General features: G+C 42.7%; 3 protein-coding genes across 7 annotated transcripts; 2 read left to right on the forward strand and 1 right to left on the reverse strand.

Moving 5' to 3' along the window:
• The first annotated feature begins 478 nt into the window (after positions 1–478).
• myoz1a (myozenin 1a) lies at positions 479–22,521 on the forward strand. The gene is made up of 6 exons (XM_078199348.1): positions 479–511; positions 989–1,092; positions 1,775–1,944; positions 12,887–13,139; positions 17,849–18,047; positions 21,926–22,521. Exons 2-6 carry the CDS (start codon positions 1,017–1,019, stop codon positions 22,155–22,157), a joined length of 930 nt encoding a protein of 309 aa, XP_078055474.1. The 5' UTR covers positions 479–511; positions 989–1,016; the 3' UTR covers positions 22,158–22,521.
• A 31,220-nt stretch (positions 22,522–53,741) lies between these two features.
• usp54a (ubiquitin specific peptidase 54a) lies at positions 53,742–186,068 on the forward strand. 5 transcript variants are annotated; one of them, XM_078199341.1, is made up of 23 exons: positions 53,742–54,091; positions 93,348–94,369; positions 105,828–105,920; positions 126,279–126,413; positions 129,541–129,654; positions 132,305–132,387; positions 136,383–136,488; positions 148,156–148,302; positions 152,260–152,409; positions 153,770–153,935; positions 155,873–156,043; positions 159,248–159,403; positions 159,532–160,222; positions 160,944–161,077; positions 168,235–168,408; positions 171,478–171,597; positions 172,471–172,636; positions 173,299–174,833; positions 176,325–176,458; positions 179,375–179,518; positions 179,719–179,914; positions 183,146–183,909; positions 185,947–186,068. In XM_078199341.1, exons 2-22 carry the CDS (start codon positions 94,226–94,228, stop codon positions 183,892–183,894), a joined length of 5,508 nt encoding a protein of 1,835 aa, XP_078055467.1. In that variant the 5' UTR covers positions 53,742–54,091; positions 93,348–94,225; the 3' UTR covers positions 183,895–183,909; positions 185,947–186,068. The 5 variants fall into 5 exon arrangements, with proteins under 5 accessions (XP_078055467.1, XP_078055465.1, XP_078055468.1 ...); XM_078199339.1 differs by lacking the exon at positions 185,947–186,068 and having other exon boundaries at positions 183,146–185,860; XM_078199342.1 differs by lacking the exon at positions 185,947–186,068 and having other exon boundaries at positions 176,340–176,458; positions 183,146–185,860.
• Positions 186,069–192,586: 6,518 nt separating this feature from the next.
• On the reverse strand, positions 192,587–218,192 carry abcg2c (ATP-binding cassette, sub-family G (WHITE), member 2c). Its single transcript, XM_078199347.1, has 15 exons — positions 218,031–218,192; positions 214,864–214,923; positions 214,646–214,763; positions 213,019–213,174; positions 207,792–207,949; positions 206,677–206,828; positions 205,502–205,594; positions 204,422–204,606; positions 200,304–200,455; positions 199,296–199,385; positions 198,406–198,530; positions 197,535–197,689; positions 197,351–197,440; positions 196,405–196,457; positions 192,587–194,765 (listed from the first exon to the last, which is right to left on the reverse strand). Exons 1-15 carry the CDS (start codon positions 218,180–218,182, stop codon positions 194,618–194,620), a joined length of 1,887 nt encoding a protein of 628 aa, XP_078055473.1. The 5' UTR covers positions 218,183–218,192; the 3' UTR covers positions 192,587–194,617.
• Between the last annotated feature and the right edge of the window lie 70,166 nt (positions 218,193–288,358).

Here is a 288,358-nt window from a genome sequence, read left to right on the forward strand (position 1 = left end):
CCTTTAAACTTAGCACTGACCAGGGATCAAACCTGAAACTCATGGCTCCCATGGTCAGTGTCAACACATGTGAAGCAGCAGGTGAAAGACCTTGTTTTATACGTGGAATGAGAATTCTGTGAAGATGATTGACTGCAATTTGGTGCGATATGACTATGTGAAGGATACAGTTCTTCACTAAATCTCATAGCTTCTTTCCATTTCTTCAAGAGCAGCCAGTCTCTATCTTACCATCTGAAATTTGAAGATTGCTTACATACATGGTTTTATCTTGTCTCGCTGCTATCTGAGCTCCCTGCTTCAATACTATATATATCTCAATGATGCACATTGCGTTTGGAATCAAATTCACTGCACTTTGCATCAGCACTTAGTGCTGTGCAGACACAAGTCCTGTTCCGTCCTTTCTTCACCAAACTTCATTTTAACTTATGCACACTCTGATTTGGTCAATTTTGGCCTGAGACTGCAGCCAGCAGCCAGATATTTCAGCAGGATTTTTCATTAAAAGGTAAGTTATTGTAAGCTTTATCCATGCTAAAACATCAGCCAAGTTTGTGGTTGCTTTTAAAAGCATCGCAGACAATCTGACTGTGCCTGTGTAATAACAGAATTTTATATCATTTTCTCAGTATCGGGGAACTGTAAGCAATGTTTGCTTGAGCCGAAGTTTGGAATAATGTCCCTGTTGCAAATAGGAATAAGAAAGAACTATTTATTTGTTTCTCTTATGTCATGTGTTGGTTTAAAATGTTTGCATAATCACAATCAAGATTATAACATGCCTTTTTTTGTTGTGTTGCATCTGTGCCTTAAAGTGAATGATGTTGTAGTTATAGGGGTTAAGCTGCACTGAACCTAACCAGTTCCAGTGGCAAACATTTGATTGCCTTTTCCAGGGTCACAATTCTACACAAGTTAGAAACGTTCCCCTGGTTCATTTGATACTCACAATTGATGTGTGCACTTTTTCTTTCTGGGTTTTCAGCACGAAGAAAGGACTGATCCCAGCAACCATGCCACTGGCTGGAACCCCTGCACCAATCAAAAAGAAAAGGACATCCAGAATAATTACAAAAACATTAAAGGATGGTAGGTCCTACATTTATAAAGTCCTGCTCACAGTGACAAATGTAGCTTTCCCTATAGATACTGGCTTCTTCCAGATACCCTGCAGTAGTTACTCGGATTACAGTCATTTCATCTCGTGGATATATTTATTTGCTACTATTTTTTAACAAGGTCAAACATGGAAAGGGGGCGCTTTCTGAAAATGTTAAGATTGTTGAGCACTATTACCTTGGCTGCTTTGTTCTAGTTAAGATGACAGTTTTGACACACTATTTATAAAATATCTCTACTATAGTATTGGTTCTGTAAGCTGTCATTGATTAATTGACTTATTACAAAGGCAAAACAGTAAGAGGGTCTGATTGATTGAATTGATTTTGAGTATTTCCTTTATCTCCAGTTATTTTATAAAATTTGTGTCGAGCCGGGTGTGCCTCCTCAGATGACAGGAGTGCACTTTAATCTGGAGAGCTGGTGACAGTGAATACTAACAGCTGAAGATGTGTGTGATTGATTTATTGACTGCAGTTAGCAGTGTCTCTAATACTTGCAACACTCACTTATAGCTCCAGCCATAAAAGTGATAGATACGATTGAGACTAAAGTCCAATAAAGACATAGGGCCAAGGCTGTGTTCCACCACCTACCCCCCACAACCCTTTAACTGCTTCATGTTTCTTCTGTTTACCATTCTCTGCAACAGTCGGAGCCGAGATTAACCTTGGGAAGAAAATCAGCATCCCGAGGGATGTTATGTTGGAGGAACTGTCATTGTTGAAGAACAAAGGATCCTTGATGTTTAAAGAGAGACAACGCAGGGTCGAAAGATTCATCTATGAGTCCAATCCTGATGTCTTTAATCCAGATTCAATGGTATGCATTTCACCTTAAAAACGTCATCCATCTTACATTCATCACCTGTTGTGCCACCTCTGTAATTCAGTTTCAGAACAGAGCAAATTAATAATTCTCCTTTTCACCCTGAACTGACTCATAATGTCTGCACATTGAAGGTCCTATCGCATCATCAATCACATCAGCACCATGATTTTCAGATAAAAATCATGGATACATGGTAATATTCAGCTGTGGAGACATAGCAGCCCATCACCTCACTTCTGCTTTTGATGCCCTGGTCCCCAATAAAACCTTTACCATCTCTCAGAATGATCATTGCCCATGACAACTGCCTTTTCTCCCTCTAGTTCAAGGAGGACAATGTACCTCATGCACAACTGACTTACTCATTCGTCTCCAGATCCAGCTTAACCATATCAAGCACTGTAGGGCCTCATCTTCCTCTGCCAGAACAGATCATTACTGCTGGATCAAATGGGAGAGAGGAAGTAAGCACTGGTCTTTCTCTTTCTCCACCAGTCAGATTGTCCTCAAACCCCTGCTCCTCACTCTTCCAACTTCACTTCCAACAACCAGTGTGGACTTCATGATCACCAAGACAGATGCCTTCCACTCAGTCACCTCTGCTGCTTTCTCCTTGTTCACCAAGTGGAATCTTGCTCCAGGATTCTTAGCCCCACCCCCAAACCTGAGTCACGGTTTCTGTCCCTCTCTCACTTCCATGCTCCCAATATCCCATTTCATCTTACGCCATCCTGGTCTCCTGACCCCATTCCAAATAAACTGCTACCCAACTTCCCTTCCAGACTTCATGCTAAATGTTGTGGTAATGGTTCCACATCCCTTTCAAAACCTTCCATCTCAAAATACGTTTGCAATCCCTGTCTTCCCGAAAGCTTCAAGCCCAGTTCCATTATGGGGTGGCACGGTAGCACAGTGGTTAGCACTGCTGCTTCACAGCTCCAGGGTCCTGGGTTCGATTCCCGGCTTGGGTCACTGTCTGTGTGGAGTTTGCACATTCTTCCTATGTCTGCGTGGGTTTCCTCCGGGTGCTCCGGTTTCCTCCCACAGTCCAAAGATGTGCGGGTTAGGTTAATTGGCCATGCTAAATTGCCCCTTGGTGTCCCGGGATGCATAGGTTAGAGGGATTAGCGGGTAACATGTAGGGATATGGGGATAGGGCCTGGGTGGGATTGTGGTCGGTGCAGACTCGATGGGCCGAATGGCCTCTTTCTGCACTGTAGGGTTTCTATGATTTCTACGAACCTCCTTCCCTTCTCTGAAGTCCTCGAATATATACCTGTGTCCTAAATCTGTGCCATTTCTTATGTACCTCCCAGTTTGAATCTCTCCAATCAGGTTTCTGTTCCAACCACAGCATTGTGAAGATCAAGCTAAATATATGGATGCCATTCTCTATGAATTAAATTGTGGTATATTATCATAGAATCAGCAGTGCAGCAGGGGCCCTTTAGCCCATTGAGTCTTCACTGACATGTGAGAAACACCTGACCTAATCCCATTTACCAGCAATTGGCGCATTACCCTCCTCAACCTCCTTGACATCTCAACATCTTTGATATTTCAACTACATCCTCCTCCTCCTCCAAGACCTCGACACCATTATCCGTCTCACTGCAACTAGCAACACTTAGTAATCCTATGAATTATTTATTGTAGCCAAAGCATCACCAGTAATGGCTTCTTTTTCTGACCCTGCAAGTGAAGTCAAGTGAAGTGAAGTCACTTAATGTTCATTCTTTCTGTTGTATAGTTCTTCATTAGCTCGCTACAACTTGGCAATGTTATCAGGAGACATGGGATCACTGCCAAGCTACACTTCTCCGCCACCACACTTGATTTCCACTGCCACTGTGTTGTCAGAGTGTTTGTCCAAAATACAGGACTGGATGAGATCAAGTTTTATCCAACTATGCCAGGGAAGACTAAAATCATTTGAGGCTCTCTGACCCTATGCAGCCAAATTCAAATCACGTTATGGCCAGAGAATATCCCTCGATGGGCCAAATGCTATTTGCACTGGGGAGAATCCTTTTGGGATTCGGTTTGGCGCGCCCCCCCTCATGCCGACATAATCTGGTTTACGCCCAGTGAGGGCATAAACACATTAGCATATTTAAATTCTGATTTAAATACGAGGATTGGTTTAAAGCTGGATCACCCCGGCTTCTGGGGTTCACTTACCCTCTGGTGCAACGAGTACCCAGCGCGAATCACTACTGGTCTCCACAAATGGATGGGGTGATGCCCCAATGCTGGCGAGGATGGATTGGTGGGGGGAGGGCTTTTGGGGGAAGGGGCACCCTGATGTCTGCATGGTGCGTGTGTGTGTGTGTGTGTGTGTGTGTGTGGGGGGGGGGGGGGGGGGAGACGATGCGTGTCCCAGACATTTAGAAATGGGTTGGTAGTTGCCCCTCCATGGTCAAGGGTTGGGGATGTTCCCCATGTCCGCAGGGGGTCAAAATGTCTGTGGTTGGGGGCTGGGGGGGCACTTACAACCTAACTTTGAGATCGGGGAACCCTTTAAAAATGGTGCCCTAGTATCTGTGGCATCCATCTTGCTGACTTCTTTTAGTCCCAAGCTTCCCTTTCATGGTGTAAATCACTTCAGCCTCTAAATAATTGTCTAAGTATGGGAGAATTGGGTGGGAATCTCCCCAAACTCCGAAAAATGATTCAGTGTGGGCAAATTGTGATCGGAATTGTACTAACCGACTTGGCACAATTCTTACCGCTTTTCCCATCAGAGATGACACTTAGTCATTTTTTTGGCGAATCCCGCCCATTTGGCTCCTTCCACTAACCCTTGCCATCGATCCCATTCCCTTCCCTGGCCATTGTCTCTGGCTGAATCAAGCATTCTGCAGCCTCAGCAGCTTATTCAATCCCAAAACAGTTAAAGGAAACTCCAGGAAACTTCCTCCATGGTCAGGATTGTGGGAATGTGAGTGTACCCAACAGAAGGTCAGTTGAAGTTTTGAAAATGGAAATAGATGCATAAACCGGAAATTAAAGGTTATTAGGCTAGATTTACCAACTATGGCTGTAGATATGATGATATGCTTTATGATGCTGCTTATTTCCAGAGTAATGGTTTTGAATTGTGCATTTAAATCAAATATTAAAGTTAAATATTTTGGTAGCTAATTACAGCATTGGGCAATTTTTTAATCTATTTGTTTTGTATTTTTATACAGCTTTGTAAATGCATCTTTTTTTTAAACAGTAGTTAGACATTGAAATGTTCTAACGTGAACTACGCTTTATACCCCTCAAATTATTCCAAGCATCTTCATTTCATTCTTCCCTCATAGTCTTCCATTTAGCTTGGCCCCTCCTGTGGTTTGCCTCTCTATCCATCCTGTTGTGACATTGTCTAATTTAATCTTAGTCTTTCCTCTCAATCCTCCATCTATACAGGAATAGGTGCTGCTTATACTTTCTCATTGGAATTAATTGCCCATGGGATTTTCTTAAATTTCTCTGGATCAATTTTCTCAAACCTCCATCCATCATACCTGGCTATTCTCCGACTTGAACTCTAGCTCTTTTCTGGCCTCCCAGGTCAAAGTACCTTAACTATTCGAGATTCCCTTGTATTTTTCCCACACGTGCTTCCCAAGCCAAGAAAAGTCAAGTTTATTAACAGGAGTGCTGTTAATGTTGACGACTCTTTGACATGGTCAACATGTGGCCCCACTCCCAGCCGAATGAATTACAATACTATCCAATCACATTGCTTTTTAAAAGTTTATTTAGTAGTCACAAGTAAGGCTTACATTAACACTGCAATGAAGTTACTGTGAAATTCCCCTAGTCGCCACAGTCCAGCGCCTGTGTGGGTCAATACACCCTAACCAGCTCGTCTTTCAGAATGTGGGAGGAAACTGGAGCACCCGGAGGAAATCCACACAGACACGGGGAGAATGTGCAAACTCCACACAGTGATCCATGCCGGGAATCGAACCCAGGTCTCTGGCGCTGTGAAGCAGCAGTGCTAACCACTGTGCCACCGTGCTGCCCCCTTTTTATTATTACCCTTTTTGGGTAATAACATATTTTTTGTTTCATTGTTTAAAAATAGATGTATTTAAACTCATTTGGGGGTAAGAATCACAGGAATACTTTCTCCATTATTTAATATTAAATTTTAAAATGTACTGCTGTTTCATTGAATTGAAGTTTTCCCAGTCAGGTTTACATTCAGAATGATCTCCATTGCAGATAATGAAGGCATCAAAATAAAATGAGCGTAAAGTCAATATTTATGTAAATACCCCATCCATATAAAGGATTTTGCCCAGTAGCTGATTCGTAATTTGCTAGAATAATAAAATCTGCTTTAAAAAGTTTAATAAAACACTTTGAAAGTTAGATGCTAATTATTTGGTGTCAGATGCAGATGTCACTAAGCCTCGACTATGCTGTCAGTCTGCTATATCACTTTCAAATATCAAACATCAGATACAAGTTGTTCTTTGATTCGATTAATCTTTTTTGGTGGCGGGTTACCAAAACATCAAAAATGACAAAACCCACAAAAGAGAAATAGCAGAAATTAGAAGTGGGTCAGAAAGGATTATAATGCAAAACAGTGGATCTATTTTAAGATGTTTTCACTGTGTGTAAACAATCAACCAACAGCAACATTGTGATTTATAGAAAAAGTCCCAAAGCAGACAGGGGCTAAAACTGATCCTCATTAGCAACACAAAACACACTCATAATGAATTGTCTTCCTGATCGCGTACACTTTTACACTGCACCCAATTTTCCTGTTCAATTCAAGACGGGTGTCCTGAATTCTCAAATGTTTAAGACATGGGACAGAGTAATAAGCTGTTGTCACTGTTCTCACAAAGAGGATTCAGAAAACAACAGTACAGCTGAGTCCAAACTGCTGCCATTTAAACTAAATCTGTTCCCATCTGAAGAAAAATAGATTAAAAGCTGGGGAACAGTGATCAATTTTTTTTTTTTTAAAAGGTAGAGAACCCAAAACCAGGAAAGGAGAGTGAGCAAAAATGTGAAAACAGCTGGGAGCTAATGCAGCTTAAACAGATTTTTAAAATTGTTCATTTTTTTTACTCTATTCTTAAAGTTACAAAGCCAATGTTCAGAGTGGACCAGGCAAACCCAAATCCATTCCTTGCTTGCTTGCTCCAAATACCAAATTCAAAATTCAATAGAATCCAATACAATGTCTCCACAAGAGAGACAAACGAGATCCAAGCTGACAAGATAAGGCATTGCACCATATCTTGGGCTTGATCCAACAACGCTTGATCTTAGCCAAAAGGCCAAGAAGCGATCACAATTCTCACACCTAAAGGTGTAATCCAAAGGAACAAAGTGTAACTTGGAGTGGTCAGTTTGAACTGAAACATTGCAAATACCCTGCAAAGTCCTGATATAGTGCAGAGTGGAAGGATAAAGCTCTGGGTAGGAGAGAGGTTAGAAAGGAACCATTTGGATTCTGTACATGGATCTAATTGAATGAAGCCTTTAACAACCTTTCCTTGTTTGTTTCTTAAAAGTTCTGTGTCTTTGAAATGGAACCAAGGGTACAGATGCTTAATGCATTGATTTGAAATGCCTGTGCTGTTTAGGGGCTGATGCTAGCATGCTTAAAATAAATTAGCCAATGTCCTGAGTGGAGAGAAGAATTGGAAACCAATTTTAAGCCCAGAAAAGAAACACAACCAAAAATTCTAATTCAGAGGGGCTGGGAGGGAGAGGAGGAGGTAAAAAAGAACCCAGAATGCAACAGATACATAAGAAAATTAACAGGAAGCTGAAACACATGAAAATCGAGAATATCAAATTTGTTTGCAACAGAAATAAAGCTGAGCCAGTTCGGTTGTGATTCCTCTATAATTAGAAGATCCAAGGATGACAGGCAAACTCCTTGCTGAGTGCTGGAGCTGGGTCAGTGTTATCCAGTTAAATCAAATCGCTTCATGGTCATTGAGCAGCTGTGCTGCTGTGTACTTCCAACCTGCAGCTAAGGCCAAATTCACTTATGGCTCCCTGAGGAAGTATTATTAAAACTGCACTGCATACGGTTTAGCAATATATCAGAATTTGATGCTGAATAAATTCTGTTTAATACTAAAATATAATACTTCGAATGAAACAAAACCTACTGACAAACATCCATGTCCTTCAGTCCTCTGCACCTTTGCAGATACCCTGGTTCCCATGTAAAGGGTGACAGGATTGAGTGCTGATTCCACACAATGTCCAGCCCAGGAAGCTGGCTGCTGTGGGAAACTTCAACAAGGGTTAAGAGGGAGTAAGTTGATTAAAAAAATAAATGATGCATAAAGATCTCTGAATTAAAATTCCACAGAGGGTACATTGACTTAGTAACACACTGGCTTGTTCTCTATACTTCACCTGTCCACAGGGCATTCACCGTCACTATCTGTTCAGGTAACGCTGATGTCCCTTTGGCAGCATGTGTGAAAGAACACTGTGTTCTCCTGGCCAACATTCTCATCCAACCAAGGCTGCAAAAAGGACAGGTTAGCTGTCATGTGAAGGATAACAGTAACAGCAAAGGACTTTGAAACTTTACTGGCAGAGACACAGTAAGAGTCATTAAAATGCCAATAATAATAATTTGCAAAAGACAACAAAAAACTTTGGAAAAAAAAGTTTCAAAGAAAGGAACATACATTCTGTATTGTTTTGAAAGGTGAAAGGTTGTAGTTGGGCTCACAGGTCACACAACTGATTGTCTCTGATGTATGAAATACGGAACAACATGTCACTATATGTAATGTACTTTTAGGTGAGTCGGTGTCGTCCACTTCCCTCCTCCAAAATTAATGTCCTGCTGAGTGAAACTGGTTCCCATTTGATATTCAACCCTTAAAATTGGTTCATTCCAAATTATCATGTAATTAGCCACGGACATTATTGCCAATTTTCTTCTAATCAAGTGCTACTGTGCACAGTGTGATCCTTACGAATAAGAACAGTAAAAACTCATTAAATTTGAACCATTAAACCACATTTCCTGATACTTTTGAACCTGTCTCAAACGAATCCGCTTAGTTTAGAACATAAATATTGTCCACCCACAGCACAACAGAAACACAACTTGAAGGAAAACACCTGCTTTCCAAACACTAAAGATAAAAAACACCTTCAACTGTTACCCATAATGTATGACTGTGACAAGGATTGTGAGTTACAAGAGGATGTGGATAAGCCAGCAGAATTGGCACATAAATGACATATGAGCAATGCAAAACAAAGCAGTGAAATACTACATTTTGGAAATAAGAATGGAGAAAGGAACTAAATCTTTAATATTAAAGTGGAATAGAGCAAAAAAGGGACCTTAAGATACAGATGGACAAATCAATACCATAAGAAGATAAGGTCCTAAAAATGGAAACAGAATCATTATACAGAAATATTGGATGGGATTTTACAGCTTCATTCATCCCGAAACCATAAAATCTCATCTGAGGTCAACAGACGTTTCCATGTTCCACCCTTGCCGCTCCGATTCCCATGGTGGGCAAGACATGATCTAATTTGCAGTTGGAGTCTGGTTTTGGGCACCAGATTACAGGAAGAGTAGGAAAATAATGGATCAATGAGAATTCCTGCAGGATTGCAGCAATGAGACCAATGAAACTGAACACTGTGAGGTGTTCAGGCTTTTATCTCTCAGTGGAAATGTTGGGAGGTTGATAGGGTGAATAGTGAGAATTTTTCTACTGGTCAGGGAGTTGGTGGCAAAAAGACGAGAAATTTAGATAATCACAAAAAGAATTGAGTAGGAGAATTAAAATAATTTATTGTGGGCAATAAGATGGCAGATGGAGTGCAACGTTAGGGAAGTGGGAGTTTATTCACTTTAATCGTAAGACTAAAAAAGCAGAATATTGTTTTTAAATGTGTGTAACTTGTAAATGTTGATGTTCAGAGAGACTTGAGTGTACTCATACAAGAAACAAGTACAATAAGTTAGCATGCAGGAAAGCACTTGGCATGTTGGTCTTTACGGCAATGGAATTGGAGTACCAGAATAAAGAAGTCTTGTTACAATTGAATGGGGCTTTGGTGAGACCATACCTGGAATACTGTGTGCAATTTTCGTTTCCCATATGTAAGGACTTGCATTGGTGGTATTACAGCAAAGATTGATTGGATTGGTCCCTGGGTTGAGAGGGTTTTCCTATGATGAGAGGCTGAGTAATCTGGATAAATATTCTCTGAAGTTTATAAGAATGAAAGGTGATCTTATTGAAACATTCAAGATAGTGAAAGGGTAGAAACTGAGAGATTGTGAGCTCTGGCTGGGGAAACTAAAACAAGGGGTCACTGTTTCAGGATAATCATAGAATCAGGATAATCATAGAATCCCTACAGTGCAGAAGGAGGCCATTCGGCTCATCGAGCCTGCACCGACCACAAACCCACCCGGGCCATATCCCCATAATTCCACGTATTTACCCTGCTAGTCCACCAGACACTAAGGGGCAATTTAACATGGCCAATCAACCTAACCTGCACATCTTTGGAGTGTGGGAGGAAACCCATGCAGACAGAGGGGGAATGTACAAATAGAATTTTGGTGTCTCAGGGAATTAAGGGGTATGGAAAGTGGATGGGAGGGCAGAGCTTAAACCTATTATTAGCCATATTCAAAGGTGGAGCAGGTCTCACAGGCCGTATGGTCTCCTCCTGCTCCTATTTCATATTTTCTTATGTAATGGGTATGGAGTGGGAGTCATGATGTGGAGATGCCGGCGTTGGACTGGGGTAAACACAGTAAGAAGTTTAACAACACCAGGTTAAAGTCAAACAGGTTTATTTGGTAGCAATGGTGTGACTTTTGCTACCAAATGGAGTGGGAGAGCAGGATTAGACTAGGTGGAATATTAAGGGTATATGGAGTAAGTGGGAAAGTGGGATTAGACTGGGTGCCTTGTTAGAGAAAGTATTTTGATCTGATAGACCATATGGCCTGTTATTTAACACTTTATGCATCAGATAAATTTAAGAGTTGAGAGGGAGAAGACACCAGATACAAAAGAGGAGCAAGAGGAGAGCGATGGAGCAATGACATTGGATTTGTTAGGATAAATGATACTTGTTCCTGTCTACACAATGCCCCTCATAATTTTATACATCTCAATCATGTTCCCTCTCAGTCTCCTTTGCTCCAATGAAAACAGTCTATCCGGGCCCTGACGTAGGATCATCCTGACTCAAAATGTTAGTACTGTTCTCTCTCCACAGATGCTGTCAGACCTGCTGAAATTTTCCATCATTTTCTATTTTTGAACATGAAAGATGAGATGCGTAATATAAAAGAGCAAATCCAGCCTCTAAAAACAGAAAAGGAAAGTTCTAAGAAACAGATTGAGGATCTAATGAGTGAATTGGAAAACTTTATGGAGCAGTCAGTGACTGTGGAAGAAAGATTCTGAAAAGAAATGAACTCCCAGGTGAAGTTGTGAAGCTTGGATAGGCAGATGGGTTGTCGATAAATAGAAATTTAACTCCAAGGAGCTCAAAAAATGAATCAGGTGGAATCCAGAAAATCTGCCCGAAGTAACTGAGCCTACCACTCCTCCCAATGTTAAACCAAAATCTGGAAGAATTGTCAAGACTCTAGATGGTCTGAATTTATAAAGTCAGAGACTTGAGTGGGTTTGGGGGAGAAGGGGTAGCACGGAAATATTATATTGTAAGTATGATTGCATAAATACTTGGGGGAATGTGTATGATAAAGGTGTTCAGCATATAATGTGGGACTGGAGAACAGGACACCCACAGTATGACGTAGAGAGTCACATGATAGTGGACTGAGTACAGTAGAGTCTGGCAGAAGACAGCATGGAGATAGTACTGAGTTAAGGCTGTACCATGGAGATGTATGTAGCTACGAGTTGTGAATAAACACTTTGGGTGGGATTTTACGGCCTCGCTTGAGCGAGACTGGAAATTCCCGCCCAAGGTCAATGGACATTTCTGTTGTTGGCCCCTCGCCCGCTCCGATTCCATGGCGGGCGAGGCAGTAGAATTCCGGTGTTAATGTTCAATCACACAAGCCTCCAGGCCTCTTTGTGAGACACAGAACAACCCTTACAACACACACTTACTCTAGTTAATTGGTCTTGTAAGACTAACACTTCTACCATTCAATTTCTCCTGCCTGCCACCCTTTCACAGGCCTTCCTTTAGTCTTGTCCCACCCATCACTTGCTCAAAACCTATTACATCTCTAACTTTTCCCAGTTCCGATAAAAAAATCAGTGACCTGAAACATGAACTCTGTTTCTCTCTCCACAGATGCTGCCTGACTTGCTGTGTGTTTCCAGTATGTTCTGATTTTATCTCAGATTTCCAGCATCCAGAGTATTCTGCTTTTTGCATGATTTTAAAATTTTATTTGGGGATTTTGTTGGAAGATACTATTTAATACCATTGTCCTGGTAATTAACAGTATTATCATGCATTGTAAGCTATTCCATTGACTATTCTTTTTCCAGTTTTCAGTAGCAGCTCTCCATCTCTTGAATTCCAATCCCAGCCCTTTCTCCATGCTGCAGTGACCTTAGTTATTCTACCCTTTATAATCCCACAATAAGTTTACTTCCAGAGTAAACACTGTCTTTTAAACATCGTAACTGATTTTGCTTCTCTTGACTTTCATGGATGTTGACACCTTTTAACACATCTACATGTCAAATCATTACTAAATTCTCCATGAGCTTAGACTGAAGATCTCATGAGAATATGGTGATCTTACAGAAGCTTTAAACCAAGGATTTGAAACACACCCATCTAACACTTCAAATTCAATCAACCAAACAGAATCATAATGGACATCTCCTTATCTCTGACCTGATTGAACACATAACTTCAATATATTTTATGTTTTCTTCCCCTAATCTTTATTTCCCAGGACAACTTCCAGAGGTTCCTACCTGGCTCTGGTGTTATACTAAAGACTGGGGCGGATGGCATCCAAATGATTGGACAAGTGGGATCTGGAGGCAGAAGTGGGTACAGTCGCTTTGGAGCACATTCGAGGGGCACAGCTCCAGCACCACACCCCAAATCTCAACACCTTGCTGCTGTCTCTGGGCTCACTGGGAAACACGGGAGTGGTCAGGTAGCTGAAGGAGCTGGAGGCCTTGGGGGTAGCGGAGATCAGGGTAAGTATGTGGACAAGGTTAACCCTTTGAATACATCACAGGCTTTGCAAAACTTCCTTGTTTTGTCTTGTTGATAATATTGGTCAGTCCAATGTAGGAAAGCAGTACAATCTCTGAATGGAGTGTTGTTTACATAAACAAACTCTGTTTTTCTAAGAGAAATTTAAGTGCAGATTGTGAATCCTGTCTTGTGCTTTGACATGGATTCAAGTAATGTACAGGATTAGAGGATTGACCGATGAAGGCCAGCATGCCATACACCTTCTTGACCACTTGAGTTGCCACCTTCAGGGAATTGTGTATCTGCTCTGTATGCTAATATTTCTAAGGGCTCTACCATTTACTCTATACTTTCCTTCTGCAGTCGACCTTCCAAATTGCATCACCCCACATTTGTATCCTCTGACCTCACTATCCGCTACTTACCCAATTTTTGTATCATCTGCAAATTTACTAATCAGACCATCTACATTTTCCTCCAAATCATTTATATATTTAACAAACAACAGAGGCCCCAGCACTGATCCTTGTGGAACACCGCTTGTCACAGATCTCCAGTTTGAAAAGTACCCTTTCACTGCTACTCTCTGCTTTCTATGCCCAAGCCAGTTTTGTATCCATCTTACAGCTCACATCGGCTCCCATATGACTTCACCTTCTGTATCAGCCTGCCATGAGGAACCTTATCGGAAGCTTTACTAAAGTCCATGTATACAACATCCACTGCCCTGCCCTGGTCAATTTTTCTTGTCACTTTCTCAAAGAACTCAATCACGTTTGTAAGACACAATCTCCCCATCACAAAACCATGCCTATCGCTAATAAGCCTATTCTCTTCCAGGTGTGAGTACATCCTATCCTTAAGAATCTTCTCCAATAATTTCCCCACCACTGATGTAAGGCTCACAGGCCTGTAATTTTCCGGATTGTCTCTTCTGCCCTTCTTAAACAGAGGAACAATGTTAGCTACTCTCCAATCCTCTGGTATCTCGCCCGTGATTAAAAAGTATACAAAGATTTTGGCCAAGGTCTCAGCAATTTCTTCTCTTGCCTCTCTCAGTATTCTGGGATGGACCCTATCTGGGCCTGGGGACTTGTCCACCTTAATGTTTTTCAAAACTTCCAATACCTCCTCCCTTTTTATCTCAACATGTCCTAGAATGTCAACATCCTCCTTTCTACACTCACCATCCACCACATCCTTCTCCTTTATGAATACTGATGCAAAGTACTCGTTAAGGACCTCACCCACTTCATTTGGCTCCACACACAAATTCCCTCGACTGTTCTTGAGTGGATCTACCCTTCCCTTAGCTACCCTCTCCCTCCTTATATATGCATAAAAAGCCTTGGGATTCTCCTGAATCCTGCCTGCCAAAGACATTTCATGGCCCCTTTTTGCCCTCCTACGTCCCTGTTTAAGCTCTTTCCTGCTATCTTTGTATTCCTCAAGAGCCTTATCTGTTTTCAATTTCCTGCTTCCTTCTTCTTTTTCACTAAGCTCACAATCTCTCTCGTCATCTAGGGTTCCCGAATCTTGCCATCTTTATCCTTCATTTTTACAGGGACATACTTGTCCTGAATTGTTAACAACTGACTTTTAAAAGACTCCCACATATTGGATGTGGATTTACCCTCAAACAGTCACCCCCAGTCTACATTCCCTAGCTCCTGCCTAATACTATTGTAGTTAGCCTTCCCCCAGTTTAGTGCTTTCACTCTGGGACTACTTCTATCCTTTTCTACAAATATCTTGAAACTTATAGAATTGTGATTACTGTTCATAGAAAGAAATCATAGAAACCCTACAGTGCAGAAGGAGGCCATTCAGCCCATCGAGTCTGCACCGACCACAATCCCACCCAGGCCCTACCCCCACATATTTACCTGCTAATCCCTCTAACCTACACATCCCAGGACTCTAAGGGGCAATTTTTAACCTGGCCAATCAACCTAACCCGCACATCTTTGGACTGTGGGAGGAAACCGGAGCACCCGGAGGAAACCCACGCAGACACGAGGAGAATGTGCAAACTCCACACAGACAGTGACCCGAGCCGGGAATCGAACCCGGGACCCTGGAGCTGTGAAGCAGCAGTGCTAACCACTGTGCTACCGTGCCGCCCTTCCCAAAATGGTCCCCCACTGAGACATCAATCACCTGTTTGGGCTCGTTTCCCAGAACCAGGTCTAAGATAGCCTCTTCCCGAGGTGGACTATCTGCATATTGCTGCAAGCAGCACTCTTGGACACACTGAACAAACTCTGCCATGTCCAAGCCCCTGGCACTAAAGGAATCCCAGTCTATGTTGGGGAAGTTAAAATCACCCATCACAACAACCCTGTTGTTTTTACATCTTCCCACAATCTGCTGACATTTCAGTTCATCCACTTCACGCTGGCTGTTGGGAGGTCTGTGGTACAATCCCAACAGTGGGATTGCACCGCTCCTGTTCCTGAATTCTACCCATATGACCTCACTGCATGATCCCACCAAGGTGTCCTCCGCATCTGTACAGCTGTGACATTCTCCCTAAAAAGTAACACCCCCACCTCTTTTGTCACCTTCTCGATCTCACCTGAAGCATCTAAATCCTGGAATGCTAAGCTGCCAATCCTACCCTTCTTTCATCCAAGTCTCCGTAATTGCCACAACATCATGGTTCCATGGAGTAATCCAAGCTTTAAGTTCATCCGCCTTATCTGTCATACTCCTTACATTAAGTACTTTATTTTGAAGTAATGTAGTAATTAGATAAAACAAGTTCACATTTTTTCCAGGACTGCATCATATTTTTGACAGGATTTTCTATAGTTTTTACAGTTTGTTATTTGCAAACAATGAAGAAATTCTAAGATTCCAACAAACTGACATCAAACAGCAGGCAGAGTAAAAAATCATTATGCTGGGACATGACCAACCAGAGTTGACTCAAGAAGGTGGGGCTGGGCCTTCTCTTTGAAATTCCCACAGGATCTTGAGCCAGGCACATGAGAATGTTTCTCATTCAGCAATTACCTCCAGTAGCCCAGAGATAGGGAGAGACAAATCAGCCCAGGATTCCTACTGTGTGGGGCCAGTAGACTCAGCTGTGATGCACTGCAGGAAGTCACCAAGGCTCCTTAATCAACACCTTCCAACTCCACGACTGCTACCATCTAGAAGGACAACAGCAGCGGGCATGTGGGAATATCAACACCTGGATGCTCTCCTCCAAGCCACTCACCATCCTGACTTGGAAAATATCACTGTTCCTTCATTGTTGCTAGGTCAAAATCCTGGAACTCCCCACCGCTAACAGCACTATGGCATGGTGACACAGTGGTTAGCACTGCTGCCCCACAGCACCAGGGACCCGGGTTCGATTCCCAGCTTGGGTCACTGTCTGTGTGGAGTTTGCACATTCTCCTCGTGTCTGCGTGGGTTTCCTCCAGGTGCTCCGGTTTGCTCCCACAGTCTGAAAGACATGCTGGTTAGGTGCATTGGCCATGCTAAATTCTCCCTCAGTGTACCCAGACAGGTGCCGGAGTGTGGCGACTAGGGGATTTTCACAGTAACTTCACTGCAGTGTTAATGTAAGCCTACTTGTGACACTACTAAATAAACTTTAAAAAACTTATAAACTTTAAAACTTTGTGGGTGTACCTCCACCACATGGACTGCAGCAGTTAAAGAAAGCAGCTCACCAACACCTTCTCAAGGGGCAATTAGAAATAGGCAATAAATGCTGGCCTAGCCAGTGAAGCCCACATCCCGTGAAAAAATTTTTAAAAGCTGACACAGGTTTTTCATGTGCAACCATTGCAATTACACCTCTGGACAAAGGTACATTTTCAGGAGAGGAATAAAAGCGGAGAACTCCCATTTAATTACAGCACTTCTAAAATGTCCCACAACTTAAGAGCAAAGCAATAAAACTAAGTGCACAGTTTCAATTTAAAATAGTTGCCTTTCCATCGCTGACCAATATACGAGAACAGCACAAGTTGAATGAAGTACAACAATAGGTGGTAAGAGAGATGAAGCTACGTTTGAGGTGGGAAACTCTAATAAAGAGTGACACTAATATGGAAAATGAAGTTTCCCTGAGGCACTGGTCCATAGATCACAGAAAGGCTGCAGCAGAGAGAGAGGAAACTTGACCCATCATGTCTACACCAGCCGGAAAACAATCCACACAGCCTGATTCCACTTTTCAGCATTCAGTCCACCGCCCTGCAGGTTACAGCACATCCGGTGCAAATCCAGACACCTTTTAAATGAGATGAGGGTTTCTGTCTCTACCACCCTTTCAGGCTGAGAGCTCCAGACCTCTGAGTGAAAACATTCTTCCTCATTTCTCCTCTAATCTTTCTAACCAATCACTTTAAATCTATAACCCCCGGTCACACACCTCTCTGCTAAATAGTCCTTCTCATCCACTTTATCCAAGTCCCTCACAATGTTGTACATCTCAATCCCCTCAGCCTCCTGTGTTCCAAGTAGAACAACCCCAGCCAACCCAATGTTTCCTCAACGTTGCAGTTTTCCAGTCCTGGCAACATCCTCCTGAATGTGCAGAGAGTTACTGTGATTACACAGTGTATCTGTACAATTCATACTGTTATCACTCTTCTGTTATCAGAACTAAACGAGTTATAATGAAAAACTATTTTCACTGTAACAGCCGTGACGGTTCAGTCGCTGACCTTTGCTATTTCCTTTTTAGCAGGGGGAGTTGATGGTGGAGTCGATGGAGGAAAGGGAGCTGGAGGAGCTGCGAAAAAGCACATTACAGTGTTGAAAACCTATGTGTCACCCTGGGAGAAGGCCATGGGTAACGATCCTGATCTGAAGGCGACTATGAGTTCACACATGGAATCTCCATCTTCCCCAAGCAAGCTACGTTCTTATAAATCTTTCAACAGGTGAGATTCTTGCCCCCAAGATAACAGAATGAGTTAGAATTCCACAGGAGGCTTCATCTTCCCCCTCCTCCTCCTCCTCCCCCTCCTCCTCACCCCAAACTGATTATCTGCTGATTGGATCACCCAGTGGTATGAAATGGAAACCGGATATGTTAGGTGAGTGATCCTCTCCTGAGGGAAAAGGTGAAAATTAATCCCACACAATTTAATGGGTGATTGCGGAGCCGGTACTAGCCAGATCCACACACACTGGGGTTTCCGCGATTTCTCTGCTAATTACGGAAGCTTGCGAAAACGTCAAAGAACAAATAACAGTACAGCACAGGAACAGGCTCTTCGGCCCTCCAAGCCTGCGCCGATCACGTTGTCCTATCTAGACCAACCGCCTGTATTCCTCTATTCCCCGTTTGTTCATATGTCTATCCATGTATCTATCCAGATAAGTCTAATGTCCTGTCAAGTTTAGACAAAACCTTCCCAATAACTTTTAACCATGTTCAAATCTTCCATCCGATTGCTGGGAGAAGCACAGGTTAAAGGGGCATTACTGCCACTCAGTGAGGTTCCTATTGCTGGTTGTGGAATTTACCTTTCCATCCGAGGGAAACGATCAGAGTAATGTGCAATTTACTGGGGTGCATCCAGCAAATGGAAAGTTCCCGCACAGATCAGCCCATTTACTGCACCTGCCTCCGCATTGTTCAAAGGCCTCTAAAAATAAAATAAAGAAGAATTTGAAATGAATAAAACTTGCCGTTGTCAATGGAAACACTGAAACATTTCTCTGTGCCCGACACTGGGCTGGAATCTTCCCGAGCCTCCTTCAGGCTCCAGAATGGAGATACTGGAGGAAATTAAGGAATTTCTACAAGGTTAATTTGTTATCTGGGGTACAGCACGAGGAAAGGAAGAGATAAAAAAAAGACACAGTCTCACTCAGCCCAATTGAAATGGGCCATAAAGCAATACACAACGGAGGTCTTCACATTCAGAGAGAGGACAGTGAGCGAATTGAAATGTCATGAGCATTGATAAGAAAAATTCCACCAAAACCTGGATCTGTTTTTCACAGAGTAATGAAGTGGCAGAGAGGGTTGATGAAGGTAGTGTGGCAGATGCTTTGTACAAATGGACTTTCCAAAGGCATTTGATAATAATACTTCACAACAGGGTTCTTTGAAAAGCAGAAGCTCATGGTGTTAACAGGACAGTGAAACTGGCTAGGAGAGAGGATACCGAATAACGGTTGTTGGCCTGTTGGAGAGAAGGGTGCAGGGATCCTTTGGGATTTGTGTTGGGACAATTGCTTTCACAAACTGGATTTGGACACTGGGGATAGAATTCCAATAATTGCAGAGGATACAAAACTTGCCAGTGTAGTGAGTAGGATAGTGAAGAGTGGTGAGAAGGATAGAGTAGACTGGTGAAATGGGCAAATACATGATCAATGTGATTCGTTGTAGATAAATGTGAAGTGATGCACAGAGAGGCAGCAACGTTGAAATGGTTTTGAGGGAAGAAGGGGGTGAAAGAAGAGGGAGCTGGGATAAATATTCACTGATATTTGGAGGCATATACACTGATATTTGAAGGTGGCAGGGCAAGCTGATAAGGCAATGAAGAAAGCGTGTGGGATACTTGACTTTGTAAATAGGGGCATTCAATACAAAAACAGGAAGTCATGCTCAACGTTACAAATCTCAGACCAGACCTCAGCTGGATGGAGTATTGTGTGTAATTCCAGACAGCACACTTTGAGGAAAGATGTCAAGGCCCTGGGCAGGGGGTTTATCAGGAGGATATCAGGCATGAGTAACTCCAGTTAAGTAGAGAGATTGGAGAAGCTGAGAGTGTTTTCCTCAGAGCTCAGGGCGGGGAGAATAGAGGAATTGAATATTGCGAGGGGGTTTAATAGACTAAGTAAAGAGAGACCATTTTCCCATACAAATAAAATTCCTCCAAAATTGACGAAAACATATAAATTGGCAGGAATAGTCCACGAGGCTAAAACATTCCCAACAGAAGTCTTTTGAATATTTGCCTATTTCCTATCTCTGTCAAATATCAGATCAAGACCAGGGAGCAGGAAGGAAGGCCTGACAACCAATGTAAAATTCAAACAGATACACTGCTCCAGCTCACAGAGAGAAAGCTCATATAGTGGTGAACACTGAATAAAGAAAGAACACACCTTCATGGTGTGTGATGCACAATCATTTAGGATTCAGCACAGCGTCTTGTGCTCAGCGGGAAATGTTGGTGAACCTAGAACCATAGAATGACTACATTCAAACGGAGGCCATTCGGCCCATCGAGTCGGCACTGACCACAATCCCAGCCAGAACCCATTCCCGTAACTCCACATATTTACCCTAGCGAGGCACCCTGACTCTAAGGGGCAATTTAGCATGGCCAATCCATCTAACCTGCACATCTTTGAATTGTGGGAGGAAATCGGAGCACCCGGAGGAAACCCACGCAGACACAGGGGGAATGTGGAAACTCCACACAGACTTCACACTGTGTCTCCAGTGTGAATCTCTCCACTTAACTGGAGTTACTCATGCCTGATATCTCCTGATAAACCTCCTGCCCAGGGCCTTGACATCTTTTCTCAAAGTGAGGCCAGAATTGAACCTGAGTCCCTGGCGTTGTAAGGCAACAGTGCTAAGTACTATGCCACCGTGCCGCCCTAAATTGGTCCATCAAGTTTACACCGACTCTCTGAAAGGGCTAAGTGCATCTTACTTAGTTGTGGGAAATAGTGTAGAGGAAAGCTTAGTAACCTGTTTGAAGAATTGTGAGCCATAAAACCATGCCCTGTTGGAGGGCATAGACTATTTCTGCTATTTATGCATAAATATCCAAAGCAGTCCATTTACAGAGAATTAGTTACAGGGATATTTCTCAGGTAACTGCATCCTTATTTGTTCAATCGAGGGCCAAATGATCAACCAAGTCGGGGTGTCCCTGGTAGAATCAAGAAGAGTCCACGCTAATGTTTACTGGCAATTGGAAAATGCTGATGTTGCAAGTTTTGTTGTTTATCAGTTCTCAAACAGCTGCCCGAGGTCACCAGTCTACACAAGCTGTTCTTTTTATAGACAGACTGACCAGTGACCTACCTGGTCATTTAACTGGAAGATATTCTGTGATTCAAGGCTGAGTGACCAGTGTGGTCATTATATTTCCCAATTTAAAAAATAACAGGGTCAAAAAGGGCCCGTTTTACGTGTAGTTGCATCAAAAGACGGCGAGAGTTTGAACCGTACATGTCCCAAAATCTCTGGTAAGTGAAAGTGAGCTGATCAACTTTCTTAAATTAGACTGTTGCTCTGTGACTTGATACGGCCATGACATTGAATAGTGCAGCTCAGTTCTGAAATCTCTGCCTACATTCTTCCAGCCAAACTTGTCTTACTTCAAGGACTGCAGTCCGCTTGAAGAAGAAAGCACTTTCAAATAAATCTGAGCTGAATTTCAGATTAAACAAAAACTCCACAAATGACAGCATCTTGACAAATTGTGGGCATGTAAATATTTAATTTCCATTACCATTATTAAAATATAGCTGTTTTCAATAACGGCTGTGCTCCACATCACACAATTAAACAGGCCACTCTGCCCAACTGGTTCATACAAGCTCCCCTCCCAACCCTCTTCATCTGACCCTATCAGCATCTGTAATCATTCATTCTCTCCTCACTGATTGTCCTTGAATAAACTCAATGGCCCGAGTCGCCTGTTTGTTTTACACTTCACAGTGAGACTGAAGGCGTAATTCCAAAGAGGGTGAAAGAAAGGCTGGGTCTGCCTTTTTGAAGCATTGTCCAGTATTATAACCTAAAACTGAACTTGTGTTCAAAAATTCTTTTCAGAACTGCCATGCCATATGGAGGGTTTGAAAAGGCAGCCAAACTAATGACTTTTCAGCTCCCGGAATTTGATACAGCTCCTCCTGAACCTGAGCCCGTGGTCGTGTTCCACCAAGATATCAGCTGCCGGCCAAACTTTAACAGGACCCCTCTGGGCTGGACTCCAATGAGCACAGATTCTTTGGTTAACCTTGGAATAGATCTCGAGTTTAACGCTGAAACTGATGACCTGTAGGAGGCTTGGACGAGCGGCTTATTTGTGTCGAGCATTCGTTTGGCCTTAGCTCAGGAGCACTTTGAAAACATTGTATTAGAAGTGACATTTGGCTAGAATCATCAGTGTATCAATGCATAGTCTTTAAAAGCTGATGGCTTCTCAAAACCTCTTCCCTCATCCATTACTGACACATTTTGTGATTTTACTCAAATACTCTTCGAGAACAAGTCTCAGGTTCCTGTGACAGTTGCAGTTTACAGGGTTTAAATAAGAGTAATCAAAGCAAAATGTGATAGAGATACATTTTTGGCTTGGATGTCTCTCAGACAGTAATGTTATCAGGCAACTATTTTCTAAACAAAATAAAAAGTGAATAAAAATATTGACTGTATGTAATTCTTTGTATGGCTGTGAAACTTGTAGAGCAATGTTCACAAATCTGTACTTGATGTACCAAATCCAGTCACTCAGGAAGTGGTTCTCTCAGTTTAACACCAAAAACAGCAATTTTTATTTATACAGTAGTAAAACATGCCAGCCTGTTAAACAGCAATGATCAAACAAAACTTGACACTGTGCCACATGAGTGACCAAGCATTTGGTCAAAGGTTGGCTTTAAGGAGCATCTTAAAAGAGGAAAACAAGGTGGAGAGGTGGGAGAGGGAGGGAATTACAGAGGGAATTAGAGATTATGGCCTTGGTGCATGAACGCATAGCTGCCAGTGGTAGAGCGATTTAAAATTAGGGATGTACTGGAGGCCAGACTTAGAGGATGACAGATTATCTTGGAGGGTTGTAAAGTTAGAAGAGGTTAGAGTTAGGGGGGGTAAAGCCATGGAGTGATTGGAAAATAAGGAAGAGGAATTGCTTCACCGCGATCCAATACAGATCATTGAACATGGGTGATGGATCTTGGATAACCTCAAGGTTTCACAATATAGAAAATGGGAGTCTGGCCAGGAGTCCATTGGAATAGTCAAGTCTCAAGGTAACAAAGACTGGATGAAGATTTCAGCAGCAGAGGAGTTGAAGCAAGGGTGGAGTTGGGTGATGTTTCGCAGGTAGAAACAGGCAGTCTTAAGAAGTATGGTGCAGCTGTGATGTATAGTGAAACATTAGATCTAATGCATTAGATCTGCATACATGTGCAAAAATGAATACTGAGATCACAGGTCCAACAGGATAGCTCTTATTCATCTTATGCATCAGAAATGTCAGAAATGCAATTAGCCATATGGCTGTTCAGTGGTAGCAATCTAGTCTCTTGTCCCAGAGTCAGAGGTTACAGGATTAAGCCCTGCTCCTGAATTTGAGAGTATAGCCTCACCTGAGACTTCAGTGCAGCTCAGAGGGAGTACTCAATTGCCTGAGGAGCTACCTTTCAGGTGAGATGTTAAATTGAGTTCCAGCCTGCCTGTCCAGGTAAATAACCCCATGGTTCTTTTATTTTTAAAAAACAAGACACAGGAGCTCCTCAGTTATTCATTCATCTCTCAGCCAACACCCATCAAGGTGCAATGGCTCTCGAGCGAGAGGACAAAGTGGGTGATCATAATTGCTCTCACTGTTTACACCCAACCCCATAGGGGAATAAAACATGGATGAGGAAAACCCAAGTATCACAGGCAAAGTGATGTGCCCACAGCCTGCCACATTCCATGTGCTTCCAACAAATATATTTGACAACCACTGTAAAAAAAAAAGCCGCTCTGAAGGATAAATGTAATGTTTTACAGCAAGATGGTGAGTGAAGAATAATCTTCTGAAGGAGAATGGAAAAAAGGAGTAACTAATGGGAAAGGGGTTTGTATTGGGAAACACAATGAAAATTGTGAATCTCTCAAGGAAGTCAGTTCCCTCTGTAGTTTGTTCCAATACCCTGCTGCCCCAGTGACTTAGAAACATAGAATCCCTACAGTGCAGAAAGAGGCCATTCAGCCCATTGAGTCTACACTGACCACAATCCCACCCAAGCCCTATCTCCATAACCCCATGTATTTAAGCTGCTAATCCCCTGACACCAGGGTCAATTTAGCATAGCCAATAAACCTAATTCGCACATATTTATAGTGTGGAAGAAACCGGAGCACCCGGAGGAAACCCACGCAGACACGGGGAGAACGTGCAAACTCCACACAGACAGTGACCTGAGGCTGGCATTGAACCCGAGTCCCTGGCGCTATGAGGCAGCAGTGCTAACCACTGTGCCGCCCGACTTGGTATCTCATTGTTTCCATTGAGAATCTCAGGTGCAGGATCCAGTCCCAGTCCACAGGACTTGTCCAAGCTTGGGTTAAATGCAGATGTGGTGTAACTGAGACCGAGAAAATAGCTGGGAAAAATGAAACAATTAAAGGTGTTCGAGGAACCATGTCAAACACTGGGACATCCACATGATACTGTGATGTCTACGAAAGGTGCTCCTGACAAACACTCTGTAGTTCAATGGTACATAAAGATGATGAGAGGCTGAATAAACTGGTCTTACATTCGCTGGAGTTGAGAAGAATGAAAGGTGATCTTGCTGAAACCTGCACATTTCTGAGGGGGCTCGATAGAGTAGATGCTGAGAGATTGTTTCTCCTGACTGGTGAATCTAAAACACAGGGGCACAGTTTCAGGGTAAGGGGACAATCATTTAGGACAGAGATGAGGAGAAATTACTTTACTCAATGGGTGAAATTTTCCACCCAGAGGGCTATGGATGCTCCATATTTGAATATAAGACTGGGACAGACAGACTTTTAGTCTAACCGAATTGAGGAATATGGTGAGCAGACAAGAAAGCGGAGTTGAAGCCCAAGATCTGTCATGATTATATTGAATGACAGAGGAGCTTGGCAGGCCATATGGTCCACTCATGTTCCTATTCCTTGTGTCCTTATGTTCTTATAAATGGGGAACTTGGGTTCAAATATTGACCTTCAGTCCTGATACATAGAAGCTCTTAAAGAAACACATTTGAATTCTGTATTTGTACATTCTGTTTTCTGAAGCTCAAAGTGTTCCCAACAGTTGACCAACAGTTTGAAATGTGCATTGTTTTGCTAAGATACCTCACCACAGGCAATGCTGAACGTAGAATGGTTGAAACTTGCACTTTTCTTGCACCATCAATTAGAAGCCTCAACAAAAATGTCCTCTTTGCTACACAAAACATCAAAATGGGCATTACATGTCCTCTGACTCAACCCCTGACAGTAATTCCTTTTTATTTATTCATGGGATGTTGGCTGGGCCAGCATTTATTGCCCATCCCTGAGCGCATTTAGAGTCAACCACATTACTGTGGACCTGGAGTCACATGTGGGCCAGGCCGGGTAAGGATGGCAATTTCATTAGTGACAGACAGCATGGTTTTGTAAGAGGGAGGTCGTGCCTTACAAATTTGGTGGAGTTTTTTGAGGAAGTTTCAAAAACGGTTGATGAAGGAAGGGCCGTGGATGTCGTCTATATGGATTTCAGTAAGGCATTTGACAAAGTCCCACATGGCAGGTTGGTTAAGAAGGTTAAGGCTCATGGGATACAAGGAGAAGTGGCTAGATGGGTGGAGAACTGGCTTGGCCATAGGAGACAGAGGGTAGTGGTCGAAGGGTCTTTTTCCGGCTGGAGGTCTGTGACCAGTGGTGTTCCACAGGGCTCTGTACTGGGACGTCTGCTATTTGTGATATATATAAATGATTTGGAAGAAGGTGTAACTGGTGTAATCAGCAAGTTTGCAGATGACACGAAGATGGCTGGACTTGCGGATAGCGAAGAGCATTGTCGGGCAATACAGCAGGATATAGATAGGCTGAAAAATTGGGCGGAGAGGTGGCAGATGGAGTTTAATCCGGATAAATGCGAGGTGATGCATTTTGGAAGAAATAATGTAGGGAGGAGTTATACAATAAATGGCAGAGTCATCAGGAGTATAGAAACACAGAGGGACCGAGGTGTGCAAGTCCACAAATCCTTGAAGGTGGCAACACAGGTGGAGAAGGTGGTGAAGAAGGCATATGGTATGCTTGCCTTTATAGGACGGGCTATAGAGTATAAAAGCCGGAGTCTGATGATGCAGCTGTATAGAACGCTGGTTAGGCCACATTTGGAGTACTGCGTCCAGTTCTGGTCGCCGCACTACCAGAAGGACGTGGAGGCGTTAGAGAGAGTGCAGAGAAGGTTTACCAGGATGTTGCCTGGTATGGAGGGTCTTAGCTATGAGGAGAGATTGGGTAAACTGGGGTTGTTCTCCCTGGAAAGACGGAGAATGAGGGGAGATCTAATAGAGGTGTATAAGATTATGAAGGGGATAGATAGGGTGAACGGTGGGAAGCTTTTTCCCAGATCAGAAGTGACGTTCACGAGGGGTCACGGGCTCAAGGTGAGAGGGGCGAAGTATAACTCAGATATTAGAGAGATGTTTTTTACACAGAGGGTGGTGGGGGCCTGGAATGCGCTGCCAAGTAGGGTGGTGGAGGCAGGCACGCTGACATCGTTTAAGACTTACCTGGATAGTCACATGAGCAGCCTGGGAATGGAGGGATACAAACGATTGGTCTAGTTGGACCAAGGAGCGGCACAGGCTTGGAGGGCCGAAGGGCCTGTTTCCTGTGCTGTACTGTTCTTTGTTCTTTGTATTTCCTTTCCTAAAGGACATTCGATGAGTTTTTACAATGATCGACAATGCTTTCATGTTCATCATTAAGCTATCTGCCATGTTGGGATTCAAACCCAGCTCCCCAGAGCATTACCCTGGGACACTGGATTACTAGTCCAGCAACAATATCACTACGCCACTGCCTCCCATGAATAGTTCAAATAGTTTCAGTGAGTCTAACATTGAGCTTAATGACTTTTTTACTGGTACACAGTAGAGAAACTTCACTTTTTGGGTGAAGTTGTAAAATTGACAATATTGAATCAATCACCGATACATACCACACCCATTATATGTTCCATTTCACACCAAGATTTCATACAACCTGTCTGTAACATGCCCCCATTACATACCATCCATTGTACTCCCCCTATGTTACAGTCCCCATTAGACATCCCACACATTATAAGCCTTGTTTTTCCTTTCCATTGAAGGAAATTTGGATGGATACCACATACTGAGCGACCATTTCAATATTGCTCAGTTAAAACTTTGCCCAACTGTCCATAAACTGGCTTATCCTGAAGTACAGTAAGAAGTTTAACAACACCAGGTTAAAGTCCAACAGGTTTATTTGGTAGCAAAAGCCACACAAGCTTTCGAAGCTCTAAGCCCCTTCTTCAGGTGAGTGGGAATTCTGTTCACAAACAGAGCTTATAAAGACACAGACTCAATTTACATGAATAATGGTTGGAATGCGAATACTTACAACTAATCCAGTCTTTAAGAAACAAAACAATGGGAGTGGAGAGAGCATCAAGACAGGCTAAAAAGATGTGTATTGTCTCCAGACAAGACAGCCAGTGAAACTCTGCAGGTCCACGCAACTGTGGGAGTTACAAATAGTGTGACATGAACCCAATATCCCGGTTGAGGCCGTCCTTGTGTGTGCGGAACTTGGCTATCAGTTTCTGCTCAGCGACTCTGCGCTGTCGTGTGTCGCGACAGCGCAGAGTCGCTGAGCAGAAACTGATAGCCAAGTTCCGCACACACAAGGATGGCCTCAACCGGGATATTGGGTTCATGTCACACTATTTGTAACTCCCACAGTTGCGTGGACCTGCAGAGTTTCACTGGCTGTCTTGTCTGGAGACAATACACATCTTTTTAGCCTGTCTTGATGCTCTCTCCACTCCCATTGTTTTGTTTCTTAAAGACTGGATTAGTTGTAAGTATTCGCATTCCAACCATTATTCATGTAAATTGAGTCTGTGTCTTTATAAGCTCTGTTTGTGAACAGAATTCCCACTCACCTGAAGAAGGGGCTTAGAGCTTCGAAAGCTTGTGTGGCTTTTGCTACCAAATAAACCTGTTGGACTTTAACCTGGTGTTGTTAAACTTCTTACTGTGTTTACCCCAGTCCAACGCCGGCATCTCCACATCTTATCCTGAAGTACCCCTTGAGCATTAGATTTGATGCAGTACAACATCGCTGAATGCATGTAAATTGGTTCATGAGTAAAATTTGACCTGACGTTTTTTTGATTTGATTTGATTAATTATTGTCACATGTATTAACATACAGTGAAAAGTATTGTTTCTTGCGTGCTATACAAAGCATACCATTCATAGAGAAGGAAACGAGAGAGTGCAGAATGTAGTGTTACAGTCATAGCTAGGGTGAAGAGAAAGATCAACTTAATGCAAGGTAAGTCCATTCAAAAGTCTAACAGCAGCAGGGAAGAAGCTGTTCTTGAGTCAGTTGGCACGTGACCTCAGACTTTGTATCTTTTTCCTGACGGGGTCCTTATTATACTGGTTGCTTTGCCGAGGCAGCGGGAAATGTAGACAGAGTCAATGGATGGGAGGCTGGTTTGCTTGATGGATTGGACTACATTCACGACCTTCTGTAGTTCCTTGCGGTCTTGGGCAGAGCAGGAGCCATACCAAGCTGTGATACAACCAGAAAGAATGCTTTCTATGGTGCATTTGTAAAACCTGATGAGAGTCGTAGCCGACATGCCAAATTTCCTCAGTCTTCCGAGAAAGTAGTGGCGTTGGTGGGCTTTCTTAACTATGATGTTGGCATGGGGGACCAGGACAGGACATTAAAAACAAACTAGCAGTTAAAACACTTTCAGCCCAGTACGTCATGTTATTACTCCTGACTATTTACAACATTGTTCGGACTGTACTGCAACAACTCTGGTTGGGAATGGGCAAGAAAATCCCAATTGTTTCATCAAATTTTATTCCTCCGATTCAGAAAAAAAGCATGGTAATTTCCAATTGAAATGTCACTATGCTGAGGGCAGTGAATATATTTTAAGATGTCATTAATTAGACAGAGTTACAAGTCATTAGAAAGAATATTGAACATAATTCATTTGCAATAGTGGCTGCAGTCACTGCTGTCTCTCAACACAAACTGTGTAATCTCCAGTATTAAGTTTGGGTTTAATATCCATGAGGTGGATTGTTGGGATCAGGATAACAGATTGGTAACACAGCAATAATAATTATTGAAATTAAAAGGGAGTAATCTCTTAATGAAAGAAACATGTTGCATTTATATAGTACCTTGCATGAACCCAGTACATCCAAAAGTGCTTCACAACCAATGAAGTAATTTTTGAAGTGCCATTATTGTTATAATGTGGAAAACACACAGCCCACTTGCATAGAGCAGGATTGCGCCAACAGCAATGAGATAATGACCAAATAATCTATTTTGGTGATGTTGATTGAGGGATAAACATTGGCCAGGACAATGGGGAGGACATTTCTTTCAAATATCGGCATGTCCATCTGAAAAGACAGACAGAGCCTTGGTTTCACTTATCATCCAAAAGTTGGCACTTCTGACAGTGCAGCATTCTCTCAGTACTGCACTGGGAGTAACAGCATAGATTATATGCTAAAGATTCTGGAATGAGATTTGAAGCCATAATCCTATGATTGAGAAGCAGGAGTGCTACCCCTGAGCCAATCCGAACAAAACATGAACAGATGGTCCCAGGTTGAATTTCCAGTCTGTGCCTAGTTTGAAGCTGGAGAGGAAGTGTCATTCCCATCGTCTGTTCCGAGGACTCAGGAAGGGTTATAGCCAGAATTTCCTCTTCTGATCAAAGGTGAAGAGGTGCAATAAGTGAGTTTGGGAGCAGGATACAATGCAGTTTCATTTTCTTTTAATCATTCATGCAAGAAGGGGATTGCTGGCAAGGACAGCATTTGTTGCCCACTCCTACTGCCCAATGCTCCTAGGCCATTTCAGAGGGCAGTTAAGAGTCAACTACAATTCTGTGGGTCTGGAGTCACATGTAGGCTAGACTGGATAATTCCTCTCCATCAACAAATAATCTCACTACCATTCACTGTCCAGACCCAAACACAATGTGGCAGTGAATGGCCATTTCCTAGACTGGAGGTTGGTATACAGTGTTGATCCCCACGGTTCAGTGCTTGGACTCGTTCTGTTGTTGTTATACATTATTGACTCATACCTGTGGGTACAGGCGACAAATTTGAAGTTTGCAGATGTCATGAAGCTTTGAAGTGTACTCAACAGAGAAGAAGATAGTAATGGATTTCGAGAGGACACATTCAGGTTGATGGAATGGGGCAAACACGTGGCAGTTGAAATTCAACACAGAACAGTGTAAGATTCAATGGGATGAATGAGGAGAGGCAGTACCAGTTAAATGATCCAATTTTAAAGAGGGTGGTAGACCTGGAACGCTTGCGCTCATGTCTGTGAAATCATAGAATCCCTACAGTGCAGAAGGAAGCCATTCGGCCCATCAAGTTTGTACCAACCACAATCCAACTCAGGCCCTATCCCTATAATCCCACGCATTTACCCTGCTAATCCCCAATAATAGGGTCAATTTAGCATGGCCGATCCACCTAACCCGCACATCTTTGGACTGTGGGAGGAAACAGGAGCACCCGGAGGAAACCCACGCGGACGCAGGGAAAATGTGCAAACTCCACACAGAATTTATTTAGTTGCAATCTAGTTGTTGCAGAGCGATGCTTATAATTTATGATATCAAATGTATTAAATGGTTTGTACCATGTACATTCACACATGTGCAAGCCAGCAAAATTTCCTGACTGAAAGTGAGAAGTAAATTATACTTCAATCAGAACTGTCAGTCAAAGAAACAAAGTCTATTAGTACAACAAAAATCCCATAATGCCATTGCCAATCTTTCTGCTACTACTGAATATACAGCCCATGATAAATGTATCAGACATTAAGCTGCACACATGGTCAAGCTTGAATTTTATTTGCACTCCCCCTTAGAAATATTGATATTGGAAAAAATATATGCACCAACATTTTTGAAAATGATTAGCTTTGTACAAGGGGAAGAACTAGTTCATAAAGCTGTCAATATGTTCCCACCCTCCCCAACCCCCACCTCCCAAGTCCTTCTACCCTTCTCTCCTTTATGATGGTCCTTAAAACTTTTCGTGACCTATACTAATGTCTCTGCTCCATGTCTAATTTTATTTGACAATGCTCCTGTGAAGCCTTGGGACATTTTACTTATGTTAATGACTCTATATACATGCAAGTTATTGCTGTTCTGCCTCTGCAACTAAGTTTTGTCCAGCAGCATCTCTGGCCTATACCGTGGTCTTGTACTGTATCTTCATTTTGGTTCCTCATTTTACCTAGTCTGGCCTACATGCCATACCCACAGCAATGCAGTTGACACCTAACTGCCCTCTGAAATAGCTTAGCCAGCCATTCAGTTCAAGGGCAATTAGGGGTGGACAAAAAGCTAGCCTTGCCAGCAACACCCACATCCAGAAAAATAACTAAATAAACTTCCAATTCCTGTAAATCAGTAAGAAAAATATTGCACTGCTAAAACTAAAATTTTTATGCAAATTATTAAATACTGTAAGAATTTGTTTCCATTATACAAATAAAAAGTTAGCGATTGATTTTATGGAAATCAATGGAATGTGGAATTTTGGGCTTTATATTATTGCATGCTATGAATGGAATTGTATCCTAGTAAGAGGCAGCAGCCTTCGCCATGGGTAGGAAAGATCTGATCATAATGCTATAGAAACATTATTCAGACTGATTCACCCAGCACAGCAATACACAGCATTTTACAATACAGTAACAGGCCATTTGGTTCAACAGTTCCATGCCAATGTTTATGCTTCACATGAGCCTCCCTCACCAAAACAACATAGCCTTCTATTCTTTTCTCCATTCTGTATTTATCTAATTTCCCCTTATACACATCTACTCACTTCAGCCATTCCCAGTGGGATCCACAGTCTCACCACTATGTGCATGAAGGAGTTTCTCTTAAATTCTTCACTGGGTTGACGAGTGGCTTTCTTATATTTTTGGCTCCTAGTTTTGGTTTCTCTCAGAAGTGGAAACATATTTTCTACATCTACCCGACTGAGTCCCTTCATCATTTTCAAGACCTGCTATCAGGACACTCCTCAACCTTCCCTTTTCGAGGGGACATGATCATAGCCCGTACAATCATTCTTGCTGGGTACAATATCTCAGTTCTGGTATCACTTTTGTGGATTTTCTTTGCACCTTCTCTAGTGCCTCTATATACTATTTCAAATATGGAGGACCATGCACAGGACTCCAAGAGCGACCTAATGAAGTTTACCACAAATAGCTGCTTTTTAATTTTATCAACCTGGAAATGAATCAAGTGCAGCACATTGTAGCATTGTTCTTGTCGGTTTCTGTCAAGTCTGCATAGTGGATTAAACCACTCAATTTTATAATGAAGCTAATACTTGATGGCTGGCATGGACACAATGGGCTGAAGGGCTTCTGTCCATGCTGTAAAACTCTATGGGCGGGATTTTACAGCCTCGCTTGGGTGAGATTGGAAAATCCCGCCCGAGGTCAACGGACATTTCTATTGTCCGCCCCTCACCCACTCTGATTCCATGGCGGGCGAGGCAGTAGAATTCCGGCGTGTGACTCTAATGAGCACAAAGGTCAAGGCTGACAATCCAGTGCAGCACTGTGGGAGCACTGCACTGTTGGAAATGCTGTCTTTCGGATGACAAGGAAAACTGAGGCTCCATCTGCCTGCTTGGGTGGATGGATGTAAAAGGTTCCATGGCACTTTTCCAAAGAATAGCAGGGGAGTTATTCCAGGTATCCTAACCAATATTTATCCCTCCATCAACATCACAATAAAAATGGTCATTATCACATTGCTGTTTGGGGGAGCTTGTTGAGTACAAATTAGTTGCCGTGTTTCCTACATTGCAACAATGACTACACTTCAAAAATTACTTGACTAGCTGTGAAGTGCTTTGAGACCAGTGTCTTGAAAAGAGCTTCATAAATGCACATCTTCATATCTTTACATTTTGATGCAACTACTGCTGTACGTTGGAATGATGGAATGGGAGTTTGAACTTGCATCTTTGAGTTGGACCAGCAGATGGAGCTCGAGACAATGGTTGGGCTTTAGTCCCTCACTGGAAGCAGGTTGGGTTCCAGAATGACCTGAGATAAAGAGACTAACTTTTACACAGAATAAAAATAAATTGATAAACTGCCTGTGTTGGGCTAGAAATCTTTTCCTGCGTGTGGTTTGAGTCTGAATTCTCAAGACATTGAATCTTTTTACCAGGACTTGCTCAGGATCAAATGGCCTCAATTGTAAGGGGTGGTTTTGTTTAAAGGTGACATGAACCCACAGATCTCATGCCTGTTCCTATGGTTTCAGAAGAAGTAAACCGTCCCGTGCATTATTTCAAGAACTGTAGGGAGATCTCGCAGTCTGTTCATTTTGTTGGACAATGCAATGTGCATATTAGCTGTCAATTGGCCCACAAAATACCAATGACTGCATTTCAAAAGTTGCTTTGACTAGGAGTGTAATAATGTACAACATTGATCCTTTCTTGTTGCTATTTTGTAATACATTTCTGCCTATCCTGTGCATAAGCCGTATCTTAAAACGTGTGGCAGTGATTTTATCCACAGTTTGGGTCTCATAATGTTCACTGACAGTATCAGCACTAACTCAATGGTTGCTATGCTCCGTGTAATTGACGTGATAATATGCTCTCTGAAATGTTAATGTGACAATGACTGACAGGTTATTAAAGAGATTAGTTGATTACTGAGTAAAATGATAATATATATTTTACATCGAGTAATGGATGTCTGGGACTGATTACAAAGAATGATCTTACTGAAAGCTCATGCCATAAATCTTGAACACTAATGATTGTTCAGCAACACAAACTCAGTCACAAAATCAGACGGAGTTAATTTCCCAGGAATTAACCCATGAGTCTATAGTTTGAGTTTCATGATATTAAAGTTTCACAATCTTAATGCCATTTTCTTTTATTTCTCTGGTTGGTGACAGCCATTAAGAAGCAGGATGACATCTGCCCTCAGGGAATAATAATAAAATTTATGAATAGCCAGTTCTTTGTACACTGGGGTTGGACACAGTGATTGGCACTGAAATTACAACATCCAGTGTATTGAAGGCTATCCTGTCCTGTTTGGAACTAATCCTATTAGGGCATGGTATGTGGATGACTTTCCATGACAAACTACGGGGCTTATACTGCCTGAGGTTCCACATTTTCTGCAGGTGACTGGCCATTTGCTGTCCTAAGCATCATGACAATGATCTGGAAGAATCACACACTTTGCTGCTCTCTGCCTTCTGAGCCATTGTCTTGTTGGGATCTCCTGACTCATCCACCATTTCCAGTCTTCATGCACTTTAGGGGGTGACGTCCCCACACTACACCAGCCAAAGTTGACTGGTCCCTCATTTTGTTTTGCATGACTGTGGAGTTGAGATCCTGAGGTATTGCTGCGGGTGTGCAAAAGCAGCTACGTGGGAGTCATAAGCGAGAGTTGCAGAGTTGTGGCACACCAGTTTCTCCCACCCACACCCCTTTTGATGGATGGCTTGGCAGGGGATTAAGGGTACTAGCCCTCACAAACGTCTTCCATGTACCATATTGAAGACTGCAAAATAGCTAATTACCAGATATCTGCATGAACAAATAAAAACTGTGAAGTCTGGAAATCCACTGGAAAAGCAGAAAACGCTGGATAGGCAAAAACCAAAAAGAGAACGGTGGGGTTATTTACATCCTGGGTGTGGGAATGAAGCTCAGGGCCCAAGATTCCCTTGTGGGGCCAGAGGAATACTCCTTGCTCCTCCTGCGTTCGAAGAAACTCTCTTCTGGTCTTGGTGCTTCTTTCCATCACTATGACTCTGGCAATGGCGCACAACGCAGATGCTGAGATAAAATAACATGGCAGCATGAACATCATCATTGGATACCAACCGTTGGATTTCAGTCAGGCCCCACTCTGGGTGGTGAGCATCCGCCTGTTGTTATGGCAGCAGCAATAGGCCAGTGAGGATCAGATGTAGGGCGATTATAAGCAATTTAATCCAATCGTGTGTTAAAATCTGAACATTAGCCTTTGTAGGAAATGAGTTTACCTTAGAAGCAGAATTATACGCAGTGCATTGCATAATGTAACCCTCCTTTGGTCGTACAACAGCAAATCATCCAATTTACCTTCCATGTTTTCACGGGTGATTTATATAGAATTACATTAGCAGGTCATTCAGCCCAGCTGGCCCACACCGATGGATTCTCCTATCACTTTGATGGATGAGTGTTCAGCAAGGAAATCAACTGTTCAGTCTAGGTTTGTGACATCTTTGTGATATGAAACCAAATCTTGATTAGCAGTTACTACTTCTGAAGTCACTATTAGAGAGGTGGGTGAAGGCACTGGCTATCCAGCATGCTCCTTATTCCATTCTCCTGCAACTTTCAGATTGCTTGATGACAGGGACTTCACTATTTGGATTTGTCCAGGGGCTTTTCCCCCATATAGTGGGCACCAACTCCCAGGCTCTGAGATTGGCTTTCAGAATATCTTTGTATCTAAGTTTGGGACATCCACTGTTACGTGTTCCTATGCTCAGGTGACTATAGAATGCTGCCTTTTGCATGTGGCAATCCTCGAAGTGAACCAAATGGCCAATCCAGTGAAGCTAAGCTCTAATGAGCATGTTCTCGATGCCAAATATGCAGCACATTGCAAGAACTTAAGTGATGTTGTTTTTGTGCTGCTGCTTGATGTTGCAGGTAGGTCTTAAGCAACAAAGGTGGAATGCATCTCGTTGCTTTATGTGACACTGGTAGATTATCCATTTCTCACAGCCATGGCGAATTATGTGAGAACCGCCGCCTGGTAGATTTTGATCTTTGTCTTGGGATTAAATCCATGTTCTTTGCTTGTGGCTGAGCCTGCTGAATGCTGAACTTGCCTTTAATGTTTATTTATTAGTGTCACAAGTAGGCTTACATTAACACTGCAATGAAGTTACTGTGAAAATCCCCTAGTCGCCACACTCCGGCACCTGTTCGGGTACACTGGGGGAGAATTTAGCATGGCCAATGTACTTAACCAGTGTCTTTTGGACTGTGGGAGGAAACCGGAGCACCCGGAAGAAACCCATGCAGACACGGGGGGGAGCGTGCAAACTCCACACGTGACCCAAGCCAGGAATGGAACCCGGGTCCCTGGCACTGTGAGACAGCACTGCTACCAACTGTGCCACCCTGCTTTTGCTAGGTGATAGGCGATTTCACCATCTAACGTGGTGTTGTTGGAGGGGATATTCCCAAAATAGCAACACTTCTTAACTGAGTTGAGGGGTGTATTATTGATTGTGACTATGGGGTGTTGGAATTTGCGTCCAGAAGCAGGTTGGAGAAGATCTGTCTTTCTTGGACTTATTGTAAAGCCAAAGCATTTGGAGACTTGGGCAAAGTGGTCACCCAGGTGGAGGCTCTCCAGAGTGTGTATACAAAGATCATGTCGACCATACACTGTCCAGCACAAATGCTGCACTGTAAATCTGGGTACACTGAGTCTGCAAGATGAGTGACAATCCTGTTCAGATCAACTCTTACGAGAATGTTTTGCTGCTGTGCAGAGAAGTGGAATACCATGATGATTGTAGCAGATGGAGTTTTTTCTTATCCCTTCATACAGGTGAGCTGTGAAAGCATCGATGTAATCGTGGAGCACAATGTCCAGGTTCCAGATTAAGCTGAAGAGCCGACTGACTTTCCTAACCGTGTGAGCTCCTCCATACTGGAAAACTTCAGGTGGAATATAATTGGTCTTGGAGATAGCTTCAAAATGTACTCAATGTGCAGGTTGATCACCAAATCAAAACAATTAATATCAGATTACCAAGCCCTGTAGCATGGCAAATATTTATCCTCCACATAAACCTCCCTCTTAACTTCACCCTGTCAACATAGCCTTCTATTTCTTTATCTCTCATGTTTATCTAACTTTTCTTCAAATACATGTTGCATCAATCAATCCCTGTGATGGAGAGTTCCCCATTTTCTGGTGAAAGAAGTTTCTCTTGAATGTATGGATGTTACACAAAAAACAGACTGAGCGTGACATCCTCCATGTTTGGATAGTTTGATGGCATCCACTATCTGGACTCCTCCATGATCAATATGTACTTTGGTAATGAACGAGGGCTCAAGCAATGTTAAATTTAAACAGATATATTTAAAACATAATTGACTTCCTAAAGCAGTGTTGCCTTTATAGCTGTAGCACTGGGGGAAGTTCCAATATAATTTTGCATTAGATGTCCTGTGACAATGACCATACTGCAAGTGACAATACACTTGCAACTTCACCACTTGTGGTCTGCTTGGTTTTGAAATGTGGGCTATCAGCGGGACCCAGATAACTTCCTGAACTTCTGATTACATCCTGAAAACTGTTTGTTTCATCGCAGAACCTCATTTATAACAGACATAGACGGAGACATAGATTGTGGTTTGTGACAATGCCAAGTTAGAGATAAACACAGGCCAGCTGTTTGGTAAGACTGAGCTGAGTCACCAGAATTTCACTGATATTTAGTTGCTAACAATGCACTTAGAGTTGGAGTTTTGATCATGGCTCTGCCAGATCATATAAATAAATGTCAAATGACTGTGATGTGATTCAGTGCCAGGAGAAATTTTGCTGCTGTTGTTGAACATCATGTAACTATTTATTATAGTTATGACACTGACTGCTACCTTCCTGAATCTTTGCTTTGCAGGGCTGAATGCTGATCAGGTTGGAACTGGAGAAGAATCGTATATTGCAGCTCCCAACATAACATCACACAGACACAATAATTATATACAGTGGGGCGAATTTGAACAATATAATTCCAAAAATTAATGTTAGCCACATTAGCTTAGAAAAATGAACACCTTTTCAAGAATTGCAGACACAGAATTTTCATGAGTAAGTCTGGAGCTTTGGTACATTAATAAGTCTCACAACACCAGGTAAAAGTCCAACAGGTTTATTTGGTATCACAAGCTTTTCGAGTGCTGCTTCTTCATCAGGTGAGTCAACTGACAGCAGTCTGAAAGCTCGTGATACCAAATAAACCTGTTGGACTTTATCCTGGTGTTGTGAGACTTCTTACTGTGCCCATCCCAGTCCAACACCGGCATCTCCACATCTTGGTATGTTAATAGTAGTTGAGGCCAAAACATTATCTGATTTCAAGAAGGAATGAGGTATAGCTCTAAAGGGATATGGGAAGATATGGGAAGACAGGGGGTGGGGGGGGGGGGGGGGGGCGGAGAAAATCAGGATATCGAATTTGATGATCGGTCATGATCAAAATGAATGGCGGAGCAGACTCAAAGTGCCGAGTGGACTACATCTGCTTCTAGTCTCTATGTTTCTATTTTTGGTAGTAATTTCTTGATTATAATCATGGCCACAGCATCAAATGAATCCTATCCTAAACTTTGTGCTACAATATTTCACAGTGATTGATTTGTTAAAAACATCTTGTTATTCAAAGAAAATTCAATTCCAAACATCAAGATTTGCAATCACCAAGAAATAAAAGTGTAAGAAATCAGATCAAGAGTTGACCCATTGAGCCTGCTCCATTCAATAGGATCATGGCTGATTGGATTGTGGCCTTAATGGCACTCTCCCACTGAGTGTGAAGCAAAATGGATCACGGACCTATAACCCTTGACTTCTTTGTCATCAAAAATCTATAACTCAGCCTTAAATATATCAAACTACAGAATGATATTCTTGTGTTCTTACAGTCTGGATGTCTGTTTTCAAGCTGCTTATCTCAGGAGCATTCCCCACAATTCAGTTCATCACAGGTCAACAGCTCCTTTACCCTCGGGATTCACGGCTCTTTTGATTCAGCCTTTAATATAAAATTTGTACGTTAAATAATGTAAACATAGAATGCCGGGGAGGAATCTGTGGCAATTGCCATTCTTTTAGCAAATGTTTTTGAGTGATTATGGATTGTGGGACATTTGAATCATAAAATTATGAATCTGTATTGAGTAAAATGTAGTTGTTCGTTTTGAAGGCAGCCTGCTACTCTGGTGACCATCCATCTGGCAAAGGAAGAAGCAGAAGTCAGTCTATCTTTAACACACGCCGACTCTCAAAGCTCAGTGTAACGTAAGTGCAGCCTACCTTTCCCTTCCAGGTAACCCATGCACACACACAGATGGAAACTGGCTCTTATATGTGGGCTCAAACCCTTTCCCAATTAGAATCAACTGCTCTTAATCACAAGAGTGTTTATGACATTAACATAGCCCCTTATACCAATCAGGGAACGTATGAATAATTTATATCTTTAAATAAAGCATGGTTCGCTTATAGATCCTTACTTTCATGTACATTAACTATCAAAATGTAAGTTTTCAGGTCTCAGATTACTTAGTGTATAGACCATCATTTGGCACATACAGAGAATGGCTGATTTGATCCTCAGACTGCGTTCTTTGCTGATTGCATTTGTAGAGTAACAATTAAATGGTGTGAAATAATTGGCTACAGTCCCTTTGGCTCAGGGAATCTACTTGATAATGATCAGGTAATCATGTCTGAACAGTTCATGCATTTGGATGAGAAGATAATTTGGTTCATGTATAGTTCCCTACAACACCAACATGCACTCTCTTCCTGTACACGAAGAAAGGTAAGTTGAGTGAGATATTGGCGGATAAATGGTAATCACAGAACTGGACATCTGTCGCAGTCAGTATTTCAAAGAAAATTACAGCACAGGAACAGGTCCTTTGGCCCTCCAAGCCTGCACCGACCATGCTGCCCGACTGAACTAAAACTCCTTACCCTCCCAGGGACCATATCCCTCCATTCCCATCCTATTCATGTATTTATCAAGATGCCCCTTAAAAGTCACTATCGTATCGGCTTCCACTACCTCCCACGGCAGCGGGTTCCAGGCACCCACCACCCTCTGTGTAAAAGGCTTGCCTCGTACATCTCCTTTAAACCTTGCCCCTCGCACCTTAAACCTGTGCCCCCTAGTAATTGACCCTTCCATCCTGGGAAAAAGCTTCTGACTATCCACTCTGTCCATGCCCCTCATAATCTTGTAGATTTCTGTCAGGCCCCTCTGAATCACCATCATTCCAGTGAGAACAAACCAAGTTTCTCCAAACTCTCCTCATAGCTAATGTCCTCCATACCAGGCAACATCCTGATAAGTCTTTTCTGTACCCTCTCCAAAGCCTCCACATCTGGTAATGTGGCGACCAGAACTGAACACTATATTCCAAGTGCGACCTAACTAAGGTTCTATAAATCTGCAACATGACTTGCCAATTTTTAAACTCAATGCCCCGGCCGATGAAGGCAAGCATGCCGTATGCCTTCTTGACTACCTTCTCCACCTGCACTGCCACTTTCAGTGACCTGTGTACCTGTACACCCAGACCCCTCTGCCTATCAATACTCTTAAGGGTTCTGCCATCTACTGTATATTTCCTATCTGTATTAGACCTTCCAAAATGCATTACCTCACATTTGTCTGGATTAAACTCCATCTGCCATCTCTCCGCCCAAATCTCCAGCCGATCTATATCCTCTGTATACTCTGATGATCCTCATCACTATCCGCAAATCCACCAACCATTGTGTCGTCCGCAAACTTACTAATCAAACTAGTTATATTTTCCTCCAAATCATTTATATATATATATTACAAACAGCAAAGGTCCCAGCACTGATCCCTGAGGAACACCACTTCTCACAGCCCTCCATTCAGAAACGCACGCTTCCACTGCTACTCTCTGTCTTCTATGACCAAGCCAGTTCTGTATCCACCTTGCCAGCTCGCCTCTGATCCCATGCAACTTCACCTTCTGCACCAGTCTGCCATGAGGGACCTTGTCAAAGGCCTTACTGAAGTCCATGTGGACAACATCCATTGCCTATCTTCATCAATCATCTTCGTCACTTCGTCGAAAAAACTCGATCAAGTTAGTGAGACACGGCCTCCCCTTCACAAAACCATGTTGCCTCTCGCTAATACATCACTTATTTCCAAGTGGGAGTAAATCCTGTCTCGAAGAATCTTCTCCAATAATTTCCCTACCACTTACGTAAGGCTCACCGACCTGTAAATACCTGGATTATTCTTGCTACCCTTCTTAAACAAAGGAAGATCATTGGCTATTCTCCAATCCTCTGGGACCTTCCCTGTAGCCAGTGAGAATACAAAAATTTCTCTCAAGACTCCAGCAATTTCCTCTCTTGCCTCTCTCAGTATCCTGGGGTATATCCCGTCAGGCCCTGGGGACTTGTCTACCTTAATGTTTCTCAAAAACCCCAATACCTCCTCCTTTTTGACTTCAACATGACTCAAACTATCTACACAACCTTTCCCAGATTCATCCTCTACCAAATCCTTCTCTTTGGTGAATACTGACGTAAAGTGCTCATTTAATATCTCACCCATTTCCTCTGGCTCCACGCATAGATTCCCTCCCCTGGCCTTGAGTGGGCCAACCTTCTCCCTGGCTATCCTCTTGTCTTTATATATGTATAAAAAGCCTTGGGTTTTCCTTAATTCTGCTGGCCAATGATTTTTTTGTGACCCCTTTTAGCCCTCCTGACTCCTTGCTTAAGTTTATTTCTTCTTTCCTTGTAGTCCACACTTGCTTTGTGTGTTCTCAGCCTCCTAGCCTTTTTCTCTTTGACTAGGCTCACAATATCTCTCGTTATCCAAGGTTCCCAAAGCTTGCCATACTTATCCTTCATCCTTACAGGAATGTGCGGGTCCTGAATCCCTATCAACTTACACTTGAAAGCCTCCCATATGCCAGATGTTGATTTTCCCTCAAACATCTACCGCCAATCTACATTCTTCAGTTCCTGCCTAATATTGTTGCAATTAGCCTTCCCCCAATTTAGCACCTTAACTTGAGGACTACATTTATCTTTATCCATCAGTACCTTAAAGCTTACTGAATTGTGGTCGGTGTTCCTGAACTGCTCCCCTACCTGAAACATCGACCACCTGGCCGGGCTCATTCCACAATACCAGGTCCAGTATGGCCCCTTCCCTAGTTGGACTATCTACATATTGTTTCAAGAAGCCCTCCTGGATGCTCCTTACAAACTCTGCCTCATCCACGCCCCTAGCACTAAGTGAGTCCCAGGGGAAGTTAAAATCTCCCACCACAACAACCCTGTTCCTTTTACAACTTGCCAAAATCTGCCTACATATCTGTTCTTCTATCTCCCGCTGGCAGTTGGGCAGCCTATAGTAAACCCCCAACATTGTGCCTACACCCTTCCTATTCCTGAGCTCTACCCATATTGCCTCGCTGTATGAGCTCTCCAGGGTGTCCTCCTGCAGTACAGCTATGATATTCTCCTTAACCAGCAGTGCAAGTCCCCCACCCCTTTTACATCCCTCTCTATCCGCCTGAAACATCTGTATCCTGGAACGTTAAGCTGCCAATCCTGTCCTTCCCTTAACCAAGTCTCTTGTTAGAGTTCTGTACGAATCAGGGGAAATGCCTCTTTGAAGATCCTTGCTGGAAGCTTGTATGCCCAGAGTTTTCTCTGAGATATTGGTTCTGTGTCCAGTGCGTAAAGGGTTTGATGGAAGCCCAAACAAAAATGTATGTTTTTTCCTCAATCCCCTGCATGTCGAGCCAGGCAGAGCAAGAGTGCTCCACCTCTCTTCTGTTCTCCACAGGACATAGTTGGCAGCTACCAGTGAGCTAAGGAAGCCCAAACTGTGTTTATGATGACCAACAAGCTGACTCTGTAGAGACGATTCCCACAGCCTTCTTCGGTCATTCTAGTCAGATGGAAGGCCCAATTCCTAGATAAGCCTTTGGCCTCTGGCTTCTGCACTGTGAGCATGTGGTAAGCCCTCTGTGTACACACCTTTGCCCAGGAATTGGAGGGGACAAAATTCTATCTCAATTCAATTGAAATACATTGTATTCGAAGCCTTTTATCTCAGCTGCTTCAGCAACGAGATAAAACACGTTTTTATGTGTGTTTAACCCAGTGTTCAGCTGGCTGGGGCCAGTACTAGCTTTTTGCAAGGCAAATGGCTTAGATATAGACAGAAATACCCAAGGTACTGTGGAGACTAACTTACGCCTGCTGCCTAACACAGCAGGGGAAATGTCTTCATCCCAGCACAGCTCAAATTCCCTGGCCAAGATGCTCCTTGGTACAAATCATAAGATGTCTAATTGTTGTAGGGTAATGCAAGAATTCCACAAATAATCATGGCCTCAATGTGTAAGGTAACACTGTCACTTTCTTATTCAATTGAATTAGATTTTAATCATTGTATGGGACTTGTGAGATTCTGGAGATTCAAGAGTAAATCTATTTTTATCTTATACTACTTTGCATTCTTATTTGAATTGACTTTCAGAACTGTTAGGTTTATGGGTCATGGTGCCACTGAGTTTTCCTGCAGTGTTCCCTTCTTCGATATGTTAGGGTTTTTAGTGATAGCTCATCTATTCCTGAACAAAAATCCAGCTTTTTTTCCCTCGAGTGTTATGCTTTTAATTATTGCCATCTTATTATCCTCTACTCAGACTCCCATTTTTCTGTTGATTTTATCCAGGGTTTAAGAACAATTATGATTCCGAGCTTCCCAGAAACCATGCACTTCCGCTTCCTGACCAGCAATTACATCAAGGAATTTGTGATAGTTTGTCATTACAAACTTGCGCATTGAGGGAAGGCACTGAGAATGAACTGATCGCTGTACAAGACCATTAATTGTCCCTCCAACTTCCATTATTAGATGTTTGATTTTTATCCAATTTTTAAAAGGAAAAAAAGCTCAATTTTACAGAAAATCTCAACAAACCCCTAAAATTATAGGAAATTATTTTTTTAAAGTAAAAAATCCAAAAAGTTCAACCAGTTGTATCATAAATAACAAAGTTCTTTGTCAATTTTCAATTTAATCCCCAGTTAAGCAAAGTGGGCACATGCTCCTTTTCAAAATATTTGTATTTTTCTCTTTCAATGTCATCATCTTTACTTTGTACATTCTATTGCTGCCACAGATCTGGGTGGAGTGATTATTTTGTTACCAAAATAATAGTAGAGTTAGATTTATTATCCTTTGTGATGATGTTTCAAATTTTATACAGTATTTATACAGTTTTACAATCTTTCTTTACATGTTTCTCAGGCTCTTCAAGTTGACTAGAAGTATCGCAGTGACTAAGAAATAGCTATGTGGTTAGGAGGTGTGGAGTATGTGGATAGGGTGTGTCACATAACAAGAATAGTAATTAAATCATGAAATATCCTATGACAACATTATTGCCCAAGCAAACTTGCCTGCAGTCTGTCAGCCGGTGGCATCTTATTTCAGCCATGGTTCAGTGCAGAGTGTAAAGCCTGAGTCAGAAGGTTGAGGGTTTATATTGCAAGCCATTACTCAGTGCATAATCTAGGCTGAAACTGCCAGTACAATACTGTACTGTTGATAGAACATAGAACATTACAGCGCAGTACAGGCCCTTCAGCCCTCGATGTTGCGCCGACCAGTGAAACCAATCTAAAGCCCCTCTAATCTACACTATTCCAATATCATCCATATAAGAACATAAGAAATAGGAGCAGGAGTAGGCCATCTAGCCCCTCGAGCCTGCCCCGCCATTCAATAAGATCATGGCTGATCTGAAGTGGATCAGTTCCACTTACCCGCCTGATCCCTATAACCCCTAATTCCCTTACCGATCAGGAATCCATCTATCCGTGATTTAAACATATTCAACGAGGTAGCCTCCCCCACTTCAGTGGGCAGAGAATTCCAGAGATTCACCACCCTCTGAGAGAAGAAGTTCCTCCTCAACTCCGTCCTAAACCGACCCCCCTTTATTTTGAGGCTGTGCCCTCTAGTTCTAGTTTCCTTTCTAAGTGGAAAGAATCTCTCCCTCTCTACCCTATCCAGCCCCTTCATTATCTTATAGGTCTCTATTAGATCCCCTCTCAGCCTTCTAAATTCCAACGAATACAAACCCAATCTGCTCAGTCTCTCCTCATAATCAACACCCCTCATCTCTGGTATCAACCTGGTGAACCTTCTCTGCACTCCCTCCAAGGCCAATATATCCTTCTGCAAATAAGGGGACCAATACTGCACACAGTATTCCAGCTGCGGCCTCACCAATGCCCTGTACAGATGCAGCAAGACATCTCTGCTTCTATATTCTATCCTCCTTGCGATATAGGCCAACATCCCATTTGCCTTCTTGATCACCTGTTGCACCTGCAGACTGGGTTTTTGCGTCTCATGCACAAGGACCCCCAGGTCCCTCTGCACAGCAGCATGTTGTAATTTCTTTCCATTTAGATAATAATCCAATTTGCTATTATTTCTTCCAAAGTGAATAACCTCGCATTTGTCAACATTATACTCCATCTGCCAGATCCTCGCCCACTCACTCAGCCTGTCCAAATCTCTTGAATGCTCTTAATATTGACGAGTCCACTACTGCTGCAGGCAGGGCATTCCACGCCCTTACTACTCTCTGAGTAAAGAACCTACCTCTAACATCTGTCTTGTATCTCTCACCCCTCAATTTAAAGCTATGTCCCCTAGTGTTAGCCATCACCATCCGAGGAAAAAGGCTCTCACTATCCACCCTATCTAATCCTCTGATCATCTTGTATGCCTCTATTAAGTCACCTCTTAACCTTCTTCTCTCTAACGAAAACAACCTCAAGCCCCTCAGCCTTTCCTCATATGATTTTCCCACCATACCAGGCAACATCCTGGTAAATCTCCTCTGTACCCTTTCCAACACTTCCACATCCTTCCTATAATGCGGCGACCAGAACTGTACGCAATACTCCAAGTGCGGCCGCACCAGAGTTTTGTACAGTTGCAACATGACCTCCTGGTTCCGAAACTCAATCCCTCTACCAATAAAAGCGAACACACCGTACGCCTTCTTAACAACCCTATCAACCTGGGTGCCAACTTTCAGGGATCTATGCACATGGACACCCAGATCCCTCTGTTCATCCACACTACCAAGTATCTTACCATTAGCCCAGTACTCTGTATTCCTGTTACTCCTTCCAAAGTGAATCACCTCACACTTTTCCGCATTAAACTCCATTTGCCACCTCTCAGCCCAGCTCTGCAGCTTATCTATGTCCCTCTGTAACCTGCCACTTCCCTCCGCACTGTCTACAACTCCACCGACTTTAGTGTCATCCGCAAATTTACTAACCCATCCTTCTACGCCCTCATCCAAGTCATTAATAAAAATGACAAACAGCAGTGGCCCCAAAACAGATCCTTGCAGTACACCACTAGTAACTGAACTCCAGGATGAATATTTCCCATCAACCACCACCCTCTGTTTTCTTCCAGCTAGCCAATTCCTGATCCAAACCACTAAATCACCCTCAATCCCATGTGTCTGTATTTTCTGTAAAAGCTTACCATGGGGAACCTTATCAAACGCTTTGCTGAAATCCATATACACCACATCAACTGCTTTACCCTCATCCACCTCTTTGGTCACCTTCTCAAAGAACTCAATAAGGTTTGTGAGGCACGAGCTACCCTTCACAAAACCGTGCTGACTATCCCTAATCAAATTATTCCTTTCCAGGTGATTATAAATCCTATCTCTTATAATCCTTTCCAATACTTTGCCCACAACAGAAGTAAGGCTCACCGGTCTATAATTACCAGGGTTGTCTCTACTCCCCTTTTTGAACAAGGGGACAACATTTGCTATCCTCCAGTCTTCTGGCACAGTTCCAGTAGACAATGATGACCCAAAGATCAAAGCCAAAGGCTCTGCAATCTCCTCTCGAGCCTCCCAGAGAATCCGAGGATAAATCCCATCCGGCCCAGGTGACTTATCTATTTTTACCCTTTCTAGAATTGCTAACACCTCCTCCTTATGAACCTCAATCCCATCCAGTCCAACAGCCTGCATCTCAGTACTCCCCTCGACACTGTCCCTCTCCAGTGTGAATACTGACAAAAAATATTCATTTAGTGCCTCTCCTATCTCTTCAGACTCCACGCACAACTGATGGTGCAATCTTTCAGATGAGACATTAACCTGTGACCCTAACCGTCCTCTTTAATGGACATAAAAGATCCCATGACCAGTATTTTGCACCTCAGACAACATCTAACTAAATCAGATTATCTGGCTGTGACGATATTGCTGATATGATCTTGCTGTCCACAAATTGAGGGTTGCATTTCCCACAATACAACAGTAATGGCAATTCAAAAGTGCACCATTGGATGTTAAATGCTTTGGGATGTTCTGAAGTTGTGAAGGCACTATACAAGTGCAGGCCTTCCTTATATTCTTGTTTTCTGCAGCCCATGTTTACAAAATAATAATCTATCGCGGTTAATCAACTACGAGCAGACCAGGCAACAAAATGGTCAAGGTTCATTCACCCCTATAACTGAAGTAACAGACCTCGGACCTTCCTGATCTATATTTACACAAAGTGATTCATTTATTTGCTGAAACAGTAAGACAACTCGAGTTTTATTTAAGCGGTAACTCGTCATCTGTCAATATCGCACCATGTCAGTTTGCTCCACAGATCTGTTGATAATTGTGTGAATGCAGACAACTGCCTATAACTCCAACTGATGAAAAGCTGCCATAACTCATAACTGCATTAATTGGCCTAAACACAAATGTAAAAGAGCAACTGTGATACAACGAAGATCTGTTTAATGTTGGAATTTCATTCAAAAATTGATGACAGTAGGGAAAAGAATGACGGTCAGCTTTGCACTCCTGAAAGGCAAAACTATTTACGTTTTGCATAGTAGGGCAGGTTACAGAGAATAAACATCGAGCAATGAATACAAATTTGTTATCTTACCACAAGAAGTTATATTTATATTAGTGCCTTGAATGTAGCAAAATGCTTTAGAGGAGAACAATCATTTGACTGAAACTCTAATCATTAAAGGTAAATCACCATGTATGATGTCCTTCATCTTCGGAGGATATTTGACTCAGGTTTAATTGCAGTGTTTAAGAGGTACAGAACATATTTGGGAAATGGTCAGAGTGACATTCAGAAATTAAGAATCAAGAACTTGCATTATGCAGTAAGACATTTCAAAATGTTTTATATGATAAGATTACAACCCAGCTACATTTCTGGAGTTTAATGATTCAAATAAAACAGATTGGATTTTAGAAGCATAAAGCATAGTGGCCATTGATCAATAGAAAAAAAGATTTGCATTCATATAGCACCTATCATGGCTCTCAGAATGCCTCAAAGTATATTAAAGCCAATTAATTATTTTTGAAGTTTGGTCACTGTTGTAATAAAGGAAACATGGCAGCCAATGAGCTCACAAAAAGCTCTCACGAACAGCAATAATGATCGAATGACTATTTTTGTGATGTTGACTGAGGGACAAATGTTGGTCAGATCCTAGGATAACTCTTGCCCTTCTTCAAAACACTGTCAAAGAATCTTTTAGGACAACCTGGGAGATCAGATGGGGTCTCGGTTTAATATCACATTAAAAAAAAATAATTCATGGGACATGGCCGTCGCTGGCTGGCCAGCATTTATTGCCCATCCCAGTTGCCCGAGAGCAGTTGAGAGTAAATCGCATTGCTGTGGCTCTGAAGTCACATGTAGGCAGACCAGGTAAAGGCGGCAGATTTCCTTCCCTAAAAGACATTAGTGAACAAGATGGGTTTTTCCGACAATCGACAATGGTTTCATGGTCATCAGTAGATTCTTAATTCCAGATGTTTTTTATTGAATTCAAATTTCACCATCTACCGTGGCGGGATTTGAACTCGGGTCCCCAGAACATTAGCTGAGTTTCTGGATTAATATTCTAGCGATAATACCACGAGGCTATCGCCTCCCCATCACATCCTCAAGACAGAACCTTCAACAGCGCAGCAATTTCCCACAGCCTGGGACTTGTGTGGCGGGTGACTCATCTCCAGTCTCCCCAAATTCTACTTACCATCTATAAGGCACAAGTCTGGAATGTGAAGGAATACAGTCCACTTGCCTGGATGTGACCAACCCCATCAACACAAGAAACTCAATACTGTCCGGCACAAAACAGCCCACATAATTGGCATCCCATCCACCACCGAAACATTCAATTCCAGTTTTCTCCCAAACGCCAAAGATATGCAGGTTAGGTTGATTGACCACGCTAAATTGCCCCCTAGTGTCCGGGATGTGTATGTTGGAGGGATTAGCAGGGTAGATATGTGGGGTTTCGGGAATAGGGCCTGGGTGGGATTGTCGTCGGTGCAGACTCAATGGGCCGAATGGTCACCTTCTGTACTGTAGGGATTATATTGTATATCCCTAGGGTAAGGGGATTGGATGGGAAGGAGTTCGTTAGGTGTGTTCAGGAGGGTTTCCTGACACAGCATGTGGACAAGCCTACAAGAGGAGAGGCTGTACTTGATCGGATACTGACCAATGAACCTGGACATGTGTCAGATCTCTCAGTGGGAGAGCATCTTGGGGATAGCGATCGTAACTCTATCTCCTTTATGTTTGCATTGGAAAAAGAGAGGATCAGGCAAGCTAGGAAAGCGTTTCTATGGAGTAAGGGGAAATATGAAGACATAAGGCAGCAAATTAGAGGAGTAAATTGGAAGGAGGTATTCTCGGGGAAATGTACTGAAGAGAGGTGGCAGTTTTTCAAGGAATGTCTGTCTAGAGTTCTACAGGACAACGTTCCGAGCAGACAGGGAGGAGTTGGTAGGTTAAAGGAACCGTGGTGCACGAAAGCTGTGCGGGACCTAGTCGAGAAGAAAAGGAAAGCGTACAAAAGGTTCAGAGAGCTTGGCGAAGATAGGGATCTGGATGAGTATACGGCTTCTGGAAGGGACTAAAGAAGGAAATTAGGAGAGCCAGAAGGGGTCATGAGAAGGCCTTGGCAAGTAGGATTAAGGAAAACCCTAAGGCGTTCTATAAATATGTGAAGAGTAAAAGGATGAGACGTGACGGAATAGGGCCTATAAAAGGTGAAGGCGGGAAAATCTGTACAGGACCAGTAGAAATGGCAGAGGTGCTTAACGAGTATTTTGCCTCGGTTTTCACAGAGGAGAAGGACCTGGGTGGATGGACTGTGGGCTTGCGGTGGACTGAAAAGATTGAGTATGTGGAATTTAACAAAGAGGTTGTGCTGGAATCTTTGAATGGCATCAAGATAGATAAGTCGCCGGGTCCGGATGGGATGTACCCCAGGTTACTGTGGGAGACGAGGGAAGAGATTGCAGAGCCTCTGGCGATGATCTTTACGTCGTCGATGGAGATGGGAGAGATGCCGGAGGATTGCAGATGTGGTTCCTATTTTCAAGAAGGGGAACAGGGATAGCCCAGGAAATTACCGACTGATGAGTCTAACCTCAGTGGTTGGTAAGCTGATGGAGAAGATCCTGAGGGACAAGATTTATGAGCATTTGGAGAGGTTTAGTATGCTCAAGAATACTCAGCATGTCTTTGTCAAATGCAGATCGTGCCTTACGAGCCTGGTGGAGTTCTTCGAAAATGTGACTAAACACATTGACGAAGGGAAAGCGGTAGATGTGGTTTATGTGGATTTTAGCAAGGCATTCGATAAGGTCTCCCATGCAAGGCTTCTAGAAAAAGTGAGAGGGCATGGGATCCAAGGGGCTGCTGCCCTGTGGATCCAGAACTGGCTTGCCCAAAGGAGGCAGAGAGTGGGGATAGATGGGTCTTTTTCTAAATGGAAGGAGGTCACCAGTGGTGTGCCCCAGGGATCTGTTCTGGGACCCTTGCTGTTTGTCATTTTCATAAATGACCTGGATGAGGAAGTGGAGGGATGGGTTGGTAAGTTTGCCGACGACACGAAGGTTGGTGGGGTTGTGGATAGTCTGGAGGGATGTCAGAAGTTACAGAGGGACATAGATAGGATGCAAGACTGGGCGGAGAAGTGGCAGATGGACTTCAACCCAGATAAATGCGTAGTGGTCCATTTTGGCAGGTCAAATGGGATGAAGGAGTACAATATAAAGGGAAAGACTCTTAGTACTGTAGAGGATCAGAAGGACCTTGGGGTCCGGGTCCATAGGACTCTAAAATCGGCCCCGCAGGTGGAGGAGATGGTTAAGAAGGCGTATGGTGTGCTGGCCTTTATCAATCGAGGGATTGAGTTTAGGAGTCCGGGGATAATGATGCAGCTATATAAGACCCTCGTCAGACCCCACTTGGAGTACTGTGCTCAGTTCTGGTCGCCTCATTACAGGAAGGATGTGGAAAAGATTGAAAGAGTGCAGAGGAGATTTACAAGGATGTTGCCTGGATTGAGTGGCATGCCTTATGAGGATAGGCTGAGGGAGCTCGGTCTTTTCTCCTTGGAGAGACGTAGGATGAGAGGAGACCTAATAGAGGTATATAAGATGTTGAGAGGCATAGATCGGGTGGACTCTCAGAGGCTTTTTCCCAAGGTGGAAATGGCTGCTACGAGAGGACACAGGTTTAAGGTGCTGGGGGGGGGGTACAGGGGAGATGTTAGGGGGAAGTTTTTCACACAGAGGGTGGTGGGCGAGTGGAATCGGCTGCCGTCAGTGGTGGTGGAGGCAAACTCAATAGGGTCTTTTAAGAGACTCCTGGATGAGTACATGGGGCTTAATAGGATGGCGGGTTATAGGTAGGCCTAAAAGGTAGGGATATGTTCGGCACAACTTGTGGGGCCGAAGGGCCTGTTTTGTGCTGTAGTTTTTCTGTTTCTATGAACAATCCCACCCTATACCCAACAAACTCCCCCCCCCCACCCAACTCCACCCTGTACCCAACAATAAACTGCACCTTATACCCCACCCTATCCTCTACCCCACCCTATCCCCAACAATAAACCTCATCCACCCCCACCCTATACCCATCCAATAAACCCCACCCCCACCCAACAATAAACCCTATCCCACCCAACCCCACCCTAGACCCAACCCAATAAACCCCACCTCCACCCAACCCAATAATCCCCACCTCCACCCAACACCATCTTATACCCAAGCCAACAAGTCCCACCCTGATCCAGCTCCACCCTATACCCAACCCTATAAACCCCACCCCCACCCAACTCAACCCAATACCCAATAATGAAGCTCACGCCCATCCAACCCCACCCTATACCCAGCCTAATAAACCTCACCACCACCGAACTGCACCATATACCCAACAATAAAACCCAACCCCACCAAACCTCACCCTATAGGCAACAATAAACCCCACCCTATACCCAACCCAATAAACCCAGCCCCATCCTATACCCAATATACCCCACCCTATACCCAACCCAATAAACCCTACCCACACCCAGCCCCACCCTATACCCAACAATAAACCCCACCCTATACCCAACCTATTAAACCCTACCCCCACCCAGCCAACCCCACCTATACCCAACAATAAACCCAGCCCCACCCTATACCCAATAAACCCCACCCTATACCCAACCCAATAAACCCTACCCACACCCAGCCCCACCCGATACCCAATATACCCCACCCTATACCCAACACATTAAACCCTACCCCCATCCATCCCCACTCTATACCCAACAATAAACCCCACCTTATACCCAATACACCCCAACCAAACCCAACAATAAACCCCACCCTCTACCCAATCATAAACCCCAACTCCACCCTATACCCAACAATAAACTCCTACCCCACACCCAAGAATAAACACCACCCTATACCAAACCCAATAAACCCCATCCGATAGCAAACCCAAAAAACTCCCCCATTCAGCCAACCTCACCCTATACCCAACAATAAACCCCCCACCCAGCACCCAACAACAAACACCACCCTATACCCAACCCATTAAACCTCACCCCCATCCATCCCCACTCTATACCCAACAATAAACCCCACCTTATACCCAATACACCCCAACCAAACCCAACAATATACCCAATCATAAACCCCAACTGCACCCTATACCCAACAATAAACCCCACCCTATACCCAATACACCCCAACCAAACCCAACAATAAACCCCACCCTCTACCCAATCATAAACCCCAACTCCACCCTCTACCCAACAATAAATCCCAACCCCACCCTATACCCAACAATAAACCCCACCCTATTAAACCCTACCCCCACCCAGCCAACCCCACCCTATACCCAATAAACCCAGCCCCACTCTATACCAAATAAACCCCACCCTATACCCAACCCAATAAACCCTACCCACACCCAGCCCCACCCTATACCCAATAAACCCCACCCTATACCCAACCCATTAAACCCTACCCCCACCCAGCCAACCCCACCCTATACCCAACAATAAACCCAGCCCCACCCTATACCCAATAAACCCCACCCTATACCCAACCCAATAAACCCTACCCACACCCAGCCCCACCCTATACCCAATAAACCCCACCCTATACCCAACCCATTAAATCCTACCCCCACCCAGCCAACTCCACCCTATACCCAACAATCAACCCAGCCCCACCCTATACCCAACCCCAATGTCTGGAGCTGCTGACCTCTCGCGAGATGTGTGTGGCTCCATGTCGGAGTTCTCGCGATGTTTGGAGACGGCCGGAGCCGGTGGCTGAGCTCCAGAGAGAGAGAGAGAGAGCGCGAGACAGACAGGGCTAGAGAGAGAGAGAGAGTGGGGGTGCTGCAGACCCGGCACCGGGAGAGAGAGAGAGACTGGTACGGGGAGATAGAGAGACTAAGGGAGAGCGAGGGGTGGGGGTGAGAGAGCGGGCACCGGGAGGGAGATAAGGAGAGACAGCGGGCACTGAGGGAGAGGCACCGGGAGAGCGAGTGGACCAACATCAGCCTCCACACACACGGAGAAATAAACAGATAGAGAGTAAGATAAATATATAATAGAGAGAGAGAGAGCGGGCGGCAGCGGCGGCCGGATCCAAAACGAGTGACCAGCGGCCGGAATCCGGCCATGAGGTAGGGACATTTGATTCGGGGACTGGCTGTCTGGAGGCCCCGCGCCAGCTCGAGCCCACTGACCGTTAACGGTTGCAGCGCGCTGACCCCTGACCCCGGGGGGAGAGCGCGCGGCTGACCCCCGACCCTGCTATCCCACTGCTGAGTGTTAGCTGTACAAATGGCCCGCCCCCCCTGCACACAGGTAAATGATAAGAGGACATAGCAATGCTTCCAACTCCGCTGTCAATGCAGCCACCTCCCCTCCCAACACTGTAAACACACTCTCTGCTGTGGCTGTATTGATCTTGGGCAGGATTTCAAGAGGCCAGAATACAATAATGCGGATCTTGGCAAACTGCACTTGTCCTCTGCAATAGACAGGGCTGACTTTGCTCCTCAGTGGGGCCATTTTGGATTTTTGGTCATGATTTATTGTTGGCATGCAGGCATTTTGGGGTCTGTTCTTGTTTGGGAGGGAGGTGTCGACCAAGTTGGCTAAAATGCTGGTTTTCATGTAATGGACTTCATAATTCCAGATGTTTTTAAGGGACACCATTTGACACCTTCAGCTTTCCACTTTCAAAGTTGGATAAAGACAGCCAGTGTTTTGTGCACAGCTCCCTAACCTGACAACAACATTCACATTTGTGATTTTTATTTTTCTGTTTCCAACTTCCCTTCTCCCATTCAGCATTTGAAGGGGACCATTCCTCTGAGAACTTTTGTCCATTCCTTAATCACTCCCAACACACCTCCCTCTTCCCATGGCGTCTTTCTGTGCACATGCAGGAGATCCAACACCTGTGCTTTTAACTCCTCCGCCATCCAGAACCCAAACACCATTTGGGAGAATAGCAATTTATTGTGCTTATTTCAGTGTGGCATGTTGCGTTAACTGCTCATGATGTGGTTTCTTCTACATAGGAAGACCAAACACAGATTGCTGGATTGTTTCACAGAGTTCCTCTATTCAGTGTGACATCAAGCTTCTGTTTGCCTATCGTTTTAGTTCTTTGCCACACTCCCATTCTGACCTCTTGTGTCCTTATTCCCCAAATTGTTCCAATGAAGCTGGAGGTACAGAAACTCATTTTTGCCTAGGCACTTTACAGCTTTCCAGATCCAACATTTATTTCAACAATTTTCGATGATAATGTCCGCTTTCATTTTTCAGACAGCAGTAGTTGGTAGTGATTCTGCTGTACCCATTTGTTTGTACCTTGTCTAGACCCACCTTGTTTCTTTACATGGCTGACCCATTACTGTCTCTTTTTGTTTTGTCCCATCATCGGTTTTGCTATTTAATCTCTCTTGCAATCCAACCTATCACACACCTTCCATTTTGTTCTCTCCCCACATCCATACTTGCCTAAAGTCTCCCCAGTTCTGACAAAAAGTGACCAATCTGAAATGTTACCTCTGCACTTTTCTCCATGGATGCTGTGCATTTCCAACGTTTTGTTTTTATTTCAGATTTCCAGCGTCTGTATAATTCTGCTTTTGTTACTTGTAAATCTTTCAGTTTTTTTTACGAGCAACCTATTTTAAAATTATCTGTAAAGTTTCGTTTCATGTTTTAATCTACTAGTGACTACTCTGAATACTCCACGTTATGGGTTAATGGTCATCAGAAATGCCACAAAGTAATTTGGGATGAGGCATGGAGTTTAAATTTGCTGACATTCTCCACATTCATATTGTTAAATGAAAATATGATCGTGTTGAAGACCAATTGATGTCCTGGTGTACTACACTCGGGGAGTGACGGTCAAATGTAGCCTTGGGGTGAAATTGAGTTGGAGAGCAGGGAATAATTGGACCAGGGTTGTGCTGTAATTCAGCTTACGCTTCAGTTGGATGTATTATTTTTATAAAGTTCTGATTTTATGTTTAGTGTTAAATGTCAAATCTTGGGGAAATTTAGGAAGCAGATAAGTGGATTTCAGTTTCTTGTCAAGCAGGCTGAGGAGCTAGGGAGTTGTAAAACTGAAACAGTGCCGTTAAGTAAGCACAAAAATGTGATGTTGGGAATTGTATGTAAATTTGAGACTGTTTGAATGTAATGTGGATTATATACTCTGTCGGGGGTCAGGCCTCTTAAAGTTGAACTTCTACATACTGGTCATTTGTACATTCATGTTTATTTCAATGCTGAAGTCCCAAGTTCTGAACTCAGTTGGTCGGCAGCAGTCCCACATTTCGGGATGTTGTGGAGTTCGGAAAATAATCATGGGTGCCTTCTGATTGTCTAGTAATTCCATAGTGAATTGATTTGTTCCATAATGCATTGATGGGTTGAGGAATAAAAGTAATAGGTCGGTAGCTTGCAAGTGTTTGTTGAAATAATTTGCTTTGCCAGTGCTTTAATGTTTTGGCACTTTTTTATGACAGATGTCACACACTTTGAATTGCAGATTGTACATAGTTCACAGTATGTCTAAAGAATTTTCAGTGGCTATGATGCTTAAATAAATCAAATGTTTGTCAGCTAGTTAAACTTATTACAACACTAATGCTCTTTTTCTCAGATATTTCTGCTTTGATTTCTGACAAGTATTACATTTTATATAATGTGTTTTTACCTTTTTCAGAAATATTGTTATGTGCTTAATATTTGATATTCTGCATGTTAAATTAAGATTCCAACAAAAAGGTAGCTGGTTATTTCTAAACTTCTGAAAAGCAAAAGTCTTGCAAACAGTATTGAAATTTAGCACCAGTTTACTTGTTTTTCTTTATGCTATTGGTTAGCAAGAGTTGGGGAGAACACCTTGCTTGTACCTCTTCTAGTCATCTGAATGCTTGACCTGGGTTAGAATATTGCTATTGGTCATTCTTGTTAATACTAAAAGATGATGCTGAAAAAGTTAAGTGTTGAATTTTGCTCAAAGTTTATAATTTTTCCCCTGAAATTGCAAGCCACGTGTCATTGGTATAACTGCAACTAATATTGGCTGTAGGTATGTCGGGTTGTTACTATAACCAAACATTTTTTTCCTTGTCTCTTTACCTAATTAGTTTTAGAAATTGTGTTGCTTATATTATTGTGAAAAATATACTACATCCTGAGGCTGAGACAGTGGGTGGGAATCTAGTTTTTCATTGGAACCTGAAAGCGAGACAAGGAAGAGAGAATAAACGTGACAAAATCACAGCATGATGCAAACTGAAGACTGTATTCAATTGTGCATATCAAAGGGCTTATTCTAATATAAAGATAAAAGCCTTTTTCCCCCTTTTCTAACAGATCAAATTAGTTCATCATAGTTTTAAATGATGAAATATAAAACGCAAGTTTCAAGCAATTAATACTTGTAACCATTTAATACTTTATCATGTTGAGTTATTTCAAACTGTTCACATGAATTTTGAAGCGCAGACTTTATGTAGACTGGTAAAATTAACACAAGTGATGGATAGAGGTGGCGGGAAACACAGCTGCTCATTTTACAGAATTGAGAGGTGTTGCAGGGGATGCTTTTATTCAATTTATGGCTGCATCATTGAACTTGAACAGTAGGTGTTTTTTTTTGCTACTGTGTAGCTTGTATTTGCAAAGCATTAATTCTGAGGGTTAGTTCCAGTGAGATGCTCTTCTGTGGGATCTTTTGAAGTTAATTATATTCATTCAACACAGCTGAACATGGTTTCAGTATAAATGGTAGCTTTTGACTGACATTACCTGTAAGATATAGTAAATAAACTTGTCAGTTTCTGTATGTATACTTGTATATAAGCTGACCCACCCAAGCGAAAATACACAAGGACGATTATAAAATTTCTATGCATCACTACATCCACCACTGCTTCATTTGTGTTGACTGCTGCCGATGAATTTGTTTTCATTATATTGTTTCATTTTAACCACTGTGTTCTGAATAGCTGGAATTAGGCGATCTTTGTGATGGAGTGAATAGGGGATTGGGAGCTCAGTGAAGTGTTGAATAGGAAGGACAACAAAGTTATGAATCCATGGTAAAGATACAGAGTTTGTGATGAGGGCCAAATGTGATGGATGGTTTCACTCTTTGCAATTGTTAGCTGGAGGAAATTGCTGCTCATTCCCCTATCCCTGAAGGGGAGAGATATTGGAGGGACTGCTTCCAAATTTCTGATCATCTTTTCTGTAACTCCATGTTTGAATCTCTCTAGTTAAGTTCCCACTGCAGCACTGATTCAAATCACATTTGACACTTCTACCTCTCTGGTCAACCATATCACCCTTCTCCAAATTCTCACCTCTCTTGTCCAGCATGAAGGGTTTGCCCTTGCAAGGTTCCACTGTTATCTATCCAGTTATAAGCTGGCATTTCAGTAGTGATTTCTGAACCCACCCATGTCATGTTACCTCTGGAATTTCCCATGAGCTATCTTTGGTTTTCACCCCTTCTACACACTGTCCCGAGTGACATCAGCTGCTGATATGTTGTCAGCTGTGTCTTGGTCACACCTGAGCTAGAGGAAAGAGTATTGTGTCTGATGCCAATTTGATGATGTGGCTAATGATGCTAACTAACATTTGATAATCAAATTTGGACATTATGGATAATATAATTCAATAATTGTTCTACCTTTCCTATTGGTCTTCTCCAGCCACAAGTCTGAGCCTGCATCCAATTGTGTTTGATCAATTACCAATTGTTCCCTGGTATGTTTCTACCCTTGTTGTAAGAAGCATTTCCATGCACAGAATCTTCTATATAAATCCATATTTTATGCTGTGCTAATGTTGGAGTCACTTCTTGAACCATTTCAGATTATTCTGCTGCAGTGATGCTACAGAAAAAATGAACACAGAATTGAAGGACCACCTCCCTCAACCCCTCAGCTGCAAGACTAAATGAATTAGCTGCAGTTTCCTAAAAGTTTAAAATTATATAAGGCAAAGCCATCAACTTTGTACCTTTTAGATGCATCTCCAATAGTTATGGAAAGTGGACCATATAAGTTTGTACAAACAGTTGCAACATAGATGGCTAATAGTTTGAAGGTTTTCATGGTGAGAAAGTAACACTGAGTGAGAAGATTGTTCGGGTTACACCATGTAAAATTTGCTCTGAAATAAAATTAGTATGCCTGAAATGTCAAGTGATCACTTTCTCGAGGGAACTCTTTTAAGGTAGCCACTGCTCTTTCTGGAGCAAATTTTTCATTGTATAACTGGAAAATCATTTTACTCAATATATAGCTATTTTCCTGGGCTTTGTGTTTTCCATAATGAGAAGAATGGATCGAGGCTATGCAGTGCCTTGTTGACCTTGAGAGAATAGGAATAAGTACTTGTATCAATCACCAAAAATGCTAAATGTCTAGTGATCTGCTTTCTACGTTTGCAGGCAAAATGTGAAACCATGATGTTGCACACTGCTTTTGGTGGCACAGGCACCACCTTGTTTCAATCATCATTTGGTGCTGATTACAGAGATACTGTTAGCAGCGAACCAGCAATGTAAATGTGCTAAAAACAGGTTCCAAACAAAGCGTAAACATGTCCAAAATGTTGAATAAAAGGTGGCACTTGCTTGAGGTAATTTAGCACTTCTGTTTGTTCGAGTGTTTGTTGAAGTTGCCTGGAAAAATTGTTGTATTGGTATGAATACTAAATGAAGGTCTGATTGTGTCAAAAGATTTGCTCAACTCTTGTGTATCTTTAGTTTATTTCTTACAGTGCACAAGTGTCTCTTGGCTGAGTAATGAGTCATTTAATTAAATTCATCAGAACAATTCAAAGATAATTCAATTCTGTTTACTGGAAAAAATTCCCAGAAACACTGAAAGCACATTGTGGTTTGAAGTAATTGTTGTGTAATAGAATGATACTTTGGGTGACTGGTTAGTATTTAGCAATTCCTTTGTGCAGAAAAATTTGGTTCTTCAGATTTAGATGAATCATAGAATCCCTACAGTGCAGAAGGAGTCCATTCAGCCCATTGAGTCTGCACTGAGCACAGTCCCACCCAGGCCCTATTCCCATAACCCCGCATATTTATCCTGCTAATCCCCCTGACACGAGGGTCAGTTTAGCATAGCCAATCAACCTGATCCGCACATCTTTAGATTGTGGGAGGAAACCGGAGCAACTGGAAGAAACCCACACAGACATGGGGAGAATGTGCAAACTCCACACAGACAGTGACCTGAAGCCGGAATTGAGCCCTGGTCCCTGGCGCTGTGAGGCAGCATTGCTAACCACTGTGTGTTGAGGCAGTTTTAATTCTGCAAGGTGAAAGTAACATGTTCCGGATAAATGAAATCTTTGATTTTAAATTGGAGTGGGTCTTTCAGTACAATAGGTTTTGTTCTGGTTTACAATTCAATGAGGCTATCAGGTCTTTATTCAGTTTTGTTATTTTTAAAACTTTTAATTGTTGAATGAGACCCAGAGCGCACAATCTCGCTGGCCTTTCACGCCACCGGCATGAACGGCCGTAACATTCCGGCTAGAATCCTTCGTGATCAACATGTACGGCCATTGAAGAGCAAACAGAATGTTTACCTACAGCAGTGGAATACAAGTCAGTGGATACCACCAGTAAACTATATAGTACTTGTATTATATACTTATAATACTTATAATATATTAGCTCAGTCTTATTACAATTGTGCAGCTCATCCTGGAAATACAAAACAAAATTTGCAAGCCCATAAGTTCTACTGTGAGGACTTGTAGAGCCCTTCATATTAAACCACTTGCCCACCTCCCTGCAATGGCGCTACTCATACTAATCATAATTGTAATAAAGGATATCAGGTGAACAAGTCCACAAACATAAATGCCCAGGATTATAAGACAAGAAGACAGGTAAAAATCGCACAGCTTTAGCAAATGGATGTCGCTGGGTTCAGCAGGATAACAAGTGAAAATCAGGATCAATTAGGAGATTAATTTACAGGGGATACATTCAACGATTACTCTAAACAGGATAGTTGGCAACATTTGCCTCAGAGTTCAGTTACAGGGTTGTCCCCATCACTATGAAAAAAGGACAGTGCAGAATCAACACAAGGGGTTACAGTCTAGGATTAATGAATCCTGGTTTTTGCAGTGTGATAGGATAATAGGCGACAAACACATCTGTGCTCGTATATCGTACACACTTGTCAGGATAAAAGCCAATATCATTGTCGGGAGTATAATGTCACAAGGGAACAAAGTTCAAGATTAATGATAAACAGCATGATAATATAGCAATTCATGGAGCTTGAAAAAGCCAAAGCCATGATAGGATCGTCGAGCAATATCCAGGATCCACCTGGAGTTTCACCAAAGCCTTTGCACCTCCACCATATTGTCATCCCGAAGCCCTCGTAAAGAGAAACCTGGGCCCCAGCAGGTGGTGAAGACCCATCACATTTGACCAGCTCCAGCCCTTCTCAACGGACACTGAGGACAACACAACGTAAGACCAGTGGTTGGAGTCTTTGACCGACCCCAGGCTTCGAAAACCAGATACATTGTTCTCCATTGAACTCAAAGCACCCAACCTTCAAATCGAGATTGTGAAAGCATAGCAGCCAGTTCCCAAATTCAGTGGGGAAATCACCCCCAGCTCCTCTCGGGAGACTGGGTACACAGATACTCCTTCTCTGGCCCCATCTCCCTGAATCGACCAGGATGTTTGACATGCCATGCAGCAGGATTTCCAAGAACTAAAGGTGAGCCCCCAACAAGGAAACTACCCACTCGACTGACAGGATTCTCTTCTCTTTAGGATATCTTGCAGTTCATCAACGCAAGCACCAATAATCTGTGCTGTGGAACCGAGACCATCATCCACAATTTTCCCCCCAAATGGCAGCCATCATCTCGGTGTCGACGGCACTGCCAAAGCATAGGCCCACTCACAGTGAAACCACCATTGCAAACTGGGCTTCATCCCAGCCCTCTCTGACTACCTCAATCAAACGAGGATTTTCTTGACTTAACTCTGGTCCCTGTTGTCAAAATTTAGCCAGGGTCTTTCAGGAACATTGCACAGATTATACACATCAGGATCAAATAATTATGGGTTGTGCATCAGGATAAAAAAAGATTAAAAGATGAGTCGTGCCAGAGCTCGTGAAAATGCAGCTGTGACACCCCGCTAAAGTTTTCAGACAAAAATTGACACTGGGCCAAAGGAGGAGAGGAAGAGTTAGGTTTTTAGGAGTATTTTAAAGAGGAAAACAATGCACAAAGGTTTAGGGAGGGAATTTTGGAGCTTAGCACGTAGATAGTTGAAGGTATGGCACCACTCCTGGGGTCATCATAGAGTCATAGCGCAGAAAAGGCCCATCGAGTCTGCACCAACAATAACTACCACTAAAATTGTGCTAATCCTATTTTCCAGCACTTGTCCCATATCCTTGAATGTTATAATGTTTCAAGCGCTTATTCAAATACTCCTTAAAAGTTGTAAAGTTTCCGGCCGCCACTACCTTCCCAGGCAGTGCATTCCAGATTCCCACTATCCTCTGAGTGAAAAAGTTTTTTCTCAAATCCCCTCTGAATCATAAAACTTTTTCATAAAACTGTGCCCTTGTGATTGACCCCTCAACCAAGGGGTCCCTACTCACCATGTCCATTCTCCTCATAAGCTTATACACCTTAATCATGTCCCCTCTGTCTTCTCTGTTCTAAAGAAAATAAAGTAAGAAGTCTAACAACACCAGGTTAAAGTCCAACCGGTTTATTTGGTAGCAAAAGCCACTAGCTTTCGGAACAGGCTGTTCCTTCGTCAGGTGCGTGGGAGTTCTGATCACAAACAGGGCACAAAGACATAAACTCAATTTACATGAATAATGATTGGAATGTGAGTCTTTACAGCTAATCAAGTCTTAAAGGTACAGACAATGTGAGTGGAGGGAGCATTAAGCACAGGTTAAAGAGATGTGTATTGTCTCCAGACAGGACAGCTAGTGAGATTTTGCACATCCAGGCAAGTTGTGGGGGTTACAGATAGTGTGACATGAACCCAATATCCCAGTTTAGGCCGTCCTCATGTGTGCGGAACTTGGCTATCAGTCTCTGCTCAGCGACTCTGCGCTGTCGTGTGTCGTGAAGGCCGCCTTGGAGAACGCTTACCCGGAGATCAGAGGCTGAATGCCCGTGACTGCTGAAGTGCTCCCCAACAGGAAGAGAACAGTCTTGCCTGGTGATTGTCGAGCGGTGTTCATTCACCCGTTGTCGTAGCGTCGCATCTCCACACCATGACTTCCATCGACACCGCAAACTGCTGCTCTAAGTGGAGAGGATCTGCAAGAAGATCGCGTATATTGACCAAATAAACCTGTTGGACTTTAACCTGGTGTTGTTAGACTTCTTACTGTGTTTACCCCAGTCCAACGCTGACATCTCCACATCTAAAGAAAATAACCCAAGCCTATCCAGTCTCTCCTTATAGCTCAAATGCTCCATCCCAGGAAACATCCTACTGAACCTCCTCCGTATCCCCTCTAATGCAATCACATCCTCCCTATAGTGAGGTGACCAAAACTGCACACACTACTCCAGCTGTGACCTAACCAATGTTCTGTACAGTTCCAACATTACCTCCTTGCTCTTATACTTTATGCCATGACTGATAAAAGCAAGTGTCCCATATGCTTTCTTAACCTATTCACCTGCTCTGCCACCTTCAAGGATCTGTGAATAAGTACCCCAAGATCCAAGTGTTCCTCTGAGCTTCCTAATGTCCTGTCATTCATTAAATACTCCCTTGTCTTGTTTTTTTCTTCCAAAGTGTATCATCTCACACTTATCTGGGCAATAGGGCCTGGGTGGGATTGTGGTCAATGCAGACTTGATGAGCCAAATGGCCTCCTTCTGCACTGTAGGGATTCTATGAAATACCATCTGCCACTGCTCTGCCCATCTGACCAACCCATCTATCTCTTCTTGTAACCTACGATGACTTCCTTCACTATTAACCACCCTACCAATCTTGGTGTCACCTGCAAACTTATTTATCATTTCTCCCCCCCCCACATTATCATCTATATCGTTTATGTATATAACAACAATAAAGGTCTCAGCACTGAACCTTGGGGTATGTCACTGGTAGCAGTGGGGCTTGCAGAAAAGGCGAAATTTGAAGGGACACACAGTTCTCAGTTGATTCTAAAGCTTTGGAATATTACAGAGATAAGAAGGGGCAAGGCCATTGAGGGATTTGTTCATGTTGAGTGTTTTAGAATTGAAGCATCATGTAGGAACAGGAGTATGCTATTCATCCCTGAGACTTGTTCAATCTTTGAATCAGATCATGTTTGATCTGTTCCTCTGCTCCATTTACCAATCTTTGCTCCCTATAGCTTGGCATGATCTGTTATGAAAGATTAGGCGTTGCGGCTTGAAAACGAGGTATCTGAGAGATGACGACATAAAGATAGTAAATGGAATGGGAAAAGTTAATTTGGGATACTGAAAAATAAGTTTGAGCGGGGCCACAGACATGGGTTCAAACTAGAAGATAATTGTAAGATTGGTATCAGCAGCTTCATCTTGAAAAAATATTTACACAAACAACAGTACTTGGGTGTATTTCGTTGACTTTTTCAAACATGAGTCACCAATGTCTGTGTCGGTCACGCATACCCATTGCATACTGCATACAACATCTAAATAACTAGATTCCTTCTTTCATTTCCATGATTGCCCTTGTGCTGCATCTTTCAGGCGAACATAATTCTGATTACGTGCAGCAGTGAGGTGTTTGATATTCAAATTTTTAAGTTGTAGTTAAAGTTGATTAAACAAGTTTTAAAAAGAATTTGGCGAGTGGTTACCACATGGTGAGTTCCTGATCATGTTGTCAATGGGGTGGGTTAGCCCAGCAAAAGGAAAATCAGGAGGCAAGTCAATCAATCTTCAAACAAAAGTCTTTCTTTTCCTGCTGGCTTTCTGTACTTATTTTGGCTGAAGAGTGAGACTCCTTACAGTGGGTTCTCCCTTCCCTGTGGTACCAAAACCACAATGATGGCTCATATCGGTGGTATTTGACTACAAAGGCATCACATTTGAGTCTGAACCTGTCCTTGCCAGATACACAGCTATTATTCCAATGATGATCTTACTTTCAGAGAAATTGTAGCCATGTTGACTGGGTTCAATTTGCACACCAGGATATAAACCCTGCCCTTTCTGCGTTGTATGGTTCCGATAGTCACTGGCTAAATTTCCTGATGCATTTTGGGAGCCATTATAAATTAATTTTTGTTCAGATGTGTGAAATTGATGGTCAGTCAGACTGTTCAGTGATGAACGTAAACCACTCTCAATGAACAAAGTGATCGTCTGTACAGTAGGTTCAGCTGGAGGCTGGAAACCATACAACCTTTAAAAAAAATATTTAGATGAGCACTTGAAGCATCATAACATTCAAGGATATGAACACGTGCTGGAAAATGGGATTAGCTCGCCTTTAGTACTAGTTATTGTCAGTGCAGACTTGATGGGCTGAAGGGCCTTTTCTGCGCTGTATGACACTGACTTGATAAACAGATTATCTTGGAAATATTAATTTCTATCAGATTTGAAAAGAATAAAGATGTCTTAATAAATCTGGAACATAAAACTAGTCTTGGTAATGGTGGCAGATGTTGGCCCTTTGACAGCTGCTGACAGCCATTTTCCAGTCAATTCTGTTTTTTTTGTTTTGCAGTAATTTTGTCGTTACCATTAGATTCTGTGGCTATAGCTTGCTTTTTTGTAGCCATTTTTCTCCCTCTTTTCATTAAGATTCTGTTTTACAGTTGCTCAAGTTATTTATTGCCAATGAATGGAAATATACATCACATATTTTGCATAGTGAAAAATACATTTTTTTTTGCTGGAATAAGTTGGCTGAAAAGACTAAGATTAGGACCACTTTGGGGAGATGGTGGCTCAGTGACAGTGTTACTGGGCTAGTAATCTAGAGGCCCAGGCTGATGAATGTCGAGGGGGAAAGGGTTTAAATATCACCATGGCAGGTGATGGAATTTAAATTCAATTAATAAATCTGGAACATAAAACTAGTCTTGGTCATGGTAGCAGTAACAACTTTCATTGATTGTTCAAAAAACCCATTTGGTTCGCTAATGACATTTTAGAGAAGAAAATGCCATCCTTACCTGGTCTGGCTTACATGTGCCTCCAGACCACAGCAATGTGGTTCACTCTTGAACTCTGATATGGTCTCACAAGTCATTCGATTCAAGGGTGATTAGGAATGGGCAACAAATGCTGGCGTTTTCAGAGGCACTCCTATTCCGTGAAAGAATAAAGAAGCACAGGACCCTTCTGCTCAGTAAGGGTCTGCTGGGAAATCCGAGGGGAGAAATGATTTCCTTCCCCTATTTTTAAACTGAAGTTTGACTATTTGGTAAATGATTGCTGAACTTTGCTGTATCAACATTTGTGTCCACTTTTCTGCAAGTATTAGCTGACATCTTGATTTGCTCAAGATTGCTTCTATCCCAAAATGACATTGTACAAAAGGCAACAATTAACAATTTTTCAGTCCAAATAAACGAAGCTGCAACCAACAGAGAACTGGCAGTCTTTCATTACACGTCTTAAAATATTTTTGATTTGTTGATTTGAACAGGATTAGAAAGAATTTAGCACATTAAACTTGGGAAAGTTGGGAGATGCAGCATCTTACTCAGTGATTGGCTTTATGAATTTGTTTTAGCAACTAAAACCAATATTAGCATTTGGCATGTGCCCAGCTTAATTTTTAGCATCAGTTGTTTGTTTGTTAAGTACTCTTAATAGTTTATTCTGTAAAAGTAAAACTGGTGCAATCCAATTATCGTGGTGCAAATTTGGGTGAAATCTTTCTCGTTTTTGTGAATGTTTACAAATAATTCATTACAGTTTAATTGAATATCAGGATAACTAAACAAATGGATATCTTGTCAAAATGAGTCACTTTGTTTCAATACATTTATTGCATGTAGCTTTCAGGATTTAAAAACATATCAATATTTACTTTTTCTTTTACATGAAGGGCAATTCAGAAAATTCAGACAGGCTTCACGTGTTTCTTTTTCATGCGTATCTAAGTAAAATTGTTTTGTAAATAGCAGGTTGTAAGTGTATTATGCAATTAAAGTGAAATGAATGCCCTTGCTGCACTGCTCTCAGTTGAGACCTAGATATAGTTTGAGTGCTGGGTTTTTGGTGGACGAATGCCTCAAATCTGAGTGCATGCCTTTGGCCAGCATTTTTAAAAATGAATTCAAGTTGTGCATATTTCAAGTAGGAATTGTTGAATCATAACCAGGAGGCAGAACTCGAGATCCTCGAGGTCCAGAGAGCTTTTAGAGATGCAGTGACATGAAGCCGTGGTTTACTTTCTTCCTTCAATATGCCAATCCATACTCTTCTATCTTTGACAGCCGTCTGCTGTTTCACTGCTACTTTCAGTGTGGGTATGTGTATGTATATTTATATACATGCACACAGTATATACGTCGTTAGCTGTGGTTAAATAAACAGAGGGTATCTGCCTTTTGTGAACTGTGAAATTGGTTTTGAGTGATGCCTGTGAAAGGAGTGAAAGCAGTCCTGCTGTTGTGCTGGCACAACTTGTGTTATGACCAGCAGTGGTTTCCATGGATTCCAAACAAGGATCTTAAAGTGGTATTACTTCATAGATTAATTTTAAAAATACACTTTTAAACATGGTTATTTGCAGCTACTTAATAGTAATTGTGAGCTGTATATCAAAGATGTTAGGTTAACCATGCTTTTAGACAGCGCAGGCTACAGATTTTGTTTGTGTCTGCTCCACCTGTAATTAAAGGACTCTTATGTAAAGTCTGTTGGATGCAGAGTTAAAATGAACAATTGATGTCTTCTCCAATTTACATGTTACTCGAGGGTCTTGCTGATAACCTTGTGTTTGACAAGTACAGGAATGGTACACCAAAAACTGTCAGAAAGTCTTCTGATATGAGTCTGTTAGGGTAGCAGATCAGAAACCCCAAGGTGTATTTTGAAGCCAGACTACAGCCCTACAATTTGGTACTTTGGCATTAGTGTGAGGATATGATGTTTCACTCCAGGTGCAATTCTACTGGGAAACTTCTTTCAAAATAAACTTTATTTTATAACACAGTTTAATTTTATAATAAATTAATTGGCTTAACTTTTAACACTTGAACAATACTTAAACATGACAAGATATAATTCTTAACTGTTAACCTATCACTGAGTTCCAATCAAGCACAAATTCCCTCATACACTTAAAATTAATTTGCAAAACACAGGTATATTTGCTTTGATTTTGCTTCCTGAAAACCTTGAGAGAACGACAAAGAGACACTGCTTTCTACTGGCAACCCAGACAGCAACTGGTTGTATTTTAAAGTGAAGTTGAAACTCTTCCTTTCCTGCAAGCTTAGCGCTTTCCATTAACCATATGACTCGGTCTCTGTCAAACAACCTAATAAGAAGTCTCACAACACCAGGTTAAAGTCCAACAATTCTAGACCCGTATTTTAGTTGAACAGAGGTTACTTGACCGTAAAATGAAGGTCAACCAAAGAAAGGAGAGCATTGTTAATTGAGTCCTGTGGTGTCAAACCACTAACAATAATGAAATAGTAAAGGGTTTGGCAAACTTGGTGTTAATGGAGTTTTAACCTGAAACACTGCTTCTTGCATAACTTTCTACAGGGAGAATAATATATTATACCCACTGAACAAAATGATGGTCACAGTCAACAATTTGAAGACCGTTTTATATGAGTGCTGTTTTAAAAGCAAATGTCTAGAAGAGTGGAAATGAAAGCTGGCACAAGCTAACTCCTTCAGAATAAATGGAGCATAAAACAAAATTAATTTAGCATGGAAACTGATGCACAGTATGAGGAAATAATTAAGTGCAATAGGCATGCTGGGAGGTGCAGCTGGTTTGGATAAATGGTATTTAGATAAGCAGCTTCCCACTACAAGTAAGCTGCCTTCAGTGGACATTTTGTTCTGCACATTTGGAGGTGGTTAGAAAACTGTTACTTTTCTTGGTTGTATCAGTGTTGTATTGCTTTGAATTGTGCAGATTGATGTTGGTTCTTGTTTCACTAAGTGAACATTCTTGGTGTCAATTGTAAAGATACGACTAAATGGGCATTTGGCTGAAAAAAATGGGCTAGATTTAATTAATGTAATTCACATAATGGCAGGGGAAACTGAGTACATAAAGTATTCCAATGAGAAAAAATGCTTTTGTTAATTGCGCATTGTGCATTGTACTGGCGTTCTGTGGTGGTACTTCCTGTGTGGTGTGTGAAACGGACGTACGGGTTTTGTGGTCGCTGCTTCACCTTTTTTGTCTTTGCGAAATGATGTATTTCAAATACCTATTAGATAGGTTTCCTTCCTTTCTCTTATGTATTTAGGCCAGAGATCTAAACCATTGATTATGTCGTAGTTTTGAGTTTTTATTGAATAGGCTTTTGTCTCAATTGTTTAACTGTGGTTTACTTAAACCCTCTTTCTTTCCTATAATCCCTGAGGCTGTATTTTTTCTTTACATCCTGTATATAACCTGCCCCACTTGATTAATAATTACAGCACTTTCAGTGCTGCAATTATTTGAGCAGTCTTGTGTTATATTACATATCTGATCCAGACAGGTGGAAGGTCAGACTTAATAAAACAAAGCATCTAATGAATTTATTTCTAAAAATGGGAATATAGAGCTTAGAAATTCAGCAAATACAACATTTCTGAAAATAAAACCTGGAAATACTCTGGTCAGGCAGCATCTGTGGAGAGAGAAACATAGTTTATGTTTCACATTGATGACCTGTTGATAAAATGCTGCAACTGTTTTGTTTTGTGTTACAACTTCTTTTAAGGTGTAAAAGTTGGTCGGTCAGCTCCCTTTTTGAGGATCAGTTTTGGAAGAAATATGGAAACGTCTGTCTGACCAAATTGTGGACAACTTCTTTGTAAAGTTATGATTTGAAACATTTACTGAATATTGAGAGAGGCCTGTGATAATTAAATTTAGCTGGCAGAGATTTATTTTGGAAGGTTTGGCAAGTAAATAGATTTTTTGAAGAATTGACTGTGAAGTCATATTGTCAGCGATTTATGGCGATGAGACAAAGTGGGTTTGTCCTCCTTGGAGCTGAGAAGATTAGTTTATTTATTGGTCACAAGTAAGGCTTACATTAACACTGCAGTGAAGTTACTGTGAAATTCCCCTAGTCGCGACACTCTGGCGCCTGTTCGGGTCAATGCACCTCACCAGCACGACTTTCGGACTGTGAGATGAAACTGGAGCACCTGGAGGAAACCCATGCAGACACAGGGCGAACATGCAAACTCCACACAGACAGTGATCCAAGCCGGGAATCGAACCCAGGTCCCTGGCGCTGTGAGGCAGCAGTGCTAACCACCGTGCCGCCCATATAAGGGGATATTCTGTGGAGGTGCTCAAAATTGAAGAGTTTTGAAGAAGTAATTGAGAGATAAATTGGAATCCAAGATTAACAGGCTAAACTATAAACTGAACAGTGGACTGCCTTTAAAGAAGACAGAGTACAGTCAAGGTAAATTCCTATAAAAGGGAAAGGTAGGACAAACAAATCCAAAACTCCCTGCATGACAAACAGAGAGAAGATGAAGCAGTAAAAGTGTGCTTATGGCAGATGTCAGATGGATAATATAATTAAGAACCAGGCCGAATATAGAAGGTTCAGTGGGGAATTGAGAAAGAAAATAAAAGCCATGAGAGAATATGCGAACATATTGGTACCTAACATGGAAGGGAATCCAAAAGTCTTCTGTCGGTCTATAAATAGCAAAACGATGGTAAAAAGTGTGGTATTGATTAGGGACCATAAAGGAGATTTATGTAAGGAACCAGGGGGTCACGCTGAGGTATTTAATGGACACTTTGCATTTGTCTTTCCCAAGGAAGAAGATGCTGCCCAGGTCATGATGAAAGAGGAGGTAGATCAGAAACTTGAAGGGTTTAAAATTGGTGAAGAGGTATTGGGTAGGCTGTCTGTGCTTGATGAGGCACCAGGACTAGATGAGATGCTTCCAATGGTGCCAAAGGCAGTGAGAGTGGAATTTGTGGAGGCATTGTTCATAATTTTCAAATCTTCTTTAGATTCAGGATGGTGTCAGAGGACTGGAGAATTGCAAATGTTGCACCCTTGTTCAAAACAGGGTAAAGATAAGCCCAGCAATTACATGCTGGACTTATCATTAACTCAGAAGAGAAAGTTTTCGGAAGTGATAGTTTAGGACAAAATTTGGTAAATGCCAGTTAATTAAAGAACCCTAGTACAGATGTGTTATGGCAAATCATGTTAAACTAAATTGCTTGAGTTTTTTTGAGGTTGATGTTGAGGTTGATTCGGGTTACGCTTGAGGTTAATGATGATAATGATGTTGAAGTTTGAGTGGAATTCGAAGACATTTGATAAAGTGCTGCCCAACAGACTTGTAGGCAAAGTTATATTTCATTGAATAAAAAGGACAGCACAAAGATACACAATTGACAGTGACAGGAAGCAGAGTAGTGGTGAATGGTTGTGTTTTGGACTATAGGAGAGTTCATAGTGGAGTCCCAGGAATTTCTGTTCGGTCCCTTGTTCTTCCTGATATATATTAATAAGTCTGACAACACCAGGTTGAAGTCCAACAGATTTATTTGGTCTCATGAGCTTTCAGAGCACTGCTCTTTGATCACGTGAACTTCAGTTGCACAGAAGTATTGGTGAAGTTGGGACTGTTTTCCTTGAAGAGAAGGTTGAGAGAGATTTGATCGCGTTATTCAAAACCATGAGGAGTCTGCACCGAGTAGCTAGGGACAAACAGTTCCCATTGGTAGATTTAAAGTAATTAGCAAAAGAAGCAATGGCAACATGAGGAAAAACTTACTTATTAATGCAGTGAATGGTTCGGTTCTAGAAAACATTGCCTGAGTGTGTGGTGGAGGTAGGCTTAATAAAGGCTTTCAATGGGAAATTGGATCATTTTCTGAAGAGGAAAAATTTGCAGGACTTTGGGGAAGGTGAGAAGGATGGACCAAATAATAAGTGGGCGCAGATATAATTGGTGGAAAGGCCTCCTTCTGGAGTGTATCGTTTTATGAAATGGGATTCATCTTCTCTGACCATTGATACCTGTACTATATCGTATTCTAATGTCATGGACATCTTGCATCAAGCTTAAGTTCACTTTAAATTGTGAAGGATTATACAATGTTCTTCATGATGAGTTATATTATAATTCTTCTGTCCTTCAGATGTACAGCGAAAAATTCCTGAAATCTTATTAAAATCCTCAGGCTACTGGTGCATTTCTACATTGACTGCTGCTTGGAAGACTGAATAAAACTTAATGATTTTGTATGTTATTTTGCATCGTTGCCTCTCTAGCAGTAACAAAAATAATTTAGGCTGCTGCATGTGTTAAATCACAATAACAAATGAAGTTAAAAATCTATACTAAATGATTCACCAAATGTTAGAAGAGCCAGTAACACAATATTATAAACCAGAAACTCTGAAAGATCGACAGCAATAACTGAATGAAAGACTCAGAGCATCAAGTTACATGGTTCAAAGCAAATGCTAACTTATTTATTGTTCCTTTGTAAAGTTGAATTCCTAACTCATTTAAGACATCAAAATGTCGTTAATATATGTATCGTTTCATAGAAACATCGAACCCTACAGTGTAGAAAGAGGCCATTCAGCCCATTGAGCCCACACCAACAACTATCCCACCCAGGCCCTATCCCTGTAACCCCACATATTTACCCCGTTAGTCCCCCTGACACTAAAAGGCAATTAATTTACCATGTCCAATCAACCTAACCCACACAGCTTTGGATTGTGGGAGAAAACTAGAGTACCGGGAAGAAACCCGCACAGACATGGGGAGAGCGTGCAAACTCCACACCGACAGTTACCTGAGGCTGGAATCAAACTTGGGTCCCTGGCACTGAGAGGCAGCAATGCTAACCACTGTGCCACCGTGCTGCCCTTTCCTCAGAGGCCAGTTTATGTGGATTGCAGTGTAAATGAACCAGAGAAAGTGCTACTTGGAAACATTTAGATTTGTCCTAAATTGAATATTTTTAAAATAAAGTACTCTGTACTAATGATTCACTCTCAATTTTAGAGACTTTTGACTCACCTGATGAAGGGGCAGTGCTCTGAAAGCTTGTGCTACCAAATAAACCTGTTGGACTTTAACCTGGTGTTGTGAGACTTCTTACTGTGCCTCTCTCAGTCGAACGCCGGCATCTCCACATCATGATCTTGAAAAGGTGTTTACTTTTGTGAATTACTTGGTTATCCATTGATTTGGTAGCTGAGAACACAAGGTCCATCCTAAGCTACAGACACAAGCTCAGTTTAAGACTATTTTGTTATTTTAATGTTTGCAGATTGTGGTGCAGCTCGAGAGATGTTATCTCTCTGCAACTCTCAATGCCAGCTTTCTTGGATTGATGGAATTGTTCCTTCTCCCAGCTGATTGATTAATGTGTGTGTTTTTGGATGGGGCAAGATTGTTTTCTGTTTCGGTCTGCGCTCCCGGATGTTGAAATAATTGAATCCTTGAATAAGATTTTGAAATTACTTACAAAATCAGGTCCAGGTTCCATACACGGAAGGTGCTGGTGAAGAAGAAAGCTTGTCACTATTGTGCTTAATCTAGGCAGTCTCAGAATGCCAGAGTCTCATTTAATCATGCTGCTTGATTTCTCTGAGTTAGTATACTTTAGTGCATTGCTGCAAACCCATAATCTTCCTTGCCCCGGAAAGGAGAAATATCGCTGACATGGCAATTTAATCAAACAAATGTCACTGATTTTTCTGCTACCTGTTGTCAACCTGATGCAATAGAGGATGCTTCCATTAAAAAAAACTCTATAAGACAGGACACCTAACTTGGAACATTTCTCATTATGATTGGTTCGATGCATTTTTGTGCGTGTTTCAAGAATTTCTTAAACATGGCACAATTCCCTTTCTGTCTATTGGATTTACTGTTTGCAAAAGGTAGGATGGAATCAGTTTTGCTTGTTTCATCAGTTATATTGCGTTGTTTATGAAGATTGCATTTTTGAGACTGCTGTAAGTGTGTAGCATAACTGCACTTGTTATATTTGAGTTGTCCATAAGGTATCCCCGTGTGTGTCTGAGACATACAGCTGATCTTACAGAATGGTCATGATGGGTTCAATCAAATTCTTAAACATACAGCAGTTTTCAATCCATGTATCAAAATATTTTTTAACCAGAAAATATGAATGAAATCTGCACAACAAATTATTGTGAGTGAGATACTGCTGAAATTTTGGAAAACTTGATTTGTACTCTTCTGTTCGACTGATTCATTCGTTGTATAAAAATAAATTACCCTTTTGCAGTAACTCATAGATGTAAAGGACTGGGTCTCCAAGGCTGTTGCTGTCATTGCCAGTTTATACGTGGGCTTTTTGGGTTTAGAATATTTTAGCTGTCCAGCTTGGACATTTTAGAAATCATTCCAATTGCTCTTTTGATGCTTTCTTTAAAAACATAAATGTAGGACTCAATATTTTATTTTTACTCACCGCTGGAACACAGTCTTCATTTGGGCCGTTAATGATCCTGTGCACTGATGTTTCGCTGTTTTTCAGACAAAACTTGACAACTGCTTTAGAAATTTAACAAAATTTTTATCAAAATTAAAATAATAGATAATGAAATGAATGTGAAGAATACCGTTTTGGTTTCTTTTCAATGCTGAAACTTGCTTTCAAAGTTTATTGATTTGGGGATGGGGGAGCAAGAGGAGGAGGTTTTGTGATTGAATTTGTACCAGTTTTACTCCAAAGCAGACAGGCTTATTTATAAGCAATGCCACAAACAATGCAATCCTGTCAACGTAGTTTTTCCGATTTTCACCTATCATGGTGAAATTTTAATAAAATTATTTAATTAAATAGGCCAATTGGCCTTCAGCTATGTCTTTACGACCCAGTGGAGCATGTTAACAACACTTGGAGCTGAAACCTTTGGCTGTTTTTATGTTGTTTAAGACGTGTTAATGATCTGGTTCTTGGAGGTGTGGCTCTGGCTATAATCCAGCTATATAAAGTAATTTTAATATTCACCTTAAGCTAGACACTTACAACATGTCTATGTGCCACTGAAATCCAGTCTTTATATATTAGCAGCAAATTTTAAGATCTGGATAAACAGTGAAATTAGGACTGAGAGAGTCTTGCAGTTGCTGACTCTCAAATCGGATTTAAAAACAAACTGGTTTGCAACTACAGGGTGGTGGCACAACTGGTGATCAGGAAGATGTGCTCATTTTGACTGCCTTTTAGCCAAGTGCCAACAGGTTTACCTTTTACCAACCTTGTACACTATGAAAGCAGCTGCTGGCTCTGCAACTCACCTTAGAATCCCTACAGTGCAGAAGGAGGCCATTCAGCCCATCGAGCCTGCACTGACAACAATCTCACCCAGGCCCTATCCCTGTAACCCCATGTATTTACGCTGTTCACCCCCCTGACACTAAGGGACAATTTACCATGGCCAGTCAACCTAACCTGCACACCTTTGGACAGTGGGAGGAAACCCATGCATAGGGAAACCCATGGGGAGAACATGTAAACTCCGTGCAGTCACCCAAGCACAGGAATCGAACCTGGGTCCCTGGTGCTGTGAGGCAGGAATGCAAGCCACTGTGCTGCCCATGTTCCAATCTCCTGCCTTGTCCTTGTAACCCTGTACGTTCTTTTCAGGTAACTACCTCATTCCCTTTTGAATGCTTCAAAACCTTGAACCTGCCTCCACCACACTCTCGGGCACAGCATTCCAAACCCTAACCACTTGCAACATGAAAAAGTTTTTCCTCGTATCACTATTGCTTCTTTAATTATTTTAAGCCTGTGCCCTCGAGAGGTCAATAACCAAGGGGCATTGATTTAACATAATTGGTAGAAGAATTGGAGGGGTGATGAGGAAACGTTCTTTTACACAAGGATTGTAGGGGCCTGGAAAGGGGTCTGAAAGGGTGGATGAGATTGAAACTCATGTTACCTTTAATAAGTGTTTAGATGTCTACTTGTAGCGCCATTATTCATAGGGATAAGGGCCAAGTGCAGGAAGGTGGGAGTAGGCTGGATAGCTCTTCGTCAACTGGCACTGACGTGATGGAATGAATGGCCTGTTCAGTTTTGAGAATTTTCTGTGAATCTATTTTGATTCTACCAAACATTCAATCTGCAGGTGCAAATTAGCAAAATGATGCATATTTCCAAAGTAGACTTGAAATTAAAAGACAATTACTTGTCTGCAGATCTCTAAAAGTCTCCACTTAAATCAAACGTTCCTTTTGAAGGGGTAGCCTTTTTGGAGCCTTGAAGTTGTATCATCCGAAGCATTCCTAGATCATATCACAGGTGCTGAGAATGTACCACTTTCTGCTGAATGCTACACTGCCAAGGTTGTAATGCAAACTAGAAGTTGAGTGGGAAGTGGAGATCATTTAAAAAGGGAGCCTGGGTCTGTTTATAGACTCTGGCAACAGTTTATAGTAAAACAAGGTGATGAAATCTAGCAGAACTGAGTTTTTCTGATTAATTTGTCTACATGTAGTACCACCATCTGCCATCTGTTATCATAGTTAGCAAACTGAAATGGGATTTTCCATTTTTTTTACAGGCACAATGTGCAACGATATAGCACTGGTAACTTGTAAAGCAGTAGTTTCTGAGAACAGTGCTCTTTAAGGATGCAATCCAGTTTAAGATTTGGGTGACTTCACAACTAAAAATTACAGTAATTATTTTCTAACAGATGAATCATGTTTATTTAGGTCTTGTATTCTATTGAGCTATTTATAATGTTCTATTTTAGCTCTTTGCTTTCAAATCCAGTGCAGCTATGGTGATTTAAATGCCCTGAATGGAATGCCATCACATGACAGAGTGAGGGCAAAGGTTATTTTAACTGTTTCAGAGATGTTTAATTTTTTTTCCTGTTCTATCACTGTATTAAAATGACTGGAAATGTATGATCTTGTTTGTAGACACTACAGTTTCATCACGTTGCTGTATTCCAAAAAATCATTGAAAGCGGTCAACTCTGGTCTCCTTAAAAACTATTCATGCCCATTCACTGGTTACGAATTTTCCCTGCTTGTGTTCTTTAAACGGGATAGTAAGTTGGTAACTTGAGGAAAAGTTCACTTTTCGTTTTGGATCTTGTGACTGGTTCTGTTAACATTCAGGGTCAGCTTGACACAAACTAGTTGCTGTGGAATGTTGCTCCTGTGTTACCGTACAAATATATATGCCAGTCTAACAAGTGCGTGCTACTGCAGCAAGGAGATTTATTTTTGTTTGCTGGAGACACCCCTGTTGTTATCTTTGTTGTGATCCTTTTGTAATGGATCGCTGAATCTGTTAGTTACTGCCAGGTTTTGCTGTGGAATCATACCTACTGAGAATTATATTTAAATTGGTCAAGCTCACTGATGTTTAACTCTTGGAGACCTTTCATCATATCTATTCAAAAGTTACTTCCTACTGAATTACCCATGTCTATTTTATGTCCACATTGAGCTGCCCTTGTCCGTTTTATCGAGCACTATCTGTTGTGGTTTCGAATTGCTTGAATAGCAAATGATAAATGGGAAAATTTCTCCAAGCAATTTGAGTGACTAACCTTTTTGGTATTCAATTCTGGTACTTTCAGCATTTAGTAACAAATGAAGGAAAGGTGCTATTTATTTAGAATGGTTTCTCATTCTTCCTTCGTGACTCATTAAAATTAGTTCTTGCACAACGGATTAATTGCTGTTCTGTTGCGATGGGTTTCAAAAAGGAATTGAGGCTTAGTGAATCTGATTCCTTTTTGCCTTTGGGATGTGGGTGGAATAGGCATGGTAAGCATTTATTGCCCATCCCAAGTTGCCCTCTGGGCTGTGGTGCGCACTTGGATTTTAGTGATTTGATACAACTGAGTGGACAGTTAAGAGTCATTCATGTTCGTGGGAGGTTTGGAATCGCATATAGGCCTGACGACAAGATGGCAGGTTTCCTTCCTTAAAAGATATATGAATCATTTAAGTTCTTGTCAGCAAACAATCCAGCAGCTTCATGAACAGTTAAAAGCTGAATTCAAATTCCCAAAATTGTCATAGTGCAATTTGAACTAATGTTCTGTCAATTATTGGTCTAGACCGCTGGAATACTAGCCTTGTAAATGACATCTACACTATTTCAAGTGTCTTATTTGTGGTTTTTGGACCAGTTTGTTTTTCCAAGTATTTTTTCATTTTCTGAGACTATAATTGATTTCAGCTCTGGCCTTCTAGGTGCTGTAAGAAGTTTAACAACACCAGGTTAAAGTCCAACAGGTTTATTTGGTAGCAAAAGCCACACAAGCTTTCGAGGCTCTAAGCCCCTTCTTCAGGTGAGTCACTCACCTGAAGAAGGGGCTTAGAGCCTCGAAAGCTTGTGTGGCTTTTGCTACCAAATAAACCTGTTGGACTTTAACCTGGTGTTGTTAAACTTCTTACTGTGTTTACCCCAGTCCAACACCGGCATCTCCACATCACTTCTAGGTGCTGCCTGCTGTCTGCAGCAGTGAACAGTCGGTGACCAAGCTCTGCACCAGAGCCAGGTTCAATCAAGGTACTCAAAATGGGGTGGATTGCTAAATAATGTTGGTCATGAAGTGGGAGAGGCCAGGAAGATTTATACTGAGCTTGCCCTACGCCGTGATTAGTCTATTATATCTGGTGAATAAAAAAAATTAATATCTGTGGAACATTTATCATGTTTTAGCAAATACCCACAGTAAAGAATTAAAAATAGTAAAAATGTTCCAAATGGGTTTCATGTCCAACATTAAAAAATTGGTCTGGCATTGTGCAGCAAGGTAAGATTAATTCACAATCTCATAGTGAAGACACCCTTAGGTAGCGAAATCATAATGTGATTGAATTTTGCACTCAGTTTGAGCGAGAGAAGAGTGGACCCAAGACTAATATTTTAAATTTAAGTAAGGGCAATTATGAGGGCATGAAAGCAAAACTAGTTAAAGTGAACTGGCAAATGAGGTTAAGGAGTAGGTGAGTAGAGATGCAGTGTCAGGAACGTTTAAAAGGATATTTCAGACTGCACAGAATAGATAGGTTCCATTGAGAGAAAAATTCCAAGTAGAGGACCCACCATCCATGGTTAACTAAAAAGTTAAACTTAAGTAAGAGGTAAAAATTAAACTTAAAGAAAAAGCATATTATTGGGCGAAGATTGGATGGAATGTCAAGAACAGTAAATAACGACTAAAAGATTAATAAGGAGGGAAAAATTAGAGTATGAGAGAAAGATGGCTAGACATATAAAACATGGTGTTTCTTTAGATAGGTCAATATAAAAATAATTAACAAAGTGAGCATTGATCCTACAGAATGAGAGCCTGCGGAAGTAAGAATGGAAAATGAGGGAGATGGCAGATGAACTGAACATGTGTTTTGCATCGGTTTTCATTATAGAGGGTTCACGTAACATCCCAGAAATGGCTGTAAATCAGGACATGGGAGGGAGGAACTCCAGAAGATTACAATCAAGAAGGAAGCAGCATTGAGCAGATATTTGGAGCTAGAGGGCTGACAAATCTCCGGGTGCTGATGGACTTCATCCGAGGGTCTTAAAATAAGTGGCTAGTGAGATAGTTGATCGTTGGTTTTAATTTTTGAAAATTCTTCCAATTCAGGAGAAGTTCATTAGATTGGAAAATAGCAAATGTAACTCCCTTATTCAAAAAGGAAAGGGGACAGAAAGCGGGAAACCATAGGCCAATCAGTTTAACATCTGTCATCGGGAATACATTAGAAGCTATTAAAGATACTTGGATAAATTCAAGGCAGTCAGGCAAAATAAACATCTTTTCGTGAAAAAGAAATCATGTTTCACCAATTTATTGGTGTTCTTTGAAGGAGTTGCATGCTGTGAATAATGAGGAACTGGTGGATGTACTGTACTAAGATTTCCAAAAGGCATTTGATAAAGTGCCACATCAAAGGTTATTGCATAAAATAACTCATGGTGTAGGTGAATATTGGTGTAGATTGAAGATTGGCTAGATGACAGGAAACTGAGAGGCATGAATGGGTCTTTTTCAGGTTGGTAGGATGTAACGAGTGGTGTGCCACAAGGATCAGTGCTGGGGCATCAACTCTTTACAATTTCTAGAAATGACTTGGATGAAGGGATCAAAGGTATGGTTGCTAAATTTGCTGGTGGCACAAAGATAGGAAAGTAAATTGTAAAGATGACAGAGGGTACAAAGGGGCATAGATAGCAAATGGAGTATAATGTGGGAAAATGTAAAATTGTCCATTTTGGCAGGATAAATAAAAACACATTTTAAATGGAAAAAGATTGCAGAGATCTGAGATTCAGAAGGTTCGAGGTGTCTGAGTGCATGAATCACAAAGGGCTAGTCTGCAGGTACACCAGTAATTAGGAAAGCTGATAGAATATTATTGTTTATTGTGAAGGGAACTGAATATAAAAATAGGGAGGTAATGTACAGGACACAGGTGAGACCACATCTGGAGCACTGTGTGCAATGTTGGTCTCCTTATTTAAGAGAGGATGTAAATGAGTTAGGAGCAATTCAAAGAAGGTTTACCAGACTAATACCAGGAATGGACGGGTTATCTTATGTGGAAAGACTGGACAGTTTTGGCTTATATCCACTGGAGTTTGTGGAGACGATGTTTTCTCTTGTGGGGGAATCTAGAACTGGGGGTCACTTCTTAAAAATAAAGGGTCGCCTAATAAAGACAGAGATGAGGAGAAATTCTTTTCTCTCAAAGGGTAGTGAGTCTTCGGAACTCCCTCAAAAAGCAGTGCAAACAGAGTCTGAATATTTTAAAGGCAGAGTTACATAGATTCTTGATAAACAAAGGGGTGAAAGATTATCAGGGATTGGGGGAGGTTACAGTTAGATCAGCCATGATTTTATTGAATGGCGGAGCAGGCTTGAGGGGCTGAGTGGCCTTCTCCTGCTCCTCATTCAAATGTATGACTTTCTATTTTTCATTAATCTTAAACTCGTGAAATATATTTAAGTGTATTTTAAATAAATATCTTTATCCTGCCCTGCATCCTCTGAGCTTTGTGCCGTTTATTTGATGTTTGAGTGGTTCTATCTGGATAGCCTTCAGTTGCTGCTGTTTAGTTCTTTGAGAGGTGCTGCATGATGGGTGTCAGGCGCAAGTCCCTTCTGTAATTATGTGCTGTGGCTTTGTAGGTTTGTTTCTATGGGAACTGAGTGTGTTGTGCAGCAACATAGTGATTTGGTAGAAATTGCCGTTAGTGTATTCTCTCAGGCATAGTATTGATATAGACAGTGCAACAGCACAACTTGATGTGTTTAGGATATATATTCTAACTACTTGGCTGAAAAGGCCTGAACTGGAGCTACGTATGACGAATGGTTTGGGGAAAAACATTCTTATTGGAATTTGGATTTGGCAATCTAGAAATGCAAAGAAATGCATTTCAGCCGTTGTTTTCTTCTTGTGCACCATTAATATTTATAAAAAAGTACCATAAAAACTTGAATACACTTCAGTTGAGCAGCTGTTGTTACTTTGGGAGACTTTTAAAGCTAACCTTCAGATGAAATATATTTTGTTTTTCTCCTTCTCTCTTGTATTCAGTTTGAAGTGCTTCAAGCTGGTGCTTTCTGTCACAGGATAAGTGGCTTGTAGCATTTTTTTTGTTGTTCTGTCATTCCAGATTGAAGTGCCAGCCAATGAAATGGCTGACATTATTTGCATTATCTAAGAATAAAATGTGTTTAAATTGACAAGATAAAGAACTCAATCCATTAATGGAATGGGAATGTAAGCTTTGTTTTGCAAATCTGTTTAATTTTAGAAAGTATATACACTGCCTAAATTTGCACTAAACTTTAATTAAAAATGTGGCTTATTGTACTAAATTGCATTAAAAGATGTAGCTTATTGTATTAAATCACGTTTACCTTCCATCAGGTGGTATGTATGCACCAATGAGATCGGTGAAATCTAGGACTAGTGACGAATAATTACTCAGGGATTTGTCCAGATTGCTTATTTGATTGTTTTAGCCCTTCAGATATTAAGCTGATGGACTAAAATCATCAGTCTAATGATAAATTGTACTTTTCAGAAATGTTAATGCAGCACTTGCTAATGCTTTAAATAGCAGTTATTTCCCCCAGAGAGAAAAAGATAAATCCCTGTTCAAATATTGAAAAGTAGAACAGCTCCCTTGATGGCTGTTGATAAGACAGCATATATTGAACCATAAGGTTGTCGTTTTGGCTCTTAGTTTCTGCTGAGTTCAGTTTGATTGGTACTTAATTTGTTATAATGAGCCCGGCCATCTTACAAGGTGCAAATCAGCCAAGGCTCCTGAATAATCAGAGTTGTTCAGCTAATGCTGAAAGAATTAGTTGTCAGGTGAGATTGGTAGGAGGGGAGGCAGTGGCATTGTGATATTGTTACAGGACTAGTAATCCAGAAACCCAGGGTTCAAATCCCACCACTGCAGATGGTGAAATTTAAATTCAACAAAAGTCTGGAATTAGAAACCCAATGACGAAACCATGAAACCATTGTCAATTGTCGTTTTAAATAAAAATCTAGTTCACTAATATCCTTAAGGGAATAAAATCTGTCATCCTTACCTGTTCTGGCTGACATGTGACTCCACATCTGTAGCAATGTGGTTAACTGTTAAATATCCTCAGCTGAAGGACAATTGGGGATGGGCAATAATTGCTGACCCAGCCATCGATGCCCACATCCCATGAACGAAAAACAAAGTATGGGATTCTATCACAATGATTCCCACTATTGAACATCCAGTTATCTTTCACCGTTTAGGCACTATGCAGGAAGGTAGCTGGAGTCATTCACTGCCAGTGTGCCATTGGGGAAAAAATGACAAAGTAAGACAAGATATGGTTTGCATTGTTTTAGAGTATTGTTAATTGTGGTACACTTACATAAGAATGAAACTCTGCTTCAACCATATACAATGCTGTAACCATAGAATAAGTTAGCGCAAAAGGAGGCTATTGAGCTACTGTGCTTGTGATGGCAGCTTGAAGGAGCTATCCAATTTGTCCCATTCCCTGCTCTCCTTGCATATCCCTACAAACTTAACCCGTTTTAAGTATTTCTCCAATTCTCTGCACTGCAAGGAAACCACATCAGTACTAACATTACAAAGGAGATGGTAGTGTCATGGCCAAGTAATCCAGAGGCCCAGGCTTATGCTCTGGGGATATGTGTTAAATCCCACCATAAAAGCTGATGGAATTTAAATTTAATTACTAAATCTGGAATTGAAAGCTAGTCTCAGTAATGGTGACAGCCATCATTGATTGTTATAAAAACCCATCCGGAAGGAAATCTGCTGTCCTTGCCTGGTCTGGCCTACGTGTGACTCCAGATCCACAGCAAAGTGATTGACTCTTAACTGCCCTCTAAAATGGCCTACCAAGCCACTCAATTCCAGGGTAATGAGGGATGGGCAACAAATGCTGCCCTTGCTAGCAAAGCCTACATCGCATGAAAGAATAAAATAAAAGGGTCTACAAACAACATTGAAATAAATGACCAGAGAATTTCTGCCTTTAATGTAGTTGTATTTACTGAGGGAGAAAGCAAAACGGGTGCCATGGCTTCATTTTCTGGAACTTGCTCTCTCCACCTTCTCTCCCTCCTTTCTGACATTTAAGTACATTTTGATTTGATTTATTATTGTCACATGTATTAGCATACAGTGAAAAGTATTGTTTCTTGCACACTATACAGACAAAGCATACCGTTCATGAACAAGGCAATTTGTGAAATGGAAATCATTTTTAAGCAGTTTATTGGAGCTCTTTGAAGGAATCACCTGCTGTGGATAAAGGGGAACCAGTGGATGTACTGATAAGGTTATTGCGGAAAATAAAAGCTCATGGTGTATGGGGGTAACATATTGGCATGGATAGAAGATTGGCTAACTAATAAGAAACAAAATTGGCATAAATGGGTCTTATTCTGGTTGGCAGGGTGTGACGAGTGGTGTGCCACAGGGATCAGTGCTGGAGGCTCAACTTTTTACATTTTATAAATGATTTGGATGAAGGCACTGAAGATATATATAGTTGCTAAATTTGCTGACACCACAAAGATAGATTGGAGAGTAAGTTGTGAAGAGTTGTAAGAAGGCTACAAAGGGCCATAGGTTAAGTTAGTGGGCAAAAATCTGGCAAATGGAGTATAATGTGGGCAAATGTGAAATTGTCCATTTTGGAAAGAGGAATACAAATTAAGCTTATTATCAAAATGGCAAGCAATGCAGAATTCTGAGGTACCGAGGAATTGGGTTATCCTAGTGCATGAATCACAAAAGGCTAGTATGCAGCTACAACAAGTACTTGGAAAAGCCAATGTTATCGTTTATTGTGAGGGGAATTGATTACAAAAATAGAGAGGTTACACTTCAGTTGTACAGGGCATTAGTGAGACCATACCTGGAGTACTGTGTACACTGCTGGTCTCATTTAAGGAAAGGTGTAAATGCATTTGAAGCAGTTCAAAGAAGCTTTACTAGACTAATACCAGGATTGAGTGGGTTATCTAATGAGGAAAGGTTGGAGAGGTTAGGTTTGTATCCACTAGAATTTAGAAGTATAAAAGACAACTTGATTGAAACCTTTAAAATCCTGAGGGGTGGACGTGGGGAGGATGTTTCCTCTTGTGGGAGCATCTAGAACTGGGATCGCTCATTTAAGATGGAGATGAGAATTGTTTTCTCTGAGGGGCGTGAGCCTCTGGAACTCTCTTCCTCAAAAAGCAGTGGAAGCAGAATCTTTGAATATTTGTAAGGCAGAGCCAGATAGATTCTTATTCAACAAGGGGATGAAAGGTTATTAGAGGTAGGCAGGAATGTGGGGTTGAAGTTACAATGAGATAAGCCATGATCTTGTTGAATAACGGAGTAAGCTTGAGGGGCTAAGTGGCTCCTAATTCGTATGTATGTTTTCAGTCAACTTTGATTATGTCTTTGGTGCACACTGATTCAAGATGAATGGCAGTGGAACATTTTTAAACAGCAAGTGATTAGGATCTAGCGGAGGCAGATTCAATCGTGGCTTTCATAAGGGAATTGGATCAGCACAGGAGAAAAATTGAAAGGCTACAGGGAAAAGACAGGAGAATGGAACCAGTGGAGATGCTTTTGCAGAAAGCTGGCATAGGCACGACTAACTGAATGGCCTCCTTCTGCACTGTAACCATTCTCAGACTCTATGATTCTAAATCTAGCTCACCAGTTAATAAATTGTGAAGTGGTACTGAGTATTACTTAGCCCAAAGGAATCTGATCTGGTTTTTGTTGGTTAATTTCAGTTGGGGCACTAGAATTGGCTTTGGTGAATTCAGGTTAAAGAGACAAAAACAGCCAATGCTCCGGTCCTGATCTGTATTCAATGTTCTCAGCTGGAAGAAAATAATGACTGTGCGTGCTTTATTGTCTCTTAAACTTGAGCTTAAACTTAGTAAACTACAATTAGATTTCAATCTGAGACATGGGAGTGCAGCTTAAATATATGTGCTCCTGTATTTAGTTGTCGACTGTCAGCTTAGCTGAGCTCATAAACAAGCCGCACCTTTCGTCTTCTACACGTGTACAAACTGGCTGTGACAATTTGGCCACTGCACAATTCTGAAATACGGTGTCAGGGAAATTTGTCATTGTGCCACAACTGTGACTGCTACAGAAAGTTCAGAGTGCTTGGACAGTAGTAGCTTTAGGTCAGTCTTGTTAATAAAGCGATGACGGGAGAACTGCATCATAATTAGCATTTGAAACTTCGCAACAGCGCGGAGGCAGATCTACAGAACTTAAATTTGTTTAAGTATTGAATTATGAGCAGAGCGGTGTAACTTGGTGCTACTTATTAACTGCACTATGCTGAAATGTAACCACAGCATTAATTTGCATTTACACTTTTCATTCTGTAATCTCTGAGACTCCAGTGCTCTATTGTATTACTGTAGCTACTAAAATGATAAAGCACAGAAAGAAGCTACTTAGCCGATCATGCCTGTGCCAACTCTTTGAAGAATTCAGCAAACCACTTTACCTGCAGTTAACTGGAAGCTAGAGTGTACACATTTTGACTTCCATATGCTGCATTAAACATTAACAGCTGAAAATGGTTTTAGGAATTGTAGTTGTGGCTCTTTGTCGATTGTGCATGATTTGTGCAATTTGCTGGAGTCTGAGTTCTGGATTGCTAACTAAATTCACTGCAGCTGTACAGGATATTGCCACCTTTTTAAAAACTCTATACAGATTTAGTAATCTTGCAAATTAATTCTGTCACCAGTTTTTAACACACAAACCAGTGGATTTGGGATCTGGGGTAACTGATTTTTGTTCAAATCTTTGTTTTTAACATCGATGTTTCGCTGTATTTGAAGGTTAATATTCTGTGACGTTGCTCACAGGTTAAAATGGATTTCTGCCTGAAATGGCTTCTCATCCTTGCACTGTTTTGGGAATAATTTGCAGGACAGTTGTGCAGATAAGCATCTTATTTAATGCTGTACAGAGCAGTTGAATGCTGAGATGGGCAAGTTAGGGTACTGCAATATGAGCTTTTGCAGCTTGCATGGTCCCTTCTCCGACTTTCTCATTAAAATTTTTATTTATTTATTTTTATAATTGAGTTCCTGTCTGCTTGACCTGTAAGTATAATTGAGAAGAGTCAATAAGAATGAAAAAAATCTGCACACAGGCAAGCTACGCCTACAGTGTGCAAGCACTTTTAAAATATGTAGAGAGAAAGCAATGTGAAGCTTAAAGGTCCAATGTGTGAGATTATCTGCAAGGTCACTTGTGAAGAGTGAAAAGGAGGACTTGATGAATCAAAGTCATTCCATGCTTGAAGCAAGGAACTACATTTTTGAACTTCAGCCAAGACTGTTTCTCTTTGTCTTGACATTTCTGGAATGGAAGGGCACTCAGCATTGTGTCTTCACTTGTGAATCACCTTCATCACACAGACTGCAGCAGTTCAGTAGGATAACTCACCACCACTTCCTCAAGAGATACGAGGAATAGCCTATAAAGCAAAGCTGAAATAAGGTAAATTTTACTATCCAAAGCAGAAACAAAAGAATAATTGCTTTTAATTATTCTATGTGAAATTAAACTTATTTCCCACTGACCGAATTTTCTGGAGGAAATTGCATTCAATTTGATAATACAGTTTTTCCCAATTAATTGCTTCCATGTCTGTGCAGAAACAGTTAAACCAGAAATGGCATTAAATTTACTAAAGCTGGTTTCAAAGGAGTCATTTTAGTTAACAAGATCATTTGAGAGGGAAATAGATACCCACTTTCAAGGCAGTTGTAAGAAATCACAAATAAAAAACATTGAATGATGTGGAATTGTCTGTAAAATGTACAGTTTCACAACATAGCATGTATTAATAACCTGACTAATGGTCAGGACGATATGGTCTTTCACTGTTGTAGGATGTTGGCTCTCATTCAGAAAGTCTTGATGAAGTCCTCAAGTAGCCTTAACTACATTAACTGTATGTATTTATTAGCTACAAGAACTATGTACATATATACAGTAAAGGGATCAAACTCGGGGTTGTGCACACGTCTCTGTCCAACTCTAGATGGACTCTGATGTCATGTGTTCGCTTACATTTTTGCATGGCGGGTACTGTCCTCAGTCCCACATCAACCCTATATGTGCCAGACCCTTATACTATACCTCCCCCAATTCTTTATCTGATGTATTTCAAGTTATTCTAGTTTACCGTATGTATTTACATCCTTATTTCCCCCTTCATGTTGCTAAGTTCATAGGTTTAAGTGGTGTCGAGGTCCCATAACGCTTACATATCTCATGGGCATTACTGCCAGAGGAATGGTAGGCTCTGTTGCTGCAGATAAACTCTGTTGATTTGGAGATTGTTTTAGCATTTGGTATCTTTTCATCCTTTTTTTCTACTCCAGGATATTGAAGTGCTTTTTGTTAATTTGGCAGTTATGGTGACAGGTGGTTCTATCCCGTTTACTTCTCTTTCGTGGTATGGATTGTCACAATATCTCTGTGATGAAAGGTGGCCTTTTCTGCTATGAGGATGTGTTTTTTTTTTCGTAAGCTCACCTTTGCATTGGGCTGTGTAGTACACGATTGGCAATGGATCGTAGCTCCATCGTCCCAGTATCGCCTGTGGCACTCTGTAGCTGGCTGGGAGTTGCAGCATTTACTCTGTGGTCACAGTGTTGAGGTCATCAACAATCGTCAAAACCGAAGGTTGAGGCTCTCCTGGTTGTTGGTTGCTCTCTTGTCTATCCTCTGCAGAATGCATTGTAGTAGTGATCTGAGTGGTTGGCTGGCCTGAGCAGTGAAGGTGTGGTCATGATACTGGTTGGTTAGGGTATTGTTTCTCTTGGCATGGAGTCTCCTTGTCCCTGTCTCTGTGCTGTTAACGGGACTGTGGGGTTTCTGTTGTAACGTTGTAAGGGGGCGGCACGGTAGCATAGTGGTTAGCACTGCTGCTTCACAGCTCCAGGGACCTGGGTTCGATTCCCGGCTCGGGTCACTGTCTGTGCCGAGTTTGCACATTCTCCCCGTGTCTGCGTGGGTTTCCTCCAGGTGCTCCGGTTTCCTCCCACAGTCCAAAGATGTGAGGGTTAGGTTGATTGGCCAAGCTAAATTGCCCCTTAGTGTCCCGGGATGCGTAGATTAGAGGGATTAGCAGGTAAATATGTAGGGATACGGGGATAGGGCCTGGGTGGGATTGTTGTCGGTGCAGACTCGATGGACTGAATGGCCTCTTTCTGCACTGTAGGGTTTCTATGGTATGGATCTAACGTAGTTTACTTTCTCCCCTGCAAATGGACTTGTGTTGCACAGTGCTTAACTGCTTAACTATCTGGATAGCTTTCTCAAGGGTTAGATCTTCCTTCATTTGTAGCTTATCTGAGAGTGCATCATCTGCTACTCTTATTACTATTCTATCCCTGATTTGAAGCTCAGATTTTAGGTTTTTGTATTTGCAGCCTTCATCTATCCTATACCGATCAATAATGAATGAGTTGGCAGGTTCTCATGGCTGCTGGACATGCATGATTTTTAACCCTTTTGAGAATTTTGTTGCTTCGGTTAAAATAAACATTGAATGATTTTATTAATGCTTCAACTTTAGTAGATGATTCATTGATTCCTTGACTAGCAATAATGTCATCTGCTATCAGGCCTACCAAATAAAGCAGTGTGTTAACTTGTTCAGCTTCTGTCTTTTTATCCAGACCTGAAGCAATTATGTATCTAGGGAATCTCCTTCTCCAAATTTCCCAATTGTGTGTGACTGTCAGATGGAGCTTAATTTAGATAATTGTGAGGTGATGCATTTTGGTAGATCGAATCAGGGCAGGATCTACTCAGTTAATGGTAGGGCATTGAGGAGAATTATAGAACAAAGAGATCTAGGAGCATAGGTTCATAGCTCCTTGAAATTGGAGTCATAGGTGGATGGAGTGGTGAAGAAGGCATTCAGCATGCTTGGTTTCATTGGTCAGAACATTGAATACAGGAATTGGGATGTCTTGTTGAAGTTGTACAAGACGTTGTTAGGGCCACACTTGGAATACAGTGTGCAATTCTGGTCACCCTAAAATAGAAAGGATATTATTAAACTAGAAAGAATGCAGAAAAGGTTTACTAGGATGCTACCGGGACTTGATGGTTTACATTATAAGAAGAAGCTGGGCAGACTGGGACTTTTTTCCCTGGAGTGTAGGAAGCTTAGGGGTGATCTTATAGAGGTCTATAAAATAATGTGGAGCAATAGATAAGCTAGATAGTCAACACCTTTTCCCAAAGGTAGGGAAGTCTAAAACCTAGACTTAGAAAGGTTTAAGGTGAAAGGGGAGAGATACAAAAAGGTCCAGAGGGGCAATTTTTTCACTGTGTGTTTGGAGTGAGCTGCCAGAGGCAGTAGTAGAGGCAGGTGCAATTTTGTCTTTTAAAAAGAATTTAGACAGTTACATGGGTAAGATGGGATATGGGCCAAATGTGAGCAATTGGGACCAGCTTGATGGTAAAAACTGGGCAGCATGGACAAATTTGGCCAAAGGATCTGTTTGCATGCTGTAAACCTCTGAGTCTATGACTGGACCCTGAATAAATCAAATTCATCTGAAAGAGTGGATTTCTGATCCATGGTTAAAACGTTTTAAAATGTAAGTTCAGCTTTAAAAAGTTGCTGATGTTCAAGATAACAGTACCTTTTATTTGAAGACAGGTTTTACTCACGCTTGTTTTGGCAGGCTCCCATTGCAATGGTGCTCCTGCTCAGCTTGGAAATTTTAAACAATGGCTGCTGCTTTGATCAAGTGTCCGCAGACTTCTCCATTTCAGTGTTCTAGGGTCACAAAAGTGAGGAATCTTGGCCTTTGCTGGTCTTTAAAGCTGATTCTTTAATCGCGATTCTTCCAAATTCATTTTTTTCTCCTTCTGAGAGTGAGTTTGGATGCCACGTGTTCAAGCACCAAGTCAGGAATCTGGCTGGCCGCTTCCCGAAACAGGCTGCTCTGACTTTTAGAAGACTGAAAACTTTTTAAAAACTAGTTCTGGCCAGAAATTTGATTTTCTTTTAGCTCACCCCTGCTAGATCCTTTAACTCTGTGGGTATCCAAACTGGACATCTATGCAATCTCTGGAGTCCTCAGCTGCACAGTGGAGTTTTTTTCTCCTGCCCTCTGTTTCCAATTTTGCTGTGGAGCTTCTCTCGGGCGATCTCCCTCTGTGTCTTCACTTCATGTGTTTTCAGTCAGGTCACAATGCTGCTCCTTTAATTTTCCAGCTTTTTAATTTCTGCTCCAGCTTCTAAGGTTTTGGGTTTTTCCAAGAGCTGCCACCGTGTTGTAGATTGTTGGAAACCATTCGGTCGGCCCTAATGAAGTCTTTGTAGTCTTATACAGTTTAGGTGTATGTATTTATTAACTACAGTATCGATGTACATTTTTACAGCAGCAGTTGTTTCTATGCTTGCTTGTGCATATGCCTCTGTCCAACACATTGACACCTAATTGTTCGTCATGTGTTCTCTTACATCACTGTGTAGACAGCACTGTACTCAGTCCCATGTCCATCCTGTATGTACAGTAAGAAGTCCCACAACACCAGGTTAAAGTCCAACAGGTTTATTTGGCAGCAAAAGCCACTAGCTTTCGGAGCGCTGCCCCTTCGTCAGGTGAGTGGGAGCTCTATTCACAAACAGGGCATATAAAGACACACTCAAGTTACAAAATAATGGTTGGAATGCGAGTCTTTACAGGTAATCAAGTCTTAAAGGTACAGACAATGTGAGTGGAGAGAGGGTTAAGCACAGGTTAAAGAGATGTGTCCTGTCTCCAGACAGGATAGTTAGTGAGATTTTGCAAACCCAGGCAAGTCATGGGGATTACAGATAGTGTGACATGAACCCAAGATCCCGGTTGAGGCCGTCCTTATGTGTGCGGAACTTGGCTATCATGGTAGCCATGATATATGATAGCCAAGTTCCGCACACATGAGGACGGCCTCAACCGGGATCTTGGGTTCATGTCACACTATCTGTAATCCCCACGACTTGCCTGGCCTTGCAAAGTCTCACTAACTGTCCTGTCTGGAGACAATACACACCTCTTTAACCTGTGCTTAACGCTCTTTCCACTCACATTGTCTGTACCTTTAAGACTTGATTACCTGTAAAGACTCGCATTCCAACCATTATTTTGTAACTTGAGTTTGTGTCTTTATATGCCCTGTTTGTGAACAGAACTCCCACTTACCTGACGAAGGAGCAGCGCTCCGAAAGCTAGTCGCTAATAACTAATTAGCAAATAAACCTGTTGGACTTTAACCTGGTGTTGTGGGACTTCTTACTGTGTTTACCCCAGTCCAACGCCGGCATCTCCACATCATCCTGTATGTGCCAAACCCTTACACTACACTCACCACTGCTATAAAGGTGGTTATGTAGTAAATATATTCATTTTTAAATCATTATGCTTGTGTTGATAACAAATGGAGAGCAGATCGAGTAAAGTTCTCAGCAGCGCGTGGGGGGTCTGTTCCTAAAAATGATCTGCGAAAGAACTATGGAGAATTGTTTTTAACTTGGATGCAGTTACATTGCCTTCAGGCTGAGTGTGCTGTGTATACAATTTTCACAACAGTAATCAAAAGATTTTGAGTTGCAGACATCAGTGAAAAATAAATCATAAGATTCTGTCTGATCTTAATTCCTAGTTACAGCATTCAGATTATACAATGTCAATTTTTAAGCACTAAATTCTCACTTTGCGATGTTATTTACATTGCTCAATTCAAATTATTAGATAACGTCAGCACAACATAGGAGCAGACTGTTTAGAATTAACATGACTGCCTTTTTTGGGGAGAGAAAGCTTTTAGTTGAGACATTCTTTTTATTTCATGTTGCTTTAACTAGTTCAGAAACATGTGGGCACATGACTGGGAGAGGTTACTGAGTATAAGGAAGCTAAACTGTCTGATATACATGGTGAAAATGACGTAGTTACTGCAATCTGGTGATTAACGACTACCCTTGTTGAGTTGTATCCTATTGTTGGGTTCTGGTTCCTTGCAATTAATTCTGCGTCTCATTAGTGCCCACGAATGTATAAGTTGACTTTTCTTTGCCTTGTTATTTAAATAGAGTCCTCTTGTGTCTGCAAGTTCCATCTGGTGCTGCTGAGTATCTTCAGTGCTTTGGGCAAACATTCACAGGCGTATGTTCACATTCACAGTATAACTGGTGTAGTCAAATGTTATTACTGATGACCTCATTGTGGTGTGACTTGCTGTCTGGTTGGCTGGTGTTAGTGTTTAAAGCTTCAATTGTTTGCAGCGAAGGCTGACATGCTTTAAGGAAGTGTGAGCAATACACTGGCTTATTTTTGATAGGATAGATGAATTGCTGTTGTCTCCAAAAATTCAGTGAGTATTTTTTAAATGGTTCTTATATTTTGTGATGGTGTGATGTACTTCCTGGAAACTAGAGCATAATGCTAATGGATCTATGCAGTGTGAAAGTATATTTAGTATAGGCAGCGCAGCATCTGTACAAACTGCTGAAGTTAAAGTAAATCACATTTTACTAGCAGTGAGCTATGAACATGACCAATAAGAAACAACCTAATTGTTGTTTTTCTTTCCGTTTACAGATCTTTGTCAAATGAACAGCAGCTGATCCAAGCAGTTTAGCAGATGAGCAGATTCCACTGGATAACAGAGAATCTGTCAGGGTATGCTGACATGGCCCATATACAACTTCAAATACTTGATTAATTTAATGATCTAGAAAAGGATTAAGATACACCATGGAGCTTGTGGCTACAGGTTCAAAACAATGAGTTCATAGCCATCTTATCAGGGAAGCTTAATCAAAGGCGAGCCTGAATGTTTGGCAGAACACTGGACAAATAAGGAATACATGACGCAACATTTGACAAAGTGTTCTGGCAGAAGCTGACATGTTTGTGTTTTTAAAAGATCTCCGTGCTGGTACTGGCTTTATAATACTTGAAGAATATTGTGCTGAAAGCTGAGTTCTGTAATTATGACTCCTTTTTAGCTTTCAATTATTGCCAAGTGATGGGAATATCTACTTACAATGGAAGAAAATAAATTCTGCATCTGGTATTGTGAAAGCTGAATTCCTATTCTGTGAGTCCACAATACTGTGGCTGGATTCAAGACGTAAGCAACAGCTCGTACAATGGTGCACGGCGAGTTGTGACAAATTACTCCCAAATGGATTGAAGCTATGTGAGGCACTGTTTTAAAACTTGTGCCGTAACAAAAGGAAGTATTGGCTCGGATATCAGTTTCGGACTATAGTTTCGTTATGGAATTTCGAGGAGTGACCACTGAACATCTGCCCCCTGCTGTGATTTTTAATGGCCACTTGAGGGACTGCCAGAACAACATTAAATTTGTCTTTTGTGATGTGATGTGAGATGATTTTCCCTTTCAGTTAAATGTCAAAATGACAGTTTTGCTATAAAACGCTTACGACTAGAGTCCAAAAGACTTGGCCAAGATGTCCTGGAGGAAGGGTTATTTCACGCCGAACAATAACCTTCAGGGTATGTTTATGCCACGCAGCACAACTTCTATCGCAGCAAGTAAGGGACTGATGAATGAGCCTGGGCAGAATAGCTGCTTTCTCAACAGTGCATTGCAGGTGAGTAGCTCTTATTTGATACATGGTACTGCAAGATATATACAGCACAATTACTTGTTTAACTGTTTGGTTTTAATTTTAACGAGAATGCATTGATAAACTTCTTAGGCAAATGATTTGCAACATCAATAAGTGAGGTATTTTATTTTGCTGAGAAAAATAAGGTACGGGCATATTGAGAAAATAAGAATCTCAGTGGGGTGGAGGTGCAGCGGAATCTGGGAGTACAAATATGCAAATCACAAAGTTGCACGCAAAGCAATACAGCCATAATATAAGCAAACCAAGCGCTGCAATTTATTTGTAGAGGGATAGAAATGAAAATTAAAGAAGTTATGCTAAACTTCGACTAATGATCTGGAGGACTGTGTTCATATCCTTCCATGGCAACTGGTTAATTTAAATTCAGTTAATAAATAAATCTGAAATAAAAAGCTAGTATTGGTATTTGTGATGATGAAACTACTAGATTGTTTAAAAGCCATCTGGTTCCTGATTTTTCTAAGGGAAAAAAATCTGCCACCCATAACCAGTCTGACCAGTTTGATTCTAGAATCCGAGCAATGTTGTTGACTCTTAATTGCTCCCCAAAGTGGTCTAGCAAGCCACTCAATTAAGGACAGCTGGGGATGAGCAATGAAAGTCTGCTGTGTCAGCAATGCCCGCATACCTTGAATGAAGAAATTAAAAAACCTTGAACTTAGACCACACTTTGCGGACTGTGCGCGATTCTGGTTGCCACATTGTAAAAAGGATATAGAGGCACTCGGTAGTGCAAAAAAGACATAGAAATAATTTTGCAAGTTTCATCCTTCTATCAGGAAATGATGAACAGGCTGGGCTTTTTTCTCTTTGAAAGCGAGAATTGAGGGATAAAAACACAGGTCATCAAAATTATGAAAGGGTTTGATAGAGTAAACACAGACCGTGTGTCTTCACTTGTGGGGAAGATCGAAACTAGAAGCCAGTGATATAATGTAGTCACCAAGAAAGCAAATGGGCCATTTAGAAGATACCTCTTTCCTCAGAGTGGTGGAAATGTGGAATTTAGAGTCGTAGACAGAATCATAGTCATAAAGCATAGAAACAGACCCTTCAGCCCACCATGCTGACTATCAAATACCAATCTCTACTAATCCCATTTACCAGCATTGGACCAGAGCCTACTATGCCTTGGCGATTTAAGTGCATATCCGATGCTTCTTAAATGTTGTGAGAGTACCTGCCTCCACCGCCCTCTCAGACAGCATGTTCCATATTTCCATCACCCGCTGGGTTAAAAAAAAATTCCTCGGATCCACCTACTCCTCACCTGAAACCTATGCCCTTTGGTCTTCGATACCACCACCATGGGAAAAAGATTCTTATGATCTATCCTATCGATGCCTCTCAATTTTGTATACCATTATCAGTTCCTTCCTCAGCCTTCTCTGCTCTCGGAAAAACAAACCCAGCTATTCTTGCTACCATAGAGAGTGGTTAAGGTTAATATTGAAGAAACATTTAAGTGGAAGCTAGATGATCCTTTTTTGGGGAAGGGAATAAAGGGTTATGTTGATGAGAGTTCGATGAAGGATGCTCAAATGGTGAATGAACACTGCCCTGGACCGGTTGGTCCATAGATGTGCAGGTTAGGTTGATTGGCCATGTTAAATTGGCCCTAGTGTCAGGGGACTAGCAGGGTAACTATGTGGGGTTAAAGGAATAGGGTCTGGGTGGAATTGTGGTTAGTGCAGACTTGATGGGCTGAATGGTCTCCTTCTGCACTGTAGGGATTCAATGATAAATGGTCTGCTCCTGTACATGTCTCCTGTACATGTTCCATGTTGTTCTTTAATACTCCAGGAGAATGATTATTTCATTAGCAGATTGGGTTTGTACTCGTTGAAGTTTAGAAGGCTGAGAGGTGATCTTATAGGGGCATATAAGATAATGAAGGGGCTGGATAGGGTAGAAGTGGAGAGATTCTTTCCACTTAAAAAGGAAACCAGAGCTAGAGGGCACAGCCTCAAAATAAAGGGGGGGTCAGTTTAGGACAGAGTTGAGGAGGAACTTCTTCTCTCAGAGGGTGGTGAATCTCTGGAATTCCCTGCCCACTGAAGTGGTGGATGCTACCTCGTTGAATATGTTTAAGTCACGGTTAGATGGATTTCTGATCGGTAGGGGAATTAAGGGTTATGGGGAGCAGGCGGGTAAGTGGAACTGATTCACTTCAGATCAGCCATGATCTTATTGAATGGCGGGGCAGGCTCGAGGGGCGAGATGGCCTACTCCTGCTCCTATTTCTTATGTTCTTATGTTCATCACCGATGTAACTGTCTGCAACTTCAAAAAACCCAAAGGCAGCTTTCTCCTATGAGCCCATTGTTTTAATTTTTTTGCCTCACTGTCTTGCTATTCTCGTAAATTATGTTTAACTTCGATGTAGGTTTGATTAATTGAAGGTTTACTAAACTTGAATTTTTGCTTAACTGCCTTGCCAAGATTCTAAAAGATGGAAAAACTCACCATTTTTATGTTTATTTGTAATTACCAACAAAATGTGTATCATTATAACAGTAAACTATTCTAGATTAAGATTGGTGTGAATCCTATTGCCAGTTGAAATTAATTTACTTGGCCTCAGACCTTCCTGAGAGGGGAGTTGAGGGTAGTGGGAGACTGGAACTCACTGCTTGAAGGAGTGGTTGAGTCAGTAACTCTCGTAACATTTGAAAAGTGTTTAGATATTCATTTGCACTGCTGTAACCTCCAGGTCTATAGATCAAGCGCTGGAAAATGGGGTTAGTGTAGTCAGATCTTTGTTGACCAGTGTGGACGTGATGGGCTGAATGGCCTTTTCCTCTGCTGTAAGCATCTACGAATCTATGCATCCTCGGCAGGTAGAGGGCAGGGTATCCTCAATGCTCTTGTGCTACTGATGAGCATCCAGTTTTCCCGTCTGCAGTTATGGGGAACCTGTTTACTGCTTGCTCACGGCCTAATTGAGATGGAGAGCCCCTCTGAGTAGCTGCAGGTGTTACAGAGCTGTGTTTGTATGCAGATGAAACATTGACACAGCTAAAGTTCCATGCTGTGCACTCAACTCTTTAACCCTGAAATCTACAAAGGCTGAAACTAAGCTTTTTATTCTTGTTTGCAATTCCGCCATTTTGCTAACATAACGTGCAAGGTGAAATACTGGACCATTTTGTGTGTTCTGTTTGGGATAGCTCTGCCATGGATCCCTGCCATACTTCTCATCTTCCTGACGCCAGTGGTTCAACTATTAAATAATCTAGCTGGAGAATAAGGGGCATGTAACAATGTCTTCAGGGTCATTTATATTGAGGTATTGCTGTAGTAGAGACAGCGAGTTTTGGTGTACATTTGTCAGGTGATAACATTGGAGGAAGTATCAGTTTCTTTGGGGTCGAGAGAAGAAAGTGAAGCAATGAATGCCATGAATTAGGGACAATAATTTGTCAAGAAAAATTGTAATATTTGACAATTGTGAAAGCATCAGAGCAGCCAAAGCTGGAGCTGTTAGAGCTGAAACGTGGGGAAAAAAAAGGAAAAATATACTTGTTTAAAAGCCTAAATTGCATTTACTGGAATAATCGTCAGACGAGAGCATATTATGATTAGCAACTTGAAAATCCTGGCTTTTGTTCACTAAAGCTAAGAAGGTTACGGGACTTGAAATTGAAGTGTTAAATTGTGAATGGTGAGTCATCAGTAAGAGGCCAGAAGCTTAGTGTTGTTGCTGAAGGTTGGTGAATTTTTTTCATTTGACTCTGGGAAACAATACCATAAGCAGTTGTTGAAGTTGGTTCAGTTTGATAAACACTTGAAGAAGAAGAATATTGAAGAGGAAGTGAAATCTTGTGGATAAGAGCACTCGAGTGAAGTGAACAATGGTGCAGGCAATATTGGCAAAAACGGCCTCCTTCCGTGCTTTGGTTTCCATGTGAATTATTGTTTTCAGTGACAGGTGTAATTTTCTTCTCTGTTTAGCATCTTGGCACTGCTGCTTTAAAGATGCGATATAAGTGCACATTCGTGGTTAATATTTACAAAATGTAATTCTAGTTGTGTGATTGATAGAGGACTATGGATGAGATGGTGTGCCTGGGCATCTGCAATCCTGGTCTTACTGGGCAGTGGTGAACTGGTTTGGGAGGCATTGCCAGTGATGTCTTGGCAAATTTCTGCAGTGCATCCTGGACATAGTACATCCTGCAACCCATACCTCTGTGGTGGATGTTTTAGCTAGTTGCTCGAGTACCGATCAGGCAATCTATTCTGACCTGGATGCTGTTGAGCTTTTGGACTGAGGTTGCAGCTACATCCATCCAGGCAAGTGGCGAATTCCACCACTTCCTCACTTATGCGAAATAAGTTGTAGAGAGAGAGGCTCAGGGAACCTGGAAGTGAGTCACTGGCAGAATATCCAGTATCTTACCTGCTCGAGCCAAGGCATTTGAGTACTTGTCTGAAACACTCAACTCTTTCTACATTCCAAAATTACTAAAAACTGATCGATAAAACAACCATGTATTTTTAATCGCAAAAAACTACCATATATTTTTAATTGCAAAGGTAGATTTTTCGAAGTGTATTTTAAAGGCTGACATTGTTTAGGTGTAAAAAATGAAAAGGTTTCATAATTGCTAGATCTGTTAAAGTGCAGGGTCTAATATTTCTAGTGATCTGTCTGAGTTGTTTTGGTAATGAAATCCTACACTTCAAGTGTACAAATCTGTCCAAATGACTGGTGAATGGTATCGAACAGCACATCCCCATGGCTGTTCACAACAGGGAGAGTATTGACTGTACTGAATCAGCCCATGCTTGCAAAACTCAGAACATAAGGAGGGATTTTCCTGTCCCACCCACTGCAGGAATCACAGAGGGACAGAAAATTTGACAGACCAGCAAAAGACTAACAGGACCGGAAAATCCTGCTCATACTGTTCAACATTAGATATGATTCCGTGATTGTGTAGCACTTAACTGAACAACCTGAGTATGCTGGGCATTATGCTAACAGCCAATTTAGGATTTTCAGTCGGGCTTACAAGAGTCTCACTTAGTTTGCTAAAAGCTACATATATTCCTACTCAGGACCCTATCTTCTGCAAACAGAAGTCCCCTCAGGTTCTAATATGTTTCAACAAGGTCGCCTTTTGTTCTTCTAAAGTCCAATGGCTCCAGGCCCAACCTGTACAACATTTTCTCATAGAATAACTCCCTCATTCCAGGAATGAGTCAAGTGAACCTTCTCTGCAATGCTTCTAATACAGTTATGCCTGTTCTTAAATATGAACTACAAAACTGTAAACTGCACTCTAGGTGTCATAGGGGTCTAAAGCACATGAAAGGTCCTTTGGCCCATCATGTGGCGTCAGTTAAAAGCAACCATCTAACTATTCTAATCCCATTTTCCAGTACTTGGCCCGTAGCCTTGTATGCCTTGGCATCGCAAGTTAACATCTAACTATTTTTAAATGTTATGAGGGTCTTTGCCTCCACCACCCTTTCAGGCAGTGAGTTCCAGACTCCCACCACCTTCTGGATGAAAAGGTTTTTCCTCAAATCCCCTCGCAACTGCCTGCCCCTTACCATAAATCTATGCCCTCTTGTCATTAATCCCTACACCAAGGGGAAAAGTTTGTTCCTGTCTACACAATGCCCCTCCTAATTTTATACATCTCAATCATGTCTCCTCTCAGTCTCCTTTGTCCCAAGGAAAACAGCCCCAGTCTATTTGAGCTCTAATGAAGAGTTATCCCAACTTGAAACGTTAGCACTGTTCTCTCTTCACAGATGCTGTCAGACATGCTGAGATTTTCCAACATTTTTTATTTTTGTCCCAGTCTATCCAATCTCTCTTCATAAATAAAACTCTCCAGCTCATCCAGCAGCCTGGTAAATTTCCTCTGCATCCTTTCTAGTGCTATCACATCCCTCCTATAATGTGGATTATCCCTTCAATAATGTGGATTATCCCTCCTATAATGGGACATTGGCACCAGTATTGGGGAAGAGGGGACCTGTTCCAATGGGACAGTCTTCATCTGAATTGTACTGGGGCCAGAGTCCTGGCGAATCGTGTAACTAGGGCTGTAGATGGGCCTTTAAACTAAATAGTGGGGGGGAGGGTTCAGTTGTATGGAGAATTAGAAAATCAAAGTTTGAAGGAAAGGGTAGAAGTGCAGGTTAATGGAGCTGAGGGCTCAGGAGAGGTTAGTAAAGTTTCCAGACCACGTAATAGAACAGAGAGTATAGAAGGTGGCAGGAATCTAACCTGAGATAGAGCAAAAAAGGTGACAAGTATGAGAAAGGAGGTGGACAATCCAGGACTGACGGTGTTGTATCTAAATGCGCGCAGTATACGGAACAAGGTAATTGAGTTTGTTGCGCACATTGAAATTGGCCGGTTCGATGTTGTGGGCATCACAGAAATGTGGCTGCAAGGGGATCAGGGCTGGGATCTAAATATCCAAGGATATGTGTCCTATCGAAAGGACAGGCAGATGGGCAAAGGGGGCGCGGTTGCATTGTTAATAAGGAATGAAATTAAATTGATAGCAAGAAGTGATATAGGATCAGAAGGCATAGAATCTCTGTGGGTAGAGTTGAGGAATCGCAAAGGTGAAGACCCTAATGGGAGTTATGTACAGGCCCCCAGCAGTAGTCAGGATGTGAGGCAGAAAATAAATCGGGAGATAGAAAAGGCATATAAAAAAAGGCAATATTATAATAATCATGAGGGACTTCAATATGCAGGTGGACTGGGAAAATCAGGTAGGTAGTGGATCCTAAGAAAAGGAATTTGTGGAATGTCTAAGAGATGGTTTTTTGGAGCAGCTTGTGACAGAGCCTACTAGGGAACGGGCAATTCTGGATTTGGTGATGTGTAATGAGGCAGATTTGATTAGGGAACTTAAGGTGAAAGAACCGTTAGGGAGCAGTGACCACAATATGATAGAATTTACCCTGCAGTTTGAGAGGGAGAAGCTGGAATCAGGTGTAACGGTATTACAATTAAATAAAGGTAACTACAAAGACATGAGGGAGGAGCTGGCCAGAGTTGATTGGAAAGTGAGCCTAGCAGGGAAGATAGTGGAACAGCAATGGCAGGAGTTATTTGGGAGGCACAACAGAAATTCATCCCAAGGAGGAGGAAACATATTAAGGGAAGGACGAGGCATCCATGGCTGACGAGGGAAGTCGAGGACAGCATAAAAGCAAAAGAAAAAGCATACAAAGTGGCAAAGATTTGTGGGAAGTCTTTAAAAGCAAGCAAGAACAACTAAAAAAGCAATTGGGGGGGAGAAGATGAAATATAAGTGTAAGCTAGCTAGTAATATAAAAGAAGAACATAGAACATAGAAAAGCTACAGCACAAACAGGCCCTTCGGCCCACAAGTTGCGCCGAACATGTCCCTATCTTCTAGGCTTACCTATAACCCTCTATCTTACTAACTTCCATGAACTTATCCAAACGCCTCTTAAAAGACCCTATCGAATCCGCCTCCACCACCACTACCGGCAGCCGATTCCACTCACCCACCACCCTCTGAGTGAAAAGCTTACCCCTAACATCTCCTCTGTACCTACTCCCCAGCACCCTAAACCTGTGACCTCTTGTGGCAACCATTTCAGCCCTGGCTAAAAGCCTCTGAGAATCTACTATCAATACCCCTCAACATCTTATACACCCCTATCAGGTCACCCCTCACCCTTCGCCTCTCCAAGGAGAAAAGACCTTGCTCTCTCAGCCTATCCTCATAAAGCATGCCACCTAATCCAGGCAACATCCTTGTAAATCTCCTCTGCACCCTTTCTATGGCTTCCACATCCTTTCTGTAATGAGGCGACCACACCTGGGCACAGTACTCCAGGTGGGGTCTGACCAGGGTCCTTTACAGCTGCAGCATTATCTCCCGATTTCTAAACTCAGTTCCTCTATTGATGAAGGCCAGTATTCCATACGCCTTCTTAACCACAGCGTCCACCTGCGACGCTGCTTTGAGCGTCCTATGAACCCGGACCCCAAGATCCTTCTGATCTTCCACACTGCCAAGCGTCTTACATAGAAACATAGAAAAACTACAGCACAAACAGGCCCTTCGGCCCCACAAGTTGTGCCGAGCATATCCCTACCTTCTAGGCCTACCTATAACCCTCCATCCTATTAAGTCCCATGTACTCATCCAGAAGTCTCTTAAAAGACCCTATTGAGTTTGCCTCCACCACCACTGATGGCAGCCGATTCCACTCGCCCACCACCCTCTGTGTGAAAAACTTCCCCCTAACATTTCCCCTGGACCTACCCCCCAGCACCTTAAACCTGTGTCCTCTTGTAGCAGCCATTTCCACCTTAATAATATTACCCGTAATATTATATTCTTTCATCCTATTCGACCTGCCAAAATGACCTGCAACTGCTGACATCCCTCTACACTATCCACAACACCACCAACCTTTGTGTCATCAGCAAACTTGCCAACCCATCCTTCCACTTCCTCATCCAGGTCATTTATAAAAATCACAAAGAGCAAGGGTCCCAGAACAGATCCCTGGGGCACTCCACTGGTGACCAACCTCCATGCTGAAAAAGACCCATCTACAACCACTCTTTGCCTTCTGTGGGCAAGCCAGTTCTGAATCCACAAAGCAATGTCCCCTTGTATCCCATGCCCCTTCACTTTCTCAATGGGCCTTGCATGGGGCACCTTATCAAGCGCCTTGCTGAAATCCATATAAACTACATCTACTGCTCTTCCCTCGTCTCAGTGTCTAGTTACAGCTTCAAAAAATTCAATTAGGCTCTTAAGGCATGACCTGCCTTGGACAAAGCCGTGCTGGCTATTTCTGATCATACTATTCCTTTCCAGATGTTCATAAATCCTGCCTCTCAGGATCTTCTCCATCAACTTACCAACCACTGAGGTTAGACTCACCGGTCTATAATTTCCCAGGCTATCTCTTCCCCCTTTCTTGAATAACGGAACCACATCTGCAATCCTCCGCAACCTCTCCTGTCTCCATTGATGACGCAAAGATCATCGCCAGAGGCTCAGCAATCTCTTCCCTCGCCTCCCACAGTAACCTGGGGTACATCCCATCCGTTCCCGGCGATTTATCTAACTTGATGCTTTTCAAAAGCTCCAACACATCCTCTTTCCTAATGTCCACATGCTCGATCTTCTCAGTCCACTGCAAGTCTGCACTGCAACTACCAAGATCCTTTTCCACTGTGAATACTGAAGCAAAGTATTCATTGAATACCTCTGCCATTTCTACCGGTTCTATACAGACTTTCCCACCGTCACATTTGATAGGTCCTACTCCTTCACATCTTATCCTCTTGCTCTTAACAAACTTGTAGAATGCCTAGGGATTTTCCTTTATCCTGTCTGCCAAGGCCTTCTCATGACCCCTTCTTGCTCTTCTAATTTCCCTCTTAAGTTCCTTCCTACGAGTCGTATACTCTTCTAGATTTCTAACATTACCTAGCTCCCTTTTGTAGGCTTTTCTTTTCTTCTTGACTAAATTCGTTACAGCTTTAGTGCACCATGGTTCCTGTGACCTACCATAACTCCCCTGTCTCACTGGAACGTTGCTGTGTTCCAGACAAATTTTCCTTGAAAATTTGCCACATTTCTTCTGTACATTTCCCTGAGAAAACCTCCTTCCAATTTATGCCTCTAAGTTCCTGCCTAATAGCCTCATAATTGCCCTTACTCCAAATAAATACTTTCCTAGCTTGACTGATCTTATCTCTCTCCAATGCTAATGTAAAGGAGATAGAGTTATGATCACTATCCCCAAAATGCTCTCCCACTGAGAGATCTGGCACCTGCCCAGGTTCATTTCCTAATACCAAATCAAGTACAGCCTCTCCTCTTGTAGGCTTATCCACATATTGTGTCAGGAAGCCCTCCTGAACACACCTAACAAACTCCTCCCCATCTAAACCCCTTACCCTAGGGATATTCCAATCGATATTTGGAAAATTAAAATCTCCCATCACGACCACTCTGTTATTATCACATCTCTCCAGAATCTGCTTCCCAATCTGCTCTTTCACATCCCTGCTACTATTGGGCGGCCTATAGAAAACACCCAGTAAAGTTATTGACCCCTTCCTGTTGCGAACCTCCACCCACAGAGATTCCGTAGACAATCCCTCTGTAAAACCACAAACAGCAAGGGCCTAACGCTGATCGCTGCGGGACCTCACTGGACACAGTCTTCCAGTCAGAAAAACACCCCTCAACCATCACCCTCTGCTTCCTGCCACTCAGCCAATTCTGGATCCCATTTGCCAAATTTCCGTGGATCTTTGGTGAAGTCTCACCTCTCTGTGCTCTTTATTGAAGTTTCCCCTCTCTCTCCATGCTCTTTACTGAGGTCTCATCTCTTTTTGAGTTCTTTGTTGAAGTCTCGCCTCTCTTTCTCTGCGCTCTTTGTTGAAGTCTCACCTCTTGCAATAAACAATAATATTCCATTTGCCTTCCGAATTTCTTGCTGTAGCTGCACAATTAACTTGTAATTCATGTACCAGGACACCCAGATTGCTCTGTAAACCCAGGTTCTACAATCTGTCTCAATTTAGATAGTGTGATTTTTTTTCATCCTTCCGAAGTGGACAAGTTCACTTGTCATATCCTTGTTCATGAGTCACTAAAAACTAGCATGTAGGTGCAACAATCGATTAGGAGAGTACATGGTATGCTGAACTTCATTACAAGGGGATTTGAGTACATAAGTTAAGATGGCTTGCTGAAATTGTATAGAATCTTGGTGAGGTTACACCCGGGGTATTGTGTACAGTTTTGGTCTCCTTAGCCAGGAAGGATATACTTACCGTGGAGTGGGTGCAACAAAAGTTCACACTAATCCATGGGATGTTGGGATTGTTTTATGAGGAGAGATTGAGGAAATTGGGCCTGTAGCTTTTCGAATTTCAAGGCATGAAAAGTTATTTAATTGACACTTGCACCCTGTCACGCCTTGCAAGAATTTTGTATGGTCTACTCTTCCTGAGTTCACATTTTTGCATATTATACTTCATCTGCCATATTTTGCCCACTCATTTAACCGATCCCTAATGCTTCCTCTTCCGAACTTATTTTCCTCCCTATTTTTGTACCATCAGCAAAGTTTGGCACCTTGAGGCACTCCCTTCTTCACTGAGATTAAATTTAGAGGTTAGATCCTGCTCCTATGGGAGGATAAGAAAGTATTCCTTTCCCATTGTGTTTCTATTTAAATTTTTGGTAGACAGCGAGAAATCAGAAAATGTATTTCGCTTGAAAGTGAATTCCTTTCTCATACTTGGCTTCTCTTTTTAATTACAGGTATCGAGCTGTTTATATTTTTTCTAAAATTGAATAGTGAAAGTGTTATTGATTAAATCATGGAAGAATTTAAATAACTTGTTTCCATAAACATTTCTCCAAAGGTTCTTTGGCATCTTGATATTTTTCGAAGAAGTTTCAGGCAGTTGACCACTCACAAATGTATGGGAGATTCCTGCATCTTTTGTGCTCTCAAGGTAAGAGCATTTTATTATGCTTGCTTTATTGTAATCTAAACTTTTTATTTTGGTAAGAATTTAAAATTCCTAATTCTTGCTCTTTGTTTTGCTCTGCATCATGATTTGGAAAAAATGGCATAGAATTCATAGAATTTTAATGATGCCATTATGGTCACATTTGACGACCATATTGCTGAACAGGTTTTAACAGGTCCTTCAAGTCATTGAGGGGAAGACTTGCATATAAGATTTTGCAGTGGTTGTTTGCCACTCAACTGAAGAGTTTGTAATAACAGTTTGGAACTTAGTGTTATCTATCAGTTTACGTTGCCTTGAAGTTGAAGGTATTTAGCATAACTTAATGATGGCCATGAGTAAATCTGATTGAGTTAAGCTATCAATATTTGAGAAGATGAGTGGAACTCCGAGACAAGCAATCATAAAATCCCTACCGTGCAGAAGGAGGTAATTTGGCCCATTGAGCCTGCACCAACAACTATCCCTCCCAGGCCCTATCCCTGTAATCCCACATATTTCCCCTGCTAATTCCCCTGACACTAATGGACAAGTTCGCATAGCCAATCAACCTAACCCGCACATCTTTTGACTTGAGTCTTTGCCCACATTTTTGATGTTGCTGAAATATTTTTAAAACTTGAAATTGAAATTTCTTCCAATCAACCAAAGGATGTATCTTTCAAATCTAATTTAAAAAAGGGGAACTAGATTACTGTCTTAACCAATAAATGTTCGCTGCTTGTTTCATTATCTATTCCTGTAATTAACATGAGTCTTACTATCTCCAGCAAAACCTTCTCGAACTAATTTCCAACCTGCGCATATCAACTGACTCTCAAACTCACAAAACAGTTCCATAACAAAAAGAAAATATTTGCTGCAATAAAAAGTGCAGCCACTTTAAATACTGATTTGTTTTACTTTGCTAACCAATTAATAGAATTATTGTCAGGCCCACATATGTCCACCCTGGTTGCTGGCATGTTTTGTTTGTGTATGAAAAGTTTAGATTGCCATGCTGTTCCATCAGTTGCTAATCGAATTTAATTATGGGGCAGATCATTGCCATTGATATTGCTTGCACTTCAGTAAACTGCTGTTGATAATTTTTCAAGATCTTGGACTTGCTTAACTAAATCTCCTATAGAGTGCATTGAAAAGTAAACCCCAACCTTGGAGCAATTATATTTGAAAAGGAATTCTTGGGTGATGAACCAGCCATACACATGGACAAAGTGACTGAAATCTGTACTATTAAACTAGTCAGGCATCAAAGTAATGCTTCAGTAATCTTGGAGAAACTTGAAATAAGCACTCTATGAGACCAGTCAAGCTTCGTTGCCCATCAGGGATTAATTCTTTTAAAAAAAAGTAATTAAGTAGAATTGGAGATTGGTACGAATTTGCCTGTTGAATTTTGTTGCATCTGATCAAAGCTTAAGATTATAATATCCTGAAGTAATTACACTTCAGTAATGCAGTGAAGGCCAAAGAAGTCATTAGAGGACTGCGCAATTACATGTAAACACTGCAGATTTTATTTAAGGGTTATTGCAGAGAGTTAGTGACTTACACATGATGGCAATAAGAAGGAAAGTTTAAATACACAAAGCAGGCATTGCACACTTGTGGTTCCTACAATCACTTGAATTTTCTCTGTAAACCACTCTGCACCTTTATTTATCTGTGTTTAAAAATCCCAAATTCAATTTCTTCAGCCAACCCCTTGGGTCCCTTTGTAATTCTCCACTTGGACCCTACATCTCTCCTTCTAAAATTCCTTGAGACCTTTTTCTGTATCCAAGCAATGTATTAGTAGCTTGAGATAATAGGTTATAGCTCAAAGTACAGCAACCATTTCTGTAATTTTCAACGATAAGAATGTTTTGTAGTGCACGTGTAGTAATCTTTTTTTTTTCCATTGCATTTGGATCCAACAAAAACACATTTGAATAGTTTTGTAACAAGGGAAAATAAATGGTAGAAGATCAGAGGGAATTTGATGACCATAAATACAGATCAGTAAAAGGTAATGTACAAAAAGGAAAAGGCAAAGGGAGTGTTGGTGTATATCTCAGAGGGTGGAACCACCAAAAGGAGAGAGTTATGCGTCAGTTGTGCGGAGCTGGTGAGGCCTCAACTGGAGTATTGCTTTCAGTTCTGTGCACCATAGGTCAGGAAGGGCACCTTGGCCCTGAAGGTGATAGAGTGAAGGTTTATTAGAATTTTACAAGGACTTCAAAGGATAAATTATAAGCACAGGTTGCATAAACATGTCTTTCATTCCCTTAAGATTAAATGATTGAGGGACAATGTAATTGGGAGTTAGATGTGGAGATCATATCTCTTCTGGACTCTCAGCAAGTCCAGAACAACAGATTCACAAAATTGTTACGACTCAGAAGGATGCCATTCGGCCATTGTGTCTGCATTCGCTTACCAATGAGCATTTTGACTAAGTGCCATTCCCCTGCCTTTTCCCCATCCCTCTGCACATTGTTTCTATTCAATTAATCATCTAATTCCCTCTTGAATTCCTTGATTGAACTTTCTTTCACCAGACTTCCAGGCAGTGCATTCGAGACCCGAAGCACTCATCGTGTGAAAAAGTTTTTTCTCACACCACATTTGCTTCTTTTGCAAATCCTTAAACCTGTGCTCTCTAGTTCTTGATCCTTTTATGAGTGGGGACAGTTTTCCCCTATCTACTCTGTCCAGCCCTCCCTCTATTTTAAACTTCTCCATTAAATCTCTTCTTAGCCTTCTTCTCTCAAAGAGCAGAGTCCCAACTTCTCCAATCTAATCTTGTAAGTGAAATTTCTCATCCCTGGAACCATTTTTGTAACCCTCCACTTGAAATCTCTCCAATGCGTTTACATTCTTCCTGTAGTGTAGCACCCAGAACTGTACCCAGTGTTTCAGCTGAGGTGAGTTCAGCATTAACTCTTTGCTCTGTACCCTATGCCCCTCTCAATGAAACCCAGGATACTATATGGTTTATTAACTGCTCTCTCTACCTGTCCTGTCATCTTTAATAATCTATGCACATGTACATCCAGCTTCCTCTGCTCCTGTAGAATCATAGAATCCGTACAGTGTAGAAGGAGGCCATGTGGGCCATCGAGTCTCCACCGACAATATTCCCATCCAAACCCTATCCCCATAACCCCATACATTTACCCTAGCTCGTCCCCCTGACACTAAGGGGCAATTTAGCATGGCCAATCCACCTAACCCGCACATCTTTGGACTGTGGGAGGAAACTGGAGCACCCGGAGGAAACCTCCGCAGACCTGGGGAGAATGTGCAAACTCCACACAGACAGTGACTCAAGCCAGGAATCGAACCCTGGTCCCTGGCACTGTGAGGCAGCAGTGCTAACCACTGTGCCGCCCCCTGCTGTACCCTATAAGAATTTTATCCCTTAAAGGGGCACAATCTTAAGGTTGATGTTGTACCTTTGAGAAGTGAAATCAAGAACTGCTTTTACAAATGTGGAATTCTGTCTTCCCCAAAAGTTATGAATTTTTGTTCCATTAAACTTATCAAGACAGGTATCGTCAGATTTTTGTTAGATATAGGTCTCAAGGGCTATGCATCAAAGGTGGGAAATAAGGTTGAGATATAGGAATGCCATGATCCAACTTAATGTAGGAACCAGCTCCAGGGGCTTTTCCTCTATTCCAGTGATGACCTGCAGGAAAGACTGGTTGACTTAGTTGAGTGAAAATATGTTTTCTTAATTAACAAATGGGTGGCCAGAGAGAACTTCTTCGGTCAGAATCTTAATACCCTGTGTGAAATAAAACACTATCTAATAGCTTTGGTGGGGGGGAGGAGGGGGAGTGGGAAGAGATGAGTCATTTTTTTAAACTGCCTATGCTACATGAGAATTTGGAATGTATCTGCAAGAATAATGAAGCCTTTTTTTTAATTATAAAAGGTTTGCCGTCAATGATTAATGTTTGAGATGCTCCTCTTCATATTTGTCCATATTGCTGCCATTAGAGTTTGTCAGCAGGAATGACCCAAGCACTTGTGCGTTATAAATGGTTTCTCATTAATGATTGATGGTACAGATTGGGTTATATAGCAATTAAGATTTGAAATTTTAATTTTAAATTTGAAAGGTGACAGGAATAAGCAAGTGGCACTGAGGTATGGTGACCTTGGTTGGTATTGACTTGTGTGGTGTTGTGCTCCAGTTAATCCAAGGTCACTAGTTATTGATGGTTCTTATAATTAGTTTATATACAAGTGCTTTCTTTTCCAAATGTGTATGAACTGCAGTGTTGTCAGCCCTTCAGATGATGAAATTATTTTGCTGCTGATCATCTGAGATTATTAATCAGAGTATTGATTCTGTAAAGAGTCCAAAGTTAAGAATCTCCAATCTTAATCATTTGTCTGTGGCTAGATTCAAGCACAGGCATTCCCCAGTTAGCGTGCTGCTTGGCTAAGCAGTCTTGCCTCAGTCAGGCCCTTGCCAGTGATAACACGGAGAACATTTATATTCAACTGCAGAAGGAATTGCACCTCATCCCGATTCCGTCCTCATCTGACATCAATACTTTGAAGTAGGAACAAATGAATGGGAACTCTGGCAATTTGAGTTGTTTTTATTTTTGCCTCTACCCGGGAATATTGAAGTCAAACAGAACAAGAAATAACTTCCACCTGTACCATGCTTTTCTTATCCTTGAAAGCTCCATCGTGCTTTACAGCCAATTAAGTACTAATGAAGTTAAATTACTGTTTAAAATGGCCCAGGAGGGTTGCTTGTCAGCACACGGCATGGACAGAGTGGGTAGTGAGCAGCTGTTCCCCTTAGTTGAAGGGTCAGTCATGAGGGAACATAGGCTCAAGGTGAGGGGTAGGAGGTTTAGGGAGGATGCGAGGAAAAACGTTTTACCCAATGGGTGGTGATGGTCTGGAATGCGCTGCCTGGGAGGGTGGTGGAGGAGAGTTGCCTCATATCCTTTAAAAAAAATAACTGGATGAGCACTTGGCATATCATAACATTCAATGCTATGGGCCAAGTGCTGGTAAATGGGATTTGGTGGGAGGTCAGATGTTTCTCGCATGTCAGTGCAGACTTGATGGACCGAAGGGCCTCATCTGAATCTATGATCTATGAAGATCACGTAACCAACATGTTTGAAGTTGAAGATTAGCCACATGATACATGGAGCAGAGAGCCATTTCAGCTCTTGGAATTATGTTCCTGATAGAGTCAGTGCCATTGGAAGAGCAGGGTAAAATAAGGCAACAAAACCTCAACTGAGCAAATGTCAGGTTTGGAACAGGTTCTTTGGTCACACCTTATTGTTCTGTGTATTAGTTCAGTGTATTTGATAAACATAGAGTATATATCAGTGTTATCAAAGGCAATTCATTGTTTCCTTTTGTGAGTTAATTTTATAATTATCGTGGTATTTGCATTGGATTGTCTGTTGGTGAATTGAAGAAATTTGAGTGTGTCCTGACTTTGACATGATGCAATGTGGATTGTAGGATCGTGCATGTCTCTTCCTGTTTTTTTCAAATAATTTTTATTGCAACAAACTGTTGAGGATTTTCCAAAAAAAGAAACAATTGACAAAAACATTCAGGATGTTTATTTTGCCTTCACTAACTACTCTGGTAGCATAGTGGTTATTTTACCAAACTAGTAATCCAAAGGCCAAAGTTAACAATCCAAATAGATGCGTTTGAATCCCATCACTGCAACTGGGAAGTTTAAATTCACTTAATTTAGAATAAAAAGCTATGACAATGAAACTGCTAAAAACATATAAGACCAAATAAAATAGGACCAGGAGTAGACCACTTGGTCTTCAGCAGGATCGTAGGTAATCTGATGGTGGCCTCGACTGAACCTCACAACGTCTTCAGTGAGGAGCAAGGAAAATCCTAAAATGCAATCTCCAGAGAGAATAGTGTTTCCCGATTCTCTCCGCACTTTGAGCCCGTGTAGTCATTCTCTCTGACAGCAAACACGGGCTGAAAATTACGTACTTTATTGGTTTACCTTTATCCAACTTTCTTATTACAGTCTTAAGAAGCTCTTAATTCATTTGTCAAACATGATTTCTTTTTCACAATACCATGTTCGACTCTGCCTGATTGTATTATGATTTTCTCAATGGTTTGCTGCTACTTCCTTACTTCCTTAATAATGATTACAGTATTTTTCCAATGCCAAATGATCGGCTAACTGGCCAATAGTTCCCTGCTTTTGGTCTCTCTCCTTTCTTGAATGAGGACATTTGCAGTTTTCTAATCCACTGGGTTTTTTTCAGAATGTAGGGAATTTAGGAAAATTACATCCAATGCACATTTTATGTTTTTAAGATCCTAGGATGCAAGCCATTAGGTCCAGGAGATTAACAGAAGGGTCAGCTGGATGCTGTGTTCTCCTAGGTGAACTCTGAGGCAATGCAATGTTATATCCTATAGTTGCATTTTATAGTGTTTAATTTAGCTGGAGCCAAGCTGAGGTCCAGTTCACAGAATCATAGATTTGTTACAGCGCAGAAGGAGGCCATTCATGGTTCTCTGAATGAACAGTTCCTTTAGTGCTACTCTCTTGCCTACTTCGTTTTCAGATAATAGCTGAGCTCCCTTTTGACTGCTTCAATTGGATATCTTCAAAATTCAGTTGCAACGTTTGACATGGTTGTGGTCATATAAGAGCAATTTTGCACTGGGTTTTCCAATAACCTATTTTCTAATAGGTTTTCCTTAGTGATTCCAGTGTTGACTATCTGTTGCAAGACCAGTATGTTGGGAACTGGCCCCACTAAATCCATTATAAAATCATCTATAAATGTCTAACCTGGCATTCACGGGCCTAGTTCCCAGATTCTTAATGGCTGGCAGTTGGGTTAGTGATGTTACGCAGACACTTTATACTAGATTATCATACAATTGAGGACCAATTTAGGTTGTTAGATATAGTTACAGAGCTATCAGTAGTGAGTCATCAGCTCAGTTGAATCAAATATGTCAAAGACGTTAATTAATCTTAATTTTCATTAAAAAGATGCTCTTGGCTTTTAAAGTAATTTTTATACCTGTTTTTAAGATGTCTCATCAAAAAGTTTGGAAATTTTCACCAGGCCAATCAGGATCTGTTAATTGTGACATTTTGGGTGTGTAGTTTATCAGAACGGTTTTCTCAATGAAAGCTATTTGACGCATGCACTTCCGACACTTATCATTTTAAATCCATATTTCCATTATTTTCCCTGAATTTTATTAAAGATGGTAGTGGACTGCCATAGCTGATGGCCACTTGTTTTGGAAACCCAGCTTTTCTTTCCTGTTACATCTCTGAGACTAATGTGCTACATTTCCCTTTGCTTTTATCTCTTCCTGTATTTTCTGTCCACTGCTGATCTGGCAGATTAAACAAAATGAGAAAAACATTGACTTTGATGCAATGAAATTCTGAGGTAAAAATTACTGAAGACTGATGGAAGAATTGGAGAGGAATGAATGAAGGCAAAAGGGTGGCACGGCAGCACGGTGGTTATCACTGTGCCTCACAGCGCCAGGGGCGTGAGTTCAATTCCGGCCTCGAGTGTCTTTCTGTGTTGAGTTTACACGTTTTCCCCGTGGGTTTCCTCCGGGTATTCCGGTTTCCTCTTGCAGTTCAAAGATGTGTAGGTTAGGTTGATTGGCCATGCTAAATTGCCCCTTAGTGTCAGGGAGGTTAGCAAGGTAAATGTATGGGGTTATAGGGAAAGGGCCTGGATGGGATTGTTGTCAGTGCAGAGTCGATGGGCTGAATGGCCCCTTTCTGCACTGAAGGGATTCTATGATTCTATGTTTCTTCTATGATTCTATCAAGATTTAAGAGGTAGGTTTTGAGGAGATATGGTTAAGTCAGTAGTAAAGAGAGGGAGGGTGCAAAGGGTGTTAGAGGTTATATGATGAGAGAACATGTACGGCAATTTAAGGCTTAGAATATTGCAAAGTAAAGGTGGAGGTCCCAGGAGAAATCTGTGGAGGAGGCTAACATTTTGTCATGAAAGTATTGGAATAAAAAAACCCAGTGCATGTTGGTGAGAGTCAGGCTGTTGTTGGAAGCTGTGGACATCTGAAAAAGGAATTGCTTTCTGTTCCTGCCTCTGAAGGTAGTATCGCGTCAACACAGCAAAAACTGAATCGGACTCACATTGGAGGGGATTATTTGTTGGGTGGCAGCAACCTGAGGAGGAGTGTTTATGGGTCAGTGGAGAAGACTTTAGGAGATGTGATTAGAGTTAGGACCCGCTGCCACCGCTGAGGTGGTTGGAAGTTCAGTGTTTAATGCACCATGAGAAGTGCAGTGTGAACAGAGCTCTGATTTGGAAAATGTAGAAAGTTCTGGTACATTAACAATTTTGAAGTACAGAGTGATCAAACAAATGAAACTTTGAACCTTTGTAACAGGAAATTTGTTCTTTATGTGAGCTGATCATTCCTCCCACTTTAAAAATAGTGAAAGAGACATGATCCAGGAAGGAATGTTTTTCAAAAATGAAAATCCAGTTTAGGTTTGCCAATTTCATGTACTCAAATTGGGCATGAACCTGTTTAATCCTGTCACTGAGTTTGTTATGGACAACAGTACTCATGTTGTATTTGTAATTTCAAAATACATCACAAGCTTGTACTAAATTTGTGAAATGCTTTATCTGCACTGCATTTGATTAAGCTAACTTGAAAATATAAAAGCTGCACTTTAAACTGCCACTGATTTAGAGGAGCTTTAGGGTTAGAGGGATGTGGGCCAAACGCAGGCAAATGGGACTCTTTCAGTTTTGGAAACCTAGTTGGCATAGGCGAGTTGGGCCGAAGGTCTTGTTTCCATGCTGTATATCTCTATGACTCTAATTAGTTATAAAGAAACATTGATGAAAACTGATGCATTATAGTGACATGAAGGTGGAGGAGGTAATGTAGGAAATTATTTCCTTCGCTTTTGTCAAGTTTGTGCTACCCTAATGTTGTTTGCATATGGTTGCGTGGTTTATGCATCAGGATAAACTCAGTCATATCAGATCACTGCATGATGATCTGAGATTGCAAAAATGGCAGGACCAATGGGAGATAGCATTGAATATCAAAAAATACTGTGTCATGTGCATCACCAAGAAAAAGAGTCTGCCGAAGAATAGCTTTAAGTTCTGTAAACAAATTCTTCAGCAGGTAGATGCACAGCCATACCTGGGGGTTCATTTTAAAAACAAGTTTGAATGGCAATTCCAAATTCTGCAGGTAACATCTAAAGCAAATAGGGTTCTCCGATTTCTGAGGACAAATCTTTGGTATTGCAACAAAAATGTCAGAGTTCTAGCTTACCAAAGAATAGGTAATTCAAACCTGGAGTATGCAGTATCTGCAGTTGCTGGAAATCCGCAATAAAAAAGAGCTGGAAAAACTCAGCGGGCCTGGCAGCATCTGAGAAAAGGGTTTAAGATGGAGGAGAAATGTTCAAAATCTAAAGCTGTCAAACCCAACGTTGTGTCCCAAGTGTTGCAACATGACCAACCGGCACATCAGGTGCTGCATCTTAATACCCTGTACATGTATTGCCTCAATACATCCCCCTGCTTCCCCCTCCCAAATGCGGTCACAGGCATTTGGCCTCTGATATTCGGGTAAGCGTTCTCCAAGGTGGCCTTCACGACACACGACGGCACAGAGTCGCTGAGCAGAAACTGATAGTCAAGTTCCGCACACATGAGGACGGCCTCAACCGGGATATTGGGTTCATGTCACACTATTTGTAATCCCCACAGCTTGCTTGGACCTGCAGAGTCTCACTGGTTGTCCTGTCTGGAAACAATGCACATCTCTTTAGCCTGTCTTGATGCTCTCTCCACTCACATTGTTTGTATCTTAAAGACTTTAGCTGTAAGTATTCGCATTCCAACCATTATTCGTGTAAATTGAGTCTCTGTCTTTATATGCCCTGTTTGTGAACAGAATTCCCAATCACCTGAAGAAGGGGCTTAAGGCTCCGAAAGCTTGTGTGGCTTTTGCTACCAAATAAACCTGTTGGACTTTAACCTGGTGTTGTTAAACTACTTACTGTGTTTCCCCCTCCCACGCCAGGCCTTTGTTCTTTTGTTCTTCAAGTTGTTACTTTTTGCTGCAATCTCTCACTGCTCACTCATTCGCCATCCCTTCAGTTCTGGCAAAGAGCCAAAGGACTTGAAACGTTAACTCTGCTTTCTCTCTTGCAGATTCTGTCAGACCTGCAGAGTTTTTCCAGCATTTTCTGAATTTATTCCTAGATTCTGCAAGTTATGTGTGGGATTCTTGTGTGATGAAAAATATAAATAAGATTGAAGCAATCCAAAGGTGTGCAGTACGATTCTGCACAAATCAGAATGGAAAAACAACAGTGATCAAAAATTTGGAATGGGAATCACGACAGCAAATGAGGGGGATAATAGACTGACCATGTTCTATAAAATAGAGAATGGACTGGTGGGAATTGACAGAAACAAGTGCCAGGAGCCTCCGGCAGTAACAAAACATTAAGTCGCCATCCACACAAACTACAAAGATCGTTTGTTTCCAAGACAGACTATCACAATTTTTCTTCCCAAGAATATTCCCACAATGGAACAAGCTGCCAAAGGAGGTACTCAGAGTGCCATCACTTGAAATCTTCAAGACCAATCTTTTATAGGTTTTCATTTTCAGACCTACCATCTCAGCAGCTCGTGCCTGGCGTAGCTAGCGTTTAGTCTGTGATGCCGACATAACTAAAACAGAAGCAATAGTGGCAAAACTGGTTGTTTCATATTGTGAAAATAAATCTATACAGGACAAAGAACAAAGAACAGTACAGCACAGGAAACAGGCCCTTCGGCCCTCCAAGCCTGTGCCGCTTCTTGGTCCAACTAGACCAATCGTTTGTATCCCTCCATTCCCAGGCTGCTCGTGACTATCCAGGTAAGTCTTAAACGATGTCAGCGTGCCTGCCTCCACCACCCTACTTGGCAGCGCATTCCAGGCCCCCACCACCTTCTGTGTAAAAAAACATCCCTCTAATATCTGAGTTATACGTCGCCCCTCTCACCTTGAGCCCGTGACCCCTCGTGAACGTCACTTCTGATCTGGGAAAAAGCTTCCCACCATTCACCCTATCTATCCCCTTCATAATCTTGTACACCTCTATTAGATCTCCCCTCATTCTCCGTCTTTCCAGGGAGAACAACCCCAGTTTACTCAATCTCTCCTCATAGCTAAGACCCTCCATACCAGGCAACATCCTGGTAAACCTTCTCTGCACTCTCTCTAACGCCTCCACGTCCTTCTGGTAGTGCGGCGACCAGAACTGGACGCAGTACTCCAAATGTGGCCTAACCAGCATTCTATACAGCTGCATCATCAGACTCCAGCTTTTATACTCTATACCCCGTCCTATAAAGGCAAGCATACCATATGCCTTCTTCACCACCTTCTCCACCTGTGTTGCCACCTTCAAGGATTTGTGGACTTGCACACCTAGGTCCCTCTGTGTTTCTATACTCCTGATGACTCTGCCATTTATTGTATAACTCCTCCTGACATTATTTCTTCCAAAATGCATCACTTCGCATTTATCCGGATTAAACTCCATCTGCCACCTCTCCGCCCAATTTTCCAGCCTATCTATATCCTGCTGTATTGCCCGACAATGCTCTTCGCTATCCGCAAGTCCAGCCATCTTCGTGTCATCCGCAAACTTGCTGATTACACCAGTTACACCTTCTTCCAAATCATTTATATATATCACAAATTGATTCACAGGACTTCATTTATATATATCACAAATTGATTCACAGGACTTGATTCCCTAAAAGAAATGTCAAAGCTATTTAAGTGCTGTTCCCATGCATCTGCTGCCCTTGTCCTTCTTGGTGATAGAAGTCATGAGTTTGGAAGGCGCTATTGAAGGAGCTTTGGTGAGTTGCTGCAGTGCATCTTGTAGGCAGTACAGACTCCTTCCACTGCCTGCAGTGGCAGCAGTGAATTGAAGGTGGTGGATAGGGTACCAGTCAAGCAGGCTGCTTTGTCCATGTATATGTGTAAATCAATGTTATAATTTTTAGTTTATGGACACAACTATTTAGAAGTTTGTACAATCCTTATTTTAATTTCAGAATGCAATCTGGTGTGACCTCTTGTTCGACACCCCGTGGACAGTTGTAAGATTTGTTTTTACTGTTCTTGTTCACAAAGATGATGATTTTTTTCAAGTAGTAAATAGGAAACCTTTTCGCAATTTTTTACTTTGACAAAGTGCAGTAAAATCAAATGTTCAGCTTCCTGTATCTATCTCTTATGCAGTTTTATTTGCTCTTTACTGGTCTGAACAGATTTTGGGTGCAGTCCAGTATGGTTCCAATTACCTTTAAAAGTTATCAAGCTGTGCAAAGCTCGGGTCTTAATGCTTTGACATAAAATTAACTGTTGGGTTATCATTTTCAATTTAGATTTTTGTGGAGAATACCAACAAAGCATATTTCACTTAATACAAGAGAACTTGAGATGTTGGGTGCAAAGCTGCCCTGCAATCAATGTGTAAACCTCAAGCAGTATGAATTGCAGTTCTACAGAACTGTACATTTATTGGCTGGAGTTATCCCAACTGATTGTAGTCAATCTCTTCTACTTGACACATGTGCCATAGGAATAGGAATTGAAGTTTCCACTGGTTTAATGGAAACTTCAAGTTCATGTCAACTTGTTTGATTAAGAAATGAAAGATTGTTACCGTGAATATAATAAGCCTTGTTTTCTTTATGTCTAACTAGTGATTCTGCTGATGTTCACAGCAAATACTTGGATATAAGATGCAGCATGAACAAGTTAACCACTCACACACATTCGTGACTGTTTACAAGGTCAAGGTCACCCGTACATACTTTCAATGTTCATGTCAGCTGTTGTCCATAAATAAGTTGTCAGTGCATTCTTTTCAGCTGTTGCTTTGCTTATCCAACAGTTTGATGCTTAACTGGCCATTCTCCCTCCTAACCCGAGCCTTGGCTTCTGGTTACCAATTTGAAATCTGGTCTCCCTTTATCTACCCTGCTGGACTGTTTCAGTGACATTGGGAACTTGTACTAAATTTGAATGGGGAAGTTGCAGTTTAAACATCAATGCTGTCAGAATGCAGTGGAGCAGAGAAAAGTCACACTTTAAAAGAATAGGCTGGTATAATTATGGTGCTGCTGCTAGGTTCAAGGGACGGGTATGATGTATGCAAAAGCTATTGCTATAGTGTTCCTGCCTCTACTCACTACAGCTGTACCAGGTGTTGGTGTAACCACGTGTAGAGTACTGTGTATTGTTTTGGCCTCTTAAGAAAGGATATAATTGTATCAGAAGCAGTGCAGAGAAGGTTCACTCAACTGATTCCTGGGACAAAGAGGTTGTCTTATGAAGAAAGGTTGGGTCTGCATCCATTGGGCTTCAAAAGATTGAGGAGTTATCCTGTGGGGACTTGACAGTGGATGCTGATAGGATGTTTCCCCTACCGGGAGAGGCTTGAACCAGGGAGCACAGTTTAAAAATAAGGGTCCTCCCATTAAGATGGATATTTTGTTTTAATTTCCCAGAGTTGTTGTTCTGTAGAATTCTCTTCCCTCAGAGAACAGTGGAGGGAACTCTGAACATTTTTAAGGGCGTGTTAGTTAGACTCTTCATTGACCAGGGAGCCAAGTGTATAGCGAGTGGACAGGAAGAATTGAGGCTATAACCAGATCAATATGACCTTATCAAATGATGTGGAGATGCTGATGTTGGACTGGGGTAAGCACAGTAAGCAGTCTCACAACATCAGGTTAAAGTCCAGGTTGGAGTGAGCTCACTCACCTGAAGAAGGAGCGACACTCTGAAAGCTTGTGCGACCAAATAAACCTGTTGGACTTTAACCTGGTGTTGTGAGACTTCTTACTGTGCTTATCAAATGGCCCAGTAGGCACAAGGGCCCGAATGGCCGCCTCCTGTTGTTTCTTCATATATTCATAAAACGAAGATACTTTGTGGCTGCATTAGCAACAGGTTTTTGGCTCTTCCCTTGATGGTGTTTATTTTCTTGAAGCCGATACTCATATTCATCACGGTTGCTGCTGGCGGCTCATAAATGCTGTGAAATTTTTCTTCCATTAGCTAGTGTCCAGTGTACATGGAAAAATTGAAATTGTTCTTAGTCCCCCTTGCCCAGAAAAGAGAAGATATCACCATGATACCCTTCTGCATATTGACCAATTTGAGGAAAAAACTTAGATTTAAGCACTCCCTTCAGTCCAAATGACTCCGTTAATATTATTTTTGAGGTGCAGTCACTGTTTTTCAGGAAGATTTACCAGGCATGGAGTTTTTTTTTGCATTAACTTTAACAGGCAGACGGGACCTTGGTTTAACATTCCATTTAAAATACAAGCTCTATGCCATGCACTCACTATCAGCCTTCAATCTGTAACCTACTGACAGTTACACTGACAGCAGTGTGCCAACAATTGAGCAAAACAACTGCTGCCTGGGTAATTTATTTATCAACTGCATAAGTGATAGAAAGCAGATAACATCTTAAAAATATTCATTGCATTCTCAAACTAGTTTTGTCTTAACAGCTTAAATCTCAGTTCTGGTTTATAACCTGTTAATTTTACTTTTTTAGAAAATATTTTTGGGTGCTTCGAGGCAAGTGGAGAGTGTTCTGTCACACTCCTGACTTGTGCCTAGTAGATGGTGGACAGGCTTTGGGGAGTCAGGAGTTGAATTACACTCCACAGAATCCTAGGATCTGACCTGTTCTTGCAGCCACAGTATTTATACAAGAACATATATAAGAACTAGGAGCAGGAGTAGGCCATTTGGCCCCGTGAGCCTGCTCCACCGTTCAGTAAGATCTTTTCATGGACTCTGCTCCACTTGCCTGCCTGCTCACCATAACCTTGAATTCCTTTACTGTTCAAAAATCTCTATCTTTGCCTTAATATGGCAAGTCCAGTTGAGTTTCTGGTCAGTGATAACCCCCAGGATGTTGATAGTGGGGATTTGGCGATGGTCATGCCATTGAATGTCAAGGGGAAGTGATTAGATTATCTATTGTTGGAGATGGCTATTGCCTGGCACTTTTGTGGCGTGAATGTTACCAGTTATCAGCCCAAAGTGAATGTTGTCCCAGTCTTGCTGCAGATGATCACAGATTTCTTCAGTATCTGTGGAGTCACAAATAGTGCTGAACATTGTGCAATCTGACCATATTTGACGGAAAATCATGAATGAAGCAGCTAAGATGGTTGGGCCTGAGGAACTCTTGCAGTGTATCCTGGGATTGAGATGATTGATGACAGGAATACGAGGAGATAATTACACTTGTCATATTTCTCATATACTGAAAAACAGGCTTGTGGAGTGTGATTGGTGCAATTGAATTAAGAGACAGAAACTGCAAGGGCCGAAACATCAGTAAGAAGTGGGTTTGATATGTTAATGAATGGAGAGAATCAAGAGGAACTTAAATTAGAATTTACATAATGCAATAAAATACACGGTTTTGAAATGGGTTGTTTTAGTTCAAAGGGAAATATATGCAAGTTGTAAGATTGTAATCAAGTGAAGCAAAAATAGGATAAATTTACCTTTTAAAATAGAGGCGCTGTAAAGTAACGAAAGGAGTTTAATCGGCCCTGGGAAAAACAAACCTCTGAGAGACTATAATGGAGAGTAGATAGTTCAAAGGGAAGAAATACATTTGAGAAAACGTTGAAGCTTGTATGAAGGGGTAGCTGCTTACACCTCCCAGAGGACAGTGTGGTAGCTGGACAGCTCTCTCAGAAGTCAGTGTGGAAGCTGGTATATCTCCAAGCAGATAGTGTGGTAGCTGGTAACAACAGAAAGAAAATATGGCTTGGACAAGGCCAAACCTGGAGTACCAGATTGCTGTCACTCTTGGAAGACACCCTGAGGCCAACAGGGCATATTGTGGTAAAGTTAAAGAATTTTACAGCTTTAAAAATCTATCGGACTGTTTCCATCAGCAAAGGGAAGGTTAGCTCAGTGTCGTTTCAGCTAAGATCTTTTTGGAACTGTTTTAAAGAGTTACCTGTGTGAAGCTATTCTTGTGTTTAAGTATAATTTTACTTATTTTCTTTATTTTAAAAGACTTTTAGTATAAAATCAACATGATTGGTTGGAGAGGCCATTTCCTGATTTCATAATATACAAATTGCAAAAATCATTTTGGCAGCAGTTTTGAGTTTCCCTTTGGGATTTGGGCAGCACAATATTTACAATCAGTCATGCTTCACATTGACCTCCAACAGCAAAAAACATCATCTTTTCTGCTTGGCATGACTCCAACCAGTGGAGAGTTTTCCCCTTGATTCCCATTCAAGTTCCCTTGATTCCCATTCAAGTTTTGCTAAGGCTCCTTAATCCCAAACTCAAATAAAATGCTCCCTTGATGTCAAGGGCAGTCAGTCGCACGTTCAGGGACTCAGTATGAAGCTCTATTTGTGCTGTTTGTGAGGCTAATGAATTGGTTATAGTAAACTCAATTCCTCATCAATCGCTCATTGTTACATGATGTAATTATGCAGGAGTCCGGTTTTAATCACTTGACCATGTATATTCAGATTGTTATTCAAATTGCCTCATGGAGTGTTTGAACAGTATTTCAGTTTAAAGGCACCTAGTATTGAATGAAGCAAAAAAGTATTCTCTGCTTGTTCCTTTCCTCTTACCCACAATAGATAGGAATGAAATGAATAATTGTCAAAACCCTGGGATTCAAATGTTTACATTTATTGCTCGACATTATGTAATCAGACACAGTATTAATGACTATATGAACTTTATTCTCCACTCAACCTCCCCCGACAGCATTCTGTCTCACGCCACCAATTGCTTTTCCTACCCTTGTAGTCATAATTTCTAAAGCGCTCATTCTTGCGCTATTTGCAGTTGTCATTGCTAAAATTTTCACTGAAATATCAGGAAAAGGGACAAGCTTTGACTTTCAATTAGAGGATGTTTATGAAAGGTGTTAGGAAGATCTGTATTTAGCAAGTGTCCAAGTCCAAAAATAGCACTTATGCTGTTGGTAGATTCCAGTTTTGTAGATTCAACTGTTTACTCAAGGTACAGGGTCATTTATTTCCATGACAAGTTATTGCTATTGTGCTATGGCTTGGCAACAAAATGGCTACACTTTCAACCATTAACCCAACAGTGTTCGGGACTTTCAGATAGCCTCATGATAACTAGTATAATTTGAGTTACTGTTAGAGATTTGTATGCACGTGTCCCTGCAAACAAGAAGATAAATGACCAGATCATTTGTTTCAGATGTTGGCTGAGAGGTGAATGTGCTGATGCTCTGTACTGCATTGAAATGTAAGCCTAGGTTCTGTTTTGAAGTCTTTGGAGTGGGACTTGAACCCCCAATGTTCTGACGAAGAGGCAAGAGAGCTACCATTGAACCATGGCCGGCACACACAGCAATTGTTAACTTTTGACAATGAATTTTGCAAAAAACTATTGAACACAGCGGCATCTTTAAGCACTGTTTATGGATCATCGGTAAAAGTTAAATCATCGCTGGTTGGGATAATGGGAAGGAAGAGAAATGTCTTCATTTTAGAATGTGATTTTTCAGTGTGCGGTGCATTCCGCTGAGCTCTTTGGGAAGATTAGAATTCATAGAAAACTTAAAGGACTTGAATGTACTTTGGAGCATTACCGGAAAGAAACTGAGGCTAAAAGGGCTAAATTATGAGAACAGGCATCACAGACTAGGCTTGCATTCTCTTGAATATTGAAGATTAAAGCGCAATCTGATTGAGGTGTTTAAGATAATTAAATGATTTGACAGGATGGATGGAGGGAAACTATTTCCCCAGAACAAGGAGGTATAACCTTAAAATTAGAGATGTTCAGGACAGGTGTCAAAAAGCACTTCTTTACACAAGCAATAATGGAATGTTCTCCCCACCTCTGCCCCCCCAAAAAATGCCATTGAGTTTGAGGTTAATTGAAAATTCAAAAATTGCATAGATTTTTATCAGGAAGAGTAGTTAGGGTTATGGAACCAAGTTGTGTAAATGTAATTGAGGTAAAGATCAGTTGTAATCTAATAGAATGATTCGACAGGTGGGAGGGGCTGAATGGCCTACTTGTTTGCTTTTGGATATTTAATATGTTCTGTGCTATTCCTTGCCCACCATTTTAGAGGAGGCATTGTCCCATTGAAAATGGGTTAAGGTCAATGTTAAATTAGAGGGCAGAGGTCTATCACAAATGTATTGAACATTTGCCTGCGAGAATCAATAGTAATTTCTAGGCTACAAACCATTTTTATTCCGACCATTTGAGTGGGAAAATTTCTACAATCTGAAAACAATTAATATTTGCTATTTTTAGTGCAAACGTTTGAACCATTTTATTAGGTTTTTCAAATGTGAAAGCAATTATCAGCAAATGATGACTGTGTGCAAAGAATGCAAACTATTGCTTTGTATTTAAAAACTGACCTGAATCCCATGAGTTTTAACTCCACTTTACAGAAAGTGAAATTGCTTAGCACAAAGCAAACAGAGACAAGAATAGAATTTTCTATTAATCACAGTCGAAACTTTTACTTCAGATCAGTTTTTCTTGTATCAATTTATTCATGAGACGTGGGCACCACTTACAAGACCAGCAGTTATTCCTTGTTGCTGTTGTGAAGGTGATGATCAGCTACCTCCTTGAACTGCTGTAGACTGCATGGTATAGAAACACCCGCTCTCCCACCCACACCTAGTTACTTGTCACCTAGTTACAGAACCTCATGGGTGCCTAGCCAGATGCTATACTAATTGTTTACTTGGTAACAGTGAAATACAGCAGTTTGATTCCAGAATTTTTATTTTGAAATTTAAAAAATTAAACCACAAGTACATAAATGTAGGCAATTTAGTTACAGACAACATTATACTGGAACTGTTTTTCTGAACTTTGGTGATGTCTAAGGATATGAGCCAAAAATTCCAAGGGACGATATTCACAGTAGAAGCCATATGGTGAAAGGGTTTGCAAGAAATGCTGGTGCAGTCCTTTAAAGTATAGTTGCCCCTTCGGGGCAACTGCCTTAATTCCCAGGCAGTCCCTTAACCATCTGTACCTCTGTCCTGTCATTCACACATTCTGATGTGTGGCACAGTAGCACAGTGGTTAGCACTGCTGCTTCACAGCTCCAGGGACCTGGGTTCGATTCCCAGCTTGGGTCCTGTCTGTGTGGAGTTTGCACATTCTCCTCGTGTTTCCTCCGGGTGCTCCGGTTTCCTCCCACAGTCCAAAGATGTGCGGGTTAGGTTGATTGGCCATGCTAAAAAATTGCCCCTTAGTGTCCTGAGATGAGTAGGTTAGGGGGATTAGCGGGTAGATATGGGGGTTGGGCCTGGGTGGGATTGTGGTCAGTGCAGACTCGATGGGCCAAATGGCCTCTTTCTGCACTGTAGGCTTTCTATGTTTCTATGATCACTTAATGTTCACTTTTACTACCTTGTCAGTCTTCTGTATCCATGCCGAAGGGTCACCGAGACTCGATGTTGGCTCCATTCTCTCCCCACAGATGCTGTCAGACCTGTTGAGATTTTCCAGTATTTTCTGTTTTTGTTAAAAATATAATTGATGCGTTCAAAACCAATCTAGAGCTTTTGTTTCAATGCTTGATTCCTGTTTTGGTTGTTTCATTGCAACACTGATTTGGTTATAAATGTATAAATATCCAAACCATTACATCTTGCATTTGCGTAACACCTTTAAATTACAGTCCCAAGGGTCTTCACAGAAATATAAGCAAACTAAAATAGTTGACCAACTGTCAACTTTTTAAAATGTTATTTTTGATTTCACTTTCTTTTTAATAATGGTGTTTGTACTGACAAAACATGTTGTTCTACAATAACCAGCATGGAAATGATTTAAAGGAGAAAGGAATCCTGAATTTAAATTATAAATGCTACAAACACTCAACTGGTTAGAAACCTCTTTGGAGAGTGCAGGACTTCATATTTTGTATGTGTGAATGGACCTTTGTTTTGATGAAGGATCAATATGTGAAATATAATGCCTCCATTTATTCTCTCATTGCAGAACCAGCATTTTCTGCTTCGGGTTTAAAGAAAATATTTGAGAATTATTTGAATGAAAGAGTACTCGTCTCAGAAAAATTCCCACTAATCAATCTTTCTTTAAGAGAATGTTACTTTGAAACAACAACTAATGTCCCTACATTTTCTGCTTCATCATATGCCAGAAAATATTTTTGACAGTCGATTTTGGAATACACCAACTCTAATTTATTTCCTGCAGGGAATCTTCACTCAGTTCCAATACAGCAAAGAAAAGGTGCTGCCATCTGATGCCTTGCGTAGTGCTCTTGCCAAAACCTTTCAAGATGAACAGCGTTTCCAGATGGGGATCATGGATGATGCAGCAGAATGTTTTGTAAGTGAAATGACAACTACCTGGATTCTCTTAGTAACTTAATAGGAAATGCACTTCACAGGAGAGGAACCGTTCCATTTTTGAAATGCTTATATAGTGGAAAAGTGCAACTTATTCCATTGGTGAGGAAAAGAGTTCTGCATATCTCCCTCGCTGCTTATTTCAAAAACAAAAGCTGTTAAAAGTACTAAAAGCTGCTGACAGCTCAAATGTTACTTACAAATAGGAATTTCACCCTCTCCAAATTTTTCTTGGCAGTCACCAGCAAGCCCGTCTTTAAAGAGCTGCCATTAGTTCTCCTTGTCCTTGATTGGTAAAACCAGACACTGATTTTATTCCCTGTTCATGATGCAACAACCTGCCACGTTGTGGATACTTAGCTTTAAGGGTCACCGGCATGTGGGATTTATCAATAAAATATTGTAATAAGCTTGAAATCTTAATGTTTCTTCACAGTGTTGCAAATCTATAGTCCTTGGTTCATGTTAATATTTGGAAGTGTTTTTTAGTTTTAGGAATTAAAGTTTAACTGTAGAAAATGGGATAAATCGAGTAAAAGCAAGTTTGAAACCTATTACCCTTAAACGGTTGGGGCTATGGTGACTTAAAACGTTAACAACTAAAAAGGTAACATCGTGAAAAAAGCAGGTGGGCTTATTTAGCTGGGAAGCAGCAGACATGATGTCTGCAGTGCTTATAGTAATGTCAATCTATCGAGTGATGTTTGTTTTGGGAGTTGGAGCAAGATTAGTTTAAAAGCATTCAGCAAATCCTGAAAGATTGTAAAACCCATTTTATCAGATCAAAGCAGAAATTGGGATAATTGGGATTGAGGACATCCCAGAGCAGGGTATGTTGTCATGGAGAAGTGTGGAGCTCAGGGAGGTCCTCTGGTTTCAATTTACCTGGGTGTTTTGCTGATGGAGGTAATTGCAGTTTGGACCCTGTGTGGTTTGCAACTCTGAGAAAAGATAGACAGTGTAAATGGCAGTTAGATCAACCTTCACTGCAAGCAGAATAAAAACCAACTTCATTATTCACCATGTGGAAGTCAGCTGAGGCTTAATCTCAGTCTGAATTGCATGAGGGAACATAAGCTTGAAAGTTGCCTAGTTTGAAGTAATGGAAGAATCTTCCACAGAGTCTTGTGCCAAAGAAAGCAACAGGCAAATTCGTTTGGAAGTATTGGAAATGTAACTAGAACAAGGGACTGAGGCCTCTACAATCAAGAGGTGGTACATAAAAATTTTACCTCTGAGAATAGCTGAAGCAGAGGAGAATTCTCCTGAGGACTCAGGCACACTTATGGGTGATCCCTACAGAAGCGAATACATTTAAGATTGATGTGTCTTGTAAGAGAACTCTTGGGGGAAATAAGAGGTAAACCTGAGTGTACAACATACATAGTTATCAACCATATTGTTAGATTAATAGTGTTTAGTTTCTTTATGTACAGTGGCACAGTGGTTAACACTGATACCCCTCAGTGCCAAGGACCTGGGTTCGATTCCTGGCTTGGGTCACTGTCTGCGGAGTCTGCACATTATCCCCATGTATGTGTGATTTTCCTCTGGATGCTCCAGTTTCCTTCCACAGTCTGAAGACGTGCTGGTTAGGATGCATTGGCCATGCTAAATTCTCCCTCAGTGTACCTGAACAGGTGCTGGAGTGTGGCGACTAAGGGAGTTTCACTGTAACTTCATTGCAGTGTTAATGTAAGCCTACTTGTGACACTAATAAGTAAACTTAAACTGTACAATAAAGTTTGTTTATTGAAAATAAAGGGAAATCTTATGACATAGTTCTGTTGGCTAAAACAAGATGTTTGGACTTTTTAAATGTTAACAGTACCTAACCGAATTGTAATGAAATCTTTTCCTCTTCCTTTTTCGCTTGGCCCTTAAGTGAAACATTATTACACCACAACAATCTGCATCATTGGAAATCCATCCATACCTATGACAACTGTCACTGCACCTTTTCCAGTTGTTGTTTTCTATTACAATAGAATGTTACATGAGATTAAACGCCAATCTATCAGCATTCTGTGGAATGGATGATATAACTTGATTTAATTTTTGATTGTGTTAGGCGTTTTAGTCTAAGTGGATGATGTATAGGAAGGAATATAATTAAACTTGAACCACATCCTTTCCATGAAGCCCCTTGCATGCTTTAGACTGTTCATGCAGGCCTTTAACTTGGTGCAGGCCCACAAAAGAAGATATTGTTGCCCCAGATACTGGCATTGCAAGTGACTTCAATTTAATTATCAATATACTGTTAGCCTTTTAGTCGTGGTCATTTTGGACAAAAAAGTAACTTCAAATTCAATCAAAGGTAATGGGTAGCATTTCAAAATCATATTTCTTTTCTGTAACACTGTCTCTTTTCCATCATTCGCTCAGACAGATTGCCTTATCTGGACTGCCTTCGATTGAAGCAGTTAAAGAAACCATGTCAACATACATAACTTGTGGATTTTGGTTTCAAAACGACAGGATATTTTATTGAACAATTTATTGCTTCATTTAAAAGCTACAAGATGTGGGCATTGTTTTTCTCACAGTCTCAATCTTGCATTAAAGCTATGTATGAAAATTAAAAGATGCATGCTCGCAGGAAGTGGCGAGAAAGTTGCAGAGCGAGAGATACATTATGGTTGTGATATGGGACTGACGTACCATATCTTGAGCTCTGGTGTGTATTTGATAGAACAGCGTATCTTAGTGCAGCTTCTGGGTTTTCATCCAGCAGTTATGAGCTCTACTTTTTAACCATCAGAGTGATTGCTGATAATGTTGATTCACTCGATGAGATACACCAGACCTGCTCCTAATGTGCTAATTATAAGTATTGAAATAACATGCCCATCAATGGTGTCCATTGCTCTTTCTTTTATTTATTCAATTAGTCATGTCTGGATTCCTAACTAGCCACATGTGGCTAACTTATTTAACAGCACTAATATAGCCTGTAATAAAGTAAAAACCTACAATTAAGACCTTACTCTTGTTTTGAGACATTATGATTGATAGTTGATGCGTTGAAATTCAATATTTAATGAATTGATTTAAATAATGCAAAAGCTCAAATGCAGCGAACAACTTTTTTATATTCTTCTTAGGAAAATATCCTCATGCGAATACACTTTCACATCGCAGATGAAACGAAAGAGGACATTTGCACAGCGAAACACTGCATTCCTCACCAGAAATTTGCAATGACTTTATTTGAACAGGTAGGAAATGTTCATGATGCCAGCAATAAGGATAGGTTTTAAAACATCCTCTACAATAATTTAATTTTGTACTTTTTTTTAAATGTAAGTTTATCTCCGCTATCTTTTAAGCTGAGTTTGAGGTTTTACTCTTTTGATGCTTAATTTTCTTGACATTTTCCAAAAGGTATATTAGCCATCCATGGATGTTCAACATATTGCAATGGTGTAAAATGGTTGCTTGTGAAAAATGCTAGTTAATAACATTATTGCTTTTTTAAAAATAGCCCAAAAATGCTACATTACCACAGTGCTAAAAACAGTAACGAGTGTTTTTTTTGGAAATGGAACTCTGATCTTTTGAGTGCTGTTGCAATATTATTTTTCCTCCGTATAGTGCAGAAAATGAGTGAAGTAGTAACAGCTAAATTAAAAAGGCAGCCAAATGAAGATGTTCAGTTTGATCAATTATTTTTAAAATGATGTTTTCAACCTGGATGGAAAAAGTCTCTGGTTCCATGTGCTTTAGGGAAAGAAGAACTTCCAGAGACTGCCTCCATCATGAAATACTAATTTCTACATGGACTTGGGAGCAAGCAGCTTGCTTGATTGCCACCCCTTCCACAAATGTTCATTCCCTCCACCACCAATAAACAGTGGCAGCTATGTGTACCATCTACAAGATGCACTGCAACAACTCACCAAGGTTCCTTAGACAGCACCATCCAAACCCACAACCACTACCATCTAGAAGGACATGGGCAGAGGATAGATATCTGGGGACACCAGCACCTGTAGGTTCGCCTCCAAGTCACTCACCATCCTGACTTAGAAATATATCGCCGTTCCTTCATTGTCACTGGGTCAAAATCTTGGAATTTCCTCCCTTAGAGCACTGTGGGTGTACCTGCACCTTAGGGACCACCATCCTCCACCATCACCACCACCACCACCTCAAGGGCAATGAGGGATGGGCAATAAATGCTGGCCAAGCCAACAACGGTGGGGGGTGTCCAGAACCAGGGGTCACAGTCTGATACAGGATAGACATTTTAGGACAGAGATGATAAATTTCTTCACCTAGGGAATGGTCAGCCTGTGGAATTTGCTATCACAGAAAGTAGTTGAGGCCAAAATATTGTGACTTGGGAATACTTGATTGTGCTGTGTTTTGTTGTCATGTTTATTACTTTTTAGGAACAGAAGTAGGTCATTATGCCCCTTGAGCTTGTTATGGCTGCCCTTTATCTCAACCCCATTTGTCCACTTTTGATCCATATTCTTCAGACTTTTACCTAACAAATCTACCTTTCTGCTTTGAACTTTTGAATTGATCTACCCTCAACAGCTTACTTGAGGGCGAGAGTTCCAGATTTCCACTACCCTTCCTGTGAAGAAGTGCTTCCTGACCTCATTTTGAGGTGATGCCCCCATGCCTCAATTGTTTTGGACTCGCGTGCCAGAAAATATGTTTCTCTTTCTGATTTATCAACCTTTTCAGTTGCTTTAAAATTGATGAGGAGGGAATGCTGCCATCTTTACCCAGTCTAGCCTGCCTGTGACTCCAGTCCACAGCAATGTCATTGACTGTTAACTGGCCTCCACTATGACCCAGAGAAGTTACTCAGTTGTATCATTATCACTACACAGCAATGCGTCAGGTCTATCACCATCTATTCAGGGCAATCAACAAGGGCCATGTCCTGAATGAATAATGTAAGAAAGGTGTACCTGATCTTAATCTAAACGCTGAGAGCCAAAGCTTTGATGTATGTTTTTGGAGCGTTTGCAATTTTAACTGTAGGGGAGAGCTTTCCTGACAAGGACGGTTTTGCTGATGTTTGGCAGGAAACCTTTTGCTGGGACACAGTAATCAATGGCTGAAATCTGGGAGATATAAAGGACAGAGCTTTAATGTTTTCCAGTTCACCCTGCACCAAATTGTGATAGAATTTATAAAAGCAGTGACGATTTCACAGATGAAGCAGGTTTAAAAAAAAGTTGATTGTTAACAACGTACAGTTCAGTCCAACGCCAAACCAAGTCTCCCTATTACCAAACTGGGTCCTAACTTTGGGCCTGAGAAACTTGAGTTGATATTTCTTTTAAAACTGCTAGGCATAACTGAGCATCCTGAAATTAAATAACGTTACATAAATCACCAAAGTAATTAATGTATGATGTATGTGCTATATTCAAAAACCTTTCCTGCTCATTCTTCCTCCTGCCATACTTACTGGCGATAGACCCAAGATAGAGTAGGACAATCAATCAAAAAGGTTCCATGTCGGACATCTTGTTCAGAAGTGCTAAATTGTAAAACTTTACCTCATCCCTTCAAATATCTGGTGCATGTTTCTTAGTAAAGGTAGTGTAACTGCCTGATTTTCCTTCTCATCCCCAAATTATAGGTTGTGTGTGCATGCAGTGCAATTTATTAAGTATAAACTGAAATTGGAAGCCTTCGCTTTTGCTTAACGTTGGATGTAATTGTCTCCATGAACAGCTATAGTCAGTTTTTAAAATCCTGTAAATTATATCCAATATTCAGCAAGGACCTTCTACTGTTGTGACACCCGCCGTGATGTATGAAAACTGAACAGTTAGATTGGAAACTTAGTAGTAAGTTTGTCCTCTTTGATAGACTGTACAGAACAATTCTTTCTTGCAGTGCGTTTGTACCAGCTGTGGCGCAACATCTGATCCACTGCCTTTTATCCAAATGGTGAACTACATTTCTACAACAGCATTATGGTAAGCCATTACTAAAAATAATTGCACTAAACTTGAGTTTTATGCAGCGACTTTCTCATGCATGAAGATTCTAAAAGAGCTAGAATGTTATGAAAAATGAAGAAGCTTGCTGAGTCGTGTGTTGCATTCCTTGTTGACAATTTGAGAAATCGGGCCATACTCTTTACAATTTCAAATACTGAAACCGCAAACATTGACTTTAAACAGATTTGTATAGGAGAGTAGAAATTGACGGGTTTCAAATGTAGTCTAGTCTGCTCAACTCTTAATGGAAGATGACAATCCAAAATACAAAAGACAAATTGTAGTAAATGTTTTAAAGTGCTGCAGTTGCTAGAGGATGCTTCTTGCTGCTGAAAAAACAACTTATCTAATAATAAATGTTGCAGTATTTCTGCTATATTCTGGCAGGCTGCCGAAGAGCCTCTGAATAAGGAGTGCTTTTGAAATGCTGACAACCTTACTCTAATAAAATCTTCAGTTCCTCACTGTTATGTAGCATCTCTTGCACTTTACTCTAGATGCATAATTAGAATAGTGTTGTGTTCAAAAGATGAAGTCCTCCAAAAGAAGAATTGGAGAAGCGAGAAAGGAATTCCTAAAAAGAGTGCACAGTGCCTTACTTGAACAGTATGCCAGTTTGCCTACAGAGGAAGAGGCAATGCTAGATCAAGTTAATAATTCCAGTAGATATAAGTTAAAAGTGCAGAAGCAACTCAGGAGTGGTGACCACAATATGATGAGTTTAAAGTGCAAATAGCAAGGAAGAAAGTTAATGTTGGAGCAAGTGTACCAATTGGAATATGGCAGGTTTGGGAAAGTTGAGCTTTTTGAGGTGCGGTGAAAGGAGAAATTGGCAAAAAGGATTGTAAATCAACCCAGTGGAAAATGAGATTGCAAGCGATCAGATTCAAGGTGAACCATTTCATTTCAAAAAAAGGACTAAACTTTTAGGATATCTTGGACAAATAAAGACTAATTAAACATAAAATTGAAGTGCATGTAATATGGGCATGATTAAAAATAAGAGAATAAAAAAAATGGGGTTTTCAAAGTCAGTAAGGTTGGCAAGGAGATAGTATGAGGAAAGAATCTTGTATTAAAGGAGCTGTAAAATATTCCACAAATAGTTGTTAACTGTGATATGGAACCATTGAGATGAAGGCAAATGAACAAGAGAGAGGGTCATTCATCTTTGACATTTCTTATCCCAGAGAGCAGTGGAGATTGTGTTATTGAATATGTTTCAGACTGGCTTAGACAGATTTTTGATCTGCAAGAGAATCAAAGATTATGGGGTGCAGGCAAGAAAGTTGAGGCCACAATCAGATCAGCCATGAACTTACTGAATGATGGAGCAGGCTCGAGAGGCTGAATTGCCTCCTCCTGCTTCTATTATGCTGTGTTAATAGACACTGCCCATGATTGTGCAATATTTTCAGAAGAAAAGCTTTTGGGGGAGCAGGGGTAATTTCTCCAACTGGTCTTGGTTTGAGTTAGGACATGGGTAACAGAGTTTTGAATGGCCTCAAGTTTACAGAGAGTAGAAGACTTGGAAGCTGCCAATGGGATTACTTTACAGGAGACAACTAACCTGATCTGTGGTAAAAATTGAATCTTTAAGATGAAATTACAAAGTATTTTAATGAAAAGGTAATATTTAGAAGGAGCTGACATGAATTTCTGAAAGGATGATCACGCTTGACAAGCCTGATTAAATTATTTGAGGAAGTGACAGATATGCTGGATGGGGGAAATGTAATGGTAGTGGATGATATGGACCTTCGGACCACTGGGGGAGGTTAAGGAATTTTGTGGTCAGGAGGAAATTGGATTTTATGATGGTTAGAAGCAAGGAAACTGGAGAATCGAAGTTAAGATCAGCTAGTGTGCAGTGGACACGATTGTCTTTTGGTATCCCGCCTCTTCACTAATCTAATCAATGATCTAGATTTAGGGCTAGAGTGAGTGCTGTCAAAATTTGCATGATTTCAAAATAGGCATAATTAACCATTCTGAGAACCAAAGGATGTTACCAAGAAATATTGAAAAGATGGTGGAAAAGGCAAAAATGTGACGCATGGAATTCAATTTCATAACTGCGAGAGTGACACATGTTGATGTAAAATACCATCTCAAGTGGATAAAGCCATTTTAAGATAGAAGCTAATGGTAAGAAATATTAAATCAACAATACAAGATGTAATTGATATCTGCATAAAAATTACTTGGGTAACCATTTTGAGTCCTGTCTGCCAATCTGGATGCCACATCATAGGAAAGATGTCAAAGCAATAGAAAGAGTACAATGCAAGCTCACTAGGGTGCTGCCTTGTATCAGCAAATACATCGGCACGATGGCACAGTGGTTAGCACTGCCTCGTAGCACCAAGGGCCCAGGTTCGATTTTGATCCCAGCCTTGGGTGACTGTGTGGAATTTGCATGTTCTCCCTGTGTCTGCATGGGTTTCTTCTGGGGTGCTCCGGTTTCCTCCCACAGTCCAAAGATGTATAGGTTAGGTGGATTAGCCCTGGTTAATGTGTGGGGTTACATGGATACGGTGGAGGGGAGAGCCTGGGTGGAATGTCCTTTTGGAGAGTCAGTGCAGACTTTCTGCACTGTAGGGATTCTATGAATATGAAGAAGGACTTCCAAAATTGGAGCTGCGTTTTGTTCAAACGGAGATTACACGGTGATTGAATATGCTTAGAATTATGAAAGTCTAGTATAAATAGATAGAAACAGACTATTTCCAGTGATTGAAGGGTCTAGAATGAGGAGGCATAGATATAGGATTAAATAAAAGAGATTTAAGATTGAGATCAGGATAATCATACTTCTTTACACAAGAATCATGAAGCTGTGATTGAAACGGAACATGTTGTGATTGCAAGATAAGTTAGACGGGTGGTTGAAGCCGGCTGAGAAAAAGACAGGCACGTAGAATTTTACCAAGGAAACTGTATGATTACAGAACTCCTGACGGAAATTATTCTGAGATCGGAGATATTGAGTTATATTTTGCAGTTTGTGAGCTGCCTTGAAATAGAACAGCGTACGATTTGGTTTCGCCTGACAAACCTTCATTTTAGGTTTTTTCTCGTTATTATTCTGCAAAAGATAGCCTTGTGAGAATGTTTAACTCAGCGAATACTGAAAACTGTAATTATAGATTTGGACCACACTGTATAAAGGTATTTTTGACATGTTTTTCTTCAATATAAATTTGACATAGAATCCCTACAGTACAGAAAGATGCCATTCGGCCCTTTGAGTCTGTACCGATAACAATCCCATCCAGGCCCTATTCCCGGAACCCCACACATTTACCCTGTTAATCCCCCTGACACTAGGGTCAATTTTAGCATAGCCAATCAACCTAACCCACACATTTTTTTGGACTGTGGGAGGAAACCAGAGCACCCAGAGGAAACCCACGCAGACATGGGGAGAAAGTACAAACTCCACGCAGGCAGTGACCCGAGGCTGGAATCGAACCTGGCTCCCTGGCGCTGTGAGGCAGCAGTGCTAGCCACTGTGCCACTATATTCTTTATAGCTTTGGGGCAAAATAATGTTCAGAGATAAAACCTTTTAGAGAGCCTTTTAGAAAGATGCAAAAGGTGAACTGCATTTTGTGCACTATTTAAATGTTACATCTTAGTTCAATGTGCAAACCGTAAAGGGAAAGCAATGATAATGTTTCCCAACAAAGTTCTCAAACATTGTGTGAGATACTTTGGACAATATGGCCGTCTAACTTAATTATGATCAAGATGGGTTGTGCATAATTATCTTGCACAGGAAATTGTTTAGGCGCCTAATTAAATTTGAATAACAGCAAAGTCTCGTACATGACCAAACAGCAATTTTATTAATTCGGGAGAAATAAGTGATAAAGTTGTCAGTGTCTGTGTCGTGGATGCCTGACAGAGTGGGAGCTTTGTTGATTTTCATGGGAACCAATTCCTTTCTGTTTTGTCCCTTTTGTGCAGTAATCAAGCAATCCGTATGATGGAAAGACGTGAGAAACCCACGCCTGACATGTTTGGGGAGCTTCTGCAGAATGCAAGCACAATGGGTGATCTGAGGAACTGTCCGGTGTGTGTCTATTCAATCCTATTTCTCATTATCTATGATCATTTAAATACAGAGGAATCACTGCAATTGAATGCATTTACCTTGTACCTTAAGAGATGAAAATCATCTAATAATGCAGTTATTTTATAGAGCTGCTTTACTGCAAAGCAATTCTCTAATGCATTGATGTTTGTCATGTTGCCGGTTGTAGTTTGAATAATACCCTGACAACAGTCCGGTCACTGTGCAGGTGCCCTTTTGTTTCTATACAATTGTTTGAAAGTCACCACTTGATATTTGGCAGCTCGGTCCTAACCCATTGGTTGGGGAAGATCTGCACAGGGCAGTGATCAGAATACTGCATTCCTGGCCTGGGAATATCCATGCAGCATTTCTTCAGTGTGTACAAACTGCCAGCAGATTTGCTGGTGACATGCAAGTTCAGTGTTTACTTATGAATTGTGATGAAAAGGTACAAGAAAAAACTGATTTTGAAATTGAAATAAATTGGACAGAGTTGAACAGAAAATAAAAATATTAGTATTTTGTGATGCAATTTAATCATTTTCTCAGATTTGTTTTCTAAGTCTCTTGCCTCGACTGCGGTATTTTGGCATCATTAATGCACCACTATGAAACCTGTTTAGAGGCAACTTAATGACTTGTTGATATTCCTTTGTGCTGAAAATGTCCAACTCCATGGTAATTCTTACATCCTTTGGAGATGGTTTGAGAATGTAAATGGAATCTCAATGACTACAGTTCATTGTTGAATATGAGAAGTTCAATGGCTGGAAGCAGTTTGTTTCTGTCTCCTGACCAGACTCCCAAATAACACTGGTAATAAAAAATGAGTAAGAAGTTTAACAACACCAGGTTAAAGTCCAACAGGTTTATTTGGTAGCAAAAGCCACACAAGCTTTCGGAGCTGCAAGCCCCTTCTTCAGGTGAGTGGGAATTCTGTTCACAAACAGAGCATATAAAGACACAAACTCAATTTACATGAATAATGGTTGGAATGCGAATACTTACAACTAATCAAGTCTTTAAGAAACAAAACAACATGAGTGGAGAGAGCATCAAGACAGGCTAAAAAGATGTGTATTGTCTCCAGACAAGACAGCCAGTGAAACTCTGTGGGGGTTACAAATAGTGGGACATGAACCCAATATCCCGGTTGAGGCCGTCCTCGTGTGTGCGGAACTTGGCTATCAGTTTCTGCTCAGCGACTCTGTGCCGTCGTGTGTCGCGAAGGCCGCCTTGGAGAACGCTTACCCGAATATCAGAGGCCGAATGCCCGTGACCGCTGAAGTGCTCCCCAACAGGAAGAGAACAGTCTTGCCTGGTGATTGTCGAGCGGTGTTCATTCATCCGTTGTCGCAGCGTCTGCATAGTTTCCCCAATGTACCATGCCTCGGGACATCCTTTCTTGCAGCGTATCAGGTAGACAACGTTGGCCGAGTTGCAAGAGTATGTACCGTGTACCTGGTGGATGGTGTTCTCACGTGAGATGATGGCATCTGTGTCGATGATCCGGCACGTCTTGCAGAGGTTGCTGTGGCAGGGTTGTGTGGTGTCATGGTCACTGTTCTCCTGAAGGCTGGGTAGTTTGCTGCGGACAATGGTCTGTTTGAGGTTGTGCGGTTGTTTGAAGGCAAGAAGTGGGGGTGTGGGGATGGCCTTGGCGAGATGTTCGTTTTCATCAATGACATGTTGAAGGCTCCGGAGGAGATGCCGTAGCTTCTCCGCTCCGGGGAAGTACTGGACAACGAAGGGTACTCTGTCCACTGTGTCCCGTGTTTGTCTTCTGAGGAGGTCGGTGCGGTTTTTCGCTGTGGCGCATTGGAACTGTTGATCAATGAGTCGAGCGCCATATCCTGTTCTTATGAGGGCATCTTTCAGCGTCTGGAGGTGTCTGTTGCTATCCTCCTCATCCGAGCAGAGGGCTTGTCCGTAGGGGATGGCTTCTTTAACGTGTTTAGGGTGGAAGCTGGAGAAGTGGAGCATCGTGAGGTTATCCGTGGGCTTGCGGTACAGTGAGGTGCTGAGGTGACCGTCCTTAATGGAGATGCGTGTGTCCAAGAATGCAACCGATTCCGGAGAGTAGTCTATGGTGAGTCTGATGGTGGGATGGAACTTGTTGATGTCATCATAGAGTTGTTTCATGTTGTTTTGTTTCTTAAAGACTTGATTAGTTGTAAGTATTCGCATTCCAACCATTATTCATGTAAATTGAGTTTGTGTCTTTATATGCTCTGTTTGTGAACAGAATTCCCACTCACCTGAAGAAGGGGCTTGCAGCTCCGAAAGTTTGTGTGGCTTTTGCTACCAAATAAACCTGTTGGACTTTAACCTGGTGTTGTTAAATGTCTTACTGTGTTTACCCCAGTCCAACGCCGGCATCTCCACACAATAAAAAATGAGACATACTCTCAATCTTATTCAAATCATTTGAAGTGGTTTCATGATATAAACACAGTTCAAGCATTTGTAGTTAAAATGTTATGTGCCTCGTCCATTTGCAAAATGCATTGTTTGTCTTTGGATGAATATTTTGATCTAAATCAACAAATCCATTTAACTTAAAGGCGTATTCACAGTTTAATTTTGAAAGGTATAAATAGAATGCCATATTTTTGTAAGAACTAATAACCTCCCCCTTCCCCCAAAAAGATTAAAGATCCTGACGAGTCGAGAGTGAATTTGATGCCACTTACATCTACAGGCATGTAGTATCGAACCATTGCTTTAGCTTCACCTAGCTGCCCTACCCATCCAATGTACCTGAAAGTCTTAAATACAGATCAATTTGAGATCCGCTCCTATATTGTGTTGAATATAAGGATACAGTTGATTTATTTCAACTTGATTTAAGTTTCAGTAGTCTTGTGGAATGTTGCTGTTCTCCCTAGCAACAAGCCAGTATACTGAAGCCGTAAAGCTGAGAAGCAATGTATTTTCATAGACCATGGCTGAAGATTTCCCTCTTTTGTTTTCTGATTATTAAAGATTGTTAGCATTTTTCTGAGATTTGCTGAAATTTCCTTTGCCCCATTTGGTTTTAGATTGATGTAACTTGACAGAAGCTGATTCGTTGAAATCTGTACATACATCATGTTAATCCTGAGTGTATGTTACAAATAATTCATTGATGAGAAGGACAGTATCTGGTCTTATCAATAGTAGTGTACAGCAGCTCCAAGAATATTTTCAAGTAAAACAACTGAAAACGTGGCCATTTCAACTCATTTAGACGCTTGAGATGTATGTAGAAAATAGAAGAAGGAGTAGACCATTCAGCCCTTTGAGCCTGCTCCACCATTATGATCATGGCTGATCATCAAATTCAATACACTGATTTCACCCCCCCTTCACCTCATATCCCTTGATCCCTTTAGCCCCAAAGCTATATCTAATTCCTTCTTGAAATCACAGAACATTTTAACCTCAATTATTTTTTGTGGTAGTGAATTCTACAGATTCACCACTCTCTCTCGGTGAAATATTTATCCTCACCTCAGTCCTTATCCTCAAACTATGACCCCTAGTTCTGGAGTCCCCCACCATCGGGAACATTCTTTCTGAATCTACCCTGTCTGATCCTGTTAGAATTTTATAAATTTCTACGAGACGCTGTCTCACTCTTCTAGATCCCAATAAATATAAACGTAACCAACTTAATCTCTCCTCATATAACTGCTAACCCAGGAATCAGTCTGGTAAACATTCGCTGCACTCCCTCTATCACAAGAACATTCTTGCTCAGATAAGGGACACCAGAACTGCAGTCAGTACTCCAGGTTGGCCTCACTAATGCCCTATATAACTGCTGTAAAATATCCCTATTCCTATATTCAAATCCTCTCGCTATGAAGGCCAACAAAACATTTGCCTTTTTTATTGCCTGCTGTACCTGCGCAATTACTTTCAGCGACTGATGTACGAGGACACCAAGGTCTCGCTGAGTATCTTCTCCTCTCAATTTACACCCAAACATAATAATCTATTTTCCTATTTTTTCTACCGAAGTGGATAACCTCACATTTATCCACATTATACTGAATCTGCAATACATATGCCTCCTCACTCAGACTGTCCAAATCACACTGAAGCATCTCTGCCTTCTCCTCACCCTCCCACCCAACTTTGTATCATCTACAAATTTGGAGATAATATATTTAGTTCCCTCGTCCAAATCATTAATATAGAATGTGAACAGTTGAGGTCCTAGCACAGATCTTTGCAGTACCCCACTAGTCACTGCCTGCCAATCGGAATAAGACCCATTTATTCCAACTCTTTGCTTCCTGTCTGCTAACTAGCTTTCTATCCATCTCGAGACACTACCTGGAATCCCATACCCTTTAACTTTACATAGTAATCTGCCGTGTGAGACCTTGTCAAAAGCCTTCTGAAACTAAATAAACCACATCCACCGGTTCTCCCTGGTCAACATAGACGATCTGGAGGAGGGGACCGAGTGTAGGGTAACAAAGTTTGCGGATGACACAAAGATGAATGGGAAAGCAAATTGTGTGGAGGACACAGAGTCTGCAGAGAGATTTGGATAGGCTAAGTGGGTGGGCAAGGATCTGGCAGATGGAGTATAACATTGGTAAGTGTGAGGTTATCCACTTTGGAAGGAATAATAGTAAAATGGACTATTATTTAAACGGTGAAAAATTACAACATGCTACAGTGCAGGGGGACCTGGGGGTCCTTGTGCATGAATCACAAAAACTCAGTTTGCAGGTGCAGCAGGTAATCAAGAAGGCAAATGGAATGTTGGCCTTTATCGCGAGAGGATGGAGTATAAAAGCAGGGAGGTCATGCTGCAACTGTACAGGGTACTGGTGAGGCCGCATCTAGAGTACTGTGTACAATTTTGGTCCCTTTATTTAAGAAAGGATATATTAGCTTTGGAGGGGGTACAGAGAAGGTTCACTCGGTTGATTCCGGAGATGAGGGGGTTAGCTTATGAGGAGAGATTGAGTAGTCTGGGCCTGTACTCATTGGAGTTTTAGAAGATTGAGGGGAGATCTTATAGAGACATATAAGATAATGAAAGGGCTCGACAGGGTAGAAGCAGCGAGGTTATTTCCACTTACAATGGAAACAAGAACTAGGGGGCATAGCCTCAAAATACGGGGGAGTCCATTTAGAACAGAGTTGAGGAGGAACTTCTTCTCCCAGAGGGTAGTGAATCTTTGGAATTCTCTGCCCAATGAAGCAGTAAAGGCTACCTCGTTAAATGTGTTTAAGTCACAGATAGATAGATTTTTAACCATTAAGGGAATTAAAGGTTATGGGGAGCGGGCGGGTAAGTGGAACTGAACCCACTATCAGATCAGCCATGATCTTATTGAATGGGGGACCAGGCTTGAGAGGCTAGATGGCCTACTCCTGCTCCTATTTCTTATGTCTTTATGTTAACTCTACTTTTTACATCCCCAAAGAATTCCAGTAGATTTGTCAAGCATGATTTCCCTTTTGTAAATCCATGCTGACTTTACCTGATTATACCACTGCTTTCCAAATGCTGTGCAATGAAATTCTTGATAATAGACCCCAGCAACTTTCCTACCACCGACATTAGCCTCGTGAGCATTTGATTAGACGTGAATATTTATTGACTAGACCTCGAGGCATTAAATTAGTTAAACGTTACCTACTGTAATATAGTGAAAACTGGGTGAAATAATTCATCAAATTGCCCATATGGATGATGAATCCTGAAGTTAACGTTCAGAATATATTGCATTGATGCTGAGCTTATTATTGCTCTTGACTGGTAATCGATCATTGCCAGTAGTTAATTAGAAACTGGAAAGACTGCCTTAAAAGATGTGACAAGTGTATCCGTTACCTTTTGAACATGCATGTAGTATATCACAATGAGTAATGTCCTTTTATTGATCAGTGTAACCGGCTCAACAGAAACTGTACATTTCAGTTATTCATAGTTTTATAATGAAAATTGCAAGTTTTTGTGCATATTTTATGAATATTAAATGAACAATGTTTTGGACTTTTGCTCAATTACACCAAACAAAACCTGAGACTGCCCAGTATATTTTTTAATCTATTAATATACAGTCTTTCCATTTCAACATGTAGTCAGCATAAGAAATTATTTCAGCTTTGCAGCTGAGTAAATTTTTCAATTATTCTATTAAGTCTGAGAAAAGTGGTCGAGTGTGCCATTTTAATCACACACAAAGCTTTCATAATACTAATCTTGTAGTAATGCAAGTCACTGCTGACATTTTTTAAAGTTAATTAAAATTTGTAGTCAGATTGATTCTTGATCAACCACCCCCACAAACAGCTGAAAGCTCCATCACCCGTGGGACTCTGAATGGGGATTAATAGTCATTTTTACTGGCTGACCTATTTCCGCCTCCTTCCTTACGCTGGGCAATAAACCTTATTGCAACATTCAGTAGACTTGGCTGAGGCTGAAAGTTGAACCTTGTGCTTTCCTGGTCTTTGTGCTCACTGAGCTGTTCGGGGAGCTTCAACTTTTATACTGCGTCTTCAGTGGCCTAGTAAAGGGAAGAAAAGTTATTTATATATACTGCAGTTGTTTGAATAGTATGTTATTACAGTAACTTTAATGTTGACTTAAACTAAATCTGATGAGATTGCAAAGGAATCACCTGGAGCAACTTGCTGTCATCTACCTCTGCTCTGCCTCTTCATTGTCAACTCTTTTTTTTCTCCCCCATTGTTGTGAGAGATACCTGGTTTCCACCAGATGCCTCATTAGATGAATGAAATTGGAGACTAATCACAGTATGGGAGTGAACCAGCAGCTGACTATGCTGACACAGCACATTTAGGTTTGTAGGCTGCACTGTTGTATAAAAAAGGTTTCCTATTTGAACAGAACAACAACGGGTGATCTTCAAGGAAATTTTCAGACATGCTGAGTGCATTCCAACAAGGTAGGAGAACCAAAGGCCATTGGATGAAGAGGGAGATAGAGTATAATGAAACAAAAAGAGGGTGCATGATGCCTGTCAGGTGAATTCTTCAAGCGAGAACAAGACCAAGTACGATAAATTGAGAAGGAAAGCGAAGAAGAAAATAAGACTGACAAAGTGCGAATATCAGAATGTGACGGCAGTTAACATAGAAGGGAATCCAAAAATCATCTGCCAGCATGTAAAGAGTCAACAGATAGTTAGTGGCAAGGCTGGACCTGTTAAAGACAAAGAGGGCGAAGAATGCTTAAAGCTACAGAGCGAAGCCAGAAAACGTACAAAGAAAATTACAGCACAGGAACAGGCCCTTTGGCATACCAAGCTTGCACCGGCCGTGCTGGGGACCATATCCCTCCATTCCCATCCTATTCATGTGTTTGTCAAGACGGCCCTTAAAAGTCACTATCGTATCTGCTTCCACTATCTCACCCGGCAGCGAGTTCCAGGCACCCATCATTCTCTGTGCAAAAAAAACCTGCCTCGTACATCTCCTTTAAACCTTGCCCCTCGCACCTTACACCTATGCTCCCTAGTACTTGATTCTTCAACCCTGGGAAAAAGCTCCTGACTATCCACTCTGTCCATGTGCCTCATAATCTTGTAGACTTCTATCAGGTCGCCCCTCAACCTTCGTCATTCCAGTGAGAGCAAACCAAGTTTCTCCAACCTCTCCTTATAACTAATGCCCTCCATATCAGGCAACAATCTGGTAAATGTTTTCTGTACCCTCTCCAAAACCTCCACATCTTTCTGGTAATATAGCGACCAGAATTGAACACCTATATTCCAAATGCAGCCTAACTAAGGTTCTATAAAGCTGCAACATGATTTGCCAATTTTTAAACTCAGTGCCCTGGCTGATGAAGGCAAACATGCCGTATGCCTTCTTGACTACCTTCTCCACCTGCATTGCCACTTTCAGTGCCCTGTGTACCTGTACACCCAGATCCCTCTGCCTATCAATACTCTTAAGGGTTCTGCCATTTACTGTATATTTCCTATCTGTTATAGACCTTCCAAAATGCATTACCTCACGTTTGTCCAGATTAAACTCCATCTGCCATCTCACCGCCCAAGTCTCCAACCGACCTGTATCCTCTGATGGTCCTCATCACTATCCGCAAATCTACCAACCTTTGTGTTGTCCGCAAACTTACTAATCAAACCAGTTACATTTTCCTCCAAATCATTTTTATATGTTACAAAGAGCAAAGGTCCCAGCACTGATCCCTTGTCACAGCCCTCCATTCAGAAAGGCACCCTTCCACTGCTACTCTGTCTTCTATGACCGAACCAGTTCTATAGCCACTTTGCCAGCTCACCTCTGATCCCATGCGACTTCACCTTCTGCATCAGTCTGCCATGAGGGACCTTGTCAAAGGCCTTACTGAAGTCCATGTGGACAACATCCACTGCCCTATCCTCATCAATCATCTTTGTCACTTCCTCGAAAAACTCGATCAAGTTAGTGAGACACGACCTCCCCTTCACAAACCATGTTGCCTCTTGCTAATATGTCTATTTATTTCCAAATGGGAAGAAATCCTGTCTCAAAGAATCCTCTCCAATAATTTCCCTACCACTGATGTAAGGCTCACCGGCCTGTAAGTACCTGGATTATTCTTACTACCCTTCTTAAACAAGAGAAGAACATTGGCTATTCTCCAAACCTCTGGGACCTCCCCTGTACAGTAGGAAGTCTCACAACACCAGGTTAAAGTCCAACAGGTTTATTTGGTAACACAAGCTTTCGGAGTACTGCTCCTTCTTCATCAGGTGAGTGAGGAGCTGTGTTCACAAACAGGGCATATATAGACACACATTCCAACCATTACCTTGTAAATTGAGTTTGTGTCTTTACAGGTTATCAAGTCTTAAAGGTACAGACAATGTGACTGGAGAGAGGGTTAAGCACAGGTTAAAGAGATGTGTATTGTCTCCAGCCAGGACAGTTAGTGAGATTTTGTAAGCCCAGGCAAGTCGTGAGGGTTACAGATAGTGTGACAGGAACCCAAGATCCTGGTTGAGGCCGTCCTCATGTGTGCGGAGCTTGGCTATCAGTTTCTGCTCAGCCATTCTGCGTTGTCGTGTGTCGTGAAGGCCGCCTTGGAGAATGCTTACATAAAGATCAGAGGCCGAATGCCCGTGACTGCTGAAGTGTTCCCCGACAGGAAGAGAACACTCCTGCCTGGAGTGACCATGCAGACGCTACGACAACGGATGAGTGAACACCGCTTGACAATCACCATGCAGGAGTGTTCTCTTCCAGTCGGGGAACACTTCAGCAGTCACGGGCATTCAACCTCTGATCTTCGGCTAAGCGTTCTCCAAGGCGGCCTTCAGGACACATGACAACGCAGAATCGCTTTGCAGAAACTGATAGCCAAGTTCTGCACACATGAGGACGCCCTCAACCAGGATCTTGGGTTCATGTCACATTATCTGTAACTCCCACGACTTGCTTGGGCTTGCAAAATCTCACTAACTGTCCTGGCTAGAGACAATACACATCTCTATAACCTGTGCTTAACCCTTTCTCCACTCACATTGTCTGTACAGTTACGCCTTGATTACCTGTAAAGACTTGCATTCCAACCATTATCTTGTAAATTGAATTTGTGTCTATATATGCCCTGTTTGTGAACACAGCTCCTCACTCACCTGATGAAGGAGCAGCACTCTGAAAGCTTGTGCTACCAAATAAACCTGTTGGACTTTAACCTGGTGTTGTGAGACAGCTTGCTGTGCTTACCCCAGTCCAATGCTGGCATCTCCACATCATGACCTCCCCTGTAGCCAGTGCAGATACAAAGATTTCTCTCAAGGCCCCAGCGATTTCTTCCCTTGCCTCTCTCAGTAATGAGTACTTTGTACCTGTGTTACTAAGGAAGAGGATGCTGACAAAAGTATTGAAGAAGGAGATAAGGGCATTCCTAGTAGCTACAGGTCTGGTCAATTAAATATCAGCAGCACATATTTGTAGAATGTGGATCATTCTTGACTAATTGTGAATGTTTCATCACTGAATGAGTTTTACGGCTGGGATAGACAGCTTTATGATCTCGCAGGGAATTGAGGGATATGGGAAGCGGGTGAGAAAGTTTGAAGTTCATGATCATCTCAAATGGGGCAGGCTCGATGGGCATTATGGTCCACTACTCCTGTTTCTTGTGTTCAGTTGACTGCAACAGGACATAGGCTAGCAGAATGGACTAACAATTGGCAAATAGAATTGAATACAGTAAGAAGTTTAACAACACCAGGTTAAAGTCCAACAGGTTTATTTGGTAGCAAAAGCCACACAAACTTTCGGAGCCCCAAGCCCCTTCTTCAGGTGAGTGGGAATTCTGTTCACAAACAGGGCACATAAAGACACAGACTCAATTTACATGAATAATGGTTGGAATGCGAATACACAGCTTATCAAGTCTTTAAGATACAAACAATGTGAGTGGAGAGAGCATCAAGACAGGCTAAAAAGATGTGTATTGTCTCCAGACAGGATAGCCAGTGAAACTCTGCAGGTCCAGGCAGGCTGTGGGGATTACAAATAGTGTGACATGAACCCAATATCCCGGTTGAGGCCGTCCTCATGTGTGCGGAACTTGGCTATCAGTTTCTGCTCAGAGACTCTGCGCCGTCGTGTGTCGTGAAGGCCGCCTTGGAGAACGCTTACCCGAATATCAGAGGCCGAATGCCTGTGACCGCTGAAGTGCTCCTCAACCGGGATATTGGGTTCATGTCACACTATTTGTAATCCCCACAGCCTGCCTGGACCTGCAGAGTTTCATTGGCTGTCCTGTCTGGAGACAATACGCATCTTTTTAGCCTGTCTTGATGCTCTCTCCACTCACATTGTTTGTATCTTAAAGACTTGATTAGCTGTAAGTATTCGCATTCCAACCATTATTCATTTAAATTGAGTCTGTGTCTTTATATGCCCTGTTTGTGAACAGAATTCCCACTCACCTGAAGAAGGGGCTTGGGACTCCGAAAGCTTGTGTGGCTTTTGCTACCAAATAAACCTGTTGGACTTTAACCTGGTGTTGTTAAACTTCTTACTGTGTTTACCCCAGTCCAACGCCGGCATCTCCACATCATAAATAGAATTGAATACAGAAAGGTGTGAGATGATGTATTTTGGCAGAAGGGATAGGCAGTAATTTAGACTTCATGGCACCGTTCTAATGATGTATCAGACAGCGGGACTCGAGGTTTCATGTGCCCAGATCTTTGAAGATGGGGGCAGGGCATATTGCGAAAGTAAAAAGCAAAGTATATGGGACCTTCGGCTTCAATAGAAAAGCAAGAACGTTTTCCTGAGTCTTAACAAAGTTCTGGCAAGAGGAGATATGAGGAAAAGCATTTTTACCCAGAGTGATAATGGCCTGCAACCTGTTGCCTTCAAGAATGGTGGAAGTGGAGACGATTAATGATATCAATGGGAATTTGGATGGACACTTAAAGCAGATAAACTTGCAAGACTATGGGGATAGAGTGGGGAAATGGGATTGTCTGGATTGCTCTACAGAGAACTGGCAAGGACTCACTGGGCTAAATGGCTTCCTTCTGTCAGTTATGACTCTGAAACTTCACTTTAAGGTTTCAATGAGCACTGCATAAACTCGGTGCTGTTCTTGTTTGTTTTGGTTTTATAGATACCATGTAGGGAACTAATTTTTTTTTTAACTTTCCTTTACAGAGCAACTGTGGTGAGAAGATCAGAATCCGCAAAGTGTTGATGAACTCCCCCGAGATAATCACTATCGGTCTGGTCTGGGACTCGGATCATTCTGATCTTGCTGAAGATGTCATCCATAGCTTAGGAACATGCCTCAAACTAGGAGATGTAAGATGGTCATTATTGTTTATTATTGGACAATATAGAAACAGCATTGAGTACTTTGTATCCATTTTTAGAAAATACCAGCAGTAACAAGGAACCTAAACCAAGTCAAGCAGGTGACCTTAATTGAAGCAAAGGAGAAAATAATGGGACTTAAGATAGGCACATGTCCAGTATCTGATTATTTTCACCCCAAAGAATTTAAAACAAATTGGTGAGTGAATTAGAAAATTTGCCAAAATTTTCTTGAGGTCTCCAGATTCAGGAAGTGTGCCTTTTGATTGATTGGAAAATTATGAATAGCACACTTGTATTTACGAAGAGCAGACCCATCAGTTTAACATCAGCTGGGGGGGGAGGAGGGTGGAGGGGGAGGTGGGATTAGTTACTGGAAGTTATCAGCAACTGAGCGCTTGAATTGAATTGGATTAATAATGGGTATGTCATATCTGACGAAACTCGTTAGATTTCTTGAAACCAGGAGCAAGGTGGACAGGGGACGTTCTTTAGTGGTTGCCTAAATGGCTTTCCAGAATACATTTGTTAAGGTCCCGTACAAGAGATAGTTAGCAAAAATGAAAGCAGACAGAATTGGATACAATTTTTTTTAACATAGATTGATACATAGGTAGGAGACGAAGATTTGGGAGAAGAATGAATATTTTGTGGTTGAAGGGATGTGACGGGTGGTGTTGCTCAGGATTCTGCACTGGGGCCTCAGCTTTACATCATATGGATGGAGGAGTCAAAATTTGTATTTCTAGGTTCAGGGCATAATAAGCTGTGTCGATGGGAACATGAAGTTACAAAGAGACAGGGACAAAGTGAATGAATAAAGTTGTATCGGGTGGAGTTCAGAGTGGAGAAATATGAGATGATTCAATATGGGCTTGAGTAAGATAAATTGGAATGTTTTCAGAATGATTGAACTAGAACTGTAAAAAAAAGGGTTGGGTAAGGAACCATTGTAAGTTAGTGCACAGGCACACAAAGTAATTGGAACAGATGGGGAAGACAGGTTACATCAACTTGAGTTTAAAAGATTCAGGTGTGATCTGATTGAAATCTTTAACATGATGATAAAGGTATTTGAGTGGATAGCTAGCAAGAAGCCATTTCCACTGGTGGGAAAATCAGAACCAAGAGGCACAATCTTTAATATTAGAACTAGGAATTTTAGGAGTGAAATCTGGAAGCACTTTCAAAGGGGTAGTGGAAATCTGGAACTTTTCCCTTAAAAAGTAATGGATGTCTGCTCAACTGAAATTTTGAAGATTAACATAGAAAAATACAGCACAAACAGGCCCTTCGGCCCACAAGTTGCGCCAGTCATGTCCCTACCTAGGCTGATATATAGGCTTACCTTCAATCCTATTAAGTTCCAGTTCCAATAGATTTTTTTTTTGGTCATTATATCAGGGGATATGGGTTAGAGACAGGGAAATGGAGATGAACCAGGACCTAATACAATAGCAGAATAGGCTTAAAAATAGGAAGTGTTCGAAAAACTCAGCATGTCTGGCAGCATTTGTGGAGAGAGAAACAGCGTTCACCTTTTGAGCCCAGTGTGACTTTTCTTTGGAACTGGGTTTGAGTTCCAATAAAGAGACATTGGATTCAAAATGTGTACTCTGTTTCCTTCTCTAAGATGCTGACAGACTTGCTGAAATTTTCTCACACTTCATTTTTATTTCAGATCTCCAGAATCCAGTGTTTCGCTTTATCATAGAATCCCTACAGTACAGAAGGAGGCCATTCGGTCCATCGAATCTGTACCGACCACAATCCCACCCAGGCCCTTTTTCCCAGAAACCCACGCATTTAATCCCCCTGACACATGGGTCAGTTTAGCATGGCCAATGAACCTAACCCGCACATCTCTGGACTGTGGGAGGAAACCCATGCGGATACGGGGAGAACTTGCAAACTCCGCACAGACAGTGACCCGAGGCCGGAATTGAACCTGGGACCCTGGCGCTGTGAGGCAGCAATGCTAACTACTGTGCCACTGTGTCGCCTTTGTTATAACAGAACAGGCTTGATGGGTTGAATGGCCAATTCTTGCTCCTATGTTTTAATGTGTACGATAGACAGAGCCACACTGTCCATTTATCATTGATGAGCTGAAGATTTGTTTTGTAGACATTTAATCTTTGTAAAGGCTAAAACTTACCAAGTATAATTTTTAGATCGTAGAAAGTCTGTTAGCAATTGCACTCATAAAAGCAAGTTTGTTATCCGTGTGATTTTGGTTTTAATACAGTTTATTTATTCTGCATTAATGTTGCTTCTTTCACCACTCATTGTTTCAAATACAGATCAATTGGCTTATAGTTTTGCAAGCTGGTTTGTAGAGAACTATCCTTTGTAAAACTTTGTTATCCTGGTCATACATAGAATAAGTAGAATATTGGGAGTTAATAAAGATGTGAAGCTAGACTGTGTTCTTGGTTTAAGAAAGAGTTTTTATTTTGGCTTTTACACAATGTATTTCAGGCGGAAATCAGCTTTGAGGTTATTGACCAGCAGCCTATTTTGTACATTTTTTTTGCATCTTAGAGCAGGTTTTGGCAACAGAAGTTTCAGGCTACTTTGAAAGCTTTCATCATTGTAAAAAAGATTGAATTAATTTATTGCATCAACCATTTGGCAGCATTCACTGCACGACTTCTGTAAAATGCTGCATACTGATGTGGCTCTCAAATTCTGCTGCTATGGATTTAAAAATACAGTTATTGTGCGAGGGTCAGTCTGGGGATTTTATTTGTGATTTGGTTAGATTTTGCGAAGGAAAAGCTGTTTTACAATGTTGTGCCATGTTTCAATTCCGTGTTTGGAAAATGGGAATAATTGTTTGCTGGTTACCTTAGCAGCAGGAAAGCTTATAGCTTTCTTTTTAAATGCCATTTTACCTATTAAAACATTTGACACAGAGACCTGAAGCTTTAATTAAGTCTTGGAATATCCATTAATTGCATTGCACTTTTTTCTAAGTGGTAGCATTGCGGTCTGGAATGCAGAAATCAAATCAGTCAGAAACTGACCAAATAACTCAGCAGTCCCAGCATTTGTTATGGTAACTGTATGTTTCTTTTCAGTAATTGTCTTGTCAATTTGAGTCTATTTTCCACATTCCACTTGATTATCATGTATTATTTCAGTCCTATGGAAACAGCAAAAAATGAAACTCTTTCTGAATTTAAAAATGAATTGTAGTTTTTTGTTCTGGGCCTCAAACTATATTTGTACTATTGCATTCAGATTAGAAACTGAAATCACTTTGCACCAGCTCTACAATTGTTGTGTAAATGTAGTCTTAGTCCATTGTCTAAAACCTTCATCGATCATGTTGGTCAGACCTATATTGAACCAAAAATATCTGACAAACTTGATGGTTATTAACAGTAAAACGGATTTTAAAATAATTGTTGCTATTTTCATGATATGAGACTATCACAATTCGCTCTTGGCCAGTCTACAGTGAGATGGAAAAAGTAAAGCAAAGAATGTAGAAACTCAATATTAGCCACAAAATTTGTTTATGTTCCTCTCAGACTTTTCCTCCAATGCTATGAATAATTTTCCTCTTACAATTCCCTCATTAATGAATGACCTGTAAACCCCCTTGAGTATCTTCCAGAATATTTTGGAGCCTTGGTGCCTGCAACATAGTGTGGTTTCCAACAAGGTCACACTGCAAGCAAATTCAGCATGCTAGCCTCTTAAAATAGGAAGATTGACTTGCACATAACACTGACTATTGTTTGATTCCAGATAATTTAATCAGTGTTTCATCTTGTACATTTGTTGATGAGATTTGCCGTTTTGTTTTCTGAAAGGTTAGAATAACTAAAGCAAGGATTGATACAGATATTTCTCTCCCTTGTAAACTAAAGCTGCTTTAGATGTAGTCCACCACAATTTCATCTGGGTCCTATGGATATTCTTTATATTTTACAGCTGTTTTATCGGGTGACAGATGACAAAGCTAAACACACAGAGCTCTATTTGGTAGGGATGGTGTGTTACTATGGTAAACACTATTCCACCTTCTTTTTCCAAACGAAGATTCGCAAATGGATGTATTTTGATGATGCCCATGTGAAAGAGGTATGAATTCTTTACCCAAAATGCTGCAATTTTGCATTGATGTATTTTAGTTTGAATCATAATATTACTGACATTTAAGTGGTGAATTAGCTCAGTGTAGGCGATAACTGCATTCAGTGCATGAATAAAGTAACTGTGACAGCCTTGTGTTCAGCTGTCTTATGCTTAGCTCATGCCTTTGCTTCCCCTGTATATGATTTATAATGATGCTTGAACTGTAAATTTAGACAGTCATGTCTGAATGAATGTTGCTGGAAGGCAACCACACACACAGTGCCCCCCCCCCCTCCCCCCCCCCCCCCCCCCCCCCAACTCTGAAGCTGCTTCTCAGTGCACGTTACAACGAGAGAAAAAATTCCAAGGGGAGGACCTGTCATCCATGGTTAACTAAAAAAGTTAAAAATTGTATTATAGTTAAAGAAAAATCATATATTTGTGCAAAGATGAATGGCAGGTCAGAAGATTGGATGGAATATAAAGAACATCAAAGAATGACAAGATTAATAAGCAGGGAAAGACTAGAGTACAAGACAAAGCTAGCTAGTAAGAGTTTCTACAGCTATTTAAATAACAAAACCGTTAACAGTATGATGGCCGGACCAATGGAAAGTGTGTTTGGGGAATTGGTAATGGAAAGTAAGGCTACGGCAGGTGAATTAATTTCCATTAGTCTTCACTGTCGAGGACACAAGTAAATTCCCAGAAATAGCTGTAAATCAGGAAATGGAAGGGAGGAACTGGCGAAAATTAAAAATCACCAGTTAAGTGGTACGGAGTAAATTGTAGGGACTGCGGGCTGAAAAATCCTCAGGTCTGGAAGGACTTCATGCTAAGGTCTTGAAAGAAGTGGTTAATGAGATAGTTAATGCATTGGTTTTAATTTTCTAAAATTCCCTAGATTTGGGAGGGTTCCATTCGATTGGAAGACAGCAAATGTTGTTCCTTTATTCAGAAGGGGTGGGGGTGGGAACAGAGCACAAAACATCATTCATAGGGAAAATGTTAAGAAGCCATTATTAAAGATATAGCGGGACACTTGGAAAAATTCAAGGTAATCAGGCAGTCAACATTGTTTTATGAAAGGGAAATCATGTTTAATCGATTTATTTCTCAATGGAAGTGAATGAATACATTGTTTGCTATTGTTGCAAAGTGTAAATTGCTCCAGTTTCCTGATCCTGCACAGACATAAATGGGTTAACACACAACAAGATCCAGTACAATTTAAGTTCTATGAAGGCCATGTTTTTAGATGTATTCGAATTATGAATGCCTGTGTAACAGAAGTTGAAACTGTTTGTGTGAATAATGCAATACAGTAACAACACTCGTGTTGCAATTCTTTGTACTTTCAATTTAGATTGGACCCAAATGGAAAGACGTAGTGACCAGATGCATTAAGAGCCACTATCAGCCATTGCTCCTTTTGTATGCAGATCCAAGAGGCACTCCTGTGTCTGTACAAGATCTGCCCCTGGCAGATTCTCATCAGTACAGCAGAACATGTTATGACAGTGAGGATTCAGGTAATTATGACTTATTATTTTAAAGGCTTTAAAGTGAGTGCGTGTAAGTATTCAGGGGTCGAGACTTCAGTTCCATGGATAGGGTGGAAAATTTGGGGTTGTTCTCCACAGAGAAGAAAGATTTGAGAGGAGGTTTGATAGAGGTGTTCCAAACTATCAGAAATCTTGATGGAAGAAATAAAGAGAAACTATTTTCATTGACAGGAATGTCAACAAGTAGAGGACACCAGTTTAAAGCAAAAGACAACATGAGAGAGTGTTTTTGTGCAACAGGTGGTTAGGATCTGGAATATATTGTCTAGTAGATTTTTTTGGCGAGGGGGGCTTTCAAAAGGGAGATGGATCAGCAGCTGAAGGGGCGAAATTTCCAGGGCTATAGGGTAAAGACCGAACAGTCGGACTAGTTAAACTGATGTGGCAGAGAGCCGGCACATATTCAACAGGCTAAATGTGCTGTAATATTTCTATGATTGATTTTTTTTAAAAATCCCTAGTTGCATTTGGCTCAGCATGACCAGGTGGAGGAATGGGTCTGGAGGAATGGGCCTGTAGGAATGTCTTATTTCCAGGTTCCCTTCCAAATCACTCACTGTTTCGTCTTGAAGTAAGTTGCTATTCAAAAAAAAAGTTGCTATTCCTTCATTGTCACTGGATCAAAATCCAGGAACTCCCTACCAAACACTATGGACATGCCTACAGCACATGGACTGCAGCAGCTTAAGAAGGTGGCTCACCACCAAATTGTCAAGGGAAAATAGGGATGGGCAGTAAATGCGGTTCTTGCCATCAGCGACCTATTATTCTGTGAACTAACTCTAGAAACTGAAGTATTAATATAGCCTTTGTTTTGAAATTGATTTTCATTTGTTGTGAAATGGTCTGTTTTTACAAATGTTCACCAACTTCCTCTGGAAACTTAATGTTTATTCCAAAAATTAGGTTTTGCTGGTGAGAATGAGAGCAGTCTTTTCCTGTGTAGAGTTAGTGCCAGACTTTCTTGTGCCTTTTTTTGAAACTTGTTCAGAATGCCATTAGTAAGTGGAGTCATGAGAGCAAATTGAAAAATAGCATTAGAAATGCAACATTGGTAAATGCACTACCAGTGTTACTGAGATGCACAATTTTAATCCTCCAACCTCTACTGTGGTAGCAGATTTCAGATGGCACTTCAGTTTGCCGTTACACTTTTGGTTAGACTGAGATTCAGCAAAAGGACAGTGCGCAAGAGAACATTGGCTAATGGCAGAATCAGGCCTGATCACAGCATTAATTGTCGAGGCCACTTTAAGAAGGGGCAATACATGCCCAGGCACCAGAGGGTCGCTAGTTCCTCTGGAATGGCACTCAGGTTTTGGAATTGAAAGGTAGGGAAAGGTGAGAACATGGAGAAGGGAGTTGTTAGTTGTTGCTGTATTTCTGCTCATTAGTTCCCCTGCATTTGTCATCTTCAGTCACTGTTCCAACCAATATATTCACAATCAAAGCACACAAACTTTTATTGCAATTCTTTGTTGTAATTCTTTCCATCTCCCAGTGCTGACAATGGGATTCACTTATTAAGGATTTAATATTCTTTAGATATATTGTTTGGGGAAAGTTTGTATCAAGTGTTTACTTGTTAAGCACAGTACTTGGTTTCCTGTTTCTAACTGATAAAGGTGACCATGTAGCGATTACGTTTTGAAGCTATTTTCCTTGAAAGTTGCTGATTTTGAAAGCCTTGTGTGTAGATTAAGACTTGATTCATTGGTGCCTGACTGTTGTAAAAAGATAAGGCTTCTGTCTCCTCTGCTGGCTTTCACTCCCTTGAAAGTGTTTGCCACAACTGGTCTGCAGCAAAGCCGATTGAGATGACAGGTATAACTGGAATTTGTGACGTGCTCTGGATAGTCTTACTGGCTGATGTTTTTATGTTTTTATGGCTTGTCTTTTTGCAGGAAGAGAGCCGTCTATATCAAGTGACAGCAGGACAGATTCTTCTAATGAGAGCTACCATTACAAACACAGTCATCATGAGTCTACGGTCAGCCATTTCTCCTCTGACTCGCAGGGTACAGTGATTTATAACATGGAGAATGATACAGCTTCTCAGAGCAGCAGGGACACAGGTACTATAAATTTAAAACTGATGCATAGCCTTAAGAATCGAAAATCAATCTCTGGCAGTGCAGATCCTGGCAAAATGGATTAAATTAAGATAATAAAGGATTGTAAATTTAGAATTTTTATCATAAATTGAAGTGTAATTAAAAACTGAAAAAGAAATTGATTCAATTCTCATAAATGTTCCATCCAAGTCTTTAAGCGGAGGTGTTTTTTTTTTAAAAGACCATTTGAAAATATAGGTCATATTTGAGTACATAACCTGTTAAGGGAACTAAATCTTGTATTTTCCTTTTTTTAAAAAAACTTATGGGTTCAGAGAAATTAGCTAATACTTTTAATGCATTGTAGTATGGAATAGACATGTCATTTCATCCAGTATATTAACTGCCAAACTGAAATTGAAGTATTTTAATCACCCAAAATAATCTCCATAAAGTCTGGGGAAACTTCTTGAGTATCAGTAACCTGGTCACTTTTTAACAAGTGGTTACCATATCTGTTAGCTATTCTGCAATCACTTGCAGGTTTTGATGCTGTTTAAATGGGTCACTGCTTGCTGTGTTATGGACACTATTGATTGATCAGCCAGCTTGACAAGCCAGAGGGACTGGGAATGGTAAACCAATCATTGGGAAGTGGGGAGTTTTCTAATGAGGCCGCAGGTAATCCAGTAAACTCAATCCCCCATTGATGGGGTGATCATGGTTGCACAGGCAATCAAAAAATTATCGATGCTTTGTATTAGTAAGCCACATAGCCTTAGGCTGAAGTTCAGCAGTACATCTGTACCAAACCTTGCCTAAGCTCTCTGTGGTTAATAAATCAAGTGTGTGTAACTCTCAAAACAGCTCTTGCCATTAAACAATCTTGCAACCTAAAAAACGTTGAATACATTTGAAGGTATAATAAAAAGAAAAGAATGCCAAGCCAAAGAAGTATTTGTTAGGAAGAAGGTTGCAGAAGGAACTCTGCAGGTGGAAGGAGCTGGCCTTTGTAATGATGAGGATATTGAGCCTGAGGCTTTGCTTTGGGTTGAGGAGGACAACAAGATTATAAGAATCTTGTTCAACTGCAGAGGCAGGCGGAAACAGTGGCATAGGTGTAGAGTTTGTAGTAAATGCTGAAGGTGCCTGTAAGACCAGTCTCAACAAAAACTGAAGGAAATTATGATTGATCTAGTTCGTGGACAAAGACCCTGGAGGAGTTTAGAGCAATGGAAAGGTAGAAATGGATGTCATCAGCACACATATGAAAGTTGAACCTCTACCTGGCGTTGATGTCACTAATGCGCAGTAGTTGTTGAGGAAAAGGAGGAAATGATCATTGGGACTCTGGGGAGGGGGGGGGACACAGAATGCAGAAAGAGAAACTTGCTGGATATATCCTGGCTACCCTCATCTTAGCATAGAATCAAATGAGGACACCTCCACTGAGCTGGACAACCGTGAAGAAGCTTTAGAAGAGGCATGTGCCGTGGAATGTTAGCAGAAAGACTCAGGGTAAGGCAGTATTATTCATATTGATGACATTAATTGGCAGTTTTTTGCTGCTGTAGTAGAGGTGGGAACCTGATTGCAGAGACTCAGGCAGGGACTTGCAGTGGACATTGGCACAGATTTGGAGATTGTGTGGATTTCTTAGTAGCTTGGGTTGAACACTTTTGACCATGATGATGGGTTTCATTGACTGTTGAGCAAATGGCTGACTGTCCCTTTTAAAAGAGGGATGTGTAGAACTTTTAAGGGTAATTTTTTCAAGGACGAAATTGCACATATAATAGCATTTAAATGCAGCATGATAGGTAGGAGACTAAGATATGAAGAGGGCATAACAATTTTGCAAGGGATTGAGATAGGTTAATTGGGCAAATATTTGTCAGATTAGTATAATTTGGGAAAGTGTGAACGTGTCCTCGGGGCAGGAAGAATGGAAAAGTATCATATTATTTAGACAGATAGTGTTGCAGAACTCTTGAGATACAGAGGGATCGGGGTGTCCTGGTACATGAATCACAAAAACATATTCTGCTGGTACAGCAAGAGATTAGGAAGGCAATGGAATGTTTTTGTTTATTGCAAGGGGAATGGAATATAAAAGTAGTGAAGTTATGTACAGTTGTACAGGGCATTGGAGTACTGTACAGTTTTGATATCCATATTTAAGAGGAGATAAAATTGCATTAAAAGAAGTGCAAAGAAGGTTCATGTAGCTGATAACTGGAATGAAGTGGTTGCCTTAAGAAGAAAGGTTGGTCAGGTTAGGCCTGCATCCTTTGGAATTTAGAAGAATAAGAGGTGATCTTGTTGAATAAGATCCTGAGGTGATTTGACAGGTAGGCTGCTGCAAGGATATTTCCTCCTACGAGAGAGGTTAGAACTATGGGACACAGTTTAAAAGTAAGGGTTCTCTCATTTAAGACAGGCATGAGGAGAATGTTTTTCTCTCTCAGGTCATTGGACTGTGGAATTCTCTTCCTCCAAGAGCAATCCAGGCTGAGTCATAAGGCTGAGTTAGATCAATTCTTGACTGACAAAGGCATCAGAAGGTGATAAACAAGAAAGTTGAGACCACAATCTTATTAAATGGTGGAATGGGCTTCAGTGGCTGAATGGCCTACTCCTGCTCCAATTACTTTCAAAATTAATTTATGGGATGTGGGCATTGTTGGCTAGGCCACCATTTATTGCCCATCCTTAATTGCCTAGAGGAGGTGGTTGTGAGGTGCCTTCTTGAATCACTGCATTCTAGATGGTGGTGTTAGGGAGAGAGTTCCAGGCTTTTTCACCCAGTGACAGTGAAGGAACAGAAAATCTATGTCTTCATATGACATGGGAAGCTTGGAATGGATAAGAAAGATAGGCAATTGGAGTTAGAAAGATTTTTTTTTACAATTTCCAGTAGAGCTTTTGAAATTATATATATTTGTGTAGGCTCTCATGCTCTCAAAACTAAATTTATCAGTAGTGAGGGAACCTCAATGCATTTGAGATGTGTGATCAGTAACTGCAGTGTAATTACATTCAAAGACACAGCGTTGTTTGATAATGCTAAAATGTTGCTATCATGCATTACAGGTAATATTTTCACCGTCATTATTAACAGTTGTGTATTAGTCAATAAGTTGGAGGCAGGGATCTATGGAGTTGTCCCTGCCAGCTTCTTTATAAATATTATTTTTATCTTGAGAAATTGATATTTTGTCTCAGGACATCATACAGACAGTGAATCTAATCACCGACCTCCTTTCAAAAAAGGGATTTCTGTGGATAGAAGGCGGAGTTCCAGCCGGCCTAGGCACCCTGATAATCGGGGGAAACCAGAGAAATCAGATGAAGTTCCGTCCTGTGGTTATCACAGTGAAGGTGAGGAAAGGAATCTATCTAGAAATGTTATAGCGATTGGAAGTGTAGGGTGGTGGGTGCCTGTGAATAGTGGGGTGCTGCTCTTGTGCATGCTTTAGCCTTTGTGTCTTTCGTGTCTGAAATTGTAGGTGAAACACTGAAAGAAAAGCAAGCCCCGAGAGCTGGACCAAAACCTGCTACTAGTAGATTAAAGGACTTCAGAGAAACCATGAGCAATATTATTCATAATCGACCGTCACATAACCAAGACCAGAGTAACAGCAAATCATTTCCAGCAAAGGCGATTGAGCCTGTCGAAAATGATTGCTTCCGAATGTCAGGCGGACAGTCACGAGACTGGGAAATGGAAAGCACGAGCAGCGAATCCAAATCGAGCTTATCGAACAGGTCAAAGACTTACTTGTGGAAACCCAAACGGGAGGTCCTCAATATTGACAGTATTTTCACAAAAGAGAAAAGGAGGGTTGCATGTTATACACAGATGAATGCAACGTTCGAAGATGACACTAAAGATTATAACCACAATAAGACCGAAAGTTCAGTAGGAGTTGGGGGAGCCCCTTTAGCACTGGACAATACAAAGAATGAAGTGAAAGGCGTACACTTAAGTAATGACAGATATGAGAAGACTGGTTATCTTGGTAAAGGTATGCAACAAACTGGGATCCACAGTTTGGGAGAAAATGAATGTTTTATTCAGAGAATGGAATCTGGTTATGAAAGCAGTGAGCGCAACAGCAACAGTCCAGTGAGTTTGGATACTTCAGTTACTGATGGGATTCCAGCAGGAGTGCACAACTCTAATACCAATCCTTTCAGGTAAAATCAGGCATTTGATTACTTAGCACTTCTTGGTCATAAGTTTCATTTTGCTTCATATTGTTTGTTAAAAACACAAACGTTCAGGAACTTCCCCTTGTACAAAGCTTCTAGTCACTTTCAAAAATGTTGGTGCATATATTTTTTCCAATATCAATATTCCTAAGTGCAAATAAAATTCAAGCTTGACCGTGTGTGCAGCTTAATGTCTGATACATTTATCATGGGCTGTATATTCAGTAGCAGCAGAAAGATTGGCAATAGCACTATGGGATTTTTATTGTACTAATAGACTTTGTTTCTTTGACTGACAGTTATGATTGAAGTATAGTTTACTTCTCACTTTCAGTCAGGAAATAAATATATTGGCAAAACCACTTAATTTTAATAGGGCTTGCACGTGTGTGAATGTACATGGTACAAACCATTTAATACATTTGATACCATAAATTATAAGCATTGCTCTGCAACAACTAGATTGCAATGAAATAAATGATAGGACACAAGATGGTTTATCATAAAAATACTGCCTTGTCTTTAAGTTTGCAATCTGTTCCCTATTGCAAGGTGACACTGCTGTCTGCTGGTAGCCTCCATTTATTTCATTTTCCATTATACCTGTGGTAATTGCTATAATCCATCTGTCTAAGTGGGCACTTATGTGCCTTATAGTAAATGTCAATTTCTCTGAGGTGCTCTGTGTGTGCTGCTCTATTTGAAGGGAAACAAATGCCAAGAAACCCATCAGTTCCGGTCCTTCCTGGAAAACTGTTCCCAAGTCCAAGAGCAGCAGTGCCTTACAACAGGAATCGTCCGCAGCCTCTAAGAGCTGGGTGACTTTGCAGCAGACTTTCAGTAAGAAAACTCTTTATATCCTAATGCTTCTTCTTTCTGATGAAGGCAAATTGTGCTGATAGTGTTGTGTCTCACTTGCATGTGATGTCGTAACAAAATCATTTGTAGCTTTTCCCTCTTTCCCTCCCTGAAGTCTTTCACCAAAATATTTGTTTAAAAAATGTCATCATGGTTTGAAAATGCATGCAATGAGATGTTGAAACTGTCCTCATTCACCATTATATTGGCAAAATAACTGCTGCTGAGGTGTTTATTTACAAAGTTTAAAAAGAACAGAATACATTCCCTGAGTGCTGGTGTGGACTGATTTATTCATCCCAACTGAGGAGCAGTAACTGGGCGGCATGGTGGCATAGTGGTTAGCACTACTGCCTCACAGCGCCAGGGACCCGGGTTCGATTCCTGGCCTCGGGTCACTGTTTGCACATTCTCCCCATGTCTCCATGGGTTTGCTCCGGGTGCTCCGGTTTCCTCCCACAGTCCAAAGATGTGCAGGTTAGGTGGATTGGTCATGCTAAAATTGCCCCCTAGAGCCAGGGGGATTAGCCAGGGTAAATGCATGGGGTTATGGGGATAGGGGCCTGGGTGGTATTATGGTCGGTGCAGACTCGATGGGCCGAATGGCCTCCTTCTGCATTGTAGGATTCTATGATCTGTGAGAAAACATGCCAGTCATGAAATTCCTTTCATTTCATCCCTTCCAACAATTAGTAACTTGCATTATTTTTATCATTTTTTAAAAAGTGCAATTTTCCTTTCTAATTGATGTCAACTTGAGTTATATTCTAAGACTATGCAAAGCCTGTTGTAATAATGGATTGACTTGTATGGGTTGGCCAATGCCAGAGGTATTGTATCTCGATCATCCCTAAAAGCTGACTTTCAAGGACTCAATGGGCCGGATTTGATTCGAATTATTATTGTCACATGTATTGGGATACAGTGAAAAGTATTGTTTCTTGCGCGCTATACAGACAAAGCATACCGTTCATAGAGAAGGAAACGAGAGAGTGTAGAATGTAGTTGTTACAGCCATAGCTAGGGTGTCGAGAAAGATAAGCATTGTTAGAGAGTTTATAAGAGTTAGAATGAAGTTTGAGAAGCACAGAATGAGAGTAATAGATAGAATTTGCAGGTATGCTGGGCACAGCTTGCAAGAAGACTCCTCGCTCCGGCACAATCTTGGTTCCTTCTGCACCGCAGGGATTCTATGGGCTACCTAGTTCATCAGTAATTGGATTCAAACTCTAATTACTGTGCTGAAGGAGCAACCATCTTGTCACCACTGACTCTCCTTTTTACTTAGCACTAGGGGGCAATTTTACCATGGCCAATCCACCTAACCCGCACATTTTTGGACTGTGGGAGGAAACCGGAGCACGTGGAGGAAACCCAAGCAGACATGGGGAGAATGTGCGAACTCCACACAGACAGTGACCCAAGCCAGGAATCAAACACGGGTCCCTGGCGCTGTGAGGCAGCAGTGCTAACCACAGTGCCACCGTTCTTGAGACTTACTGTGATTTAGTCTAATACTTGCAGCAGTTAGTGATTTTGATGAGATTTCTTTTGTTACGACCTTAACAGTGAACTTGCTAAATCTATGCGTCATACTTATAACAATAACTGCCAGGGGCACACCCATGGATTGAGTAAGTAAGCATCTTGTGCTGACTATGACAGTCAGTAATAAGGTCTCTAAGGCTTGTACACTTTAAGCTGTTAAAATTACTCATGTGGCAGAGCAGCCACACCTGATTGTTTTTTTTTACTCTGTGCCCTCTCGCAAAAAATAGTTTGGAAGAATTCCATTGTTTGTCTTCTCGTTCATTGTTTTTTTTTAAAACCACAAAGCACAGACCACAAATTCTCAGCTTTGACTGAGACACGTTGAAGGCCGGGCAGTTGCTTATACAGTAACACGGTCAGCTGGTGGAGGTGTGAATGAAACAAACCATCCATGAGTGACGTGAAGATGAGATGATGCCAGGGCTGAGCACTTTCATAGAATCCTCCACATGTCCCCTTGTATCATCTGGAGTGTAGCTCCCTAACAGTGTTGCTTGAATTAGGCATTTTTTTCCCCAGGAATTAAGACTTGACTATAATAATTCTGGTTCCAGTTTTATTATTTGAAACATATGTACTTTTTAAAACAATTCTTCTGTAAGCAAGGTGAGCTCTAGCTAAGTCTGTGACTGTTAATCCTCCTGATACGTCACAGCTGTCCCCATTGCACAAGTATCTGATGGTGTGAATATTTTGCTAAGTCACCCACTGTTGCCCAGTCTCCCAGATGGTGCTCGTTGGTGTTCAATTTGTCTTTAGTTGAGTTTTTGCCTTCATTTATCTACAGCCACATAAACGCTGGAATAATTCATAGCAAAGGCAAGTGCACCATCTACTGGTGGAGAATTACTACAGCATGTGCCTGTTCCTCATTCAGCCCACACTTATTCCACGGAGCATCATAGAAAATGATGTGGAGATGCCGGCGTTGGACTGGGGTAAACACAGTAAGAAGTCTCACAACACCAGGTTAAAGTCCAACAGGTTTATTTGGTGGCAAAAGCCACTAGCTTTCGGAGCGCTGCTCCTTTGTCAGGTAAGTGGGATTTCTGTTCACAAACAGGGTATATAAAGACACAAACTCAATTTACAAAATAATGGTTGGAATGCGAGCCTTTACAGGTAATCAAGTCTTAAAAGTACAGACAATGTGAGTGGAGAGAGGGTTAAGCACAGGTTAAAGAGGTGTGTATTGTCTCCAGCCGGGACAGTTAGTGAGATTTTGCAAGCCCAGGCAAGTAGTGGGGGTTACAGATAGTGTGACATGAACCCAAGATCCCGGTTGAGGCCGTCCTCGTGTGCGGAACGTGGCTATCAGTCTCTGCTCAGCGACTCTGCGTTGTCGTGTGTCGTGAAGGCCGCCTTGGAGAACGCTTACCCGAAGATCAGAGGCTGAATGCCCATGACTGCTGAAGTGTTTCCCAACAGGAAGAGAACCCTCTTGCCTGGTGATTGTCAAGCGGTGTTCATTCATCCGTTGTCGTAGCGTCTGCATGGTCTCCCCAATGTACCATGCCACGTACATGGATGGTGTTCAGACCACTGTCCGCAACAAATTACCCAGCCTTCAGGAGAACAGTGACCACGACACCACTCAACCCTGCCACAGCAACCTCTGCAAGACGTGCCGGATCATCAACACGGATGCCATCATTTCACGTGAGAACACCATCCACCAGGTACACGGTACATACTCTTGCAACTCGGCCAACATTGTCTACCTATACGCTGCAGGAAAGGATGTCCCGAGGCATGGTACATTGGGGAGACCATGCAGACGCTACGACAATGGATGAATGAACACCGCTTGACAATCACCAGGCAGGAGTGTTCTCTTCCTGTTGGGAAACACCTCAGCAGTCACGGGCATTCAGCCTCTGATCTTCGGGTAAGCGTTCTCCAGGGCGGCCTTCACGACACACGAAAACGCAGAGTCGCTGAGCAGAGACTGATAGCCAAGTTGCGCACATATGAAGATGGCCTGAACTGGGATCTTGGGTTCATGTCACACTATCTGTAACCCCCACGAATTGCCTGGACTTGCAAAACCTCACTAACTGTCCGGGCTGGAGACAATACACATCTCTTTAACCTGTGCTTAACCCTCTCTCCACTCACATTGTCTGTACTTTTAAGACTTGATTACTGTATAAACTCGCATTCCAACCATTATTTTGTAAATTGAGTTTGTGTCTTTATATGCCCTGTTTGTGAACAGAACTCCCACTTACCTGACAAAGGAGCAGCGCTCCGAAAGCTAGTGGCTTTTGCTACCAAATAAACCTGTTGGACTTTAACCTGGTGTTGTGAGACTTCTTACTGCATCATAGAAAAAGCAGCACTCATCTTAGTGAAAGCCACTCGCACAAGACCTATATGAAGCAATTGTTTCTTCAGAAGGAACTCTTCAAAGAAGGGGTTCAATAAAGAAACATCATTACTCCAAACTTGGGGCCCCACCCTGGGCCACTCCAAGCTCTCTACAATTCTACATAGTTCCTTATTTATAGTGAATCAGCTGGTCAGCTGACTATTACATCACTCTGTAATTGGTTCCATGGTTTACTGGGTCAGCTGACTCTTACATCTTCTTCCCATTGGTCACATTACATCCAATACAAAGTTGTCACTGGTTACATTCTAACAGCAATGAGTGCTGTATAAGCCTAGTATTTGACCTTGGACTCTGAAACATCTGTGACTAGCATGTTGCAAGCTGACCAGTGTAGTTCCTTCTATCAGAGTGATAGAGAATGTGGTTGATGGGCAAACCGTGTGACTTGTCACAACAGAAACATCAAAAACATTAGCTCAACATTGGATATGAGAACGATACACTTGTACGTTTACGCTGTAGTGCCTGTCATGGTTGGGTTGCAGAGAGAAGTACAAATCTCAGGAGGAGGTGTGGGGTCACTTGAATATGCTGGTGGGTTCCTGCTCATCAGACATCTGGACTGATCCGCCAAATAACTCTCACTTAATATTTCCGGACTTCTTGATGGCACTGAACTTCCCAAGAAATCAACTTTTTTGTGCTGAGTTTTGATAATCTTCTCCCAATCCTGCTTTTACGTTCCCTTAATGGCTAGCAAGAACATTGGGAGGAAATTGCAGCAGATTAGATAAAAGCAAGTTACTGCGGATGCTCGAATCTGAAACAAAAACTGAAAATTTTGGAAAATCCAGGCAGGTCTAACAGCTTCTGTGGAGAGGGAACTGAGCTAATGTTTTGCCATCCAATGTTTCGAGTCTGGATGACAAACGTTAGCTCTGTTCCTTCTTCACATGCTGTCAGACCTGCTGGGATTTTCCGTCATTTTCTGTTTTTGTTACAGCTGATTAGAGATGGTTTCATGTTGATGGCTGTTGGGAATGTCCTTTTGTGAAGCTGTCAACAGGGGGAAAATTCAAGCCAGTGTCTGGTGTGGTCTGCAGTGATTGTTCAAGTGGAACTAAATCAACATAAATATTACACATTGGCACACAAATCACACCAAGACTAAATGGATATGATGTGCAAAATTTGTTTTTTTTTTAACCATAATCATTGGCTCATCCCTGCCAAATATTTGTTAAATGGACCCAAGCCAGATGAAGGTTTATTCACAGAATGCAAATTACTGATCTCTGCCTCCTAGCTATTAACCCAGTGTCCCACCTGACTCTGTGTACCCTCCATCCTTAATCAAACATAATCAACTCTGACCATTAACAATACTCCCATTGTAAACCTGATAATTTTCTCAGATTTGCACTGGTTTTCATTTTAATAAAGTAAAGCTGAGTTGTTAGGATGTTGCTGCGCAGCTTTACAAACTATCCTCACTAAATATCATCCTGAGATTTTGCCCCTGTTAAGGGAATGCTGATTTTGGTCCGAGTTGAGGAAAGATTTCTTCACTCAATCAAAGGGTTATGTATCTTTGTAATTCTATACTCGAGAGGGCTGTGGATGCTTCAGCGTTGAATATAAAAGGCTGGGATGCACAGACTTTTGGTGTCTCAGGGAATCAAGGCATATGGGCAGCAGGCGATAGAGTGGAGATGAAGCTGAAGATTAGCCATGATTGTAATGAATGGGAGAACAGACTCACTGGGCCACATGGTTTACTCCTGCACTTATTTCTCATGTTTTTATTTTAATCAAATACGCAAGCTATTGCCAAGTATCCTGAGCAACTGAAAACATCCTGCTGTGTAGCCCAGAAAGCTGATGTTCTGGTTTCTTTTGATCATAATTTCATAGAATCCCTACAGTGCAGAAGGAGGCCACTCGTTCCATCGAGTCTGCATCAACCACAATCCCACCCTGACCCTGTTCCCATAACCCCCCTTATTTACGCTGCTAATCCTCCTGACACTAGGGTCAATTTAGCATGGCCAACCAACCTAACCCGCACATCTTTGTGACTGTGGGAGGAAACCCACGCAGACACCCTCTATGACTCTCTAACACGGGGGGAACATGCAGACTCCGCACACAGACAGTGACCTGAGGCTGGAATTGAATCTGGGACCCTGGCACTGTGAGGCAGCAGTGCTAACCACAGTGTCACCGTGCCGCCCAAAATCAGAGTGGAGAATGTGGGCATTCCCCATCTGATAATTTATACTAAGATCCTACAACCTGGGAGATAGCTTTCATCAAACGAAAGCCAAACTCGGGGCTACATTTTTCCATCCCACCTGCCACAGGAATGGTAATGGGCAGGGATGGACTAATGCAAAGCTCCATTGACCTTGGGCAGGAATTTCCAGCCTTGGGGCGAATGCGGCCGGTAAATCCCGTCCTTGATGTTGGAACGTGGCAGGGAGCCGGAAAACTATGCTTCTTTCCATTTTTGTTTCTTAGCCTTTGAGTGAAGAAATTTGCACACAACTTCAACAAGATTTTTAACTTTATCAATAGACGAACAGATTCTGATTTGGCCGAAATTGTGTTAAATTATGCTTAGAAAATATTGCACAGTACTCACTAAAAATAGAACTATAGTGCCAGATTTGCTGGGATGAGCTCACTGGTGTTGAGGTTCTGTTTTACACTGTGCCGATACTTTGGGAAGCTTCCATGTCCCTGAATGATGGAATAATTGGCCCATGCGGTCTGCTGGTTGATAGTTTTCCTGGAAGAGCAATTCAGCAGCTACCCCTGACAAATGGTCAGTGTAAATGATGGGGAAATAACTCCCTGCCTCCCCCTCTACATCCAAAACTAACACCACACCGAAAGATGGGTCAAGTCAATCAGTGATGTGCTGTTGCCGACAAACTAAACAAAGGATTTTGAAAGGACAATCTTTGGAAGGCCTGTTCACCTGTTAATTGAAACAACTAAAATCTTCATTAATTTTGTTGGGATATTCTCGAATTGGTCGAGCTTCTCGAAATCCTCATTCTGACTTTCTGTTTACAACGGGGAAAACCATTGAGCTGCAACATTCAGAAAGTAGTGAAACTAATTTAAATCCATGTTTTTTCCCCCACTAACTGGATACAGTTACTGAAAGGTAAATTTGAACAGAATATGTATACAAAAACAAATCTGTGTCGTGTTATTGGCCAATTGTTAAATCTGCTTCATAAAGATGAAAACTTCAGTCAACCCATGCGAAGTGAGCTGGATGAGCTGGAAGAGGAGATTAAAAGAAGAACCAAAGAGGAGGAACTGAGGAGAAAGAAACTGCGGGAAAAGGAAGCAACTATGGTTTTCAACCCCCGACCAAGCAAATTCATGGACCTGGATGAGCTACAGAATCAGGGTGAGTGTTTGCCCACTGCTTCAGGTCTACATTAAGGGCAACTAATTAAAGGCACTTGTAACTTATTGCTGGGATTCTAATAAACTCTTGAGACCATCATTGCTTTCAGTTTTATACTGCTCATGTGCCTCCACTCCTCTGTTGGAGGGCTTCTGATCTAGCTGTTGCACCCCATGATCTTTGAAGTTTGCCTGTTTCATTTTAGAATGAGTCATTTATGTGGAGAATGTTGTGTTCCTGCCATTTGTTGGCACCATCATTATGCAAGTTCCTTGTTATGTTGCTGAGTATTCTTGTGTTTATAGAATCATAGAATGGATAATGCACAGTAGGAGGTCCAGGTCGGCAAGAGCAGCTCAGCTAGTTCTGCTCTTCCACCCTTTCCCCATAGTCCTCCGTATCTTTTCAGGTTCTTATCCAATTCCTTTTGAAAGCCACAATTGAGTCGGCCTCCAACACACCCTCAGGCAGTGTATTCCAAACCCTGCATTATAATGCTTTCCTCGTATCACTGTGGTTCTTTTGCCAATTACCTTAAAGCTCTATTTTCCTGTTTTCAACCCTTTTGTCATTGGGAACAGCTTCTCTTTGTTTACTCAATCTCTACTCAAGATTTTGGATACCTCTATCAAATCTTCTACCCATCACCTCTTCTCGGTCATTCTGGGACCCATTCAGCCTTTTCTGCACTCTCTTTGAAGGCTTCATGTCATTCCTAAAGTGGGTGCTCAGAATTGGACACAATTTTCTCGTTAAGACCAATCCAGTATTTCATAAAGATTCATCATGTCCTTTCTCCTTTTGTGCTCTCTGCCTCTATTTATACATGATGTGGAGATGCCGGCATTGGACTGGGGTAAGCACAGTAAGAAGTCTCTTAACACCAGGTTTATTTGGTAGCACAAGCCACAAGCTTTCAGAACGCTGCTCCTTCATCAGGTGAGTGGGAGTTCTGTTCACAAACAGGGCATATAATGACACAAACTGACAATGTGACTAACTGTCCTGTCTGGAGACAATACACATCTCTTTAACCTGTGCTTAACCCTCTCTCCACTCACATTGTCTGTTCTTTTAAGACTTGATTGCCTGTAAAGACTCACATTCCAACCATTATTTTGTAAATTGAGTTTGTGACTTTATATGCCCTGTTTGTGAACAGAACTCCCACTTACCTGACGAAGGAGCAGCGCTCCGAAAGCTAGTGGCTTTTGCTACCAAATACACCTGTTGGACTTTAACCTGGTGTTGTGAGACTTCTTACTCTATTTATTCAGGATCCTTTCGGCAGTTTCACCAATTTGTGCACACATACCTCCCAGCTGGTGCAAATGTCTTGCAATTTAATACCCTGGTTTGCGGATTTCATCAAATATTAGACAAGTTATAAAATGTGATCTACAAAACGTTTGATTTTTAAAAAATCCATATAATAAAAGGGAATTTGATTTTGGGGATACAGGGAATTCCGTTTTTACGTAATACCATCTTACCAGAAATGTCAGTCTTATGGAATGAAAGTGATTGGGTTGTAAACTGACAGTTGGTGCTGGCTACTCCCCTCAGCCGCGTGAAATCACTCGAACATGTACTTCCCTGTCCAATATGTTGTGGAGGAAAGCAAAGAGAGCAGTCTTTTAAGGAGCATCTTTGATATTTCACAGGAGTGAATTCCTGGAAGAGACTTTCTCCAAGTTCGGGCGGATCTCTGAGCTGAGTGTGATTAAAGACCAAAATAGGGACCAATCGACCAATTATAATCTAGTTGGGGAAACACAAAGCTGGGAAATTAACGGATCTCCATCTCTCCCCTAAATAATAAAAAAACAAAAATGCCTGTATCTGAAAGGGAGTAAGAAGTTTAACAACACCAGGTTAAAGTCCAACAGGTTTATTTGGTAGCAAAAGCCACACCTACCAAATTGCTACCAAATAAACCTGTTGGACTTTAACCTGGAGTTGTTAAACTTCTTACTGTGTTTACCCCAGTCCAACACCGGCATCTCCACATCTGAAAGGGAGGACATTGTATCTCAGAACACGACCAAGAATCAATCTTTCTGGTTGTAGGAGCTGTCCCCTCCATAGCTGTTGCCTCCCCAACCCTGGTAGTAGCCATCTCCCAGAAGAGTCGTAGCTGCCGCCTCTTCGCCCATGTATGTAGCCTCCAACTCCCAACCTTTTCTCGATGTGGTCCACCAGAATCTGCTGCTGATCAAGGGATATTCCAATCTTCACCTCCAGTGCATCCCGGTCATCCTCCGGGTTTTCAAAGGTGAAGCCCAAACCACGGTACGCCATGGCTATGGCTATGGCTCTCGGCACTAAAACTCTTTAGTAACATGGTAGTTACATTAGATTTTTGGTAAAACTGTTTTTATGTAGCATCTAAAGGTGTATTTGTGTTACAAGATTGCAGCTGCTGCATTCTTATTGTATTTGGCCCATCAAGCTGGCACCAATGGTTGTTCAGATTCACAAATGATCGATCCGGGGAATCTGCTATATGGTTGAGGATGCTAGTTCTCACTAAGCAAAATGATCAGAATTTGATCCCCTCATCTACTCTTTAATTACAATTCTGTTTCTGTATCACACGGGGAGTCCAGCACTTCTGCTGCCCAGCAGATCTCATGGTATTGCTTACAGTAAGTATTTTATTGAAGGAAGCATTAAATTGCCTAACAGTGTATTTGCTGCTAATCTTCAGCTGTTTAAGTTGCTTTTCCCTTTAAGGTCACAAAGTAATTTCATTTAAGTAGTGATATCACAAGGTTGAGTTTAATTGCTGTTTGGTGACAGAAATATGCAGATTGGAAAATATTTTTATATTTCTGTCTCCGGGTGAAAACAGCAGCCTGAAAATGCTACATCTTTACAAATAAAATATCTCTCAATAAATGTTTGTTACTCCTAGTTGGAATGAGAACACTCCGATTTCACACAACTTTCATCAATGTATTATCCAAAATTTTTGATTTGAATTTGTTCTTGTGTAATCAATTTCTGCCACTGCTAACATTCTTTAACTAAATGCATGTAAAAAAAAACTTGATGTTGCTTCTGCAGGGAAGACTGACAAGTTTGAGAGGTCATTGCAGGAGGTAGACTCTCTGTTAGAACAGTCTTTCCGCCTTGAACAAAAGGATGACTTGGCTGCAGCGCTCAATCTCTGCAATGAAGCTGTGTGTAAGTAAGCCTAACTGCCTCTGCTGCTTGCAGACTAAGTGCTCTTCTAACCAGTTATAACATTTCACCCATTAAAACCTGTTCTTTATTTGGCTGGAAACTGAAGCAAACTTGCCAGTTGTCCATTTCTTCCTTACATGCTTGTTTGTTCCGACGAGGAAATCCTTTGAGCACCAAAAATGATCTTGAAATTATTTCACAGAATTCTTTCACGTGGAATATATTTTAAAAATATAATTAATGCAATGAATATCTAGATTTTCAAATTTGAAACAACATTTTAAACTTCTTGTCATTTGAATTTAGTTCAAAATCCAGTTATACGTCGATTCGAAAATGCCCAAACCTTTTCAAAATTGTGCTTTATTTTAATTTCTCATTTGGTTTTAGCCAAATATGTATTAAAAACTACAGTTTACTTGAATTGTATTTGCAGTAATGCACCGAACTGGCAATTTAAAAACTGATGCTGCTCAATTTTGCTTGAGTGCGCAGATTCTCAGTGCAGTAAACTGGATAAATGTGAATTGCTTTTTGCTCAATTTTATTTACGCTTTTGAGCACTCTTTATAAGTTATCGAGGGCCAGCGTGGTGATTATGCCACCCATTCACTTTACTTTGACATTTGCTTAACTGTGTGGCTATGCATATTCTCTGTAGGATATGTGATTCAATAAGCACTTGATGTGACATTAGATAAGTTCCTGTGTGCACAACACCTTTTTGTAATTAAAGCTGTATCACATTGCTGTTAGAAATCACTGCTTAACATTTCATCAGAACATTTTGTGAGTTTCTCATACTTCTGTTTTACAACTGCATGTTGTTTGGGTCTGCGTGTGCATTTTTTTTTCTGCTGTTTTGCATTTTAGCTAAACTAAGACTTGCTATGCATGAAGGCAGTGCCATCACACACAGCAAAGCCCTTGCTGATAAGAAGCTCCATGTTTGCATGAAGAAGGTTCGAAGTCTGCAGGAGCGCATGCAACAATCCATCCACTCCCCTCCACCAGGGAACCCTGTGACTGAATGCAAAAGGTAGTATCTTAGGATCAAAAGGGACAAAATATCAGATAGAAGCCATTTATGCAATGATATTGCAAGTAATGTGTTGAAAATAAGACTTATTGTTTTATAGAAAATGAACTTGATGTGTTGGGCACTATGTTCAGTAACCATACAAATTATATCTTTATTACAGTACCTTTTTTTAAGGAATATGCAAAAACTACTATGAAATGTTCTTTTGGGTTAAAATTGTAATGGAACAAGTATTAGTTATGCTTCAATAAATTTGAGTGACTTGCACAGAGAACGATGTGATGTTGACAACTCTTTTAGAGATTCATTTTAATTTCTAGCCCCTTGCAAACAACATTTGCAGGAGATATTTAGTATGCATGCTGATCCTATTGTAGAGAGGTTGTGCAGGGTCTTATTTTCTCATGAATCTTAACTTTGAGTTTGACTCTTAGCTTTTCAATTTTGCCCCATGACATATCCTTAAATGAGACAGTAAGTAGAATTCAAAATTATTCTGTCTGAAGTAAATCATAAAGTGCTGATGTGAGATTTTAAATGTAGTGTTCAATTAAAACTCGTATTTATTGATAGGAACACACAGTATGTGTTTGACTCTGGCTTTGAATTTTTTCTAATATTCAACTTTATAAGTAACACAATCGTTTTTTTTATTTCAGTGTGCAGGCTAGCCAGGTCCAAGTACTGTTAACATCAGAGAGAGTAATGGAACCCATTAGTGAACCAGATCACAGGCCCAAATCTTCCCCAGTCCTATCAGCCACCCATCACCAACTTGCTCAACATGCATCCAAGTTACATGACCCTCATTCGGAGTTGCATGGCAAAGTTTCTGCTTTATTGGCTTCTGAACCGAAACAAAACCAAACTGCCAGAAATGCCACCGAGCTTTCATCTCCCCGCAATTGCAATTGGGTTCCAGCTTTTCTCACTGGGGAGAAGGTGGAGGAGAAATGTGTAACTGGTGCAATGCCCAAACATCAGATGAAGAAGATGGATGAACCAGTGGAAGAAAAGGAAGAATTGAACTGTTCAGCACTCAACCATAAACAGACAATGAACAAACATGGTTCCTTGCCACTGCTTGCAGCTGAATTCAGAGACATGAGTCTCACATTTCCATCACCATCTCCCCACATGCAGGTGTTAACTCAAAAGGATGAAATAGATGTCTATTCAAACAGCAGTTCTTATTCTTCTGTAACCTGCAATACAGTATATTGCAATTCAACACAGTTTAACACAACTGATACCAAAATCGTTCCGTGTACAACTTTGTCTTCTGCAAGCTTGAACTGGTCCCCTGAACAATCTTCTTCTTATCAATCAGATAGAAGTGATTTAAATTTGGATTTCAATTCAGCAATATTTGATGGTATCTGTTCACCCAAGTCTGAGCCGACTGTTGATAGGGTTAATGTAAAGTCAATGACAGCACACTTTCAAAGGCTAAATGTTAAGTTGGGCCAGAGAAATCATGAAGGTAATTTTAGAAGTGCATGTTCAAATTCCCCGCCAAAGACGTTTAATCAAGAAGTATCCCAGCTACCTCTGACTTTGCATCATGAGGTTGGGGCTTTCCATGGCATGGATCAGTTGGCCAGTGCAAAATGGTCTTCTGAAAGCTTGTATTCTCCCCAGGTTTCAGATGGACCTTTGGACAGTAAAGCTGAGGTGCCTGTTAATCCATCTGTGTCTGCTTATAGAGCAAACACTGATGCTGCAGCTGCTGTGAACACTCACTCCAGAGGATCAGGTTTTCTACCTGACACTCGGACAGATAAGGTATATGAACAGCAATGCCAAATTGCCATTCAATCGTTTTTCAGGGAAACCAGTTCCAGCAACACCTCTGAACCAGTGAGACATCAAAATGAGCTTTCCACTAGTACTGCTTCTGTGCCTATAGACAAATGGATTGGTGTCGATAGAGAACATTACATGTCACAACCAGATTACAAAAACACTGAACAGCATCACCAATGTGGTAATCTGCACAGTCAAGAAAATAACACACAGACTCATGGAAAACAACGAGTGCAACCATTTCCGGGTACAAACCAGGATATGGAGCTGGAGTTTTCCGAGCTGGAATGCCTGTATCAAGCAAGTTTGCAGGCTTCCGAGAATACCAGATATTCACCAGGGAGACAGTTGGCTGAAAATACCACCAGACAAAGCAGCGCTAAACCAGGTAAGAGGACTCAGTGTGATAAACAAGCTGCAGCACTCCAATCTTTTGGAAAGTGTATCAAGATTTGAGTTCATCTTTTGTGGTGTTTAATAATTAATAAATTGCTCATTTATTGAATATTTTGGTTGAGCCATGAGATTTAGCTGCAACTAGCAGAGTTTGTTGGGAGGAGTGCTTCAGCTTGATGGTGCAAGGAAGGTTAATTACCATGATTAATTAAAGTGACATCACCAAGACATCCTGAGTTATTGATATCAACTCATAACTTGGCACCCTTGAGCTGTTTGGCTCATTAATTACAAGTCCTTTGTGCATTATGCAAATGAAAGCAGGCTACCGTATATTTATCAATCTCCATGTACAGTTTGATGACCAAATTCACTTTCCTGGCCCTACATTAGTTTACATTTTAATGGTTCCTCCTCTTCATGTAACAAATCTCCTCCCTTTCAAAACTGCTCTGATCATCTTTAAAAAAAACACTTATTTTTCTTTGCAAACTATCACCTCATTTCAAACCTCATTTCAAACCTCTTGGGTTCCTGAAAATGTTGTCACTTTCCAAATCCATAACTATCATTTATGCCAATCCCTGTTGCATCTCTGCAGTAAGGATTTTGCCTTTAGCTTGGTATCAAAATATCCAAAAGCAAAGTCATAAATGATGGAAACATATGTGCAACTTCTGAAAACATGGTCGCCTTCTTTTCTTGCCTGAAATCAAGGGCAGTTGCCATCATTAGTTCAATGGTATTGAGTGGTTGATTAATGGTGAGAGTTTCTACTCCTGCTGTAGAAATGTAGTTTATTTCAATTGCTCCTCCTGTAATCCATAAGTGAGTAGGAACAGATGAAGTGAGCTCTGCCTGTAAGGGTTAAGAAATGTATAACAAAGTTATCTGTGTATATTCCGCTCCTCCCCACCTCACCTCTTTACAGACAGGTCGCTGTGCTCTTGCAGCCTCTCTTCTGCCCGGAGTGACCCTATTAGTAGCAAATGCGGAGAGAAAATAGTCTGTGACTGGACCAGCAGTCCTACAGCGTCTTTCAGATCCATTTAGCTGTCCTACCCTGTGCCTTGGACAACTCTTGTGGGCTGCATTCACAAGTGTGGCTGGCCAGATTCTGTCCCATAGGCACCTTTTGAATAAGCTTACTCTGGACTGTACTGAAGAAGAGGATGACCAGAGCAACATTGTGATCTGAGATAGCCAGGTACAATTAGAGTATACGAAACGGAGGAATTTCCAAAACCTTTTCTAAACACAGTATACCGAGGTTTACATAGAATTACTGGGACTTGATAGACCTCTTGCATCTCATGAAACTTTTGAGAATTCAGTAATAAAGGTATAAAGAAGAATGTGCCACCCTTTGAAAACTAGGTTGCTTCTAGACAGCTAACCTCATTAATATCTACTCAATATTCAATATCTATTAATATCTATTCATTTTGTGTTAACCTCTCCCTGATTTTTGTACCTCATCTAGTTTCTGCACTTACAGTTACAAGAAAACACTCCTCTTTGCCTGGAAGAGGTCGGTCGAAGACTCCAACCGCTGAGCTTGAGCGCAGTGCTTATGCGGCAGTATCCTATGGAGCACCTGTACCAGTCAGTGCAAAGGTACTGAAGACCTTTCAGAAGGAAAAATACTTTTTGTCCATTTTCTTTACAAATTGTGAATAGAAGTTGTCTTTTCTACCCTAATTCATAATGAAGGGAAATATTGCCTATCACGTGTACTAATTTACATTGAATTGACAGTTTAAAATCAGTATGGGTGGTCCAGGGTTTGGAAATACCACCATGGTGAATTGGGGATAAAGGGTACACTTCTAAATTGAAGTTAAAGCAAAAGACAAGTTCTATGGAATTTGTTCAATTCAAAGTAGTCCATTACTACCAATTTGAAAAAAAATGTTGTTTCTTTTTTAAATAAAGGTTTGAGTTTCTTTCAGTAGAAATGTGCTTCTTGGCTGCTCCAGCAATGTTGCTGATAGAGCAGAACCATTATTCTACCTAAGCAAGGAGTCACTCCATTATTTCAGTGGGAGTGGTGACTTTGCATCAACATGGCAGCAGCTGGAACTACTTTACCATAGGGAAAGTTAAGGTTAGGTCTTGCTCAGTTGGGCAATGCCAACCAGTGCTTTAATGGACCTGTCTTCTTATCAACATCCTGCAGAAATGCAGCACTGCATTAGCATGTGGAATCTGTCAAAAGGCTGGTGAAAAACCAGCGATAACTATTGACGATAGGTGAGTCAAGATTAATAGCTTGCTGTTCTGTTGCGTTATATCCTATTATGTACTTCTGAGGCTGTATAAGACTCTGGTCAGACCCCATTTGGAGTATTTGGGCCCCGTATCTAAGGAAGGATGTGCTAGCCTTGGAAAGGGTCCAGAGGAAGTTCACAAGAATGACCCCTGGAATGAAGAGCTTGTCGTATGAGGAACGGTTGAGGACTCTGGGTCTGTACTCGTTAGAGTTTAGAAGGATGAGGGGGGATCTTATTAAAACTTACAGAATACTGCGAGGCCTGGATAGAGTGGATGTGGAGAGGATGTTTCCACTAGTTGGAAAAACTAGAACCAGAGGGTACAACCTCAGGCTGAAGGGACGATCCTTTGAAACAGATGAGGAGGAATTTCTTCAGCCAGAGAGTGGTGAATCTGTGGAACTCTGCCGCAGAAGGCTGTGGAGGCCAGGTCATTGAGTGTCTTTAAGACAAGAGATAGATAGATTCTTGATTAATAAAGGGATCAGGGGTTATGGGGAAAAGGCAGGAGAATGGGGATGAGAAAAATAGCAGCCATGATTGAATGGCGGAGCAGACTCAATGGGCCGAGTGGCCTAATTCTGCTATGTCTTATGGTCTTATGGTCTACCAAGATTGACCTTGTTGGGGCATGAGAGTCCCTTGTGGAGTCTCACTTCAGCTTGAAGCTGTACCCCGAACAGGAATGAGTGACTCCATAGCAAATGTGTGAAAACAACAATTTTAAAGACAACTTAATTGTCGAAAAAATTGTAACCCCAAATTGGTCTGTTCAATACAATTCCTCAAAATGGTAAAACAACCCCAAAATGGTCTGTTTGAGACACATCCCTAAAATGGTACAATTCCCCTTGTTCATACATCACCAAGTCAACGAATACCCATCGCACAGGGAAAAGACTGATCAGTTGCTCCTTCAACATCCCTTACTCAGTAACCTTCGGTGGTTGACTGTTCTGTTCCAGCTGCTGACCCACTGCTAGGCACTGTGCCCCTTTAAATCCAATTTCTGGCTGTATCCCAATATTACAAGGTTTCCATCCAGACCTTTTCCCAAAGGTCAGGGAGTCTAAAACTAGAAGGCATAGGTTTAAGGTGAGGGGAGAGATGCAGAAGGGTCCAGAGGGGCATGGTTTCACACACACAGGGTAGTGAGTGTCTGTAAAAAGCTGCAAAAGTAGTAGTAGGGGCAGATACAATTTTGTCTTTTAAAAAGCTTTTCGACAGTTACATGGGTAAGATGGGTATGGAGTAATATGGGCCAAACGCGGGCAATTGGGACTAGCTTAGTGGTTAAAACACAAGGGTGGCATGTACAAGTTGGGCCGAAGGACCTGTTTCCATGCTGAAACTTCTATGAATTTCTCTAAACAGGAGTCTGGCAATCATGAATCTTTATCAAATTCTTCTCTCAGACACTGCGAGGTTTGCAGTCTTTGCGATACACACCTCTTCGATGATGTCTCCAACCTGACATCAATCAGGTTATGCTGTCCCTCAATCAAACGCCCTCTCCTGATTCCACGTCATAATTGACCACCCGTGTGCAATGTTATCCATTGTCCTGGCTTGTAGTTCAAGGGTCATCGAATGCAGTAAGAAGTGATTGCTGTCAAACAATAGTAAACAACTTTCATTTTGGCAGATCTAGCACAGAAAGGAAAAGCAGTAGTACAGACAGAACAAAAGCTGTGAACATGGCCTGACCAACGTGAAACAAAGTCTTGGGGGAGGAAACAAGTTAATTATGTCACTGCTGATTACTTTTGGTTAATTAGTTGACTTAATTAAAACACAATCACACTTGGTTTTAAATCAAGGTCTACAAATTAACTTTTAAAAATTCAAAGCAGGTTCTCTTAAAGTCAAGAGCAAAGCAGAATCAAAATGCAAAAATGTAAAATTGCAAAGCATTGTGATTGCCGGTCTATAATATGTAGTTACTGCATAAAGCAGTCAAATTAGTTCATGCATGATCCAGATGCAGTTCAAAATTTCCCCAAGACTTGACCTTTTGTACTGTTTTCCAGTTATCTACTACTTAGATGCTTCCTTTCACTGTAAGCACTTGCATATTAAATTAAATTTACTGCTATATTCATGACTGAATTTCTAGCAAAATCACCAGTCTCTAGCCATTGCTGGATTTATTCTGAGCTCCTGTATTTGAAAGGACGTATATTTTCACTTTGCTGTATGCCTTCCACACATGGCCTTGAGTGTTAACTCAGTCTCATTTATTGTTATCCTCTTACCTTAGAAGGTGCAATTCAATGAATTTGCTCCAAGACATAATGAGGAAAATGATGATTACAGTGCAGAGAATTTCCGACGTATTGCTCGCAGTCTGAGTGGAACGATTCTTGCTAACAGAGATAATCCTGCGGCTGCTTCTCACAGTGTTGTAAGTAAACTTCCTGAGCAATGTTAGAATTGTAAATGCAATAAAATGTTTTGTGCACTTGGGTGTTAGCATCTTAATGAACCCTTAGTGAATTGTTTAACATTGTAAAAGAGTTTAGAGGAATAAATTTGAGGCAGATTTTCTTTCTGTCATTAAGGATATTCTTTGCATATAACAGTCATGTCCATTTATGTTGCAAGGAAACAAAACCCCTGAGAAAACACGTGGAGCCTCAGAAAAGATCGGTCAGTTCCTCTTCCTTGACCACATTCCAAATTTCCTCCCATGATCCTCATGTGTTTACCTCTATCCCTCAGCACCATCCCAACCTATCACAGCACCTTTCGTCTGATCCATTGTGGCCAAACAAGGCTGATGAGGCAAACAGAGCATCAGGTAATCTTGGCTTCTCTACTTGTGTCTCCCTTTGTGTGCGTAAGGTTATCCATAGTGTGTACGGTTGCAGGACTGGCTGTTTCCCTTCCATGTTGTACTGTCATCTGAGCTGCTCTTCCAACATGAAAATATCAACATGGTAGTGAAGTTACTGGGAGACTTACTTTGCATTGCGAGTGTATTTTACAATAACAGACTATGTCTTGGTATTTACCGCCAATAAAATAACATTGGTTCCACCAAGCAGCACAGTGGTTAGCACTGCTGCCTCACAGTGACCTGGGTTTAATTCTGGCCTTGAGTGACAATCTGTGTGGAGTTTGCACGTTCTCGTCATGTCTGTGTGGATTTCTTCCGGGTGCTCCGGTTTCCTCCCACAGTCCAAAGATATGCAGGTTGGGTGGATTGGCAATGCTAAATTGCCCCTTAGTGTCCAAAGATGTGTAGGTTTGGTGGATTAGCCATGGTAAATGCGCAGGGCTATGGGGGTAGGGAGGTGGGCTCGATAAGATGCTCTTTTGGAGTGTCGGTGCAGATTCAATGGACCAAGTGGTCTCCTGCACTGTAGAGATTCTATGGAAGCACAAAGGCTTTATAGTTATAATCAGATTCAGCAAATGGCAGCAATTTGAAAAACATTAATGCACTATAATTTCTGATAGATTCTTGGCATTTGCTGTTTTCTATGCTATATACTTGCCAATTGTAAATATTTTTGGTGAAATTAGTATCTTTATGCAACAGGACTTTAAATTTGCATCCCATGTCATTCTATCCCTCTAAATCATTCCCATCCCATCCTTTCACCTTTCTCAATCATCTTCTATTTCACCATGTCGTTCTATGCTATCCACATTTCCTATTCTGTACCTCCCACACCTGACCCCCTACCCACCAATCCTCTAGCTGGGGTCACTTTGTTGTCAGACTCCCTGTACTTTCAGCTGCTCTTTTTTCTCCACTAACATCTTTCACTCTGCTGTCGTCAGGACCGTTGGCAGCCACACACGAGACTCTCACGCCCCTGTCAATAACTCAGAGCAGCAACCACTGAAAGCAGCAACCACTAACTAAATCTCAAAGTAAAGTAAGATTCATTTTTGAAGGGAATGTGAGTGAAGGAACAGACACAACTTCGAGCTCCACCCCTCATGTTTCAGAGTCATAGAGTTTTACAACACAGTGAGCGGCCCTCCGGCTCATTGTGTCTGCGCTGGCCATCAAACACTGATCTATTCTAATCCCAATTTTCCAGCACACTTGGTCCATAGCTGTGTTTTCTGATCTCAACAGATTCATCAGAAGAAGTTGAAATGTCTCTCATTTCTTAGTGTGGGATGAATGGAGCAGGGAGTGGGGGGGGGGGGCGCAAGGAGAGGGGAAAGTTCAGTGTGAGGGTTTGTTAGCTCAATGCACATGGTATCTTAATGTCGTAGTAACATAATATTTGCCACTAGTCATCCCACCATGTACAAAATTTCTCTGAATCAACACTCAACCCATTAAAACAGTTCAGACAAACAAAAACTATTATTATAGATATAAAATCATTCAAGAACAAAGCATCACCAGTTTGCAACAGGTTAAATCTAATGCATTGTAATTAGTTTCAATGTTATAGCATAGCGGAGTTGATCAGAATTGTTTGTGTCTGCTTGCAAAGAAGTTGGAGTACAAGAATAAGGAAGTCTTGCTACAATTATGCAGGGCTTTGCAGAGACCACTTCTGGAATACTGTGCAGTTTTGGTCTTCATATTGAAGGAAAGATATACTTGCATTAGAGGCAGTGCAGCAAAGTTTCACAAGATTGATCCCTGGAATGAGAGGTGATCTCATTGAAACATATAAGATTCCGATGGGACTGGACAGACTAGACACGGGAAGGTTACTGGCTACTGGCTGGAGACTCCAAAACACATGGCATAGTCTCAGGATAAGGGACTGAGAAGAGGAGAAATTACTTCATCCAAGGGTTGTGAATCTTTTGGAATTCTCCACCCCAGAGGGTTGCTCCAACGTTGACAGTGTTGCAGATAGATGTTTGCTATCTTAGGGAATTGAGGGATACAAGGAGCGAGTGGGAAAGTGGAATTGAAACCCAAGATAAGCCATGATCATGTTGAATGGTGGAGCAGGCTGTTTGGGCCACTGCTGCTATTATCTCTTGTCTGCTCTGAAATTGCTACCATTTGGATATTGTGAAACAAATTTTAAAATACTTTATATCAGGAGAGAGATTATTAAGATGGGACCAAAAATGAGAAATTTTAGAGTTGGGCTCGACACAGCAGAGGAAATAAAAGGAAATCTGATTAAGTTGTTTGATGTTATGGGAATGTATAAATAAAATAAAAATATTTCCAGTGTTCAGTTAGCCAGTAACTACAAATCCTGACTTTAGATCATTAAAAGATCGAGGTGAAGTGAAGGGAGGAGCAGTTAGAAGAAGGTTTTAAATACAGATTTGTCAGAACATGAAATGTTGCATTTGAAGCAACAGTGATGGAAACAGGATTAATCATGACTTGTTAAATGGAAATGAATAAATATTTGAAAATTATAAATTTGAAAGGGTGCAGAGAAAGGGCAGAAGACTCTGGATCAGTTGACAGCCCTTTCTGACAGCCAGTGTTGGTGTAATGGACCAAATAGTCGTCTTCTGTGCTGAAGTCGCGTGATGAATGCTGTTGATCGACAGAGAGCCATTAATGTCATTTAAAAGGCAATTTGTAAAAGTGAAGGACTTGAACAGTGCCTCTTTCTTAATTGGTCTAACATTGATGAATGAGGGTGAAATGTTGTGTTCATATCTAACATGGTAATGGACACCAAACAGCACAGCAACAGAGGCAGCTGTGTACTGAGCCAGACTGAGTGAGGAATTTGGTGGTAAAATGTCTGGTAGGATATCACAGAAAAACTGAGCCTGTTGGGAAAATGTCACCTGATAAAAATATATAAAAATAACTTGAAAAGAAATATGCATGCAAAATATTGACCAGGGTTGGAATTTCTGTGAGGATTCTTATGATTTGCCATAACTTTGGCAGAAGATCATTTTGAACAGCCATTTCTTCAATCTTTCTACCCAAATTATAATTGTTGATTGGGAATCTACGTGAAAGTTCTTGTGCTGGATTTTTGAATGTGTAACTAAAGCAGTTTCATCCCTAATCAAAGTTCACCAGTAATTTTATGAGCTTAACTCCCTCTGTTTCTTGTGAAAGCAGACAAGAACATCGAAAAATTTCTGGCTGTGTTTGACCGGAGTGAAGCTCTCAACCATGAGAACTACCAGAGTGTTGCAGTGAATTATGGGACGCTGCCACGCTTTCAGAAGAGCTGGACCAAAGGACAGAGACCTGTCAAGAAAGAGCAAGTGCATGTTGAGAATAAAAATACCATCAAGCAGAGATTGGCTCACAGCAACCAAGCTGTTCTGCCAGACAAAAGAACGGTTGAGCAACTTTGCAGAGATCCATCCAGTGTATCAGCATTGAACAGGCCTCCACACCAGACTAGGGCTGAGTTATACAATAGTTATGGTTACTCTGACCATTTTGCTATGCATCACAGAGCTGTGCACGGCACTGGCCAAACCTCTCTTCCAAAAAACAGCAACATGGCAAATACCTTAAATCTTCAAAGATCCCCTTACAGCAAATCTTCGCACTCCAACACTCCTGGTCCAGTCCGTCTTGATGTTCCCCCAGATGAGGATTGGAGAAAGACAATTTATACTCATCCTCAGCCCAGTGAGAGGAAGCAATTGGCCCCTCATACTACAGCAAGGACCAGTGGTACTGGTGTTTATACAAGGCGGCCATCTGTTGGTCGACTAATGACTGAGCCGATGACTCCACAGCCAGGCACCAGGCGGCGACAGTGTGCTTTATGCCAGCAGGTATTCATCGATGCAGCCGTGGTTTATTGCAGGAACTGTACTGCGTACATGGCACGGTTTAAGCCACAACACTGACCCTTTGTGGTTAAGGTTAGCCAAAACCAATGGTCATCTCAGAGGTAATTTATCTTAAAGTAGGCTAATGCTTAGACTAAACACTGGTACTGCCACTAACTGAGTGGGTTGACACTGTAAAACTGATCACTTATCAACTGTGATGTTGAAAATTAAGAGTGTGCATTTGAGGGTTAGTATAAATGCAAAATGATGAAGGCTAAAGATTGAATGTATTTAAATAATAAAACCTGACATTTTTTTCAGTTACTAGTTAGGGATTATGTTTATAGTTCTGATGCTGGATGCTCTCATGTGGATATACAGAATTGATATTTACTGTATCACAGTCCTAGCCACTCTATTAATTTGGATCTTTATGCTGATACAAAACATGCAGTGTTGTGTACTGCAGTATAATGATCTAAATGCCATTCGTGGGTTACATGTCAAGTTTCGGATTTTCGGATGTAATTTTTGTGGAGCCAATTTAAAAACCCATTTCACTCATTCCAGTCCTACCTAGTTGAAATGTTATGTATGAGAATAAATACCAGCAGGCATTGTATTTTAACCGATACCTCAAATTCTGTTTAAGACTTGGTGGTTCCAGTATCTCAAAAGTTATTAAAGGTGACCTTAAACCTATGCAGCAGGATCCCAGCTTATGGATATTTAATATGTTCCACTGAAATTGCTCTCTCTGCTAGTTTAGTAGAGGTGTTCACCATTTAATATCATCCAAGTTTCACTAAAAGAGTGGGGGGAGGAATTGCATCGATCCATTCAGCTTCTGTAATTTGTGGTTTGGCTGTTCTGCCTCTGAACCCGATTAATTATTTTAGTGGAGTGTCCGCATGTGAAATTGTCAGCTTCACCTGCAACTTTGTTTTGTCAATTCTTGGGCTTGAATTGGGTTTAAAGGTGAACAATAAATAAAATAATTCCGCTTTCAGTGTAGGTTTAATACAATTGTAGTTCAAATTTGGTTGCAGCCTGAGGTAGTGCTTGTATTTACCACCTGTGGAAAAACTTGTTTTCTTTTCTATAACACACATGAAGGAGTTAAAATGTGTCTGTTCTGATTGCCCACGTGGAAGACACCTTGACACTTTATTCACTGTCCCACATATATGTATATAATTGAAATTCTACTTGATTGTAGGTCCGATGTGAGAGACAGCACGGAGGTACTGTTTCACTGAGGGCCACCAGTGATGAGAAGCTGCTGTAAAAAATAAAATAAAATGAAGGATGCAAGTTAAAATTTGATTATTGAAGAAGTACGTGTGTATCTGGTCATTGGGCATGAGTGCGATGGTCTGAGAAATTGGGAAAAGTTAATGTTGATGTGTGAATATTGGGTTGTTGGAAGGACGTTACAAGGCAGCAAGACAGTCATATTTAGAGGACTTGTCCATTAGAGTAAAGCTTCAGTTGCAGGCCCACACGAGCTCTGACTCTGATTGCCTTTAATTCCCTTCTACTCGTTCATTATTTTTATAATATGTATGATTCTGATTTTTATTTGTGGCAGTCTGTAAAGTTTGTTGTGACTTGCCGGTATCCAGAACTGCTGAAGATCCATGTGAATTGTCACCAGTAAATGCTGTTGTAATGTCTGCAGATTCACAATGTTGATCATGCCACTGGTGAACGGGTATGGAGAGGTACTTCTCTGCAATGAGTACCGGGCCATTCACACCCTTGTGTATATCCTACAAGAACTCCCAATGATAAGTTATAGGTGTACAGATGTGGGATTAAGAAATTTTATTGTAGAAAACTGTTTACAGATTTTTACTGTAATTTCATACTTGTCTGCTTAGTAAAAGCTTGATATTCTTGCTAATGTATTACTGTTAAAACGTGTACAGCTTTTACAGCCAATGAAATGTGAATTGGAAAATTTCTGTACCTATTGGTATTTAATTGCAGTGCTAGAAAATGCAACTCATATTTTTGCAATAAAGTATCCAAATGTGCTAATAATTGGGCCTGTCGTTGTTTCAAACCCGATGGCGAGCAACAGGTTGAAGATGAAAAGTACCATCTTTCTTTTTCTTCACTCAGGAAGTTGAGACGAGAGGAATGGCTTCTAACAGTATGTTCCTTGGCAGGCTGTGGAGGTTTATTTACTGAGTAACTGACCCACACAGATGATGAAATGAACAAGGGTCTTGCATTTATAAACCAGCCTTCATATCCTCATGCCATCCAAAGATTCTTTACGACTATTTAATTACTTTTGAGGTATAGTTACTGCAGGGCAACCTGACAACCAATTTTCTCAGCAAGGTTCCACAAACAGTATCAGCGTAAGTGTCGAGTTAAATATCTTCTTGATGGTATTGGTTGAAGTCTGATTGTTAGCCTGGACAGTGGGAGAATTCACCTGTTCTTTGTTTAATGTGAAGGGATTTTTTCCAGGTATTTTGAGCACTACAGACAGGTTCTTGTTTCAAATATCAGCTGAAAGGCAGCGGGCGGAATTTTACCGTCCTGCCTGCTATGGGAAAAGTGGCAAAGGTCCATTGACAACGGGCGAAATTTTCCAGTCTTGGGGCGAGCGTGGCTGGAAAATCCCGCCCAGCATCTCTGACATCGCCACGCTGCCTCTGCATTGTACTGAAATTCCCCATTTCGGAAAGACAAAGGATTGTTTCCTAATGATATGGGGCTATAATGTACTCAGAACTCAGCAGGAAAAAGTGGCACAAGTTACAATTTAGCATATTCTAATAATCAAAGCAGATTTTACTTGTATAAACGCAAAATACTGTGGATGCTGGAAATCTGATATAAGAGCAGAAAATGCTGGAAGGATTCAGCAGATCTGACAGCATCTGTGGTGAGCGATAGAGTTAATGTTTCGAATCTGTATGACTCTTCCCCTTGGACTTGAGACGTTAACTCTGTTTCTTTCTCCACAGATTCTGCCAGGTTTGCTGAGACTTTAACATTTTTCTGTTTTTATTTTAGATTTTACTTGTAAGCAATTTCCATGGTCGGGTCAGTGCATTCTTAAATCATTTGCACAGCCAGTTGAGATAAATTTAGTTTTGTAGTATTTTGTAAAACAAAATGTGATTAGCACATTGGAGTGCCCCTCTTTTTAAAGTTTATTTATTAGTCACAAGTAAGGCTTACATTAACCCTGCAATGAAGTTACTGTGAAATCCCCCTAGTCGCCACACTCTGGCGCCTGTTCGGGTCAGTGCACCTAACCAGCACATCTTTCAGACTGTGGGAGGAAACCGGAGCATCCGGAGGAAACCCACGCAGACATGGGGAGGACGTGCAGACTCCACACAGACAGTGACCCAAGCCGAGATTGGAACCCGGGTCCCTGGCGCTGTGAGGCAGCAGTGCTAACCACTGTGACACCGGGCCACCCCGCTTGAGCCACAGGTCAGAGTTCAAGAATTTCTCATCACAGTTAGCCAAATGGGACATGGCTAACAGCGTTTAGTGACTTGCTATCTACCTTTGTAATCTGTGTTTACTGGGGCTGTCAGAATAATAAATGCCAATGGAACAGTTTTCCACAAACTTTGACCTCATAAACTGCACTTTATATCTGTTTATAAATAAGACAGTGAAGAAAAGTAAAGCCTTGGGTGGAGTGAGCAGCCACAAGATGTTTTAAGATGTCAGCTGCGATTCGGTGGTAATACTTGCCTCGGAGTCAGAACGTGCCACTACAGAGACTGGCTGACACATCGGTGCAGAACTGAGGGAATGCTGCACTGTGAGAGATGCCACCTTACAGATGAGGCAATAAACTGATGCCCTTCCTGCTGCATCTGATAGATGTGAAGGACCCCATGGCATTATTTTTGAAGAAGTGTAAGCAAGTATTTCACACTGCCTTGGTCAACGTTTGTTCCTTAACCCACACCACTAAAACAAATTAAAACTGTCTCTTTGCTGTTTGTGGGACTTTACCGTGTCTGTTTCCCTACGTTACAATTGTGACGACAATAGGCGCATAGAGTACAGAAGCGGGGACGTGACGTTGAATTTGTATATAACACTAGTTTGGCCTCAGCTGGAGTACTGCATTTATCTCTTGGCACTGCACTTCATGTGAATTGTTCATCGGATGAAGAACTTGAGTTATGAAGCTGGTTAGGAGAAGCAGGGACTGTTTTCCCTGCAGAAGAGAAGGTTGAGAGGAGATTTAATAGAAGTATTCAAAATCATGAAGGGGCCTGGATAGCGTAGATAAGAGAGAAACTGTTCCCTCGCATGAAAGTATCTGGAATGAGAGGACACAAATTTAAAGCAATTGGCAAAAGAAGCAAAGGTGATGTGTGGAAAAACTTGGTTAAGGTCTGGAATGCACTGCCTGAGAGTGTGGTGGAGGCAGGTTCAATCGGAATTTGAAAGGGAATTAGACTTGTCTGAAAAGGAAGAATGTAGGGAGAAGGTAAGGGAATGGATCTAGGTAAATTGCTCATTCAGAGAGCTGGTGCAGACGCAGCAGACCAAATGTTGTACGATTTTGTGATTACTCAGTGCACAAACCATTCATCTTCATGTCGCCTTTTCTTTGCCAATTATCTTAAATCTATGACTCTGGTTGCCATTGGAAACAGTTGCTCCTATTTCCTCTTATTTCTTCCTCTTAGTTTTGAACTCTGCTGTTTTGTTTATTCATTTATGGGATGAAGGCATCGCGAGCTTTCCATCGTTAACTGCCCTCCATTTCAGAGGGCATTTGAGAGTCAACCATGCTGCTGAAGGCCAGGTAAGGGAAAGTAGCAGATTTCCTTCCCTAAAGGGCATTGGTGAACCAGATGGGTTTTTACAACAATTAACAATGATCATCACTAGACTTTTAATTCCAGATTTTTTATTGAATTTGAATTTCACCATCTGTGGTGGGATCTCCAGATCTTGTCTGGGTCTCTGGATTACTAGTCCAGTAACAACACCATTATGCTACTGCCTCCTTTGTCCTCTGGACACTTTCTCCAAGGGCTTTGTTATCCTTCCTAATGTGTGATGCCCAGAATTAAACACGATATTCCAGTGATTTATAACAGTTTACTTAATTTTCTTGCTTTTATACTCTGCGCCCTTGTACGTACAAGCGAAGGAAACATATCATTACACGGAAGGTTGATTAGCTTGGGCCCAGAGTTTATTCCAGGCCAAGAAAAGGAGCTGTAGTGCTAGCTGAGGTTGCAGCGATATCTCTGAAGTGGAGGATTGAGATTGTGATAGATAATTGGACAAAAGCATCTTGGAAATGTAAAGTAATCCATCAATTCCCGTGGCAAATTTGGAGAAAACGTGTTGCTTAATATGTTGAGTAATGGATCCTCTGCACCTTTCATTAATTATCTCAGCAAGAGTAATATACCATGCATGGTTTATTTTCCCCTTACCTTTTCTACTATTTTATTCAGCCTGATTAGTTAAAGAAAATCAAACATACATTGTGAATAAAATCTGCCAGTAATGTGAAGTGTTTGTTCAAATATATCATTAATTTCTCATGCTGATCTTACAAAATTGAATCCTGTACTTTTGCAACTCGGCAGAAACAAGTGAATGCATTTTCATTTCATTTCTGATTATTGCACCTGAAAACTGTTCGCTTTAAATTCAATGCAGCGTTTAGATGCTGTAAATAAAAATTTCAATTTAACTTTCATTCAGGAGCTTTCCAAATGCAACATGGTTTCTGTTTATTTATGAGATTTAGCTTGCCTGCTTCTCCTCCTCCTCCAATCCTGTCCTCTGTCTGAGCTTCAGCCTGGAATGTGGCACCAGGCAGACAGGGCAGCCTCTCCGTATTGGTTCCAGCCTTTTCTTTATCAGAATCACCTCATCAATTCCATTTTCAATTTCCACTCCGGTTCTGTAAGCTTGATGTTGAGCATTGGATGTTGTGCCGACCATCAGCCATTTGTCCGAAGACTTTCAACAGGTGTTAAAGCTGTACCAGAACATTTGCCTTGAGGTACAAGAGCCAGCTCAAACTTTATAAAGACTGATTGATTGCTTTATTGGTGAGATTGTGGATTTCTATTTAAGGAACCTGCCACATCCTGATGAAGCTCAATTGCATAAACCACACAGCATTACATTAATATGTGATTAGACACTTGTTGCCCAATTCATTTTCAAGAGGTTCGCAATTTGCTCTTAAACCCGCCACAGCTCTGCGTATTATTACTGAACGGTCAAGATTTCCTGCAGAGTTACAGATCACATGGGACGTTTCTTTCATCGAGGTTCCTCTCTGCCTGCTCCCTCATAAGGTTTTCCATTTAAAGAATGTTTTAACTGGCTTTGACCTTCATCTCCTATATCTTCATATGGGTCAGCCAAGTCAAGCATTACATTTAGCATTGATGCCTTGAGCTGAACTCTAAACGGGCGGTAGAATCTGAGAACTGCCCTCCCCCCGTGCCTTCTGTGGACTTTGGATGCTGGCAGACCTTGATCACTGCAGTTATTTAGGGATCTATCTGTCGGCCATTATTCCACAATGTGACAGTGAGCTCCAGTCCTTAGCAGATTTCCTGAAATGGATGCCTTTTAAAAAGCCCCTCTGCTGAGGATCTTGCAAATATTGGTGAACTTTTCAAGCAGCCAGCATGGACACAGTGGGGCGAGTGGGAACTTTATGGCACAGGATTTAATGGGGAATTGTATTTTTAAAAATAGGTTGCTTTGTATTACAGTAAAAACAGTGATGTGTAAAATACAATCATCTAGGTTTGAGTCTCTTATTTTTTTTTGTTTAAGAAACATTTATCATCTTACTGTGGGAGAAACAGGAATGCAGCACAAATTGAGAAGACTAACGTAACCATAAAGAAAAAATGCTGTTATATTGCTCTCATGTATGAAATGACTTCACTTAAGTCAAATTCCCTAATTTTGCACGCAGTTCATTGCAACAACTTCAATTACAGTACTTGCCATCAGTTGAATTGTTTACTACAGATCAGTGGAAATAGTGTTAAAAACACCAGTGTCCACAATTTCCGATGTCGATTTGTTAATGTACCTTCACTCCACTGCAACTACTGGAAACTGCAAGAAGATCACTTTTTAGGAAAAAAAGGTATATAGACTGTTTCCAATCAGGATTTCTCAGCTGGAAGAAACAGCAGGAAGAATACACTGTGACTGTCACTTCTTTCCACCTGTAACTGGTTCGAATTTGTTAATGTCAGCATTTGCACCACTGACCAAGGCTTTTAAAATAATTCCTCAGCGGCCAGTGTGCCTTCACCAGATTCCCTTTATTTACAAATTTACCTCCACTCCTGAGAATGTTTCAGGTACAAAGTCAGAGTCTGGAGTGCCAGTAGACCTGACACTCCTCGTGGTATACTCAGGTGAGTCTCCCTGATTGGGCAGGCAACCATTACCTCAATCAGGGAGCTCATACTCCAAGAGGCCCACCTCATGGAACTTGTTGAGGTAATTACAGCGATTAAATCCATCAAACCTGTGATGTTTGAGAAACCTGGGAACCACTGACTGTTTCGCAATTCACAATCATGTGATTTTATCTGTATTTCAAGTGAAATGAAATCACTAGCCTTGCCTAAAATATACAAAGCAATTACTGTTCCTCATACTCAGAGTCATTGGTTTGTCATGACAAAATAACTGAAATTTAGTTTTCTTGGGAAGTTTTAGCAATTAAATTCTACAATTATTGGTTCCTTTAAGAAAAATGAAGGCCGCAGTTATATGATTTGCCACTATGCTTACTTTGTGTAAGTGGTCTATTTTCAATAGAACATCAATATTGTAAGCAGGTCTGATACTTTTCAAAACAGGTTTGACTGCATGTTCCTGTTGATGGGGCCCTTCTCCCACTTTGCAGTCTCTGTCACAGCAGTGATATTTTTTCCTCCCTTTTTGGATAACATTCGGGTCTTTGAATCTTCTTCCCTTGTTGCTTTGAAGAGCCTCGAAACTGTGGAGCCTCACACTTCCTTCCGGTATTCCCTTCACCTCACCTTTCACAGACTTTCAAACCCAAGTCATCCGCATCTGTTCATTTATTTTCCAGTCACTCCTATTCTCCTCAGCTTGACTGTCATTTACCCATGCTTGCCAATTTAAAATTATAATAGTGAGAAGAAATAGAAACAGGAATCATCTGTGGGGAGTGAAACAAAGTTAAGGTTCCAGGTTGCTCTTTCGTTGGAACACATTGTTTGCCTTCTGTCGAGTATTTAAGATCCTAAAGCTTCTCTGAGATTGAAATTAAACAAATAGAGCCAGTCACCAAATTGAAACTTTAACCGTTTCTCTCTCCATGGATGCTGCCTGGCTTGCTGAGTATTTCCGGCATTTTCTGATTTCGTTTTGGAGTTCCAGCATTCGAAGTATCTTGCTTTTGTAATAACGAGGGAGCCTCCATTGTGTCAAACAGACAGCAGCCAAATCGAAGGCTGCAAACTCTTGGATGAGTGGCATTACACTGCACAAAAGATGACAGCTTCATCTTCTGATTCCTATAATGGGCTGAACTTTTGTGAAATGTTCTCAAATATGCTTGAATTTATTACATACTCCATCAGTTCAAAGGTAAACTGAACAAGTAATGTCCTTCTGTTTCATTCTGTCATTTATCTGCTTTACTTTGGTACATAGTATTAGCTTGCTACCTGAACAATGAAAAATGTATGGATGAACAATCCAGGAATCGGAAAAACCAATCTTACCATGGCAAATTGCAATGTTAAATTTAATAAATTGGCGACAGAAGATGATTTGAAAAGAGAGTTACATTTACATAGCATTTTTCATGATCACTGGATATCTGTGTTTTACTGTCAGTGAAGTACCTTTTTGAAGTGTGATTGTTGTTGTGATGTAAGAAATACAACAACCAATACACACAATCTCCCACAAACCACAATGTGATAACCAGATAAATTATTTTTATGTTGATTGAGGGATAAATATTATGATGTGGAGATGCCGGCGTTGGACTGGGGTAAGCTCAGTAAGAAGTCTCACAACACCAGGTTGAAGTCCAACAGGTTTATTTGGCAGCACTAGCTTTCGGAGTCTTAGGCTCCTTCATCAGCTGAGTGAGGACTTGTGTTCACAAATAGGTCATATACAGACACAAACTCAATTTACAAGATAATGGTTGGAATGCGAGTCTTTACACATAATCAAGTCTTAAAGGTACAGACAATGTGAGTGGAGAGAAGGCCAAGCACAGGTTAAAGAGGTGTGTATTGTCTCCAGCCAGGACAGTTAGTGAGATTTTGCAAGCCCAGGCAAGTCGTGGGGGTTACAGATAGTGTGACACGAACCCAAGATCCTGGTTGATGCTGTCCTCATGTGTGCGGAACTTGGCTATCAGTTTCTGCTCAGCGATTCTGCGTTGTGTGTCGTGAAGGCCGCCTTGGAGAACGAAGTCCTTTAGGACTTGATTATGTGTAAAGACTCGCATTCCAACCATTATCTTGTAAATTGAGTTTGTGTGTGTATATGACCTATTTGTGAACACAGGTCCTCACTCACCTGATGAAGGAGCTTGAGACTCCAAAAGCTAGTGCTGCCAAATAAACCTGTTGGACTTTAACCTGGAGTTGTGAGACTTCTTACTGTGGATAAATATTAGCCAGGACACTGGGGAGAACTCCCCAGACCGTCTTTGAAACAAACCATGGGTTCTTTTTACATCCACCCTCAGTTTAAAGAGGGCATTACTGACAGCGCAACACATGAGTGTCAGCTTTGATTTCTGTGCTTAATTCTTGGAGTGAGACTTTAACTTGGAACCTTGTGACTCAGAAGTAAGAGTGCTACCAACTGAGCCACGGTTACCCGAGTGTTAGAAAGTCCTAAACTACTTCATTCATGTCCTTCAGGGAAGGCCCAATTGACCAAGTTTGCCCTACATGTGACTCCAATATTACACACTTTGGTTGATTCTTAATCTCCTCTGAAGTGACCTAGCCATGCACTGCCTTGTGAAAGTCATCACAGAAAAAAGATTCACCATCACTTCCTCAGGGCAACAATAAAGGTGGCCTTGCTGGTGCCATCCAATATCCCAAGAATCAGTATTAACAAAACATTATTGCGTATGGGACCAATTTCTATGTGTTCACAAATGTTTTATGTATAACTTCACTGATATAGCAAGTATCTACTTAGAAGCAGTGAGAGCTGATTAGTACTGGGTTATATGATGGTTCTTAGTAAAGGAAGCAGCTCTGCATGTGGAGATTTGTAATGTTACCCAACTGCTGGTAAAATTTGTTAATATTCAGGAAGGATTAATGAGAGAAATTAGCTTTTGGACATTGGGAGTTAGCCCTTGCCTTGCATTGGTTTGGGGTAGACCTAGTTGAGTAAAAAGCCAAGGCAGTGAGGCAGCCGGCATTGCCGCAATGTAGAATTGGTTTAATACGATATTGCTTTGGTTACACTGCTAATTTTGCATTCTGTGTGATCACTATCAAATTCATGCAGTGTGTGCAATTACCCCTATCCACTGAAATAATCCTCATCTACAAAGAGCAGCCACTTATATTGGCCAAAATTCAGTTATTAGAATTTGCATTGAAGTCAGTTTCAAAGGTGCCAGTTGGGATTATGAGAGGTGGAAAGTGACCTTTCATTAATCCCTAAATTATTTCTGAATTGATAAATTGCTGATAATGTGTTTTCTCGGAGTGATGAGAATCCAAAGTACACCAGGGGGTACAATATACGACCAAGTAAACGTGATAATCTTCTACTTCCACTTGTTAATTCTTACAAGCTGTATGAAAGCCAGAAACAGGAATATTGCTGTCATGCACAGAAGTGCAACTTGATTTTGCCAGAAACCCCAGGTGCTGAAATCGATATCTTGCTCGATCATGTACATCTCTCCAGGAACTCTGCAAAATACAGAATATGGATCATAGCCGAGCGAATGGAATTCGCCAATTAGGTATCAGTCTTCCTTGTACGAAATGTTTTAAAAATGAACAAAATAGTAAATATCACCAATATTTAACACTCTGGTGTCCTTCCCGGACGTAAATTTGAATTTTAAGATTATCTCTCGTACTGGATTAAATCCTCATTAACTATCAATTTCATTCATTATTTTCTGTACCTTAATAAGATCAAATTCCTCAATTCCATCTCTAGGGAATATTCCCCAAGCCCCCCTCAGCCAAAGTGCCTTCTATTCATCTCAGCTAAAGAACGCAAGATGGAAAGTGCAGCTTTGACAAAGGGTCATCTGGACGTGAAACGTCAGCTCTTTTCTCTCCTTACAGATGCTGCCAGACCTGCTGAGATTTTCCAGCATTTTCTTTTTTGGTTTCAGATTCCAGCATCCGCAGTAATTTGCTTTTATGGAAAGTGCAGCAATACATTGAAGTGTCAGCATAGATTTTGGTAAAGATTATTGTATGTATGTAGCCAGAGGGGATAATAACTGCAGATGGCTTGTGGAATTGATGTTAGTCGTTGCTGGGAGTACGACAGAAAGACTTGGAGATGTTGCAATACAAAGAACAAAGAACAGTACAGCACAGGAAACAGGCCCTTCGGCCCTCCAAGCCTGTGCCGCTCCTTGGTCCAACTAGACCAATCGTTTGTATCCCTCCATTCCCAGGCTGCTCATGTGACTATCCAGGTAAGTCTTAAATGGGTGAAACCAGCAGCTCTCTCGTAAATTAATTCTTTAATCCCGATGTAACGAGTCTTGGTAAACTGCCATTAAAGTTTAGAGTACAAGGAAACTGAATATTTGTAACAGAAGAGAATTTGAAACAATATCGGCCAGTGTTGCCTGATTTTAAAAAGATGCTGATGAGCCACAGGTGTAGCTGTGGCAATATGGTTTTGGCCACTTCATAGTAAAGAAATGGGCGGCACGGTGGCATAGTGGTTAGTACTGCTGTCTCAGCACCAAGGACCCGGGTTCAATTCCAGCCTCGGGTAACTGTCTGTGGAGTTTGCACATTCTCCCTGTGTCTGCGTGGGTTTCCTCTGGGTGCCCCGGTTTCCTCCCACAGTCCCAAAAATGTGCGGATTAGCTTGATTGGCCATGATAAACTTCCCTTTACTGTCAGGGGGAATGGGAGGGTAAATATGTAGGGTTACGGGGGATAGGACAGGACCTGGGTGAGATTGTTGTCAGTGCGGGCTCGATGGGCCAAATAGCCTCCTTATGCACTGTAGATTCTATGAAAAAACCCCTCCAAGTACACAATAAGACTGTCACTTTGTGCACATTTACTTAACATCTGCTGTTCAAAAATGGAGGAAGTAAAGCACTTAAAAGCATCTCAGCATTTTACCATCCAACATACAAAGTGGTTAAAGTTAACGTACAGGCCGGGTGAATATAATTACTGAAATCACATTCTAAACAATAGTGCATATTGCATGGTTTTATTTGCTCATCAGAAATACAATTAGCCACATCTGGATTCTCAATTAGCCACGTGGCTATTGGACACACTGATTTAATTGTTTTAAAAATTAAAAATATTGAGTCAGTTTTTTTTTAAATGCACTCACTTTGTTGAATTCGTGTAAAATATCTGTCCTTTTAGTTCATTGATCACCAGTGCCTACGGAAAGGGGGAAAACAACATATTACTATTGGTCCAACCTATGTTGTTTAGATAGCTGTAGAAAATGTATTTAAGCTTTAAAAACTAAAGCTTTATGGCCTTTTCTAAAGTGCATGGAGCACCTTTACTTACAGTAAGCCCAAGCTGGGTTTGGCTTAGTGAGAATCTTTGGGAAAGATTGGACATAAGTGATGAGCCAATCAACATAGTGACTGGGCAGACACTAATGACTCTCTTCCCCCAATTAACAATCCAAAGGAAAATCTTGATGTTGTATTTCAATGCCACCTGAAGCTACATTACTCTTAACCCTAAATGACAGAATCATAGACGATGCTTCACCATAGGTTTTTAACCTACAGTAAATGTACTAGCAAAGATTTACTTCTTGTTGCTTTCCCCTTCACTTGCTCTCTGCTTTTCCTCTCTCTGCTCCAATCTCCAATTCCTAACGCATTTTATGCCTCGCCCCTGCCCCAACTCCAACCACCAACGTCCTACCCTCACCCTCACCATGCTTCCTAATTTTCCCCTGCAATTTACCCTTTTGCCTTTCCAAAACTTTCCCAGCTCTTCTGCTATGGCTCACAACTCATCACCTGAACGTCTTCAGCCTTTAAACAAACATCCCCACAGAGCATTTGCCAATTCATTCAGAATACCTTTATTTAAATGTTTTGCCTCCATTTGGCACCCTCCTCAAGTGACACAGCTGAGATTGGTAACCTGCTGCGTAGAATCAAGGGAGCAATGCATCATTTTTCCCACATCATGTTTCCGTATTTCCAGCTAACTATGCCACCAGTTAGTATGATGATTTTATAAAATCTATGTCCAGAAACCCACATTTATACCAATTCTAAAGTTAATTTTAAATAAGTTTATCTTACGTTCAATCCATAGCGGAATATACTGGTCCACTGAAGCCAGGAGAGCCATTGCAACATTCTGTTTAAGTTCACCAAAAATCCTCCAAAAACCTACAAATACAAGTGAAGTATATTTCAGAGCTTCCAAATGGGTAAGAGGAACCATCAGAATTTGTAGTGAAATGGACCAAATACAGGATCTTACCATCATGAAGACATATGGGATGGCGATCAGGGCATTGGCTACTGCAAAGGTGTTGACACTTGCACTCACTAGAAAAGCCAAACTCACTGCTGACAAACTGGTGAGGCTGAGAGTCAAGCAGAACAAGAAAAAAGATGCAGCATCTGGCTTCAACCCTGCATTGAAAATATTGGACTCAAAGGTTGAATATGCATTGCATAATGTTAGTGATGAACTATCATCTGGTCATTCATTCATTTGCTGTCTCTGTTGACCTACGTGCAAAATAGTCACCATATTTGCCGACATAACATTGGATTAGTAATCAAGCTGTCCCAGGCTAATGCTCTGGCGTCATGGGTTCAAATCCCAGCATAGCAGCTGTCGAATTTAAATTCTATTAATAAGTCTGGACTACAAAGCTAGTCTCAGTAATGGTGACCGTGACATCTATCATTAGTTGTCGTTAAAACCCATCTGATTCACGTTTTTCCCTTGAGTAGAGGAAATCTGCCATACTCACCTGGTTTGGCCTAGATAAGACTTCAGACCCACGGCAATGGGGTTGACTCTCAGCTGCCCTTACTCAAAGGCCATCAGGGATAGGTAACAAATGCTGGCCTTGCCAATGTCACCAACATCCCAGAAAACAATACAGATTAGAAAACTCCTTTGTGTTTATCCTCAGGCATCCATTCTTGAATATAGTAATTCTTCCGTGACTATAATTTAACTGATGTATCAATTATGCATTAATACAAGTAAGGAATCAATCTAATTGGTTTCATACTTATTATGTGGTCAAGTTTGCCTCCCTATTATATTGGGACACTTGTGTATTTATTCATCATCATTCATGCTGATGACAGGTGAAAGTTGCAAAGACACTTACCCATCATAAAATAAGAAATAGCTGCAAAAGTAAGAATGGGCATGATGCGATTGGGTATCATGTCTGCCAGGATCTTGGACAGGAAGTAAGCTGACGTTCGATAATAGCCGCTCGCCTTTTCATGTCTGATGAAAGAATTAGAATTTTAAAAACTTCAACATCACCACTGTCTCAGATTGTGAGGAATAAGAAGCAGGAGTAGAATGTTAAAGTAATTAACAGAACACGGGTGGCTTGGAGGGGAACGCCACCACCTGGTGGTTACCCTCCAAGCCAATCACCGTCCTAACTTGGAAATATATCACCATTCCTTCACTTACTGGGTCAAAACCCTGGAACTCCCTCCCTAACAGCACTGAGGGTGTACCTACACCATAGGGATTGCAGCAGTTCAAGAAGGCAGCTCACCGCCACCTTTTCAAGGATATTAGGGATGGGTAATAAATGTTGGCGTAGCCAGCGTTAGCCGCATCCCAGTAATGAATTTTTTAAAACATAGGTTTTTGGGCCCAAGATTGCCCTTGGCCCCTCTAATGCATTACACATTGTTTCTGCAATGCTTTAGAACAAAATAAACCTCTCAATGATTTCACAGCTTTCCTCTGGATACCCAAAATTGTGAACAATTTTAATCATCTGCCTAGCAGGAAATTGACTTTGATGAAAAGTGAAATTGGGTAAAGTGTAAGCAGAACAACCCGGTGATGGTACTACAAGCACCCCACACTGAGGAGTAACATCAAGTGGTTCATCTGTTAGTGTGTTTTCAGACTCCTTTTGGTTTTGGCAGTAACCATGGAGCCACGCTATAAGAATCAAGGAAAGTAACTCCCAATTTTAATTCACTTCCCTGAAAAAAAAACTCAGGAACAAAATACTTAGCTGCGTACAAAAAGAGTGTTTTTTCTTGTATGAAGAGTTCCACAGCAGAAAGGTTGCCAAAAACTTGATTGATTACCAGGAAGAAGAATGCACCGATTCTGAAATTTAAAAATATACCCTTGAAACTTGAGTAGATAACTATCAGACAGAAAGGTATGAGAAGCATAGACTCCTTAATGTATTATCACATCAATCCTACAAACTTATACAGGAATAATGGATACCAAATGCCCACCCACATCCTCCTTTCCGTTCACTTTCCTCTGACTGTCCATAGACTAAGCCTCATCTTTATCCCTTTACAACCCCCACTTCAATTAACTTTGAGCTCGGTACAATGTCACACCTGCCCCTGCATTCCCCTCATATCACTTACTCCCACCGTGCTCTGAGGAGGAGCTCACCTCTAGAGAATATTTTTTATTGCAGATTCCCAGCAGCTGCAGTATTTTATTTTTACACTGTCACCGGTCATGGTTATACATTTGCAGTCCATCCTGGGCTTGGCTGGGCTTGTGTGATTGGGACAGATTGCACGTGGAGGCGGATGAAGGCAATGTTGCAGTGGCTGAGACACTTTAGGGTCCGACAAACTGCTCACAAGTACAATTAATATTTATTTTGAGCAAGCTATGCCCACATCCCGAATCACATTGATTTGCAATTCACCATCCTAGAGTTAGTACAGTACAGAAGGAGGCCATTTGGTCCGTTGACTGCATGCCAACTCTGCTACCTGCTGAATTCATGATCTCCACTTGATAGGTGGAAATTTAGGGAAGTGGGTAGTGAGTTCCCTAAATACTCTCATCTAATGCTGAGTGGGTGCAGAGGAAGCCAATAACTGATGCTCTGGGACATTTTACCTATTGGGTTTTATTTATAGAAAGTTATGGAGACTGAATAGAGGCAACGGGGAAATAAATTACCAAAAAATGTTCCCCAATCGAAACTCCTTGGTTCACACAGTTGAATGAAATACATTGTGGATTCAGCTGTTCCTGCATTTCTCCTACCTGTTCTGCAAAGCTTCTGGCATTGTGTGTGGTATTTGATAATATACAAGTCCATTCAATATACCAAAAATTATCATAAGGAGCACTTGAGCAACTGAAGTCTGTGGGTTTCTGCAGAGATTCTTGACTGTTCGACCACACATGATATACAGCTGAAAGTACAAGAATAGATAATGAATGGTTCAGCTAAACTCAGCCAGCAAACACACAAACACTGATCCCACCTCTTGCAACTTGTGAGTTTGTATTTATTATTCCCCTACGTTCACTACATTAGTTGCTCCCATTAGCGGCTCACTTGGTCTCCACTATCTGGAGGGCACCTTTTGCTTTGCCCAATACCTTGTTTAATGAAAGCACATCCCACAGATTGTAACAGAGAACCATTATTGAACATTATTCGGCTCTAATGAAGGGCCATGCAGACTCGAAACGTTGGCTCTATTTTCTCTCCACAGATGCTGTCTAACTTGCTGAGATTTTCCAGCATTTCATGTTTTTTGTTTCAGATTCTAGCATCCGCAGTATTTTGCCTTTAGCCATTATTGAACTACGCCAGGTGAGTTATTTCATGCAGCTCGATTGAAAATCGTTCTTAAAGTTCACTGGTTTATTTACATGTGAATGAACAGTCCACAATTTCCACACCGGCAACAACCAATTTCTGTGCTCCTTGTTTATGAAGAATAATGAAAACACAACTTATTAAACTCTTGAATGATAGCTCACTTCTCAACTAGCTCACGGGATTCAGCTTTCAAATATTTTAGACATTTCCTAATGCTGCAGAAAGAACACAGCTCACCCTCTTCTTCAGAACAATAGAGAATCCACTTTAAGAGATTGAAGGGGAGGGTAAGCAGGTTCCAACTATTAGGCTGGAAATCCCAGCTGCACCTGAGGCCATGTGTGAACAGGAGGTTCCATGATCTTTGCCCAGCAGTCAGCTGGACGTGGCAATTACAGCGCAGAAACAGGTCGCTGAGCAGAGCTAGTCCATGTTGGTGCTTATGGTTCACACACTCTGTCCACCTTAATTCATCTAACCAGATAAACTTACACTTCTATTTCTTTCATGTTTATCCAGCTCCTCACTAAATTCTAGTCACCTCAGCCACTCCCTGTAAAAGTTAGTTCCACATTCTAACCAATTTCTCGGTAATGAAGTTTCTCCAGAGTTCCAAATTGGATTTATCCCCATATACTTACGGCCTCTATTTCTGCTCTAATCTCACAGTGGCAAGATTGTAGATAATAATTCTCTCATTGAATGACTAACGCTTCTATAGAAACATAGAAGATGATAGGAGCAGGAGGAGGCCATTTGGCCCTTCAAGTCTGCTCCGCCATTCATTATGATCATGGCTGATCGTCCAACTCAATACCTAATCCTGCTTTCTCCCCATAACCTTTGATCTCATTCGCCCCAAGTGCTATATCCCAGCCGTCTCTTGAATACATTCAATGTTTTGGCATCAACTACTTCCTGTGGTAATGAATTCCACAGGCTCGCCACTCTTTGGGTGAAGGAATGTCTCCTCACCTCCGTCCTAAATGGTCTATCCCGAATCCTCAGACTGTGACCCCTGGTTCTGGACTCCCCCACCATCGGAAATATCCTCCCTGCATCTACCCTGTCCTCCCTGCATCTACCCTGACTAGTCCTGTTAGAATTTTATAAGTCTCTATGAGATCCCCCCCTCATTCGTCTGAAACAACCCTAATCAATCTCTCCTCATACATCAGTCCCGCCATCCCCGGAATCAACCTGGTAAACCTTCCTGCACTCCCTCAAGAGCAAGAACATCCTTTCTCAGACAAAGAGACCAGAACTGCACACAATACTCTAGGTATGTCTCACCAAGGCCCTGTATAGTTGCAATAACACATCCCTGCTCCTGTACTCGAAACCTCTTGTAACAAAGGCCAACATGCCATTTGCCTTCTTTACCGCCTGCTGCACCTGCATGCTTACCTTCAGTGACTGGTGCACAAGAACACCCAGGTCCCACTGCACATTCCCCTCTCTCAATTTACAGCCATTCAGGCAATAATCTGCCGCCTTGTTTTTGCTTCCAAAGTGAATAACGTCACATTTATCCAAATTATACTGCAGCTGCCATTGATTAGCCCACTCATTCAACCTGTCCAGATCATTCTGAAGGATTTTTGCATCCTCGTCACAGTTCACCCTCCCACCCAACTTGGTATCATCTGTAAACTTTGAGATGTTACATTTTGTTCCCTCACCCAAATCATTAATATATATTGTGAACAGCTGGGGTCCCAACACCGATCCCTGTGGCACCCCACTGACTGCAGCCTGCCAATTTGAAAAGCACCCATTAATTCCTACTCTTTGTTTCCTCTCTGCCAACCAATAAATACCAGGCTGACCCTGCACTTTACAGGCAATTAAATATTTTTGAAGTGTAGTTGTTGCTGGAATAGTTCTTGTTGAGACTAATTTCAGACTGCTAACTTATTGTCAAGATTAAAATGTAGCCTTGGAAATTAATCAATTATCACTGAAATCACAGAAACATGACAATATAACATATTCAGTTCAAGCAACACGGATACAATGAAATGCTCCACAATATGTTTGTTCTTCATCATTGATGGATGTCCCTCGATTTGAGGATGACGTCAACCCGAGGTTGGGAGTTTCTACACGTGACTGAACAGGTTGATTCTCAACTCACATATCTTTGGGGACATGGGCAGAATGTCCCACCGGGTATTGCGATCCCGTGTGCCAGATTGTTTTCCTTTTTCCCTCTCTGCTCCCGCTCTGCCTCACCGTTAAGATTTTGGGACTCAAGGCATGATTGCAGCTTGATGGACAACTGGTTGTCATTCTGAAATAGTTTGTAGCAAATGCCACCCAACTACCAAGATCAATGCTGCCCTGTTTTGAGGAGAGGTTTAGCGTGTCCTTGAAGCATTTATTTTGTCCTCGCCCGGAACTTTAGCCATTTAAAAGCTGAGAGAACAGGACCTGGCAAGAATGGTGCTTTTGGGCCACCCAGGCAGTGTCCAGTCCATCAATGTTGATTTTGCAGGAGATTTGCCTAAATACTGGTGGAACTGGCTTCAAGAAGGACACTAGTCCTTTCATTAAAAGTTTATTTATTAGTCACAAGTAAGGCTTACATTCATACTGCAATGAAGTTACTGTGAAATTCTCCGTGTGAAGACAAATCCAGGAAAAATCTCAAAATCAACACTAGGAACTCTTCATTCCTCTCATTAACCTGAACAAAGCATTAGGTGTGGGGCTCTGTGGATAGTGCTGCAAAGATTTAGAGGTCTGAGAAACTTCATCACAATCTGGCAACTGTTTCATGATGATATGACTGCAACTGTGTTGAGTGGGATTTCTGAAAGAGATGCCTTCAAAATCCAGATTGGTGTCAAAGATGGCTGTGTGATACCCTCCATCCTATTTACAATCTAAAAGATCAACTGCCCTCTGGTGTGAGTATTAAATACTGCCTAGGTGGAAATCTCTTCAACCTCAGTCACTTCTGTGCCAAAACTAAACTGACCACCTTGGATACACACAATCTAGTTGGCAGATGACTGTAGTGCCATTACTCACTCTGCACCAGTTTTACAAGCCACTCTCAATCTTTTCAGTTCTACGAACAAGAACGATGACCTGTCTGTGAATGTTGCCAGCACAGAACTTGCATCAACCCACACCTGGTCAGCCAAACATTCCCATTCCCACATATGTTGAAGGAGAGACTCTGGAATATGTTCAGCATTTCCCAGAGCCTGGCAGCCACCCCTCTCAAAATGTCACCATTAACGAGGAGATCCAACACTGGATCAACTGCAGCAACTCAGCCTTCTACAAACTAGGGCAGCAAGGCGTTTGACAGCAAAGACCTTCACAAGCCGACAAATGTCCTGGTATACAGAGAGCCATCGTCCTCACCATGCTCTTGTACTGCACTGAGACCTGGATTGTGTATCAATGACACTGAAGAGCACTAGAGAAATTCCATCTGCAATGACTCAGTCACATCCTCTGGATTCAATGTGTGTTATTACTTGTTGCATTTAATTATTTCTTCTAACACGAAAAAACACAAGACATTTTTATCTACCTGATACCAGAAAGGCGTTGCATATGAAGATTTAATTTTACTTGAAGAATTTGAGATATCTGGTACAGACAAGGACTTCAGTTCCTTTTCAATGTTGTCGTAGTACTTCGACTGATGAAAGTGAAGAGCCAGGAGATTCTTTTCCCTGCTGGAATCCAAGTCCGTGTGAGTAATGATCATAACCTCTTAAATAAAGAAGAAACAAGTTTCTATGTTTTGATAATACACTGGTTGAGTGACTATGGCATTGCTAATAATATTAGCAACAACTTGGATCTACTGGATAAAAGCAAATTATTGCGGATGCTGGAATCTGAAACCAAAAGAGAAAATGCTTTGACAAAGGGTCACCTGGACTCGAAACGTCAGCTCTTTTCTCTCCTTACAGATGCTGCCAGACCTGCTGAGATTTTCCAGCGTTTTCTCTTTTGGTACTTGGATCTACTTACAACCTTTAATGTAGGAAACATCCCAAACCACACAGAGACAAAGAAGGAAATGTTCAGTCAGCTGATCCAAAGCTTAATTAAATAGGTGAGTTTTAAGGAGGATTTTAAAGGAAGAAAGAGATGTTAAAGTAAAGTTTATTTATTAGTCACAAGTAGGCTTACATTAACACTGCAATGAAGTTACTATGAAAATCCCCTTGTCGCCACACTCCGGCGCCTGTTCGGGTCAATGCACTTAACCAGCACGTCTTTCAGAATGTGGGAGGAAACCGGAGCACCCGGAGAAAACCCATGCAGACACGGGGAGAACGTGCAGACTCCACACAGACAGTGACCCCAAGCTGGGAATCAAACCCAGGTCCCTGGCGAGGCCCCATGTTCAGATGTGGAGGGGTTTAGGGAGGGAATTCCAAAGCTTGGGGCCAAGATAGTTGAACAGACTGTGTGTGTGTGTGGGGGGGGGGGGGGGGGGGGGTTGTGTGTGTGTGTGTGTGGGGGGGTGTAGGTGTAGATGGGGGGAGCAATTTTCTTCTCTCACTCGCCATTACATACAGCTTGGTTGAATTAGACACCATATTAGTAAAATGTAACTAAACGATTATTATCAATAAATTCTGATCATCAATAATACCTGGATTGGGAATTTCATGTGAAGTTGGAACTGCTTCATTAATGACATCCAAGAAGAAATCGGAGGGGTTGTTGTGAGGCTCACATTCGTACCCTACAAATGAACAATTTGCCAACATTATTAAAGGGCAGTGTATAAAGAAGTCAGACGGACGTCTGTACAAAAATAAAATACTGCAGATGCTGGAGATCTGAAAAAGAAACAAAATATCTGGTAAACACAGCAGCCTCTGTGGAGAGAGAAACAGCGCTAATGTTTCAAATTAATTATCTCTCACTAAGAAGTCAACAAAGTTCGAGATGCCCAGGGTTTCAGGAGTAAAAACAAAAGGGGAAATCTGTGAGAGGAGCAAAGGCAGATTGACTGTGAGTAATTTTGCAGTTGTGAGGCTCAAATCCACATTATGAAAACCAGTTTATACCTGGAGTTGGCCCTTCTGTTGGTTGTAAATGTGGAGTTTGGCATTGGCCTCCTGGGAGGACACTTTAAGTAGCTGATTAATCAACGGCTGCCTCTCTTTAGTGAAATTCATTTATTATCACAGACTTATTTCCATTCAGTGAATCCCCAGTTAGCAGAGTGAGTGAAACTTCAGGTCTATCCGAGTTTGTCAGATCGACAAACAACTAGTCAGCACTGAACACAGCTCATGGGGAATTAATGATTAGAATCAGTGGGTTACATTGATCATTTGGGCTACTGGGTAAGTAAATCATTATAATTGATTTTTACACCATATTTCAAAACTCACGAATGAATTAAAAATAGCCAAAAAATGTTCTGCAGTAGATTGGTTGTGCTTTGGTCAGACTGTATCCAATACTGAAACTGTCATTTATATAAACGATGCTTTGCAGAACTGCACTTATATTTACTGACAGATAAACAACTCTGCAATGGGAAACTGGACATAATGACCCTACACATAATGAACTGAGTGCCAGAAGTTTCCCATTCATGCTTTGAGAGAGTAAGAGGGGATAATATCGGAGAATATGAAAAAATATATTATTGGACTAGCATGGATGGCAAGTCCTGTAATCAGAAAAGCTGACTGATCCAGTGAGTGCTTCAACAGTAACTTGGTTTAAAACAGAAACAGGGAAATTCTTCTCCAGAGAAACTTTAATCCACATAAATATACTATAGCCCAACATTAAATGTAACTCCCTTACCCAGATCTTGAAAGTAGTTGATGGTTTCTGCACCAGGACCTTGGTATACAATGTTTCCTTTGCTCATCAATGTTATATAATCCAGCAATTTATAGATGGAATATCGAGGCTGGTGGATTGAGAAGATTATTGTCCTGCTTTGCAATGCCAACCTGAAATTACAAAATCACTTTCTATTTATCTCAGCCAGTGAAGAGTTTCATTAATTTTGGAAGGTGAGAATCAGGACAATGCGGATGAACCATCCACATTTATCAGGCTACCCATCTAAAACAACAAAGAGCAGGCGGTAGAAGGGAAAGGGACCATATCATTGGTCCCATCATTGATGTACATATGGAACAGGAGTTGTTGGAAACATTTTGAGATTCTGACCATTGATGGTGCCAATCAATATCCAAAGTGAATCAAAGACTATGAAACAATCCTATTTTGCCCTCAGTATTATACAATATTGTACATATAGTTCTTCCTCTCATAAAGAAGCAACTATATTAGTATCAGTTGGACACAATAGTGAAGTTTTGATTAGTAGAATATTATAATTCAAGAGCATCAGGAATACATGATAGCTATCAGAAAAATGTTGTTAACTTGCATTCATCCAGTTTCAGATCCTCCAAAATCCATCCAACAGCATTTATTGTGATGAAGGAATAAGAAAGATTTATTTATGTGACATTACTGTGAAGTGATGTGGGCAAATATTAAGGGACAAGAGTTGCATCACAATCTCATCAAGATAACCACTCCTGTACTCTAGATGGTGCATTCAACATGACATTAGTGAGAATCCAATAACACTTCAAAGGAGTTTCTCCTGATCCAAATTGTGGTTGGTTTGATGGGCCGAACGGCCTCCTTCTGCACTGTAGGATCATATGATTCTATGAAACTGAAAAAGTGCATCACAAAACAAAAACATGAACAGCATTTGGTGAAATCATCGCAAACAAAAGCAAAGTGTGATTAAACTTGTTTTAAGAAGAGGGATGGAATCCCCAGCTTCTGTCTGAGAACAAATAGTACAAGCCAATCTAAACTCACATTTCAAATATGCTCTAATATTCTGGAATGTAGGAACAGGGAGTTGTGACAGTTACATGAAGACTTACATGTGAAGTAGCTGCATGATGGAACTGGCTGTGTTTGCATCGAGCCCTGTAGTTGGTTCGTCTAGGAACAAGAGGGAGGGCGAGGTGATTAACTCCATTCCAATACTGCAACGCTTACGCTCCCCGCCAGAAATCCCACGGATGAATTCTGTGCCAACCTGGCAAGATGTCAATAGATCAACAGATTGTTAGCTCAGAATACTTGAAATCAATCAGTGCAAGAAACTACTTAAGAAAGAAATCAGGAGGGCTAAAAGAAGGCATGAGGTTGCTTTGGCAGACAAGGTGAAGGATAATCCTAAGAGCTTCTACAGGTATATTAAGAGCAAAAGGATAGTAAGGGATAAAATTGGTCCTCTTGAAGATCAGAGTGGTCGGCTATGTATGGAACCAAAAGAAATGGGGGAGATATTAAATGGGTTTTTGCATCCATATTTACGAAGGAAACTGGCGTGGAGTCTATGGAAATAAGGCAAACAAGTAGGGAGGTCATGGAACCTATACAGATTAAAGGGGAGGAGGTGCTTGCTGTCTTGAGGCAAATCAGAGTAGATAAATCCCCAGGACCGGACCGGGTATTCCCTCGGACCTTGAAGGAGAGTAGTGTTGAAATTGCAGGGGCCCTGGCAGATATATTTAAAATGTTGGTATCCACAGGTGAGGTGCTGGATGATTGGAGGATAGCTCATGTTGTTCCGTTGTTTAAACAAGGCTCAAAAAGTAATGCGCGAAATTATAGGCCGGTAAGTTTGACGTCAGTAGTAGGTAAATTATTGGAAGGAGTACTAAGAGATAGGATCTACAAATATTTGGACAGACAGGGACTTATTAGGGAGAGTCAACATGGCTTTGTGCGTAGTAGGTCATGTTTAACCAATCTATTAGAGTTTTTCGAGGAGGTTACCAGGAAAGTGGATGAAGGGAAGGCAGTGGATGTTGTCTACGTGGACTTCAGTAAGGCCTTTGACAAGGTCCCGCATGGGAGGTTAGTTAGGAAGGTTCAGTCGCTAGGTATACATGGAGAGGTAGTAAATTGGATTAGACATTGGCTCAATGGAAGAAGCCAGAGAGTGGTAGTGGAGGATTGCTTCTCTGAGTGGAGGCCTGTGACTAGTGGTGTGCCACAGGGATCAGTGCTGGGTCCATTGTTGTTTGTCATCTATACCAATGATCTGGATGATAATGTGGTAAATTGGATCAGCAAATTTGCTGATGATACAAAGATTGGAGGTGTAGTGGATAGTGAGGAAGGTTTTCAAAGCTTGCAGAGGGATTTGGACCAGCTAGAAAAATGGGCTGAAAAATGGCAGATGGAGTTTAATGCAGACAAGTGTGAGGTATTGCACTTTGGAAGGACAAACCAAGGTAGAACATACAAGGTAAATGGTAGGACACTGAAGAATGCAGTAGAACAGAGGGATCTGGGAATAGAGATACATAATTCCCTAAAAGTGGCGTCACAGGTAGATAGGGTCGTAAAGAGTGCTTTTGGTACACTGGCCTTTATAAATCAAAGTATTGAGTAGAAGAGTTGGAATGTTATGGTGAGGTTGTATAAGACATTGGTGAGGCCGAATTTAGAATATTGTGTGCAGTTTTGGTCACCTAATTACAGGAAGGATATTAATAAGGTTGAAAGAGTGCAAAGAAGGTTTACAAGGATGTGGCTGGGACTTGAGAAACTGAGTTATAGAGAAAGGTTGAATAGGTTAGGATTTTATTCCCTGGAGCGTAGAAGAATGAGGGGAGATTTGATAGAGGCGTATAAAATTATGATGGGTATAGATAGAGTGAATGCAAGCAGGCTTTTTCCACTGAGGCTAGGGGAGAAAAAAACTAGAGGACATGGGTTAAGGATGAAGGGGGAAAAGTTTAAAGGGAATATTAGGGGAGGCGTCTTCACACGGAGAGTGGTGGGAGTGTGGAATGAGCTGCCAGATGAAGTGGTGAATGCGGGCTCACTTTTAACATTTAAGAAAAACTCGGACAGGTACATGGATGAGAGGGGTGTGGAGGGATATGGTCCAGGTGCAGGTCAGTGGGACGAGGCAGAAAAATGGTTCGGCACAGCCAAGAAGGGCCAAAAGGCCTGTTTCTGTGCTGTAATGTTCTATGGTTCTATGGGAACAGCTTCCACACACTCAGCACCTGCCGCCCCTCCATCAACCTGAACCACAGCGTCCTCCCAGATTAATGCTGGCAAAGATGGATTTCATTTCCCAAAATCATCTCAGGGATTGATTCTATTCAGCCTCTAGCTGCCAGGCAAGGTTAGTGAAAAGCAGAGCTTTGGTGTAAAGCTTGAATCTGAGGTTCACTTCTCACATTCCAGCTAATATGATGCCCCTTTCCCTTTATTTTCAACTATCCAGCATGGTGGCACAGTGGTTAGCACTGCTGCCTCACAGCGCCAGGGTCCCAGGTTCAATTCCGGCCTTGGGTCACTGTCTGTGTGGAGTTTGCACATTCTCCCCATGTCTGCGTGGGTTTCCTTCGGGTGCTCCAGTTTCCCCCCACACTCCAAAGATGTGCGGGTTAGGTTGATTGGCCATGCTAAATTGACCCTAGTGTCAGGGGGATTAGCCGAGTAAATGCATGGGGTTATGGGAATAGGGCTTGGGTGAGATTGTGGTCGGTACAGACTCAATAGGCCAAAGGGCCTCCTTCTGTACTGTAGGGATTCTATGATTCTCTCCCCATCCATTCTTTCTTATCTTGCAACTTTCCATTGCAGTTCAATCCTTGTGACCTTTCACCATCAAACAATGCCATTTGAAATATATTATTGAAAAGAATGAAACATAGATTGTTTCATACAAAACGAGATTGTTTTGGCAGATAAGGCAAAGGAGAATCCAAAGAGCTTCGACAAATACATAAAGGGCAAAAGAGTAACAAGTGAGAGAGTAGGGCCTCTTAAGGATCAACAAGGTCATCTATGTGCGGATCCATAAGAGATGGGTGAGATTCTAAATGGATATTTCTCATCAGTATTTACTGTTGAGAAAAGCATGGATGTTAGGGAACTTGGGGAAATAAATAGTGATGTCTTGAGGAGTGTACATATTACAGAGAAGGAGGTGCTGGAAGTCTTAAAGCGCATCAAGGTAGATAAATCCCTGGGACCTGATGACATTGTGGGAGGCTCGGGAGGAAATTGCGGGTCCCCTAGCCGAGATATTTGAATCATCGATAGTCACGGGTGAGGTGCCTGAAGATTGGAGAGTGGCAAATGTTGTGCCTTTGTTTAAAAAGGGCTGCAGGGAAAAGCTTGGGAACTACAGGCCAGTGAGCCTCACATCTGTGATGAGTAAATTGTTGGAAGGTATTTTGAGAGACAGGATCTGCAGGCATTTAGAGATGCAAGTACTGATTAGGGACAGTCAGCATGGCTTTGTGAGTGGAAAATCATGTCTCACAAATTTAATTGAGTTTTTTGAAGGGGTAATCAAGAAGGTAGATGAGGGCAGTGCAGTTGATGTTGGCTACATGGATTTTAGCAAGGCCTTTGACAAGGTACTGCATGGTAGGTTGTTGCATAAGGTTAAATCTCATGGGATCCAGGGTGAAGTATCTAAATGGATGCAAAACTGGCTCCTTGACAGAAGCCAGAGGGTGGGTTGTAGAGAGTTGTTTTTCAAACTGGTGGCCTGTGACCAGCGGTGTGCCTCAGGGATCAGTGCTGGGCCCACTGTTATTTGTCATTTATATTAATGATTTGGATGAGAATATAGGAGGCATGGTTAGTAAGTTTGCAGATGACACCAAGACTGGTGGCATATGGACAGTGAAGAAAGTTATCTCCAATTACAAGTGGATCTTGATCAACTGGGCCAGTGGGCTGACGAATGGCAGATGGAGTTTATTTTAGACAAATGCGAGGTGATGCATTTTGGGAGATTGAACCAGGGCAGGACTTACTCAGTTAATGGTAGGGCATTGGGGAGAGTTACAGAACAAAGAGATCTAGGGATACATGTTCATAGCTCCTTGAAAGTGGAGTCACAGGTGGACAGAGTGATGAAGAAGGCATTCAGCATGCTTGGTTTCATTGGTCAGAACATTGAATACAGGAGTTGGAATATCTTGTTGAAGTTGTACAAGAGATTGGTAAGGCCATACTTGGAATACTGTGTGCAATTCTGGTCACCCTATTATAGAAAGGATATTATTAAACTAGAAAAAGTGCAGAAAAGATTTACTAGGATGCTATCGGGAGTTAATGGATTGAGTTATAAGGAGAGGCTGGATAGACTGGGGCTTTTTTCTCTGGAGCATAGGAGGCTGAGGAGTGACCTTACAGAGGTCTATAGAATAATGAGGGGCACAGATCAGCTAGATAGTCAATATCTTTTCCCAAAGGTAGGGGAGTCTAAAACTAGACTGCATAGGTTTAAGGTGAGAGGGAGAGATACAAAAGTGTCCAGAGGGGCAATTTTTTCACACAGAGGGTGGAGAGTGTCTGGAACAAGCTGCCAGAGGTAGTAGTAGAGGTGGGTACAATTTTGTCTTTTAAAAAGCATTTAGGTAGTTACATGGGTACGATGGGTATAGAGGGATATGGGCCAAATGCGGGCAATTGGGATTAACTTAGGGGTTTTAAAAAACAGGGCGGTATGGACAAGTTGGGCCGAAGGGCCTGTTTCCATGCTGTAAACCTCTAGGACTCTATGACTCTATGACTCTATATGGCAGGTCATTGCACTCATCTCTGCGGTAAAACCAAACATGGCAATATAAATTGCATCAGGAAATGCACAAAGTGCAGCAGCTCTGTAAAACAGGGGATATTATTACATGAGTAATAAAACAGAAAGTAAAAGTGCTCTATTTTGTGGCGGCTGATCGTCCTGTTTACTTCACAGACTTCTTCACATTTTATGGTGGTGGATTTGTGGGACTCGCTTCCCCAGAGCGCGGTGGAGTCTGAACCATGACATTGTTTCAGGAAGGAGATAGATATATTTCTGGTTGAAAAACAGGTTAAAGTAAGAAGTCTCACAACACCAGGTTGAAGTCCAACAGGTTTATCTGGAATCACGAGCTTTTGGAGCACTGCTCCTTCTTCAGTTGAGTTTCACCTGACTCACCTGAGTGTAGCGAAGCTCGTGATTCCAAATAAATCTGTTTCTTACATGTGACTTTGTACATGTGGATCATGAATACTGACATTGATCTGTTGGACAGAATGACATCTGTCTGTGCTTTAACCTCTGGGTAAAATTACCTTGGTATTGGCGCAGTCTTGTAATCCAAGTTCATCAATGACTTTGTTCACTTTTTGTTGCTTCTCCTCAAACGTATACAATTTTTTCAACAGTCGAAGGTTTGCAGAAAACTCCAGATTTTCTTTCACCGTTAATGTTCCCATCAGGATATCGTCCTATTATTAAAGAAAGCTACATTTAGTAAGTTTTTCCAAAATTGTACCACATGGTTTTTTTTTAATTGGACTATCCTTTTAATGCACAAAGTAGCCACGAATGAGCAAAGCCAATTCTCAGCTCCTCAGTCTCGGTAGAAACTTAGAGTGCCCATTAAAATATCCAACTGTTTCTTAAATAATTCCAGGATTTTGTCTCTGTGACCGACACGTACCTTTATCACTCACTGTGAAGACAAACTTCCTGATGTCAATCCTGAATTAATCTTTTCTCAGTTTGAACTGAGTCCCCTGGTTCATTTAGGACAAGTTTGGGCCAGATCTTGCTGAGGAGTTAATGATGAGCTTAATGCAGCGAAGCAATATCATTGCACCAAATATGCAGCAACAATCAAGGGAAGGGCAGATGCTCAACTAAGCACAGAAATCCCAAAGCTTCTGTCAGAGTTTCCCTGCTTCATGGTTAACTTTAGGAAATCAACATCTTGCTGCCTGTCCCACTATTAAAATACAATGAATTCCTGACTTCACTGTATTTAGACTGTAGATAAAAACTAAACTTGACATAGAAAGTGTCATAGAGTCATAGAGATATACAACACGGAAACAGGCCCTTCAGCCCAACTCAACCATGCCGACCAGGTTTCCGACACTGAACTAGTCCCAGTTACCTGCATTTGGCCCAGATCCCTCTAAACCTTTCCCATCCATCTACCTGTCCAAATGTCATTTAAATGTTGTAATTGTACCCAACTCTACCACCTCCTCTGGCAACTCATTCCACATACGCGGCACCGTCTGTGTGAAAAGGTTGCCCCTCGGGTCCCTTTTAAATCTTTTCCCTCTCACCTTAAATCTATGCCCTCTAGTTTTGGGCTTCCCTACCCTAGAGAAAATACCTGAGCAATTCACCTTATCAATGCCCCTCATGATTTTATAAACCTCTATAAGGTCACTCCTCATCCTCCTACACTCCAGGGGAAAAAGTCCCAGCCTATCCAGCCTCTCCTTATAATTCAAACCTTCCAGTCCCAGTAACATCCTTGTAAATCTTTTTTGCACCCTTTCCAGTTTAATAACATCCTTCCTGTAGCAGGGCGACCAGAATTGTATGCAATACTCCAAATGTAGCCATACCAATGTTTTGTGATGTAATTTCAAATCTAAGGACCCTTTTAATGGTGAGATCAGTGTTAATTACTGCCAGCCAACCTCTCTGGCACTGAAATTTAGCACTAAAGTGTGGAGTCTCATTCCATCAGATATTAAATTGTTGGAGACTTGAAGAATGTGAAAGAGTTTTCAAATTGGAGAGAACATATTGAATGGCACTGCACCAGGTTCCAATCAGGTCTTCTGGCACTACTTCGACTCTGGCAGGGGAATTAATCGATTTACAGGGTACGATACTGACATGACTCAAAACATACGCACATGCCACAGAAAATCTCACTGACATTGCAACTCTCACCTGCACAACATAAGCAGACTGGAGGTTAAAATTTGAGTCCATGATTTGGCCATTCAGGAGAATCTGACCTGATTTGAGTCCTTTTGGGTCCTTCCGATTTGCTAACAAATCTAGAAGCCTATGAAAAGAAGAGACAGTCTTTAGACCAGCGCCAAGAGGAAACATTCTGGTAGTTTTGTGCAATTGCGATACTTTGTGACTTGTCTTGTATGACTCACGAGGTCTTTCCACTTCCTGTTGGACCAAGGATAGCGTTCATGCCAGGTCTCATCACCCCACTGAAATAAAGGACACACAATGAACGGTGATAGCCAAGTCTATCAATATACATTGCCCATCTCCTTAACACAAACTCTCCTATCCAAAAACTCAATTATTACAACTCAAACACAAAAGGTGAAGACATTATTGCAATATCCATTAACTTTGATATCCATTTTCAAGTTCACTCTTCAGAAGATTCAGCATGACCTTAATCAGCACTCTGACCCCCAACAACAGATTTATTCTCAAGATTACTTAAACATCCAGTCATTATGCAGCTATCAAAATCGCAAGCAAGGGTATAGAAAATGTAGTTAATGAGGGAATTTGACCTTAGAATCCACCCTGAAGTGACCCTGCTGCAGTAATTGATTAGAAAATGCTAAGTGTGCCCAAAGAGAAGGAACAGGACACTCATTTTTTAAAAAAGTTTATTTATTAGTCACAAGTAGGCTTACATTAACACTGCAACAAAGTTACTGTGAAAATCCCCTAGTCGCCACACTCCGGTGCCTGTTTGGGTACACTGAGGGAGAACTTAGAATGGCCAATTCACCTAACCAGCACATCTTTGAACTGTGGAAGGAAACCGGAGCACCCGGAGGAAACCCACACAGACACAGGGAGAACGTGCAGACTCCACACAGACAGTGACCCAACCGGGAATCGAACCCCGGTCCCTGGCGCTGTGAGGCAGCAGTGCTGGCCACTGTGCCACCGAGCCACCCCTAGCAAGTTCAAATGGAGTTGATGTGTGAACAATAGCCAGGAGGTCAGCAACATTGAAATAGACACTATCCAAATGTGATGTGGAAGGAAGGATTCGTGAGACCAGGTGAGTGACAGAAAAACATAACAACTAAACATTCTTGGTTAAAGTCAAGAATCATTGGAAGATAGCAGACCAGTTATTTTATCATCTGTGGCAGGAAATGTTCAGACTCCATATATTTAGATAATAAGGGGGAAAAAACAGCAACGTTTTCAGAAGGGTCAGTTATCCTCGACAAACCTCAGAATTCTTTGAGGGAACTGGGAGACAAGAAGAGGCCATTTAGCCCTTCTAACTGTGCTGCTGTTCAATTAGACCAGGGCTGATCTGTGTTGTAACTCATTATTTAACTCAATTTACCCATCTTAGTTCCATAACACCTCAATCCCCATGTCCAGCAAAAATCTATCACCCTTAGTTTTGACATTTCCAATCAATCTCCAACCTCAGTGGCTGTTTGATGGAGAGAGTTCCCAAATTTCCAATCTCAGCTGCAAGAGGAAGTGTTTCCTAACATGACCCCCTGAATGGCCTGATTCAAATTTTAAGGTTCTGCCCCCTTGTTCTGGACACCCCCCCCCCCCCCCCCCCCCACCCCGCCGCCACCCCCACCCCCCTCCCCACCACCGGAGAATATAGTTTTGTCCAATCAAATGTTTCAATCATTCTAAACAACTCAGATCAGCCTTTAGTTTCCTACATTCAGCTAGTCAATGGAACCTGCCCCCCCAATCTAACCCCAGTGTCATTGGCAGATTGGGTGATGGACATAATGTACATGGACTGTAGGGAACTCTTTGACAAGATAAAACAGAAGTTGCAGAAGTTTAACAGAGGTGAAATCCCAGGTAGGAAAATAAATTGGATTTAAAAATTTGTTCGAAAAGAGGAAACAGGAGTTAAGGAGTTAAGGACAGTTTTTCAGAGCAGTAAGTCACAGGGTTTAGTTCTGGGTCGGGCTGTTCATTATTAGGATAAAAACTTACATGGAATAGTGCTGGGTTGTGCAGGTGACATCAAAACAGGGAATAGAATCAACTCCTTAGAGGACAAGAGGAGGTGCCAAGTGATAGCGTTAAAATGAGGGAATGGGCTGAAATGTGACAGGTGGCATTCGATGCCAGTAAGTGTGTCGTGAGAATGGGGTTGTAACAGGATGTAACTGCAGCAATTATACTGGGAGTGGCAGTAAACTCAGTGCAATGAAATATCAGAGGAGGTTGGAGCATAGGTTCACAGGGTATTGAACCATAGAATCCTACAGAAGGAGGCCATTCAGCCCATCGAGTCTGCACCGACCACAATCCCACCCAGGCCCTACCCTCATAACCCCATGCATTTACCCTAGCTAGTCCCCCTCACACTAAGGGGCAATTCAGCATGGCCAATCCACCTAACCTGCACATCTTTGAAGATGGAGAAAGCTTTTTTTAAAAAAGAATCTAGTGTCGTTCCATGTTTTAACCACAGAGATACAGAATATAACAAACAAGATACAAATGATGAAATCAAAACAGAAAATGCTGGAAAAACTCAGCAGGTCTGGCAGCATCTGTGGAGAGAGAAACAGAGTTAACGTTTTGAGTCTGCATGCATGTTCTTCACTCTGAAACCTGAACTCTGTTTCTCCCTCCACAGATGCTGCCAGACCTGCTGAGTTTTTCCAGCATTTTTTTGGTTTTTTATTTAAGATTTCCAGCATCCGCAGTATTTTGCTTTTATTAAATAGATGCCGATTTTGTGTGTAAACCTTATAAAGTCTTCAATTGGAGAATTGTGTGCTTGTGTTGGACCACACACTACCGGAAGTGAGAATGCACATTTTGTGAGTGTGAAACATAGCTTCACTGGGGTCTGCCAGAATCCAGGATGATAAAACAATATGCTTAAAACTCCGAAATGATGGGACAGAGCAGGTAGAAACAACCTGTTTCCGATCTGTAAAGAGTCAGCAACGGAGGGAAGAGTGAACATAAGGAATTTAAAACAGAGAGCAGGAGAAACTCCTTCACACAGGAAGTTATGAGTCTGTGAAATTCACCCACAGGGCTAGTGGCTGAGGTGGATATTAGACTGGATGGGTGATAGAAACCTGAGAACAGGGTGAGAGAATGTGGCTCAGATTATCACTCTGCAGGAAGTGAAACAATTTCTCAGTTCAAGTCAAAGAGAGCTGGTCAATGTCCAGGAAGGGAAGTTGCACAGGCCACAGGTGAAGTGTCAGCTGTGAAGGGTCGCCCTGAATTCACAAGTTATTTCCAATGCTGGCGGTAGGCTTGTGGATTATCTACACACTGCTCACTCTCGGTCCAGGACACAATGTGAGGAAAGCAGACTAGGCAGTCTTACCTGACTCCACACAGGATTTCTTTCTCTTTCCTCTGGCTGCAGATACTCCTTCGTGTATCCACCACATATCTGATGTTGTTAAAAGTCAGAATCGGACCAGAACAGTGAAACTTTGAGCTTTTCTCATTTCTGTTCTGCATTGATGATTCCATTTAGAAATCAGCCTGAGCAAAGGTGAAGTTCTTATCTTATACTACACAGAGAAACATGTGACCATAGATTACAAGCCGTATTTCTGATAGGAAAGATGCCATTAGCTACCTAACTGTTTATAATAATCTCTCCAATGTAACCAGCCAATTAGAATTGTGTAAGAACTTTTATTTCCAAGATGTTTTTATTCGTCACCATTTTCATTTATTTTTGGAAACATAGAGTCATAGAGCATGGAAACAGGCCCTTCGGCCCAACTTGTCCATGCTGCCCTTTTATTTAAACCCCTAAGCTAGTCCCAATTGCCCGCGTTTGGCCAATATCCCTCTATACCCATCTTACCCATGTAACTATCTAAATGCTTTTTAAAAGATAAAGTTGTACCCGCCTCTACTACTACCTCTGGCAGCTTGTTGCAGACACTCACCACCCTCTGTGTGAAACAATTGCCCCTCTGGACCCTTTTGTATCTCTCCCCTCTCACCTTAAACCTATGCCCTCTAGTTTTAATTCCCCTAGCTTTGGGAAAAGATATTGACTATCTAGCTGATCTATGCCCCTTATTATTTTATAGACCTCTATAAGATCACCCCTCAGCCTTCTATGCTCCAGAGAAAAAAGTCCCAATCTATCCAGCCTCTCCTTATAACTCAAACCATCAAGTCCCGGTAGCATCCTAGTAAATCTTTTCTGCACTCTTTCTAGTTTAATAATATCCTTTCTATAATAGGGTGACCAGAACTGTACACAGTATTCCAAGTGTGGCCTTACCAATGTCTTGTACAACTTCAACAAGATGCCCCAACTCCTGTATTCAATGTTCTGACCAATGAAACCAAACATGCCGAATGCCTTCTTCACCACCCTGTCCACCTGTGACTCCACTTTCAAGGAGCTATGAACATGTACCCCTAGATCTCTTTGTTCTATAACTCTCACCAATGCCCTACCATTAACTGAGTAAGTCCTGCCCTGGTTCAATCTATCAAAATGCATCACCTCGCATTTATCTAAACATGATTGAATTTGAAAAAGTTACATGCTGACTGAATGGAAATCCGATTATCACCCACACATTTAAGTTGGAATATTGTACTGGTTGGTTTAACAAGGTGGTGTCTCTATTTAACTCTACAGTTTGTTATTAAGCAGTATCAGACATGCTGTGAAGTATTGGTCGATGAGGAGATGAGTTAAACACTAATGGAAAGGCATGAATACAGCAGATGCTGGAAATCTGAAATAAAAATGCTCAGCAGGTCAGGCAGCATCTGTGAAGAAAGAGGAACCACATCCCTTTCACCTCCCTGCCAGTTTCCACCTCCAGGACCTGTTCAGAACAATGGCCCGTAACCTCCTCGCAGTGGCAATCAGATTGTTGTTCTGTACCGTGAGGCGGAACAGTGGCACACTGGTTAGCACAGCTGCCTCTCAGCGCCAAGGACCCGGGTTCAATTCCGGCCTCGAGTCAGTGTGTGTGTGGAGTTTGCACATTCTCCCCGTGTCTGCATGGGTTTCCTCCGGGTATTCCAGTTTCCTCCCACAGTCCAAAGATGTGTGGGTTAGGTGGAAAAGCCATGCTAAATTCCCTTAGTGTTAGGGGGACTAGCAAGGTAAATACATGGGGTTGCGGGGACAGGGCCTGGGTGGGATTGTTTTTGGTGCAGACTCGATGGGCTGAATGGCCTCCTTCTGGACTGTAGGGATTCTATGATTTGATTTGATTTGATTTATTATTGTCACATGTATTAGTATACAGTGAAAAGTATTGTTTCTTGCGCAATATACCATTCATAGAGAAGGAAAGGAGAGAGTGCAGAATGTAGTGTTACAGTCATAGTTAGGGTGTAGAGAAAGATTAACTTAATGCAAGGTAGGTCCATTCAAAAGTCTGATGGCAGCAGGGAAGAAGCTGTTCTTGAGTGGGTTGGTACGTGACCTCAGACTTTACTATCTTTTTCCCGATGGAAGAAGGTGGAATGTTATGATTCTATGATTCTATGACCTAATGCACTTGAAATGCCTGTCTCGCCCGACCTTCCTAATTCAGGCCAGGTGAGACTCAAACAGCATAGTGTGCCCCCCACAAAACTCCCCCAGTGCCAGCAGTCAAGTGTAACAGGAGCAAGGTGATGGAGGACATGCCCCCCGCCCCTCTTTTTACAGAACTAGCTGCTGTAAAACAGGTGAGTTTAAGACAAGACAGTGAGTCTCTAAGGGAAGTGAATGGGATGTAGGGGTGGGGGGAGTTTAGACATCAGCGGGGGTGGGGAGGTGGTTGGACACGAGGAGTGTGGGGGGATCCCCCTGGACGCTGGAGGGGCGTAAGTTTGGACATTGTGAGGGTGGAAGGGGTTCGGACGTCAGGGGACAGTTGTACATTGGGGAGAGAGTCGGACATCAGGGAGAGTCAGAAATCAGTGGGGGGTAGGGACAGTTCAGGTTGGGGGTGGGGGGTCCGCTGTTCGGTCTACTGGGTGGTCGGGCCCTGCTTGGTTGAGATGGATCAGATCGAGTTGGGGATTGAGGAATCCAATGCAAGTGGTGGTTGGGGGTGGAGGGGGGGGGGGAGGGGGGGCGGTGGGGAGCGGTTGCAGATACTGGGGAGTTGCTATGGGGGTGCCCTGAGGGTGTCTGGATGTTGAGGGGGGGGGGGGAATGTTGTGTGGCCCATGCAGGGATTATTGGGTGTTTTTTTTCTTCTAACTCAGAGTAACTGTGAGTGTAAAACTATCAGACCCATCTGAAGTTAGTGATTTAAATCGCTTTGTTTGATGGTTCCCAGCCCAGCGCAATTGTCCAGGGGACGTTGCTGCTTCTGGACAATTGCCAGATAAATACATACCTGGGAACATCCGTGAGGGATTCCCCAGGGAATCTTTAGGAAACTCCCAAAATCCAATGTTGGAGAACCAGGAAGTTGGGATCCAATGGACTGCAGTGATTCAAGAAGGCATCTCACCAGCACCTTCTCAAGGGCAACCAAGGACGGGCAATAAATGCTGGCCAGCCAGCGACGCACATGTCCCACAAATGAATAATACTCCTGAGAGTATCCAATCAGGAGGCCTTGAACCATCTCCAAAAATTTAATGAAGTGACATGTTGCCATTGGCTGGGCAGGTTTGAGAGTTTCTTATTCACTGCGGATCCAGAGAATGATGAAGACTCACGCAGTGACTCTTGAGCAGGTTAGTGTCTGAGTTTAAATTTCAGGGAAGCTGAAGTGCCTATCGGTCACCTGCTGCCCACACCCGTTTGACATAAAGAATTCCTGAAACCAGGAGGATAATCCACTTTGCCTGTGTATAGAATCAGTTACTGGACAAACCTTTGTCACAAGTTGTGGAGTATGGTGAGGAATTAGCACCCATTATTCAGGTCAGTCTTGAGGGGGGTGGTCCCATGCAAAAACCATTCAAATATAAGATCCCAAATCACAATGCCCAGGCCCTATTCCTGTTAATCCCACACATTTGCCATGGCTAATCCATCTAGCCTACACATCTTGGGACACTAAGGGGCAATTGAACATGGCCAATCCATCTAATCTACACATCTTTGGACTATGGGAGGAAACCGGAGCACCCGGAAGAAACCCATGCTGACACGGGGAGAACGTGCAAACTCCACACTGATGGTCACCCAAAGCTGGAATTGAACCTGGGTCCCCAGCACTGTGAGGCAGTGCTAAACACTATGCCACTGTACCGGCCCTAAATTTTCCATTTGCTTTTATGTGTTGACAAGTGGATATTTTAATTTCTTGTAATAAATACATGAAGTTATTGTAGGTTTAGCTAATGGAACTTTAGTAACTCATGTACAGTTTGGGTGGCATGGTGGCACAGTGGTTAGCACTGCTGCCTCACAGCACCAGGCACCTGGGTTTAATTCCAGCCTTGGGTGGCTATCTGTGTGGAGTTTGCACATTCTCCCTGTGTCTGCGTAGGTCTCCTCTGAGTGCTCCGGTTTCCTCCCACAGTCTAAAGATGTGCAGGTTAGGTGGATTGGCCATGATAAATTGCCCCTTCGTGTCCCAAGATGTGCAGGTTAGATGGATTTGCCATGGTAAATGTGTGAGATTTAGGGGATAGGGCAGGGGAGAGGTCCTAGGTAAAATGCCCTGTCAGAGAGTCAGTGCAAATGCAATGGGCCAAATGGTCTCTTCTGTGCTGTAGGGATTCTAATGCTTCTATTCCAGGAACACAAAAATACATCCTGCAATATAGCAGAGTGCCACAGAGTGGCGCCTGTGGACCACTCCTCCAGATGGACACACCAATCAATGTTTAACACTCAAGCTTCCTATCACAGATTCACACTGATACAACTGTTTAAATAAGAATCATGAGTGGTTTCCGCTTGAATGAAATGCTATCTGGATTACAATATCTGCTGTATAATGTTCTGTTTATGTCGATCTAAAACAAATATGATTAACTGCAGTTTCCGATCTGTGTCTGGAACTGTAATTAACACAGGAAAGCTGTTCAGACAGTCAGGAAGGTGCTTGTTAATGTTGCAGACTGAAGGAACCTAGGCGCAGGAGGAGACCATTCAGCCCCTCTAACCTGTTTCACTATTCAGTGTGCTGTGACCTCACTCCACACATGGACCTTTGCCCTATATCCCTTCCCACTATTGGCTAACAAAATTCCGTCCATTTCAGTTTTAAAGTTAGTCTGCTATCAATTGCAGTTTGTACAAGGGAATTTCAAGCTGCTATTATCCTTTATGTTAGCGTTTTCTCATTTCAACGCTGAAAGTTCTGGATTTTTCCTCTAGTCCTGGTTTCCCCACACAGCAGAAATTGAATCAGAATCCCTACAGTGCAGAAGGAGGCCATTCAGCCCATCGAGCCTGCACCGACAACAATCCCACCCAGACCCTATCCTTGTAACTCCCTCATATTTAACCTGCTAATCCCCTTGACACTAAGGGGCAATTTAGCACGGCCAATCAACCTAACCTGCTCATCTTTGGACTGTGGGAGGAAACTGGAGCGTCCGGAGGAAACCCACGCAGACACGGGAAGAATGTGCAAACTCCACACAGACATTCACCTGAGGCCGGAATTGAACCTGGGTCCCTGGCGCTGTGAAGCAGCAGTGCTAACCAGGTGGAACATTTAACTCGAGGCTGCTCTCTTTATAAATTCAGATGTTTAAAAAGTTTTCTTCTGCTGCTAACCACTGTGCCACCGTGCTGCCCTCTACCCTGTTCCCCTTCATCGTTTGAAAACTTTGATCAAATCACCCCTTACACTTTCAAACTCCAGAGAGTATGTTAGGAAATTAGTTTGGTTAATCTTTCCTCGCAATGTAACTCAGTGTCCCAAGATGTGTAGGTTAGGTGGATTGGCCATGCCAAATTGCCCCTTAGTGTCCCAAGATGTGCAGGTTAAGGGAATTAGCGGGGTAAATGTGTGGGGTTATGGGGATAGGACAGGGTATGGGCCTGGGTAAGATGCTCTGTCAGAGAGTCGGTTGGTGCAGACTCAATGGGCTGAATGGCCTCCTTCTGCGCTGTGGGGATTCTACGGTTCAAAGAGTATCATTCTAGTAAATTCTAAACTGCTCTCCCAGATAGCCAATATATCAATCTATTTATTAGTAGCTAGTTTTCTTACATCCATCTGTCCACACTAGAAATAAAGACTTGCATTTCTATAGCACCTTTCATGATCAGAAGACGTTCCTAAGCACTCTACAGCCAATGAGGTACTTCCAAAATGTGGTCACTATTGTAACACGGCAGCAAATTAATGCACAGCAAGATCCACACAGGTGATAACGACCCGATAAAGGTGTTTGCGTGACATTTAATGAATGATAAATATTGACCAGGACACTGGGTAGAAATCCCCGGCTCTTCCTTGAAGCAGTGACAAGGGATCCTTTACATGGAGCGGCACAGTGGCACAGTGGTTAGCACTGCTGCCTCACAGCACCAGGAACCAGGGTTCAATTCCGGCCTCGGGTCACTGTCTGTGTGGAGTTTGCACATTCCCTCCGTGTCTGCGTGGGTTTCCTCCGGGTGCTCCAGTTTCCTCCCACAGTCCACAGATGTGTGAGTTAGGTGGATTGGCCATACTAAATTAACCCTAGTGTCAGGGGGATTAGCAGCATAAATATGAGGGGTTATGGGAATAGGGCACGGGTGGTGCAGATTCAATGGGCTGAATGGCCCCCTTCTGCACTGTAGGGATTCTATGATTCTATGACATCTGACAGGGAACTGATTGGAACAGACAATCCTGGGACTGGGAAAAAGAGGGACCAGAGAAAGTGGGGGCAAATTCCTCCTGTTTCCCCTCCCCCCAAACCGATTGTGTCGAAGACTGATGGTTAATCTTTGGGGATGTATTCAGAGGCGATGTGTGGAGTTTGTGTGGGACAGCAATAAATTCAGTGACACTGCTTTTACCCTTTTCACTTTTCAAAGCCTCATAAATATGACTCCGGGGACCTTTACAGATCAGTGTGCTTTATCATTCTCGGGTTTTAATGACAGAATCCATACGTTAGCAAAGTTTTATGTTTTCTCGACAGGTTTCCTCAATCTCATTTTCGAAGCTCTGTCAGGATGGGGTTTTTTTTTTCTCTGCCTTCCCATTTTTCATTCTTTATTTGTGATTTTAGTGTTTCTTTTATCCTCCTTCTTTTATAAATCATTTAGGGTTTCTCCTGACCAGAACCTTCGTGTTAGTGGCCGTGGAATCAGTCGCCTGGCAACACAGACTGACCCGGCCTGGAGTGGAGTGAGGGATGTTGGAAAAAGCACCCAGGGTGGAAGGGGAACATTTAACTCCGGGACAGCTACTGGAGGCTGACTCGGGAACGAAAACACTGCTGCTTTTGCGAATTCAGATGTCTAACAAGCTTTCTTCTGCTGTGAAGCATCTTGCGGCCACGTTTGGTGGAGCAGAGGAAATAATTCTGCTGACTAATGTGGACAAAAGTTTCTCTTTAATGTTTATTTAGTAGTGTCACATGTCGGCTTACATTAACACTGCAATGCAGTTACTGTGAAATTCCCCTAGTCGCCACACTCTGGCGCCAGTCCGGGTACACTGAGGAAGAATTTAGCACGGCCAATGCACCTAACCAGCATGTCTTTCAGACTGTGGGAGGAAACTGGAGCACCCAGAGGAAACCCATGCAGACACGGGGAGAACGTGCAAACTCCGCATAGACAGTGACCCGAGGCTGGAATTGAGCCTGGATCCCTGGCGCTGTAAGGCAGCAGTGCTAACCACTGTGCCACCATGATCATCAAAAGCTCCTCGCCTACTCCCTGTTGGAATTGTTCAATTCTCCCAGTTCTCCATCTCTGTCATGCCTGATTTGACAATGGCACCTCCTACACATCTTGTCTACAAACCTCAGTCTTCCCGAAGCAACATTGGGTCCACATTTTCAGCATCATTGTTCCCAGTTTCTAAAGACAGCCTCTAATGGTGATGCTTCTGCTCTTTCCATTTACCCCTCCTCCGTCCCCATCCTTTTGTCCCTTTGCTTGTTTCATTATCACCCATTTCTCCCTGAGACAATCATTCCTTTTTGCCATTTTAACTCTCCTGTTCTCCGACCTCTCACAGCCATTTCTGTTTGTTTTTATAGTTTCTCGTCCTTTGAACTTGTTTGGAAAGTTGTTCATCACCTGAATCTTCTCCCTACTGATGAAAAAATCATCAATCTTAAACCTACGGGCAGAATGTTACTGCGGCTGTTCCAGTGGGTTCAATGGTGGGTGCAGCTGGTCGGGGGTGGGGGGAGGGGGGGGGGGGGTGTGGGAATTTGGTGGAAATCCGAGGATCGTTTTCACGTCGGCGTGAATTTCCTGCAGTCTCTCTGGTCCGCCCTGGAGTATCAGGAAACCCGCTGGAGGCTGGCGCGAGAATGATTCACATCCCGCTAATGGGATGTGGATAAAGACATGACCGGAATCTTCAATCCCACACAATTCTCCAACACTCCAGTGGGAAAATAAGCCAGTCCTAAACACATCTGGAACAACCTGATGTGCAGATGTTGGGACGCAGTTGGATGGTGTCTGGGGCAGCTTTCAGAGCTCAGAATGGGGCAACAGCAACCCTGGACCCCGGAACATCACAGCAGAGGGTGGGGGAAGCATCGACAGATGGATCTCGAGAGTAAGTCCTCCACCCTGGAAGCCCTGGATGAACCTGTATCTGGGGTCACCATCACAGACATCAGATCAGCCTTCTCAAAAGTCAACCCATGGAAAGCGATTGGCTCGGAGGGGATAACCGGATGAGCACTCTGATCCTGCGTGGATCAGCTGGCAGAGGTATTCACAGACATCTTCAACCTCTCTTTACAACAATCTGGGGTCCCTATCTGCTTCAAGAAGACGACCATCATCCCGGTACCTAAGAAAAGCCAGGCAGCGTGCCTTAATGACTATCGGCCGGTGGCTCTGACATCCATCATTATGAAGTGCTTCGAAAGGTTAGTCATTGCACGAATCAATTCCAGCCTCCCGGACTACCTGGATCCACTACAGTTTGCCTACCGCCGCAACAGGTCCACAGCAGATGCTATTTCCCTGGCCCTGTACTCAACCCTGGAACACCTAGATAACAAAGACACCTATGTCAGACTCCTATTTATTGACTACAGCTCAGCCTTCAACACCATTATTCCTACAAAACTCATCTCCAAACTCCATGATCTGAGGCTTGGCTCCTCCCTCTGCGACTGGATCCTGAACTTCTTAACCCACAGAACGCAATCAGTGAGGATAAGCAACACCTCCTCCATGATCAGCCTCAACACTAGTCCCCACAAGGCTGTGTCCTCAGCCCCCTACTATATCCCTTGTGCACCTATGTGCGGCCAAATTCCCTTCCAACTCGATTTTCAAGTTTGCTGATGACACCACCATAGTGGGTCAGATCTCAAATAATGAAGAGACAAAGTACAGAATCTGGTGAACTGGTGCGGCAACAATAATCTCTCCTTCAATGTCAACAAAACGAAGGAGATAGTCATCAACTTCAGGAAGCGTAGTGGAGGACATGCCTCTGTCTACAGCAATGAGGATGAGGTGGAAATAGTCGAGAGCTTCAAGTTTCTAAGTATCCAGATCACCAACAACCTGTCCTGGTCCCTCCACGCTGATGCTACAGTCAAGAAAGCCTACAATGCCTCTGCTTTCTCAGGAGGCTAAGGAAACTTTGCATGTCTGATACGACTCTCACCAACTTTTATAGATGCACCATAGAAGACATTCTTCTTGATTGTATCACAGCTTGGTATGGCTCCTGCTCTGCCCAAGACCGCAAGAAACTACAAAAGGTCATGAATGAAGCCCAAAGAGAGAAAACGCTGGAAAATCTCAGCAGGTCTGGCAGCATCTGTAAGGAGAGAAAAGAGCTGACGTTTCGAGTCCAGACGACCCTTTGTCAAAGCTAAAAGGCATAGACAGTGGGAGATATTTATACTGCAGGGTGAGGGAATGAAGGATGAGTCATAGCCACAAAAACCAGGGGGAAAGGCTGCTAATGGCAGCCCATAGAGAGAATAAAGGGTGTGAATGGCCAAACGGCAGAGAAGCTGAAATCAGAGGGTAAACTGTGACAGATGAAGATGTTGAGGGGGGAGAAAGATGGGACAGAGGTAGAATGTAGAGAAGGGGAAGTGGGGGGGAGAAAAGGTAAGAGAAGGGGGATAAAGTAGAGGGAAAGAGTGGGGGGGAAGAAAAATGAAGAAAGACAATAAAGAAATAAAAGGTAGAGAACAGTAAAAAATTAAATAAAATAGAATGAAAACAAAGGGGTCGAGTTGGGGTAGAGCAAATCATCTGAAGTTGTTGAATTCGATGTTGAGACCGGAAGGCTGTAAAGTGCCCAACTGGAAGATGAGATGCTGTTCCTCCAGTTTGTGTTGAGCTTCACTGGAACATTGCAGCAAGCCAAGGACAGACATGTGGGTATGGGAGCAGGATCGTGTGTTAAAATGGCAGCAACCGGAAGGTCAGGGTCCTGATTGCACACAGACCGAAGGTGCTCAGCAAAGCAATCACCCAGTCTACGTTTGGTCTCTCTGCTATAGAGGAGACCACATCGGGAGCAGAATGAAAGAGGTGCAAATGAAACGCTGCTTAACCTGGAATGGGTGTTTTGGACCTTGGATGGTGAGCATGGAAGAGGTAAAGTGGCAGGTATTACACCTCCTGCAATTGCATGGGAAGGTGCCATGGGTGATGGGAAAGGTGTTGGGTATAGTGGAGGAGTGGACTAGGTTATCCTGGAGGGAACGGTCTCTGCGGAATGCTGACAGAGGGAGTGAAGGGAAGATGTGTTTGGTGGTGGCATCACGCTGGAGTTGGCGAAAATGGCGGAAGACATAACAGCAGAACAAAATCCAGCAGATTCTGGAAATCTGAAATATAAACAGAAAATGCTGGAAACACTCAGCTGGTCAGGCAGCATCTGTGGAGAGAGAAACAGAGTTAACACTTCATGTCCATGATATGCATTAGTTCTGATGAAGAGTCGCTGGCCTGTTTCTCCTTGCACAAACACTGCCAGATGCATTGAGCATTTCCAATACCTCATGTTCCTATTGGGACAAACAGAACTCCCTTTTCCAGCCCTCTGAAAAGCAGTCAGAATTCTGGTGAGCCTCTCAATCCCCTCAGCAAGAAACCCCCAGTAGCAACTGCATTGGCGGCATGGTGGCACAGTGGTTAGCACTGCTGCCTCACAGCGCCAGGGACCCGGGTCCGATTCCGGGTCACTGTCTGTGTGGAGTTTGCACGTTCTCCCCGTATCTGCATGGGTTTCCTCCGGGTGCTCCGGTTTCCTCCCACACTCCAAAGATGTGCAGGTTAGGTTGATTGGCCATGCTAAGTTGCCCCTTAGTGTCAGGGGTTATGGGAATAGGGCCTGGGTGGGATTGTGGTCAGTGCAGCCTCGATGGGCCAAATGGCCTCCTTCTGCACTGTAGGATTCTATGATTCTATGAGCAACTGCCTGAGATCTGCTTTGACAAGGCATTAAACATGAATTCCAAAAATAAGTTAAGGTATGAAAAAGCAATAAATTGATCAATTTTAAAAAGTGATTAATTACTAAAAATTACCAATAAAACATGCCAAACAGCGGAGCTAACTAAAAAAAACCTTTATTCCCCCTTTCGCTTAAAAAGCTAACGAGGGAGAAGCAGGTTAGGCCCCAAGACTTGGTCACCAGGGAAGGTGGAGGGAAACTGGGCTCAAGCGAAGGAGTTGGGTTTAATTAACACCAACATTGCACTGGCCTCTGGAGATGCCGACTCCAAGCTGCCCTCAACGGAAATCATACGAAACTGGGGTCAGAACCCTTTTATAAAATTCATTTACAGGATGTGGGTGTCACTGGCTAGGCCAGCATTTGTTACCCATCCCTAATTGCCCTTGAGAAGGTGGTGGCGAGCTGCCTTCTTCAACAACTGCAATCCATGTGGGGTAGGTGCACCCACTGTGCTGTTAGGGAAGGGGTTCCAGGATTTTGACCCAATGACAGTGAAGGAACGATGATATATTTCCAAGTCAGGATGGTGAGCGACTTGGAGGGGAACCTCCAGGTGGTGATGTTCCCATGTATCTGCTGCCCTTGTCCTTCTATGGGAATGATTGTGGGTGCTGCCTAAGGAACCTTGGTGAGTTCATGCAGTCCATCTTGTAGATGGTGCAGACTGGTGCTACTGTGTGTCAGTGGTGGAGGGAATGATTTTTTTGTGGATGGGATGCCAATCAAATGGGTTGCTTTGTCCTGGATGGTGTCGAGCTTCTTGACTGTTGTTGGAGCTGCACCCATCCAGGCAAGTGGGGAGTATTCCGTCACACTCCTGACCTGTGCCATGTTGATGGTGGACAGGCTTTGGTGAGTCAGGATTCACAGCTTTTGACCTGCTGTTGCAGTCATTGTGTTTATATGACTGGCCCAGTTCAGTTTCTGGTCAATGTTAACCCCCAGGATGTTGTTAGTGGGAGGTTCAGCAATGGTAATGCCATTGAATGTTAAGGGGCGATGGTTAGATCCCCTCTTCTTGGAGATGGTCATTGTCTGGCACTTGTGTGGCACAAATGTTATTTGCCAGCTCAAGCCTGGATGTTGTCCAGGTCTTGCTACATTTGAGTATGAACTGCTTCAGTATCTGAGGAGTCGCGAATGGTGCTGAACATTGTGCAATCATCAGCAAACATCCCCTCTTCTGACCTTATGATGGAAGGAAGGTTATTGATGAAGCAGCTGAAGATTGTTGGGTCTAGGACACTAACCCTGAGGAACTCCTGCAGAAATGTCCTGGAGCTGAGATGATTGATCTTCAACCACCACAACCATCCTTCTATGTACCAGGTATGACTCCAACCAGCGGAGAGTTTGCCCCCTGATTGACGCCAGTTTTGCTGGGGCTCCTTGATTGTCATTGCTGCCTCACAGCGCCAGGGTTCCGGGTTCAATTCCAGCCTTGGGTGACTGTCTATGTGGAGATTTCACATTCTCTCGTGTCTGTGTGGGTTTCCTCCGGGTACTCCAGTTTCCTTGCATACTCCAAAGATGTGCAGGTTAGGTGGATTGGCCATGTTAAATTGCTCCTTTGTGTCCAGGGATGTCTCGGTAAGGGGGAATAGTGAGGTAAATACATGAGGTTACAGGGATAGGGTGAGGTTGGACTTGGGTAAGATGCTCAATTAGAGATTCGATGCAGACTTGATGGGCCAAATGGCCGCCTTCTGTACTGTAGGGATTCTATGATTCTATGATGTCACATTTGGCCAAATGCCTCCTTGATGTCAAGGGTAGTCACTCTCACCTCACCTCCGGCATTCATGACTGAGTAGACAGATGGGGCGGCAATTGGCCATGTTGGATTTGTCCTGCTTTTTGTGTGCAGGACATACCTGGGCAATTTCCACATTGCTGGATGGATGTCAGTGTTGTAGCTGTGCTGGAACAGCTTGCCTGGGGTGTGGCAAGTTCTGGAGCACAAGTCTTCAGTAGTGCAGTGTCCAGTGCCTTCAGCTGATGTTGGGAACCTCCAGAGGAGGTCACCTACTCAGCAATTTTGGCTGTAGATTGTTGCAACTGCTTTAGCTTTATCTTTCGCACTGATGTGCTGGGCTCCTCCATCATTGAGGATGGGGATATTTGTGGAGCCTCCTCCTCCAGTGAGCTGTTTAATTGTCCACCACAATTCACAGCTGGATGTGGTAGGACTGCAGAGCTTAGATCTGATCCATTGGTTGTGGGATCGCTTAGCTCTGTCTATTACTTGCTGCTTCTGCTGTTTGACCTGCAAGTAATCCAGTGTTGTAACTTCACCAGGTTGACACCTCATTTTTAGGTATGCCTGGTGCTGCTCCTGGCATGCCCTCCTGCACTCTCCATTGAACCAGGGTTGATCTCCTGACTTGGTGATGGTTGAGTGAGGGATATGCCGGACCATGAGGTTGCAGATTGTGCTGGAGTAGATTTCCGCTGCTGCCGATGGCCTCAGTGCCTCATGGATGCTCAGTCTCGAGTTGGTCGATCTGTTTGAAATCTGCCCCATTTAGCATAGATTGTTTTTCAGTCCGGGGTTTCCTCCTCACCCTGACTGATTCGGATAGGTTTTTGGGAAGAGGGGAGAGGGGCAGGATGCGTGTGTGCCCACATACCAAACTGTGTGTGTGTGTGTGTGTATGTGTGCACAAATGTCTGTGTGTGTGTGCAAGTGCAAGTGCGTGAGTGTGCAAATGTGCGTGTGTGCAAACGCGTGTGTGTGCAAATGTGCGCGTGTGCAAATCGTGTGAGTGTGCAAACGGGTGTGTGCAAAATGCACATGTGTGCAAATGTGTGTGTGTGTGCAAATGTGTGTGTGTGCAAATGTGTGTGTGTGTGCAAATGTGCGTGTGTGTGTGTGCACAAATGTGTGTGTGTGCAAATGTGCGCGTGTGTGCACAAATGTGTGTATGTGCAAATGTGTGTGCATGTGCAAATGTGAGTGTGCGCAATGCATGTGAGTGTGCAAGGGTGTGTGTGTCTGCAAATGTGTGTGCGTGTGAGAATGTGCAAATGTGTATGTATAAGTGTATGCGTGTATATGTGTGTAAGTGTGAGTGTGTGTAAGTGTTGGATTCATTCCCAGTCTCAGTGTTCTCCCTCTCTCACTGCCTCACTCACTTTTGAGGGAGGACTGCGGTCGGTTGGGATTATCACCACCACTGGAATTACACCTCATGTTGACAAGGCCCCGACATCACATGCCCAACGCAGAGACAAAACCAGCAGTAAAGATTCTACCCCAAGGCCACATGATTAGTGTATCAGGGAGTGACGGAATGTGTCATCGCAGGGCCTCAGGCTAGGTTTCAGTGTCAATAAACCAGGAGATACAGAAACACAGTCCACAATCTTGGGAGATAGTGGCATAGTGGTATTGTCACTGGACTAGTAACCCAGAGACCCAGGGTCATGCTCTGGGGACCCCGGTTCGAATCCTATCTATGAGAGATGGGAACATTTTAATTCAATAAAAACCTGGAATTAAAAGTCTATCGATGACCATGAAATCATTGTTGATTGTCAAAAAAACCCATCTGGTTCACCAATGTCTTTGAGGGAAGGAACTCTGCTGCCTTTACCTGGTCTGGCCTACATGTGGTTGACTCTTAACTGTCACCTCACTGAACACTCTTTGGGCGGCACGGTGGCGCAGTGGTTAGCATTGCTGCCTCACAGCTCCAAGGACCTGGGTTCAATTCCCGGCTCGGGTCACTGTCTGTGTGGAGTCTGCACATTCTCCCCGTGTCTGCGTGGGTTTCCTCCGGGTGCTCCGGTTTCCTCCCACAGTCCAACAATGTGCGGGTTAGGTTGATTGGCTGCGCTAAATTGCTTCTCAGTGTCCCGGGATGCTTAGTTTAGAGGGAATAGCAGGGTAAATACGTGGGGTTACCGGGATAGGGCCTGGGTGGGATTGTTGTCGGTGCAGGCTTGATGGGCCAAATGGCCTCCTTCTGCACTGTAGGATTCTACGAATCTCATACCAGGAGATACAGAAACTCAGCACACAATCTCATACCAGGAGATACACAAACACAGCGCACAATCTCATACCAGGCAATACACAAACACAGCGCACAATCTCATACCAGGAGATACACAAACATAGCGCACAATCTCATACCAGGAGATACACAAACACAGCGCACAATCTCATACCAGGAGATACACAAACACAGCGCACAATCTCATACCAGGAGATACACAAACACAGCGCACAATCTCATACCAGGAGATACACAAACACAGCGCACAATCTCATACCAGGAGATACACAAACACAGCGCACAATCTCATACCAGGAGATACACAAACACAGCGCACAATCTCATACCAGGAGATACACAAACACAGTGCACAATCTCATAGCAGGAGATACACAAACACAGCGCACAATCTCATACCAGGAGATACACAAACACAGCGCACAATCTCATACCAGGAGATACACAAACACAGTGCACAATCTCATAGCAGGAGATACACAAACACAGCGCACAATCTCATACCAGGAGATACACAAACACAGCGCACAATCTCATACCAGGAGATACACAAACACAGCGCACAATCTCATACCAGGAGATACACAAACATAGCGCACAATCTCATACCAGGAGATACACAAACACAGCGCACAATCTCATACCAGGAGATACACAAACACAGCGCACAATCTCATACCAGGAGATACACAAACATAGCGCACAATCTCATACCAGGAGATACACAAACACAGCGCACAATCTCATACCAGGAGATACACAAACACAGCGCACAATCTCATACCAGGAGATACACAAACACAGCGCACAATCTCATACCAGGAGATACACAAACACAGCGCACAATCTCATACCAGGAGATACACAAACACAGCGCACAATCTCATACCAGGAGATACACAAACACAGCGCACAATCTCATACCCACACTGCCACAATTATTTGTTGGGAATGCGCCTCATGATGTTGATCAGATGGAGCAGAAAGAATGTTATCCACAGGATATTGCAGTGTGGTGCAACTCCATATTAACACCGAGAGTAGAGACTGGAGGGAGCTGGGAAGAGCCTCACACATGGGCCAGAGCCCCCACACCAACAAGGGAGGGGGGTTGAAAAGGGAGTCACTGGGTATTTTAACCCTTACAACCTGTTCCTTGACATGTTCTTTCCCATTCCTATCTCAGAACAACCATCCAATTCATTTCAAGGGCTTTCACAGCCTCTGAACTTTGCTGGCAATATTTTGTAACAGTTAATGGCTTTTAACAACTGCCCTGTGCTCACACCTGGATATTTACATATGTACTATTTTAGCCAAGTCCTGCTGGATAGTTCTGCATATTTTTAAATTTTACTCAGCTTCTCTGTTGCTCTGCCTACTGCCTTGAGCTTCCAGGCATTTCTCTTGCATGCAGAATCCCTGCAGTAGATTCTGTGCCAAATTAAATGGTCGTTAAATACCTGATGGAAGGATTTGCTGACACAGCCTGCAGCGACAAGGATGCAGGCTGTGGAAGGATCCAAATCCTTCCACAGCCTGTGGAAGGATCCAAATGCAAGGATCCAAATAGGAAAAGCTCTCAATGGTGATCAGACTTCCAGATTTCAATCCTCCATTGATTGCTCTTTCTAGCTGGAAGAACTTTGAATGTGGCACGGTGGCACAGTGGTTAGCACTGCTGCTTCACAGCGCCAGGGATCTGGGCTCAATTCCAGCCTCTGGTCACTGTCTGTGTGGAGTTTGCACATTCTCCCTGTGTCTGTGTGGGTTTCCCCTGGGTGCTCCGGTTTCCTCCCGCACTCCAAAAATGTCCAAGTTTGGTTGATTGGCCATGCTAAATTGCCCCTTAGTGCCAGGGAGACTAGAATGGTAAATATGTGGGGTTATGGGAATAGGGCCTGGGTGGGATTGTGGTCGGTGCAGACTCGATGGGCCCGAATGGCCTCCTTCTGCACTGTAGGGATTCTATGACTCAGATTCCAAATTGATTTATGGTGAAATCTGGTGATCCTGAGTGCCTGTCCCAGCCGCCTCGTGCCACCAGCACTCTCTACCCCAGTGTCGCCCAACCCTACATACATCACCATGGAAACCGGCCAGGAGTGCAGAGCCGGAGGAAGGAGAGGCAAAGGGAATCAGGCTTAAATCTCAAAAATGGCCTGGGATCGAAGAAGGGGGTCTCAGTGAATGGAAGATTTAACATAGAAAATGTGAGCCCAAAGAGCGGTTTGATACAACAGAATGTCTGGCTGGGCTATTGCAGAGTCAACCACATTTCTGTGGAAGTGGAGGATGAACAGACTTCCTTCCTGAAAGGGCGTTAGTGAAGCAGATGGGATCGATAATCGACAGTGAAGAAAGTTATCTCCAATTGCAATGGGATCTTGATCAATTGGGCCAGTGGGCTGATGAATGGCAGATGGAGTTTAACTTAGACAAATGTGAGGTGATGCATTTTGGTAGATTGAACTAGGGCAGAACTTACTCAGTTAATGGTAGGGCGTTGGGGAGAGTTACAGAACAAAGAGATCTAGGGGTACATGTTCACAGCTCCTTGAAAATGGAGTCACAAGTGGACAGAATGGTGAAGAAGGCCTTCAGAGTGCTTGGTTTCATTGGTCAGAACACTGAATACAGGAGTTGGGACATCTTGTTAAAGTTGTACAAGACATTGGTACGGCCACATTTGGAATACTGTGTGCAATTCTGGTCACCCTATTATAGAAAGGATATTATTAAACTAGAAAGAGTGCAGAAAACATTTACTACGATGCTACCGGGACTTGATGGATTAAGTTATAAGGAGAGGCTGGATAGATTGGGACTTTTTTCTCTGGAGCGTAGAAGGCTGAGGGGTGATCTTATAGAGGTCTATAAAATAATGAGGGTCATAGATCAGCTAGATAGTCAATATCTTTTCCCAAAGGTAGGGGAGTCTAAAACTAGAGGGCATAGGTTTAAGGTGAGAGGGGAGAGATACAAAAGTGTCCAGAGGGGCAATTGTTTCACACAGAGGGTGGTGAGTGTCTGGAACAAGCTGCCAGAGGTAGTAGTAGAGGCGGGTACAATTTTGTCTTTTAAAAAGCATTTAGATAGTTACATGGATACGATGGGTATAGAGGGAAATGGGCCAAATGCGAGCAATTGGGATTAGCTTTGGGGTTTTAAAAAAAAAGGGCGGCATGGACAGGTTGGGACGAAGGCCCTGTTTCCATGCTGTAAATCTCTATGATTCTATGATAACAATGGTCGCTATTGTCGAGAAAAGTTTTAACATTCCAGATTTACGATTGAGTTTAAATTCCGCCAGCTACTGTGGTGGGATTTGAACCTGTGGTTATCTGGGTTACTGGTGACATTACCATTACATCACCTCCCCTTAACCCCATAAACAGGCTACTGGGCCAATGTGCCCGGGCACCCCAATGTTTAGGACAGTCTGCACCCCCCCCACCCCCTCTTCTGGGCACAGGCGCTGGTTAGCGTTCACTATTCACTGCTGATTGGCTAAGGAGAACAGCCTGAACATCCCAGCCAGGGGTGAAGATCAGGAAACACTTCCCCACGCACAGCGCGATGGGGGTTTGAATTCCCCACGCACAGCGCGATGGGGGTTTGAAATTCCCACGCACAGCGCGATGGGAGTTTGAAATTCCCACGCACAGGGCGTTGGGGGTTTGAAATTTCCCACACACAGCGCGATGGGGGTTTGAAATTCCCCACCCACAGCGCGATGGGGGTTTGAAATTCCCCACCCACAGCGCGATGGGGGTTTGAAATTCCCCACGCACAGCGTGATGGGGGTTTGAATTCCTCACGTACAGCGCGATGGGGGTTTGAAATTCTCTTCCAGATTTTGATTTGATTTGATTTGATTTATTGTCACATGTATTAGTATACAGTGAAAAGTATTGTTCTTGTGCGGCATACAGACAAAGCATACCGTTCATAGAGAAGGAAAGGAGAGAGTGCAGAATGTAGTGTTACAGTCATAGCTAGTGTGTAGAGAAAGATCAACTTAATATAAGGTAGGTCCATTCAAAAGTCTGACAGCAGCAGGGAAGAAGCTGTTCTTGAATCGGTTGGTACATGACCTCAGACTTTTGCATCTTTTTCCTGACGGAAGAATCATAGAATCATAGAAACCCTACAGTGCAGAAGGAGGCCATTCAGCCCATCGAGTCTGCACCGACCACAATCCCACCCAGGCCCTACCCCCACATATTTACCGGCTAATCCCTCTAACCTACACATCTCAGGACTCTAAGGGGCAATTTTTAACCTGGCCAATCAACCTAACCCGCACATCTTTGGACTGTGGGAGGAAACCGGAGCACCCGGAGAAAACCCACGCAGACACGAGGAGAATGTGCAAACTCCACACAGACAGTGACCCGAGCCGGGAATCGAACCCAGGACCCTGGAGCTGTGAAGAAGGTGGAAGAGAGAATGTCCGGGGTGCGCGGGATCCTTAATTATGCAGTTCATGTCATTTTAAATCTGAGATTCACAGATTTTGGGGGAAGGCAGGTGTCTGGTTGGATCAGCTGCGATCTCATTCAATAACAGAGGGACTGAATGATCTCCTCCTGTTTGTACAGGTTGTCAAAGTTGGGGAAATGAGCCCCTCCTGTGGCTTCAGCTCACTGTCAATCAGCTGATTAGTGCTGGATCTATGTGACCATGGTGCTTTGGGTCCTTCTTCTGTTGGGAAAAAGATACAAAAGTCAGATCACGTACCAACCAACTCAAGAACAGCTTCTTCCCTGCTGCCATCAGACTTTTCATAGAACCCTACAGTGCAGAAGGAGGCCATTCGGCCCATCGAGTCTGCACTGACCACGATCCCACCCAGGCCCTATCCCAATAACCCCATGTATTTACCCCGTTAATCCCCTGACACCAAGGGGTAATTTAGCATGGCCAATCAGCTTAACCCGCACAGTTTTGGAGTGTGGGAGGAAACCGGAGCACCCGGAGGAAATCCACGCAGATACAGGGAGAACGTGTAGAATCCACACAGACAGTGACCCAAGCCGGCAATCAAACCGGGGTCCCTGGCACTGTGAAGGAGCAATGCAAACCACTGCGCCACCGCACCGCCCGTGGATGGACTTACCATATATTAAGCTGATCTTTCTCTACATCCTATCTGTGACTGTAACACTATATTCTGCACCTTCTCCTTCCGTTTTCCCCTATGTTCGCTATGAATGGTATGCTTTGTCTGTATAGCACGCAAGAAACAATACTTTTCACTGTGCCCCAATACATGTGACAATAATAAATCAAATCAAATCATACAGTCCAATTCAAACAACATCACTAGAGGGATAACACAGTTCAGGCTGGTGGGCGGGGACTGGTTTGGGCAAAGGGTTGATTGGTTCATAGAATCCTACAGTGCAGAAAGAGGCCATTCGGCCCATCGTGTCTGCACCAACCACAATCCCACCCAGGCCCTATCCACATATCCCTACATATTTACCCACTAACCTATGCATCCCGGGACACTAAGGGGCAATTTAGAATGGCCAATCAGCCTAGCCCGCACATCTTTGGACTGTGGGAGGAAACCCACGCAGACACAGGGAGAACGTGCAAACTCCACACAGACAGCGACCCAAGCCGGGAATCGAATCCAGGTCTCTGGAGCTGTGAAGCAGCAGTGCTAACCACTGTGCTACCGTGCCGCCCACTGTACTACCGTACCGTGCCATTGGACGTAGAAGATGGTAAATATTGAAGTGTAAAGTAACTCATTTGTGCCGCGATTTCCATCATCTTTTAGATTGTTTTCCGAGTGGAATCGGAAGAAAACTCCAGGACTACAAATCAAATGTCACAGAACACAATGAAGGGCCAGCGATAGAAACCCGACTGAAAATGTATTCTCAAAGGCTGGTGAAACCAAGTTAGAAAATATGAGTTATTTCACCAACAACTTGCATTTATGTGGCATCTTTCTTGTAGTAAGATGTCCCAAGATGCTTTACAGGTGCATGATCAAACCTGATGCTGAGCTGTGGGAGAGTCATTAGGGACATGTGCCAAACAGGGAGTACTTTGGGTGGTGCAGTAGCACAGTAGTTAGCACTGCTGCCTCACAGCGCCAGGGACCCGGGTTCAATTCCTGGCTTGGGTCATTCTCTGTGTGGAGTTTGCACATTCTCTCCGTGTCTGTGTGGGTTTCCTCCAGGTGCTCCGGTTTCCTCCCACAGTCTGAAAGGTGTGCTGGTTAGGGTGCATTGACCTGAACAGGCGCCGGAGTGTGGCAACTAGGGGAATTTCACAGTAACTTCATTGCAGTGTTAATGTAAGCCTTCCTTGTGACTAATAAATACATTTTAACTTTAACTTTGAAAGAAATGTGAAAGGAGGAGAGACAGACATTGGGGTTTAGCAGGTGATTTTATTAATTCAGGGCTTAAACAGCAGAGGTCGTGGCCACCAAAGTTGAAATGATTCAGGAGAAATGGAGGAATGCAGGGATCTGAGGATTCACACGTGCTTCCTCTTTCTCTCCCCAGTCAACATGTCCTTTCTTTCTCAGGGATATACTGTACTGATACACACTGCAGAACATTCTTGCTGGAGGAACCTGTTGGTTTCACATTATTGATACTTCTGTTCATGATCAGATCATCTTCCCTCGGAATCAGACCCACTGGACACTGCTGAATATTATCATTCGAGCAATTATTCCATGCCAGGTATTTTGAATAAGTCTTCTTTGTGCTAGGGAAATCTTTCTCTGTCTCACTGCGTTTACTCCAACCTCAAATACACCACCCGCACTTGTGCTGATACATCACCTACAACCACATATCGAGTGGAAACAATGTGAAGATTTAATCCATCTTCTTTTTTTTTCAGTTTCTCATCATCGAATCCCTACAGTGCAGGAGGAGGGCATTTGGCCCAAAGAGTCTGCACCAATCACAACCTCACCCAGGCTCCACTCCCGCAACTCTACATATTTACCCCGCCAATCCCCCTGACACTAGGGTCAATTTAGCATGGCCAATCAATCTAACCCGCACATCTTTGGACTGTGGGAGGAAACCAGAGCACCCGGAGGAAACCCACGCAGACACGGGGAGAATGTGCAGACTCCACACAGACAGTGACCCAAGCCTGGAATTGAACCCAAGTCCCTGGTGCTGTGAGGCAAGAGTGTTAACCAGTGTGCCACTATGCCACCTCAAATATGATCATATCTGTAACTGTAACACTATATTCTGCACCTGGAGCTCCCAGAGGAAACCCACGCAGACATGGGGAGAACGTGCAGACTCCGCACAGTTGGCCACCTGAGGCCAGAATTGAACCCGGGCCCCTGGCGCTGTGAGGCAGCAGTGCTAACCACTGTGCCACCGAGCTGCTGAAAAGTTGCTGCAGCCCTTTAAAATCAGCAGTGTTTTTTAATTTTATTCCTTTCTCCGAGTTACAAGCCAATGCAATGGATGGGGCAAGCCCTTAATTCATCTCCTTGCTTGTTCCAAAAACCAATTCATATTGAATCCAATTCATGGACGCCGCGAGAGAGATGAGGGGGGACCTCAACGAGGTGCACAAATTAATGAGGGATATAGGTTGAGTAAATAGGAAGAAACTTTTCCCTTGGTAGAGGGGTCAATAACCAGGGGACATCGATTTAAGGTAAGGAATAGGCAACTTAAAGGGGATGTGTGGAAAAGTGTTTTCATCCAGAGAGTGCTGGGAATCTGGAACTCGCTGCCTGAAAGGGTGGTAGAGGTGGGAACCCTCACAACATTTAAGAAGCATTTAGATGAGCGCTTGAAATGCCATAGTGGACAAAACTACGGGCCAAGTGCTGGAAATGAGGAGATAGGTGTTTGATGGCCAGCACAAACATAATGGGCCGAATGGTCTCTTTTTGTGCTGTAAAACTCTATGGGTGGGATTTTCCAGCTGTGATCGCCACAAGGCCGGAAAATCCCACCCGAGGTCAACAAACCTTTACGTGGTCCGTGGCGATTCCTGTGGCGGGCGGGACAGGAAAATCGGCCCTATGACTCTATGTTAAACTAAATTCCCAGTTCCTCAAAAATGCGACAATACATGGTTGCAATAAGATTGGGACATTCTGCAGATTTTGTCAATTCTTTCTAACTCTCAGTTAACTATTTATGTGGAAGAATAAAGAAGGTCACAATTTCCAATACAAGGTCATGAGACATAATACAGAAATCACATAGTCATGTGGGTTAATAAAACCATTAAAAAAAACCCTTGGATTCATTTTCAGAGGAATTGACTTGAAAAGTAAGAATAAAACCTGCTACAGATCCTTGATAGGACCACATTTAGGATACAGCAAACACTGCTGGTCCCCAAGTGACAAGAGGGCAAGGATAATCAAATAATTGAACAGAATAAAAACAGCTGGGAGCTTAGACCTTCCAGGAAAGATTGAACAGCCTTGGCACACTCACCACTCCCTGGGTAAAGGGCTTTTAGATTATAGAATCCCTACAGTGCAGGAGGAGGCCATTCAGCCCATCGAATCTGCACCGACCACAATCCCACCCAGGCCCTACCCCCGTAACTCCATGCATTTACCCTAGCTAGTCCACCTGACACTAAGTGGCCATTTAGCATGGCCAATCCACCTAACCCACACATCTTTGGAGTGTAGGGGGAAACCGGAGCACCCGGAGGAAACCCATGCAGATACACAGGGGAGAATGTGTGAACTCCACATAGACAGTGACCCAAGTTGGGAATTGAACCCGGGTCCCTGGCGCTGTGAGGCAGCAGTGCTAACCACTGTGCCACTCTGCCGCCCATTATGGAAGGGTTTGATAGGCTAGGCGTAGAGAGAAGTTTCCATTTGCAGGCAAGAACCAAAATTGAGGATAGAAACAGAAGATAGTAACAAATCCACTTGGGGATTCAGGTGAAATATCTTTACACAGTGAGTGGGGAGGACATGCCGTATTCGCTGCCACATAGATTGGTCAAAGCGAATATCCTAGTCGGGGGGGGGGGGGAGAAAGGGGTAGAAGAATATGTTGATGGAGTAAGCTGAGGAGAAGTGAGAGGAGGAATAAACGTGGGGGGCCTGTTCTTTGCTGTAAAATTCTGGCATCTGCAATTCCCCTCCTCAACTCCCTCAACAGGTGATGAGTGAGGGGGGAGTGTGGCAGTAGCAGTTTGATAGTGAGTGTCGAGTGGCACACACTCTCTGAGCTTCAGTCTGTGTTGTCTCAACATGTCTAGCTGTGGGAAGATGCGTGGGATGCTGGAGCGGCGGCAGGATGCGAGAAACGAGAGATTTATGACATTGTATATACTCTGAGTGCTGCAGACCGGTAGTTTGGGCAGTTTTATTGTTCAGCACCTGGACAGCAAGTGCCTGATCCTCCAACCGGCTACATGTCAAATAACCCGGTAGAAACACTCTGCAAATATGATTCTAGCTTTGAGTCAACTCTGAGATTAATCATTTATGACTCATTTAGCCCCTTCAATTACAGAATCCTACAGCACAAAAAGGGGCCATTCGGCCCGTCTCAACTCTCCCAGCTCTTTGAGAGAGCTATCCAATGAGGTCCAATGCCCTCGCTCTTTCCTTGTAACCAACCCTCAAATTCATTTCAAATTACCTTTTAAACACGAGATCTGATCCCCGCGCCCTTTCAGAGAGAATGCGCCAGAATTTTAACAACTGTGTGTGTGCAGAATTGTCTCATTTACTTATCCGGTTTTGTGTGTTTTTTTGTTGTGATGATTATTTTAAATCTCTGGGCTGGGTGGGTGGGTTTTCCTTTAAATCTTCCACTTCTCTGGAAGTAGAAAACCCCCCTTGCTGCCAAGAGCGGTGAATATCCCAGCGCCCAAAACATTCCAGAATCCAAATCTGGGAAAAGTATAACTTGTTCCCAGTAGATGGGGTAACGGTTCAGTGAGTGGAAATCACTGTAACACTGGCGATGCAGAGAGAGGGAGCGAGATTTCAGCGTGGAACTGAATTGTAAAATAATTTACGCAACATCCCCCATCACAATTAACATTTCAAATCTTAAAATATCTGGCACTTTGAGAAATACAGCTGCCAAAAAAAATGGACCCACGCATCTGGGCAGATTGGCATCATGAGCTGAATATTTCTCCTAACGCATTCCTGCAGAATCGAGAAGTTACGGCAATGCCCTGAATGTGGATGGATTTACCCAACAGCGAGAAGCAGGGATCTAAATGAAAAGCAGTGTTCAGTGTGATGCCGTTCGGGAGTTTTTGCTAACGAGTATTGATTGATTTGCTGGATTGCCAGGAAAGATGAATTCACAGGAAGCAGAAATTTCAACTTTTTAAAGTGTCTTCCACATTGAGCAGAAAAGGGTCTGAAACCTTTGACCAATTCCTGGTTTTGGGGGTTGAGGGTCCTTCGACACTTGCTGCCCCTAAACGGAGCCCCCATTCCTGGATAAGGGCGGCACGGTGGCACAGTGGTTAGCACTGCTGCCTCACAGCGCCAGGGAACCGGGTTGGATTCAGAACTTGGGTCACTGGTAGAGTTTGCATGTTCTCCCCGTGTCTGCGTGGATTTCCTCTGGGTGCTCCAGTTTCCTCCCACAGCCCAAAAATGTGTGGATTAGGTGGATTGGCCAAGCTAAATTGCCCCTTGGTGTCAGGAGGACTAACTGGGATTATGGGGATAGGGCCTGGGTGGGATTGTTGTCGGTGCAGACTCGATGGGCTGAATGGCCTCCTTCAGCACTGTAGGAATTCTATGGATATATCTACAGTCAGAAACTACCTGTGACTGATCTGGATAATTCCTGCTTGTGGGGAGAATATAGAATCATAGAAACCCTACAGTGTTGAAGGAGGCCATTCAGCCCATCGAGTCTGCACCAACAGCCATCCCACCCAGGCCCTATTCCCTTAACTCCATGTATTTATCCTACTTTTTTTATTATTTCGGGGGACATGGGTGTCACTGGCTGGGCCAGCATTTATTGCCCATCCCTAGTTGCCCTTGTTCAGAGGGCAGTTGTGAGTCAATCGCATTGCTGTGGCTCTGGAGTCACATGCAGGCCAGACCAGGGTAAGGACAGCAGATTTCCTTCCCTAAAGGACATTAGTGAACCAGATGGTATTTTCCGACAATCTACAATGGTTTTATGGTCATCAGTAGATTCTTAAATCAAGATTTTTTTATTGAATTCAAATTACACCAACTGCCATGGCAGGATTTGAACCCGGGTCCCCAGAACATTAGCTGAGTTTCTGGATTAATAGCAATAATATCACTTGGCCATCATCTTCCCCTGACAATTCAGCATGGCCAATCCACCTAACCCACACATCTTTGGAGTGTGGGAGGAAATCGGAGCACCAAGAGAAACCCACACAGACACGGGGAGAACGTGCAAACTCCACACAGGCAGTGACCTGAGGCCAGAATAGAACGCAGTTCCCTGGCACTGTGAGGCAACAGTGCTAACCATTGTCCCACTGTGCCATCCAGAGGAATTCTCCCGTCTTTTGGTCCAAACAGAGATCCTGTTTTAAACAAGAACACAAGAAATAGAGGGAACAGTTGGCCCCCAGGTCCTTCCAGTCTGCCCTGCCATTCAGTACGATCCTAGCTGACCTACGCCGGCCTCAGCTCCTTTTCCCCATCACCCTCTATTCCTTAATCTATCAAATATTTATCCATCTCCACTTTGAATACTTCTAATGATCCAGCCTCCACCACCCTGTGGGACAGAGAATTCCAGAGATTCACCACCCTGTGCGAGAAGAAATTTCTACGCACCTCAGTTTTAAATGACCGTCCCTTTATCTTGTAACTATGTCCCCCTTGTTCAGAACTCTCCCACTAGTGAAAACACCTCACCATCTACCCTGTCAAGCTCCCTCAGGATCTGATATGTTTGAATAAGATCAGCCCTCACTCTCCTAAACTCCAAGGAATACAGACCCAGACTATTTAATCTCCCTTGTTAGGATAAACCTCTCCTCCCAGGAATTAGCCTGGTGAATCTCCTTTGGACTGCCTCCAATGTTACTATATCCTTTTTAAGGTAAGGGGACTAAAACTGTGCGCAGTATTCCAGGCGAGGCCTCACCAACACCTTGTACAATTGCAACAAAATCTTCCTATGTTTAAATAAACGTCAATGGTTGTGAGCACTGGGGTCTATCCTACACTGACCACCCCTCCCACACATGTTCCTCCAACTCAGCACGCCCTTTGTAAAACGCTCTGTGAATTTTGAAAATACCATTCAAAGCACAGGAGAAATTTTCCAGTGTTTTGCAAAGTTTTAGTTCTGTAGGATCTGGACATAGATGTCCATTTGATAACAGCCCCCGCTGAGGTTAAATACCGCTTCAACATGATGTTGCCAAGAGCAAACCGGCGCCAGGAACGTGATGCGTAATGTTCCCATCAGAAAAGCTCGATTCTGGACATAAATTCCAATTTCATCAATCGTGCAGATCCCAAAGCCTTTTGTGTTTAAAAGGGTTATTGACAAACTTACTGACGCTGAGCATGGGGATACGTGTGGTTTGGAGGGAGGGGGGGGGGTCTGCTTAAGCATTAAAAATTGTTCCAATTTATGAATCTGGTTAATAATGGAGATGCCGGCTGGGTGGGGGGGAGATGGGGGGGGGGGGGGGGGTGGGGGGAGATGGGGGGGGGGGGAAATTGCCTCCCGCTGCACATTAGAGAAAGCGAGTGTGTGCAGGAGACCGGCGCCTTACTGTGGAGATTGTCCAATGCGACAGGGGAATCCGGCTAAGATATATCGATGGAGCATTGTTACAATCCCCCAATTCACACATTTCATTCAAAAATGTTTGTTTGCTTTGGCTGCGAGTCCTTGTTGCTTCTGTCTAGGAGACAAAACGGCCGCAGAAAAAGCGCATATGCGGCCCTTTGGCCGCCATATGGACCCATTAGCACCTGAACAGTCATATTTCTGTGTGATTGTGTGTGTGTGTGTGTGTTTTGCCACGATCTACATCTGCTTTAAGGTGACAATTAAATGCATGAAATACAGCCCGTGCCCGCAGATAATGCAGAGCCCAAAGGGACTATAGGCGATTTCTCAGACCCAGGTATTATTTGTCACAAGGTAAGAAAGAGCAGCTGCTCCATCTGAAGAGTATTCAGAGATTCACTAAAACATATGTCTCCACAAATAACTATCTTCCCAAAAGTGGCCGCAGAAGCGAGCGGTGCGTCTGAGAGAGTGTGGCACGCGTAATCTCCCTCACTTTGTGATCCAGGCCCTAGAATCTGCGCATTCCTCACAAAGGACAGGACGGAGGGGGCTTTATTTTTGATAAAAGATGCAACAAGTGACCCTTTTCCCACGTTAAACAAAAACATTGTTTTCTTTGGCTTCGCATTTTCTTCTCCAACACAACGGAAACAGCTGTTATCCCCTCTGTACCTGTCCAAAGGCTAGAATAACGCGTCCAATTTTAACACACACACACAACAGATTGGCAAATCGAGATTGTTGGCGAAGTTGGGTATTTTTTTAATGTTATCTAAAGTACTCGGAACTCCAAACTGTGACAATTAGCTTTGTGACTTTACAAAATGCTTTCCATTTACTATCAATTGGCAAACTCGCCGTGGAATCGACAGGCTGTCAGCAGACCATATGCTTTCAATAAAAAAGACAAACAGGTCAGGTAGATAGGAATTGTGGTTTACCTGTTATAAAAAGCGTTTGAATAATCCAATGTAAACGAAATATTTCAGACTTTGAAAGGCTATTAAATCTCGAATTTCTAAATGAGCTTCCCAAGCAGGTGGAAGTTTAAACCCATTACTTTTCCCTGTTTTTTTTTATCAGGATTGTGTGTAATATTGTACTTGTTCTGTTAAGTGTGAGTAAACACAAGAGCAGTTGCTGTGGGGCTGTTGGAGTTATCAGAAAGTGTTAGTCTGAAGGTGACTTAACAATAAAGCTGCCGAATAGCACAGCAGGTGATACCTGCTCTCGGCTGTGTGATTAATACATCCCAAAAGCCTCACTTTACAATGTCTTGCAATTATTTATTAAAGGAAATCTGTTTATTATTATTTTAGCAAACAGTAGTACCAGGTGGGGCTTTATTTTCGCCTTTAGCTTTTGTTCGAAGGGCGATTGAAGAGGCCAATCTCCGCTTGAAAAACTCGCCTACCAGATTTTATTTTTGCTGGGGAACTGGCCCGGGTTTAAATGGTGCCAGACACACACACTTCAGTCAATGGTGCCGCGGGGGGGGAGGGGGGGGGTACTCACAGTTAGGTGAACAATATAAAACAAAACCTTAGCTATAGAAAATTTGCGAGGGATTGACAAATAATTGTTAAAGCAAAGGGGCATCAGATGCGTTTCCCACACCTCATATTAGGCATTTGCATCATGCGCTTTCGGTGACGCATGCACTGTCTGGCTGTTTGGGTTGGGACAGATCCTGACCCACTCTCAGAGACTTTATATTCCCCATTCGGGGATTTAAACACTGCCTCTTGGACTATCTGTTTCAGGGCCCCCCGCTCCGCTGGCAAAGGGGAAACTGAGATTTAGAAATGCTTTTCCAAACACTCACTCACTGGCTCGCCCACTCTCAACTGCACTCTACCCAAAAAAGCCCCCAGGTCAGTCCTGCCTTCCCAGGTGCTGTGTGCACCTGTCTGTCCCTCTCTCCCGCACCCCCCTGTGTACAGCACTTCCCAAACAATCGGTGAGTTTTTAAAATGCTGAATTCCTCACTTTAATAAAGCCAGGCTCCTGTGTGGGTGTGTGTGTGTTAACAGAACGTTTCCCGGTTAGAAAGATGCGGGAACGCAATCTCTGCTCTCTCTGTCTCTTACACTGCGGGATCCGCCCTTTATTCAACTGGCTCCTTGTTCAAAAGTTTTTTCTTTTAAACCCCCCCCCCCCCCCCCCACCCCAACCCCAGAAGTATTTCCATTTCAATCGGCTTCTATGAAGCAAAGTTTGCCTTTGGAATAAAGCGATCCCGCTGTAAAGCATTGTTTCAATGTAAACGGTGACCCAGTGATGGAATTCACCATTTACAGAGGATTTGGAAATCTCTTCACTTCTTCTAGTTCACCCAGATGATTTTTTAAAAAGGTCGAGTTCTTGTCTGGGGCTTTCCCTGTGTAAATGTGAAGGCTGCCTCTGTGTTAATGTTGGGCAGAGCGATAGATAACCATTAGGAGTTTGAGTGGGGACACTGGTTTCTGCAGAGTTGTCACTGGCGTGTGATGTTTCAGTGTGAGACACTGACCCGCCTATTGTCTGTAACCCCAGGGAGTGATCAGCCTCAAAGCGGAGGGGGGGGGGCTCGTGTGGTCCCCCCAGCCCCGCCCCCAGGCTTATTAATTCGGGACACGTTCCCGGCGCACGCTGCACTCCTCCCCCCTGGAGAGCCCGCGAGTCGCACACACGCTCAAACCCATTGACAAAGAGAGGGTGGCCCCTTTCCAAATGCCCCCTCCCTCCCCCTTCTCCTCCCCTCCCCCTCTCACATTCCACCCTCATCCCGCGGGGGTGGGGGGAGGGGGGGGGGTGATTCCTGTATTGTGCGGTCTGGGATATAAATCCACCCACCGTGCAGTCGTGTGCCGGACACGCAGACACCACGAGAGACGCTTCGCAGCTCAGCACATCCAGAGAGGCCGGGGGTAAGGACAGGTGCGTGGCCGTGCCACCCTCACTGCACCCAGACAGCACCCCACACCCACTCAGCACCCACTCAGCACCCACACTGCACCCAGACAGCACCCAACACCCACTCAGCACCCATTCAGCCAGCACCCAGCTCGTGCCACCCTCTAGCCGCACAGCAGCACCCAACCTGCCACTCAGCACCCACCCATCATCTTGTCAGCACCCATACTGCACCTACCCAGCACCCACCTAGTACCCTGCGGGGGCGGGCGGGGGGGGGGGGGGGGTCCCCATCGCGAGAGCTGCAACTTCCTAACTTCACTGTTCCAATGAAATGACAGTTTGGGTTTGGGATTTGCCTCTGTAACTAATTCCAACCGGGCGCACAGCATGCCTGGACTCTTCCTGTCGGAGTTTACACAGGGGTTTACACAGGGATTCACTCTGGGGTTTAGGCTGGTGTTTACACTGGGGTTTAGGCTGGGATTCACACTAGGGTTTACTCTGGGGTTTACACTGGGGTTTACACTGGGGTTTAGGCTGGGGTTGAGGCTGAGGATTACACTGGAGTTTCACGTTGGGATTTATACTGGGGTTTAGGCTGGGGCTTACACTGGGGTTTACTCTGGGGTTCACACTGGGGTCTACTCTGGGGTTTACTCTGGGGTTTACACTGGTGTTCACACTGAGATTTATACTGGGGTGTACATTGGGGTTTATACTGGGGTTAACTCTGGGGTTTACACTGGGTTTTACACTGGGGTTTGCACTGAGGTTTCACACTGGGGTTTACACTGGGGTTTGCACTGAGGTTTCACACTGGGGTTTCACACTGGGGTTTACTCTGGGTTTTACACTGGGATTTACATTGGGGTTTATACTGGAGTTAACTCTGGGGTTTACACTGGGGTTTACACTGGGGTTCACACTGAGGTTCACATTGGGGTTTCACACTGAGGTTCACACTGGGATTTACTCTGAGATTTACTCTTGGGGTTTACACTGGGGTTTACACTGGGGTTCACACTTGGGTTTACTCTGGGTTCACACTGGGGTTTACTCTGGGGTCTAGGCTGGGGTTTACACTGTGGTTTACTCTGGGGTTTACTCTGGGGTTTAGGCTGGAGTTTTAAACTGGGATTTACACTGGGGTTTACACTGGGATTCACACTAAGGTTTCACACTTGGGTTCACACTGGGGTTTACGCTGGGGTTTACTCTGGGGTTTACACTGGGGTTCACACTGGATTTACTCTGGGGTTTACTCTGGGTTTACACTGGGGTTCACACTGTGGTTTACTCTGGGGTTTACTCTGGGTTTACACTGGGGTTTACTCTGGGTTTACACTGGGGTTCACACTGGGGTTTACACTGGTGTTTACTCTGCGGTTTTCTCTGGGGTTTTACATTGGGGTTTATTCTGGGGTTCACTTTGGGTTCACACTGGCGTATTCACTGGGGTTTACTCTGGGATTTCACACTGGGGTTTCACACTGGGGTTTACTCTGGGATTTAGGCTGGGGTTTACTCCGGGATTCACACTGGGGTTTACACTCATTTGCACTGGGGTTTACTCTGGGGTTTACTCTGGGGTTTTACACTGGGGTTCACACTGGGGTTTACTCGAGGGTTCACACTGGGGTTTACTCTGGGGTTCACACTGGGGTTCACTCTGGGGTTCACACTGGGGTTTACTCTGGGGTTCACACTGGGGTTCACACTGGGGTTCACTCTGGGGTTCACACTGGGGTTTACTCTGGGGTTCACACTGTGGTTTCACAGTGTGGTTCACACTGGGGTTTACACTGGGGTTCACACTGGGGTTTACTCTGGGGTTTACACTGGGGTTCACACTGGGGTTCACACTGGGGTTCACACTGGGGTTTACTCTGGGGTTCACACTGGGGTTCACACTGGGGTTCACTCTGGGGTTCACACTGGGGTTTACTCTGGGGTTCACACTGTGGTTTCACAGTGTGGTTCACACTGGGGTTTACACTGGGGTTCACACTGGGGTTTACACTGGGGTTCACACTGGGGTTCACTCTGGGGTTCACACTGGGGTTTACTCTGGGGTTCACACTGGGGTTCACACTGGGGTTTACTCTGGGGTTCACACTGGGGTTTACTCTGGGGTTTACACTGGGGTTCACACTGGGGTTCACACTGGGGTTTACTCTGGGGTTCACACTGGGGTTCACACTGGGGTTCACACTGGGGTTCACACTGGGGTTTCACACTGGGGTTTACACTGGGGTTCACACTGTGGTTCACACTGGGGTTTACTCTGGAGTTGTGCTCAGTGCCGGCGCTGATTTCTCTCTGTCTCTCTCTCTCAGAATGCCTCCCAAAACGGATGTATTATTCAGCAGCGACCCTGTGCAATGCTTCCCCGTGTCTGAGGGGGACCCCAGCTCCCCAGAGCAGCCCCGGGCACTGGGCTCGGGCAGAGCCGCCCAGGACACAGCAGGGGGCCGCAGGAGGAAGCCGCGGAGCCGGCCCAGGGCGAAGAGCGAGGCGGCGGCGAGCCGGCAGCGGAGGAACCGGAGAATGAAGGCCAATGACCGGGAGAGGAACCGCATGCACAACCTGAACGATGCCCTGGACGCGCTGCGCGGGGTCTTGCCCACTTTCCCGGACGATGCCAAGTTGACCAAGATCGAGACCCTCCGCTTCGCCCACAATTACATCTGGGCACTGAGCCAAACCCTGAGGCTGGCAGAGCCGGGGCACATGGAGCCTGGCAGCCCCTTCAGCCTCTGCTCATCCTCCTCCCCAGACTGGGACTCTTCCCAATCCCCGCACTCCCCCAGCTCCCCCCAGGAGATTTTCCTGTCCCTCCAGGCGGAGAATATCCCCTCCCTACACTGCCCAGCCTTCCGGGGCCGCGTCTGACCAAGCGGCACATTTTCCGGCTCTTCCTGCCAGCGGCCTGCTTTGGGAGAGAGAGGGAGGGGTAGTCCTCAATCTGTAATCCCCCTGCCTTCTTCCCCCTCTCCCTATCTCCCCTCTCCCGGGGAGGGGGGTTGCTGGCTGTACTTCCCATCCCTTATTTGCTGGGGAGTATCTTTGACGACATTGCACTTTCTGTAGTGTGTGCAGAGCAGCTGATGTTGAGATTGTGTTTATTGGGGAGAGGGAGAGGGTTGGTGAACTCGATGAGAAAGGGTTGTGAAATGTGACTCCGGTTTACTGACAGAAACACAAAGGAATATTTTCCCATTTCCCGCACACTTTAACAGATCTCCCCGTCTCTGACCAATTATTTTCCTATTTGAAATGATAAATTTATCGGTCGCGCCGCAGTTTTTATATTTATTGCAATGAAATATATATTTTGTATATAAGAGATTATCCCGCCGCGAGTTGAATAACTACAAAACAGGACTGTTCTTGGCAATAACTTTTTTTGTTACATTTTAATAAAAAGATTGACTTTATTGCAGAGTGTTTGTAGTTGCCTAGCCCCGGGTCTGGAAAACTCCACTCACATCCAGCAGAGTTAGTCTCGGACCTCAGAAACATCTGCAGCAATCGCTGTTCTGTCTCAGTGGGATGATTCTCTGATGAGGGCGGTGAACGTGTCCCAATTGGACAGAAGCGGGCAATGTAGGTTTGGCTCAAGCTCTGAACTGAGTGAATATCCCGGGAGGAATCTTTCCCCTCTCCGCCCGAACGTTGCGCAAATCTCTGCGCCTTGGAAAGCGGCTCAGTCTCACCTTTGGGGTGGGGTTGGGGAGGGGTGTGGGGAGTGAGGATTCAGACCCCCCCAAACACCCCACCCCCCTCTCATTCCCATCTCACTCAGTAGCCACCAGCAGCCCTTCAGCGGGTGGCACAGTGGTTAGCACCGCTGCCTCACAGCGCCAGGCACCCGAGTTCAATTCAGCCTCTCTCTCTCCCTTCCTCCACACAGGGGGATTGGCCATGCTAAACTGCCCCTTAGTGTCAGGGATAAATACGTAGGGTCACGGGGATAGGGTCTGGGTGGGATTGTCTGTGGGATAAATGTATCTTGTACCGAGAGAAAGTCCGCACCGTGGGAATGATATCCCTTATTCCCCACTCTGTCCCACGCACACACAGGCACAGTTCACACTGCCGCCTCCCAACACACACAGGGACACACATGGTTCACCCCCCACCCCCCCCACATCCCAGCCACCCGCCCACAGAGGGAGATGGATGGACACGGGCGCACATAATTTCTTCCCACCCCCACAGGAGTGCACACAGAGGGAGAGATACAAAAGGGTCCAGAAGGGCAATTTTTCACACAGAGGGTAGTGAGTGTCTGGAACAAGCTGCCAGAGGTAGTAGTAGAGGTGGGTACAATTTTGTCTTTTATAAAGCATTTAGACAGTTACATGGGTAAGATGGGTATAGAGGGATATGGGCCAAATGCGGACAATTGGGGCTAGCTTAGGGGTTTAAAAAAGGGGTGGCATTGACAAGTTGGGTTGAAGGGCCTGTTTCCATACTGTAAACCTCTATCACTCTATGGCTCTATGAGATGCACACTTCACACTCAGGGATACAAACATTTCATCCCACCACCCTCCCTCCCCCCCCCTCCCCCCCAAACACACACACACAGGAACATGCACAGTCCGCATACACACAGAGGGGGACACAGTTCACTCCAGGGACACAATTAGTTCACAATTCCACCTCCCGTCCCAATACTCACACACATGGGGCCTGAGTTTACCATTTTGATTCTAAGTGCTGAATCTGGGCACAATTCAGATCCGACTTGGAAACCTGTTCTAAGGTGCCCCCATACACACTCAGCCTGAAAACAAAATTGTGGGTCTGAATTGCACTGTGGGTGGGGCTTATCGCACCTCAAATGATCGGAGCTCTGAACTGCGCATGCGCAGTGAGAAATAATTTGAAAAAGCGCGCCTGTGTCAGATCGCTCCCGGGCCGCAGAAAGTGGAGAAAGCGGCCCGGGGACGAAAAGCCGGAGTGATGGCCCCCACACGCATCACTGTCCCCCTTATCCACCCACTGCCCCACTACCCAGATGGATCACGACCCCCTTCCCCCTTCCCTCCCACCGATCGCCCGCAGAGTGGCAGCGGATCCCCTTGCCCCCCCACCAGAGATCCCCCCCCATCCCCACCAGTGAGTGATTGGGCCTCCCCCCCCCAACTAGACAATGGTCTGGCCCCACTCCCCCCCCCAGAGAATGATCTGACCCGCCTCCCCCCCCCCCCTCCCACCACCACCACCGATCTGAGTCAGAGAGCCGTTGGAAGCTCTGAACTCGCCTCTTCAGCAGCTGGAGCGCCCAAAACAGACTTTTATTCAGCATGTTCATTTCGGCGTGATTCCGGATCAGCGAACGCGGTGGTAAAGGGGGAAATGCTGATAAAGTTGGGCGGGCAGTTCATTAATTCAATTTAAATGCATGCAAATGCATTTAAATCGCTGTTGCGCCCGTTTTGGGTGCGAATTGGATCGCGGCCATTCCCGGGTCTCGGTAAAGTGGCCATCTGCGCGGACGCAGGCGCGGATCGGGTTAATGGCCTCACACCCAACTTTACCACGTTTTCGCGCCATTTAAAATAGGGCCCATGGTCACATACATACTCAATCTAATATCACTGGGTGTCTTTACCCGGAGAAACGCACAGAGCTGTTTGATGCAGAGGCCAAGCAGGAATAAGAGAAAGTAAAATCAGTAAGTATTCTGCTGCATTATTGGTTGCTTTACACTTTTGAGAAAGGGGATTTGCTGGCGCTGTTGTGACCCTAAAGCTGGTTCCTTACTGAAAGCTCAAATTGTAGTGGGATCTCCAAACAGAGCTGGGGCTTTTTAACCCACTGCCTGGGAGGGACAGAGAAGGAAACTGATTGCAATGTTAACTCCAGTCGAAATGAGTCCAGTAAACCTTCTCTGAACTGTTTCCAACACATTTACATTCTTCCTGAGATAAAGAGACCAGTACTGTACACAATACTCCAGATGTGGTCTCACTGATGCCCTGTAGAATTGAAGCATAACCTCCCTACTTTTATAATAACAGCAAAATGCTGCAGATGCTGGAATCTGAAACAAAAATCTCAGTTCAGAAGAGTCATATAGTCTTGAAACATTAACGCTATTTCTCACTCCACAGATGCTGTCAGACCTGCTGAACTTTTCCAGCATTTTCTGTTTTGCTCCCAATGTTTATAATCAATTTCTCTCATTATAAATGATAACATTCTATTAGCTTTCCTAATGACTTGCTGAGTCTGTATACTAGCCTTTCATACACTAAGGACACCCAGATCCTTCTGAATCTCAGAGCTCTGCAATCTCTCACCATTTAGATAATAATCTGCTTTTTTTATTCTTCCTGCCAAAATGGATAATTTCACATTTTCCCACATTATACTCCATTTGCCAGACTTTTGCTTACTCACTTAATGCAAGTCCTTCTCACAATTTACATCCCTATTTATTTTGCTGTCATCGGTAAATTTAGCAATCATATCTTCAGCCCCTTCGTCCAAGTCATTGATATCAATGGAACAATGGCACTGACCCCTGTGGCACCACTCGTCACACCCTGCCAACCAGAAAATGACCCCAATTTTGCCAACTCTCCATTTCCTGTCAGTGAGCCAATCTTCTCCATGCCAATAAATTACTCCCTAATTCATGAGCTTTTATTTTCCGCAATAACCTTTGATGCAACATCTTATCAACTACCTCCTGGAAATCTACATTCATCCACTCCACAGCACATGTGACTCCTTGAAAGAACTGCAATAAACTGGTTAAACATGATTTCCCTTTCACAAAACCATGTTGACTTTGCCTGATTGCCTTGAATTTTTCAGAGTGCCTTGCTATAACATCTTTAGTAATGACTCCTGACATTTTCCCTATGACAGATGTTAGGCTAACTGGTCTGCGGTTTCCTGCTTTCTGCCTCCCTCCCTTTTTGAATAAAGGAGTTACACTCACTATTTTCAAATCTCATGGAACCTTCCATGAATCTAGAGAATTTTGCAAAATTAAAACCACCGCATCAACTATCTCACTATCCACTTCTTTTAAGACCCAAGGATGAAGTCCATCTGGACCTGGGGACTTGTCAGTCCATAGCTCCAACAATTTACTCAGTCCTGCTTTTATGGTGATTAGAATTGTCTTGAGTTCCTCCCTCCCTTCCATTTCCTGATTTACAGTGTGGTGGAAAAATAGGATTCAGAGACAGTCAGTCATGGATAGGAACAACGTTTATTTTTACTCTGCAGAGGACGCGTTCCTCCTGCCACTTGAGAGAGTGGGGGGGGGAAGGCGCGCCCGAGTACAGCAAATGACAGTCTTTATACCTATTCTGCTGCTAGGTTAGCTATACAGACACACAGGCAGTAATGAGCTAATACAATATTAGTACTGTTTTCCTCCCTCTGCTGTACGTTCTTATCTTCCTCATTCAGCTAGTTCTAATTATTCTCAACTGCCCCCCTGTGCAGCTGCTCAACCTTGAGTTTTAATCATTTTAGTTCCTCCTTATCGAAATAGCCCAAGCTTGGCCATCCAGACCTGTGGTCTGCTTTGTTCCTTATGTTAAAATTTTCCATTACAACAGCTATATCTGGGATGTTACTTGTGTCCTCGATAGTGAAGACCGATGGAAAAGACCTGTTTAATTCATCTGCCATAGCCCTACTTTCCATTACCAATTCCCCGGATGTACTTTCTAAAGGACCAATACTCACTTTGTTAACTCCTCTCTTTTTTTTCAAATATCTATAGGAGCTTTTACAATCTGTTTTTACACTTCCAGCTAACTTTCTCTCATACTTTAATTTTCCTCTCATTAATCTTTTAGCCAGTCTTTGCTGTTTTTTTGTATTCGGTCCAACATTCTGACCTGCACCCACCCTTGCTCAAAAAATGCCTGTAATTTCCTGTGCTGATGGTTGTAGGCACAGTAAGTAGTCTCACAACACCAGGTTAAAGTCCAACAGGTTTATTTGGGAGCACAAGCTTTCGGAGTGTTGTCCCTTCATCAGGTGATGAACGCTCCGAAAGCTCATGCGACCAAATAAACCTGTTGGACTTTAACCTGGTGTTGTGAGACTTCTTACTGTACCGACCCCAGTCCAATGCTGGCAACTTCACCTGATGGTTGTAAGGTGAGATATGCCTGTATATGGATATAGAGATGTAGAGGAACTGCGATGCTGAAATAATCTCCCCACATTCTCCGGAATAACAGCGACCATGTTGAACGTAGCCTGGAGGGTGGATGATGAGTGGGAAACTATTTCCCAACATGATTAAGAAAAGCTGAGAGGAAGCTTTGCAAGGTTAAAAATGAGAAATTGTTAAGTGAATATTTAACAGTAAGAGCCTTGAATTTATCTAGTCTTTAAGATGGTTAGATGTCTCAGGGTGCCTTACAGGAGAAAATGAGATAACATTTAACATCATAAGAAAATATGAGGACAGGTGACCAAAAGCTTGGTTAAAGAGGCAGTTTCCAAAACATCCTAAAGGAGGGGAGAGAGGTAGAACAGGTTAGCGACTGAAGTCCAGAGCTTAGCACCCACAGGCAGCTGAAGACACAGCTGCCAGATGTGAAGTGATGGAAATCAGGGATGCGCCAGAGGATAGAATTGGAGGAGTGCAGAGATCTCAGAGGATCTTCACTGGATTATCCTGCTGCTTACAGTATCTTTTACACGTGAAATGCTTTTTCATTTTCCTATTAAACACTTCTGCAGACTGAGAAGCTTTTTTGTGATGGTAATGTGTGAATGAGCGTGTTGTTGCATAGGAGACTGCATAAGTATTAAACGCTGATGGTTGAAAGGTTGCCATGGTTATCTTTAATATATGGCCATTGGATAATTGGGTCCCTAACGCCTCCTTTTCATTACCCTTTGACACATTAATGCTGTGATTCTCTTTATAGTCTTGTGGTAAAAAACTGACAACTGCTTTTTTTTTGCAGGCAAAGATTCCAGTTCATGGAAACCATAGATTATGAATCTGAGTTCATTAAAAGATCCACATTGTATACCATACACACCGGCATTTACAATCGGATAACCCAAATACCACTGTGCGCTTCCGGACACTGTTACTATCCTATTTACCAAGAAATATTCTGATTTATTGATGCTGGAAGTGGGTTAAATGCCTGAAGCGCATCACCTCAATGGCCTTGGGAAAATAAACAGTCTTTCTCGCATGGCTAAGATTGAAAAGTGCTTTTGGTAGCTGTAGAAAATGCAAAGAGTTCCTAATAGGCTTTTAAAGATGCAGCGATGATTCAGTTCCCTCCAAGCATAAAGATCACTTCCTTTCATTTTCTACTTTCCAATGCAGTCAAGCCCAGAACTGCAACAGTGCACCAAGCAAGACACTCCCAGTGTCACCTCCCACTGCTCCTCACACTCAGTTGCTGCTGTGACAATGAGGTGGAGCAGAATCCACCTTCAATTCCTCTGCTGACGTCTGATCAGTTAAACCTCCTCTCTGAAATGTAGAAACATTGAAAAGTCACACTGTGGAAAGAGGCCATTCAGCCCATTGTGTCTGCACGAGCTAGAAAAGAGAAAACGGAAACTAGTCGCCCATTTTAATCCCACTCTCCAGCACCTGGTCTGTAGCCTCGCAGCTTCCAGATCCAGGGACCTTGTTAATGAATTGAGCCTCAGCTGCCAACTTAGGCGGTGAATTCCAGACACCTACCACCCTTTTGGTTTAAAGTTCTTTCCTCATGCCCCCTCCAATCCTTCTACCTATTACCTTAAATCTCTGCTCCTGATAATACTGTGTGTATATAATATAAATACATACTTACATACATGACCAGCCCAGGTGAGGGTCCCCAAAAGCTGTTGATCCGGATGAGTCTCCTTGCTATGTTTTGATTTGATTTGATTTGATTTATTATTGTCACATGTATTAACATCCAGTGAAAAGTATTGTTTCTTGCGCCACTTCCTCATTCCTGACCCGCTGACAGTGCGGCATTCCCTCAGCCATGACCTTCTGACAGTGCGCCACTTCCTCATTCCTGACCCTCTGATAGTGCAGCACTCCCTCAGCCATGGCCTTCTGACAGTGCGCCAATACCTCAAAACTGACCATCTGACAGTGCAGCACTCTCTCAGTCTTGACCCTCAAGAGAAGGAAAGGAGTGAGTGCAGAATGTAGTGTTACAGTCACAGCTAGGGTGTAGAGAAAGATCAACTTAATGCAAGGTAAGTCCATTCAAAAGTCTGACAGCAGCAGGGAAGAAGCTGTTCTTGAGTCGGTCGGTACGTGACCTCAGACTTTTGTATCTTTTTCCTGACGGAAGAAGGTGGAAGAAAGAATGTCTGGGATGCGTGGGGGTCCTTAATTATGCTGGCTGCTTTGCCGAGGCAGCGGGAAGTGCAGACAGAATCAATGGATGGGAGCCTGGCTTGCATAATGGATTGGGCTACATTCACGACCTTTTGTAGTTTCTTGTGGTCTTGGGCAGAGCAGGAGCCATACCAAGCTGTGATACAACCAGAAAGAATGCTTTCTATGGTGCACCTGTAAAAGCTATCTGTTAAAGTAAATGTCATTATCCGGCTAGGATATCCCTGAGTGAGGATTGGTGACTGGCTCCATGTCTTTGTCCAATCCACCCTCTGCTGGCAGCAACAAAGGTTCCCATTGGTTTTAGCTGTAGTCTCCAGCAATTAGCCTGGATGTGCCCTGTGTTTCAGTAGTTAGAGTCCAGAGGCTCCCTGGCCTCACTTTTCATTTCAGCTCCACTCTTTCTGTCCTGAGGAGGGCCCTCAGAATTTCCCTTTCTCCCATCGGTGCTGGGTTTCCTCTCCCCGCCTTTATCACTTCTAGTTGGCTGATGTTGACTCAGGGTGTCCTCTGGAACAAGGGTCTGGATCAACTCATAATTATCGGCCATTGGGGCTATTTGGACCCTGTGACTCTTAAATCCACAAGGTGTGTTCTTATTGGAAATGTTCTGGAGTTTTTAAACTCTTCAAGGAGAATTATTTCACAAAGATTTCATAAATGGTTTCTATTTTAAATGCCCACACCAACTAGCCAAAAGTAACTTGCTTAAGCCTTGCCAATTCCGGGTATGCTTGGTCGGGCCATTTCCTGATGGTATGGATTTTCTGATGGTACACCTTGGTCACTAACGAGTACATAGTTAATATAATCCCTTTCACTGCCTCTCCTCACTCTCCTCAAACAAGAGGGGATAAACCTGGTTATCTTTCTCTGAAAGCTTACACTGCAGTAATAAGGACCACTGCTAGGCTGGCCACTTTAGCTGCTGTGCTAACAATTCGAAAGAGATAACGAAGGCTTCCACATCTGCCTCATCAAATTTAGGGATTAAATGAGCCAACCAGATTATCTCAACACTTAAGTCTGAGCTGAGGGGTCTTCAAGGGACACAGCAGGATTCCAGCCCCATCAACTCGAGCTGCTTTAGTTTGAACTCCCTTTCCCTTTCTTTATCCTGAAATTCTCTCCCTTCCCTATGTGCTCTTTCCTTAAATTCTCCTTCTTTTTCTCTCTCTTGGAATTCTAATTTCCGCCTCTCCAATTTTAATCTCTCTACCGCTACTCTATCCATTTTGTCTTCCTCAATTTCCACCTGTAAACAATTGACTACCCATTTTAATGTTTCGGGCTTTTGGCCGGAATTCTAATTCTATGTGCCTGGTTAACACTTTTAACTGTTTGCGAGTCAGACCTTTTAACTCCTCGAACATAACACTGTCTGGTTCTTATGGAAAAGTACGGGCATCAAACATAGATGTGTGTGTTTTCCTATTTCTCCTAATTTTAAACTTACTCTAATTTAACTGAAAGAGAGCCTGGTTAAATTGGCTCCTTGTTAAACACAATTACTGGATCTGGAAAAGGTATCCAAAGGAAGGGGAACATTGTTAGATTAACCCTTTGTTGCTACCAGCAGAGGGTGGGTTGAAACAGCCAATGAACCCCAAGCTCACCCAGGTTTGTAACAATTTGGGGGATGCAAACTTAAGAAAGCCTTTTTTGCAGTTTCTTAAACTCAGTTTTGAGAAACAATTTACTTTCCCCACTCGCTTCATAGCTCAGTGGTAAGAGCACTGGTCTTGTAAACCAGGGGTCGCAAGTTCAATTCTTGGAGCGACACAGTGGCACAGTGGTTAGCACTGCTGCCTCACAGTGCCAGGGATTCGGGTTCAATTTCAGCCTCGGGTCACTGTCTGTGTGGAGTTTGCACGTTCTCCCTGTGTCTGCAGGGGTTTCCTCCAGGTTCTCCGGTTTCCGCCCACAGTCCAAAGATGTGCAGGTTAGGTGGATTGGCCATGCTAAATTGCCCCTTAGGGTCCAAAGATGTGCAGGTTAGGTGGATTGGCCATGCTAAATTGCCCCTTAGGGTCCAAAGATGTGCAGGTTAGGGGGATTAATGGGATAAAAATGTAGGGTATGGGTAAGATGCTCTCTGGCAAAGAGTCGGAGCAGACTCGATGGGCTAAATGGCCTCTTCTGCACTGTCGGGATTGTATGATATAATACATATACACATATATATCATTGTGATACATGTTGAAAGTGATTGACAAATGAACCAAAGGCAATAGGAGGAAATGATTTTGTGATCTCGAATGAAGTGCCTGAAACAGCAATGGAAACAGATTCAATGTTACACTGAAGAGAGATCAGAGAAATACTGAAGTGAAAAGCATTCTGGGCTACGCGGAAAGAGCAGGGGGTGGGGGAAGGTTGGCATTAATTGGGCAGCACTGTCAAAGAGCTGACACTGGTACAAAGGATCAAATGGCCTCACAGAAGGTGCTGTGTGACTCTGTTTCCCTGGGGCGATATGTTGGAGATGGTGAATTCCATATATAAAAACAAGAAGTCTCAACATGTTGCGGGATCCCAGTTTGTGGTGTTTTAGACAATGCATCGTGCAGGTTATTAGGTCAGAATGTTGTTCACATTGGCAGGATTTTCCAGTCCCGCTGCAGTGAATGGAAAAATTATTTGAGCTTCGCACTCTGCGCCCTCTCTTGCAGTGGCAGTGGGGCATAAACAGCTGGAATATTCCGCCCATTGACTGCAGATTCATCTCATTGCAGATTATGGGATCTTTCTATGTGCAAAATGGCTGACTCGTTTGCCCACATAATGACAATTATTTTACTTCAAAGTATTACTTTGTGCAAAGTTTTCTGAGTAATGCGATGAAACATTATACAAATAAATGCATTAATACATCAATCAATAACTCATCCTGTCATGCTGTGTGAATTCACTAAGAGAACAATTTCAATGTTAACATCATCAACAAGTTATTTTCAAAACAATTCACAGAATCATAGAATTTCTGCAGCGCAGAAGCAGGCCATTCGGCCCACCGAGTCTGCACTGACTCATCTTACCCAGAGCCTATCCCCATAAACCTATGTATTTACCCCGCTACTCTCCCTAACATACATATTCCAACAAATTTATGAATGAAGAAAATGATGGTAATGCTTAGTTAAATGCTTTAAAATAGCACCACTTTACACTTATATAACACCTTTACCTTTGTAAAATGTCCCAAGGCATTTCAATGATGTGCTGGTTAGGTGGATTGGCCATGCTAAATTGCCCCTTCGTGTCCCAAGATGTGGAGGTGAGAGGGATTAGCCATGGTAAATGTGTAGGTTACAGGGATAGGGTGGGGAGAGGGCCTGGATAAGATACTCTGTCAGAGAGTCGGTGCAGGCTCGATGGGCACTGTACGGATTCTATGAACTCCATGATTTCACAATTGTCAGCGATTAAAATTCAACACCAAGCTACATATGGAGATTGAGGGTAGGTGACTAAAAACCTGGCTGGTAAGTTTTAAGGAGCGCCTTAAAGGTGGAGAGAGCCTGGTGGAGAGGTGAAGAGATTTAGGGAGTGGTTTCAGAGCTTTTAGACTCAGCAGTAGATGGCACAATCCCTGATCACTGTGAAAAATGGATGAATTGCAGAGTGGGGAGCTCAGAAACATTGGGAAAGATTCAGGAATCCTTGTAATATAAAGGGGATTTGACCTATCAACCGCTGGCCCTCCGAATCAAAGACCAGCCTTCACTGTCAATCGCTCACACTGTTTAGTCACTATTGTGACTGCAATCACACTTTGACGAGGGTTCTTGAACCCAGCACAGAATTGGTGTTTAACATTCAATTAGTAAGAAGTGTGTCCACAGCCCCGGTGCCAGTCTTGGGAGAAACGGAACAAAAAAACATTCTAGACATTTTATCTTTGGGTCAGAGCATTCTCTTGTTTTTACAGCATGTTTAGATCCACAGAAACATCTTCTCTCTCTCCGCAATCTGCTGTGTGATTCCAAGCAGATTTACGGGGAGACACAGCGCAGGGCATTCACTCCTCAATGAACCAGGGGCTGATGAGGAGAAGTTTGTCGCACGCTCAGTTGTGAGTTGGAAGGCGCTGTCTGAAAGGGCAGTGGAAGCTGATCCGACAATAACCTTCAAAAGAGAACTGGATAAATCCTGGAAAATGAGAAACGGCAGTATCCCAAGAAAAGAGCGATGGAGTGGGATTCATTGGATAGATCCCCTGAAGGGTCAGCACAGACTGAGAGGGCCAAATGGCCTCCTTCTGCTTTGTAAAAGTCTATGATTCAAATGGATTATCAATTAATCTGCACGACCCTTGCAGGAGGTGCCAGGACTCAACACCTGCTCTAGCACGTGCTCTGTCTGTAAGGCAAATGTTTTCAGAGTATAGAATGAAATTGTAGCTTTCTACCCATTATAACTCCAATTCTATCTAATTAATAACCTAGGTCAGCACTGAGAGCAATGGATATCTTGGTTTGGGATTTTAATTTGCACAGCGATTATTATGTTTCAGACTCACCAGTTACTGTAATTCCTGCTTCCACCCAGGTGCCTGACAAGTTGAATTTGTTCTAATTTACATTTGTCACAGTTATGTTGTTTTGAGTTCCTCTTATATCCTTAATGCTCCTTCTCATTGTTGTACTAATTTAATTAATTTGCTTGGCTGAAATTAGTCAATTTTTGCCATAATCAATCCCCAGTCATCTTTTACTTTGCTCCTTTAATGTTGTCTCTGTTTGTGAGACCAACTACCATATTTAAAAGTCATTTTTCTTTGACATTGAACGTATCAAAATCACAGGATTACGGGATACTATTTCAGTCTCCCTATTCCTCATTTCCCCTCAATGTGGCGACGCCATTCCTGCCAATGTGTTTGAAGGCAGGAGAATGGGGATGAGAAAAATATCAGCCATGATTGAATGGCGGAGCAGACTCGATGGGCCGAGTGGCCTAATTCTGCTCCTATGTCTTATGGTTTGATTCAGAAACGATAATCCAGGGGCCTTCCCACTCTATCAAATCTGTCCATACATGGTGAGTATTGGTAGCTTAAACCATTGTAACTTTCCTTAACATTTGTATAAAACAATAAACAGGGAAGAAAAACAAGCATGTGTTGCCCATCTCTAATTGCCCTCGAACTTCGTGACCCACTCGGCCATTTCAGAGGACAGTTAAGAGTCAACCAGAATGTTGCAACTGACTAAGTTGCTTAGAATTGGTCTATTTATCCAATTGATGACATTCTGCACAGCCACCATTCCGTGACATTATGATGATAACAAGGGCTTGCATTCATATGGCACCTTTAACACAAAAACCATTCCAAAGGGCTTCACAGGAGGTTACCAAACAAAATTGTGACACTGAGCCGCATAAGGAGATATTAGGATGGGAGGTTGAGCAAAGCTTGGGCAAAGAGGGAGATTTTGAGAGAGAGAGTTTAGGGAAATTCTTCCAGAGTTTTGGGACGAGGCAACTGAAGGCACAACAGCCAATGGAAGAGCACTGCAGATTCTGAAGAGGCCAGGGGTCGATGAGGTCAGAGATCTTGGGGGGGCGGGGCTGGAGGAGGTTACAGAGTTAGGCGGGGGGCATTTGTACAGGAGGGTGAGATTTTGAAATACAAGGCAAAGCTAAGCTAAGAAGCAACATAAGGAGCAGAGAGGCTGATGGGCACTCCACAAGCAGCACAGAAAGTTCCTTCCAACTGCGGAGAATTAGTGAGAACATCACTTTCCCAGCGATATAACCCCATCACTCTGGTCACGGCGAGCGTTCTTCCTGCAAATGGGAACATTTGGAGTTTGAGAATTGATGCGCTTGCGTGGAGGACCCGCAATCTGTCGGCGTCATTTTGGACTGCTGTTGAGGCGTCGATATAATCCTGGAAACACTTCAACCAATGGTCGAAAGTGTTCGACGCTCCAGCGGCACGTGGATCTAAGGTAAGCCGATCGGGTTTTAACATTTGCTCCATGTTTTTTTTTCAAAACAAAAATTGTTGCTAATAAAATTGATGCGCGATTAATTCACTCAGGAGGCTGGATCGTCCCCGGGAAATAAAGGCTTTTCTTAGCAACAAGAATAGAGCATACTGCTTAACAATACAATCCCAGACTAAAGGGTCACTAGGAAGTGCAGTGACCTTTATACTCCTATAGGAAGGCGGAGCCGTGTACCACAGAACAATACCAACAGGTGGAACACCCCAACCCTAACCCCAACAGTAACAAGAGTAACATATGTACAAGTACCCATAGTGGTAACCATCTATGGTTCACCACAAGAATAATTGGAAATAGATACTTAAACGGTCAGTGTGGTCCCTTTACAATAGCTGGATCACAAATCTATTCAGAAACAAAGCCTTGAGATTTTGGGTGGAATTTTATAAGAATGATTCTAAGGGCCCGATTTTACCATCAAGTTGCGCCCATTTTCGGGCACAAAAACTTGATAAAGTTGGGCGTGAGGTGAGTAGCGGGATATGCGCCTGCCTCTGCGCAGGTTCCCCTTTCATCAAGGCCTGAAAATGGCTACTGTGCATGCATTTAAATTGACTTAATGGGCTGCATGCCCAAACGTACCGGCACTTCCACCTTTACCACCGCGTTCGCCCGTCCAGATTCTGCATGAAATGGACATGGTCCACAAAGGTCCGATTTGGGCGCTCCAGCTTCTGAGGAGGTAAGTTCAGAGCTTCTGGTGGCTCTCTGACTCAGATCAGTGGTGGTTGGGAGGGGTGGAGGAGGGTCAGATGGCTCTCTGGTGGCAGGGGTGAGGGAGGGGGGTCAGATGGCTCTCTGGTCGAGGGGCGGGGGGGCAGGGGGATATATATGTTGTGTTTTACACTGTGATGTATGCTACTCTGCGTGCGATCGATGGGGGGGTACGGGGGGTCCACTGCCACTCTGCGTGTGATCAGTGGGGGGGGGGGCGGGGGGGATCCGCTGCCCCTCTGCATGCGATCGGTGGGGGAGGAGGGGAGTCCGCTGCCACTCTGCATATGATCGGTGGGGGAGAAAGGGGGCAGGGGGCTGCGATCGGTCTGGGTAGGGGGTGGGGGGATAAGGGGGTCAGTTATGTTGTGGGGGTGGGGCAATGTCCATGGGGGCCGGGGGAAGCATTATCCGGCACGGGAGGGGTGTGGCAGAAGAGCGTTTTTCTATTTTTTTAACTGCGCCTGTGCAGTTGGAGGCGCCGATCGGGGCTGCAGCGTTTCGGGTGCGTTAAGCTCCGCCCACAGGCTTGTGCAGCATGATTCGGAATCACTGATATTTTTTCAGGCAGTGTGCGTGTGGGGACGCCTGAGAACGGGTCTAAAAGTCGGATCTGAGACAGTTTCAAGTCCGCCCAGCAGTTAGACTTAAAATGGTAAAATAGAGCCCTAAGTGTCCAGCTAGTGTCAAAATGGGAGAGTTGCAGATCTGTTTTTTGGCGAGTTTTTACACCCAATCCTGTGCACAAAGAGCATAAAAACATCGGTGAGACCATTCCTAGTGCTCCAGGCAGTGGGTGGGGCTTAATTTACCAGCCAGCCTGCAGAGGGAGCTATTGTGCATGCGCAGACCTCTATGTCTGTGTGTGCAGAACTCCGAGGCCGCACCTGCTCAATAGCAGCAGCAGAGCTCTGACAGACAGAGAGAGCTGTCAGGCCTCTGCTGTTGCAGCCAGGCTCAACCAACTCTCTCCCCCCCACTGCAATCATGGGTGCCCACGGCTGATTGAGAGCCCCACACCACATGAAAATGTATCCCCCACTGCCCAGACTGATCATGCCCTGCCAACGATTGTGATGCAGAGTGGCAGTGGGCCCCCCTTCCCCCGTATCGGTCGCTTGCAGAGTGGCAGCGGGTCCCCCTCCCTCCCTGATTGGGCTGCCCCTTCAGGCCCCACCCCATCAGCCCTGCCCCCCCATAGGCCACACCCACAGGCTCCGCCCCATGGAACTGCCTGGTGGGCATTATCAAGGTGCCAGGCTGGCACTGCCCAAGGGGCACCCCTTTGCCCTCCCTGGGGGGGCCTCAATAGCCTTCAGTTCTACCGACTGGGTCATTCATGGGGAGCAAATGTTTTCTTCGCTGGAGAGAACCTCTCCTGGCGAGGCCATAAAGGCAAACAAGCCCGGATCATTGAGTGCCGGACTCGCGAATGCCATTTAAATCAGTATTATAATATATTTAACTAATTTATTCAGCCTCTCACCCATTTCCGGCGAGCAAATCCGACTCTCATTAGATCGCGAGAGCCGTGAAATCGGGCATGATCCTTGCGCGGTTTTACCGGCTTGCACCATCCCTCGATGGGCGGGATGAACCGGTAAAACTCCAGCCCATGTTACTAAATATCAACATCTGAAATTTAATATGTTCAACTGAAATTCCTCATTTTACTTCATTAAAAAAGAATTGACCCTTTAAACAGGTTAGACTGTGATACATGCATTGCAGTGGGACTTATGGTGTGGTATATATACTATAATATATGTGGTGACTATATACCATGATATATATGGTGTGCTGTACGCTGTGATATATGTCATAGAGTCATAGAGGTTTACAGCATGGAAACAGGCCCTTCGGCCCAACTTGTCCATGCCGCCCTTTTTTTTAAAACCCCTAAACTAATCCCAATTGCCCGCATTTGGCCCATATCCCTCTATACCCATCATACCCATGTAACTATCTAAATGCTTTTTAAAAGATAAGATTGTACCCGTCTCTACTACTACCTCTGGCAGCTTGTTCCAGACACTCACCACCCTCTGTGTGAAAAAAAATGCCTCTCTGGACACTTTTGTATCTCTCCCTTCTCACCTTAAACCTATGCCCTCTAGTTTTAGACTCCCCTACCTTTGGGAAAAGATATTGACAATCTACCTTGTCTATGCCCCTCATTATTTTATAGACCTCTATAAGGTCACCCCTCAGCCTCCTACGCTCCAAAGGAAAAAGTCCCAGTCTATTCAGCCTCTCCTTATAACTCAATCCATCAAGTCCCGGTAGCATCCTAGTAAATCTTTTCTGCACTCTTTCTAGTTTAATAATATCCTTTCTATAATTGGGTGACCAGAATTGCACACACAGTATTCCAAGTGGGGCCTTACCAATGTCTTGTACAACTTTATCAAGACGTCCCAACTCCTGTATTCAATGTTCTGACCGATGAAACCAAGCATGCCGAATGCTTTCTTCACCACTCTGTCCACCTGTGACTCCACTTTCAAGGAGCTATGAACATGTACCCCTAGATCTCTTTGTTCTGTAACTCTCCCCAACACCCTACCATTAACTGAGTAAGTCCTGCCCTGGTTCAATCTACCAAAATGCATTACCTCGCATTTGTCTAAATTAAACTCCATCTGCCATTCGTCAGCCCACTGGCCCAATTGATCAAGATCCCGTTGCAATTGGAGATAACCTTCCTCACTGTCCACCATGCCACCAATCTTGGTATCATCTGCAAACTTACTGACCTTGCCTCCTATATTCTCATCCAAATCATTCATATAAATGGCAAATGACATTTGACCACCACATAATATATGTGGTAGTCATATACTATGATACATATATATATATATGTTGTGTTTTACACTGTGATGTATGTGGTGGTTATATACAATGATATGCATGGTGTGCTATACATTGATACATGTGGTGGTTATATACCATGATATATACATTGTGCTACATACTGTGATATATGTGATCATTATATACTATGATAAATACACTGTGTTTTACACTGTGATGTATGTGGTGGTTATATACCATGATATGTATAGCACACCATATATATCATGGTATATAACACCACATATATCACAGTGTATCACAGTGCTATATGGTGTATACCACACTATATATCACAGTATATACCACACCATATATACCGCCCTATATATATTACAGTCTTTACCGCACCATATATATCTTTTTGTGAACAGATTGTAACTCATTTAACTACCATCCATGCAAATTAGGGATGGGATAGTGTTTAAAATCCTGTGAGTGGAAATGCTGTTTAATTTTTAAAAATGGCCTTTATGTCATAAAAGGACATTAAAGACCAGCGTCTGAATGAGAACAAATCTTTAAACAAGGCTTGCAGTAAAAGATTTTAAAATGCTGATATTCCCTGAGTGGAATTTCAGTTGAGCCACAGAGTGATTTGAGGAAAGTGGCGTGTAGCAAGGCTGGGGCTGGGACACTGAACAGAGGCAGTAGTAGATGATTGTAACAGGGACACTGTGCACAGAGGCAGCAATAGGTGCTTGTAACAGGGACACAGCACAGAGGCAGCAATAGGTGCTTGTAACAGGGACACTGCACAGAGGCAGCAATAGATGCTTGTAACAGGGACACTGCACAGAGGCAGCAATAGATGCTTGTAACAGGGACACAGCACAGAGGCAGCAATAGGTGCTTGTAACAAGGACGCTGTGCACAGAGGCAGCAATAGGTGCTTGTAACAGGGACACAGCACAGAGGCAGCAATAGATGCTTGTAACAGTGACACAGCATAGAGGCAGCAATAGGTGCTTGTAACAGGGACACAGCATAGAGGCAGCAATAGATGATTGTAACAGGGACACAGCATAGAGGCAGCAATAGATGCTTGTAACAGGGACACAGCACAAAGGCAGCAGTAGATGTTTGTAACAGGGACACTGTGCACAGAGGCAGCAATAGGTGCTTGTAACAGGGACACAGCATAGAGGCAGCAATAGATGATTGTAACAGGGACACAGCATAGAGGCAGCAATAGATGCTTGTAACAGGGACACAGCACAAAGGCAGCAGTAGATGTTTGTAACAGGGACACTGTGCACAGAGGCAGCAATAGATGATTGTAACAGGGACAGCACAGAGGCAGCAATAGATGCTTGTAACAGGGACACAGCACAGAGACAGCAATAGATGATTGTAACAGGGACACAGCACAGAGACAGCAATAGATGATTGTAACAGGGACACAGCACAGAGACAGCAATAGATGATTGTAACGGGTCAAGGAGGTTTGCATTCCTGGTGCAGGAAACTCATTAACGCCCAACTTTCCGCCACTTTTGCGCATTGTATTTGGAGCTGGAAGAATTTGCGAATTTCTCTACACTTCTCTCCCCCCCCGCCCCCCCCAGCAGTAGCGATCAGCGGGGGTTTAATCTGCCACCTCTTTGCTGGGACCCAGTCACTCAGTGATGTCCCTGCACTTCCTTGTTTTAAATACAGCTGAGTTGCAGCAACACTTGGGGGATTTAGCCGTTTCATTCTGCCGGGCGGCCTCATTAATGCAAACATCCCAGGCTGTGACTGGCTTCTTTAATTTCTATTTTAGATTTAATTACTCCCCATGTCTTGCAATAAGCAAAGCTGAATCACACACACACACACAGAAACCGTGCGATGGGATTGAATCTGCAACCCCCACCGCCCCCCGCAACACATACACCAACCCTAACTCCCCTTCCCTTCCCTTCCCATAGGGTCAAGTGACCCAGCAGGTGCGACATGTGTTCAGCTAGCCCGTGAGTCAGGGTTCGAATCAAACTGCTATTGGTGTCTTTGTAGAGTAAGAATAGGAGTTACAGAACAGTAATCCCAGTAATCAAATCAAAATCACTAATTCTCGCAATAATATCAATAGTGCCTTTATTCCAACCGAATCCATATGCAAGAACCGTGCTTGGAGACTCAAATCCACTGCTATTCTTTCTCAAAGCAGAAATAATTGACCCCATTTCTTTGACAGCTGCTGGTGTTAGGGCTTATTAGATCGGTTGCCTAGGGGGCGTGTAAGGATAGAATACATAATGCTAAAGTTAAATAAACAGCACACAGAGATTTCACTGCGACCCTCCCAGGAAACTCGAGGGTTGTTGAGAAGGGTCACGTGGAGCTGAGTGCACATTCTCAGTTTGGGGCTAAAGTGTCCCATTGTCTCGGGGTCCTGTTCATGTCTCCGAAATCCTTCAGAAAATGAACATTCAATTGGCACTTTCCAAAGCTGCTTTCAGACAATGGACTTAACCACTTCCTCACCGACCCACTGAGTGCAGAGTTAGAGTCCTGAAGGACACCGCTTGTGGCTCCTTCCCCCAATGTAAAGGTGGCAGTAACACAACAGTCAGAGAGCATCATGAAGGAAGACAAAATCAAAACTTACATTTATATTTCTCAAGACATTCCAACACCTTTTACAGCCAATGAAATGCCTTCTGAGGCGTTGTCACTGAGGGGGTGGCACGGTGGCATGATAGTTAGCAGGGATCCGGGTTCAATTCCGGTCTGTGCGGAGTCTGCATGTTCTCCCCGTGTCTGCGTGGGTTTCCTCCGGGTGCTCAGGTTTCCTCCCACACTCCAAAGATGTGCAGGTTAGGTGGATTGGCCGTGCTAAATTGCGCCTTAGTGTCAGGGGGACTAGTTAGAGTAAATGCATGGGGTTATGAGGATAGGGTCTGGGTGGGATTGTGGTCGGTGCAGACTCGATGGGCTGAATGGTCTCCTTCTGCACTGTAGGGATTCTATGATTCTATGAAAGGAAGGAAATTAAGGGACATGCAGTGACCTCACAAACAGCATCACACCAGTTGAAGTTTGTACACTCTGCCCGACCCCTCCATCTCTCCCAGGAACTCAAGATCTCAGTTTTCTGTTACTGCTCCTGTTTGGGAGTCGGGGTACGAGGCATGTTATTTTTGAGAGTGTGTGGATCTGCTTTCACTTTGAATCAGGATAGTTCAGGGCGAAGGTGGGACTCACAATGCAGAATTCATCACACAAACAATTTCTCTGCTCACTCAGTATCCCCTCAGCATTTCTGTAGCCTTTTATCCAACAGTATCACTTGCTTTCCCATTGGACAATGGCTATTTGAGAAAATTTGTAACCACTTATATTCTATTTTTCCTTGACAGGCCTGTGCTAAATCACTGATTGTAACAACATCCCGATACAGGGGGAAACTATTAAATAATCTTAACAGTGAACAGAGTAGAATTAATGTGGACATTGCAGCACTTCAGGAGACACGCGTCCCTGCAAGAGGATCACTAATGGAGCAAGATGACACCTTTTACTGGCAGGATGGAGATCCTAACGAGCCAAGACAACATGGATTGGGCTTCACTATCAGAATCTCCTAACTCAGAGTGATAGGCTGCCTACAAATGGCTCGGAATGCAAACCGTCCATCCAACTGTCTGCCACCCCTAGACCAATAAACCCACTCAGTATCTATATCCCAACACTGTGTCCCTAGATGAACAGACCCATTCGGTATCTATACCCCAACACTGTGTCCCCAGACCAATATACCCACTCAGTATCTATACCCCAACACTATGTCCCTAGACAAATATACCCACTCAGTATCTATACCGCAACACTGTCCCTAGACCAATATATCCATTCAGCATCTATACCCCAACACTATCCCGAGATCCAATATACCCACTCAGTAAATATTCCCCAACACTGTCCCGAGACCAATATATCCACCCAGTATCTGCATCCCCACACTGTCCTTAGACCAATATACCGAGTCAGTATCTATACCCCAATACTGCGTCCCTGGACCAATATGCCCACTCAGTCTCAATACCCCAACAATGTGTCTCTAGACCAATATACCCACTCAGTACCTATACCCCAACACTGTCCCGAGACCAATATACCCGCTCAGTATCTATACCCCAACACTGTCCCGAGACCAATATACCCGCTCAGCATCTATACCCCATCAGTGTCCCTAGACCAATATACCCGCTCAGTATCTGTGCCCCAACACTGTGTCCCTAGACCAATATACCCGCTCAGTATTTATATCACAGCACTGTGGGCCTAGACCAATAAACCCGCTCAGTATCTACACCTCAACACTGTGTCCCTAGACCAATACACCCGCTCAGTATCTACACCTCAACACTGTGTCCCTAGACCAATATACCCGCTCAGTATCTACACCTCAACACTGTGTCCCTAGACCAATTAACCCGCTCAGTATCTACACCTCAACACTGTGTCCCTAGACCAATTAACCCACTCAGTATCTACACCTCAACACTGTGTTCCTAGACCAATACACCCGCTCAGTATCTACACCTCAACACTGTGTCTCTAGACCAATATACCCACTCAGTATCTATACCCAACACTGTCTCTAGACCAATATACCCGCTCAGTATCTATACCCCAATACTGTCCTGAGGCCAATATACCCACTCAGTATCTATATCCCAACACTGTGTCCCTAGACCAATAGACCCACTCAGTACCTTTACCCCAACAGTGTCCCGAGAACAATATACCCGCTCAGTATCTATACCTCAACACTGTGTCCCTAGACCAATATACTCACTCAGTATCTATTCCCCAACTCTGTGTCTCTAGACCAATTAACCCACTCAGTATTTATACCCCAAACACTGTGTCTCTAGACCAATATACCCACTCCGTATCTATACCCCTACACTGTACTGAGAACAATATACATGCTCAGTATCTATACCCCAACACTGTGTCTCTAGACCAATATACCCGCCCAGTATCTGTACCCAACACTGTGTCCCTAGACCATTATACCCACTCCGTATCTATACCCTTACACTGTCCCTAGAACAATATACCTGCTTAGTATCTATACCCCAACACTGTGTCTCCAGACCAATATACTCACTCAGTATCTATTCCCCAACACTGTCCCTAATACAATATACATGCTCAGTATCTATACCCCAACACTTTGTCCCTCGACCAATATACCCACTCCGCATCTATACCCCTACACTGTCCCGAGAACAATATACATGTTCAGTATCTATACTCCAACACTGTGTCCCTCGACCAATATACTCACTCAGCATCCATTCCCCAACACTGTGTCTCTAGAACAATATGTCCGTTCAGTATCTAAACCCCAACACTGTGTCCCTAGACCAATTAACCCACTCAGTATCTAAACCCCAACACTGTGTCCCTAGACCAATTAACCCACTCAGTATCTAAACCCCAACACTGTGTCCCTAGACCAATAAACCCACTCAGTATCTATACCCAACACGCTGTTGCTCATCTGAAATTAAAGACCGGTTCTACGAGGAAGTCCGCAACATCACCACCCCTACAACGAGCATCAGTTCCTGCTGGGTCACTTTAGCATTAGGGTTGGGGCGACCTTGACTCCAGGTCTTCCTGCCTTGGATGACATGGCTTTGGAAGGGTGAACGAGAATGGGTAGAGACTGCTGGAGTTGTGTGCTTACCACGATCTCTACATCACCAACACGTTCTTTCAAACCAAACACTGTCGCCAGATTTCATGGAGAAATCCAAGATTATGGCGGTGGCGCCAGCTGGACCTCATTGTTAGCAGCAAGTCTCTATAAACAGTGCGCTAATTACACACAACATCCACAATGCAGACTGACACACCAACCACTCCCTGATGAGCAAAGTTAGATTCTAACCAAAGAAGATGCATCATTCCAAGCACAATGGTCATCCATGCATTAAAGTCCCCAGAATATCTCACCCACCGCTCTCACAGGGGTTTCTCAATTCTCCTGAACAAACTCTTTGAAACACCCCCTGTATGGGTTGCAGAGACAAGTGGCCCCATATTAGAGACGTCATCTATAACTCAGTAAGGACCACCTTTAGCAAACACGGGAAGCAGAATGCAGACCGGTTTCAAGGCCACTTTGAAGAGATGGAACCAGTTAGAATCGCCAAGCGTACTACTCTGTGCATTACAAACAAACCCCCAGCAAGGAAACATCCTCAGCATATAAAGCCGCCAGAAGCACCGTGCAAAGAACAGCTTAAAGTAAAATGATTACTTATTTGTCACAAGTAAGACTTACATTAACACTGCAACGAAGCTACTGTGAAATTCCCCTCATCGCCACAGTCCAACACCTGTTCGGGTCGATACACCTAACCAGCACGTCTTTCAGAAGACACGGGGAGAATGTGCAAACTCCACATGGACAGTGACCCAAGCCAGGAATCGAACTCGGGTCCCTGGCACTGTGAGGCAGCAGTGCTAACCACTGTGCTACTGTGCCACCCCTTGGCAGGCACAGCTTGGCGCAGTGCAAAATGACCATGGCAACACCACTGCATGATGTGGAGATGCCGGCATTGGACTGGGGTAAACACAGTAAGAAGTCTCACAACACCAGGTTAAAGTCCAACAGGTTTATTTGGTAGCGCAAGCCACTAGCTTTCGGAGCGCTGCCCCTTCATCAGGTAAGTGCCAATGCAACACCAATGCAGTCAGAACCAGCTGGCCTCTGACACCGGAAACAACAGAGAAATGTGTGACAGCATCAAGAAAGCTTTTGGAGCCAATCATCAAGACCGCCCCCCTCAAGTCTAAATCAGGGGAACCAATCACTGACCAAAGCAAATGAATGGCAAGGTGGAATGCTGCCTTGTACTGTACCCCAGGGAAACCGTGTCACTGGCGCTGCCCTCGGTGCAGTTCAACCTCTGACAGTCACGGACAAGCTGGACAAACAGCCAGTGGAACCGGAGCTCAGTAACACTATCGATTCTTTATCCAATACCTCGTCACACCTCATTCAGCTGCTAATGTAAATCCACATCTGTTTAAATGGCTGCTCATCACGGCCAGGTGAATGAAGAAACTTTAGGCAGTATGGCGGCATAGTGGGTTGGCACTGCTGCCTCACAGCGCCAGTGACCCGGGTTCAATTCCCGGCTTGAGTCACTGTTTGTGTGGAGTTTGCACATTCTCCCCATGTCTGAGTGGGTTTTCTCCGGGTGTTCCGGTTTCCTCCCACAGTCCGAAAGACATGCTGGTTAGGTGCATTGGCCGTGCTAAATTCTCCCTCAGTGTACCCGAACAGGCGCCGGAGTGTGGCGACTAGGGGATTTTCACAGTAACTTCATTGCAGTGTTAATGTAAACCTACTTGTGACTAATAAATAAACTTTAACTTTAGAGAAGAAAACAAAGTCCCACCTTCAGGAAACGTATGGAAATTGTTCCTCAATCTGATAGGATAAAAAACAATAGACATCATAACACAATAATCTTACAAGACCATAAAGTATAAACGTGGCAACCAACAGTTTATAATGAACACCAAGCACTGAGATTAATCTATTTGTCATTAACTTTTTGTAATACAAGCTATAAAAGAAAGACTTGTATTTGATGGAGAGGATCCTGAGAGACAGGATTTATGATCATCTAGAGAAGTTTAGTATGATCAAAAGTAGTCAGCACGGCTTTGTCAGGGGCAGGTCGTGCCTTACGAGCCTGGTTGAGTTCTTTGAAAATGTGACCAAGCACATTGACGAAGGAAGAGCGGTGGATGTGGTCTATATGGACTTCAGCAAAGCGTTCGATAAGGTCCCCCATGCAAGACTTCTTGAGAAAGTGAGAGGGCATGGGATCCAAGGGGCTGTTGCCTTGTGGATCCAGAACTGGCTTGCCTGCAGAAGGCAGAGAGTGGCTGTGGAGGGGTCTTTCTCTGCATGGAGGTCAGTGACCAGTGGAGTGCCCCAGGGATCTGTTCTGGGACCCTTGCTGTTTGTCATTTTCATAAATGACCTGGATGAGGAAGTGGAGGGATGGGTTGGTAAGTTTGCTGACGACACCAAGGTAGGTGGTGTTGTGGATAGTTTGGAGGGATGTCAGAAGTTGCAGCGAGACATAGATAGAATGCAAGACTGGGCGGAGAAGTGGCAGATGGACTTCAACCCGGATAAGTGTGTAGTGATCCATTTTGGCAGATCCAATGGGATGGAGCAGCAGTATAAAATGAAGGGTACCATTCTTAGCAGTGTAGAGGATCAGAAGGACCTTGGGGTCCGGGTCCATAGGACTCTTAAATCGGCCTCGCAGGTGGAGGATGCGGTCAAGAAGGCGTATGGCGTACTAGCCTTCATTAATCGAGGGATTGAGTTTAGGAGTCGGGAGATAATGCTGCAGCTTTATAGGACCCTGGTTAGACCCCACTTGGAGTACTGCGCGCAGTTCTGGTCACCTCATTACAGGAAAGATGTTGAAGCCATTGAAAGGGTGCAGAGGAGATTTACAAGGATGTTGCCTGGATTGGGGGGCATGCCTTATGAGGATAGGTTGAGGGAGCTTGGTCTCTTCTCCCTGGAGAGACGAAGGATGAGAGGTGACCTGATAGAGGTTTACAAGATGTTGAGGGGTCTGGATAGGGTAGACTCTCAGAGGCTATTTCCAAGGGCTGAAATGGTTGCTACGAGAGGACACAGGTTTAAGGTGCTGGGGGGTAGGTACAGGGGGGATGTCAGGGGTAAGTTTTTCACTCAGAGGGTGGTGGGTGAGTGGAATCGGCTGACGTCGGTGGTGGTGGAGGCAAACTCGTTGGGGTCTTTTAAGAGACTTCTGGATGAGTACATGGGATTTAATGGGATTGAGGGCTATAGATAGGCCTAGAGGTGGGGATGTGATCGGCGCAACTTGTGGGCCGAAGGGCCTGTTTGTGCTGTGGCTTTCTATGTTCTATGTTCTATTTACACAGGTCCTATCACAGCTTGAGGATGTCCCAAAGCACTTTACAGCTCATTAAATTAGAGATTGTGTAATGTAGGAAATGCAGCAGCCAATTTACACCTAGCCAGTTCCTCGGTACAGCAAAGTCATAATGACCATAATGAGCTGTTTCACATGTGGATTGAGGGCTAAAGTTTGGACAGGACTCCAGGGAGAACTTTCCCGCTCTGTGAAATGGTACTGTGGCATCTGTAACATCAGCTGAGTGAAGAGGTGTGTTAATGTGTCAACTGAAATATGGCATGGTGCTCTCTCAGAACTAGACTGGAGTGACGGCCTGGATCTTGTCCTTAGTTCCCGAGAGCGCGACCCACAACCTTCTTGATTTGATTTGATTTATTATTGTCACATGTATTGGGATACAGTGAAAGTATTGTTTCTTACGCGCTATACAGACAAAGCATACCATTCATAGAGTACATGGGGAGAAGGAAAGGAGAGGGTGCAGAATATAGGGTGAGATTCTCCGGTCTCCCAGCTGCGTGTATCCCGCTGGTGGGAGGTTTCACGTTGTTTGCCAGTGGCGGGATTCTCTAGTCCTACTGCTGTCAATGGAAATTCCCGCTGATGTCACCCCCACGCCGACGTGAAACCCGCAGGCAGGACTGGAGAATTCCACCGGCGTGAACGGTTGGAGAACTCCGGCCATCGTGTTGGAGTTACAGATAGGGTGCAGAGAAAGATCAACTTAATATAAGGTAAGTTCGTTCGAAAGTCTGATGGCAGCAGGGAAGAAGCTGTTCTTGAGTTGGTTGGTATGTGACCTTAGACTTTTGTATCTTTTTCCCGACGCAAGAAGGTGGAAGAGAGAATGTCTGGAGTTCATGGGTCCTTGATCATGCTGGCTGTTTTTCCGAGGCAGCGGGAATGCCAACCCCGCTGACACCCAGATTTTATCGGCTGATTTTATTTAGTCCTTTTAGCTTGTATTGTAAAGTTTATTTATTAGTGTCACAAGTAGGCTTACATTGACACTGCAATGAAGTTACTGTGAAAATCCCCCAGTCGCCACACTCTGGTGCCTGTTCGGGTACACTGAGGGAGAATTTAGCACGGCCAATGCACCTAACCAGCACGTCTTTTGGACTGTGGGAGGAAACTGGAGGAAACCCACACAGACACGGGGAGAACTCCACACACAGAGTGACCCAAGCCAGGAATCGAACCCTGCGGGTCCCTGGTGCTGTGAGGCAGCAGTGCTAACCACTGTACCACCGTGCCGCCCCGTATTTCTATATTTCTGAGGATTTATGTGTGCCATACACATTGGATGATGCCTGATCCCTTGCTTGGGATAAGGCGTCACACTTTCCCACAACTGCTGCCTGAAGTGTTCAGCTGCTGGGAGGAGGAAGGTCTCGGTCAGTGCGAGGAGTCGCTGACTATCTGGTGGTGTGGTTCTGGGTTTAGCAGTCACTGGCAGTGTGGTCACTACTCGGCCACAATCAGAGGCCACCCTGCAAAGAGTTAATGTTTTCCTGGCTCCCCACTCCCTGCACCAATTGTGAATGGTGTTTGAACACTGAGCCCCAGCCTGCTCCCATTAAGGGTTGGTCTCCAGCTGTGGCCATCACTTGTGCATATTCAGAACTGGTATAAAGAAACTTGCATTAAAATGGATTAGAGAGCCTTGCAGTGAAGGGGTAGGCAGCCTGAGAATTAGGTTTAAAATGTACATAAATAGATTGCGGATCTATCTGAGCCATATGTAAATTTATTACCGGATTATGTCAGCATTTGAAAATTATTACTTGGGGAAGCTGTGATTCAGAAAGGGAGAGAAGAAAATCAAATAAAGACACTGGTTAAATCAAACAAACATCATGTTCAGAAAAGGCAAACGACTGCAACCGGCAGTAAATTAGTCAGAAATTTCATTCCAGTCAATTAGTAACTTGAAAAAGATGAAGCGTTTGCACCAATCACAACACCGTCCGGCTTCATAGGAACTGCTTACTTTCTGCTCAATTCTTTGCAACATCAATAATGTCTCTGCAGATATTAGTGATTTAAAGGGATGGTGAGTGGAACTGAGCACTGATTAATGGTCAGTGATTTGCTAGCTATGAACAACTTCTTTCCTGCTGCCGTCAGACTTTTGAATGGACCTACCTTGCATTAAGTTGATCTTTCTCTGCACCCTAGCTATGACTGTAACACTACATTCTGCACTCTCTCCTTTCCTTCTCTATTTCCTTCTCTTTATCTGTATTGCACGGAAGAAAGAATACTTTTCACTGTAAACTATTACATGTGACAATAATAAATCAAATCAAATGTCCTAAGCTCTTAAAAGCAGCAACTTATTTCCTCAGACACATTGAAGAGCTTGTGCACTTGTAACAGTCATTCTTACAGCTAGTTACGAAATGATGAGTTTAGACCTTGCTGATATTATTTGTGCATTGAGGGTAGCAGATGGAAGCGCTAGGGATTGGGGGGCATTTTCATGCAGCTCATTTTGAATCAAATCTGCAGGAGTGAAGTTTCCCGTTCTGTGAGCCCTCCCCAGGGAGACTATAGTCGGCAGCGCTGCTGTCAGAAGGTCAAAGGCAGCTTTATCCAGCATTGGATGAACCATCAGTGTCATGGGTGCAATCGGGACTCCACCAAATTCCCGTGGCGCCTCAGTGACATTACTCCATCTCAGGGGCTTCTCACAACCCTGTCCCATTTGAATGGAGAAACAGCAGCAATTGTCGCTGTCTGCATTTCTAATGTCCTCTCTTTAAGTTTAAAGTTTATTTATTAGTGTCACAAGTAGGCTTACATTAACACTGCAATGAAGTTAGTATGAAAATCCCCTAGTCGCCACACTCCGGCGCCTGTTCCAGTACACTCAGGGAGAATTTAGCATGGCCAATGCACCTAACGTCTTTCGGACTGTGGGAGGAAACCGGAGCACCCGGAGGAAATCCACGCAGACATGGGGAGAATGTGCAGATTCCACACAGACAGTGACCCAAGCCGGGAATCGAACCCGGGTCCCTGGCGCCGTGAGGCAGCCGTGCTAACCACTGTGCCACCATGTTCCCTTTCACAATACCATCCAATTTTGAGTGTCGATTTTGGAGGAGAATTCCCTTTATGATTTTCCTCTTGTGTCACCTAACATACAAAATGAAAAAAGCAAGGCTAGTATTTGTAGAGCACCTTTCACAACCCCAGAATGTCCCAAAACTGTTTACAGCCAGCAGAATGTTTTAAAAATGTTTAATTTAGTAATGTAGGAAACACAACAGCTAATTTGTGCAAAGCAAGATCCCTGTACAGTAAACTAATCACAATGAGATCATTTGTATTAGTGATGTGGATTGGGAGAAAAATATTGGGCAGGGAACTAGGGAGAACATGCCTCCTCTTCAAGAGGCGGTCTAACCAAGGTGTCTGCCACCCAAGATGTCAAACAGATCTTCAGTTTGACGTCTCATCTATAAGACAGCAGTAGTGACAATGCAGCACTCCCTCAGTATCGCAACAGTCAGATATTACCTATCGTAAGGAATGAAACCTGCTACAGTTTGATATGTAATTACACACTGCGGTCTCTAGCTGGCTTCTTGCTTTTAATCATTGTCCTGAGGAATACAATCATGAAGCTGACATTTTATATCTGTCTTTTATAACACGGTGAAAATATTCCGCCTTGTCCAAAATCCAGCTGTGAATTTCATGTTTAATTTTGCTTAAAATGCCCTTTTTTAAAAAAAAGATGCAAGGTGCTGACATAACAATAATACATAAATAGCGTATCATGAGAAATCCTTTCATTGGATGGGTGTTTAATGAACAGTGTGACTAATTGTCTCATAAACCATGGACTAATCCCTCTGGTCACTTCATGTAAATCTTCTCTTTGAGATAAGCTAATGTCTTTAGCTCTGGGTTTTTACAGAATCAGCTACCAATGCGCAAGGAGCTTTGATTATTCCCAATTGCCTCTATCGTAAGACACCACAGGATTTCATCGAAGCTCACAGCAGAGGAGGAAGCCATTAAGCTCATTCTGTGCTAGTTCTGTTAAAAGAACATTCTCACTAATCCCACTTCCTGCGCTTGTCTTCTCATTCAATCCCTTTTGAAGGTTACAGTTGAAACTACCTCCATCACCCTGCCAGGAGTGCATCCAGACCAGAACAACTCGCTGTGTAAAACAACTCCTGTACACGTCCCCTCTGGTCCACTTGTTTTTTAATGTTTTTATTCATTCATCGATGTGAGCTTCGCGGACTTATTTCAAAATAATTGCGGGACGGATCAGATCTGAGCTCCGCAGTCCTGACACATCCAGTCGTGAATGGTGGTGGATAATTAGACAACTCACGGAGGAGGAGGCTCCAAAAATATCCCTGTCCTGAATGAAGGAGGAGCCCAGCACATCAGAGCAAAAGACAAGGCTGAAACATTCGCAACAATTTTTAGCCAGAAGTGGTGAGAGGATGATCCATCACGGCCTCCTCCGGAGGTCCCCAGCATCAAATGTGATAAATATGAGATTATCCACTTTGGTAGCAATAATAGGAAGACAGATTATTACTTGAATGGGTGTAAATTGAGAGAGGTGGATACTCAATGAAACCTTGGTGTCCTTGTGTATCAGCCGCTGAAGGTAAGCGCACAGGTCCAGCAGGCAGTAAAGTCGGCAAATGGTATGTTGGCCTTCATAGCAAGAGGATTTGAGTACAGGGATAGGGATGTTTTGCTGCAATCGTATAGGGCATTGTTGAGGCTATACCTGGAGTATTGTGTGTAGTTTTGGTGTCCTTATCTGAGGAAGGATGTCCTTGCTATAGGGGGAGTACAGTGAAGGTTTACCAGACTGATCCCTGGAATGGAGGTCTGTCATATGAGGAGGGACTAAGTCAGTTAGGATTATATTCACTGAAGTTCAGAAGAATGAGAGGGGATCTCATAGAAACTTATAAAATTCCAACAGGGTTGGACAGGGTACATAAGAACATAAGAAATAGGAGCAGGAGTAGGCCATCTAGCCCCTCAAGCCTGCCCCACCATTCAATAAGATCATGGCTGACCTGATAGTGGTTTAGTTCCACTTACCCGCCTGCTCCCCATAACCCTTAATTCCCTTATTGATCAGAAATCTATCTACCTGTGACTTAAACATATTTAACGAGGTAGCCTCCACTGCTTCAACGGGCAGAGAATTCCAGAGATTCACTACCCTCTGAGAGAAGAAGTTCCTCCTCAATTCAGTCCTAAACTGACTCCCCCTTATTTTGAGGCTGTGTCCTCTAGTTCTTGTCTCCTTTCTAAGTGGAAAGAATCTCTCTGCCTCTACCCTGTCTAGCCCCTTCATTATCTTATATGTCTCTATAAGATCTCCCCTCAGCCTTCTAAACTCCAACGAGTACAGGCCCAATCTACTCAATCTCTCCTCATAAGCTAACCCCCTCATCTCCGGTATCAACCTGGTGAACCTTCTCTGTACTCCCTCCAAAGCCAATATGTCCTTCCGCAAATAAGGGGACCAAAATTGCACACAGTACTCTAGTTGCGGCCTCACCAGTACCTTGTACAATTGCAGCAAGACCTCCCTGCTTTTCATAGAAAAAAAAACGCAATCATAGAAATTATCATAGAAACCCTACAGTGCAGAAGGAGGCCATTCGGCCCATCGAGTCTGCACCGACCACAATCCCACCCAGGCCCTACCCCCACATATTTTACCCGCTAATCCCTCTAACCTACACATCCCAGGACTCTAAGGGGCAATTTTTAACCTGGCCAATCAACCTAACCTGCACATCTTTGGACTGTGGGAGGAAACCGGAGCACCCAGAGTAAACCCACGCAGACACGAGGAGAATGTGCAAACTCCACGCAGACAGTGACCCGAGCATCGAACCCGGGACCCTGGAGCTGTGAAGCAACAGTGCTAACCACTGTGCTACCGTGCCGCCCACGGTTTTATACTCCATCCCCTTCACGATTCAGAAAGATTCAGGGTAGATTCAGAAAGAATGTTCCCAATGGTGGGGGAGTTCAGAACTAGGGGTCATAGTTTGAGGATAGGGGTAAACCTTTTAGAACTGAGGTGAGGAGAAATTTCTTCACCCAGAGGGTGATGAATGGGTGGAATTCACTACCACAGAATGTAGTTGAGGCCAAAACTTTGTGTGATTTCAAGAAAAAATTAGATATCGGAATTGCGGCTAAAAGGATCAAGGGATAAGGGCGGAAGGGGGATCAGGATATTGAAGATGATGATCAGCTATGATCAAAATGAATGGTGGAGCAGGCTCGAAGGGCCGAATGGCCTTTTCCTGCTTCTAGTTTCTATGTTTCTATCACAGATGTCAGCCTTCCGCCAATTCAATTCACTCCATATGACATCAAGAAACAGCTGAAGACACTGGGTATTGCAAAGTACTGAAGACTTGTGCTCCAGGACTTGCTGTTCCACTAGCTAAGCTGCTCCAGTACAACTACAACACTGGCATCTACCCAGCAATGTGGAAAATTGCCCAGGTATGTCGAGTACACAAGAAACAGAACAAGTCCAACCCGGCCAATTACCATCCTATTAGTTTAGTCTCGATTGTCAATAAAATGATGGAAGGAGTCATCAACAGTGCTATCAAGCAGCACCTGCTCAGCAATGATCTGCTCAGTGATGCCCAGTTTGGGTTTCACCAGGGTCACTCAGCTCCTGTCCTCATTACAGCCTTGGTTCAAACATGGACAAAAGAACTGAGTTCCAGAGGTGAGGTGAGAGTGACAGCCTTTGACATGAAGGCCGCATTTGACAGCAAAACTGGAGTAAATGGGAGTCGGGGGAAACTCCTTCGCTGGTTGGAGTCATGCCTGGCACATAGGAAGATGGTTGTGGTGGTTGAAGATCAATCATCTGAGCTCCAAGACATTTCTGCAGGAGTTCCTCAGGGTAGTGTCCTCGACCCAACCATCTTCAGCTGCTTCATCAATGACATTCCCTCCGTCATAAGGTCAGACGAGGAGATGTTTGCCGGTGATTGCACAATGTTCAGCACCATTCACGACTCCTCAGATACTGAAGCAGTCCATGTCCAAATGCAATAAGACTTGGACAATATCCAGGCTTGGGCTGGTAAGTGACAAATAACATTCACGCCACACAAGTGCCAGGCAATCATCATCTCTAACGAGAGAAAACTTAACCATCGCGCCTAGACATTCAATGGCATTACCATCACTGGATTCCCCATTATCAACAACCTGGGGGTTACCATTGACCAGAAACTCAACTGGACTAGACATATAAATACTGTGGTTTCAAAAGCAGGTCAGAGAATGGGAATCCTGTGGTGAGTAACTCACCTCCCGATTCCCTAAAGCCTATCCACCATCTACAAGACACAAGTCAGGAGTGTGATGGAATATTCTCTCCTTGCCTGGATGAGCGCAGATCCAACAACACTCAAGACACACATCCAGGACAAAGCAGCCCACTTGATTAGCATCCCTTCCACAATATTCACTTCCTCCACCACTGACGCACATTGGCAGCCATGGGTACCATCTGCAAGATGCACTGCAGGAACTCACCAAGTCTCCTTGGAAAGGAGATTTTCCAAACCTCACCTTCCAAACCTACAAACACCACGAAGGACAAGGGAGGCAGATGCATGGGAACACCATGATTTGCAAGTTCCCCTCCAAGACGCTCACCATCTTGACTTGGAGCTATTGTGCTGTTCCTTCACCGTTGCTGGCCACCCTAACAGGTGATGTAGTTGTACCTACATCACACGGACTGCAGTACACCACCAACTTCTCAAGGACAATTGGGGATGGGCAATAAATATTGACCCAGCCTGCAACACCCAGCCAGGAATGAACAAGGAACAACCGCTTTTACTCTTCTTTGGTAAAATCTAATTGCACGTTTCAATGTTTATTTAACTACAACATTTCAGAAAGATTGCCATTTAGTTTGTATCGCAAAGTGATAGACAGAGGCTGATTAGAATGTGCAGATTTCAGGAACATGCCAGTGGTTAATAAAGATTTGTCAAACCATCGTTCAGTAAAATTATTATCTGTACTGAAACAGTAATCTTAATTACATGGTTCTCCATTACATTGAGAATCAATTTATAAATGGTTCCAGCATAACGAACAGCTTTTTCTCAGCCGGCTTGATGCCTTTCCACCGCAGCAGAAAACCATGATCAATGTTCCCTGAAAAGCACTGCCTCCATGACCAACCTTTTCAATGTGCAGCACATTTGCATTCTTTTTGTGCAGATGTGGTATTTAACAGGGAATATGCTCAGTAGAACATCTTCCAGATGTGTATGTGTGCAGCGTGCCAGCCACCTTGTCCCTGGTCTCAGTTGTACCTCAGAGGGTAACACCCAGAAAGCCAGGTGTTCAAATCCCGCACCAGAGATTTGAGCAGAGAATCTATGCTGGTATTTCAATGCTGCACTGATGGGCAGGTACTGCCTGCAGGAAGCAACATTAAACCATTAAACTGTTTAATTTAGGAGGATGTAAGGAATTCCATGACACAATTTCAAAAAAGATCAGGTGAGTTAGAATCATTGAATCAAAGAATCATAGAATCCTGCAGTGCAGAAGGAGGCCATTTGGTCCATCAAGTCTGTGCAAGCCCTCTGCAGGAGCAATTCATCCATTGACACCTTCTGTGCCTTCTCCCCATACCTTTGCACATTCTTCCTTTTCAGATAACAGTCTAAATCCCTTTCGAAAGCTTTAGTTGAATCAGTCTTGTCCACACGCTCAGGAAGCGCATTCCAGATCCCAACACCTCGCTATTGCTTTGTTTGTCTTCAATCGGTGCCCTCTCATTCTTAATCCTTCTACCAGTGGGCAGGGTTTCTCTCTATATATTCTGTCATGACTTTGAAAGACTTGATCCAATCTCCTCCGAACCTTCCCTCCGCTAAGGGAAATAGTCCCAACTTCTCCAACTTAACCAAAGTTTCTCACCTCTGGAAACATTCTCATGAATCTTTTCTGCACCCTCTCTAATGTCTTCACATCCTTCCTGAATTGTGGTGCCCAGAACTGGATGCACTCCATTTCCGTGGAGGCGGACCAATGTTTTATACAACTTAAACAAAACTATGTTACCTTTGTGCTCTGTGTCCCTATTGATAAATCCCAGGATACTGTTTGCTTTATCAATTGCGCTCTTAACATGTCCTGCCATCTTCAATGGCTTGTGCACGAATACCCCTCAGGGGTTTTCTGTGACTGGTGGGCACCACAGGGGCTGAGCTGCATCATGGGTGGCATGGTGGCACAGTGGTTAGCACTGCTGTCTCACAGCGCCAGGAACCCGGGTTCGATTCCTGGCTTGGGTCACTGTCTGTGTGGAGTTTGCACGTTCTCCCTGTGTCTGTGTGGGTTTCCTCCGGGTACTCCGGTTTCCTCCCACAGTCTAAAGATGTGCGGGACTAGCTAAAGTAAATGCATGGGGTTATGGGAATAGGGCCTGGGTGGGATTGTGGTCGGTGCCGACTCAATGGGCTGAATGGCCTCTTTCTGCACTGTAGGATTCCATGATGACTCTATCACTCCCCATAATGACATTTTAATTTAGTTAGTTAAATTTCCTTTGACATTTTGTTTTAGTCACAGTTACCCACCCCACTATCTTATTTGTTTAATTTATTGATAATCTGTTTAATTACAAGAGTATACCCTCTGCTCCTGCATCCCCTTTTGATATGTCCCTCATCTAGTATGAGGGACATATCTGTTAAAAGGCAGTCTATAAGATTCTTCCTTTCGGAATGAATGACGTTCTTTTGCGTATTCGAGTTTTCAGCAGTAACTGCCAGTGTAAAAGTGGCTTGTGGAAAACTCAGCATAGCTTCTGAATTGAAATGACAATGAGTGAGTTTCTCCTGAAAGTGTCGGCAGATATTGAAATGATTTTTTTTCACAGAACTCAGTCTTATTCCTTTCCTGGTGCTGCTTAGAAACCAAACATTACATTTTAAAGGACGATTATATACACTTATTTGCTTTCTTCAAATATTTTGTACACTTTACAGAAACATTCTTGGAGCTGCCAGGATTGGTTACTGACTGACTGTGACTGACACCTGTCTAATACAAGCTAATCTGAGCACTAAAACTGTTTCTGGGATTCTATAGGAATACATTAATTAAGTTAGGGGGCTTCTGAGGGGCACTAATTCGGTTGTGACCCAGTAGAACTGGCCCGAATACAATCTTTCATCGTCGAACACTTATCATTGGGATAGGGGCAAAGAGATTTGTGTCCAACACCTCTGGAATACTAAATCAGCACTAAGGGGACATGTGGAACATTCCCATGGGACATGGAGGGATTTGCATTTCCTATCCCACAGTTCCCCCAGGCAGTAAAGGTCACTGAAAGGGCCTGGTGGATTGTCAGGGGATTGGGAAAAGACATCACTGAGAATTGCATCATCCGCACAATGCCGGGAGAGGAGGAAGCTCTTACGAACTAATCAGGGAAAGAGAAAGGCAATTTGATGCAACG

The sequence above is a fragment of the Mustelus asterias genome, chromosome 28 (genome assembly GCF_964213995.1).
Source record: "Mustelus asterias chromosome 28, sMusAst1.hap1.1, whole genome shotgun sequence".
Lineage (NCBI taxonomy): Eukaryota > Metazoa > Chordata > Chondrichthyes > Carcharhiniformes > Triakidae > Mustelus > Mustelus asterias.

What these genes read in the sequence shown, in the direction of transcription:
- myoz1a (XM_078199348.1), top strand. Translation starts at nt 1,017, where the DNA reads ATGCCACTGGCTGGAACCCCTGCACCAATCAAAAAGAAAAGGACATCC. An exon ending in TACAAAAACATTAAAGGATG is followed by an intron (nt 1,093 to 1,774) that starts GTAGGTCCTACA and finishes TCTCTGCAACAG; the next exon opens with TCGGAGCCGAGATTAACCTT. An exon ending in TCTTTAATCCAGATTCAATG is followed by an intron (nt 1,945 to 12,886) that starts GTATGCATTTCA and finishes TTTATTTCCCAG; the next exon opens with GACAACTTCCAGAGGTTCCT.
- abcg2c (XM_078199347.1), bottom strand. Translation starts at nt 218,182, where the DNA reads ATGGAATCATCAATGCAGAACAGAAATGAGAAAAGCTCAAAGTTTCAC. An exon ending in ACAGGAAGTGGAAAGACCTC is followed by an intron (nt 214,764 to 214,863) that starts GTGAGTCATACA and finishes TTCTTTTCATAG; the next exon opens with GCTTCTAGATTTGTTAGCAA. An exon ending in CAAGAAAAAACACTCTTTTT is followed by an intron (nt 198,531 to 199,295) that starts GTACGCAGCTAA and finishes TTCTTTCATCAG; the next exon opens with ACATGAAAAGGCGAGCGGCT.
- usp54a (XM_078199341.1), top strand. Translation starts at nt 94,226, where the DNA reads ATGTCCTGGAGGAAGGGTTATTTCACGCCGAACAATAACCTTCAGGGT. An exon ending in TTCTCAACAGTGCATTGCAG is followed by an intron (nt 94,370 to 105,827) that starts GTGAGTAGCTCT and finishes ATTTCTCCAAAG; the next exon opens with GTTCTTTGGCATCTTGATAT. An exon ending in CATGCCTCAAACTAGGAGAT is followed by an intron (nt 148,303 to 152,259) that starts GTAAGATGGTCA and finishes TATATTTTACAG; the next exon opens with CTGTTTTATCGGGTGACAGA.